The sequence below is a fragment of the Lepisma saccharinum genome, chromosome 4 (genome assembly GCF_977018435.1).
Source record: "Lepisma saccharinum chromosome 4, izLepSacc3.1, whole genome shotgun sequence".
In the NCBI taxonomy this organism is placed as follows: domain Eukaryota; kingdom Metazoa; phylum Arthropoda; class Insecta; order Zygentoma; family Lepismatidae; genus Lepisma; species Lepisma saccharinum.
In genome coordinates, this window is record NC_139232.1 from 71,911,157 (window position 1) to 72,199,514 (window position 288,358).

The window sequence follows — 288,358 nt, forward strand, 5'->3', positions numbered from 1 at the left end:
GTGAATATAATTTTCAGGTATGTTATTTTATATAGAATTTTCTCGGGGGCGAATACAAAACTCAAAATCCGAGACAGTCCAGTTTAACGTGTTCATATTTGAAAAAAAATTGCAAAATACCCCGACAACGTTTCAGCTACTAGGACCTCATTACCATGAGCCTAATCCTAGTAAGCCACATACACACCTGTTCTTCGTATCGCATATGCTAGTAAGTCAGATGACATATTGGGAGAATCACATTTCCCCCAATGATCCCACCACAACAAACGTCGCACATGCTAGAAGCGTCACATCAAGCTTCAGGTATGCATCGTGGTAATCACCGAAAGTTCGGCAACCCAACTCGACCCACATAGACTGAGCATGCTTGTACTCCTCGTCGGTAATACCTGAACCTCTCAACTGGCTGTAGAACTTATCCTGGGGAGGCAGCAACTCTTCTTCGAACTTGGAAGGGTCTGTGACGTATTCGTAGGGGTAGACCCCTTTACGTCTGATGAGTGCGACATCTAAGTTCGGGAAACTTGATGTAGTAATGGCTAGTTGGTCGTCTCTGAGCTTCCCAGCAAGAGCATCGATGCTTGCCTGGAGGAACCTCAGAGAGTCGAGGAACCGAAGCTCGATGCTGTTGCTTGAGTTGGAGATCGGCACCCACTTGCTGATGCTAATATAACGCTCCTCGTTCTGCGCCAGGACATTGATTCTCGCATTGTCGTACCCTAGATGTGTAACCAAGTGATGGAAATCATATCCCGAGCCATTGTGAAAAAAGACCGGTATTTCATCAGACGGTTTCTTATACTTGCAGCATAGCACGGCATAGAATTTAGTGAAGTATGTAGCCAATGCATCGTTGAGGATGGATATTATCTTAGCTCGCTCGCTCTCCAGAAAACTACGCACATCGCAGAAGCTGTCTGATGTTATGTTAAAGTCTTCTAATAAATGCTCAAACGCAATTCGGTCTGCTTTCTTCGTCAGCTTGACGCATTTGGTAGGTGGCGATGCATCGAGGGAGGTTACTTCTACCTTTCGCTTGGAAGGTTGCGGTAGAGATGTTCCAGTGCTCTTGCAAGTAAGCTGGTGTCGCTTGAAGTAGTCAATAGAAAAATTGTTTCCACACTTAGAGCACAGTTTGGTCGCACATATTCGCTTTCCCGGCACACAAGTACGACAGTGCCTTTGAAAATTTTTACTTGACACAGTAATTTGGCACGTAGGGCAATTTTTTTCAGAACGCATAATGCAGAGATTTTTTGGGGGTATGTTATTTAATACCAAATGCTGTGCAATGCAAAATATAATTGCTCACTTTTTTTAACTATTTTCTATGACCTTACTTTGGGTTTTTTTTTTCGCCAAATTATATGCTTCTAGTCTCCTATACAATACAATATACGTACAATATATTGTCAACAGTATTATATTTGAGCGGGCCGCTTGTCACCTAAACACTACAGCTCACAGGTCGGGAAAATCTGACATGAAAGCAGATAATACGCTTATACCTTATTTATATATAATTTTCACGGGGCGTTCAATATTGTCAACGGTATTATATTTGAGCGTGTCGCTTGTCACCTAAACACTACAGCTCACAGGTCGGGAAAATCTGACATGAAAGCAGATAATACGCTTATACCTTATTTATATATAATTTTCACGGGGCGTTCAATATTGTCAACGGTATTATATTTGAGCGCGTCGCTTGTCACCTAAACACTACAGCTCACAGGTCGGGAAAATCTGACATGAAAGCAGATAATACGTTTATGCCTTATTTATATATAATTTTCACGGGGCGTTCAATATTGTCAACGGTATTATATTTGAGCGCGTCGCTTGTCACCTAAACACTACAGCTCACAGGTCGGGAAAATCTGACATGAAAGCAGATAATACGTTTATGCCTTATTTATATATAATTTTCGCGGGGCGTTCAATATTGTCAACGGTATTATATTTGAGCGCGTCGCTTGTCACCTAAACACTACAGCTCACAGGTCGGGAAAATCTGACATGAAAGCAGATAATACGTTTATGCCTTATTTATATATAATTTTCACGGGGCGTTCAATATTGTCAACGGTATTATATTTGAGCGCGTCGCTTGTCACCTAAACACTACAACTCACAGGTCGGGAAAATCTGACATGAAAGCAGATAATACGCTTATGCCTTATTTATATATAATTTTCACGGGGCGTTCAATATTGTCAACGGTATTATATTTGAGCGCGTCGCTTGTCACCTAAACACTACAGCTCACAGGTCGGGAAAATCTGACATGAAAGCAGATAATACGTTTATGCCTTATTTATATATAATTTTCACGGGGCGTTCAATATTGTTAAGAGCGTTAGTTTTTGTAGAGCTCTCTTTTTCCATCTTTCCTCTATACAGTAAAGTTGTAGAAGACACAATTAGCTAACCTAGCATACAACATACCTTCCTAATTAATATGGATATTGTCACACATTCCTCTTATTTTATACTGTTGTAAATGGAAAAGATTATGTACGGTAAATGTTTTGTACATTATAGGGAAAAAATGCAAAATATCCCCCAATTTTAATTCGATCCACCTCTGAATCGAATTTTTACATATTCTCACGCCACCACATATTGTCCTATTTGCTTCTTTTACTTGCCTTGCTTAATTAACTCTCGCTAATTAGCATTTTTTTGGAAGAAGTCAACTAGAACAACATATGGCGGTATGAGAAATATGCAAATCAAAGAACATTTTAGCAATATATGGGCCCTAGCAATTAGCTTCGTCGACTAAGAGTACTCCTTCAAACATCTTCAGCTAGATCGTATTACTACGCGAGGACGTTTAAAATTTTTGGGTGTTGAAAAAGTTTGACGCTACTTTTTATTTCTATTGTTTGCTAATAGATGGCGCTAATAGTACCCCCTCCCCTGCCCTCTCCCCTCTTCTCCTCTGCTGTATGACAAATAGCACAAACATAAAAATCAAGATTTTGGAGAGCAAAACATAAAATTTGCATGCATCTGATATCGAACCGGGAACTTTTATCTTTCGGGGAGTCAACATTATTTCTTACTCAGTCGTCATATAACATGAACACACGCAAACATTCACATGTGCTTTTATTATTTTGTGTTCGTTAAGTACAAGTATATTCTTACATAAATTATTGTTTAATTTAATAAATTGTAAACTCGGAGCCTGCTATACTAACACTCCTTCTGTCTATTAAAAGCGAATGTTGCGTGCATACGGAAATAACACAGAAAAAAATTGCGGATGGAAGCAATTTAAAATCACTGGGGCAAGGTCAGTATTACGAGAGCGTAAAAACACGTGCTTTCATTCAACTTCGAAAAATAAGAATGAATGTGTGCATACAGAACACATATGCTTTCTTTTCACAGTTGTAAAATCATATAAATTGTACACGAAGTAAGTTACGGGAAGGCTCTCTCTTTTATGTCTGTGTATATGTTGTACAATTAGGTACAAGTATTGTACAATTAGGTACAAATTGTTGTACAATTATTTTCCCCAGTTGTCCAGTTGGAGTTGGGGGGGCATAACACTGGTATTATTTGTAATCACAGTGCTTACTCATGTATTTTGTTTAATATTTTATTTCAAATTCACTGTCAGAAACTAGTGTTGTTAGTTTCTGCATGTAGGTTTATTTACTCTGTTGGTTGTCACTGTCAAGTTTTTAGTATTCGTACAGCATAAAAAGCTATAACCCCCCTCTCAAAATATATACATTGTATACGCCAAGATGCCCAATAGCCTGGCAACACATCATGAAAAAACATGCCAAGAAGACCCAGTGGGTTTATAAGTCAGTGCTGCCAATTCCTATTTGTAGGTTAGCTTAGCCAGTGAAAGATCATATAGTAGAATTTTTGTAGAGTGGGTGTTTGCGAGTTCCACGACGCGCTGCCTGCCGATACTCTATGCAGCGTCATCCTGATTGCAGAGAAGTCCTTCGTCCACGACGTGAAGAACGAGAGGGTGACGGAACAGTTTTAAAATTCATAAAAAATTGCCACATACTAAAAATCAACATCCAACACATTTTAGGTTATATAAAATTTGTGAAAACCTTATAATACTGAAATATTAAAACAAACAGAGTCCCTTGTAGGTTAGTTCGGTGCGTAAATAAAAAAATGATAGGTTAAGTTATATCACTTAGGATCGTAAAAAAAATTAAAAAATCGTAAAAAAAAAGATAGGTTAAGTTGTATCACGTAAGATCGTGATATACCTACCAAGTATAAATGGAAAAAATGAGTGCAGTGAAAATTTGTACTAAAACATCGCTAAACGCTATAACATCGACAAAAAATTGTCAAAATATGTCAAAAACTTATATTCGATTGATAAAAAAAAATACCTACAAAATATGATCCTCAAATGATGACGTTCAAACAGTGCATAAATAAAAAAAATGATAGGTTAAGTTATATCACTTAGGATCGTAAAAAAATTAAATAATCGTAAAAAAAGGATAGGTTAAGTTGTATCACGTAAGATCATAATATACCTACCAAGTACGAGTGGAAAAAAAATGAGTATAGTGAAAATTTGTACTAAAACATCGCTAAACGCTAAAACATCGACAAAAAATTGTCAAAATATGTCAAAAACTGATATTCAATTGATAAAAAAAGAGGATACCTACAAAGTACTGCGTTGAAACAACTAATATACACTACTGATGGTCATGGTGGACGACCTTGTAATTTTCGGCGGTGAAAACCTGGTTACACTCCTCGCATCTTGTCGCCTCGTCATGTCTCTGTTGTTGTTCCGTCGTGAGAGCAGGTGGAGAAACGTAAGAGCCTTTCAGGCTGGGTGCAAGTTCTCTCGCGCATTCCGCTATCTTCTTAACAAAATGTTTTGCCGCATCAGGTCCGCAATACAAGATGACATCATTCAATTTTTCTCCGTAGATGGAGAAACTTCAAGGCTCGTGGTGAAAAATTTGGATCGTGCTTGAGGTAGAGGGGTCAGGGTTGCAAGACGTCATGGGAACTTGGAAGCTTTCAAAGTCGGCATAAAGAACGACGGGATGGTGGAGAAGAGCCTGGTGTTTCTGAAATTTCATCTTGGTTCCGGGTTCCGGCATGACATCTTTGGGTTCTGCATTCACGGAGCCAAAACACTTGTGCTGTTCTTTCATCTTCTTACCCCCGCGAAAAATTCTCAAGCATCGATCGCAAATTTCGATCTTATCGTGATCCTTGGTGATCTGTCTTCCTACTAATCGTGAGAAATTCCGAATTAAACTGTAACGGCCATCTACAAGCAAGAGTCGAATTACATTATTCTGGCTTCTGGCAGGTCTTAAGACACGAATATTGGCGGAATCGTCAACCCCAAAAACAGAAATATCGATATCTTCTCCTTTTTCCTCTCTATAGTTTTTTAAAATTTGATTGATCTTATTCAGGGGCACAGGATAGGAAATTCCTCTCATCATATTCTCGTATCTTCCCTCGTATTCTCTGTAATTGGACAGGCGTTCGGGGTTAACATTATTAGCTGGGTGTAATGCGGCGATGACAGACCATAGGAAACTCTTCTGATCATTACTTTGTATGTTCAACACTGCATTTTGCTTTTTTTTGTTTTTTGTTTTTTTTGAGCGCTGCGTAATGGTTTGAAATTGCAGACTCTAAGTTCTAACATGTGGCTGCGACCGCAAAGACTCCATCCACTTCCTCTACCTTCAAACTCTTCTTGTTTTTGTGTCAGGTGATCAAATAGCCGTGTCACTATCTCGTCAAGATCCTCGTTATTGTTATCGTGTAAGGCTTCACACCCTACGTAAAAGCTAAAAGTGCTTGACTCGGACGAGACAACTTTCTCATACAGCAGGGTCAAGACGAGATGAATTTTAATTGCAACATTGACGAGGCAATCACGTAATTTATCGACTACCAGAGATTTCACATTGTTGAGGAAGATGCTCGAGTCACACTTTTCATCGCTTCCAGATTTATACGTCATGATGCGTGCACTTTTATTCAAAGCACCCCCTTCATGCGCATCAATACGAGGTTTTTTTGCCGGCGGGACTACGACATCATGATCCGGTAGACGACATTTTTTCAAATGCCTAGCAATGTTAGCTTTAGAAATCAACTTCCCACAGTTGCGACATGCCACTTTCCCGCAAAAACCGGAGGGACCTGGTTGCGGTTCCATTTTTTTTCTCTCTCTGTTATTTATATATATACAGAGAAATTTTTTGGGGGGGGTTGTGGTGGTGGTAGTGGAAAGCGCACTGAAACAGAAGAAAAAAAAATTGAAAAAATGCTAGACATTTTTTCCTTCCACATATATATATATTGGACGCGAACAGTATGTATGTATGTATGTGTGTGTGTGTGTGTACTGTTGTAGGAGGTAAAAAATATGCGACATGTAAGTGTGTGTCAATTTTTTATGACTCCTCTGAATATGTGTGTGTCAGACGCAAAACAAAAAATATTAATATATCATGAAAAAATAAAAACTTACCTTTCAAGAGAGATAGAGAGAAACTTCAAAATAAAAACTTGTAGCTCACTAAAACTTCCACGATGATATATATGTATACTGCCAGACAAACAATTAAGAATACTGAACTGTCACGATTGACGTTCACCTTTCAAGAGAGATAGAAAAACTTCAAAATAAAAACTTGTAGCTCACTAAAACTTCCACGATGATATATATGTATACTGCCAGATAAACAAATTAAAAAATACTGAACTGCCACGATTGACGTTCACTATGATAATAATGTACAAAAGAAGAAACTGGTAGGTTATATAGGAACTCCTCTCTTTTTTCTTCTTCTCTCCTTCCTACTCCACGCGACTCTCTTTGGTGAAAACACAATAAGCGCTATAGTTAATGTTCTAGCAAATAAAACCCTTGTTGACTGATTCATTCATTCATGCTATATTTTTTTTTCAACAAAAAACTTTTGTGATGCGCACAATATCCTGTGGGGGACAAATAACAATAAACGGGACGTTGACAGTTCCACCCATGCATGTATTGTCGATCATTTCCCCTCGGCCTCTATTCCACGCCCCGTCAGGGTGTGGTGTGTGAAACGGACGATCCCCAGCACAAAACTCAAAAAGCGGAAGATGCTGCTGTGTTTGCTTCCGCCGCATCCGCTTCTGATTCTATTGTTATCGGGGATGTGATGGATTCAGGACCGTGGGAAAGCTAAAAAAAAAAAAAAAAAAAAAAAAATAGAATCTCTTCGGGCGAAAAAGGATGCAAGGTGAATGGGTTCGGGGAGGGGTTGCTGTGGATAGTTTGGTCCGTGATGAAAATGTTACATTGAGCGACAAAACACAATTTCTTCACAGGGACAGGAAAAATTCTACCGAGCGTCGCTATCCACGCGAACATTAGAAATTGCCTGAATGCCTTGGGGGCTTGGCATAGGATTATCGATTTTCGTTTTTAGAGAATAATCTATGTAAGATTCTAGCATCGAGAATAAACAACATTGATTAAATTTTTGACAACATTCGCAGTACAAATCTAAACTCGTGATGATTTCGCCGCCACCACCCACCCCTGGCGAGGTTATAGGGGCCAGGTATCCTAAAAAACAACAATTATTATTTTGTTTGTTTGTTTGCGTCACAATACATACGCGCGCGCGCGTGTGTGGTACATCGTTTCCTTTCCGAGAGAGAGGTTTACGAAGGTCACGATATATAAACATTTGGTCCCGGACTTGGAAAATTACGATAAGATGCACTCATCTTTCAAAAGATGAGAGGATGAGAGGAGAGGTTTACGTAGGTCACGATATATAAACATTTGGTCCCGGACTTGGAAAATTACGATAAGATGCACTCATCTTTCAAAAATGAGAGGATGAGAGGATGAGAGGAGAGGTTTACGTAGGTCACGATATATAAACATTTGGTCCCGGACTTGGAAAATTACGATAAGGTGCACTCATCTTTCAAAAAATAAGAGAATGAGAGAATAAGAGAGCGCGCGCGTGTGTATATGCCACATCGTTCCCCCAAGAGAGAGGTTTACGAAGGTCACGATATATAAACATTTGGTCCCGTTGATTCCAGCACTCCAACTTCATCTCTAATGTTGACGACAATATTCTAAAAGTAGAGAGGATGAGAAAATAAGAGGATGAGAGGATGAGAGGATGAGAGAATGAGAGAATAAAAAGATGAGAGGATAAAAAAAGAGGTTTACGAAGGTCACGATATATAAACATTTGGTCCCGGACTTGGAAAATTACGATAAGGTACACTCATCCTTCAAAAAATGAGAGGATGAGAGGATGAGAGGATGAGAGGATGAGAGGAGAGGTTTACGAAGATCACGATATATAAACATTTGGTCCCGGACTTGGAAAATTACGATAAGATGCACTCATCTTTCAAAAAATGAGAGGATGAGAAAATAAGAGGATGAGAGGATGAGAGGAGGATGAGAGGAGGATGAGAGGAGGATGAGAGGAGAATAAGAGGGATGAGAGGGATGAGAGGATGAGAGCTCATCTTTCACTCATCACTGCTTTTCTGCGCCCGTGAAACATCGTCAGCACACTAAATGAGGCGCGGAACGGGGAGAGAAAATAAGTTTTTCAACTTTTTGTGGTCGTTTGGTCAAGAAATCAGAATTGCAGTCAAAAGCATATTTTTGATCTACTCTCCGTATAACTGCAGTGCAATGCTCAAGGATATTAGATAGATGTATTTGTCAGTATTCAAGGTGGATGGAAAAGACGCAAATATTAATTTGTAAGACTGGAGAATAAGTTTGAAAATTAGTAATAATAAAATGTATAAAAATTAACATATTATTAATTTATAGGTGTGAAGATCTTCAACCGGTATTGGGGTGACGTGTGGTCAGCACGTCGAACCTCCAGCCTCCATTCAAGGGCTGTCGAGTCACGGGTTTATTATTGTTCAACCGCATTTTGAATAATTATTTATTAATCTGTTGACGCCAATAACATTCTCGTTTAAAAAAAATCTCATATGTTTCAATGTAAGATACTGCAGTGATTTTTTTTTAAAAATATAAATTGCATTACGGTAACATTTACTTTTCAGCCACTGTTTTAATAAAGGTTTGTAACGTACTATTGCAATGTAATTATTCTACATCTGTTTAATTATTCAGTGTTTATATCATATTGGCCCTGCGTGGTAAACTACTATTGTATACATGTATTACGAGTATATCTGTGCTTAGAGTATGATTTCAACTGTGTGCTATTTTTTAAAACTGTTCCATATCATCTACTTTAGGGTAAGGATTTCTTCATTCCATTGTTAAGTTATGTAACTGCACTGTTAATATATTTACTACTAGATGATTACCCGGCGTTGCCCGGGTATTTATTTATCCCAATCTATATTAGACAGGAAAATAATGAATTCTAGCTAGACCGTCATAATAGTACTAATAGTATTAAATAGTATTAATAGTACAAAAATGGGTATGCACACACTAAATATGCCGAAAATGGCGGAAACTTAGTCCTTACCACAATTAGTGTAACACAATACCTACTCTGTTGTCACCTTGTAATTAAGGGGTCCCGGGTTCAATACCAGGTGGAGGCACATTGCGCAGTGATTCGGAACCCACTTTAATCTTTATGTTCAGTCTCGATTAGCCTATGTGTGTATAAAGTGGACTTAAAACAATAATTCAAACAACACCTGCTCAAGGGCTAAAGACGTGGAGACTTGGTGCAGTTCAACAGTCAATGGTGCAAAAGACACAGAAGATGGTGCTGAATAATGTAAATTCAACATTAACACTAAAAATAGTGTTCTGTTACATCAAAACTGAGTGTCTGTTAGACTACATTTGATGTTACTTTGCACCACACTTTCTACAGACTTCCGTGGCGGAGTGGTTAGTACGGCAGGGGTCCCAGGTTCGAATTACGGCCTGGAAATGTATGTTTTTGTGAGTGTCTCATCCTCATCTTCACGATTAGCCAAAAGTAGCAGAAAAGTGAAGAAAAATAAACCAAATCAAGTAAGCACCATACTTTCTACAATGCAGGGATATACCCAAGGGGAGGAACAACTCCTAAGATACCTTAAGAAACCAACAACTGTATCATTTTACAAATGCCGCGCATTATGCTTTAGAGTCCACACTGAGAAATTGTAATCAAAGGTAAAGAAGTCGATTTAATGGTAACACCACATGTTCAACATGTATGTTTCTTGGCCTCAACAACACTCGTATGGAAACAGCCGATAAAATATTTTCTAAAATTCCGATCGCTCTTTTATTGACACTGCCATTTTAACCCCTCAAGAAAATTCGTCACAAAAAGGTTTCTCCTTTTAACGCATGTTTTCCCTTCTTTCCCAGCCACCCTCTGGTAATTCACTTCACGGTGACGGAGTAAAAAAGCGGGTCAGGATAATAGAATGGCTTTTCTACGTGACAACAAGCCGAAGGTAGAAGTGGAAATCTTCTTTTACATTAAAATTGCATGGAATTCTCCTTTGTTCGTCTTTAGAAGACACTACATCTCTTCATTTCGGCGTGGATTTCTGTATATCTGACATTGAAAATTAGTGAAACATGTTCAATTTAAAGCTGAGAAGAAGAAGCTTGTAAACGTTTTACGGCAATACCTTCTACATAATCGAGGGTGTATGAAGAAAAAGGTACAGTTTTTATTCGGTTTATATATGCGCGCGCATCCTCCAGTCTTCTCCAAGACACGTGAGCTTGAATGACGTTGTGAGATAAGCGCCCCTGTTCTGGAACTATTCAGTTCGTGAAAGGCGGTCATTCGTGTAGGGCGTGTTTCTTGTATCCAACATAGATTTCAAACTACAACAGCGTGTGGCTATCAGGTTTTGTTTGACAAAATTGGAATTGTGTCCGATCAAGTTGTTCATAAACATTGTAAGGTCACTGTACTACGTTGATATACAACTAAAGAGGTACGTGAAAATTAAGAAATTTCCTGTACTACCGTGTAAATAAGAACTTCCTGGATGCCGTTTTCAACCAGATAGTGAGCTGAACAATGCTGTTTCTGATGTACTGAACAGACTGTCAAAGAAGAGCTTCAGAAAAAAAATGGGACTGAACGTTGGAATAAGTGTATCATTTCAGAAGGAGACTATTTTGAAAGTTTTTCATTAGAATTCAATAAAGAGAGCTTATAGTTTGGAAATAATTCTGTTAGTCACGTTATTTTTTTATATACCCTCGAATGTGTTCGTCATTGAAGAAATTAATCAAGTTCAGGAAAACTAGTGAATATTATCAAATTTCCTTACATTTATATTCCAATAACCAAACTCCTTGTTTTGAAAGGGAAGCCAGATTAAGCTTCACACTGAATCTGAACGTACTCCAAACCCACCGGGCTTAGAAAAAAAAACTTTTCTTTTTTCCCCCCTCCAGATCCTGGGTCCCCGTTGATCCCTGTAGTCATAAAGGCACTAGATTGGCTATAATGTTCAGCTTAAGAGCCAATGAAGCTGCAAATAAATGGCAGTTTTTCGGTTTATCCACTGCCACTTCCTTTTTTCATAACGATATTAACTCCAAAGCTGACCGTGCTATTTCGTCGACACAGAAGTAGCGATTTTATGAGTCACAATCCACATCCGCTGTTCCCACATTTGGCATTTAAGGTTGAAATCGCAAGGCTTTACGGATACCACACAATTTCCAACTTTCCCTTCCTCCACTCCCATAACAAGTATTCCATGGACAACTATTGTGTTAACAGATATAATTAAAACTTTGGGTATGCATACTTATGGATACAAATCAGGCCACAGTAGTATAATATCTGTGCGTGTATGAACAATATTCTCTTCAAATGTAAGTCATAGAAACATAAAATTTACTAGGCATGGAAGAACTTGCAAATTTATTTTCGCTATAGTCAATATAATGATCATATGGTAGACCTGAAAATAGTCAATACGTTTTCTGCAGAATCAGACCCGTATCCAGGATTTTTTTTGAAAGGGAAAATGTGGTATAAAGAGAAGATCCAAAATGCTGTTTGATTTGGTTAGGTAATATTTTACGTAGCTTTTCTGCCACTCTTGGTTAATCGCGATGTTGAGGATGAGTGATGACATGTTGAAATTGATGAAGAAACCACAAAGAACACCCATGCCCAAGCCGAGATTTCAACCCGGAACCCCTGGCGTCGTAGCGTGCTGTGCTAACCACTCCCACAAGTTGGTCGCTGAAATGCCTTTGGAGTATTAGATGTGACCAGTAATGATATGATAATATTACAGCTAGACCTAATTGTACGTACAACTAAATCGAGAAGTCTGGCAGCGTTGCATCAATGGTTATAAAAGTAAAATTACTCAATATTTCGGACTGCAGGCTTCTGGAGCTTGCCTTTCTCCAAAACAAGCCTATTCATATATGCAAGAACGAAATCGAAATTCTTGCAAAATCTGAAAAATATTATTTTCGTAGGATTTTATAGGTCCACATAATATTTCCAAGTCCATGGTCCAAATGGTTTCTCCCTTGGGTACGGATCTGTGTAGAATAGCTGAAAATACATAATTATAATTAATTACATTTAAATAAAATTCACAGTTATTCCCAAAACTTTTGTTGATCAGAGAAACAATATTTTGTAAGTAAATAATAAAGTTCCAATCACTTTTGTACAGGAGGCAAATGCACAATTACAAGCGCAAGTAACACACTTGGAGAAGAAATGAAAATAAGAAAGTTTACGAAACGTGAAACTCAACTTTCGACTTCGCGGGAAACACTTAATCCCGCCAGACAACGAAACATCACATTTAGCAAAGTGTGAGAAATCTCACGGAAGTGCTTCTAACGAACTGCAAATCGAAAACCCAATGGAATTCAGAAGACATGACAATTGCTTTGTCGCTCTGGAGTTGAAGCAAAGAAAAATAAAAGCTTAACTTTTCCTTCGAGAAAAACCACACCACACCACGCCCCTCTCGTTCCTTCTAGTGTCGTTCAAATATTCATAAGACTTAGAACTGTAATCCGAATGAGGAAAGTTAATGAAGAAATAAATATTAATAGTCGCAGCAAAGTTGCCAAAGTGAAGAAGTTGAAGTGAAAACGGTTCCTAATACGTAAAAGAGAGGACTTCAAAAAATATAGCAGTAGGCAAGCAGTTATTGTAAGCATATTCAATATATGCTTTCTGCCGTTATATACGCAAGACAAAGCATTTTAAGTTAAATTTTAAATGAAACTTTCGGTTTCGCAAAGAAACGTGAGGATTTTTAAACAATAGCTGCATTATACGTACGTATTCATTGCTGCATAATACAACTATTGTGTTGGAATATATTCTGTCGGATCCTAGGTAAACCTGTATATCCATTTTTAACTAGATTCTGGGCATAATGAAAGCTCTTTTTTATATCGGCTGTAAAGCATGTAAGTAACATTTTGGTCATTTCTGAGTTCATTAAGGGAAAGTGTTATTAGAAGCTATAATGTAGATAAATTGTTTTGTTGTTGTGTTTACCAATTTCAGAAGGCTTCACTGAGTCCAATGCAAATTATATGACATGGCAATTTCACTCGAAAATTGAAGGAAGGATGGTACATTTTACTTTGGAACTCAAAAATGAGCAAAATGTCACTTACCGTGTTTTTCACCCGAGCCCTTCATATAATTATTCTAAGGAACAAAACAGATAAGTTGGAAAAGAGTAAACGTGATGACCCTTATGAAAGTATTACCACCTTTTTAAATTGATATTATAGTCGGGATTGGAAACTACACAAGTGTCCAAAATTAAAGCAACAAATAGAAACCCTTTCCTCGTGGGATTTTTTTTGTTGATAAATTTGCCAAGTTTAACCTGCTCCTATCGTGATTTTTTTGTTGATAAATCCTGGCAAGGGTGACTCACAGGGGGGAGGGGGGGGGGTTTATGGCGCAGGTTGCGCCATCGAGATTTTTTGTTTTTTTTCCCCTTCAAATAATATAAAATTCAATATTTATATCTTTTTCCAAAATATATGTAAAAATTTTACACCTTAAATATTTAATTCATTAGATGAAGAAATGAAAGTGTTTAGGGCATTTATAACGTTTTTTCTTTGTTTTGCTTTTATTAGAGCAATTTATATTCTGCCGTCGAACAACGTCAACCACACAAAAGGAGACCAGCAGTGAATTTTTATATTTAACTATCTAAGTATTCATACACCACAAAATACAGTATTAATATTTATTAAAGGCCCAGGTACCTGACTTGATTTGATTTGGTGTTTTAAGTCCACTTTGTGCACAGTAAGGCTAATCGGGACTAGACCTACAGTTTAAAGTGAGATCCGAACCACTTGTGCCTCCATCGGGTATCGAACCCGGGACCCCTTGATTACAAGGCGACGACGCTACCACTGCGCCATCGGGGAGGCCCTCCCAGGCACCTGACGTCTGTGGTTTACAAACGATTCCGGAATACACAGATTAGTCAGCTTCCGGTGTGAATTTGTTGAGATATTAGACCAAACTTAGTTCTTAGAGGTTATTTCACAGAGTACTTACGTCTTCGATGTAACTACTTAGGTATTTACTTCACTTGGCGATAAACACACTGAAAAACACTAACGTTGAACACTAAGGGGGAGTTGGGGGGGGGGAAAGCACAAATCTTGCTGATACCGAGTTCGATGTCTTCAATCTTCTAATCCTCCTGTTGTTGGTTCATAATAAACATGTAGCCTCTCTTCTTTAGTAACCTTTTCTCAGGTTCTGGTAGAGATACTGCACAGGCCGATAGTTCACTCACAGTTTATTCTTTAGACACTATCTCTATTTCCGGCGGAGATCATGGCCGTTAGTTTAATTACAGTTTTTCACAGCCCGCTAAACCAATAACCAACGTAACACGGATCCTAACCGTATCAATGCTTGACTCGGACTGTCTTCTCTGCAACGCACATCAACCGTTCCCCAGAAAAGACGTTAACGTCTCTTTTCGCCATTTTTTTCCCAGCGAGGGCGGGTCAACTTTTATAAGGGGTGCCTCAAGATCGGTTACACATTATCGAAAGGGGGGGGGGGTATCGAACTCCTATATATTAGGCCTTAATTGACACGTGGGTTCTGAGAGGGATTCTGAATTAAACTTTGCGGGGGACAGTATCCAACTCTAGGTCTTTGATTATGGCGCGTACTTTAGTTAGAGGGGGATTGAGCATTAAATTGAAGGGGATATCCAATTCTTGTTTATTACTATTGTCTTAGACTGTTGCGGAAATTCGGGTGTGGAGACTGAGAATTATTTTTTTGGGGGAGGCAATATCTACTCTTCAATATTAACAGTAAGTCTAAAATTGGCATGGAAATTTTGGTTGTAGGATTGAGTATGAAATTTAAAGGGGGAGATAGAAAGCTCTTTATAAAGTGTTAAATCTTAGATTGTCAAGGTATTTCTGTAGTGGAGAAAGAGTTCGAGCATTACATTTTGGAGACTGTATTTAGCGATAAGGCATCCACACGTTTTCGACCCCGAATGTGCCAAAGGAAAAGCTGGAAAAGGAAAAGACTAAATTTCTCGGGATCTTAAGAAAGTATTGACACTCCATTAAATTAATATACTTCAAAGCCTGCAAAGAACTGAATGTAAAAATTTTCTTGCTCGCTTCGCTTGCAATGATTTCTTGCTACAGTGTGTGTTTGGCGCTTTAATGAAATGAATATGAAGTTTTTATACTAAAGCTTCATTACAAGACAAGCGATATTCTCGATTGATAGATTTGTTTTTTAAGTCCACTTTATGCACTCTAAGGCTAGTCGGAACTGAACCTACAGTTTAAAGTGGGATCCACGCGATATTCTCGATTATGATGAACGATTTTAGGGGTGGTCTTGAGTGATGGCACCCCTGATTAGGGAGGAGGGGCAGATCAATTATAATGTTCAGTAAGCTAAGAAAAAAGTTACTTTCGGTAGACACGCTCTCGTAACTAAATATTTTATGGGGATTACGATATGGGTTAAGGGCGCGAATGATATGATTTGGTGGAAACGCATGACATGATTTTTGGGGGGATCCGCCATTGGCCTTGGGGGGATGGGCACCCCTGAATCCTGGCACATTAAGGTTAGTTTATTTTCTATCTGAAACCAGTTGTCTATGACATCATAAATATGACTATCACCTGATCGTATTATGTGGTCAATTGGACACACGGGAAATAATTTCCGTTTGTTGCTTTAATCTGGACATTAGTATGAATAAAGTTCCTACTCAAATATATACGTACTTACTCCTTAACAAATTGAGTATAAACGATAACAATAGTCTATTACCACTAAATATATTTATTTAAGTATTGTGAATAGTTAATCCTTTACACAACACTGTAGATTTAATTTAAGACTATAAAATACAATATACAATATATATATATATATATATATATATATATATATATATATATATATATATATATATATATATAAAGATTGATTGATTGATTTGCTTTATTTTACTTCGCTCTTTGTGCCACTTTTGGCTAATTTGCGAAGATTGGGATGAGTGATGACATGTTGAAATTAATGAATAGACACTCACAACCATCCATGCCCATGCCGGAATTCGAACCTAGGACCCCTGGCGTCGTAGCGCGATGTGCTAACCACTCCGCCAAGAGGGCCGGCATCTATCTATCTATCTTCTATATATATAAAAATGGATGTATATGTGTGTGTATGTTTGTTCCGGCATAACTCTCGAACACCTTGAGCAATTTCAAACAAACTTGGTACACGTATCACTTGCAATCTCGAAAGAAATACTGTGGGGGTAAGACACCTCTGGCACCCCTAAAGGTATGGGAGGAAGGGGTGACATGTAAAACGACCGATATTAGTGTGGAATCCATAGTTTTCGGGGTCGCTAAGATGAAAAGTGACACTCTACAGTCCACATGTGTATACGAGAGCGTTCTTTCACAAATATGGAAGGTATACCAGTCTTTCCGGTGCTATTTTGTCATATATATATATAATATATATATATTAAGGTTTCCTATTGTTCTGAATTCTGCAATGCAAAATATTGTTTTTGTTCCTTCTTGCGTTTCGTCTATATCAAGAAGTTACGCAATGTAAAAGTTGTCTGAAATTTTGCGAAATGGATTAGCGTGTTAATCCGTTTAGAGCTTAATCCTTTCGCTCTTGTTCCTTTCGCGATTCGTCCGTTTGCGGTTGTTCCTTTTGCGCTTTCTCCGGTGTTCAATTTTCATTTCTTGGTTGTTGCTTTCGCCCTTATTCTGGTGTTCAAGTTTGATTTCGCGATTAATCAGTTTCGTTGTAATTCCTTTCGCGCTTATTCCCGTGATCAATTTTGGTTTCGCGATTATTCCATTTCGCTGTTATTCCTCTTGCGCTTATTCCGGCGATCAATTTGGGTTTAGCGATTAATCCGTTTCGCTGTTAATCCTTTCGCGCTTATTCAGGTGATGAATTTTGGTTTCGCGATTAATCCGTTTCGCTGTTAATCCTTTCGCGTTTATTCCGGTGATCAATTTTGGTTTCGCGATTAATCCATTTCCCTGTTATTTCTCTTGCGCTTATTCCGGCGATCAATTTGGGTTTAGCGATTAATCCGTTTTGCTGTTGTGCCTTTCGCGTTTATCCGGTGATCAATTTTGGTTTCGCGATTAATCCGTTTCGCTGTTATGCCTTTCGCGCTTATCCGGTGATCAATTTTGGTGTTACAATTAATCAGTTTCGCTGTTATTTCTTTCGGTCTTATTTCTTTCGCTCTTATTCAGATGCTAAAGTTTGGTTTTGCGATTAATCAGTTTTGCTGTTAATCCTTTCGCGCTTATTCAGGGGATGAATTTTGGTTTCGCGATTAATCCATTTCGCTGTTATTCCTTTCGCGTTTATTCCGGTGATCAATTTTGGTATCGCGATTAATCCGTTTCGCTGTAAATCCTTTCGCACTTATTCCATTTATCGCTTAAACCTTTAGCGCTTAAATCTTTCGCGCTATTCCTTTGAGTTTATTCACTTAATCCATTTCGCGTTTAATCTTTTCGCGGTTGTTCAGTTTCGCTCTGGTTCCTTTTGCGTTTAAACCTGTGTTACGTTTCGTATTTATTCCACCATCCCCAGAGTAATAGCAAAATGCAAATGCTGTGCTCAACCAACAACCATCTGCCTGGTGACAAAACTGCTTTGCTGAATGGCAACACTGATCCTATGTTTGAGTAGTGAGGAGGAGCGAACTCCTATTCACATGCACGGAAATCGATTATAACGGTTAATCAAATCGCAATTAGCTGCAAGAGGTTGTTATTGTGGCCCGACGGGTCTCCTACAATGGAATTGAACGTGCAACGTCTGTTGAAGGAGAAAGCTCTATGAGGCCACAAAGCGGCGATGGGAAGAAATACTCCTCTGAGCGTCGTTTCGTTTGTATTGGTGCGACCTGTACAAGTGCTTTGACGCCACTTCTGCGAATATATCATGGCAATGGAGCAGTATATGCCATCATAACATCTGCATATTCGAGACAATACGGAACGAAACGAAAACGAAATAACAGGTTCTGCTGTTCAAGTATTTGTCTGAATTCAACAACGATGGTTCGTTCACCTGTACCATTTTTAATAACAATTCTGAATTCATCGGATGCGTTTTGTTCAGAATTCTCATAATTTAAGTCATCAAATCTAATAAAGGCTTGGTCGCATTTTTTTTACAATTACTAAAAGAATTGAAATTTTCCAAACTTGCGTTTGTCTTGAATTACCATAATTTAGTCAAAATTACACATCTTGTGGTGTTCTTCACACATTCTCGAACGACCCATTCATTCCTTTTCTAGAACAATCGGATTCAACGATACTTATCGAAACTGCTCGATATGGCTATATAAAATTTAGTGAACTGTGCAAAGCACACTAGATAGATCTTATGTGAAAGAATTTGCGTCAGTCTTTCTGTGGTAAAAAAGAATAATAAGTTCAGCAATATTTATGGAATTTAGTTAATCAACTGAAACTACACACTGCGTATGAGATTCAGATTATACAATTTTTTAGTTATAAATATTCTTGGTTGACCCGTTTCATTGTTTCGTATGAATAGTGGTGGGAGAGAATGAGATAGAAAATGAAGAGAGAAAGAGAGAGGCCGATAGTGGCGAAAAAGAGAAAGAGGGGAGAGAGAAATAGAGGGAAAAATTAGGAATAGAGAAGAAAGAGGAAGAAAGCATGGAAAGGAGAAAGAGAGAGAGAAAACAGAAAGGAAACGAAAGGAGAGAGGAGAAAGGAATAGATGGAGAGAGAAGGGAGAGAGGAAGAAATAGAGGGAAAGAGAGAGAAAGATAGGAAGAAAGAGAAAGAGAGACAAAGAGATACTCTCTGGCTGCCTTAGCCGAGACCATGGACGGAAGTGCGCATGCGCCAACTGGACGTGTTCATTGGCAAAATAGGGGTGACGTCACTTTGGTCAGGAAGCGGGTTCCGTGAAAATGGTCTTCTGTCGAAACAGAAGATTCAAACGTAGTAACATTGCCGCCAAAATAAGTAGAGATGTTTATGAATTATGTAAGGATACAGAATGAAAAAAAATAGCCATCCATATATATACTATATACGTAAACAGAATATATCAGGAAAGTATTCTTTACATCACATTGGTAGATAAACTTGTTTGTAAACCAGTAACTTTATTTTGAATCATTCTATTAAATTGATATCCTTAGTAAATCTTATAATTAGCACAAATGTACACAGCAGTAATCAGGATAGTGTTCACTAATAATAGTATTATAAATATAAAAAGAAAATGTAGTAACTGAACGGTTTGTGGCATTGTGTATTATATCAAGGGCGTTTTGTAGAATGTGCAACAGGGACAATGACGTCACACTTTTCTTTGTTCCACTTATAAACTGTTTGTTACGAATTGTAAGATACATCACAAACACAACACAGCAAACAGTAATAAACACAAAAAGCGAACCCATACAAGCAAAATGTCACAGGGTGGTTTGATGAGTCTTCTGCCTGCTGCCCCTCTCGCGTTTGGAATCGTACTTTCCAGCTTAGTTTCGTTTCCCTTGGCCGGACTGTATATCTGATAATAACAGTTTATTACCATATAAATAGTGTGCGAATTTAGCTTCTTGCTTTGGGGGGGGGGAGGGGTTGCCCAGTGAGTGACGTACTTGTGATTTCATTTCCGGGAGGGGAAGGGCTAGGTATGCAAATATGTATACGAGGGGCGATCAGGTTGCTCCGACCCTAACATAGAAGGAATGACGTTACAATTGATTTTTTATTTTGTTATTGTTTAGTGATCCTTTATATGCCTTCAATCTGAATTGCAAGTCTAAGTAACGTACAGTTTTCTTTTTACAGAGGTTTAACTGAGTGAAGTTGTGTCAATGTGCCAGAATGGAGAAAACTGAGGTGAGAGCGGTGATCAAATATTTTGTGAAGAAGAAGTGGACGGTATCCAAAATTCATGAGGACTTGGTAGATACATTAGGGGACAGTGCTCCTTCATACAGTATGGTGAAGAGATGGTGTCGTGAGTTTCATTGTGGGATAAAGTCGTGTGAGGATGAACATGCAGGTGGAGCACCAAAAACTGTCATGACGACCGAAAACATTAACAAAGTTGCTACGCCCTTTGGGGGTACGTACTTAAATGTTCTTTACCACGGCTACAGATATCTTAATCTCAGGGGGATAGGTTCTTTATTCGAGAATTCCAAATAAGAAAGCGTTTTATAGCCAAGAGGATATAGTTAAATGCGGATCTATATTCTGAAAACTATACACAATACAGAGAAAATATATAGCGAAGCTTGTATATACATATATATGTATAATCGAAAGGAAATTTTCTTCTTCTTTTCTTCTCACAATTTTGGGGAAAAGGCTTCTTCTTCTATTCTTCCTTCTAATTTGGGAAAAGGCTTCTTCTTGTTTTCTTCCTTCTATTTTTGGTAAAGGCTTCTTCTTCTTTTATCAATCTCCTCTATGGTAATAGGAAGGCTTCTTCTTCTTTCATCAATTTCTTCTATGATAAAATATGGAAAGGCTCGTTCTTCTTTCATCAATTTCTTCTATAGGAAATCAAGGCTTCTTCTTCTTCTTTCGTCAATTTCTTCTATGATAAAATATATGAATGGCTTCTTCTTTCTTCAATTTCCGCTTCTTTTCTTTGGTAAAAGGATAATCTTCTTTTTCTTTCTTCTACCTTTTATGACAATCTCTTTCTTCTATTTACAAAAAAAATAGTCATCCCCTTTTATTCATCGCTGTTTCTTATTTCCTCTATTCATATCAATTCTTATTTCTTCTTTCATCAGCAATTCTCATTATCTTCTATATTCGGATGAGATATTCTTATATTCTTGATAAATTCTTCTATTTATTCTTTCCACAGCAAATTCTTATTTCTTCTATTCTTCTTTACCACTGGAAAAAGTCTTATTTCTCTCATTATCGCAAATATTTATCTTTACCATATCTCTTCTCAATAATATAGACAAATGATTATGCTGCATTCCTTGTAGAGAATTGAACCAAAGCTATAGAGGATTTTTAGGGGCGTCTAATCTGACAATAGCGCCTCCTCCTAAAACAACAACCAAGGGAAATAACCAGGATCGCTAATAACAAGCGCTGCCGATGGCCCAGTGCGACTAATAAAGAGCGCAACCGTAAAGTGCTTCGGGGCGTCTAATTTGACAAAGCGCCACCGGGGACAAGCAACCAAAACATGGCGACGTTCTCCTCGCCAAAGAATCAAAAAGAGATACATTTCTGAATTCATTTGCTCACTTAATAACTTTCCTAATTGTTTCATATATGAGCATGTTCTTAATTATCTTAATTTGCTTTATACAACATTTTATTAACTCCTTCTATAATTTTTATACTCTTCCTTTATATATTTTTCATTTACTATAATATATATAATCGCTCTTCTCCGCTCCTAGTTTGTACAATGAGCTCTGCTCTTCTTTATATGGCGTGCTGCCATCTATCGTCGCTTTCGGGAACATTTCTTCCTTGTGATTTTCATTGTGGCGTCGGAAGTGGCACGTGACAAAGTCCACAATATCGTGCTGAAGGATCGTCGAGTCACTATCCGTTATGTTGCTGAGATGTGTGGCCTGTCATATGACACTGTGCAAAACATAATTACCCAGGAATTGCAAATGAAAAAAATTGCTGCAAGATGGGTCCCTCGAAACCTCACCCCAGATCAGAAGCGCACCCGAGTGCTCATCAGTCAAGAACTTCTTGACAAATTTCGTGTTGATATAGACGATTTCCTTGCCCGATTTGTAACTATGGATGAAACATGGGTCCATCACTTCAACCCAGAAACAAAATCAAAAAGCATGGAGTGAAAACACCCACATTCTCCACCAACGAAGAAGTTCAAGGTGCAAACGTCAGCCAAGAAGGTGATGGCCTCAATTTTCTGGGACTGCAAGGGTGTCCTTCTTGTGGACTATCTACACAGAGGCCAAACCATCACTGGCACATACTACTGTGACCTAATCAAGAAATTACGTGATTCCATCAAGAAAAAGAGGCGTGGGATGTTGACCCGTGGTGTGCTCCTTCACCAGGACAATGCACCTGTCCACACCTCACGCATTGCGAGGGCCGCTATCGCAGATGCATCGTTCGAATTGCTACCCCACCCACACTATTCCCCAGATTTGGTCCCCAGTGATTTCCATTTGTTCAAACATTTGAAGAATGACATTCGTGGGCAAAAAAATTCTGATGATTCTGAGGTGATAACGGCTGTGGACTCATGGTTGGAGGACCAGGGTATCCACGCGTTGGAGCACCGATCGGAGACGTGCATTGGAGTTGCAGGGGAGTATGTTGGAAAAAAAAAAAAAAAAATGAAACCCTATTGCCGCTCTTTCTATGTTAGGGTCAGATCAACCTGATCGCCCCTCGTATGTTACCAGTTAGAAAAAACTATTATTGCCTTCCGGTTGTAAGTACCTAGGACATTAAATCCTATTATAACATTTAGGCGTAATTTAGAAACCAGCAGATTTACATTCTAAGAAAATCCAAACCCATACACAAAATAGATATTAAACTAGTAACACCGAGAAAACGTGGCCAAATATCTATTGAAGGTTCAACTCAATGACGCCATGTGTCGAGAAATATGATCTACCTCCAACGAATAAAGCTGACGAAATCAACTCTTACTTGCAAGGGCGGGAGGCTTTTGGAGTTTATTTGACAATATACATATACAGAGCAAGGGCGTTACTCTGGGAGCCTTTTGCAAACCTCTGCAGACGACGACAATAAACAAATAAACAATGAGCTCTTTAAAAGTAGAACTTTAGACGCCAAGTAGAATGCAATTGTTTTTAAGGTTAATTACATTTTTTCCCCAATGATTTTTCAGTGGTATTTGTTCCATGGTAAAGAAATAGTATACTATATCATTTCAATTCCATATTCTTTGGCGGGGATAAAACATCCGTGGAAGGGATTACAATTGTTTGTTCTTCCGGATTAAAAAAAATGCAAGGGGGAAATCCCCGTCATCCCCCCCTCCAGTTAATTCACACACTGCATATTAACCAAGAAGATTGGTCAGTTTGTTCAAGAACTTCTAACAAAAGAAGTACAAGTTTCACTGTTTGACAGTAAAAGCAGCTCCTACTCGTTTCAGAAAAGAAGTTTGAAAATTCATTCAAGATCTAAATTGCCAACGGCGTAAATGACCAAAACAATTTAATCTCGTAATCGGATTACATCACATTCTATTCCCCAGTAGATGGTTTATATTCTCTTTCAATTATTTGCTCTGAAATTCCATAATCAAATGAACAGTGCAAGAGTTAATGTGGTGTAAACTCGAAACAATTTGTTTAACTTTTTGGTAGTGTGTATCTCGCCAATAACTTTCACAAAGGGCTGTGATTATCCTATAACTCTCAGTGGAGCTGCGCTGAATGAGCTGCTTGATGAGGTCGTCTGCACGCAAGAATAGTCTAGCCGTAAGTAACTTGTTTCTTTGTTATCGATCGGGAGAGATCTGCCATATTTATGCCATCAATTAATCACTGCAATGAGAACCATAGGGCCACTGTCCAATGGAAGTTAACAGAGTGGGATAGGACATTTTAGGAGTGCAAAATCATACGTGGCGTCATAAAATGTACTAACAATCACACCTACACACACTATCGGCATGGCGTCTGACTGCTACGTGGGAGGACGTGGTTCGATTTGTTGTGATTTCAGCAAGTGTTCCTGCACGGGGTGGCTCTGGGGTTCACCCAGCCTCTAATAGATGGGTACCAGGGAGGTCTTTGGGCTGTAAAGGCAGCCGGAGCATGATGCTGATCACATCATCTTGATAAATGGCCGAGACGTTTAATAAACAGTATAGAGTTGACGTACAATATCGTAATGACCTATAATAAGGAACATCACCAACCATTTATTTCTGATTCGTCATAGTGATTTTGTTTGACGAACTCTGGTTTCAGTCCTGACAAGACCATTGGGAAACTGTAAGAAGGTGCCCAAGAAAAGGATCAACATGGAGAACTTTATTTGTTGTTGTATTTAGGTGAAGGTGTATACAGTGTACTCGTTAAATGAACATTTTAATTTTCTGCGGCACATTATCTTTCTAATGTACCCTTCCAAATATACATTATTTACGCCAAAATATAATGTTGATGGAGAAGTGGAGTGTATTATGTATGTGTATATATATAAAACACAGTTTTTCCGAAAAATATAAAAAATCAAACTTTTGACAAATATTTTCGTACATGTAAAGATATATATACATACAGGGTGTTTCTAAAGGTCGTTTACAACGCTTGGGAGGTGATTCCTCACACGAAAACAAGCAAAAAGTGTGAGTTCCATTTTTACGACTGAGGCTTCGTTTCCGAGATAGGAGTCTCGCAAAAGGTGACAAATTGAACGTCACACCTAACTGGGATGAATATTATCAAAGATAGAGAGGCGGTTCCAAGGGAATCATCAAGGAATCGTATGTGCTCAGTTCGGAAGTCACTATGAAAAGTTCATTGCACGCATGCGCAATGGAGTCCTCAAAGGAATTGGGGATTTCCAGCAAGAAAAATGCATGGAAAGGGTATGTAACGCAGCAAGAAGGACCGTGACAATGAAAAATGCGTTAAACACAACACATCCAGACCTCAAACATCAAAACATGAGCACGGAACACAAAATCCGAAAAGCTGAGCACGGTTGCATACCCCAGTTACACGCGAGGAATGAACGAATCATGTCATGTGACATACGAGAGACACATTACTCCACCAGGAGGAGGGAAAGAAAATCACAATATCAGATGATTGCAACAACGTGTATTTTTACACGCGACAACTACGTAATATCCCCCCACACACACACAACAAACAACAAATGCTACAATGTCTTACGCACAGACAGTGCGTATCACTCTACACCAACTGAAGATGTCACTTTCACCACACAAAGGGAGTGGGGAGCAATACCAAGAGTGTTCTCACTAGGATTTGCCGAGGGCGATAATCACAGACGGTTTTCAAAATGTCTGCCGTTCACTTCTACGCAGAGATGAAAGCGACGAATCAAGGATTGTCGAGTACGAGCAAACAAGCCAGGTGTATCTGCTACCGTCGCGGCGGCGACGTTGATGCGAGCAACGAAGTCCTCAGCTGATGTGCCAGGTGTGTCATATAGGAGGGTTTTCATTTCTCCCCAGAAGAAAGATCGAGAGGGTTGAGATCTGGCGACCTCGGTGGCCAAGGCACAGGCTCATCCCTACCAATGAACCTATTACGAAACACGTCATGCAGGAAATGTCGTACATTACGATCGAAATGAGCTGGTGCCATCGTGTTGGTACCACATTTCTTGCCGCAGTGCCAAAGGTACGGTCTCCAACAGTTCAGGCAGAACCTCACTAAGAAATACATGATACGTGCGACCATTCAGGCGAACAGGGAGAATGTATGGTCCAATTAAATGATCATGTACTATCCCGCACCACACATTCACTGAAAACCTGTGCTGGTGATGGGCCACAAAAAGTGCATGTGGGTTGTCAAAGTCCCAGACATGACTGTTTCTACTATTGAAGACATCCATCTTGGTGAAAATGGCTTCATCTGTTCACAATACCTTTGCCCCGAAGTGAGGGTTTGTGTCCAGCTGATGCAACAAACCTTTGGCAAAACTCCATACGAGGGCGAAAGTCACGAGGTAACAGTTCTTGTACTTTCTGCAGTTTAAAAGGGTGCAGTCCTTCCTCTGACAACACTCCCCAAACATTCACATTGAGACGTGTTTCGTGCCCGAGCGAGCACGCGCGTACTGGTGTCAGGACCGCTGTTAACACATCTTCTGCAAACTGATGTGTTCGTACACTTCGGGGTCTTCCAACTTCTTGCCGCGGTGGTAACACTGACCCTATTTCACGCAGTCGACTGTCCACTACCTGAAAGAAGGCGTGAGACGGTAAACGTTTATGTGGAGAGCGTTCTCCATAACGACGCCTTACCTCACGGCTATTACCACGTGCCTCCCCATACATGAGATGCATGTCTGCTATCTGCTGGGTCGTATACGCAGCCATCTGTGTAATAGGGAGCTGGAATTGCAAAGTATCGTTTTTGTTTAACACTGGCACACTGCACAAATTGGCCGTATCACCCTACGAACACCACAGACCAATTGTTGCGATACTTGACTTGCCCACTCCACCACGTCAACTTCTTTCAATACAACATACTAGTACTCTTCAATGCATATGACAACCTAGAGCGAACTGCTGATCACATCCGAGCACCTGCAACACGACAGGGACGACTGCCGGAGAGAACCAACCCTTCGAACTCCTCTCGCGGGTACAGCAGTCATGAAGGTGAAGCGTAGACTACGAGAGCAAGACTTGCCTGCGCAGCGCTTCCAAAACTGGTGTCATTTACGTCACAGTGATCGCGTGCGAACACGATTGGTATTGCTCCCCACCCCCTTTGTGTGGTGAAAGTGACATCTTCAGTTGGTGTACAGTGACACGCACTATCTGTGTGTAAGACATTGTAGCATTTGTTGTTTGTTGTGTGTGTGTGGGGGGGGGGGATATTACGTAGTTGTCGCGTGTAAAAATACACGTTGTTGCAATCATCTGATATTGTGATTTTCTTTCCCTCCTCCTGGTGGAGTAATGTGTCTCTCGTATGCCACATGACATGATTCGTTCATTCCTCGCGTATAACTGGGGTATGCAACCGTGCTCAGCTTTTCGGATTTTGTGTTCCGTGCTCATGTTTTGATGTTTGAGGTCTGGATGTGTTGTGTTTAACGCATTTCTCATTGTCACGGTCCTTCTTGCTGCGTTACATACCCTTTCCATGTATTGTTCTTGCTGGAAATCCCCAATTCCTTTGAGGACTCCATTCCGCATGCGTGCAGTGAACTTTTCATAGTGACTTCCGGACTGAGCACATACGATTCCTTGATGATTCCCTTGGAACCGCCTCTCTATCTGTGATAGTATTCGTCCCAGTTAGGTGTGACGTTCACTTTGTCACCTTTTGCGAGACTCCTATCTCGGAAACGAAGCCTCAGTCGTAAAAATGGAACTCACACTTCTTGCTTGTTTTCGTGTGAGGAATCACCTCCCAAGCGTTGTAAACGACCTTTAGAAACACCCTGTATATATATATATTTATATTTTTCGGGAAAACTGTGTTTACTACTTACCATGAAAGTTTTTAACTTGGGCAACAGGGGGAATAGCCCCTTTATTAATTTGGAAAAATGTATTATGTACGTATGTGTAAGATAATGGTGTATTTTATGGCAGACCCCCCCCCCAGTAACTCAAAGGTAACGAAACTTATGACACGCACACACATACTTGTACTATGAACTACTTGTAGGTTAACTGAAGTGCCAATACCATTCCTACTTGAAAAAAAAGTATTTGCACACTATTGAGTATGGACATTTCTAGAGGTTAACTGAGATGTTATCAGTTCAGCTTTTAATACCTTTAAGAATATAATGAATTTGGGACACCTGTGTTTACATTTGAACAAATGAAGCAAAAGTAGAAGAATTGGCAGAAATAATCATGATAGCCGTGTGATTATTAAGAAAATAAAGGAGTTCTAAGAAAAAAAAGTTTCGGATCTGTTATATTACGTGCGAGTTTAGAATAAATATACGTACTTTTGACATCAATATATTTGATAGAAAAATTCCTTCAAAGGATATCGAATTGTGCAGAGACAAATAATATTCATGTTGTTACAAATCGTGATGTATTGCAAGCATAATACTTGAACATATATTATTCACTGTCTTGAGGCAATGTATGTTACGGTGGGACAAATGCCAAGCACCAGAGAGGGTTTATGAAAAAAAATCAAGGCGGAGGGATGAAAATCTAAAATTTGTGCCCTGAAGTGGGATACAGTGACGTCATGTTGATGTATCATTAGAGGAGGCCGATTGAGTGAAAGAAAGAGAGAGGAATAAATGAAGCGAGATACAAAAACACGCACACACGTACAGAGAGAGAGAGAGAGAGAGAGAGAGAGACAGAGAGAGAAAGAAAGAAAAGAAGAGATAATAAGAATGAAAGAGAAAGAAAGGAAATAAGAAGCCAAAAGGGGGAGACAGAGAATGAAAGAGAAGAGTAAATAAATGAGACAATAAGGAGACAGAGAATGAAAAAGAAGAGTAAATAATGAAAAAATGGGGAGAAGAGAAATAAGAAAGCAAGAGAGAGAGAAGGAAAGGGAAGATAAAAACACGAGGAAATGAAAAAAGAGGAGAAGTAAGGAAGAGAGAGAGGAAGAGTATGTGTGTTTGTGTGTAATGAAGAGAAATAAAGAAGCACGAGAGAGAGCGAGAGAGAGATAGAGAAATTGTGTGTGTGTGAGAGAGAGAGAGGCAGAAAATGAAAGGAAGAGAGCAAATAATAAGGTAAATATTAAAGCCACAAATACACTGAGAGAGTGATGGAGAATGTGAGAGGGTGGGCGAGCTGCAGAGATTGTTGATTTGTTGTTTTAAGTCCATTTTATGCACAGTAAGACTAATCGAGACTGGACCTACAGTTTAAAGTGGGATCGGAACCACTATGAGCCTCCACCGGATATCGAAGCCAGGACCCCTTGATTACAAGGCGAAGACGTGAAGAGATAGTGAAAGGGAGAGAGAGAGAGAGAGAGAGACAAAGTGTAAATAGTTCATAAAACATGATTAAAAATGTAGGAAACGAAGTGATGAAGGAAAGAGTAAGTAAGCCCGAGTAAGGTGACATTAAGACAGAGAAAAGAAGGATGATAGTAAGAGAATGAAGGTAAGAAAAAACAAGATACAAACAGAAGAGAAAAGGGAAGAGTAAGTAAGTAATTATTTTCTAATTTTAGAAAAGGGGATCACTCCAGCGGGCGCACATGATCACCTGGAAAGAATCGAGCTTCTTTCCTCTGTATTGGAGATTTCGTAGGAACTGATAAAACTGGAATACAGCAGGGTGTTGTTGCGTGTGAGTTTTGTACGCGTTCTATGTGTTTTGCGTGTGCTGTCCTTAATTAATATGCAGACATTGTTTCCTCTTGATTTTGCTATCCTCTGTCCTCTTCCCAGCAATGCACATTTTCACTACAGAAGTTAGTGAAACATTTTCATATTGCAACTGACAAATGACCTTGCGAGTATGTTGCTGCGGAGAAAGGCTTTGCCTTGGAAACTAGCAAGAAAATAAAAATAACTTTTATGAAAAGCTCTAATATTCTATATTTCCGTTAATTAAGGAGATAGCTTGCACAGAGTCAACGGGAATCTAACAATATTCAATCCTTCATTGACCAGAAGGAAAGAAGAGTCATGATGATAATGGTAGAAAATATGAAGTTTCAGGTAATATTTCATTTGCAAAGTAAATTTATTGCATTGTCATCATTATGCATCTATAACACTGAGGTCAACTTGAAGTACAGAAAATATTAAAAACATAAAAATGTATAATGTAGTAGAATCCGCCGTAAATTTAATGAATGAGAAAAGCTGTACCACATATGCTTAAGAGCTTTGGTTTGGGTTGGTGTTTTAAGTCCACTTTGTGCACAGTAAGGCTAATCGGGACTGAACCTACAGTTTAAAGTGGAATCCGAACCACTATGTGCCTCCACCGGGTACTGAATCCGGGACCCCTTGATTACAAGGAGACAACGCTACCACTGTTCCATCGGGGAGACCCTCATATGCTTAAGAATCTAAGTCTTATTGAAGTTATTGTCTTATCCAAGTTACAGCAAAAGACAGAGACCTCATCGGGTACTGCAAGACTAAGTTCCATCACTTAGTATATTGGATGAAATTAATTGCAATAAAATTGAATCAAATCATGATATGCTTTGTGGGACAAAAAATATACAGTAAAACCTCGTTAATCCGGGCCCCGATAAGCCGGACTTTGCTTAATCCGGACAGGTAAATGGCCAAAAAAAGCAGAATGCAAGGTTTTGGATGTGGCTACAAGTCAACAAGAGAACTTCCCAAAGAAAAGGCAGTAAACCACTGATGAAATTCTGTTTCCCACAGGCTTTGTACTGTATAGTGTATTTAGGCCTATGCCCTTTAAATACACCATTATAAACGTGTTTTGATGCTATACACGGAGTTTTAATGCACTTTCTACTGTTCTTTTAGATTATTTAAGTTAATCCGTACTTTCGTTAACCGGTCAACTTATCCCCCGATTAGTCCGGATTAACGAGGTTTTACTGTATGTTCCTTATAATTTACGTTATATTTGTGCAATTTTTGCAATGCTCGTCTATTTTATTTCAGAAAATTGAAGATATTAAATTAATTCCTTCACTCACTGACTCCACAATACATAATGAATTATACACTCTGCTGGTACATACACTACAAATGAAATAAACAAATAGACCTCCACCATATTTGTACAGGATTAACACTGCCAAACGCTTGTAGACACAGATCACATACCTTTTAATTCAAATAGAGCACTACCACGATGATGTAGTGTCACCGGTGGTTCGGCTTCAGCCCGCCGAGCTCTTCCCCTGGCTACGTGTCTGGCAATAGTATAAACTATCACGCTAAATTGAAAGACCCATTTGAGAATGTGAGTGCAAATATCTTTCCTTTTCGCAAAACTGAGAACTACTGTGCACACAAGGTCCCGGGTTCGAATCCCGACCTGGGCATGGGTGTTCTTTGTGAGTGCCACTTTTATCATATCATAACTCATCCCTATCTTCGCGATTAACCAAAAGTAGCAGAAAGGCGTAAAATAAAAGAAATAATCAAATACTGTTCACCTAAGCATGGGAATCTTAGCAGAATTATGTATTTACGCCAACTTAAAGTCGAAGTTGCTGCTCAGACGAAGTACCAATATTTCATTGCTTAGATTAATCCTTTAGGAGAGAGGGGCTGCTTTTGCAAATCCTTCAGACTCGTCAGTGGAAATCGCATTGTCAAGTGGGAGATATTTCCAGTGCCTGTCACTTTCCATGAATTGGGAGTTGTATCAGAGACTAAGCAACAGACAGACTTCGAGGCGAGGAGCGTCAGGGAGCGACGGATTAGTGAAAGACAAGATATCAAATTACAGCCATCTGCACTCGAGGATGGTTGCTTTGGTGAGGATTGTTACCATCAACACTAAATGATCCCGTATTGTATTAGATCGTTTCTACTTAATGACGGAGGAACATATTTACAAGTCCTGATATGGAAATGATATGTCAATAACACTGAGTGCACCCACTTGGCATGTGCCTGTTAATATTCAAAGGTTACTGGTAAGTAAATATATTTACTCGGAAATGAAAGCTGATGCTGTCGCGTTGCCTGGAGCGTTTATAGCCCTTAGAAGATTCGAGGTAGCTGCAACATCATCCGAGGTCCATGCTTCTGTAAGTCGGAAGGTGAGGCCGTTTCCTCGCTTTGTTCACGTTCACCTCCTATATGTTTAGGCAAGAAGAACAACGTCTCTCAGGCAGACGGTCAACGCAGCCTACTTCTGCACCTTCTTGCAACACCACCTTCGTCTCGCATTAAGAAGGAAGCGACGGCACGGTGTCCCATCATCCTGCTTGACAATGCAACGTGTCACAGTACGAACACTGTGACGGCGCTCCTGCATAACTGGTAGTTAGAGGTACTGGAACATCCGCCGTATTCACCGGTATGAGACCGTGTGATTACGACCTTTTTGCCAAAATGAAGGAACCACGGGGCGGGAAGCACTACGACACGCGCGAAGCCATCATACGTGCTATAGGGCGGTCACTGCGGGACATCGACAGAGATGGACGCGCTGACGGTGTACGACGCCTTCCATACGTGTGACAGAAGGTCGTAGAGATGAGGGGCGATTACTTTGAAGGAATGTAACACGTGCTCCTCTGCCAATACAGTCAAGTACCAATTATACCAGTGTTGCCATTACTTTTTATCCAACCCTTGTATTTTTGCCAGGGCAAGGTTCTTTGATAAAGAATACAAAAACCGTATATAAAAGCTGGAAGAATACGCAGCAGGATCTTGGAGCGCTGTGGGTGTAGGAAACCAGCAAATTCTTCGTATCCTCCCAGAGACACACATGCTATGCCGTTCGCAGGGAGGAAGTAAAAGAGAAAAAGGTGTTGGTCTTAAAAAACCGCAAACTGGATTCCTTTTCCACCTCGTCGATCTCAATACAGTTTCGTCTTCAGCACCTCCGACTTCGTTCTCTCCCATTCTTCCTTTCGATCCTCCTTTTCTCCCCTCAACCACTTCCCTTTCCAGTCCCCCCTCTTTCGCTTCACCTTCGAACGACATCCGTAGTCGCCCGCGGGAGGAGAGAGCCGATTTCCTGCTGTACGTCTCCGGGGACAGATTACTAGTTCGCATCACGTGATGTAGTAGAGGAGCACGTGACCAAAAGAGACACTAAAAGTGAGTCGGCGGCATAGGCGGAGAAGTGCTCTCGGTGGCCACCGGGGTGGGGGGTGTGGAGGGGGGATTCAATCAAGTGACTTCCTGGTGGAATTGAATGTAACTCCAAAGCCAGGATCACCCTTTGCTGCTAACGTTAAGACCCCGGGACGAAGCGTTGGACAAGACACATTCTTAACGAACTGCCATTGGAGGCGAAATATTGCGGGTCAGAGAAAGAGAGAGAGGGAGGCCAGAGGGAGATAATATTGCATCTGAAGTTAAACGAAGATGCGAACTCTGCCCATTTCGTAAGGACACAAACACATACCGGGATGATCCAAGCGGTCCCTTCGATTATTTGGGTTTCATCTTTCTCGGTACTAAACCTTAGGAAATGTTCCACCCTTACTATTCGCTGAAAAGAAATCTACATCCCTTCTCAAAAACGTACCACGCAAACGAATCCTGTGGGAATTACTCTAAATCCACTTGACGGCTTCTATTTTAACTATCGCCATAGCCTGATGTCTCGAAGTAATTGCATGCGAACATATTACGTATTTCCCAAACTACAATCTTGGTACCCAAGCAGAATTATGCTCCAGCAGACGCCATATCGATGATTTGCTCATTCTTTTAGTTTATTTTTCAACTATAAATTTTAACATAAAAGTTTGTAGGATCATATTAATGGCTTCTTCAAATAAGGCTCATTAATTGTAATTTTTTGCGATTATAGATGTCACTAAATATTAAAGAACAAGATACATGGGACGCATAATTAAGAGTTACAAGAAATGAAAATTTACAACTTAAATAAATTGAGGCCTATTGTGAGTGAATTTAAAATTGGAGTGAACCTTTTCTTGTAGAGATAGGAATGCGAACTATTGCATCCAGAAGCTTTACCAGTAGACACTTTTACATCCTTTTCAGATTTCTACATTTTCTAATTTATAGTCTGAGTGTGTATTCACATCATCCCTATATAACATCATCCCTATATACAGTAGGCAACTTTTTTCTGTTTATGTACAGTTTATTTAATTGGTGCGGTTCCGTGCTTCTTCATGGAAGAAAAGCAACAAAAGTGTTTACGAACAGAGTAACCAATGGCGCAACAATCTGTCGCAAGAGCTTTCGTTTTCGATACCCGTACACAGCGATTCGGGTACCACATTGAACTTTAGATCCAGTCCCGATTTACCAATCTGATCATAAGGCGGACAAACAAAAAAAAACAAATCAAACAGATATAATTTTGTAATAATAAAATTTACGAATTCGATGCACATTACCTAGTTTTTATCAGAGTAAAACAACTTCCCGATACTCTTTCGCGGAAAACAATGGGACGTTTCAAGTCTACCCCGAGGCCTCCCCACGCCTGGGACAAAGTTTAAGACTTTTGATGAATTATATCTTATGCATCTGCACTACCTGTCAGTCAGCGATCAATACGACATCCATTTTCACTACATTCACAAGGAAAACATGAATTCGAGAAAAGAACAGTATTAATCTTGAAATCTTTTCTTGAATTATACTATCGAAATCATTTTATTAATTTACATTTTTATCAACTTACATCTTCTTCTTTTCTTGGCTCACACCGCCTTTAAGCGATTTCTAGCCAAAGGTGCCGAATACTGATTTTATTACCTTTCTTCTTGTTCCAAACATAGTAATCTGTATGTTTATTCACTTTTATATTCCTCATTGTCACGTATTCAAATTTGTTGACCTTTCTGTTTATAAGGCACAGTGAGGTTTTGTGATTTGTTTTGGAATAGTTTGTTCTGTGAGTTATGAGTATGTTTACATTCCGATGTTGTGTTTCCGGGCGTATCTACACAGAATACACACAACCGCAGTATGAGGCTTGCAGATAGGTGCTGATAATCATATCAGAAATGGGATTTTTGCGCGTTGTAAAAAATATCATCCTGCTAATAAACAACTAACTTTTCTCAGCAACCGAAAAAACTTTGGGGTTAGTAAATAACCAATCCATTGCGTCAAAACAAATATGACGTCATAATATATCAAAAGTATTTATTTTATATTTAACACTAGCTGATTGCCAGGCGTTGCCTGTGTATTTATTTATCCCAATCTTCTATTAGACAGGAATATAATGAATTCTAACTATAGTGTAAAATGAACTTGGAGTTGAAAGGCATTGGGAGAGTAACTATTCATCTCAGCGGCCCCGAAAACTATGGATTCCACACTAATATCGGTCGTTTTATATGTCACTCCATTCCCACCCCCACCTCTAGGGGTGCCAGGGGTGTCTTCGAGTTGAATGGCATTGGGAGTGTCACTATTCATCTTAGCGACCTCCGAAACTCTGGATTCCACACTAATATCGGTCGTTTTAGATTATTTTTACATGTCACCCCCTTCCCACCCACTACCCCTAGGGGTGCCAGGGTTGTCTTACCCCCACAGTATTTATTTCCAGATTGCAAGTGATACGTGTACCAAGTTTGGTTGTAAATCGTTCCAGGCATTCGAGAGTTATGCCGGAACAAACACACGCATAACATATATCAATTTTTATATATATAGATACACGCATACATCCATTTTTTATATATACATAGCTTTTAAACGTCGCTTTATTGCATCACATAGGGCGTAACAGGATTATGTAGAAATAACAACACAGAATATCAAGATGTGTTAGGAAATTAGCTGGCTTCCGTGGCGGTGTGGTTAGCACAGTGCGATAGGATGTCTCGGGTTTTCTTTGTATCATCAATTTCATAATATCATCACTCATGCGATTAGCCAAAAGTGACAGAATCGCAGCGCCAAATCACAAATTTTGAAGAATTAAAATAATTAGGTTAAAATTTGTACGTATCAGTACATCTGTAAGAGTAACTTTTATCGTATCCTATTCATCATTCCTGTCAAATTAATCCCGGAAATTTACAAAACAGACGGAAAAGTCACATTTATTGCACAGACGCTAGCAACATGCCGAACGCTTGTCATGGAGGATGGAAAGTAACGGTGTTGCTGGAGGCTCCAGCACGGGGTTCCCTCGCCCGCCTCTTCTGTTGCTATTAAAGTCTCGGTTCTTGTGCTGGAAGTGCGGCCTCCATTTGTTTTCCGGCGGAGGATCTTCATTTCGCGAGATGAAGGACCGGGGGCTGGACATTCTTACTTGATTGCGTTGTCCAGCAGCGGTTGCTAACGGCGACGGCTAATTGAGACAACCCGGATGGAAATTAGTCAACTGAGGGCAATTTCTCTTCTTCCTCCCTCCCCCTCTCGCCGCATAAATGCTCGCTTTCCCTCGACTGCGAGCCATCATAAAATTCGAAACTCGTTTCAGCGGAGGACAAAAGTCTTAATAAGTTCCTCCAAGCGAGATCACCATGAGCGCGTAAAACTTAAATACGCTGGCTCGAAATTCTCTTTTCTTCTGCACCTTTCCAACCTGGGCAATTCTTCTCGGTCGGTCTTTTTCATTGCTCGCAAAGAGGATTGGATTGAATTATGCACATGCAAGCTAATCCCGACTGAAGTTTTAGTTCAAAATGCGATCAGAAGCACTCAAGTATTCACTCACCTGGAATCGAATACAGATTGCCTTGATTACAAGGCTCGATTCGCCGAGTGCATAAGGTCGTGCTGGGCATTTGATCTGCAACAACTTATTCCACCATTCACCCATTGCCTTCAAATCATCTTTCTCCTTTACGGCTCCCAAAGCATGGAATACATGGAACTTCGCATGCATATAAAAATCCTATATGTTTCAGAGGTAAAGTAAAACATCTGCTGTTAATGGAACTATACTGAAGGTATCAAGTCACTCACTCTATGGAATTGTATGCTATTCTTCTTCTTATTATTAGTTATCATCATTTTGTCTTTTGTATTAGCAGTTTCACATTTGTGTATACATTTAATTTTATTGGTTGGTTGATTTGGTGCATTAAGTCCACATTATGCACACTAAAGCTAATCGGGACTGGATGTACCCGTATTTCTATACGTGCACACTATTATCAATATATATACTTTTTCTTCTACATTTATTATTATTATCGAACATTCAGCACGTATCGAAATCCCCGTCAGTTTCAGAGAAGCCAAGCAAAGGTCATTTGCCTTGCCCACAAAAGGCGACGGCTATATTTACGCTTTCTCTCCCAGAAGCCCCTTTGTCTCCCCAACGTGAAATATTTCCATTCCTCCCTGCAACCAACCCCCTCCTCCACGTCAGCCAATAGAAATTGGACATGGACAAAAAACCCTAACCCAACGGTGAATTTTGGCGGTTCAGTGTGCGTCTATAAGCTAGACAGTAGAGCCGGTGTTGAGAATTCAAGTGAAGAATCGGTGTTGAGATTTCAGGTGACAAGTGTGTGTCTAGGAATAGTACAGAAAAGTCGGTGTCACGAAGAGTCTGCGTTAAGAAGCCAGTGTCCGTCAGTGCCCAGAGTATTGCACGTAACATTTGAGTTACGATGAACGGGTTAGTTTTCGTCACAAGATAAACTATATCTTTTTACATATAAAACTATAGCTATATGTAACTGGTCAGTGTACAGAAGACAGATGCGAACTGTGACGTGGGCTTCCGCGGCCTGATATATATGTAGGAATCGTCACCGGAGGGCACCGTGATTGACACCACGGACAGTTGGGACAACCAGGTTCCCTAACGACAGACAATGGAGACATCAATACACAGCGCCTGGACATCGGTGTAAGTGTGACCGGAATTGAAATTAAGATATGGACTTGCAATTCTCATATCATGTAGAGATTCTTAACATAATACATATTCACATATCACAGTTCATCAATCAAATCACTATAATTTCATATGCAACCTCATCCTTTTCCCCACCTCAATAATATTTTCTATTTGTTTATGCGCACCGTGCAGGTTGTAATGATCCTGAGAGATCATTCTCATTAGTAACGCTAATGTTTATTTACTCAGTGTATATGTAACCATGTTATTATGTTCAAAGTCATTTTAATTACTTGTTCAATGTTACATGTGTTAATACCTCCTTTGATAATTGTGTTTATCAGTAGTGATTTTTTTTATTGTTCTTTTAATAAGACCCTGCGTGGTCGCAAAGAATATGTATTATTTCTTATAATTGTATATTAACGTTTAGCACACGTTTAATATTATAATATGTATTTATCGTCGTTTGTGCCTTGAGCACGTAGTTCAATCGTCTGCCGTAGAGATGGCCTTGCCTGCTCTAGCACGGTTCCACGTAGTTCGCGTGAACGGCGCTAGAGGCGCTACCTGAACCGAGGCTATATAACCAGCCGCGGAGCAGATTTTCTTCAGTTGGCTTTCAGGTCGGCTCACGATAAGATCTCTCTTACCAACTGACCCGGAAGAAAGGAGCACTCCGCTCTGGCGAGAGGCCAAGCAACCGAGAAAAGCCGCACTCCGCCTTCCAGCGAGAGAGGTTGAACTCTGCCTTTGGCAAGAGAACCCACTCCACTTTCGAGTGAGAGATACCCACTCCGCTTATTGGCGAGAGAGAAAAACTCCACTTTAGAGTGAGAGGACCCGCTCCGCTTGTTGCGAGAGGTTTCCTCCCCCCATCAACCTGCGGCACCCCGCCAGGGTAGTGTGGCGTGGGGTTTCTAGGCAACCGCCCAGAAGGAAAAATTACAGGTCAGTGAGATACTACGGTTATCGTGAGGGTGACCCTAATAGATGCCCCTTTGTTCCCCGAAAGCCAACAGTTCCCTGTAAAAGCCTGCAGCTATAAAAGTCGGCGCTAGCAAAGAACTGCACTTCCTGACGTTTGTTGGAGCTAAGGATACGACCCCAGAGGACAGCAGCAGCAGTGTATCTGTTCCCAGTTTACGGCAGTTTGCAGAAGCCGTTCTCCTCCCATTGTGTGGCAATATATTGGCCAAGTGAGTGTAATATCCTACACGGGCGTGTGCTAAACTTACAACGTTTATAGTTGCATAAGTGTATCCAGCTACGTTCATCAAACTTTCTCTAACGTTGGACTGTGTACTTATTCCCGAACCCTGAGTGAAATAGAGTCTCATGCCACCGCTGGAGAAAAGGTTAGCATAATGGGTAAACTTTGCAGAGCGTATGGTGCTACTGATTGGTCGTGGCCAAGTTAGTAGACTTGCATCCAGCTGACGTGCTCGTGTAGGTGTAGTAGGCACTTTTCCCGAGCAGGACGTTGCAAAGTTAATTGGCGCTTACACCGTGGGGCCCGAGGTGTATATTACGAACTGTTAAAGTTGAGTGTTGAACCTAAGTGAGGTCATGGAAGGTGATAAATTAGGGAAGAATCTCCGAAGTAGATCTAAGAAAACAATAGATCTAGAGACTCAATTTGCTTGCTGTAGAAACCAGGGAGAGCTAAAGGACTCATTCCAGTGTAGCCAGTGTTATAAAAATTTCCATTGTCACTGTGAAGGGAAAGAGATGACTAATATAACCGAAGGTGAACTTTTGTGTCGGACGTGTTTGTCAATGCCTGCCGTAGCCTCCGATCCTGAACCTAGTTTCTCTGCTCAAACTCCAGCAGCTCCAGGTTTACTAGAGTGGCTGATGAAGGATAAAGAGGAAAGGAAAAGTGAAAAGATTGAGGAAGAAAAACAGCGGAAGAAAGAAATTCTTGATGTTACTCACTTGATTGAATCACTTGTAGAGAAAAGAGAACTTGAGAAGCGAGAATTGGAGGAGAAAAGACTGCTAGAAGCTGCTGAAAATGAATCTAAACGTGAAAGTGAAAAAGCTGAAAGAAAGCAAGAGCTGCAAGAGCTTAAAACTCTAATGCAGTTTCATGAAGAGAAAAGAGAAATTGAGAAAAAGGCGTCTGAAGCTAGAAGACAAGAAGACCTGGAGATGTTTCAGAAATTAGTTGAAAGTCTAGAAGAAAGGAGAAAACAAGAGAAGGAGGAGGAAGATGAAAAGCGTAGAGTAGAATTACAGGTTCTTACAGGGCAATTACAGGAGGAAATGGGCAAAACAACTGTAAAGTTAAAGGAGTATGTTAGTGAAGTTGTAGAACCTGTAAGAACTTGGCAAAGTGAAATCAATAGAAACATCGATTCTTACTTGGAGCTGGCCCAGGCTTTAGCCGAGAAGGAAAAAAATAGTGAATGTCATGAAGAGAAGGTGAGAAATATTGAAAACACAGTAGAGTCCATTCAAGCTTCTGTTCAAGTGTTAAATGACAGAACAGCATGAAGTTATTGAGGTTGCCACTTCCACTCTTCGGGATGAAGTTGAGAGGACAACTGTAGATAAGATTAAAAATCTTCAAGTACAAAATCAGAAACTGGAAGTAAGCTTAAGGCGGGAATTACAAGAACAAACTGGGCTATTTGTTAGAAGAGTGGACGACTTGCAGGTGCAGTTCCAAAATTTAAAAATTCAACCTGAGCTTAGTCATGGGATAAGTTCTCCCATAGTAACTCCAGATAGAAGCTTAAATCCCGAAGCAGAATCATTTGAATTACCAGCTACAGTGCGAAACCCATTCTGTATTACAGATAAAGACCGACTAGAACGGAGAAAGAGACCTCGTGATGGTGATAGTTCAGATGAATTCTTTCCAAGGCGAAAGTCGCACTTTAAGATGCCCAGAATGGCAGATATCGCTCATATACCTAAATTTAAAGGCGACATAGAAGCACAATCTGCTGAGAAATATCTCCGAGAGCTCAATGTTAGCTTCGAGCTCATGCAGGTACCTGAACACTATCGGCTTGAATTACTTCCCCGAGTTTTTACTGGAAAGGCAGAACATTGGTTAGCCGGCAACATGGATAACTTTGTTGATTATACAGATTTCTGTGATAGGTTCAGAAAAGAGTTTGCCTCTAAGAAAGCTAAGCAAAGGCAATTGGCGGCTGTCAGAAATCGCAAGTATTCTCGATTGGTGTATGAAAACATGGAAAGCTTTGCTTGGAGTGTTTACGCTGCATACAGGAATCTGGCGGAGAATTTCAGTGAAAGTGAAGTTCTTAACTTAATTATTGGACAATTGTCTTATCGGATGAGAAGCCTTTGTCTAGCCCATGCTCCTAGGACAGTGTATGAACTAACTCAGTTTTTGAAGGACTTTGACATCTATGATGAACCAGAGCCTTGGAAAAACAAAGAGGATTCACGAGTAAAGGAAGTTAATGGAGCTAAAAATATAAGGTAAGAAACATCGAAACTAGACCTACTGGAAGAGAAGGCACTAATGGTAGGCCTTGGAGATATAATAGAGGGGGTGCACGATATGGTAATACTCGAAATGATGGTCAGAGAAATGCTTTCCTAAGAAACCGTAACCAAGGTAGGAGGTCACCAGGACCTAGAGAAAATAACCAAAACGCTGATGTTCCTAATTCTACTAGACCAAATCCTCCTCGAAACTTGGAAAGGCCTCCTGAGATAAGAGATGACCTGACATCTGAACAGGAGGAAGCTATTGATACGGCTCGTGAGTTCCATCAGAATCAAAGGTCCCAATATTGTCAAACAAACTAGGACCTTGTCTTCTTGCTTCGTTCCCATTTAGGCAAGGGGCTTCGAAGGAGCGACTAATTTCAACTACAAGAGATGTTCAAGAGTTACAAGTTAATTTCCAGTTAACAGAGACAGAAGAAAGTTGGTTACAACAAGAGTTGAAATCTGCACGTGAGTCCAGAACTAAATACAGATTTCCTATTATTCAGGCCAAACTAATGGACCTTTTGGTGAATTGTGTTATTGACACAGGTAGTGAGTGCTCAATCCTTAGTCATTCAGTGTGGACTAAGTTAGTGGAAAAAGTTCCAGGCATACGGATTCAAAAAGTACCAGAGATAAGGTTGGTTGATTGATTTCTCTGGAAGTCACAGGAAACGAGTGTATGGAAGTCGTAGTGTTGAATTGGAAATTGGTGGAATGAATTTCAGCACAGAAGTGTTTATCCTCAGAGGTTTCGGAACGGACCTTCTATTAGGAATGCCTTTTCTTAAGCAGCATGAAGCCGAGATTAGCTTCAAAGATAATAAAGTAGTTTTATACTTCGGAAGGACTCCTGAACATGAAGAGGGAAATCCCTTAAATATAGATATAGTACGCTACGTCCAAAGGATCCAAGAAGAGGATGATGAATGGATGAATAGCCCTGAGGACCTCAAAGAGAAGGTCGAAACTATAAATATATTGAATGATTCCCAAAAGCAGGGGTTGTTTGAAGCGTTGCTACGCTATTTAGAGGTGTTTTCTGAAAGACCAGGAACGATGGAAACTGCTGAATGTGAAATTATGTTGAAAACTTCTGAACCTGTCCACCGGGCTCCATTTCCGGTACCACTTTCGAAGAGAAAGCCATTGGAAAAAGAGTTGAATCTATGGAAGACGTGGAATATCATACAACCTTCCGTCTCTCCCTACCTGAATCCTTTACTGGTTGTCGACAAGCCTGACGGAAACGTAAGACCGTGTTTAGATTTTCGGCAGCTCTATGCTATCATGATTATACCAAAAAGTTCAGTTCCACCCATTGACGAGAGTCTTCAAAGATTCAAAGGTTCTCGATATTTTACCAGTTTGGACCTGTCCTCTGGATATCTACAAATTCCTTTAAAACCTGAGTGCAGAAAGTATACTGCCTTTTCTTATAAAGGTCGGCAGTACGAATTTTTGAAGATGCCTTATGGCCTGTCTAATGCTGTTTCAACTTTTGTTTCGGTAATGCATAAAGATTTTGGCCCCGAAACTGAAGAATATCTAACTGTATACATTGATGATCTTCTAATTTTTGATGCAGATTTTCAATCTCATTTGAGACATATTGAAAAGGTCCTCCATAGATTGGAAGAAGTGGGTCTCAAAGTTAAATGAAGAAAATGTGATTTCGTAAAGGGAGAACTAGTATATCTCGGACATCTCATTTCTGGAGACACAATTAAGGTAGATCCCAAGAAAAACGAAGCCATCCTTAAGTTCCCTCAACCTAAATGTAGGAAAGACGTTAGAAAATTTTTGGAATTGGCCAACTGGCGAAGGAAGTTTATTAAAAACTTTTCGGCAAAGACAGAACCACTAGTGAAGCTATTATCCAAGGCTTGTACATGGACTTGGAATCAAGATCAAGAAATAGCTTTTAACCAGCTCAAAGAAGAATTAGTTGGTGCCTCAGCCTTAGCTCAACCTAATCTGAACCAAGAATTTTGCATTCAGAGTGATGCCTCTACTAAAGGTCTTGGTTGCATACTGTTTCAAGAAGAAGGAAGTGAAAAAGCCATCATCCAATATGCTAGCCGAAAGCTAAAGGATAATGAGATGCACTATTCTATTCACGAGTTAGAATGCTTGGCAATATTATTTGGTGTAAATAAATTTGAAATTTATTTAAAAGGAAGACACTTTAAAATCTACACAGATCATAGAGGTCTAATTTGGCTACAAAATTCCAAGAACTGGAACTGTCGCCTTACTAGGTGGTCATTAAAATTACAATCTTACTCTTTCGAAATAATTTACATTAAAGGAAAGGATAATGTAATTCCCGATGTACTCAGTAGGTATCCAGCAGAGGATAACCATACAGAAGAGAATCCCAAGTTTTTTCATGTAAATTACATATGGCAAGAACGAGAAGAGCTAGAGAATGCTGAGAATTGGACCAAAGCACAAGAAACTGATAATTTTTGTCAGCCTATCATTAAGCTTCTAAACCAAAACTCCCAAGAAGACTCTCCTTTAGAGGCCAAGTTGCGAAAATTATACCAAGTTCATGGAAACTTATTGTTCAGAAAGACTTCTGGTGACGAAATTTCGTGGAAATTATGTGTTCCTGAGCAATTTAAAACCAAAGTCATAAAAGACAACCATGATGAGCAAGGACATTTTGGGTTGGGAAAGACTCTTAAAAGGGTTAAACTCCGATACTTTTGGCCAAAGTTAAAGCAAGATATAGCTAGGCATATCAGAGACTGTCTTACTTGTGCTAAAACTAAAATGGATAAGTTGGGCATTCTTAAGGAAAAACTCCACATTAGTCAAAAGGAGCCTCATGAACTATTGTCAATTGATTTAATAGGTCAATTACCTATCTCACAAGGTTACCAGTATATACTATCCCTTGTGGATGTAGGTACCAAGTTCGTATCAGTTTATCCATTACGTCGTGGAACTGTCAGAGAAGTGGTAAATGTAATGGAAAGAGGTTTCTTTACTCATTTCCCTAAAGTAAAGGCCATCTTATCCGACAGAGGGACTCAATTTACCTCACACATATGGAAGGAATACCTTGACGGCAAGCAAATCAAATATTTCTTCACTACAGCTTACCACCCCAGTAGTAACTCCATAGAGAGAATGAACCAAGAAATAGTCAGACTGCTTAGACTGTTTTGCCATAGTGAACATCAGCGTTGGTCAAAACATTTAACAGACATTTCATGGTTGCTGAACAATTCCGTGTCAGAAGTTACTGGATATGCTCCTTCGGAATTATTCTTTAACCGACCCGTGCCCAATGAGGTGCTGGACCATTTCACCTGGCCCAATGACGAATCTGACGCTCAAATTACCAATTGGAACCAAAAGTTATTCCTCGCTAAGACCCGTGAGAGAAGAAAGTGTGATAAACGCAAGTTTAAAACTAAAGGACATGCCCGGGAATTACGCGAAAATGACTTAGTGTTAGTGAGAAATCACAAGCTTAGCTCTAGAAAGACTAGAACTATAGCTAAGCTTTTCGAGGTGTTCATCGGCCCTTTCATTGCCACTGACCTTCGAAACAACACTGCCTTGCTGGTTCATCCCAAGACGAAGCAAAGTGTGGATCGAGTTAACTTCGATAATCTGCGCCTATTTCAGTGTTCCCCAGGTCGGAGAAGTGAAATACTAGGGGAGATCAATGTGTGTTAAGTGCTCAAAAATTTTTCAGAAATTTGGAATTTGAATTAAGAACTTGAACTTAAAATTTCTTCAAAATTTTTCCCCAGGAGAGGAACATTTGTAATGATCCTGAGAGATCATTCTCATTAGTAACGCTAATGTTTATTTACTCAGTGTATATGTAACCATGTTATTATGTTCAAAGTCATTTTAATTACTTGTTCAATGTTACATGTGTTAATACCTCCTTTGATAATTGTGTTTATCAGTAGTGATTTTTTTATTGTTCTTTTAATAAGACCCTGCGTGGTCGCAAAGAATATGTAATATTTCTTATAATTGTATATTAACGTTTAGCACACGTTTAATATTATAATATGTATTTATCGTCGTTTGTGCCTTGAGCACGTAGTTCAATCGTCTGCCGTAGAGATGGCCTTGCCTGCTCTAGCACGGTTCCACGTAGTTCGCGTGAACGGCGCTAGAGGCGCTACCTGAACCGAGGCTATATAACCAGCCGCGGAGCAGATTTTCTTCAGTTGGCTTTCAGGTCGGCTCACGATAAGATCTCTCTTACCAACTGACCCGGAAGAAAGGAGCACTCCGCTCTGGCGAGAGGCCAAGCTTCTTAAAGAAGGAAGGAAGGTGCACTCCGCTCTTGCGAGAGGCCAAGCAACCGAGAAAAGCCGCACTCCGCCTTCCAGCGAGAGAGGTTGAACTCTGCCTTTGGCAAGAGAACCCACTCCACTTTCGAGTGAGAGATACCCACTCCGCTTATTGGCGAGAGAGAAAAACTCCACTTTAGAGTGAGAGGACACGCTCCGCTTGTTGCGAGAGGTTTCCTCCCCCCATCAACCTGCGGCACCCCGCCAGGGTAGTGTGGCGTGGGGTTTCTAGGCAACCGCCCAGAAGGAAAAATTACAGGTCAGTGAGATACTACGGTTATCGTGAGGGTGATCCTAATAGATGCCCCTTTGTTCCCCGAAAGCCAACAGTTCGCTGTAAAAGCCTGCAGCTATAAAAGTCGGCGCTAGCAAAGAACTGCACTTCCTGACGTTTGTTGGAGCTAAGGATACGACCCCAGAGGACAGCAGCAGCAGTGTATCTGTTCCCAGTTTACGGCAGTTTGCAGAAGCCGTTCTCCTCCCATTGTGTGGCAATATATTGGCCAAGTGAGTGTAATATCCTACACGGGCGTGTGCTAAACTTACAACGTTTATAGTTGCATAAGTGTATCCAGCTACGTTCATTAAACTTTCTCTAACGTTGGACTGTGTACTTATTCCCGAACCCTGAGTGAAATAGAGTCTCATGCCACCGCTGGAGAAAAGGTTAGCATAATGGGTAAACTTTGCAGAGCGTATGGTGCTACTGATTGGTCGTGGCCAAGTTAGTAGACTTGCATGCAGCTGACGTGCTCGTGTAGGTGTAGTAGGCACTTTTCCCGAGCAGGACGTTGCAAGGTACAGCCGGGCATCGAACCCTGGACGGCTTGGTCCCCAACCGCCTATTGTTTGGCTTCAACCAAGCGGCCCAGAGGGGAAAGAGATGCGGCCACATGGACCTACAGTTGAAATTGGGTTCCGAACCACTACATGTATCTACTGGTTATTGAACCCGTGACCTCTTGATTACATTTATTTTTGTGTAATACTTTCAGGTTATATGTATCATTTTACATGTAGCTTACTGCTCCATATGTAGTTTATCATATATCAACCTCTAATAATCGGGTCCCTTCGGGGGAAGGGGTAAAGGAGACCGGAGCTTGGTGCTGATCACATCACCACTACAACTGATCGATATTGTGAATGTGTGAGGTCCTTCCTCCACACATTACCATATGACTTCAATGCATGAATTTGGAATATTATAGCGGATGTTCGAGAAGAGAGGAATTTTCGAAAACCACTATGATTACGCAGAGCAATGGCCCAGGTATGTAACATTAGATTGACGAGAGTTAGGTGGCAGAGCAGCCTTTGACCGAACCTCGCCCGCTTAATAAAAAATATTATTATTATTATTATTATTATTATTATTATTATTAACAACAAAGTCTATTTCCAAATTCTTCTCCATTTGGAAAACCGCTATTATTCACATTCTGAAAAATTACATCTGCTTAGAATTTCTTCTGGAGCATTCAAGGGTATCTCCACGTGGTCTGCATCCGCTGTTGTCTAGACATTTATGGTAGGAAATAGATTTCCGGTGCTAGAAGAATATCACCAGTAGGTAGACAAGCGCCGCCGTGAACTGGTCTGCAGCCTACAATAAATATGAATTTTGAAAAATTAACAAACAATATACAAGGTTTGATTAGAACATGCTCGTTACGAAATCTATCGCATCTATCTATCTATTGATTTGTGACATCACTTTTTAAACTGCCAAGAACAATTGCAATACGTTTGCGATTAGCATTTCTTGTGGCAAGGTCAGGCATTCAGAGTTACTTATCAACAATATAGAAATTCCACTACTAACCTAGGCTTGACCACATGGAAAGCAGAGGCCTTGTTCAACACGCGTCATCTCCACACACTAGTGCAGCAGCCAGAAAATGCTTCGATCTACACTGGACACAATTCCTTTGACCTTGCTCCTGAGCACGGAAGCCACACCAAAGAACTATGCTTATCTTTTAAGACCAATTGTAGAATGTGTTTATCAGCTGGGAGCAGGAAGTACGATGCAAAACCTGCAAGTCAACAACTTGCACCAGCGCGAACTTGACCTAAATACACAACTGACGGAAGTAGTAACAAATTTCCAACAGGATGTGAAACAGGCAAAGTATTTGGGCAAAGCATTTAACAAATAAGGTTCAATCCTTGTGGTATAGTTTAATACATGATAAATACAAAACAAAAAAGTAAAAGATATAAATTACAATTTATACAGTACTATAGGTCAGCGGTTCTTGAACTTTCCTAGACCACGGACATTCTTCAGAGATCACTCGCCCTCGCGGACTCCCAAGAATTAACTCAAAGTTTAAAGCCCGGAATTTGCATCATACATATTTATTTCTAGTATTTCATCACTGATTTTCACCATTTAAGGAAGGGTAAATTAAATGAACACACACATTTTATTTTTGTTTGCATTTTATTGTAATGTTAATTGAAGCAATTACATTCAATTAATCAAAAGTATATAAAATACAATTTTTGTATCACTGGTCTACGTCCATTTTACTGACCGGAGGCTGACGGTTGTTCTTTAGTAATTCGAGGGTGGTAAATCGAAAACCGAAATCCGTTTTTTTCTATCACGTCAGGTTTCGGAGGAAAATAGAAAATTATCTAATATTAGGGATGTATATTTAGAGCAATGAAACAACGAGTCCGTAAAGAGGTCACAAGATGGCAGCACATGGAATATTATAATGAATATTATTTCAATCGGTTATTCGAACATTGTTAACCCCAAAACAAAGGACAAATATTACTGACTTTGTTAGGAAAGCATATAGTGCATATTTCGGAATTAAATTGGGTGACCAAGATAAATCCTGGGCACGTCATAAAGTATGCAGGACCTGTGTAGAAAATCTCAGACAATGGAGTAAAGACAAGCAGGATTCACGAAATATCCATGCTTTCTGTGTTTATGGGACAGACGAGCAAGGAACGAACATTGGGTACGAAGACTGTGGCCTGCCAGGAAAAGCTTTGAAGTCGGGGCGAAAAACATCCAGAACAAGCCGCTTGTTTGATCCTAAGAAAGTGTTACTTCCTCCACTGCACATTACGTTGGAATTAATGAAGCTGTATGTAAAACCTCTCGATAAGAATGGGGCTTGATTTAAATACATTTGCTCAAACTTTCCTGCATTGACGCATGAGAAAGTAAAAGCAGGTATTTTTGATGGTCCTCAGATAAGGATGCTTATGAAAGATGAAGAATTCTTACAAACAATGAACCGCACAGAGAAAGATGCATGGTGTGCATCTTCTGATGTCATTACAAACTTTCTTGGAAACTTCAGGGCGCACAACTACGAGGTTCTAGTTGAAAATTTGTTGGTGACGTTTCAAAAGTTAGGAGTAAATATGAGTGTCAAGCTTCACTTCCTGTACAGCCACTTAGATGTATTTACGTCCAATCTTGGTGCCGTAAGTGAAGAACAAGGCGAACGCTTCCACCAAGACATAAAAACCATGATGCACCGATATCAGGGGAGATGGAATGAAAATATGATGGCCGACTATTGCTGTTACTCGCAGAGTGACGTTCCTGAGTAGGTATGCATGTTGTGCTATTCTGTGGTGTACGTTAAGTTTAGCATAATTACAGGCATCAGGTGTTGACTATATGTGCTCGTGAAACAAATTGACCAATTTGCTGGAATTGCCTAAACTTTTTGTCCCTTAAGAACTCCCTATTGAGAAAATAGAAACGTATGTTTGTTAAACAACGTGACGTGATACTCTGCATGGATATCTGACTACGTCGCATTCTCTTTGCAAGTGCTGTTGGAATGTAGCCGGATATAATTTTCTGAAAATTTTGAAATGTGACTTGTGAAACAATGCAACTTAATACCTGCTATCAGCTACGCCACCTATGTATAGTCCTATAATTTCATTATGTGCAGATATCTATATGGAAAATCGTTGGAATTAAGACCAGTATTATAATATTGTGAAAATTTTCAAATGTGATTTGTAAAAAATTGTGACGTGATACACTTTTTCTGACTACATATTTGGAATCAGTGACCTCAAATTATATAGAATCAGTTAAAATATCTAAATCAGCAGAAAAAAATCATATGTAGATCAGTGTAATGAATACTAATAAGAGATGACACAACACTACTTGTTAATCTTGTTTCATGTGAGAGAGATGATGCTGTATTTCACTGACAAGTCGTGATATATCGGGCTTAATGGTAGAAACCTGAATCCTAAGTTCTGATTCTACATTTTCCAAACGGTTTCTGTACTAGTTTCTAAGATAGATGAGAGCAGAGAATGATTTTTCACATAAGTAGGTTGTTACGAAAGGCATTAATACTTTCATGGCCTTCTTTGACAGTCCAGGAAAATCATCCTGTAAGTAAGCCCAAAAGTTTGCAAGTGTCTTTTCTTTGAACTGCATTTTCATAGCACCGTCCGTTGTTACCTCCATGAGTTGGTCTTCTGCTTCTGTAAGCCCTTCTACTTCATGCACGCTAACTGAAAATGGATCCCTGATCCAATTTTTGCTTGCATCAGGCACAGGAAAATATTCTCTGCACGACTGCTGCAAGTGTTTCAAATGTTGTGAGAAGAGTGACTTGTCGTTCTCTGACAACTCTTCTTCCGTGGAACGAAGAAGGAGAAGTTTCGAAAGGTCTCCTCATATTTTCCATTCAGTATATGCTGACGCCACAACTCCAACTTGTTGATCATCTCTTCGACCTTGTCTTCAACTAAAAAGACGGGTACTTTTTCTCCTTGAAGACTTAAGTTCAGATTATTTAAATGAATGAAGATACCTGATGCTAACTTGCTAACTTGACTAACCAGGGAAAACCATTCAAACGATCGCTGAGATGAAATTGCTTATCCAAGAGAAATATTCTTATTTCATCTCTCAATTACCAGAATTGTGACAAAACTTTACCTCGTAACAGCCAGCGAACTTCACAGTGAAGCAAAGGTTGATGATATTCACTGTCCATTTCTTTGCAGAGCTGCTCAAAAAGTCTTGATTTCAGTTACTTGCTTTTGATGAAATTGACAATTTTCACATTCATTTAACGTCTGTTAAGCTCTTCTGGTATCTTCTTGGCCACTAGTGCATCCCTGTGATAGCTGCAATGGAACCATGTTGCCGACGGGGCGATTTCTTTTATTCGTGCTGCAAGTCCAGTAAGCCTTCCCGACATTGCTCGTGCTCCATCTGTGCTCACTCCAACGCGTTTCAACCAGTCCATATTACGAGATATTATAAACGCGTTTAAGCTGGCAAATACTTCTTCAGCTGTAGTGTGCGTCAAATAGGAGATGAAGAGAAAGTCCTCGTAAACACTTTTAAGATGTTCATACCAAACGGGAAACAATCTGAGCCAAACAATCAAGCGTCCCCCTCACAAGCACCATCCCAGGCAGTTCTCAGCCAAAACATGCGTGCTGTTGCTGTGGGCACTGGCGATTCTTAGTCATGTCTACGTTTTCGGCTTATCTACTTAAATTTATTTTACCTCAGTAAATAGACACCGTAAATTTGTATAATTTTCGTTCTCTCATAATCAATTCTTAGCATTAAAGAGTAAATGCTCTTGTCTTAGTATTTTTCCGAACCTTTGTGGAGCACTGGGTGGTCCGGGGACCACAGTTGAAAAACCGCTGATATAGACCACAGAATAACTACATGTCAACAAGCAAGTATCATGTGACAACAATTAAGAACAATGTTAAGTAGAATATGTCGTACTACATCAGATTATTACTAACAAACTAACTAACTCTCTTCTTCTTAAACCCGAAGATTCATGGCTGCAGCAACACAGGCCTTCCATCTGTCCCTAGCTTGAGCAACATCTATATACTCTTTTCCATCCCTACCGATTTCCTTTAGGTCCATCTCAACGTTGTCCCTCCATCTTCGTCTTGGTCTTCCTACAGGTCTATTATCATCAGGTTTCCCAACAAGTATCCTGTAAACTCCTCTTTCCTCTCCCATTCGTGCCACATGGCCTGCCCACCTAAGTCTTCTTGATTTAATCATTCTAATAATATCTGGACATGAATACAAATTATGTAGTTCTAAATTATGTAACCTTCTCCACTCACCTGTCTCCTCATCCATTTTAGGTACAAATATTTTCCTAAGGATCTTATTTTCATATACTCTAAATTTATGTTCCTCTTTCAATGTAAGGGACCAAGTTTCACACCTATATAATACTACAGGTAAAATTACTATTTTGTATATTTTAACTTTTACTTTCTTAGATATTAAACGAGAAAACAATAGTTTATTAAGAGAGAAGTAACATGCATTTCCTGAATTAAGCCTACTTTTTATTTCCTCTTTAATATAATTTTCATTTGTTAACATTACTCCTAAGTATTTGAATTTGGAAACTGGTTCAAAGGAGTTGTTATCAATAATTAGATTTTGATTATTACCTAACACTTGGTTTCGGCCTGTAAGCATATATTTAGTTTTCTCTTTGTTAACTTCCAAACCTATCTCTTTAGCAGTTTTGGAAAATATTTTAGCATTATTCTTAATTGTATTTATATCATTCCCTAATAAGTCTACATCATCTGCATATGCTAACAACTGAGTCATACCATTTAATTTTAGTCCTTCGTTAGTTTCTTTTACCTTCCTAACAGTATATTCTAAGGCAAAATTAAAGAGCAATGGAGATAATGCATCTCCTTGTTTTAACCCATCATGAATTGTAAATTTGTCAGACACATTAATACCCACACTAATTTTACTTTCTGTTTCACTGGTGCATACTTTTATCATACTAACAAGATTCTTAGGTATTCCAAACTCTACTAATATATTATATAATTTTGACCGAATCAATCATATGCTTTTTTGAAATCAATGAATAGCTGATGGACATTTTGATTATATTCACACTTTTTTTCAAGTGTCTGTCTAATGTGAAAAATTTGATGTGTAATTGATCTGTTACGTTTAAATCCACATTGATAATCACCTATAATTTCATTAGCATATGGAGTTAGTCTTGTTAAAGAAATGTTAGATAATATTTTATATGTTATTGAGAGTAGAGAAATTCCACGGTAATTATTGCAGTTCATTTTATCACCTTTTTTAAACACAGGAACAATTATGGATTCTTTCCACTGTTGAGGGATTTCTTCTTTATTCCATATTAAACAAATTAATTTATGAATTTGACATATTTACGAATTTCCACCATATTTAATTAACTCAGCTGGTATTAAATCAATGCCAGGTGCTTTGTTATTCTTTAGCCTTTTAATAGCATCTTTAACTTCAGTCAAGTTAGGTTCTGGGACTAAAGGTTCTGCTGTGTGCACTTCATTTACTTCTGATTTAGCTCCTACATGAACATTTAAGAGGTCATTAAAGTAGTTCTTCCATCTATTTAGAATATCGCTTGGGTCAGCTAGAAAATCACCGTCTTTATCTTTTATCAAGTTTACTTCAGGTTGCCACCCCTTTCTAAATTCATTTACACCTTTATATAACTCTCTGATATTTTTGGTTTTGCTGTTTGTTTCAATTTCGTTAATTTTGCTTTGCAAGTAATCTCTTATTTACTTCTAAACGTGCGGTTAACTTCTCGCTTTATTCTATTATAATTGCTTAGAGATGTATCATCAGAGTTATTTAACCACCTAAGTATAGCCTGATTTCTTATTTCTATTAGATTATGACATTCATTATCAAACCATGGCTTACTTTTTCTTGGTTTATGGTATCCTATACTTTCTTTAGCTGCTGATTCTATTGCATTACGTATGTGCTCCCAATTCTTATTTACGTCTGTTTCATTTATATTTTCATCATCATTTAAATCGTTCAAAACATCAAATCTATTTGACAGTTTAATTTAGAAATCTTTTTTAATTCTTTCATCGGCAAATTTTCCTGTATTAAATTTTATAACTTTTAGATTTTGTTGCTTATGATTTATCACTGCGAGTCTTTCTCTTAAGTCAGCACCTCTATGTGTACGAACGTCAAATATACTAGTATGGCTTCTCTTATCAATGAGAAAATGATCTATCTGATTATGAGTTTTACCATCTGGAGAAGACCAGGTATATTTATGGATATCTTTATGTTTAAAAGTGGTACTTTTCACAATTAAATTCTTTGAGGTTGCAAAAGTAATCAATCTTATACCATTATCATTACTTAATTCATGAAGACTTTCTTTACCAATCGTGGGTTTAAATGTCTCTTCTTTGCCAATCTGTGCATTATAGTCACCTAACAGAATTTTCATATCATACTGAGAAAATTTATCAAAGACCTGTTCTAACTCTGCATAAATATCATCTTTTTTTTTACAGATTATTACACTACACAGATTGTAATAATCCCAGAATTTACACTGGTCAAAAAAATTAGGGGAGCAAGCAAGAAATTCCAAAACCAAAGTTGGTAAGTCAAAAGTAGCAATGTATTTTGATTAGGTGAGTGTGTCCTCAACCAGTACAATACATGTATATTGAGTCATTAGCACAACAGAGTTCTAGGGGTGATTTCTGCAAGGTACTGCACAAAATCAGGTGAACAGCACGGTGATAAGACAACAGAAATGGACAGATACGCAACAGATCCATACCTCTAATAAGGCACGTGGTCGCCATGAACTGCTATGACAGCTGCACATCTGTTTTGCGTGGAACCAATAAGGTTATCAACGACAGCCTGCGGGATATTCACCCATTCCTCCAGAAGGGCCATTTCCAACTGTTGGAGAGTTGTAGGCGGCGCTGGCCGAGCAGCAATGCGTCTTCCGAGTGTGCCCCACACATGTTCAATGGGATTCAAGTCTGGGGAGGACGCTGGCCATACCATACGTTCGATACCCTCATCCCGTAGCATGGCGTCAACCAGACGTGCTCGGTGAGGTCGGGCATTATCGTCCACAAAAATGAAACGATCACTGATATCTGCAGCCATTGGGACAACATGAGGCCTGAGGATCTCATCCCGGTACCGTAAGGCTGTCAAAGTACCGTTCCGGATAATGTGCAGGGTGGTACGTCGACCAACACTGATCCCTGCCCATACCATTAAGCCACCGCCACCATACTGAGACACTTCGCGCACATGTGCTGGATAATTGCGAGTCCCACGTTCCCTCCAGATGAGAATGCGTCGATTATCTGACTGGAGACTGAAACGCGACTCATCCGAGAAGAGAACTGAACTCCACTCTCCATGTCCCCACTCACGATGTTCCACAGCCCACTGTCTGTGGGCCCTACGGTGTTGGGCATTCAGAGGGACACACACCATTGGTCTTCTTGCATAAACACCCCTTTCCCGCAGGCGATTTCGTACAGTTTGGCCCGAGACTCTTCGTCCTGTTGCCAAAACAAGGCCGCGTTGCAAGTCAGTTGCAGTTTGCTGCCTATTCCTGCGAGCCGACAATGCTAAGTACCGGTCTTCCCTAACTGTTGTTGACCGTGGGCGACCTTGCCCAGGCCTCCTTCGTACTGTACCTGTCTGTTGAAATCGTGTCCACAACCTGGAAATGACACTGCGTTACACACCAAGGGCTGCAGCCACCTCACGTTGTGTTTGCCCTGCTTCCATCCTCCCAATGGCTCTCCTTGCGCTAGATTCCCCTAAATCGTTTTGTTCTGCCATCGTTCATATTCAACACTACTCAACTGAATCCCACCTGCACTTACGGTCTGCCAGCACCAAACAACCGGTGTTCCCAAGTGACCTCGTGATTGCTCCTCATATCACAAATTCTGCCACGTGCCTTATGGTGGGTGTCACTAGAGGGCTCTTCATGCAGACGATTCATCACAGATGAAAATAGTAGAGAAATGGAGAGTACTTCCTTCCTTCTTTTCTTTTCTCTCTCTTTCTCTCTTCCTTTTACTCCTCTTTCTGGGAATGAAAAGGCAGCAAGAGAGAGAGAGAGAGAGAAGGAGAGAAAGCAGGAAGGAAAGAGGAAGTGTGGGGAAGGAACCCGTTCTCCTTCTCCCCCTTTCTCCCCCGTCTTTCCTTTTTTATGAAAGAACTTCTTCTTCATTCTCTTCCTCTTTTCGAAGAAGAGGAAGTAAGAACTACCTCCTCTTCCCCCCTAAAAGAAGACGGAGAGAAATGGAAAGAAAGAGGAGAGAGAGAGAGAGAGAGAGGATTCTTTCTCTGTCTCCCAAATACTAAATGGCAAGCAGTGCAATTGCTCATTAGCATGTATGTATTAAATTACAAGGAACGTTAAATATACATGTAATCTTTAGGATCTTTTACCTCATGAATTAACGCAAAAATCTATTGTAGAAACCAGAAAGAAATATGCAAAATTCCTGAAGGTATATCACAACAAAATCATATTAACTTAAATTTTGCAACTTGTATATTATTAGATAAATGCTAAAAAGTCTGTCTGGAGTCCGACTGCGGTTCTGAAGACACGGGTTAAGTTCTCGGATTAGGTCATTTCAAGTTGAATTTTTCTAGTAATATCTTTGCAAGAAGCGACTCTGTGGTTCACCCAACCTCTAATCGGGTTCCTTCGGGGGAAGGGGTAAAGGAGACCGGAGCTTGGTGCTGATCACATCACCACTACAACTGACCAAGATTGTGAATGGGTGAGGTCCTTGCTCCACTCTCACATATGTCTTCAATGCATGAATTTGGAATATCATAGCGGAGAAGAGAGGAATTTTCGAAAACCACTATGATTGCGCAGAACAATGGCCCAGCACGGCATTAATCTGACATAGTACAAATGTGACATTTTACAAGCACTGTTCAGCATACCTTTCTCACATTTAGACGAACACCTACACTCTAGATCCTAGAGACAGGTTAGGCAATTTGGAGATACACTGTCAGCAGTGACTATTCTGACGTCATATATTTATCGTCTGCTGTGCACGATACGGTAAAAGCACTAAACCTAAGTTGTCTAATCTACCCGACATGTTTTTATTCCTGCTTTTATATGCCTACACGAGTAGGTTACTCAGGTCAGGTTTAATGCTCCTACAACCCCCTATCTTAAAGTTACTTAACCTGTTGCTAGCAGTTCGTCACGTTTAGTATTTTAACACCATATGCTATTCCTAGATGGCGCTGCTTCTATCGTGACGTCATCCACTAGTTATCATGGCGCTTTACAAAATTGAGTTCATTAGAATAATGTGACAATTACCTATTTTGTACATTAAATTCTTAATTCCATTTATTATATTAGTATATTTATTCAACTATTCTGCTCATACAAGCATTTGCTGCCTTCCGATGGCACGTACTCCAATTTTCTAATAAGTAAAATAGCACATGCAATCTGATACGTCGGTATCGCACCAATTATAATTAGGTTGACTGATGCTTGTTAATAACCATTGTTTTAATTGGCTGTTCTGTCATTAGTGAGAGATTGGCTTGTTGAAGAGTTGAACGGTGTACACGTCGCTATTTCAAATATAATTGTAGGGCACAAGGCAAGTTGCTAATTGAGAGGTTCCATAACGAATTTCAGATAAGATAGATTTTCTGCAAATAGTTATTACTGTTAGCTAATTCCACCTTCTTTCCAAATCTTTTTGGGGGAGGCTGTGGAAGGACAATGTAAGATGGAGACTATTTTTTTGTTCTGGCATTTTTGGTAAACTGGCTCTCAATAACTTTAAAATTATTTTTTTTTCCATTTAATGTTTATTTAGAGGGTAAAATGCCAGTTCCTGTCTGCTCCCAATACTAATTCAGTGTTTGAATAATAATAATAAAATACATTCAGCTTGATATTAAAATTAGTGTTTAACAAGATAGAAAGATTCCAACTGCAGATTCAGTTCCAATTAACCTATCTGTGCATAAAGTTAATTTTAAACAAAACTCGAAGAAAATTGATATATAATTCTTGAGAACGAAAACAGCATGCATCATGTTAATGCATTGTTTTTTTAAATTGTGATATGTTTGCTCTGCCTAACGATATATTTTACCTGTCTCTTAAGAGATACCGAAATGTCGGCGCATATGTGACAAATATACTCTATGTGATCAGAAGTATCCGGACACCCACCTGAAAATAAAGTACAAGTTTGGGCAACCCTCCATCGGGAACACTGGCAGTCAATACAGTGTTGGCCCACCCTTAGCCTTGATGATAGCGTTCACTCTCACAGGCATACTTTCAATCAGGTGCAGGAAGGTTTCCTGAGGAATGGCAGCCCATTCCTAGCAGAGCGCCAAAATGAGAAGAGGTATTGATGTGCATCGGTGTGGTCTAGCACGAAGTCGGCATTCCAAAACATCCCACAGATGTTCTATGGGTTACAAATCAGGACTCTACGCAGACCAGTCCATTAGTAGGACGTTGTTGTCGTCAAACCACTCTCCCACAAGCCCTGCAGTATGGACGGGTGCTCGGTCATGTTGAAAGACACAATGGTCATCCCCGAACTGGTCTTCGACGGTAGGCAGGAAGAAAACTGTTAAAATGTCAACGTAAGCTTGTGCCCTGACATTGCCATGTAAAGCAACAAGGGGGCCAAGCCCCTCGAGGAGAAACATGACCACACTGTAACCCCGCCACCTCCGAATTTCACTGTCGGCACTATACAGGCTGGTAGATGTCGTTCACCAGGCATTCGCCACACCCACACCCTACCATCGGATCGCCACATTGTGTACTGTAATTCATCACTCCACAAAACGGTTTTCCACTGTTCTATGGTCCAGTTTCGACGCTCCTTGCACCACACGAGGCGGCGTTTGGCATTTGTCTGTGTGATGTTTGACTTATAGGCAGCTCCTCGGTCATGGAAATAAAGTTGCCGCACCTTGCGCCAAACAGTAATGGTACTTGGAGTAGATCTTGATGCAGTTCGGAATTCCTGTGTGATGGTGGCGATGGATGATTGACGATAATGCTGTACAACCCTCTTCAACACTCGATGGTCTCTGGAGGTCAACATGGGAGGTTGGCCTGCACACTTTTGGGTTGTACACATCCCTTTACTATAACATTGGAAACAGTGGACAGAGGGATGTTTAGGAGGGTGAAAATCTCACACACAGACTTCCTACACAAGTGGCACCCAACCAACTGACCACGTTGAAAGTCAGCGAGTTCCTCAGACCATTCCATACTGCTGTCTTACACTGTCTGCAGACTACTGAGTTCGCTGACTATGTGTTCCACGCGGTAGATGGCAGTACTGTGTCGCCCTCTATGATAAACACACGTTGCGCGGTGTGTCCGGATACTTTTGATCACATAGAGTATATATCTTCTTCCTCTTGCAGGTCTGGGTAACCAAAGCTCGCTCTGCGACTACAAAAATTGATAATTCCATCGGCGATATGGTCTTCCGAAATGTATTTTCCCTTTTGACCTGCCATTTAATAATTTTCAGGGCAAACGGCTATCTGGTATCCTCAGAACATGTTGATTTCACATTAACTGATAATTTAAAATTTCTTCCACCATTGTTCCGACCTTTCATTTATTTCGGATTTCTTTACTTCTAATTATATCTCGTAAGATTACCCCACTTAATGGCAGCAAAAATATAATTTGTGAACAATTATTCTAGTTCCATCATGTTGACGAAGAATCCAACTTTCGCTGCCATATACAGTAGGAGAGCCTGTTTCGAAATTATGTTATGGTATCTAATTTGAATTTATTTTCTCATTTGTTTTCCAAAATTTCTTTTCGAAATTCCATTTAATCTTTCATATTTTATTAAATTTCTCTCAACGTCTTTTTGGTGTTCGAACTGTGAAATATGGTTTCCCAAATATACGAAGTCTGTTACTGTTCAATTATTTCATCGTTTATCACTATTTACACCCCAGGAAATTTTTACCATTTATTTCCATTTACTTTGCCTTTATCCTCTGAAATGTTTTATCCTCTAGACCTATATTTCTTAACCACTAGAACCTGGCTCATTTGTACTGGATTCTCCTTGAACAATTTTTCACCAATGTGCATAATTAAAATCATATTAATAATAACTTAGTTATCAGATTTTCGAATACAATATTTCAGTAATGAATTTTCTAATTAGTGTTACAATACACCAGTTTCTCTGAGCATATCAGTAGCTCAAATATCATAAAGAATAACGTCAGGGCACTGGCAAGTAAACAAGGAGTGTGTTCTTATTTTTCAGGGGGCTTGCTTCCCTTTACTGATACAAACGTCCCTCTCGCTTAGCGAGTGCTGGAGGCAGCATTATCATATCTATGATCCCCTAAATCTTAGACTTCAGACGGTAAGAATTTCCTAGGTTAAATGAGGGATTATAGCACAAGCACTTTCCTTAATCTATAAAATTGAGTCATACCCACATTTCAAACACGTTCTTATTTTAATACGAATGGTGTAAACTAGTCAGAGTCAACATTTCTGACTTATCAGACCAATATAGCAAAAACATTGGCCAGATACTGACTAATTTAATTAAAGCTTATCGATAGATTATCATTTTGAGAGAAAAACTGGTGTTTCATTAACAATATTTATTATGTGACATCCACAACTTTCATAGCAAGATTTCGCATATATTTTTTGTTGAACTCGAAGTTAATGTTCTTGTAAAGATGAAACGTTTATATTATTGTACTAAAATATTTAGGGTAGAAAAGATTTTATAATCATTATGAGAATAAAATATAATCACAGTAAGGCAAAACTTATAATTTTTTGTGAAGAAAGTTATTAGCACTGTTTCTGCACGCATATATTTCATTCTCTTCTTCCAGTTCTTTCTCTACTCTTTGTAAGAAGATTTTTGGACTTCCATAACGTAATTATCCTCACTAGTTTTTATATCATATTTGGTTTCCTCCAAAATGCATTAACAAAAAATTCACAAAAGTGCGGCCATTTTAGAAAGTTACAAACTACAGATAAAGATAAACAACTAACTTTTCTGATCATTTTCCGCTCCTATGAAAATAACACTTTATTTACTTCCCTTTTAACTTACTTTTCTGTTTGATTTTAGTTTTCTCTATGCTGACTCATCTCTATCAACAGTAATTTTTTTCGATATTGCAAGATCTTACATGATCCTGTAGGCATACCAAGTCCTAAACTACCATATCAACTGCATCTTTGTCAACATTTTCCCACGAGCACTACGATGTCACATTACATAAAGAAAAAGTATAGCTTTTTTGCAGTCCGAAAGTCAATGTTTTTCTGCGAATAAACAAGTAAACAAACAGATGACGGGCAGAGAGAGAAAGAGAGAGAGAGAGAGCTGTTATCGGAGGCAAAATGTGGGCGCGGTCGAACAGGGATGCTGGAAAGAGATGCGCGCGCATCTCGAAAATCCAGAACGCGGTGAGAACCTGCAGCGTGATTTGTCTCCACAAGCTTTGAGACGCGCGCGGAGTACGGATATCTCCTGTGAGCCACGCAACCCGTCACAACACGACGGAGCTCGACCATCGCAAAAAACGGAATCCCCCGGATAAGTTCCAGTAGCGACAAATAAACGCGCGTCGCTGTGTTCGGTTAAAACTAGAACTTATCATTGACTTACATTCGCAAAGTGACATATAAAGACGCAAACAACAGCAGTTTTGAAGTGTGTTTTGTTTATTCCGTTTCCTTTTTTATGGTATATATAAACAATACACGATAACGTATTTTCACTATCGGTTTCATAACTGTGAATTAACTCCCCTATGTCGCGCGTGGAAAGTAATGAATTTTAAGTGAAACTGTAGTGTGAGCGCAAAATGTGAATTGTCTTTGAAAATTTCTGAGCCAAATATACATTTTTTTAGCCATACATCCGCAGGCTCTTTCTTACATGGGGGAATGTGGTTAGGAATTCTACGCAGACATGTTTCTTTGGAAGATTTTCAGCTTATTTCTCTGTCACATCCCAGGTAAGAGATAGTTTGATTTTTCGCCAACAGTACACATTAAAAAGTTTGGAAAGAGTTCCCGGATTTAAAAAAGAAACACAGAAATTCTCTTTTCTAATTTATCTGTTGTTTGCCTCGATTTTAGTGTCTTTATCAAGAAAATTTTCCAAATATTAAGATTATGACTAATGTAGAAGACGATATAGAAATGCAATAATTAATATTTTTAAGGCGTGATTAACGAGTTTTTCACAAAGTTAACGCTACGAAATTATCATGCAAATAGTTGAGTATGGTTTCTAAATATTTTTTTTTACAATAATCAAACTTCTGCAGTGTTATACAACAACTTTACAAATTCATGATATGAAAAAGGAAGTTCTTAAGTGGCAAATTACGTAAAACACGTCACAATTTTAATTTAACGTAAATAAATGTTTTAAAAGCCAACAAAAATGTAATGCGATGTACAGTAGTATTTCAATCATAATTTATTCAATCTTGACATTCACCTTTTTTATTTTTACTTTCTCAGTTTCTCGTACACGTAATACAAACATACATACATACATATACACACGCACACACAAACACACACAAACACGCACACTTTGTCGTTCCAGATAATGATTAATGGGCAATAATGTTTTTAAAATGTACTGTTCATACGAACGAAAATTATAGTTTGTTTTGGAAGAGAGAACATTGGGGAGCAAATGTTCGTTACTAATGTTGAAGTTCTCGTTTAGATATTCACATACGAAACGTGCATTCATCATCTGCGACGCGCAAATAGAATGAAATATAAGCTAGGATAAATCTGATTGCTATGTTCTCCGTTTTGTTCCTCCCAAGAATTATCGACGGTCCCCGTAAGGGAGTGGTTAGCGCATCGTGCTATGACGCGAGGGGCCACTGGTTCGAATCATAGATGTTTGTGAGTGTCCATTCATCAATTTCATCATATCATCACTCATCTTCATCTTTGCAATTAGCCAGAAGAGGCACAAAAACGATGCAAATAATTTTAAAAATCCAAGAATTACCTGCAGTCCATTACTCCATTGGGTTGTTATTCCACTCTAGATGTGATGATAACATGTTGGTATTTATTTAATGCAGTCAATACAGACAATGTCTTATACATTGATAAAGGTGTCTTCTTTTTCTTGTGTGTTACGTTAGTCACTGGAATTTAATATTTAACTTAGAAATTCTCAATAAGAAAGCAGGTTCTCTGATTCACGTTAACAACACATGTATTCTACATTACACTGAAGGTTAAAAATAACGCGGTATGTACAAATTTTATTTTGTACGTGCAGTTAGGAAAAAGTAGCCTTTGTTATTGTCTTTATTAAAAAAAAACAATTTCAACAACTATATCCCATTCTGAAAAACAAACTTGTCTCATGTATTACCTCTAGATTTTAATCATTAGCTAGCTTGTGTATCAAAAAGAAAAGTAAATTACAAGAATTGAATGTGTGTTTTAATGATTTATAACTGTACATACACAATATAATTATATACTTTCAAATTTAGGTCTTGAACTTTTAAGCCCGTTACTCTACCACCCACTTATGCTTCTGACTGTACATACAAATATTTACCAAATTTGGAAGTTAGCCACTTTTAAATGGTTTAGGTGTGACTAGCTATTATAATGTAAAGAAACAGTGGAACTAGAAGCATTTCTCCTAAATGTATCTATCCCTTTATACGCTCTAGTCTCTGCATAGCATGCTGCGAGTCTAGGAATCCTGGGTTCAAGTTCCATTTATATCTTTGCAGAGTTTCTTTGATAATTCACTTCTTCCATTCTCGTCAACGTGGTTATGATTATAAATACACAGAAAAATATGATGTCAGGTAACACAATGAACAGACAAGCTCAAGATAAATAGATTCTCTGATGTGATGAAACAATCTTATCTTCGATGTTTTGTTTCCGATACGAATGTTAAACAAAATAAATTCGTAGTAATTCGTAATTTCCTTTGCGAACACATACTACAGCATGATGAACATGGGGAAGGATTGAAAATGTAAAGAAATATGCACTGAAAAAACACTAGTGACATAGCAACACAGACAGTGGTCTCAGGAGGTCCACACCATATTTTGGTTAACGATTAACCCCAGTGATGTTAAAGTTGTTGATTACAGCCAGTTATCTGTAGTATTTTAACACCACTGAGGTTAAACCTTGTTGAAAATGTGTCCTGGGTCTCTTTGCATTAATATTAAAAATAGAATGCACGCGTCTATTCACACATACATTTGACGTCAATTGAGGGGTCTAGTGACCCCATCACCATTTTGAGTGAGAGAAGGAGCTATGCCACTTACTGGTGGTGTCTGCAATAGGAGTGGCAGAGATTGCGTTGCAGTAACCGGTGCTAGATTTAATATCAGCCCTGAAGTTAAAAGTTCTCATGGCAATAATGCCTTATATTCCTCCAGTTTTTCATGATGTTTACCAAAAACTAAAATCCACAGAAACAATGGACAGTGAAGATCCTCCAGAAGACATATGAAGTTGTCTTTATGTAGATCATATGTAACCCTGTGAACATGATTTACACTCAGGCAAAAGTATTTAAGCCTTGTTCAAAGTATTTGATGTGCTAGATTGATTTTTCCACATGGATATACTACAACAATATACCACACATGTTCATAATAAATGGTATTTATATTGAAATTCATATTTTTCCTTTTGAATAATTTACCTAACAATATGTTCAGAAAAAAAAATTACCCTTTGTTATACAAATTATGACTCAACGCAATGCTTTAGAAAACTAAATTTATTTCCATTTCTTGTCAAAGTGGCATAGCTCCCTCTATCACTAGACCCCTCAATTGTGAACTACATTATTATTATTATTATTATTATTATTATTATTATTTATTTATTTATTTATTTATTATTGAACTCAACAGGTTTACACCAATTTACAGAGTTCACATTATAATAGTACAGTTTCTTATACAATACAAAGAATAACAATACTGTATATTTTCATAACATATTTCTATCTGTTTTTCTAGCCAATGTATTCATAACTGTTTTCTTGAATTGTGAATATGACATTGCGAACAAATCGATGCTTTTTTCCTCCTCTATAGCATTGTAGAACGCACTCATTCTCCAAATAGGTTACCGTTTCATGATATTTGTACGCGCTATGCTCACATAGAAGGTTCCATGCTTGGATCGTGTTTTAATGTTTGGAATTCGTATTTTGAATTGTGAAAGCCATAGAGGAGATCGGAGTTTACCGTTAAGAAATTTCCAAAGTAGCATAAGCTCTGGGGGTTTCCTTCTGTGGTCAAGTCTGTCAATATGAAATTGCTATATTAGGTGATTCAAACCTGGGGTATTCATTTGCCTTTCAGTTTGAATTTCATGGATCGCAATAATTTTGACTGTACACGTTTTAAATTTTCGGTATGTTTTTGAACTTCTGTGTTCCGTATGACAGAGCCAAATTCGAGTTTTGTGCGCACTAGAGAATAATATAATATTTTTAGTGTTTTTATATTTCTGAAGCCCCTGCCCATAAATCCAACAAGCTTGTAGGCTTCGCTTATTACTTTGTCCAAATGACAGGCGAACGTTAATTTACAATCAAATAGTATTCCTAGATCTCTTGCCCTTTCCGATTTTTTAAGGATAAGATTATTTATTTTATACTGATAATCTATAGGTGTCTTTTGCTTGGTGTATGTAACAGAGAAACATATTTTTTAACATCTAGTGATTAATTATAGAGTGCCAATTTGAATTATTTTTAGGATATGTATAGATGCTAATTTAGACTTAATTCAAACTTTAAACAAAGAATTTCATTTAATTAAATTATTTTTCGACTTTCAATATTTTATTCGAATTCTGATTGGTGTCAGTAATTTTTTCATGTATGAGGGCAAGAATTTTATTGATTTGAAACATTTTTTAACATCTAGTGATTAATTATAGAGTGCCAATTTGAATTATTTTTAGGATATGTATAGATGCTAATTTAGACTTAATTCGAACTTTAATCAAATAATTTCATTTAATTAAATTATTTTTTCGACTTTCAATATTTTATTCGAATTCTGATTGGTGTCAGTTATTTCTTCATGTATGAGGGTAAGAATTTTATTGATTCGACGAGCTTATCAAATGTCTTTCCTCATTAACAATGTCAAAAGGTAATACATTTTTTAAATGACACTGCAAGTCAATGGACGAAATGATAATTCAAACTATTTGGAACTGCATTTACCGTGTATTCATGATATAACCCATGAGTAGGGACGTAAAGTTTTCGCGTTAACGATAACACCGAAAAGTTGAGGAAAGAAAAATAAAGTGTTTAAAATGTGTTTGGGTAGGTTAAATAGGCAATTTTCGGTCTTTCGGAATCGCGAAATATCGCGAATTATGTCATTTTTAGTATATTACCGAATTTTGCACTTTAACGCGAAAAACGCCGCGAAATATACAAACTGTAGATAACACTTCTCCTATTAAAAAATAACTACCTGAAGCTCTATGAGATAATTCATTTATTGCAGTTTCGCGCAGACATGACTGAGAGTGTTTAACTTCGTCCTGAAAAGGAATTCGCTGGGAGATCTTCCCAGAAGGGAAGTTTCGTAGGAATGGGAAAATATTCATGGAGAAGCACTTGCGTTGCTGGGGAGGGAATTAGAGGCGTGTATGTGTGTGTGTACACGAAATGGTTATTTTGAGCTCGCAGAGCGATTTTTTTCATTGTTACGAAAATGTGATGTGTATAATTGTGTTCAAAGATTTGGGTGATATCATTCAATAAACATTTCATATTTAGTGGATGATGAGACGAAATAGTTTTCCAAATGGAAGAAATGTCGTCATTTCTCACAGAGGTAAGCCTTAATTTTTTTTATTTTTGTTATTAAAACTGAAATTTGTCTCAATTTTCTAGAACTGAAGCAATGTGAAAAACTTTAGAAATGAAGGAACAGTGAAAACACATGTGAAAATAACACCGATTTAAAACATCGAAATTTATGGGAATATAAAAATAAAACTTTACGTCCCTACCCATGAGTACTGATCAGTATATTGGCATATTCCAGGTTTATTGGTTACATATTCTTGAACGAACTACTAAAACGCATATCTTATAATTGATTGATCGATTTAGTTTTTAAGTCTACTTTATACACAATAAGGCTAATCGGGACTGGACCTACAGTTTAAAGTGAGATGTGAACCACTATGTCCCTCCATCGAGGAGGCCCTACAACTTATAATTAATTTAAACAATTTCGTTACAGAAAACTTAATCCTGTATCTTTTGCAGTTTCTTAAATGTTTTTTTTCTTAAAATAATGTTTTTGAATCATCTTAATGGCATTTTTCATACAAAATATACTTCTATTTGTTTTGGGATAGGTCGCTAAAATGTGGATTGCTGTCAATTTCTTTAACTCTCATTGACAGATGAACAGATCTATCTTGATGCAGATATTATACATCACATTGTACGGGAACCTATTTTTTCTCCAGTTCAATACATATTATCTTTGTATTCGTAGTAATGAACACACATGATTAGATTGTTGACATGAACATGGGATATCGAACATGAGACATATGTCGATTTGTTATGAAATATCGAATGTAATACATATACAGATTTTTTTTATAAAATATCGAATGCGAGACATATATCAATTTAATATTAAATATGGAACGTGAAACATATATCGATTTGTTATGAAATATCGAATTTAATACATATACAGATTTTTTTTATGAAATATCGAATGCGAGACATATATCAATTTGTTATGAAATATAGAACGTGAAACGTGAAACACATATCGATTTGCTATGAAATATCAAACGTGAGACATATATCGATTGTTGACTTTCGAGTGTTGGACTTCCCACTTACTGGGTCATTGTGGAACATATTAGATCTTCACACCTGCTTGTTGGATGGTCACTTTTGATCTATTTTTGCCTCGCACGGACAGACAGAACCATAGGTCGAGTTGGTTTACGTTGCATTGAGATACTATTGCGTAGGTGTATCAATCTACAAAAGTTTTGATATTATAGGTCTTGTAGTATCTACGTTATCGACAACTCAAATTATCTATACTTGATTAGTTATTTTGTGCAACCTTGTTGAGTTATTGACCGGATAGAATATTGCGGATAAAGTTATGTACAGCGCAAAATAATGATTTTCAATCATCTATATAATATTCCTTTCCTATATATTCCTTCCGATATAATTTTGTCCATGAACTGTAGCTGAAACTCATAATGGTTGTAGCTGTACGGCTCATGATGTAAGGTTTCTAGCTGCTAGGTTGAGTGACATGGCTTTTAGCACATACACTATGCACGCAAGATTCTTGCACAGATGAAAATAGAATAACCAGTAGAATTTCTAACATATTGATCTTACAGCGGATCGAAAATAAGAACATTTGAAGATAGTCAAATGCAGTGGGCGAGACACATCTTGAAGTGCGACATCACATACTTTCTTCATTATATCTTGTTTGTATATTTGTCAGTATGTCCTTTATATATCTACTATTTAAGAACATTTTTATACAGTGTTTATCACAATACACTTATGAACATTTGTTATGTAGAAGTTTATGTATAGCTGTGCATTTTAAAAGCAATTCCAAGTTCCTGGTTTGATAAATAAAAAATATATAGCCTTTTGAAATCGGATGATTCTCTTTGAGACACCCTGTATAATGAATCGAAGATCCATGCAATCTGAAGTAGAAACAATGGCCAATTTTCCTGAAAAAACTCAAAACATTATTTTTATACGGCTCAATTACCACTTTTGTAGAATCTAATATTAATAATGAAGAGATGAAAAGTTTCATAACACTTTTGATTTAGGTATTATTTGCAAATTATTTTACTATTGAATATTTATGCAGTGTACTGGAGAGATAGAAGTGAAATTTGTTCTTCAAAGATACGAACATTGCTCGATGTACTATTCGCAACGTTAACAGGAAACTGTTATAAATAGTTGCCGAACTCTGTGACAGAGTGGTTAGCGCAGCACGCTAAGACGCCAGGAGTCCTGGGAATCCCAGCCTGAACATGGATGTTCTGTGTGAGTGTTCCTTCAGCAATTTCATCATATCATTACTCATCCTTATCTTCACGATTAGCCAAAGGCGGGCGGCAGAAAAGCGAAGTAAAATATACCAGATCAACACCCAGACATACACATATATCCATATGATGATGGTTACATGCAGTGGCAGCGATTACTTATACAGTTGCGTATTTAGTATTTCCTTTTAGGAGGGCACGTGCCTCCGTAGAAGATATACGTTAATGAGTGGGGCTAGGAAGTTGATGAAATATCATCTTCTTTTCTGAGCTTTGAAGACAATGCTAACCTCGATATTAATCCGTTTCCTTAAGTTAGAACGAGAAAATATCGTTTTCATTTTGCATGTTGCTCTACGACTCCAGGAGTCCCGGGTTCGAATCCTAGCCTGGGCATGGAGTGTCCATTCATAAATGTCATCATATCATCACTCATCCTCATCTTCGCAAATTTGCCAAAAGTGGATCCAAAGGTGTAGTAAAATAAAGCAAATCAATCAATCAAACAATCTTTTTGTATTTTTTACATTTTTCGACCTTTTTTTGGCTTTCAGATCATTTTTCAGTTTTCTGTCGTTTCTATTACATTTTTCTTCATTTTTAGGTTTATTTTGATTCTCCTCTGTTGCGTCGTAAATTTTAAATGCATTTGCTAGCATAATTTATGTATTCCTGACATGAACCTTTTAGCAGGCTCTTCTCTAATCGAAAATACGGTCAATGGAAATGCAGAATATAATATTTTTTTTTAACTGAAATGTTTGGCAAGGGATGAAATTATTAATTGTGGTGCATTTTTTATCCTCCAGCGCTTAAAATACTTTATGTGAAGCCTATTTTGAGATTCCCTTGTTGACCACTAAATCGCTTTAATCTGTGGCTTTAGTCACAATATTATAACAATTATAATCTGATGTACGCGAAACACAACTGTATTTTCAGATGCTGACCGACTACTGACTACGTATACCGTGCAAGGCCCACTCTGAAAGCGGGTGAATGACTTACACAGAAAAAAACTTGAAGTGAAAATAAAGAGAACTATATTAGCACTTAATCAGTTTCCTCTTTCCTTCAGTAGTTTAAAACACCAAACAACAGGTGTTGACTGATTCATATACTCTGTTGAAATTTATGAAGGAAAAAAACAGCTTTTATTTTAAAAGCGAATACTATTTTTAGGTCATTTTTATAATTTTAAGGTCATTCTGTAGGTCATTGTTTGAGATTAGTTAGGCATCAACTTCCGAGCCGTACTAATTAGTATTTATTTATTTATAAAACTTCACACTGCAGGCTAATACCAATTTATAGTATTGTGCATATAATATATGTATAATAATAATTGACACAAACAAATAAATTCGGCGTATCACCTCGACTACAGTCCTGGCCCTTGGTCCTAAATCTCCAACTGATGAGATTTTATTTTTGTATTGGTACAGGTAGATGCTAGTTCAAGGCCTCACAACGAACGGCAACGTCTTGCCAAATTATTGGGGGCTCTGATCACTGAAATAAATGAATGAATGTCTCACTCCCTCCCTTTTTAAAAATAAAAATTACGTCTTCGTATAGCAGTTTTTAAGCAGCTATTATATTCCTCATGCAAATGAAATGTAACATGAAAAACGTGTGTCTGTTCATTTGTTTTTTTAGATAACAATTAACATTTTTATTTAAAAGTAGGCTATGCATTTACATTAAGAGGTAAACATAACAGTCTTATGCCGGCCTCGGTAGCCGAGCGTGTTGGTTGGTCGACTCAACTCGTTTTGATTCGGAGGTCTCGGGTTCGAGTCCCGGCGAGGGCATGGGTGTGTTTTAATGTCCGCAACAGACTTGTAAAGAAAGGACATGTGACGGGTGCAAAGAACCTTAGTGTTGACGTACCCATAAAAATAGCGAATATTTACAATATTTAACAGTTTTATTTAATTATTTACATAAATGCTAATACAAATCGTAGGCAAATAGTTTTACTTTTTTGTTCTTGCTACAATATTTTACATTTTAAATTTAATTTTGCAATAATAAATAAACACATAGCACGCCGTCCCTTAGCAATAATGCCTTTGATCACAGCCGTTCCCGCTTTCGCAATACAGACTTTTCATAAGCTTTCCTTGCGTACTTTATTGAAAGCCAGTGTTAAATAAACTCAAAGACCTTAGAATTATTTTCCCTTTATTCTTTGGACTAGAGGAAGAGATTTCGAGGATAACTAAATGTCGTACATATCAATATTGCCTGAGAGTCGTGTTTACGACCTCAAATTGTTCAGAATTCACTAAACAACTGGTATAATTGTCATATCACCTCGTTATTTTGAAACTCTTTTTAGTAAAGTTGTTTACAATACTCATAATTATATACTTAGTATATAGTAATAAGTCATGTGTTTGGCTGTCTCCGTTCATAGCCGCACCCCCCCCCCAAAGTTGATGGTTTAGCGGTCTCAGCCCCCAAATATGATGGTCTACAACATTTCAAATGTGTATTTAAAGTTAAGTTCATGTGGCACAATTGAGAGTAAACTTTACAAGAGAAGCAAAATAATACATTAGATCCTCTTAAGCAAAATTATTTTATGGGCTCTTCCCCCACATCATTAACATTGGGGGGGGGGGGGGGTCGAGCCCTCCAAGCCCCATGGAGTCGGCGCCTATGCGTTTCTACCATCTGTGAGGGCCTCTTTAGTTCAGTTGGAAGAGGGACGCAAGCCCATTTGTACCTTACAGCCTTTCGTCGGAGAACCAACTGCCAGGAACGCCGCAATGGCTAATTGGCGCCACTGTTCGCCAGACCTGGCAACTATGTAGATTGAACCCGTTAACAAAATGTACAACTTAACGATCATGGTATATTCTGAATTTTGAACCTGCGATTACAAAACACTACAAATCCAAGCACCACATCATGCAACCTAACCTAACAAATTACTTTGCAGGTTCAAAATGAAGAATCATTATGTTTAATAATAATAATGCTGCTATTTTATCAGTTTTTATGCACAGTCACCGACATAAAAATGGATCATTTAAATCCTGCAAAGTGTTGTGTGTTGCATTCTACGGCGATAAGTGGATGTTAGCAAATTTTCGGCAACTTTTACTACCGCCGTGGAGTTAGGCAACGCACATAACACTTTGCAGGGAAACGTGTATTTCAGGATCTAAATGTATCACTTTTATCTTTTATTGCCGGTAAGTGTACTTGACACCTTTTAGTAATAACTGCCACATCAGTGTATATTTTTGCAAAAGCTCATTTTTGTAATATGGAGAAATTTTCTTGTAAACAGAAGCCACGCGGCCTTCAGTCAATGGGTTCCTTGTCCGATCCCCCAGTAGAGAGCTCCCTTTAGCCTGTGGGTCCAGTACCGATTAGCCCATGTGAGCATGAAGTGAACTTAGAACAAACTTTGCCTTAGAACCATAAGATCTGTAAGGTGCATTTTGTTTTACGTCAGTTTTATATCTTTCAAGTGATTTATATATTTTCTTCTGAAGTTAGAACTAAGTTTGAAACTGTATAAGAATATCGTGAGGTTATTCTATACAATTTCCGAAAGATTAACTGTGTGACTACGTGAGCCAAACTTCAGATAGCAACGTTTCTTATCAGCCAGTAAATATTTAATATCTTTGATTGGTTCACCTTTATCTACCCTCTTGTTTTGATGTATATTTCTTTACGTGCCTTACCTATAAATGAAAGAAGTAATACTTTATTTCTAGGATAGATTGGGGACCAGCTATATTGTATAATTTGAAATCAATTACATGTGCATATAAAAGGGAGGAAATATAAATTTCGAGAAAACAATTAGTAAGATATACGGCAGATAAAACGAAATCCGAAATATTTCTCGTTATGTCAGTTAAATGGAAAATGTTATTATAAACTCCTAACGTTTCGGTAGTAGTTATTGTACTTTAGCATTTAAGGATGTGCTGTAATGTTTTAATAATATATTCAGAGTGAAATTCAACTTATGTATTTTTGTCGAGGTTGTGTTTATAGCGCACGTTATAACCTCACGTTAAAATAATAAGGAAGAAAATGTATACCTATTTAACAAGTTGTCTTCGCCTTCAGTAATAGTTGAAATCCTCTGCTCCTAACTTGCAATGCAGTGAACCACGAAATAACAGTACACATATTTGTTTTTAATTCCACATTAGGCACAGAAAGGCTAATAGGGACTGGACCTACAGTTGAAAGTGGCATCACCACTATGTGCCTCCACCTGTATCGAACCTGGACCTCTTGATTACAAGCCGACATTTACACTACTCCACCGGGGAGGAAAACGCGTACTGATATTTTTCGAATACATCAGAAAAAGCAGAAACAAAGAAAAGACAAAACAATATGTACAGGTGATAAAAGCCCAAAAATATAAACACATGCAGGTCATGAAAGTGTACAATACTTGTAATATGCCCTCATGATAGCTTAACATTCATATTGCTTAACCAAGTTATCGTTAAAGTATTATGGTACTATCATAAATACTTTAAGCCTAATACTTATCTTGCCCTATCATGTACATCACATTAAAAAAATTATGATTGTTTTTGTAGTTGCACAGTTACAGCTGTAGTTTCTCAACAATACCTAATTATTGTTGAATATTGCGGTATTCTTATGGTCCAAGGATAAAAGCATTCCCTGCATCAATCATTATAATTAATCCATTTTGTTGCAAAATAATTATGAATCTTTTTGGCAAAATTATTATGAGACTTTTTGTATTAAAATTATTCAATAACAAAGCCGTGTTACTTATGTTTGAAGAGTGTGTGTAGTTTACCTCCAAGTTGGAGTATGAAAGGTGTTGAGTTGGTGTTTTAAGTCCACTTTATGCACATTAAGGCTAATCGGGACTGGACCTACAGTTTAAAGTGGGATCCGAACCACTTGTGCCTCCACTGGGTATCGAACCCGGGACCCCTTGATCACAAGGCAGCGACGCTACCACTGTGCCACCGGGGAGGCTCTCTGGAGTATGAAAGGGAAAGAATTGTTACCTAAATCCATGCCCTCTTTGAAAATTTGATTGTCTGCATTAAAAAATTGAATTTGTTTATGATTTTTTTTATTTATTAAGGTCTTGTTTTAAATGGCGGAGTTAAGGCCGTACAAAGAGTTTTCTTCCGCTCAACCATTATGCTTGTGATCAACGAAGAGATTACTTAAACGGTTTTGAAAGGGTGAAGGAATTTTATATTTGTTTTCTTCTTAGAGATGATAAAATTAAAATGGTTAAAGAAGAGAGCCTGGAATTTATGTTCGGTATCTATGTTCGTAGACATATTTCACAGCCAGTGGCGGTGATTGGGTTCCAAAACTGGGGGACTAGGTGTCAAAACTGGGGGGGGGGGGGGCGGGGCAAGAACAGTTTACTTTACCTTGATACATATGGTTTTGCATAGTAAGGGAGCAAAAAGTGGGAGGGCAGCTGTCCTCCTCGCCCTCCCGTAATCGCCGCCACTGGTCACTCAAGATTAGAACCATTACAGTCTTCCGAGTTTGAATCCTGATTTGATTATAGGTGTTACTTTGTGTTTTCTCATACATTTTATCTAATAATCATTTTTCCTAGAGCTGAGCCGATACCACCATTTACCGATACCATGACCGATACCCACCAATACCGATACCGATACTTGTATAATTCCAGTACAAAATAACAAATGCTAGTTACCGAGTCATACCAACTCGTCACATCACTAGGCACGTATCTAAAAATATAATTTGGGGAGCCAGTCCGAGCCAAGTGTCTCAGAAATATAATAATAAAAGCGTTTCTGTTTAATACGTTAATACAATTATTTGTAATAATATGAAAAATAATTAATTAGTACTTAATTTCTCTGATGCGTGTGGAGTATTGTTGTATGTAACCAGAGACTAAGAAACGGAGGAAAGGCAACGTTAATACCTATTTTGTTCTTTATTTCTTGACTAAAAAATATTGTTATTATATGAATAGTAAAAAGACGCTATAACATCAGACAAACAAACAACAAATATTCATCATCTGGCTTACGTGTAGTTAAGACCGCTGAAATTTATGTAAAAACAACAGTCATGGCAAGGACATTTATGTCAAAGAAGTAAAAGAAATTGAATATTTATTGAATAACAAAAGGAATGATGGTACGTCCATTTGATGAAAAGTAAAGTTCCTGACTAATATTTTATGTACACCAGTGTACATAAATCTTTAGAAGAGCCTTTCCGATGGTGTCGCCGTCGCCTTGTAATCAATAGATCGCGGGTTCGATACTCAGTAAAGGCACATAGTGGTTCGGGTCCCACTTTAAAATGTAGGTCCTGTCCCGATTAGCTTATCTTTCTTAGTACTGTGATTCAAAACCGTACATTCCCAATCTAATCTCAGCGGAAATTATTGATTGATTGATATGCTTTATTTTACTTCGCTTTTTTTTGCCACTTTTGGCTAATTTTGGAAGATGGGGATGAGTGATGATGTGACACTCCCAAACATCCATGCTCAGGCCGGGATTCGCACCCTGGCGTCGTAGCGCGATTTGCTAACCACTCCGCCATGGGGGCCGGCTTCCGGCGGAAATAAATAGACATCATTGGCCGATACCGGCAGTCATACGAAAGACAGAAGTGAAGAGGATAAGTATAAATTGCTGATTCCCTATCGCGCTTGAGCCGGAGCCTGTGGCCGAGTGGTTAGCACATCGCGCTGTGACGCCAAGGGTCCCGGGTTCGAATCCCGCTCGGGCTGGGTTGTTTGTGAATCAATTTCATAATTTCATCCCCATCTTTGCAAATTAGCCAAGAGGCACAAAACGCGAAGTAAAATAAACTAAATCAATCAATCAATCAATCAAAAACCTGATACAAAGCAAAGTTCACAGTGATCTTCAATCCCCTTTTCCAAGAACTCCGCAACTACCTGACCCGGTATTAGTGCGGCGGGTGGGTTAGAAACATCCACCTATCTTCCGACCACGAGCTTCAAGCAAGAATTGGCAATGAATGGTTTATTTCCCACAGCGATAACTAAGCAGTCCCATGCCCTCATGGTCACGTTTAGGTTCAGCATTCACTTACCCATGCCTTTGATCTTACCATCTGCTTTCCAGGAGAGTGGGATTTTATCAAGTGTTTCGAGGAAAGTCTATGGAACTTCCTGTGCTGGTCTCCCAATCTGTCACAAGGAAGGGTGGACGAACTTTTAAAAAGGACAAATGTTGAGACGAGCTGTTGCCTTTGCCCGCTCTTGTAGACACTGAAAATCTTTGGTATCGGATGGTATCGGTAAAAGAAAATCAACCGATACTCACCGATGCCGATGGCGGCTCAGCCCTAATTTTTCCTAATTGTCACGATTAACCAATAATGGCAGAAAAAGATCATAAAAGATGAAACATACAAATAATATTTATCTCTCTCCCCCCGCGTGTGTGTGTCGAACTGCTGGTGATTAAATTACATCTGCTTTCTCCTATGTTCCTCGACTTCTTTGTGTCGTGGAGAATCTGCCAGACTCGACAAAATCTGCGAGAGGGTCGTTTAGACGACCGACTAGCGACAGCCTTAGCAACTTGTGAATGTGCTAAGGCTGTCACTGGCCGCTTGTATCTTTTAGTTGCATAGTACTTAATTTTGTTAGTAGATGGCAGTGGTGTGTCGTGCCGTTTTGCCTAGGAAACGCAACACGTATGGCGCATGATAACACTCGATTGGGTCTATTCATCTTTTAAAAACAATCGCAGATATTGGCAAATACAATACTACAGTTCGCTTAGGATAGTTTCTTATGAAGAGAACCAAAATCTCAATGCACTTATCTAGAGGGAAGAACAGTTTATTTTAAGCTAGTTATATGGATACAAAATCTAATCGGGAATGGACAAACTTAACAATCATAACATTTTAGGTTCATATAAAATATACAAAATATGGTTGCATGGAAAGATTATTATTTTATGTATACGGATGGATCAAAAAGTAGTCAAACTACTTTTAGAGGTATGCGCTTATGCCCTGGTACCTGAAAATTAACCCAGGGCGTCAGTTCCGCGAATTTTTACGGATGCCCCCGCTTTTCTTTGATTCATCCTTTATTTTCCATTTAAAGATTACAATAATTCACTGTGACATTGGAATGAATGCCCCAGTGTGAAGAACAAGATATGTTCGGTTTTCCTGAACAGAGTTGGTTTTACATCATTCTACGAGGTAAGAGAATTAAGATAAAGGTTACTAATAGTAGAAAGTAAATATGTGTTAGTGTTTAACATTAATATTATTTATGAATACAAGAATACATGAATATGAGGTGCAGGGTCTATGTTCTAGTATGTTATGTTTGATACAGTGAGGTATTATTATTGGCTTTGAGATGTAGGTATTAATACTAGGAAGGGATATGAAAGAACGAGTGGTGCTTCATGCAAGGAGACTTGCGGGACACCAGCAAGAGTTGGTCGGACTGGGATGAACATCGGTACGACGGTTGGTACCCGGGACATCATCAGGAAGGAAAGAAGTAGGGAGGGATTTCCTGGGAAGTATCGGCTACTTTAGTATGTTCGGTAGTGGAAATATGGAGAATTGTCAAGAATTAGTGAGAGGAGTTTGCAGAGTGTTTAGTAACGAGAATAAAGAAGGGGGTGTAAGACAACAGTTTAAGAAAGAAACGAAAAAGAAAAATCTGGGTTCCAATCCGGTTGGTTCCTGGGTCGAGTCCTTGCAGTGTTACCAATCATAACACTTCATGATTAACCGTGGTTTGTAATATATGATTCTCCAACAGTATATCATACTACTTATTCCAGTTCTACAGGTATTGGACAAAATAAGGGAAACACGAGTCAGAAGTGGGCCATATTTTCAATGTACCTGGTAACACTGAGCACGGCGGAAATCAACCTTCTCTTGTTTGTTGCAGGTAGTATGGACTGTGCACTGACAGTAGAGTGAGGCAGTGTGGTAGTGCACGTTGTTCAGGTGTAGTGAGTGACCAGTATAGCCGACCTGACGGAGTTTGAAAGAGGTCGAATTGTTGGTGCCCTTTTCACTAGAGCATCTGTGAGCAAAACAGCGAAGTTATGCGGTGTAACACGTGGCACGGTCTCGAAAGTCATGACCGCATGCACAGTGCACGGTGAAACAGGGTCTGCTAAGCACAATAGTGGTTGAAAGACGAAGCTGCAGGAAATGGACCACCGGGCCTTGAAGCGTATTGTGACGTTGCAGAAGAAAACAATGGCCTCCAAAGTGACTACAGAACTTAATCAGCACCTAAACACCCCATGTCATGCAAAACAGTGAGGCGGGAACTGCATCAAATGGGTATCCATGGGCGTGTTGCTATTGCCAAGCCCCTAATAACTGAGACGAGTGCTCGAAGGCAATGTGCATGGTGCAATGACCACAAAACTTGGATGTTGGAGGACTGGAAACATGTCATTTGGTCAGACTAGTCAACCTTTACCCTCTTCCCCAGTGCTGGACGCGCGTTTGTATGGCGAACAGCCTCGGCAGCATACGATGTGGACTGTCACCGCCCGACTGTCAAACATTGAGGCGGCTCTATTATGGTCTGTGGCATTATATCATGGTATTCGGCAGCCCCCTTGTCAAATTACACAGTCGGGTCTCATAAGCAGTGTATAGAACTCTTGGGTAACCAGATCCACCTAATGGTGCAAACCTTATTTCCAAACCGGAATGCCATCTTCCAGAATGATAATGCCCCCATTCATACTGCTGGCACTGTTCAACAGTGGTTTCCAGAGCATGCTGATGAGGTTCAACATCTTCCCTGGCCCACCCAGTCCCCAGATCTGAATATCATCGAGCCTCTGTGAGCTGTTTTGGAAACCAGGGTGCGGAGTCGATTTCCACCTCCTTCGCCTCTACCTGAGCTGGAGGCTGTGTTGCATGAAGAATGGCTTCAAATTCCATGCACCACCATTCAGGACTTGTATCGGTCTATTCCGTCCCGAATCCAAGTTGCATTGCATGCTAAAGGTGGCCCAACACCGTATTAATACATGATGTTCCGACTTCCACAGGTGTTTCCATTATTTTGTCCAATACCTGTATATTTCCATTACTGAGCCAACACAGATAGAGTGATGAATTCAGGGGGTGGCCCGAGGGTAAATCCCGCCGGAAATTAATAAAAGTCCCCCCCCACCCGAAAATTTAAGTAACCTGTCAGAGCGTTCGGATAATAGCTAAGAAATTTGACAACCATGTTCACTTTGGCAGTGGTAACGTCGTCGCCTTGTAATCAAGGGGCCCCGAGTTTGATACCCGGTGGAGGCACATGGTGGTTCGGATCCCACTTTAAACTGTAGGTCCAGTCCCAATTAGCCTTACTGTGCATAAAGTGGACTTAAAACACGAACTCAACTAATCAATCAATCATTCACTTTAATTTAACGTAGAACGTATTTTTTCTGAGTTTTTCGTAATAATAAGCACTGATTCAGTCTTCTACATAATTAAACGTAAAAATAATGAACCAATATAAATTATGTCCGTTTTGCTAACTCAGGATGAGCTTCAACCTTGTGTGAAGGGGGACACACACAAAGTTTCATTGATGATGTCATGCCCAGATCTGCTGTAAAAACACTAGAAGCCCAAGTTAGTTTCCTGTAAATGTAATTTATTGCATGCTATAATATTATTTTATTGATTCTCACAATATCATTCTTAAAATGATAGTTAATTATACCTAATTACACTAAATTTAATTTAATTACATGTTAGAAGTAAGGTGAAATTTTAAAATAGTACTATTGTTTTATTGGTATTATAACCTGATGCCTATGACATTTCTCCGTGAACTTTGATGTCCCGCACCTGCCCTGCGGAGGATAGTGGCTGGATTCAACACTGTTGCTAAAAAGGATGTGCTTCTTAAAATATGGAGGCGAGTGATATCTTCTTGGCTCAAAATTTCTTTCTGTGATACGTTCCCATCGTGTATATGAGACGGGGCAGTCCTTGAAGAGGCCTCGGCTAAATATTAAAATCGATATTGAACCCACGAAGCAAACAGGGTGAAAAATGATACCTCCACTCAACGCGAGTGAGTTTACTGATGGAATAAATATGGTTCTGAGGCAATGCGTAACCCGACCTCCGTTTAGGAGTGGTTAGCACAGCGCGTTACGACGCCACGGGTCCAGCGTTCGTATCCTGGCCCGGGTATGGATGGTCTTTGTGAGTGTTCCTTCATCAATTTCATCATATCATCACTCATCCTCATCTTCGCGAGTAGCCAAAAACTGGGAGGGCAAGGACAGTTTACTTTCCCTTGGTAGATAAGGTTTAGTATAGTGCGGGAGCAAACCTAAAAGTGGGAGGGATATTGCCCATCCCCGCCCCCCCAATCGCCGCCACTGATAATGGTGTATAGAAAATATTTATATAGCTATATCTTTTTTTGGAAGTGGAAAGTAATGTTAATGGTAGATACCTTTATTAATAAAAATACTAATCGAAATATCTGACTGAGGAATCCCCGGTGCAATGAATTGTATTAATAACATAGTAGAAATATCAAGCAACTCATCAAATTTGAAATTATCCATGAACATCTGACGCTAACACTAAGGCGACGTCTAGAGCTACAGGAGAGACACGATGCGAGTTGGAATACATCCTCCTTTCTTTTATTCTTGTTTGCTTTATCTTATGCTTTCGCTTTTACTTACTTTTATGTTATTGCTTTTCCCTTCATTCATTTCTTTTCGATTTCATTTCGTTTATTTCTGGGAAATTTCTTTTCTTTCAATTGTCTTTATTTTTAAGCTGTTTCCTTTTCTTTCATCTCATTAAATTTATATATTTGTCCTTTCATTGCGTTTCCTTATCTATCCTTTCTTTTCTTGCTCATTCCTTTAATTTATTTTATGTTTTTCCATTTTGTAATATTTCATTCACTTTATTTCCCATTGTTTCGTTTCGTTTCCCTTCACTTATTCTCTTTCCTTTAATTTTCTGTTCTTTTTTCTTTAAGTCATTTCATATCTATTTCTGCCACTTCATTTTTTTCCATTTACTTCCTCTTTTCTTGAAATGTCCTTCCTTCCCATTTCCTTTTTCTGCTTTCAGATCATTTTAACTCAAATTTTCTTCAACCTTCCTTACATTTTGTTTCAAATCTGTATTATACGTTATTGTGTGTTGAAAATCAGCGCAATTTTATTTATGCAAGACATGCCTTCCGTTGCTGGAAATGCCAGATTACCAGCGCGGTTTGGGTAACGCGCCTTATTTGTGAAAGAACGCTCTCGTATGCACGTTAACGTCGTCACCTTATAATCAAGGGGTCCCGGGTTCGATACCCGGTGGAGGCATAAGTGGTTTGTATCTCACTTTAAACTGTAGGTCCACTCCCGATTAGCCTTCCTGTGCATAAAGTAGTCTTAAAACCAAAACTCAATGCTCGTATGCACAGGTGGTCAGCAGAGCGAGCAACGGTGCTGTAGCGTTGCAGGAGGGGCGGAAAGGAGGAATGGATTGAGACAGGATGCTTCGTCGGTCGCGCTTGCGCAGTGAGAGACCTCTTGTCGAATGATTAATAACAGTGCATTGTTGCGTTTTAATCATGGGAGAGGAAACAGATGGTGGTTCCCTAGAAAGGATGGAGACAAGAGGCTTTGCCGGTTACGATCGTTTATCTGATTTGCGAATAACATTACAGTGTGGCATTGCAATCTTGGCAGAATAAAAAAAGAGGTTACGTGTAAATGCGGGCGCTCTTCAGCGCATTGTGGTTTACCTCTCAAGGCAAGAGTCTCCCCATTGCACTGCTGCTGACTGGCCTTGAGGGGCAGTGTGCAGGCGTGAGGCTCGCACCGCACGGTGCGTTTCCTGCCGCCACGAACGGAAGCGAGTTATTCCAGCTTGCCTTAAATAAAGGACTTTCTAAAATGGCAAACCTTGTTCCAAATTATAAAGGAAACGACTTTCTCTTTCGAAATACTGAATCGTAAGTTCAGAAAGTGCGGTTCTGCTGTTTGAAATTCTCCGCCTCTTCATTTTAAATATCCCCTGGTCTCTTCCAAGAGCATTTGGAAGCTAAGGAACGAAGCTTCTTTGCAATGAAAATAAGCCCAGTTTCAGTCATTTAGAGATACAAAGAAACAGAGGATCTTCCCATTGTTCATTTCGGCTTTTCCATTTTCCCCCATTCTTGCAAGTGAAAATGGAGCTTTGTCCGGCGTCATTTCGAGAAAGAAAATTAGGGCTTTCGGCCTCTGGCAAGGGACCAAGAAGCGGGCGGCCTCACAAAGGAGACGTCGGCCACTCCATGAGCCGCAGAACGCTTCGGACTCTTTAAGTGGCGATGGAATGGGGGAGGGGGAGGGAAGCTAATGCAATTACCAGCAGAGGGAGAGGGCTTATTAATTATGAACGGGGACATGAAATATCTCTCTGTGGTCCCCCTATGCGAGGGTCCCGTTTCGCCTGTTGTGTCGCAAAGGGGACGGGCAAGCAAATGCGATACAGTAACATAATCTGCGAGCGCATCTCCTTTCACGGTTATGATTTTTGTTTCGTATTGCAACACATGAAAGCATTCGGTAGGTATTGAGTTTTCTGTGGATGCCAGGCGACTTGGCACGCCCACGCACGTTGAAACCTGCACATAGTCAGATTTCTCAGGTTCCCTAAATGAAAGATACTGAACCCATGTTCGTCCCTTGTTTTGCTATATTTAATTCAACACGTTTCAGTTTTACCACCGACTCAAGAAGACCGTGTCCGAATCGACAGCTACTGCCTCCTATAGTGGAACCACACGCAAAGAAACCTGCGCAGACCCGCGCCTCCTGTGCACCCTACTCCCGCTAGGAGGGCAGGGGGAAAGTGGACCATGCTTTCTTATGGCCCGAGCTGAACGGAAGAAGGGAAAGCTCCGCGGAGACTTTTCGTCCAAGGTTTATTCCTTGTGGTCGCTCCATAGAGCACAGTTCCACCCTTGGAATTCCCGTACCGTTCTGGTCCGAATCCGCAGCATAGGTAAAGTTGGAGGGGAATAGGTGAAGACGTGACAATTGGACTGACTATTCCACTCTCTGTAGCTTTACTCTCAGCAGCATTATTGTTTGTTTGTTTGTTTGAGTTGGTGTTTTAAGTCCACTTTATGCACAGCAAGGCTAATTGGGACTGGACCTACAATTTAAAGTGGGATCCGAGCCACTACGTGCCTCCACCGGGTATCGAACCAAGGGCACCTTGATTAGGCAGCATTATTGCAACTTTCACTTTGTAGAGGCAACGTTCACTGTGTAGACAACCTGAAACTCAGTGCTGCTTTGACGTTTTAGACAAAAAATGTAATGGAAGAAATCTCATGCAACTGTTTCAATTCAAGTAGTAAATAGGTGGAAAGCATTTTGTTTGCCAGGATTACAAATACAGTTTTATGTTTTTATTATTTATTTGAGAAATCCTGAATACACAGAGAATCCATTTTATATCAGGATATCAACAGAGAAAAAAATAGAAATTAACAAATGAGTCGCACGCACACATATATATGTAACAAGAATAAAACAATAACTAGAGTATAACAAATATCAATTACTCCTGCATCCTTGGTATTATCGATTTTGTCTCTTTCTGTTAGAAAAAATCAATGTATCTGGCAACCATGAATTTGTGAGGCTCGGTTGCATATACGCAGGATAGAAAATACCGTTTTTCGTTAACTTGCACCTTCGAAATGGGGTGTCAACGAGCAAATTTTTATTAAGAGAAGTTGTTTGCTTTGATGTCCTCTGTACACTGTAAAAGTTGTACGGTGACACCCTTATGTGTGGGTATGTATTTTATGAAACTCGAACTTCCCCGTATTATCGCCCAATGATAAAAATCCATGGTTAAAAAACCGTAGGAAATCCGTTGCAGCACCATACATACCCCAGTCACCGATTGATTTTCTGTCCACCTCACCACCATCCTGACGCCATACTTCATGGTTTATTATGATGGCCCCTCAAGTGTCCTGCGGTGCTCTTTGTCCCACGGTTTAATAAACGACCTCTGGACGTTTTCATTAAGGGAAGGTTTCAGGACATAACCAATTATGCGTCGCCGCCTTCAGCGGGGGATCTCCACGCGCATTCATTACCACCTCATGAGGGGGAACGCAATTTTCCTCTAAAACAGATTTACCTGCCTCCACTGAGAACGGAGATCAGAGTTGCCAACTATGGATGCACTTGTGTTTTTGTCTTCTTATTTGAGTGGTCAACCCTAAGGATGGTTTGCTCAAATATTTTCCCCCTCGCCAATTATTTCCCTGCGAACTTCATACAGGGCGAGGCAATGAATCTGGCGATATGAAACACTGCATATTTGTTGCGTCAGAGGCAACACGTGACTACCGCCATCTTGCAGCCCCTGCTTCACCATTCAGTTAAAAGCATAATACAAGAACAATGGTGGTTACGTGTCCACACAGCGTACATTTCGAAAACATTTTAATAGCCTATTGGAAATATTTGAAAGCCAAAGTGTTCCAATCATCACACACACGCACTCTCAATGAACTTAAAGAGCGGATTCGGGAAGATGTGGCTTAAATTCCTGTGAACATGTTGCGCAATGATATGTGTAACATACCCAATACTGACAGGGTGTGAAACGAAATGGAGGTCATCTTAGTAACGCTATTTTCAAAAAAATCAAAATGTAGGATTGTATCTTCCTTTGTTAGTTCATTTTGACGTAATTATGCTTGTTTTCTTGTCGTTTATGTAAAGCGTGGAGTGCTTAAAATGCCCGATTCATTGCCGCACCCTATATTTCTTTCCTACCTTCTTTTTCCTTTGTTCCTGTACATATTTACTGAGGAAAACTGTGCATATTATATTTTTCTTACTCTGTTGCACTTCTCTATTTGTTTGTGTTCCACTAATGCATTCATTTCCATGTAACTTTCGCTATTCACATCTTTATCGATTTTTTTGATACATGTTCTCGGATGAGTTTCTCGCTCTCGAATGAATCCTGAATTTACTTCTTTTGGGGAAGGCTTCTCGTCCCCACGTTAGGGTGAGTTAAGATCTGGCGTTGAAGCCTTCACTTACGGGACATTCTCGGTTACGTACCTCATCCTGGACAGCCAATGTAGTTTTTCCTTCAATATTTCCTTCAAACTACGGTTTTCTTTATACCTTCATGTCTCAGGACATGACTTACCAGCCTGCATCTTTACGCAATTGATTTCCATAGGCTTCTCTAGCTATGCCTCAGAGCATCTTCCTTTTTTTCTCTGGATATCCACTTGATTTTTGACATTCTTCTGTAGCACCACATTATACAGGGAACGCCTTTTCCTATCTGTTTCAGCCACTACACGTGTTTCGCATCCATACAGTTCTGTGCTCCTAACAAATGACTGTTATTTTAAGAGGTATAGACATTAGCCTTCTCCATGCTTCAGTCTGAATGAAGTACCACATATATTGTTGTTCAGCGATCTACTGGACCCAGCCAAGGGAACTGTCAATCAGATTAATCAACATTCCACACATTAAGTACCCCATACAAGCCAGTGTTATTTTATTTAAACTTGTTATTATCGCTTTTTCTTCATCTGAGATGATGCCAACCTCTGCTCTATCGAAATTATACGAACTGCATGAAATAATCCTGGGATAACTGTACCGGAAGCACCCAAATGTCTACATAGTAGTAACATTCTTGCAAACTAACGAGGCTCTGGTATCTGGACTCGTATCTAGTATAATCTTGTGTACGACCTGCCTTGTGTGTCGTCTATGGATATTTGTGATTACAGAATATTGCATTTCACAATCAGTAATTGTAACACAAACTATAGCATCTACCTCATACTAACTCAATAAATTTCAAGAAATACATGAACGTCCACTTTATCTGCAACAGGTTGGAGTTCTACGTAGTGCCGGATCTACAAATCTTGCCCCCCCCCCCACCCCCGTAAAATATTACCAAAGGCCCCTTCTGCGTACTTACCTTTACACACACACACACACACACACAAAATGTCCTCCTCTTGCTTCCACACACGCATGCACACGTCGGATCATTGCCCGGCGCACCCTTTCACATACTCCCACACGGTTTCGAACGGTTTCGCAGGCTTCCATGACACGTTGATGAAATGTCTCTTCATTAGGAATTTCAACTGCATAAACCAATTGTTTTAGGTGGCCCCACAGATAGAAATCCAAGGGATTGAGGTCGGGGGAACGTGCAGGCCATGGAACTGGTTCTCTCCTACCTATCCATTTGTCATGGTAGATATCAGCCAGTGCATCTCGAACAATGCGACTGGTGCTGGAGCCCCATCATGCATAAACCACATGCTTCTTCTTATTTGCAAGGGAAAATGGTAGATTGTACCTTGAAATGCGTTGAACGTAAACTTTCATTAATAACTGAGAAACTAAGGATTTTCGGACATATGTTTATATGAACTTTTTTTTTCTTGTTTTAGTTTGAGGAACCAGTCCTCAAAGTTTGTAAAAGTATTTTTGAAACACCCTGTATATATTAGGGTGGGCCTTAGTTACATGTGATTTTCTGAACTTAAATATTTTTAATCTCCCAACCCTTAACTTTGTTCCAATCCATGTAAAAGTATTGTGTATAAAATTTTAGTTAAATCAGAAAATATTAAAGTGACCCCAAACTGTCTATAGTTTCAGACTTTAACAAAATCAATATTTCTTTTTATTAAACTGCTTTTATCTTCTTGATCATGTTTTTTTTTCCCGAAAGAAAGAAGTACATAATATCATTGAAAGGGAATTTAATTTGCAATAAAAATAGTTCTGGAAGGTTATAGGACCTTTCACAAGGTTATAGAACTATATAGAAAGTTCCATGGGGATGAGGCCAACAACTCTGTTATTTCAGTTGAAGTCGCTTAGAGCCAATAAGGCAGTTCAGACACAGATAAGTTACAACAGGTATATTTGTTAAAATTTTAATTAGTTCTCGTACAGCCCTCAGAAAATACAATGTCGACGGAAAGAATTCAGGTAACAGGGACAAGCAGAAATTCGAAACAATTCAACCAGCAGATTCCAAGACTTTGGTGTTACATGGGATAGCAAGCTGCTTCCAGCTTGATCTTCCTAAAAAAGGTTGATATTAGCCATAATTGTTACTTTTCATGGCAAAGAACAATTATTTGGAATACTTGAAATTACACCTGAAAAGACGATCCATTTGTTACAACCATGCAGTCGTAACTTTTTCCTGGTTAAAGATAAGTTGAAGACACCTTCACCACTGCATTTCTATTTAAATTCTAGCCTGATTTAATTCTAGTCTGACTTCCACGCGGGAAACCCGGTTATCAATCCCGGAACACCTTGACTTCAAGACGACATCTTACTACGTACTCCCCCATCTTTTCCTGCATTTTACACTCTTTTATTGGAAAGTGGGGCCAGAATGGCGGTTAGGACTCCAAGTTCCCCCTCGGCACTACACATAGCAGTGATTTATGCACACACATTCCAAAATTTCCACAAAATTCCTGATTTTCTTCTTAGAAATTGTCAATTTTTGAATAAATTTACCTGGACTGGACACCCTCCTAAAACAACCTTACATTCCCCAAATTCTGGATAAATCCTTGAGCCAACGTCAAAAACGTCAACAAGTCTTCCTTGCTCCCTCGCTTCTCTCTCTCTCTCTCTCTCTCTCTCTCTCTCTCCCTGTTGTTTCACACGAAGCACGGCAGATGGCACTGCCAGCAACGAGATTGTAAGATGTGCAGTTACTCCGTCGTAAACAAAAAGGGGAATGATCCTCTTTGCAGGCGGAGACATTAGAGGTAGCGCAGAGACACTTCAATTGAGTTAGGAATAAGAGCTTTGTGCGAGGATTAATGGATTTTCCCGGAGAAACATATTTTGATGCGTTGGCCACTTGAGTGCCTACGGGAAAATGAGCCCTGCGATGTTGACAGCGTTGCCATCCCCCGCGTTTATTATTATTGTGCGTATGCAGTGCAAGGCTCTGACAATCCTATTGCGTACTACAAAGCGGAAGTTGGTAACTGAATCCGTCTTTACCACTAACAGGAACTCTTGAAGTTTCGAACACTTGACATTAGGAAATGTAGATGCACGAAACACTGAGTGTATGTCCGCAAAACTTGAGGGAGCTTCATCTCCGAAGCCAAGAGAGAACTATATTCTCAAGTTCCTGAGCACTTTGTATATCCGCGAACCTCTGCCCGAACAATACGTATATGCATGGTTCTGAGCGAAGTGAATTTCCTGGAACTCTATCTGCGAGGCTCTGATAGAACTGTATCCTCAATGTCATGAGAGAACTATGTCCACAATGTGCTGAAGGCTGTATCCCCGAAGTCCAGAGAGAAGTAAGGTTAACCACGAGAGTCTGGCGAGATCCTGAGAGAACTACGTACATCCGCAATGAACTGAGCGAGTTAAATCTGCTAGAACTCTATCCGCGAAGCTCTATAGAACTCTATCTAAAAGTTCCTGAGAGAACTATATCTGCAATGCGCTTAACGACCTGTATCCCCGAGTTACGGAGAGTACTTTATCTGACCGAACTATATCCACAATACTCTGAGTGAGAAATAACTCCTAGAACTCTATCCAAGATGGCATGACGGAACTATATCTAAAATACCGTGAGAGAACGTTATCCAAAAGATCCTCAGAGAACTATATTCGCAGGATCAGTATCACCGAAATTCAGAGAGAAGTAACTCTATCCACGAGGCTATAATCGAACTCTACCGTCAGGATCCTGGGAGAATTATATCCGTGAGACTGTAAGCAAACTATATCTCCGAGGCGCAGAGATAATTATACCCGTAAGTCCCTGAGCGAACTACATCCGCAGTGTTTGCACAACCTGTATGCCTCAGACCTCGAGTGAATTATTTCATCGAGATCCTGAGTGAATCATATCCATAAGGACCGAAATGGACATTATCCATAAAGCCCTATTACATGAGAGAGACACCGGGAACTACAACTATATTTTTCTGAGCACTGAGGAAACTATATCCGTGAATTTCTAAACGAACTATTCTATTCGCTATCTTATCCAACTAATGAATTATCGATTTACCAAGATCTGATTAATAGACGTGGAGCATATTGAAGTTGCGTAGAACCAGTGCCGGATCTCGTCGTCGCCTTGTAATCAAGCAGTTCCGGGTTCGATACCCGGTGGAGGCACATAGTTGTTCGGATCCCACTTTAAACTGTAGATCCAGTCCCAATTAGGCTTACTGTGCATAAAGTGGACTTACAGTAAAACACCAACTCAATCAATCAATCAGTGCCGGATCTACAAGCTGCAAAACCCCGCAGTGCTAGGGGGCCCGGAGACAATGTGCCGGTGGAGGCACATTTCCCAGTGGTTCGGATTCCACTTTAAACTGTAGACTCAGTTCCGATTAACCTATTTGTGCATAAAGTGGACTTGAAATAACAATTCAACAACTTTCTATGGATATCATTACACACGTATGTATATTTGTAGATACCATGGTTAATAGTAAGCCCAATAAAATATTTTATGTTCCATTACAATGAAATCATTCGCATTTCAGTCAACAAAATATCATACACTTTATTGTATGTAATGTCTGAGATAGGATCCTATTCGCTAAGAGACAGGCAGATCGTTCAATAAAATTAATGAAAGTTTGTTTTCCACTCACGTGCTTAGATAGGTCAGTAGAAACTGGTACTAAAAGTAAAGCGTGATTCGAACTACCCTGTAGTGTGCCTTCCATCGGGGATCGAACCCAGTCCCCCTTGATTGAAAGTCGGCAGACTTCCCACGCCATCAGGGAGGCTTAAGAAGACAAACTTTGGTAGGTTTATTTAAAGACAAACATACAGGGTGTTTCGTAAGTTCGTTTACAACGCTTGGGAGGTGATTGTACGAGTGAAAATAAGGTGGAAAGTTCATGTACCGAAATTCCGGAAACGGCTTTGTTGCCGAGTCATTGACGTTTGAAAACGTGGGAAAATGATTTTCCGAAGTGAATAATGGCAAAACGGGTGGAGGGAAGTCGTCGGTGTTGGGAGGTCCTCTAAGAAATTGGGTACGCTCTTGTCAAAAAATCACGCCGCAATGTTGTGCAATGTCTGCGCAAGGGGTTCCCCAAAGGGCGCGAACGAAGATGTTGACGGGAGTGGGGTGGGTGTGCGTTCTGCGTGAGCTGGTATCGACGAAAATTGACATGTGTTGAATGGCACCAAAAAACAAAGAAAATTTCCTGAGCGAAGGGCACCATGACTTAAAAACGAAAAAAACGAACTGCCATAGGTTGCATACCCTGAAGGGCAGATGGGTGTCCGTGTGTTCTGACGTTAGAGTATAGGTTTCCTCATGAAGGAGCGCACGTGTCTGTGCCATTCGTGCTTCAGGTTCTGTGCCAGCAGCACGTTGTTAAACATTCACGGTTGAATGGAAAGAGGTGAGGTTCTTGGACAGCAGTGTTGGACAAACATTTGACCTAGCAGTGTTACGTGTTAATTCTTAGCCACAGCCCATCGTGTTCTGTGAAGTGTACTAGTGTTAACGGCCATAAACACTTGTAGCCCGGTGTAAGGTATGGCTGCATACACGTCCCAAGAGCTGGCGGACATGCATCTGATTTATGGGGAGGCTGGAGGTAATAGCCGTGCTGCAAGGCGTCTGTATGGGGCACGTTTTCCAAATAGGGTGTTACCATCGCACACCTTATTTCAAACTGTAGACACTCGACTTCGGGAAACAGGATCAGTGTTGCCACCTCGTCGAGAAGTTGGACGACCGCGAAGTGTGCGAACACGACGGTTTGTGGAAGATGTGCTAACTGCAGTGATGGATCATCCAGGCACCAGTACGCGCGCACTAGCCCACGAACGAAACACCTCCCATGTGAATGTGTGGCGAGTCCTGGCAGAACAGGGGATGCACCCGTACAAATTGAAGAAAGTGCAAGAACTTTTACCTCGGGACTTTAGCCCACATGAGGACTTTTGCCAATGGTTTGTTCATCAAATTGAAACTATCCCCAATTTTCAGAATACGGTACTATGGACTGATGAGACGATTTTCACGAAAACTGGTGTGTTCAATAGTAAAAACAGTCATGTGGTGTGGGAACTTGAAAATCCACATGCACTGCTAGTGGCACATCATCAGCACAGATTTGCAGTGAATATGTGGTGCGGGATACTGCATGACCATTTGATTGGACCGTACATTCTCCCTGTTCGCCTATGTGGACCCACTTATCAAGCATTTCTCAGTGAGGTTTTGCCTGAACTACTAGAGGACGTGCCCTTGACACTGAGACAAAGACTGGTTTCAACATGCCGGTGCACCCCCACATTTCGATCGGAATGTGCGCCATTTCCTCAATACCGTATTCTACAATCAGTGCATTGGCTGGGGAGGGCCAGTGCCATGGCCACCTCGATCGCCTGATATTACGCCCCTGGATTTCATCCTCTGGGAAGAGATGAAACGCCTCGTTTACGAAACACCTGTCGTGTCAGCCGAGGACCTCGTTGCTCGTATCAATGTAGCTGCAGCATCGATAGCAGAAACGCCGGGGTTGTTAGGTCGCACTAGACAATCCTTGATTCGCCGTTGTCGCCTCTGCTTGGAAGTACATGGTGAACACTTTGAAAACCGTCTATGATGAGGTTTCCTTCACATCTCCATTAAGCATACCTATGACAGTTCATTTTTTTTTCGTTTTTACGTCATGATGCCCTTCGCTCAGGAAATTTTCTTTGTTTTTTGGTGCCATTCAACACATGCCAATTTTCGTCGATACCAGCTCACGCAGAACGCACATCCACCCCACTCCCGTCAACATCTTCGTTTGCGTCCTTTGGGGAATCCCTTGCGCCGACATTGCACAACATTGCCGTGTGATTTTTGACAAGAGCGTGCCCAATTTCTTAGTGGACCGCCCAACACCGACGACTTCTCTCCACCCGTTTTGCCATTATTCACTTCGGAAATTCATTTTCCCACGTTTTCAAACGTCAATAACTCGGTAACAAAGCCGTTTCCGGAATTTCGTTACATGAACTTTCCACCTTATTTTCACTCGTACAATCACCTCCCAAGCGTTGTAAACTAACTTACAAAACACCCTGTATTTGACATACATTTATAATAGATTTAATACACCACAAGTTACTCCTCTATTATTTCACCGCCATTAGAAGCACTAATGAATATAAATAGCAATAAAAATGGAAACAATAATGATCAAGTAAGTTTTTAAACAATAGAAAATGAAATCGAAATTTTTTGACATGATTATCGAAAATGTGGTCACATTTTGTACTGGTTAAATTGGATTTCATAATATATTAATATTTTGTATTAAAAATTCGAAATTCAAAATATTCAAATATTTAGAATCACTTTTTGAAAATTAATGTATAAATATTGAACAATGCCAGTAATTGTCCGAAATTGCTAGAGGTTTTGTTGCAACGATGCTCACTGATCCTTCCTCACATTTACATTGCAACAGCGTTTACACAACTCTGTAATAATGTACTTAAAATGCGCATGTGCATACAGCAACATTTGCCTTCATCGTTACACCCAGGAGTCGTCCACCAATCACCGCCCGCAATTTCTGTTTGAATTCCCTTCCAGACCTCGCTCCTCTGGCGAAGAGGGAGAAGCGCATCGGTGGAAGATATTGGCTGCGAGACGGGCAACCGTCGAATCTTCCCGTGGCGAAATTGCGCACACATAATCAGAGAATTAGATTTACGGCATCAACCCTCCTCCCAATTTCCCAACGAGGAAAGCTTATTTGGATTAAGGTAACCTCGCTGCGAGCCATCAATGTGAATCATTGCCGTAGACGCCATAGGAAAGGTAAAGCAGTGTGCTAAACGGTTTGCCTCAAGTTGGTAATATTTTCAGTCTCTCTCACCTGATATTTATTAGCAATTGATACTGTGATAAATTAAGTATGACTGGAGAAGAATGAAGAATTTTTAAAATATCGAACAGGTGAGTTCTGGCGACGATTCGATTACTAGTGCCGCTACGATCTTCAGCTACTGATCTGAGTGTCTCTCGGACTTACCGCCACTTGAGTTCTGGAAAAATCGAGATTTTGGGGTTAACCAACAGTTGAGTTCTGGAGAATATATATACACCGAGCTTCTGAGAGCTAATTCCATCCTCATCTTCGGCTAGTGAACAGAATTCTCTCGGATTAACCAACAGTTGAGTTCTGGAGAATATACATATACCGAGCTTCTGAGAGCTAATTCCACCCTCATCTTCAGCTAGTGAACATAATTCTCTCGGATGAACCAACAGTTGAGTTCTGGAGAATATATATATATCGAGCTTCTGAGAGCAAATTCCACCCTCATCTTCAGCTACTGAACTGAATTCTCTCTTATTAACCAACAGTTGAGTTCTGGAGAATATATATACACCGAGCTTCTGAGAGCTAATTTCACCCTCAACTTCAGCTAGTGAACAGATTTCTCTCGGATTAACCAACAGTTGAGTTCTGGAGAATATATATACACACCGAGCTTCTGAGAGGTAATTCCACCCTCATCTTCAGCTGTTGAACAGATTTCTCTCGGATTAACCAACAGTTGAGTTCTGGAGAATATATATACACCGAGCTTCTGAGAGCTAATTTCACCCTCATCTTCAGCTGCTGAACAGATTTCTCTCAGATTAACCGCCAGTAGAGTTTTGGAAAAAAATCAAGATTTTGGGAGCTAATACCACCTAATGAAATGAATTTCTCTCCGCTTAGTCGTCAGTAGAGTCCTAGAAAATATATCTGATATTCATGAATTTTGTACTTGTTTTTTATTATTTCACATTTTTTCTGCCACTTTTGAGGATGGGTGATGAAAGTGAACGATACACACAAAGAACACGTATTTACAAACTTGAACTTTTAACCTGGAAACTTTGGTGGCGAGATCGATAGTTGACCGCTTAACGCGCTTGGCCACCGAGTCAGCATCTTCAGCTAATGAAGAAAATTCCTCTCGGGTCAACTACCACTTCTGTTCTGAAACAAGGGCAATTCTTATCAGCAGTTAAAGAAATGAGTTCTCCTATTAACCGCCATTTAAATTCTAAAGATGGTATCGAATTATCGAGAGCTAATGCAACACTCATTGTCAGCTAATGAAGTGAATTTCTTTCGCGTTAACAGCCAGTTGAATTCTCGAGAAAAATATTAAACTTTTTAATGGAATGTTAATGAAATGGATTTGTCTCAGGTTAACCTCCAATTGAGTTTTGGAGGAAATATCGATATTTCGAGAAAAAAAGTGTAACGGCCCGGGAATTTCAACCACCGTATGGCGCATTTTTGAGAGCTTGTGGTTGACGACCAACCTGTATGTGGAACTCTTAGAAGAAAGGCGGAAATCTGATAATCTAGAATGTTCGTCGTTGTAGACATGAACACGGATGCAACAAATTGTAAGATTCATGTTAATTTCTTTTGCTGTTTTGAGTCAGTGTAATTAATGTTGATTATACTTAGTACTGCGTATAATGTATTGGCATTTCATAAATAACAGAATATTAAAATATGATCGGGTTTAAGTGTGTCATTTGGAACTTACATTGCTGTGTTTTGGCATATGTATGTCTATATATATATATATATATATATATATATATATATATATATATATATATATATATATGAACCGAACATGACCTGATAATAGTTTTTCTACACGCATTAATGGTAATGTAAAGTAAAATATGTTACTCCTCGTTTCCACAATCTGAGAAGTCCGATTGAGGGAAAGTAACATTATTATAAAAAACTTATAGAAACTCTACACAGGCCGGTTGGTGCGTGTTAAAAGTAATTTCTGTCTTTAGTTAATGAAATTAATCTCTCTCAATGTTAGTGATCATTTGATTTTTTATAATATTTCGATAAGATATCTTTAGATAATGAAGTGAATTTCTCTTGACTTAACCGGCAGTTGAGTTCTGGAGAAGAAGACCTAACATCACTCTAATATCTCTCTATCTCCCTCTGTCCGATTTCTCTTACCACTTCTTGCTCTCTATTTCCATCTCTCTGTTATCCATACTTTATATTTCCTGATATTTTTATATTTTTCTCTTAATGTGTACTTATTACTTTCTATCTTTTTGTTTCTCTTTGTTTTCTCTCTCTTTCTTTCTACAGCCCCTCTATCTATCTTGTTCTCCACTTGTGTCTGTATAGTTTTGTCTCCCTTTCCGCTGGTCTTTCTCCATTTCGCAGTATTCTCCTCTCCCTCTTTCCCTTGCTCAGTTTCTCTCACCTTCAATCTCTCTCTCTCCCTGTATATGTGTGAAGCCTTCTTTCCCACTTTCTCGCTACACCCCATACCTTCCTCAATTTTTCTCTTGTTCTTTCTCTTCATCTTCCACCCTCGCATACACACACGGAACCTGAGGCAACAGTACAAGGATTTGCCAGGAACTACCTGACAGAGTAATGTATATTTCAGCTAGAAAATTAGTTGAATCCATCCATTTACTTCAACGTGAACATACGCGTACTAGTCTGACTAAAGTACGGTACGCGCAGGTACTTTTTTCCTCTCGGAGTTATATCTTGTCGCCTTCGTTTGCACTAACGCAAACAAACGACGCTATCCGTAGGGGCCTAGGAAACGTGGCAAAGGCCAAACGCACAACTTCCAGACCCGGCCGTGTCCGTGTCATGTGTGGTCGCTGCGGGCTGCGGTACGGCATGAAGGATCGTAAAGTTAGAGGGAAAAACGAAAAAGCCTGGAGTAAAAACGAGACAGAACTGCCCCTAACGAAGTTCGTCGAGTGAATTAATTTGTTGGTGAACTCGTACACATGATCTGAGCAGCTTGATGTAAATGAACATAGTGGTACCTTGTTGGTAAAATAGCGACTGTACGGATCCGCAAACTAGAATGGGAATGGCTAACATGAAATATTTGCCGATACCAATAAAGTACCCATATGAAATTTACCCTGCGGAATGCAAGCTAAGACTCATCCAAGCATTAATCTACCCATTGTTCGACTATTGTGATAATGTTTGCGGCCCTCAACTCCCTAAAAGCTCAGTAAAAAAATACAAATGGTGAAAAATGCGTGCTTCCGATAAATTTTTCAAGCAAAGAGATCTGATCATATTCTTCCATTTTTAAATGATAATCAGGTTCTTATCATGGCAAACAGAAGGAAGTTGCACTATCTCTGTTTCATCCGCCGCATACTGTGACACGCACCTTCTGCCTTTAGGGCTTTATGTTAGTCAGTTACAACCCTTTTATCGGACTTCTCAAAGGCTTCTAAGGGTTAGTAGGACCAAGCCCTTGCGAGGTCTGTGGTGCAGGATTTATTTTTAATTATCACCTAGGTAGGTTTGAAATGAAAGATCCTTAAGATCTTTTACTCGAAGATTTATTTAAACTTCCGATGTTATACAAACACTTTATAAACAGACAATTCACCCGATACAACTTGTAGGCCTAAACCTATTAGTTGTACCGAAGTTTATAACCCTGGTCCTTTTGATGATGCAGGAGAACGCCTTATTCAGAGTTGGGTTTGTGGAATATCTGCCAAATGGAGTACAAGTACACCAGCCAATCCGAAGATTGAAGCAAGATATTACCAAACGTTGCGCCGGGGCCGCTAACGATGGAAGCGGCCCCGGCGCCCACCCAGCGTCGAATAACATGGGTACCTGGGGGAAACCCTGGGGGGTAAAGGCGGTCAGGGGCGTGATGCTGATCACATCACCCCCATTCACGACCGGATCAAGAAAGTGTGGGGCGTTACCCCCACACCCCCTATACGCCTTCATGGCGTGGTGCTATGCACAGGGGAACACTTTACCTTTTTTTCTTTTTTTTACCCCTGAACAATCAGCCTTTCGGCAACCAGGAGAATGTCCCGTAGGCTTACAAAAGTCTAGCTCTTTTATATCATAATTTTGTTTACAATTTACCATGGTTACTACATAGTTGTTTTATATTTCCATAGTTTCAACATCTTTTTCCTGATTTAACTTAAACAATTCATTACCTATTGTAACATTAACAATAACACATTTTTAAAGAAAAGATTGCAACATAGGATAAAATAATATAAATTGAACAGTTTTGTGCTTGAAAAAGCATGTGTTGACAGGGGCGACACAACTGACAGAAGGTAAACCGCAGTACCTGTTCGAGAAAATGCATTTTCGTAGGGAAATCCAACAGCATGTTACCCGTAAGCGGAACAACTTCGATTTATCCCATCATTCTACCACGGCCTAAAAATCATTTTTCTCCTTTTCGGCTCCCACAGCATGGAATGCATTGCCTGCGAACATCGCTAGTGTAAACAACCCATTAAATTTCAAAGGTAAAGTAAAAGATCTGCTGTTAATGGAACAATGCCAGAGTCGGGGACATACTGAAGGTATCAAATCACTCACTATATAGAATTGTATTATTTTTACTATTGTCTTTTGTATTTGTAGTTACACTTTTTTTGTATGAAACTAAGTTCTGTTCTTTTTTTGTATCTGTGTATTATTTTACATTTAGCTTACTGCTCCACAGGCAGTTTATCTCATCTTATAGGTATTATCATATTGACAAGGGTTAGGTGGCAGAGCAGCCATTGACTTAACCTCGCCCACTTAATAAAGAAAATGTATTATTATTATTATTATTATTATAAGTCATCGGCTTGATGATCTTAAATTGTTAATTTGATTAATGTATGTAAAGAAGTTACTACAATATGTTTTTCCGTCGAAAAAAGAAACTCTTTATTGAGACATTTATTTACAAAACCAGGACACACGAATCTAGAGAGCCGGGATTTGTTGGTCGATTCTTCGGTTTTATTAATGATATGAGCAACAACATATTAATGGTGCACCTCGAGATTATGATGGACTGTTGTTATTCGTCTGTCTGTGGCTGGACATGCTGTGTCGATTGTACAATCTCTGCTAGCCCTCAACATTTCGGACTGAGAACAGTGTTTCTCTAGTTGTGACTGGTGCATTGAACATAACAAGGAAGTTACTCCAATGATAGAATATATTTTAAAATCTTGTTTAAGTTTCACCCAAGTCTCTAATCAATGTATAGTTTTTCGGTGGTGTTATGAAGTAAACTTTATTTCAGTAAAGGAAGGGAAATAAGAATAAATAATGCATAATGAATAGAGCCCGGATTTATAAGCGAAATGCATATTCTTTTCCAGACTTCTAATGGTAAGGAGAAAGGTTATACTTCGTATTACATACCTTGATGAGCTATTTAACTAAGGTTGAAAGTGCTTATAAATGCTTTTTTCTGCAGGAAACGGTTATGCTTGCTTATTTTATGATTTTGGTTTAAAATAGCATATTTTACCCAAATCTGCCATATTTCAATCCTATTTTAATCACACGATTGCATCGGGACGACGAGATCAATGCTTCTAAATAGCCGCACGGGAGAAACGGCATCCAAGAAAAGATACAGTACATCCATAATCATTTTTCCAAATTACCTGATGATATAACATAGTTGCAAGCTCGAAATAATGCATTGCAACATACATTTTCTCTGATTTATGAAATTTCAGTAACGTTGTCTTCAGAAACTCAGTGTTGATAAAATTGTGTCCGACAAGATCAGTCAGTTATTACTGAAACATCCCGGTTACAAAGCACTGTGTCACATTTATAAAAATATTTCTGAAGAAGAAACAGACATTGAAGAGGAATTCACCGAAGACGAGCTGTGGTGTTTTTCACGTGCGCCTGTGATGTCATGCGATGTGGAAAGAACAATTTCACTGTACAAATCATTCTTTACTGACAGACGCAGGAGCTTCACACAATAAAATCTCAGGATGACCTCCCTTACATTCTGTAACAGCTTTGAATAAGTTAAGAGATCTAATAAACAAATATTTTTTTTTCAGATTTTCCTGTATTTGTTTATGCTTATTTTGGTGCTTATTTTTTCATTTTTTATGCTTATTAACTTGCTTATTTTACTGTTTGATTGTGCTTATAAATCCGGGCTCTAATAATGAATTTGGCCTTCTTGTGTCGGTTTCCTTTGAGGATTTTGTAGGAAGAAAATTAATGTGTGGCGTTTTGGTGGCTAATGAAATTTCCGGGTTCGAGTCCCCGCCTAGACAAAGTGTTCATTGCCAGTTTTCATTCATCCATTGAAATTGATCATTCATTCTCATCGTCGCGATTATACAGAAAATCCAGATAAGTGACAGAAAGAACACAAATACAAATTTGTGTGGCACACAAATGAGCACATTCTTGAAGAAGGAAGAAGGGTGCGTTATATACTTAATTATCCAATAAGTTTGTGTTTGGTTTTACTGCATTTTCCGTAAGTTTGTTTTTTCGGGCATTTCATTGTGTCCTATCTTCTCTAAAGTGGCAACAGATGTTTCTTACGACCTTCTCAACATGAAGTATTCACGATTTGAAATCTGTATTTTCTCTGACAGAGCTAATTAGAAACAATAGTATGTGGTGACATGCATAAATACTTAAATAAGTTTAACAAAATAACCCATGCATGCACATGAATTAACTAAGTTTTATATTCTCCTCGTCATATCCGAACAATTTACATATGGTAGCAATTGTTCAGTTTCTAAGATGAAATAGTTCCTGTAATTGGTATAACCACGGAAGTACATTAATTTCAATGTAAATTAGCCACACTGATATGAAAACACCGAATGCATCTTTGGGCAAAACTGCCACACAGAGACCAGCCAATTTATATTGTCCAGATCGTACATACTGTATGGGGGTTATGCCGCATCGGTCTGTATTAGCGAGAGGTGTATTCACAGGTGTTTTCCAGTTTCGAATTCACCCTTTCAGTACCGTTTATTCCCTTCAAATGAAGGTTAATGAACTGCATGATACTCCTTCATTACCTCCAACCATTGAATGAATATGCAAAAGGCTAGTATTTGCAAGTCAAATTTTACTCACTTTTTTTTGCATGTGCGAACATAAGCGATACGTACTCTCTGGGCTTAAACCGCCAGTAATCCTCCAGATATATGATTAGAGAAGTAATAAAGGGAAGAAAGAAATTCACGGAAGCGTTTGAATTGATATGCACACGCACTCACACACACGGGTGATATGCAAATGTCGCGTGTTGCGTTGCTAACGAGGTAGTCTGCATAACTGGGACAGGAGGAACCTTGGCACCTATAACCACGTGAAATCACCCAATCAGGTATTCAGTGTACTGTTCCAACAATTTACTATGAAATTCTACTTTGAATGTGTACCGAAAATACCAATAGTTCTGTTTAATCCCATCGCGAGTTATGTAATATGCGAATAGCATACAGGGTGATTCACGAGGCATTGCATATACAGGGCGCTTCATAATGTTCTTCGGGGTTAGGATAACAAGAAGAGTATTGCACATGCCGCAATAAAATCAGCACCAGTCCAAACTTGAACTCAATTTTCATCCCCACGCTGTCACGCAGTAGTTCACATGCCCGCCGCTACGCGTTCTGCTGCATCTGTCGAGAAATCGTAGTAGTTGAAATCGGTATGATTTGAAGCACAAACCCTCCACACAGTTGTTCCTGACACATCCAATGGACATTTCCACTTTGACATGAAAACCTTTTAAATTCATTCATTTTACAGATAATGACACAAACATGAGATGTGCGAAATATCTCGGCGATATTTGTTTTGGTTCTCGAAAAACACGCCTTCGAACACAGCTGAAATTCACCTCCTACGTCACGGATTTGAAAACGCCCTCTCCACAGACACGAGGTCCTCTGACGTCATCACTTAGAAATGCGTGCAGGCAGGGCTTCTGCTCGTCCCGTCAACTTAGCATGAGCCGCGGAAGCGACAGCAAAGTCACTTGTTACTGTGTAAAACAAGTATCTTGTAACTTCCAGTGCAAAAATCTGTGCTCCATTTCTTGGAGATGAATTATGCCCTAGCAGTATAGCAGTATTTACTATAATTCAGCCACTCGGTAGAGGGTTATCCCATTAGGGTGACAAAGCAAAACTTGTAACAGTCAATGGTTGAACACGTGAACAGCCTTGTTCATTGCGAATACATAGGTTGGTTCTGACTGGCAAGAACTTAACGTTATAGGAATGCCTTTTCTGGAATTACAATTATTTTCGTCATAATATTTTCTTCGCAAATCTTAAGATAATACGTTTAGACCACTCTGGTTTACACGCCAATTTCTGCAATATAAGAGGTGATACGTTATAAAAATGACAGTTTTCTTCAGTTAATATATATTTTCCAAATTTTTGTATTTAGCCTACTTTTGCGTCGCTTTTCCGTCACTTTGTTTAACCGCAACGATGAGAACGCGTAGTAATTTTAGTATGCCTCTTCTTTAACGTCACATTTCTTCCAGCTTTTGGCTAATCGCTACAATGAAGATGAATGAGTACTAGAAGCAGTATTCGAAGTCGGGCTGCAGGAGAATACCCCCCACAAACAACAAGCACAATCTAAGTATCACCCAACCTGCCACGATACGAGACGAACTTTTTCTACTGTCCCATCTCATTTCGAAAACATCCACTTGTCCTATCTCCTATTATGAGACGAGACGGAAAATATCTCGTCTCGTGAGCAACACTAACATTAACAATACAAGCATCCCTCTACTTGTCCCCAAAGTCTCGAGCAAACATCCTCCCATGTGACAATTTCCAGTTCAATGAAATGTCACTCACAAGGAAACAGTCATGCCCTGGTCGAGAGTCAAAACTGGAACATGAGACTTCCTCAGAAAAATCATGAATTTTGTGTAAAATAATTACAACGCCAGTTCATTCCTGGTAATTCTGAATCTGCAGTTTGGTTTGCATATATAAGCAGGATAATATTTTTTCTGTTTTCGAGGGCTCGTACAGTCGAAACGAGGAGTCAAAAAAAAAAGTTTTTTTATTTATAACGATAAGCCATTGCATAGGTTGTTCATGCTATATTTTTCGAGAAAGGCTGCCATGTCTCGTCTCAATAGGATCCTTAGTGGTGAAGTTGTGAACCAACCAATTAATGCGTTCGGGGTAACGAGATGAGGCGGCTATTCTCGCAGTACAAAATTCAAAATATATCGTACCATTTCAGTATGGGATATTGTTATACACATGGGCGTATATATAGTTCACGTGGGGGTTGGGGGATGGATAAACTATTGGTATGATTAGGGTTGCTTTATTTCGTAAGTGAAAATCCAGGACACTCCTGGCCGGAAGCTTGTTGGGGAGCAGGGGGTGCTGGAACCGACAAAGGTGTGTGTATGTAGTCACGAAGTCTCTCTAGTATTGATACTTTTCTGTTCATCTTGTGTCACTGCGTTTTTAAAAACCAAATATCTTTAAGATGACTCGAGGGGGAAAAATAAATAAAAATAAAAAATAAAAATAAAAAAAATAAAAATAACTGATTTGACAGTCTCAATGCAGTTTCTTATTGCAGAAATTCCGAAACTATCAGAAATTTACTTCCCATCCGTATCCCATCCTACGTCTCTAATTTAAGAGAATAAAACAAGTCTGAAGACATTTTTATGTTATTCTTGTCACTTCTTTCTTTCTTTCCCTTTTTCTCTTCGGAAGGTGAAGGAATATGGAGAGAGAGAGAGACAGAGAAGAGGTGAAATTAAACGAGAGAGAGAGAGAAAGCGAGGGGGAGAGAGAGAAAGCGAAGGGAGAGAAAGAGAGAGAGCGAGAGAGATAGAGAGAGAGAGCGAGAGAGATAGAGAAAGCAAGGGGAGAGAAAGAGAGTGAGAGACATAGAGAAAGCAAGGGAGAGAAAAAGAGAGATAGAGATAGAGAAAGCGAGGAGATAGAAAGAGAGAGAGAGAGCGAGAGAGATATAGAAAGCGAGGGGGAGAGAAAGAGACCGAGAGAGATACGTAGATAAAGCGAGGGGAGAGAAAGAGATAGAGAGGGAGAGATAGAGATAGAGAGGGGAGAGAAAGAGAGAGAGAGAGAGCGAGAGAGATAGAGATAGAGAAAGGGAGGGGAGAGAAAGAGAGAGAGAACGAGAGAGATAGAGAGACCGAGAGAGATGAAAGGGAGGGGGAGAAAGAGATAGAGAGATAGAGAAAGTGAGCGGAGAGGAAAAGGGAGAGAGCGAGGGTAGAGAACGGGAGCGAGAGAAAGAGAGAAAGCGAAGGGAAAGAAAGAGAAAGAGAGAGAGCGAGAGAGATAGAGAGAGCGAGGGGAGAGTGAGATAGAGAGATTGAGCGAGAGAGATAGAGAGAGCGAGGGGAGAGAAAGAGAGCGAGAGAAAGGGAGAGATAGAGAAAGAATCATAGTAAATGTGTTGATCTTTAGAATAAATAAAATATTTGCATAATTTTCTTGTAGACATAAATTTCGCGGTAACACCGAATGTTTAGAGCTCCTGACGCCTGCGTTCCTAATCGTGATATCTGGGACGCAGGTGACGTCAGCCTCCATCCATTACCTGCACGTCAACCACTCCTATCCATCAAACGATACTAAAGCAAACGCAGGCAAAACACATCCAAGATGCTAATTATGAATAATTGAGGACTAAGACAGAAAGATCCTCTTCCAGCGCCTTCTCAGAAAGCAGCTACGCAATGCGTACTTTCCTCTCTCCATCCACTTTCAGGTGCGATCATTAATCCAATTCGTACTTTCCTCCCCTGCGAGATTTTTCCGCTTGAAGGCTTGATTGGGAAATGTATTGTTGAGTGAAACAACGCGCAACCTGCGTCGGGCTCGCTCATGCAATGTATTCGATTTGTAGGGCAACATTGGTAATACATGCGTGAGCCTCCTGCATATTGTTCGCTCTCCATTATTCAAACGAGCTGCTGGATATTGGTTTTTGTCTCACTTCTCGAGCTTACACAATTGGAACATTGTGTTTTCACAGCATGGGCACAGTCGCTTGGTGTTTGTTCAACATGACTGATGATCGTTACTTTTGATATCCACCTTTCGGCTGCAAATAGTGCAAGGTGGATTAGAATATATTGCTCGGATGACAATTCAAGATATTTGGTAATTTATTAATATAAAAGCCTGGCATTTCCTGGCATGAATTAAGAAACTTCTTTACAATGTTGAGTCCAACAGTGAAAGGTTTCGGAATAAATGGTTTCATTGCTCAAATAGGCTAAGATTCTAACCAATGGAATTTGTCCTATAGGAAGTAGAACCAAGGATTCTTTGATTACAAGGCGACAGCATGAACCATCACCGAACAAGATAGGTGAGGAGTTCAACATACTGTTGCTCCCATTCCATTATATACCTCACCATCTTATTATGATTACTAACGAGTATACATAAATCGTTATTTCAGCTTAAGTCTACTTAAGATGACGTAGTTCTAACGCTGTCACCTTGTAATGAAGGATTCACGGATTCGATCTCCGGTGCACACAGGAAACCAAATTCATCACTTGAAACAAAACAATGCATAAAGTCTGCAGCTCAGACTAAATGCTTAAGTGCATCATCAAGAAAGATGCAGGAAGGTGCACAAAAACCCCTCATCAATTGCTACATTCAAGTACAGCTCGATATAGAAAGTAATACTCATTTGCATCATTTGATGCACTTTGGCGTTACCATTACAAATTATATACAAAAATGCATCAAACTGGAAACCTGATTCTTGGCGAAGGCCAAAAACACATTCTAGTGCATTAATTGATGCGTTTCTAGTTTCATGTATTTAGTTTTCTGTGTGTAGAGGCACATTTCAAAGTGGTTGGTTTCCTAATTTAAATGCACGTCTAGTACCGATTACCCTGAGCATATAGTGCGTTAATCAAATGTTCACTTGATTCTCAGATAGGCTAAGAACGACTGGACGGACAGTCTAAAGTAGGATTCGGAATTTAGAGTTAGACAGCATTAGTGCTGTAACGCTAGGTGAACCCTACTTGTATTACTATACAAGCTTTGTACATGTGCAGTCTTGAATATTATGAAACTATTAGTGGTATTTGGGCAAAGTAACCAAACAGAGTTTACCCAAAATGATAGAAATAGAGGAAAGTCCACATTGAAGAAATACAAGGAACAAAATACAGTATACTGTAGATGTTTTTCTTCCCTTTTCTGATTCCATCACTCTAGTAGCTCCAGGGACATGAAGAGACTTAAGAGAAAACGAAAGTTACGCTGTCGCCCTCGGCCAGGAGATCTCTCTCAACCACGAAGTTACAAGAAGATAATTTGACCCTCCTGACTTCTTGGTCTTCCTCCCCGCTCCTCGATACGGGGGAGCCCTTTGCGTGTCCCGGTCCTTCCTCCCCTCTCTCCCTTGGCTTCGGGCGGAGGAGGCATGAAAAATTCATGTTTAATAATGATTACCTTAAATATTACCTCTCGTTCCCACGGAGAGGGATTCTTCCAAAAAGTGGTTGCTAAGGACACGATAACCTTTGAGATTCTGTCAATTTGAAGTGAGCATCAGAGCTTCCAAGATGAAGTGGAAATAAAATTACGGATGCAGCCATTAGGCAGGGAGTTTTAATCAAGTCGGCGATTGTAATACGTCGGTGCATGCCTTGCAAATGGTGCTTCTTAAGTGCTTCTCTCAAAGCGATGACTGGTGTTCCCGTCGGTCTTAGCACATTGCTCTAGCAGAGGGGATATAACACTACGCTCGTGCATATAAAGCAAACTGTATAATTTTTCTATTCTATGCAGACCACACAGCCAATGCAACATAGAAAATATAATTCAAAGCAGCATTTATTATCACTTCCTTCTCTAAGAATTTGTATCCTTACAGGGTATATAATCAGGTACACTTCTGAGTAAATTTGTGATGTTTATCTTCGAGGGTGGAGATTGGGGAGTTCCTTTGTCTTTTTAAAAATTACTTCAACTTTTTGTGCATACTGTGCAACATAGATCTCAGCCTAATGTTAGCATTGAATATTAAAGTAATTTCGTATCGCAACAAGTAGGTTATAGTTAAATATGTGTTTCTAGGGGCGCCATAGATAGCAGTTGTGTGTGCGTGTGTATGTATGTTTGTGTGTGTATGCAGCTTCTGTACCTTAGACGATTCCACGAAAATCATTTCACCTTAGCCACCTGAGAAGATACATAGCCCTAGGTGGAAACAGAGTTGCCAAATTTAGATCTTCCCTACGTTGCAAATAGTGAACTTAACAACTTATAGAGCGACCACAAGGGGAAAAACATTGGACGAAAAGTCCCCGCGCAGCTTTCCCTTCTTCCCTCCAGCTCGGGCCATAAGGAAGCATGGTCCACTCTCCCCCGCCCCTCCTCGCTGGAGTACGGTGCACAGGAGTCTCGGGTCTGCGCAGGTTGTTTTGCTCGTGGTTCCACTATAACAATAAAGGCCGGCCTCCATGACGGGGTGGTTATCACACGACGCCACGGGTCCCAGGTTCGAATCCCAACCTGGGCATGGGTGTCCCTTCATCAATTTCACCATATCATCACTCATCCTCATCTTCGCGATTAGTGAAAAATTGGCAGTAAAGCGAAGTAAAAAAAAAACAAATCAATGAATCAAACAGTTTTAGTGTCTTACAGTAACGGTAGAAGTTACTGTTTATAACGTTACTTCTATTTCTAAAAGGTAACTCTGTTATAGTTGCAGCAACTTACTACTTATATTTACAATTCCTATGGAAAAGTAACTACTACTTCCAAACATTGTTCTTATATATGTAAAACTAGAGGGAAAAATTTTAAATAAATAGTTACATGAAAAATCACGAAAGACCTTGATGCTGTTTTTTGTGCACTTTCTGTTTAGTATATCTTTTTATAAAGTTGCATGGATGCGTTCTATCAATATTTTATTAATCAGGTGACTGGAAGTTCCGTCTATTGTAATTTCTGTCATCTCGATATCTTGCATGCATCTTATCTTCTTTTAGAAAAAAAAATATCTCTCTACACTATGCGACTTTCGGTTCCCATACCTCAAAATATCCCAAACCTTCCCTCTGCGACCATCATGCTTTTGAAGAATGTAACATCCGCTTATATTCATTTCATATGTTTTCATCGCACTGTCTTCATTCCCATCTGAAGACTCCTCTGTGCCCGTGCCCTCAACAGATAATTTAAATATTACCCCCTGCAAAGAAAAAACAAACAAATGAAGCCAGATGGTATGTAGTCAGAAGAAACAGCTCATCTGAATAATTCATAATTTTCCGGGGAATGAGAAGCACGGGGTGCTGAAAAACATTAATTTGAGAGAAGTAGAAGGTTCTCTAAGAAGTTGTAAAATGGCTACCTTCTTTTCAGACGTCTTAATGTTGTTGTTTTATTCGGAAGAAGAAGTAATGCGAGGTACGATGGTAAAGAGTGCCGCGATGTGTAAAAGTAGTGACTATAATTAATATGAGTGGTAACAGAGACAAGAAACTCAATCGATAGTAGATAAAACTCTCAAATAATTTAAGGATAGCAACACTTCAGCTCACACAATAACAGCTAAAGTTCCTCATGTGTATAGGTGTATAGCACCGTGCCATGAAGGCACAATTAGGGGATACAGTCTTCTAGATATTTCAATATTGCTTTATGCTAAAAATTCCCTATATTAGTACGAGGCTCAAAGTGAACAAGGAAATGCATTTATAATGACAACGTATAAAACTTTTTAATGGCTTTATTTTCAATATGTTTCTCTCTCTTATCTCAATAATTAACGTAGCCGACCCGTGTGATGGAATGGCTAGCGTCATCTATTTCATCAATCCATCATTTAGCCTCATAGTTACGATATTAATATAGCATGGCGGAAAGTGCGAAGAGAAAAAAACGCAATCGACGAATAATGTATTGTTCAAATTAACAGCTGCCAACCAAGTCAACACATATTCTTGCCCACAGGCGGTGTCGTTTTTTTTTCCGGAAGGGCCTGGCATTATAAGGGTGGCATATCTGCGTTCATAATTGCAATTTTAAACTGCTTATTAAAGGCTGTTGAAAGAAAAAATGCAATGAGGTCATTTTATAGCGGGGTTTCATTTATCACTTTTGATTTTATCTAAATTCTTTATTGATTTCATTTGAAATATTTTGATTTTCTAAACATTTCAGGAGGGGTTGTAGCCCCATCAGCCCCGTCTGCGTACGTCAGTACCAACAGGAGGTCGTCCATGACTGTAAATTATTTAGAAGGCACATGCAACGTTCTAATTTGAAATGAATGATACCCCACAGTAGCGGTGATTGTGTGCCAAAACAGGGGGGGGGGGTGGGATGGGTGCGTGGGGTTACTTTCTGTGGTAGACAATTAATAAGCCATTGCGCAGCGGCAAAAAAGTTGGGGGTGGGGAAACAGCCCCCCCTTCTTTGCGTCTCCTAATCGCAGCCACTGAATCTCATCTTGCGACATCCGTGATTTTATGTGACTTTTCATATTCTCGAAAGGTCATTTACTAATTTTTTTGACAAAATTTGTCCTATTTTCCAGCAAGGTAAGAGTTTCGTGAAAGGAGATATAACCTTAATGGGAGTTATACCTTCTTGTTTATAAGCATTTTTTCATCTTTTCCAGCATTCTGCAGGCCTCCTAGATGGCACAGTGGAAGCGTCGTCACCTTGTAATCAAGGGGTTCCGGGTTCCAAGTAGCATAACCGAACCTAACCTAACAGAAACGTAACGCACTAACAAACCTTTTGGTGCCGAACTCGCAGTCAGGATAATCATCATTTCTTTATGCTCAGATAGGATAGTTAGGACTGGATCTGTACGTTGAAATGAGATTTGAACCACGGTGCCTCAGGAATTGTGACAACGATAATTGCAGTCAATTTAGAGGTTTCAAGTTTAAATTCACGCAACAGCTATACACGTTGGATATTTAATTTGGTATTGCATTTTAAGTGAAATTGGGCAAGAAGTTTCAACCGGATATTAAACCTACAAAACTTTCAAAAATACACTGAACTCTACTGATGAGTTTTTAGAAATCTTTTGCTGTGGAAATCCTTTAGCACAGAGAAAGATGGAAACAGATGTTAGCATAACACTTAAGAGAATATCCTCTTCTATGCATTGCGCGAGGCATCAAATGCATTCGAGGGCTTCGTGTAGGGCTACCAACATTATCGAGTGTCCTGCATCGCACAGGTTCAATAGCACTGCAACCAGGTGTCATTTGAGGTGGGCGTCAAAGGAAAACAATCCCTGTAACCCACAAATAAGCTTGTGGGTTGGGATGTAAATCTCCCCCGACAAGTGTTAATTGGATTCGGCTCTTGTTACAAATTCCTCGTGTTTGCGGACAACGATCGAGGCGCAATAATGCATCTGAGTACGTCGACGCTCGCTGTAACAATCCGTGGTCATTTGTTACGATCTTTTACCCCATGTTCAATTAACGTGAAGAGATTGGATGCTTCGTTTCTGCAACAGCTTTCGCTTGACACACCGTCATCGATTCTGTGTTGAATATTGCTTAGCGTTCAAGAGCGAAGTAATGTTTTGAAAACATACGCCACTTCCTATCCCTACCCCGAATTAAGAGAAACGAGAGAAGCCCTCTACCAAAACAGATGCATTATTTCGTTTCAAGGAAGAATCTGGCAGAAATATCGTTCTTTCATTACAATGTGCTAGGTGACAACAAGATAGAAATCCTTCGTTGCATCAATATTTAGTTGACTAACTGAAACAAGTCCATCCCGATCCCGTGCAACAAACGAGCAATTTCAGAGATAACAAACTGACACTTTAGAATAAGTTTTATTCAAATTTCAAATGATCTCATGAAACATATAATGAATAAACATAACCCATGAAATTTACAAGTGGTAGTCTTTCTTCTACAGTGCGTTCGAAAAGTCTCCGCATTCAGACTTTGAAAATATGCTACGAGGGCAGTAGGCAACATATGTTGGCAACGTTGGTAGGAGGGAAGGGTATAACCTTGAAGAACGAGATGACGTCATGGGAGAACTGTGCTGCTATAGTGGAACCACAAGGAAAGAAACCTGCGCAGACCCCATCGCGCTGGTGGGTGGGGGAAAAAGACAGGAGAAAGGAGCCTTCAGAGCGGCCAACGTCAGTGTTGCCAGACCTATTGATTTCTCGGTAGGATTCCATAATAAACTATTGCTATGGCACCTCCGACGGCCTGCTCAAAAACAAGTTTCCTGGTCACCTTACTTGAACATGGAGGGGAGAGTGGAACTCCACTCAGCCATGAAAAGTGCTGTTTGAACTGTGAAATTATGCCAAACGATGTGCTAGGACATTATTATTATTTTATTACTACATTACCATGGGCGTCCGGAAGGGACGCCCCCCTGGAAAATGAAAGTCAACCAAAAATTATATATTTTTCACATATAATTTCATTTCAGCTGCAATAATGTGTGTTAATTATTGCATGAATATGATACATTGAAATTTAAGCAATGTTTTTTGAGGGAACAACACTATTATTGGAGAAAATGTGCCTTCTTTGACCCCCCTGGAAAAAAATACCTTCCTTGCCCCTGCCTGGAAAAAATCCTGCGGACGTCCATGTACATTACTATTTTTAGATGGTTGTATTTTATCCCACCCGAAAATCTATTTCTATGTTAGTTATTTTACGTCGCTTTTGTGCCTCTACGGGTAAGTACGACAACAAGGATGAATGAAAAACTGATGAAATGAATGAAGTGACACAAACACAGTGAAACGTCCTTGCCTTACTAAGTAGAAATACTGACTTCGTAGCGTGGGCAAATTATTTTATATATGTATGTGTGTGTGTGTGTGTGTGTGTGTGTGTCTATTATATATTAAATGCAGCAACATACAGGCAGCATAACTGACGAATAAAGCATGTGAGTGTTAATAACAAGAAATTTGCTACAGAACGAAGCGGCATAGTTCAATTACGAAGGAACTTTCATCGGCTTGAAAATACTTAATTTTCTATCCTTAGTATACTATTCTATACTTCAATACTTAATTTTCTACAAAATTATATAGCGGCATTTACGTCCAGAAGGAAGTGCAAGGATGGTCGCCACCCCCTCCCCTTCTGGAAAATGAATGTTGACATAAAAGTACCTATTATTTCACACGTATAAGTCAGTGGCGTCTCCTGACCCTGAACATCAGGCGTTGGCAAATAAGAAATGTTACCCCCCCCCCGATTTCTGTGAACCAATATTACAAATTTTCTCCGTACCTTTTTCGTGTAATTTTATAAATATTTATAATAATAATAATAATCCTTTGCGCAACAGCCCTGAAGGGCCTTGGCTTACCTACCGACTGCCGGTCTCCCTCCCACGCTTTCCTTCGTCACCTCTAAGCGTGGAGATCTTCAACCAGTACTGGAATAGTCGGGGGGTCAGCCCGACGTATCCCCAGCCGTTATAGTAGGTCTCCGTGACCGGATTACGCTTACTCATTCGAAGCTTCCCAATTTCCTCACGATGGTGGGTTGCCACCGGCCCTATACGTAGGCCGAATCAATTCCGACCAGAGCCGGATTCGAACCTACGCCGTCCCGCAGAGAACGATTATAAATATTTAGAAAAACATTAAATTACATAAATTAGTTTAAATGAAGTAAATACTTGATTTAAAGTATTAATATATTTGAAGGGTAAGGAGAAAATTAATATGTTCAATACTTCGCCATACAATTAATTTTTAAAGCACGAGTTTGCAACAAGAGGGGTTGGTGGAACTCCCATCACCCCTAAAAAAACACCGTGGACATAAGAATGATCCGTTCATTGAAAAATAGCTAAAATGCACATGCACATTCCCGGTTTTTCCCCTTACCCTTCATTTATCCTTCCAAAAAGTAAATTTTGAAAAATCAACTGCTCATTACTTACAGTTACTTGAAGTCCAGCTCTATTCTTCTTTCTTTAGAGAGAAATACGCTGATCACCGCCTCATAAAATTTGGATTTATTCCCTTCTCCCAGCATAGAAAGTAATTCTTTCTCGATGGAGATAAGACTTAAATTCATCATCCGGTTCTGAGTTTGAGTAGAGCGGCAGAATGTGTGGATCCTCTTCAGTGACGAGAACGATCTCTCGACAGATGACGTCGTGGAAGGAATTGTTGCGATCAACACTGCTAATTTATATATTTTCGTAAACCCACCCACCCAGATTCGTGTCCAGTAGATAATTTACAATCTCAACTGGTGTTTTCTCTGATCCTTCAGTGGAAGCATACCAAACATAAAGTTCATTCTGCAGTTTGGATAAATTAAACAGACTGCCATAAATTTCCTGCAATTTATGTACGAGATGGTAAGGAAAGTTCTCTCTTTTATTCAAGTAGCGCCGTTTTGTGGGATTTAGTAAATCAAAATATTGCAATTTTTCAAATGATGTGAATCTAATTGTTATCTGGTTGCTGATATTATCAATGATTTCAAAGTAAAGCCTCCGGCAGTGGACTTTCTGTGATTCGTTGTTCAGTCGCCTCCTTTTCATTTCAACAATCTCTTCCTCTTCTACTGCACCAGTTATAAAATTCCATAGTGTTTCGAAATTCTCACTTTCCTTTTTCAGCTGTTGTTGAAATTCAGTAATTTTATTACTGCAATACAAACTATCAACATTTTTAGACTGCAATATACTGAATAATACGTCTGAAAAGGCAAGCAAGTTGGATAAAGCCTCTATTAAAAATATATTTTCGAAATCCTTCAGGAAGCTAGAAAATCCTCTTGAAGTCATTGCAGTCAAATGATCGAAGTCTCCACTTTCACTAACATGTTCAAAAAACATAAGCAGTGCTTCCCTGTTGTCATTGACTGTCCACACTAGCATAGAGGTAAAATTCCATCTCGTAGGAGCTAATGACGGGAGCTTTCTGGACATGAAAGCAGAAAGTTCGTGAAACCTCTTTGGAGAATGAGAGAAAAACGTAGGCAGTGATTTAAGACCACAAAAGAACACCTTAAGCTCTTTGTTACGTTCTAACGATTGTTGCAGCACCAAGTTCATGACATGAACATAACAATGCGTAAAAAAAGCTTTCGGATAATTTTCCAAAACTTTACTTTGAAGGCCATTCAAATGACCACTCATTACAGAATATCCATCGTATGTCTGGGCAATTAATTTATCCCCACACTTATATTTATCCATTATTTCAGTCACGTGACTAAAAAGAGCTCCTGCAGTTTTATCAGCGCTCATGTCATGAAATCCAAGAAATCTTTCAATTACTTTTTTTTCTGCGAGGCCGAAAAAAACGTTGACACCTGGGATTTTTTGCTAACGTCTGATGTTTCATCGACCGTTGTGACAGTCAGATTTACCGTCATTATTATTATCATTATTATTCATGTATGTAGCGGTAAAAAGACGTGTTGATTCAAAGTGTTAAGTGTTTTAATTTGTAAGATTACATATTTGATTTTTGCCAAGCCGACGGGAGGAACGAGACATTCGCTTGTGTTAAGGGTGAGCACCTGAAGGGTCACGCTATGCGTCTAAAGCTTAGGAAATTCGACCGTAATGACAAACATTTAAATATCTCGGTTTCCAACGGTCAGATTCATGTGAAACTTATACCAGCGCAGCGGCATGTGTGCAAGGACAGATGTGTGGAGTTTCGTCACGATCAAGCGACAATTACGGACGCCAGATCAAATCGGTTCTAATTGATCAGTTTGTGGACAGCGATTGCAATTGAGCTATGGGCGACAGCCAGGCGGAAGCTTAATCCGCGCAAGTCAACTTCGGACACGGTACGTCCTAGTTTGGAGACAATAGAGCAAAGTGGACTGACCCCTTCGGAAGCGTCGCTTCAACGATCGCATAGCGTCGTTTTTCAAAATCTAAATAAAACGAAGGACATGGTTTTTCGATACACAGTCTTACCGCGATCCTTGTAGGGAGAGCAGCTCCGTGCTACCTCTCCATATACAGTTTTGCCGCGATTCTTGGAACGAGAGCACCTTCGTGCTACCTTTCGTGTACAGTGGACTTTGTTGTGTTGTGCGAACACCGGTGTGTGTGATAGCCAGTAAGTCTACACGAGTGCGCCTACCTCAACCGCTGGGGGAAGTTGAAGCGAAACTGTTTCCGTGATTACCTTACGCCATTTATAATTTTTGAGAAACTAGGAACACCGGAAACTATGGCGGGCTAGAGGGAGAAGAGAGATGAGGGCGTTACGTCGATTCGCCTGATGTCAGAAGAAGCTACGCCGACGATGCCTATCCGCCGCCATGGAGAGAGAGAGAACGTCGAACGCCGCCCTATTGATACGCCGACGACGCCTACCAGCCGCGACAGAGAGACGTAGAGAGAGATGTTGACGCCCCGACGACGCCTACCATCCGCCACGTTGACGCCCCGACGACGCCTACCAGCCGCGACAGAGAGACGTAGAGAGAGATGTTGACGCCCCGACGACGCCTACAACGACCGCTCAGATGCGACGTCCGAACCGCGCCATTCCACGGAGATCCACCGATCCCGAGAGGAAGAGGAGCCGGGGAACTAGGTGTTTGAATCCTTTTCGCATCTTCATCGTCGCGACCAAAGGAACCTTTCGCGTGGATACTATGTGTTTTCAATCGCCCATAAAGACGCCAGGATGCACCCCGGAAGCTGAGAGATGGTAAAGTATTCATCTGTGTGAACCTTAACACGTGACGGCCCGATTGATTTAGAGAACGCCCTTGAAATTCGTCGACATTTTGAAAACGCCCACTCAACTCGAAATTTTATATCGAACTCCCGTCGCGCTTGTCATTTGTAATCTATTCGTCCCAGGTCAATTTTTCTTATTCCTTGTGATATTTTTTTTATGATCTTAAATTCATTGTTGTTTGTGCTCCTTTGTATTTGTTTAAAGTGCGTACTATTAGAGTAAAGCGCCGCCCGCTTAGTTGCATATTCTACTTGAGGTTTGTTCATTTTTATGTGTCAGCGCTGTGTCGCTGCTAGCTATGTCCGGTCGCGTATGTGATTATTTGTTAAAGTATTTGCCTGGTAATGTGAATTGCTCGTCGCGGCGAAGTGTTTAAGTCCCGCCTGCTAGAGAGTATATTGTTTGCGCCACTCAACGGAGGTTATTTGTTATGTTTGGAACCACGTGAGGTCTTGTAAAAGGAAAACGTCCGCCCACGTGAATGTAATTGCCGTTGAGACGCCTTTGTTTATACTGGTCAAGTAATGTATTGTCACCGCGCCGACTAGTTTCTTTTTAAAAAACAAAAGGTGAACTTAAGTAAGGGCTGGCTAGGATTTAAGTAGCACTGGAGCAAAATCACAAATGACCTGATTAGACAAAAAGTAAGATATAATTAATAGAGAATGCAATAATTAGGGCTTGTCGTCATAAAACCTGTACATGTCATGTATAATTTCTTGTGTCGATGACCCCATGAGGATTGAATCTGAGAGAGAATGTGAGAGTGCAAGTGAGGGGACCTGTAATGATTCCATTTTTGTTGGTTATGAATAGAATATACTTTTTATTTTCATGTTAATTTTGGGCTATATCATTTTCGTATGCATGTCGCTACCCGTGATTTTCAGGTATGCAGCTAGCCGCTTCCCGGCTACAGGTAAAGAGGTGGTAATTTGAAAGTACATATGTCTTTGTTTTTATTCGATATGGCGTATCACTATGCACTGTTGGTCACCGGTTCCTACACACGAACTTAACCTGGACCGTAACGCTATTTCGCTTGTCCGAGGGAGATTTTGCCGCCTCTATTTAGGTAGTGGTAGCATTTGTTTTCCCGGGCAAGGGAGGGTGTTTCATTCATTCATACATTTTTGGCGCCGCGAACAGGGGACCGGTTTTTTTTAAATCGAAAGCATCATCAGTGCAGGTGTTCATACATTTTTGGCGCCGCGAACACAGGGACCGGTATATTTTAAATCGAAAGCACCCTCAGTGCAGGTGCATATGTCGTTTTTGTAAGGGCTACGTCAGGCGTATTTTGGTGTCATGTAACTGTGTTTCATTGTGAGATTTTATTGTTTTATTTTGACGTGAGGTGGTAATTTAGACATTAGGCGTTTATTTTTGTCAAGGTAGTAGGGCAGCTACTTAAGGCGTTAGGCATTTTAAAATTTTTTTTTGGCATATGGCATTAGGCGTTAAGTTGAGTTCTGGCAAAAGGGGAATCGACCGCCCTTATCTTTTTTCGTTTGTGAATTGTTTAAATATAAATATTGGTATATATTGTGAGCGCTCACGTTTACGCTTGTCAGCGAACATTGAGAATCGACCGAGGGTTGAATATTTGATTTCATGAAATTGCGCAACCGCCGCATCGAGAACTTAAACATGAGTGACGTAAGGGTGATTTGCGATGTCTGCAGCGAGGAGTTCCCAGAAAGTGAAAATGTCGGCACAGCTAGCCTCGTTTGTTCCCGGTGCGATCTCCCGTTAGGTCCACGTGAAGAAACCAGTCTACCGAACAGCGGGGGGGAAGCCAATGTGACCAGCGTGCAACAGGTATCTCTGGGAGAAGCAGAACGGGTCAACGAAGCAGCTAGCCTCAGTGGTACCAACTCCCAACAGATCATCGAGATGCTACTGCGGATGGGAGCCTCGCTCGAAGCCAAGATGGAGGCTACGCGAAGCGGAATCGAAGCCTCGCTAGAATCAAAGATGGAAGCTACGCGAAGCGGAATCGAAGCCTCGCTCGAAGCCAAGATAGAGGTCATCAGCACCCAGATGCGAGTGACGGAAGACCGCCTCCAGGAGACCATCCGTACTTCCGGTGAGGTGATAACGCAAGAACTCGTCACTCGGGTACAGGAATGCGAATCCCGTGTCGAAGCCAAAATCACCGGAATCAACGTGCGGATCGAGCGGCAAGAGAACCAGATGGCAACACTGTCTCAGAGCGTGCGCGACCAGGAGGAAGGTATGCAGCAGATGGCCCGACAATGCGTGCAGCTGGAAGCGACATGTGACCGTGGCATAGACTCCCTGGGGCGACATGTGCGGGAAATTTCAGTTAAAGCCGAAGGGAATTCCGAACGGATTGAGGACCTCGAGATGAAAGTGCGTCAACTGAGCATGACTAGCAGCGGCACTTCACAATCGTCGCGGGAGCCCAGATTGACGTCACCACCGGCAGCCGACGTCGCCACTTGTTCGAACGGGGAAAGCGACCAGCGAGCTCCAGGAACGCCCCGCCCCCTTCGAAGAGAAGACACTGCGTCACCACGGGTGAGTCCGCGCCGCGAGCAGAGGGACGAGGATTTACACTTTGACGCACCGTCCACCAGGAGAGCTCTGTTTCCGCCCGAATACCGGAAGCACTTCAAAAAATTTTCGGGTGCTGACAGAATTCTTCCTTCCACGTACCTCGAGGAATTTAATTCTACCGCCCGTGAGTTAGGTCTGACAGACGAGGATAGGCTTCTGATTCTGAAAGGTTTAATGCAGGACCGGGCCAAGAACTGGATGGACAGGAACGAGGGGAACTTCAATTCATATGAGGAGTTCAAAGAAGCGTTTCTCACTTATTTTCAACGTCCCCTGCAGGTCGAGAGGATGCTGATGCAGGTGCGAAACGAACGATACGACAGGGGCGGAGGACTCACGTATGCCCAGTACTTTTGGAAACTGTACAATGAGTTCAAGTCTCTGCAACCCCAAATGACTACGGCGGAGATAATAGCCGCTCTGGTGTACCATTTTCCACACGAAATTCGTCGTCATCTCAATGGAGCATGCGTGTTTGACGCCGACGCGATGTCCCTCACACTGGAAAACCTGTTTCAGTGCGAGGAGGAGAGGCAGAAAACCAGGGGTGAGAAGTTTAGCAAGCGGCGCCGACCGGAAGATGATTCGTCGCACCGGAATAAACACCCGCGCGTTCATCTAGTCCAGCAGGGATGGAGAGGACAGCACCACGCTCCAGGGGCTGAAAGGAACCGCCAGCTGCAAGATCCACCTTCACCGCAACGAAGACGCCCGTTCCGAGGCAGGAGACGGCGTGGAGGACCGACTCGTGCGTCGCCAAGGAGGAACGACAGCTACTTTCAGAACGGCCAAGTTCGGGATGGTTTTTATCGGCGCAACGCACATAGCAGATCGGTCAGCCCGGAGTCAGATCGGGGAGATGCAGGACGCTGTGGAGCAAGAATCCCATGGAGCCCAGCGAGAGACCCGAACAGGCCAAATTCGAGACACGGTTCGCCCAGGTACGAAAGAGAGAGCGACGTAAGAATGCAAGCTGACACGTAAATGCTCACATCTTGTTCTGGTTTTGTATATATACTCTCCATATTGTGTTTATATTCAGGGCATTATTATATATGTTATGTATCTGGAAGGTCACAGTGTCCGTGCCGTTCAGAGAGTAAATTTTTATATACAGGGTGTTCATGTATTTGCTTGTCAATTTTTATATACAGGGTGTTCATGTAATTGCTTGTCAATTTTTATATACAGGGTGTTCATATATTTGTTTGCCAATTTTTATATACAGAGTGTTCAAGGATTTGTAACAAAAAAAATTCTGTCCCTGTGTAGAGCGAATTTTTCACGCTTACGAAATCCTTGGAAGAAGGAGAGGGGCGAGGTTGTGACAGTCAGATTTACCGTCATTATTATTATCATTATTATTCATGTATGTAGCGGTAAAAAGACGTGTTGATTCAAAGTGTTAAGTGTTTTAATTTGTAAGATTACATATTTGATTTTTGCCAAGCCGACGGGAGGAACGAGACATTCGCTTGTGTTAAGGGTGAGCACCTGAAGGGTCACGCTATGCGTCTAAAGCTTAGGAAATTCGACCGTAATGACAAACATTTAAATATCTCGGTTTCCAACGGTCAGATTCATGTGAAACTTATACCAGCGCAGCGGCATGTGTGCAAGGACAGATGTGTGGAGTTTCGTCACGATCAAGCGACAATTACGGACGCCAGATCAAATCGGTTCTAATTGATCAGTTTGTGGACAGCGATTGCAATTGAGCTATGGGCGACAGCCAGGCGGAAGCTTAATCCGCGCAAGTCAACTTCGGACACGGTACGTCCTAGTTTGGAGACAATAGAGCAAAGTGGACTGACCCCTTCGGAAGCGTCGCTTCAACGATCGCATAGCGTCGTTTTTCAAAATCTAAATAAAACGAAGGACATGGTTTTTCGATACACAGTCTTACCGCGATCCTTGTAGGGAGAGCAGCTCCGTGCTACCTCTCCATATACAGTTTTGCCGCGATTCTTGGAACGAGAGCACCTTCGTGCTACCTTTCGTGTACAGTGGACTTTGTTGTGTTGTGCGAACACCGGTGTGTGTGATAGCCAGTAAGTCTACACGAGTGCGCCTACCTCAACCGCTGGGGGAAGTTGAAGCGAAACTGTTTCCGTGATTACCTTACGCCATTTATAATTTTTGAGAAACTAGGAACACCGGAAACTATGGCGGGCTAGAGGGAGAAGAGAGATGAGGGCGTTACGTCGATTCGCCTGATGTCAGAAGAAGCTACGCCGACGATGCCTATCCGCCGCCATGGAGAGAGAGAGAACGTCGAACGCCGCCCTATTGATACGCCGACGACGCCTACCAGCCGCGACAGAGAGACGTAGAGAGAGATGTTGACGCCCCGACGACGCCTACCATCCGCCACGTTGACGCCCCGACGACGCCTACCAGCCGCGACAGAGAGACGTAGAGAGAGATGTTGACGCCCCGACGACGCCTACAACGACCGCTCAGATGCGACGTCCGAACCGCGCCATTCCACGGAGATCCACCGATCCCGAGAGGAAGAGGAGCCGGGGAACTAGGTGTTTGAATCCTTTTCGCATCTTCATCGTCGCGACCAAAGGAACCTTTCGCGTGGATACTATGTGTTTTCAATCGCCCATAAAGACGCCAGGATGCACCCCGGAAGCTGAGAGATGGTAAAGTATTCATCTGTGTGAACCTTAACACGTGACGGCCCGATTGATTTAGAGAACGCCCTTGAAATTCGTCGACATTTTGAAAACGCCCACTCAACTCGAAATTTTATATCGAACTCCCGTCGCGCTTGTCATTTGTAATCTATTCGTCCCAGGTCAATTTTTCTTATTCCTTGTGATATTTTTTTTATGATCTTAAATTCATTGTTGTTTGTGCTCCTTTGTATTTGTTTAAAGTGCGTACTATTAGAGTAAAGCGCCGCCCGCTTAGTTGCATATTCTACTTGAGGTTTGTTCATTTTTATGTGTCAGCGCTGTGTCGCTGCTAGCTATGTCCGGTCGCGTATGTGATTATTTGTTAAAGTATTTGCCTGGTAATGTGAATTGCTCGTCGCGGCGAAGTGTTTAAGTCCCGCCTGCTAGAGAGTATATTGTTTGCGCCACTCAACGGAGGTTATTTGTTATGTTTGGAACCACGTGAGGTCTTGTAAAAGGAAAACGTCCGCCCACGTGAATGTAATTGCCGTTGAGACGCCTTTGTTTATACTGGTCAAGTAATGTATTGTCACCGCGCCGACTAGTTTCTTTTTAAAAAACAAAAGGTGAACTTAAGTAAGGGCTGGCTAGGATTTAAGTAGCACTGGAGCAAAATCACAAATGACCTGATTAGACAAAAAGTAAGATATAATTAATAGAGAATGCAATAATTAGGGCTTGTCGTCATAAAACCTGTACATGTCATGTATAATTTCTTGTGTCGATGACCCCATGAGGATTGAATCTGAGAGAGAATGTGAGAGTGCAAGTGAGGGGACCTGTAATGATTCCATTTTTGTTGGTTATGAATAGAATATACTTTTTATTTTCATGTTAATTTTGGGCTATATCATTTTCGTATGCATGTCGCTACCCGTGATTTTCAGGTATGCAGCTAGCCGCTTCCCGGCTACAGGTAAAGAGGTGGTAATTTGAAAGTACATATGTCTTTGTTTTTATTCGATATGGCGTATCACTATGCACTGTTGGTCACCGGTTCCTACACACGAACTTAACCTGGACCGTAACGCTATTTCGCTTGTCCGAGGGAGATTTTGCCGCCTCTATTTAGGTAGTGGTAGCATTTGTTTTCCCGGGCAAGGGAGGGTGTTTCATTCATTCATACCATGATAGCCCCAAAGTCTGTGTTTTGAATTTCATTGTAGATTTCATCTATCAGAATATCCGAAACTGAATTTATTAAATCATTTTGAATGCCTGCCGAAGTACCGCGAAAAATTGTAGAATTTAATAAATGATCTTTTAATGAGGGATCAAACTCGGTTCTTGCAATAAGGAATTCCATGTAATTGCCCTTATTTACAGATGCTGCATTTTCCTCATGGCCTCGGAATGGCAATTCTTGCTTTGCTAAATAGCAGACGGCGTTAATCAACCTCTTTAATATTTCCCTGTTCTTTTTTACTTTTTCATTGTGTAGCTCTATTTGAGCTTTTCGTTGAGTATCCAAAAGAACGTCAATTCTAGTAGGGGTGGCAACAAAACTACTAAATTTAAAGAAACTATAAAAATGCAATTCAGACTCGCTGTGTTTTCTCACTGCAGTATTGAGATGATTCAAATCCGCATACCCTTGATAATTCCCAACACCTTTTTTAGTCTAGAATAATAAGCATGTCCAACAGTAAAATTTATTCACCACATCACACCCGCAAAGTCAGTCTGAAATTTCATAGAGTTCTTTTCGAAAATGTCTCTCAAAACCTTTTCCAGCACCACTTTTTCCTTTAACACATCTTGACATCGTGAGATTCGGACGTGGTCGACCATTGTCAATCACTTGTTTCTTCTCTGAATACGAAAGCGAAGAAAATGAATTATTTAAATACTTTTGCACAACACTTTCACTATTCTCCATCTTAAAATAATCACATCACTTCACACCACACGTTTAAAAAATAATGCACAACAATCACGAGCAAAACAACGCGGAACGCGGGGTGAATGAAAGCCAAATCGTTGAGAACAAATACAACGCCTTGAGAAGGTAACCATGGTGGTGGGTGGCAGGGTGCGCATGCGCGGTCATCCTATGTTTTTGCAGTGGTACAGCGCTGTAGCAGTGGTAAGACGTTGTATTTCCTCTCCAACGTCCTGGCCTATATTCCTTGGTCCTGGCAGTGCGGGACCGATTTGCCTGCCTGACAACCACTGCGCGCTGCGCCGCGTTCGAAAACTACCGGGCGCTCGAGACTGACAATTGAAGAAAAAAGCTCAAAATCGTAATTTATAAAACTACAGATACTTTCTTCTTTATTTCATTTTCCTTTGGCCGTTGACACACGACTTACACACCCAGAGAAATCGCCACTGGTATAAGTTGATTTCAGTCACTGTAATTAACATCCATTATTATAATAGGGATGTAGGAACGTGATAATTTCAAACTCAAGTGGTGTTTTCTGAGAGGGCAACATTATACGGCAACATTATATGCCTCGTTTACCCGCCTGATAAAAATACATTGTTTCCCCTCGCTGGAAAAAATCCGCAGACATCCTCTTGCCCCCCCCCCCATTGCGCACGCCTATGCCGCCCCCGAGAAGGTCGATCATCGGATTTTGTAGCAGATCTTCTGGTTTCCCAAGGAAGAATCTCCCGATTTTTTCAAGTCTGACCTGGCAACACTGCCCCGAACACCGATAACGGCAGGGAAGATGCGCGAACGCTTTGGACGGAAGGTTTTTTTCCTTGTGGTCGAGCTATATCACAGCGTCTGGTGTGAGTCAGACAAATGCACTCCGTCGACAATGCATTTTACGCGAGCACAGCGTATCGCTTTGTTAGAAGCATATTTTGAGTGTAGGTCATATTCAGGGTGTGTGGAGAAATGGAGACATCTATTCCCTGATGATCCGACGCCTGGAAAAAGCACAGTGTATGATCTTGTGCGTCGATTTCGTGAAACAGGCTCCCCGTTTCGAAACTTGTGTAACCCCGTTCCCCCGATCTCAAATCCATATTTCTTTCTGTGGGGGTTCTTAAAAGAAAGAGTGTATAAAAATAACCATCGCACATTGGATGAACTCCGACACGCAATTTCTGACAGTATTGCAGCAATTCCAGCGGCAACATTGAGAAAGGTGGCGCGGAACATGTGTAAGCGTGTGGACATGTGTTTACAGGAACATGATGGCCATTTTCAGCACTTACTATAGACTTGCAACCGTCCATAGAGAGTGCAGCAATACCCTCATAGTGTTTCCATTTGATTTTGTTGCGTTTGGACATTTTTTACTGTGCAATTAAATTAATGTGCCATCCTGTTCGTGTCTTCGTGTCCTTTGCCATTACATATTATGCACCTTTGGTTCACACATTATTTTCTGTGTCGTACAAGAACTAGTGCACCTATGTACGTATTCATTACGTTGCCATGTGTATCACATTCTCCACAGTAAATTCTTCAAAAGTGAGCGCGGGAACTTTTCGAACACCCTGTAGCATAGTAAAATATCTTCAAATATATTCTGCTAGCACTATATAAAAATAAAGCTGAAGGTAGCAGACTAACTAATTGACAATCTGCGAATCTGTATTTTATGAATCAACGTTAGTGGAATAGTCCTTGAGGTGATTTTTAAAGTTAAATTTTAGAGTTTAGAATTACATCTATTGTATATTCATAGTCTAAAGATGTTCTCCTGTGAAGCAATGTACAGCACATTGCTCTTCACTAATAATTTTCACCATCAACGTTGATATTTTTTTGGAATTACATCACGATTACGTATATGTCACGTAATTTATTTATTAATCTTCTTGAGAGATAAATTTCCCATAACAGAAGGTAAAGTTTATTATTTATCTAGCGTCTTCGCCTTGTAATCAAGGGGTTCGATTCCCGGTGGAGGCACATAGTGGTCCGGATCCCACTTTAAACTGTAGGTCCAGTCCCGATTAGCCTTATTGTGCATAAAGTGGACTTAAAACACCAAATCCATCAATTATTATTTATCAACAATTTTATTTGTGTTATGCTGAAGTCTAGCTCTACAAAATAACTTGATATATTGTTACATTAAAGAGTCACTTTTTTAATGGTAAAGGGTCGGCATATAGTTATACCACAGAATATTCTAATTTCAGGCAGCAAGGAAGGATGAAAAATATGAAAGCATGTTGCTCGTTGCTTCCTCATCGAATGGAAATTACCGTTAGTACTTTATCCTGTTAGGATAAACTAGAGCCTTTGTAATTGGTAGTTGAGCCTTAAATGCAGGAATCCACTACGTAACGCAAAGAGCCTCTCCATACGTGACCTGTTTTCCAATGTTCTCTGCGATCCATCTCCTCTTTCCTTTAACTTCTTTTTTTTCAACATTTTACAAAAAAAACAGAGTCCCATTTTTACAGAATTTTACAAAATCCTGCATGCCCACAAGGTATCTTGCTTCTGGGGTTTGTTCCCCGAATTCGCATCGAACTTCTGACACGGTCAGTGGCGTAGGATGGCCTGGGGCTGATGGGCCTTTTTTTCCCCTTCAGGTTCTGGATTAGGGTGGCGCCTGCAGGAAAGTATGCCAAGGGCGGGCTGGTTAGCGAGGGAAGGCTTTGGGGATTCTAAAAATAAATTTTATGTATAAAATCATCTAGAGCAATCGGACAAATATTCATATATATTTTACGATTTTCCACATTGGTTTTCGCGAATAGAAAATTGGTGTTCTGAATGTTAATAAACTATTACAACAATACAAAAAGATACTGCGGAAATATTAAAATAAAGTTATCGCAATTTAATCATTATTGATTCATTAATTTTTGTTATTTAGCCACTTTCGGCCACTCGCGACGATGAGGATGAGTGATTCTATGATGAATACCCGTGACCAGACCTGGATTCGAAGCCGGGACTCCTGGCTAGTAGCGGAGGTCGACGACACTGAAAATAGCAATTGTAAAATCTTTTACTATTTAGTTGTCGGTATATTGATTGAGTTGTTGTTTTAAGTCAACCTTATGCACAGTATGGCTAATCGGGAATGGGCCTACAGTTTAAAGTGGGATCCGAACAACTATGTGCCTCCACCGTGTATTGAACCCGGGACCCGTTGATTACAAGGCGACGATAACGGCACCATCGGGAGGCCCTAGTTGTCGGTATACTTTTAGCTTGATCATCCTGTACTTTTGTACTTTTAATCTTCCTGGATCTGGTAATTTCCTACATATTATTAACGTAGTACACACTTGATTGCACTTTGGAGACTGTCTGGGCCCACGACCAGTATAATTTTCTGCAGGGATCGTGTTGTGTGCTGTCCTTGCGTGTTTGTGTCCTCTTAGGCTCATATTCACAAGTCAAAAGCGGCAGAAAAGCCAAGTAAAATAAAACAAATCAAGAAATCAAACCTACATGTAAAAAGTTAGTATTGTAGACATCAGTGCCTTTTGAAAAATATATCAATGAAGGAAGCACGTCAGCTTTGCACACACTCTATAACACAGTTGCAGGTTTCAAGCTCCTCATCTACTGAAACTTAATTTGAACCCAATTACTACCGCACCACTGGCCTCTGCAGAGGATAAACATCAACACATGGCGTTCTCTTCACGTAATGACGCTTTGAATAGGTTACGCGATTTCGGTTTGCAACAGCGCCGTTCAGTAACGGCGAATTTAGGTACTATCCTGCCAGCGATATGATAGAACAGGACAGTTACGTAGAGACTAAAACGACCCAGAAGTCTACACGTATTGGGCCTATTTGTGGATGCATTGATGCCCTCAACAATAGTACCCTTGCATTTATGGTAATGAGTAGGGATTGCAGTACGTACATTTATAGACGTTTTTATTTGAACCTGAGTGAACGTCGATTCTTTGTCACGTGTCCCTTTGTTTCTCATCCCCTGTGTGTGTACGTGTGTAAATATGTGAGTATGTGTTAGCGTACATTTTGCAACATCACAGAGTACATTCTGATACTGCAACATGTACGAGGTATGTCCAAAAAGAAACCGAACCTTTTCAACATTATTTTATTTACGTGTAACACCATCACATTAACCCCCTTCATGCTAGTTCTAGTGCGCGTTTCGTTCAATAGCCTTTAGGTCTCGTAGCTAATTTTCTTTCTATCGTCTGGAAACGGCGTCATTTGAGGTTAGATTTCGTCCTCAAAAGTAACGAGTCCGCAGGTGCCATATCAGGAGAATGGGAGGGCTGATGTACAACAGTTGGGCTATGCTTTGCCAGAAACTCTTGGGTCATTGTCGTGCTGCAGCAGCAGCGTTTTGTTGTCATCAAAAATCACCGCAAGCTCGGAAAATGACATTACTCTAACGTTCAAAATTACCCGTGACGCAACAGCCCTTGAGGGCCAGGGCCTACCTACCTAACGACTGCAAGTCCTACCTCCGCATGCCTCTGCGGAGGCGTGCGATCGTACAATTAGTTAGGGATTGGCGTGTGGTCAGCACGACGAACCCCCAGTCGTTGTAGGTTTTCATCACCGAGTTACGCTACTCATTCGCAGCTGCCCGATTTCCTCATGATGGTTGGTGGCCACGAGTCCTATACCCTGGCCGAAATCTCGGGAGAAAAGTTGTTACGCTTCCTCCAGGATAATAGAAGCAGAGATCGTCTCGTAGCCCGAGCCCAAAGCCTTTGATCTCACGGCTGCGATGCGGGACCCAGGCTGCACTTGCACGCTTGCAAATTGGAAACGGAGCAACGTAGAGTAACACGAAATACTATGTATGTAATTTATTGCATATGTTCGAGAATAACCAACTTTCTCCTTTGTCGTTAAAAGTGCCTTAGTGTGATAGCCTGAGGTGAAGCACGTCTGTTAGTGACACGTGACAGCAACAGTGTTGCCAGTATCCCTCGTAATATTGTGAACACATCGATTTTTGGAACAGCCCATTTATTCCCTTGTGCAATGTTTTTGAAACTTCGTCGAAGTTCTTTTTCTGTCAAATTCAATAGATGGCCATCCAAATTGTTCGTTGGTATTGTGAAATGTTGCAATAATTTACCTCGGGGAGTTCTGCGCATCAATACACACGATTTGCAAAAAAAAGAAATCGGCCTTCGGAAACACTTTGCTTATATGTTATTAAAACATGCATGTTCTTACGTATGTTTGTCTCTCTAAATATTCCCAATATACAGGGCATTCTCTTGGCAGAAAGCGTTTCTTGTCATTCCGTTTAGCGGTTCCGTTATACGGTCCTAAACATCGGGTTGCGTGACTTTTTGCACACTCTGTAATACCTCTAAGAGAAAACCTCAATATGCTGACCAAGGCAGAAATTTATTTTATTATAAAACATAAACTAAACGTAACGTTTCAACCTTCTAGCAAGGTCTTCTTCAGACTCTGCACCAAGTACAAATGTAACAAGGTACAAAACAGGACGATATATATATACACAAACATTACTCCCCTCCAGACTATTAGAAAGTTGTTCTGGAATATTGTAGCAGGTGGCTTTCGCTTGTCAACTGTACTTTCACCTAAAAGACTAAACATATTTTCTTCCATCTAGAATGTCATTGGAATCTTTATCTCACGCTCTTTTCCTTCATTCTTCTTCCTTCATCTCTCCTCTTTCTCTCTTGTCTCCACTCTTTCTAACACCTTCTTCCATTCTTTGTTTATCATCAGTCCCCCATTCCAGTTCATTGTGTCTTCTTCACCTTTCTTCTCTATTTCCTTGGCCTCCTTCCATTTTCTCACCAGTATTCTCTTTTCCCTTCCTATCTGCTTAGACCCATCTCACTCTATGTCATGTCCTGTTTCTCTCGTATGTTTAAGTATCTCATTTATCTCTCTCTCTTAAGTCGTACATCATCCCTATGTTGTTTCAACCTGTCTTTCAGCCTCTTTTTCGTTTCTCCTATCTACACACTCTTGACATTCTTTACATTTCACTTCGTAGATAATCCCTTCCTCTTCCTCTTCTCTGTTTTCCTTTTTCTTGTTTGCATTCTTCGTTATTCTTAAGATGCTTCTCCCTCCCTTCCTGTAAGTTTTAATGATTCTAAGAGAGAATTCGCACCAAAGCGAACCCTCAGTAATCAATGCAACCTTTCGAACCGAAGAGACACGGCAAGCTGCACGTGTCGCGTGTCCTGAATGATTCACTCTAACGAGCTATATTTAGACGCTAGAAGAGAGCCAAACGGAGGCCTTACAACGTGTTTGAAGCTCAAATTTGTTGATATAATAAAGTTATGATGTGTACAATGTTTTAACAATGTTTTAAGATTGAAACACAGCGTTCTTTTTGCTTTATCAAGATTTTTGATGCAGTTATCGGCTGTAATCGTGTTCTCACCAATTACGACGTGACTGCTTTTATTTTTAAAAAAAGCCAGCATATGGAGGCTCTTTAGTCCAAAATAGATCAGTCATCATGGTAAAGTAATCTAGTACATTGTTTCTCAACTGCCGCGCCACGACCCGATACCGTGCCTTCGTATCATATTTGAGTTGTGAGTTTTCGTTTTTTAAGTCTATTTTATGCACAAATATATTTATGAGGTCTCGACCTACAGTTTAAAGTAGGACCTGCGGGACAACGTGCCTCCTACAATTATCAAACCCGGAGAGGTTATCACTTCGTCATCCATATTTTTATATTTGTCAACAATCCTACACACGTAATCAAACTATTATTACTCTTTATGATAATGCTAGAATGTATTTATCAACATTTAATCTCATAGGTACATGTTAATTTATGCATAAAATCTAAAATACTGTAAAGAGTTACGAGGAAAATTCTTGGGCTAAGTCCATTGACTTTAAATAAATACCGGGACATGGTTTCACGAGGGTTGACAACCATTTCTATAGTGTTTAGGTATTCGCTTTATTCAGGCTGGAAAGTCTAGCATATACAGTTTGAGTGCATATTATTTCTGAGTTTTCTCATGCACAACATCCCTCTCCCGAGTTTCAATAACTTACACAAATTTTAAAATGTGATTTACATGTAACAATGTCTATTGTTACGCTTTTTTCAGGTGACTAATAAACTATATTATATCGGTACCATAATGCAAACTGAGCAAGGTAACAAGTGTCGCGTGCATATTGTCTCTTCAGTGTGAAACTCTCGTGTCGCATGTCGCGTGTCTCTTCGGTGTCAATTCCCCCTAAGGAATCCCACTACGCAGCGCCAGTAGCGATATAGCGAAAATCGATACAACGGCTTCTTTTCGGACAGACCTCGTACATAGGGACATTCAAAACTATCATTATAAAACTGTACACTAATATGCTAATCTAATTGAAAAACACAAAAAAACTTAATATTTAGGCTCGTTAAAATTTAATCATTTCTTTTTATTTCGATATTTTACGTCGCTTTTATACCCTTACGGTAATCGCGACGATGCGTATGAAGGATGAACTGATGAGACGGACAATTCACCCTTACCCATCGTTCATAACCGTTATGCTGTCCATTGTCCCGCGGGAGCTAGCCTTATTGTGATTTTATCTATCCATTTTCAAACCAAATTTGTAAATTTTCTATGTTGTCTACCTCGGACTATTAAAATTACCGAAAATTAGATAACTGGAAAACATTGAGACGTTCAAAAACGTTCCATGATAGTATATTTTTCAACGCAGACCACTATTTACAGAGAAAGTGACCCTCATTAACCACACAAATGGAATTCGTCTCTATTTATCCCCATAACGTAAACGAATTATGTTCTGACAAACTTGTTAAACTTGACGCCGTTAAAATTAAATCAGATGGAATGTTCTGTGTGCAGTATTTATTACGTAGATTAGAAATCGTACACGGCACATACTAATGCAGTGTCACATGTTGTTACTCACTCTCGACGATACACTGATGAAATTAAAGCGAGGGGGTGAATAAATATACTTTAACTAATGGAACTCTCGTTCACTTTTCTGATAGAACGAACAATTATCGAGAATACTAAAACACCGTAGTAAACTCGAGCTTTTATCCTATTACCTCTCAAATGCGAACTTGTTTAAACTGGGGACCCTATTAGCGCAGGACACTAAAAGGCTAGTACTATAGCACCAAGATATCTGCGTTCTGAGTTCCGTGGTTAAATCATTCGACACTAGCGCCAATGCGTCCAGATGGAGTCACAAACATGGCGGCGGATTGGTAATTTGAGCCTGAGGCCGTGTCCGAAAGTTGCAAGACCGTACTTCAAGCGAACTTCCACCGAGAAAGGTCTCGCAGTTCAGTCTTGATGCCTCGGACTGAAAGTGAAAGTCCTTCGAATTGCACTTCGACTGCAGCGCCAAATACAATCAGTAGAAAAACCAAGAAAACATTGTTTTCCCCGCTTTATAAACACTTGTTTTTCATCTTAATAATAACATAGCATTTTAAAATGTTCTCATACTTACATTTCCACACATTAGAAGAACTTTAACCAACATATTGCTGACTTTCTACCTCCGTGATTTCAAACAAATGAACAACGAGTGTACGAGTCAAGTATTCAAGCCTGCAACGATCTGTGCTATGGGCTCGATTGCTCGTTTAATTGGCTCTTTCGAACTGCACTAGCTGAAGTCACTTCAGACAAGACCGTACATCAAGACTTGGCCAAAATCTAAAATTAGTCCAAATACCATTTAAGCATCATTAAACTTAAACTTTAGCTTTAACTTAGTGCGGGACACTAAATAGTTACTAATTTGATATTTACATGTCCTTGAATTACTTTAAGAATTGAGATTAACAAAGAGAAGTGGAAAATGTGATAAAGATTGTCTTTTTACATTAAGACTTGAGTGTATAAGCAATGCTCAATAAATTTGAAATTTTCACAAATAAATTTGGTTATTATTAAAATTTATGAGTTGAGGTTCTTTTCGCCTTTGATATTGTTCAGTTAAAGTATTAGGTGAGTAATGTGGTATTACGTAAATGGAGTTACAGTAATTAATCAGGTATTCAATAGGTCACACCCGGAACTTTTTTAAAAAAATAATAATGGTAAAAATAAAAATGTTTTCACTGGAATAAAATACATGAGATGAATGGTGGCAATCTACATCCCCGCCAAAAAAAATATGATTGATAATAATGTTGTAAAAATACATAGAGTTTTCAAGTTTTGTGATGGTAGGTGAAGCTTTTACCGCCGTGTGACTCACACCCGGAAATACAGTTATTCTTGAATCGCCAACGTTGTTCACAGACATCACTCTTCAGGACAGTAACAATGTCATCATTCTGAAACTATAATGTGATATGGATGAGCTCAATGTCTTTGTTCACAAAATATTTAGATTTGAAGCGTGTGATTGTCACACCCGGAACTCATGGATTGGCCCGACTGCTTTTGGACATTTCGGACAGAGCCATTCTGTCTATCAATATCAATGTCTGCGAAATAACTTATCATACATTCAATAGATTTCTTAATTGAATCTGCTAGGAAGATGCCATTCTTTTATATAAAGGTAAAGGTAAAGCTCTCCCCTGTGCTTAGCACCACGCCATGAAGGTGTATATTCTTGGACGAAATGCATGTGATTTCTTTGCCTCAGGACAAGAAATCGCAGTAACCTGATACGTCATATACATGGTGGCTACTCACCGGGAATTCCTTGAATTCCGGGAATTATGTGTAAAATATTGGCTTTTTGAATTATGCGTGAATTCTTCTGGAATTTTATTTTCCGTAGACGTGAAAACTTGTAACTTTTGTAACTTTTATTAATCAAAATTCCATTGAATTTATACATGTTTATTGATGCCTGAGGCACGTCATTCACAGTTTATCCAAGAAGGAAAAGAGAAGAAAGCTGCGTGGAAAATAAAACAGAATGTTCTCAGTCCGTTTGCTTTGTTAGTGTCCTTTGCAGAACATTCTTACCTGACAGACGGAAGATTATTGCAAGATAAGATATCCTGAGGTTGATTAGGGAAATTTGAAGTACTCATACAATTAACAATTTTTCGTAGATTACTATATTCTCGAACATTTGTAACTTTTGCTTGTAGATGTATATCCTAGTCTGAGTATGTGAAATGGCAAATATAAACTCAGTACCTTCATTAAATGTATATATGTATATATACCATTAAATTGAAATTAATTAGAATTTTTGGGTACACTGGAATCGCACAGACCCTTTAAATTGCCTTGTGCGCGCGCGTGTGTTTGTGTTGGGGGTGGGGGTGAGAGGTGGTTATGCCCAAGGATGAAATAGAGAAAGCATCTGCTTGTACCCTTGAATTTTTGGAAAGCTCGCCTTGAAAACCGGGAATTATACTTGAATTTTATCATTGCCCTAGAGTGGTCACCTTGGATAAGCTACAGAATAGAGAAAACCAAAAGAAATGAATATACCTTTAGTTACTGGGACTACCTAAAATAACGGGATAAATAAAATACCAGTTTTGTGCATACCGAGACCCACTTAACGTCACCCCAATCTTAACCCTCACCCCCCTCAAGCCTAAAATTGTTCTCGATACCAGAATGGTTGTCCCTCCTATACATAGCATTCCTTACTAACTACAAGATAACTAAAGCTAAGCTATAAACTAACTCAAATTAATCTATACTACTAATAAGTTTAATTAATTACCAATCGTACTAATGCTCAGTAAATAAACAAAAAGATACAAAACTTCTTCCGGTCACCAGAACGGGTTAATACAAACTTAAAATTACTAATGTATAGAATCTCCATCTATTTTATTTTCTTATTGTATTTGTATTTCATGTATGAAAATTGAAAATAAAGACGAAACGAAGGAGAATAAAGAAAGACGGGGAAACCGTTTAAATTCAGGAAACTGACGTCTTGGTTTATTTAAAGGTACCAGGATACTAAGCGCATACCCTCGAATGTATGCAGGTGGAGGCGGATCTACTTTGGGGTCACTCCTTTTCTTTATTTCTTCATATTGATATTTGTCATTGCTAATACAGAGCTCCTGGTACTGTCAAATATTGGTATGTTGTTAGTCATATCGATATTTTCAGCAGCCCTAGGCTGCTTTACGAAGACATAGTTTTTGCAACATAGATGTTTACTTGTCCAAGTTATGTTCCTTCTTAGAATGTTCGTTAATTGAGCCTCAAACTCAATTCATGTTACATAACATCTTCTGTATAACAATAGGCACGGTTTCCTCGATAGCAACCACAAAAGACGTAATACTCTAACTCTCTAGCCTTCTTAAACCTGAAGGTTTATTGCTGCAGCAACACAAGCCTTCCATTTGTGCCTATCCTGAGCAAGATCAATCCAACCTTTTCAATACTTACCGATTTCATTTTGGTCCATCTCAACGTTATCCCTCCATCTTCGTCTTTGCCTTCCTACAGGTCTCTTACCATCAGATTTCCCAACAAGAATCCTGGAAACTCCTCTTTCCTCTCCCATCCGTGCCACATGGCCTGCCCACCTAAGTCTTAATTATTTAATCATTCTAATAATATCTGGAGAGGAATACAAATCATGAAGTTCTAAATTATTCACTCTCCTCATCCCTTTTAGGGCTAAATATTTTTCTAAGGATTTTTTTTTTCAAATACTCTTAATTTACGTTCATCTTTTAATGTAAGGAACCAAGTTTCACATCCATATAATACTACAGACAAAATTACTGCTTTGTAAATTTTAACTTTTAGTTTCTTAGATATTATACCAGAAGAAAAAATACGTAATACTCACTGCATTTATTCATACTTTCGAGTTACTACACAGGATGTAAATCCTTTACACTGAGTAATGATAGTTATGCAGGTAAAATTAGAGATAGCTGCGAGGACATTCACCTCGAACCCTGCACTCAACGAAACTGAGGGGTGTAAGGGGTGACCTTCCACGTAGTACACCCAAATGTCAACCTCACTTCCACGTTAGTACACCCTGGACTGAAGACTAACGAGGCTCTGGCGACTGGCCCCATGGCCAGTATAATTTTGTTTGTATTGTCCTGTTCTTTTGTCCTTATGTGTGATGAGTGCCCCTTTACAGCCTCAGCTTTTAACAGAAGTCAGAACATTTTAAATTTTTTAGTTATGCAACGTTAGAGTTGTTATTTGTAATGTTGAGAGGCTGGCTCCCGTATAATGTGACGGGAGCAAAATAGCCTAAGTGCTGACGCTCCCAAAATTTTAAATTCAATTCAATTCAACGAAACTGAGTTCTTGAAGGGAGAGCGGTCCCAACGACAACAAATGAAGAATGAGTTGCACGGACTGCAAAGTAACAAGCCAAGAGAAACAAAAATATCGTACCAAGAATTCTTAGCAATACTTTTGTCGCTATTTACATTCAAATTTTAAATTCAGCTAACGCCAATTTTATCCAGAACTGAATTTGACGCCAAGGTGAAACTCTCTAAAGCTCGTAATCTTGTCCAGAATTCACCATGTAATAAATAACTAAACTAACTAACTAACTCTCTAGCCTTCTTAAACCCGAAGGTTCATGGCTGCAGCAATACAGGCCTTCCATCTGTCTCCTCATCACTTTTAGGTCCAAATATTTTCCTAAGGATCTTATTTTCAAATACTCTCAATTTGTGTTCCTCTTTCAATGTAAGGGACTAAGTTTCACACCCATATAATACTACAGGCAAAATTACTGTTTTGCATATTTTAACTTTTAGTTTCTTAGATATTAAACGAGAAGACAAAAGTTTATGAAGAGAGAAGTAACATGCATTTCCTGAATTAAGCCTACTTTTTATTTCCTCTTTAATATAATTTTCATTTGTTAATATTACTCCTAAGTATTTGAATTTGGAAACTGGTTCAAACGAGTTGTTATCAATAATTAGATTTTGATTATTACCTAACACTTGGTTTCGGCCTGTAAGCATATATTTAGTTTTCTCTTTGTTAACTTCCAAAAATATCTCTTTAGCAGTTTTGAAAAATATTTTAGCATTATTCTTAATTGTATTTATATCATTCCCTAATAAGTCTACATCATCTGCATATGCTAACAACTGAGTCATACCATTTAATTGTAGTCCTTTTTTAATTTCTTTTACCTTCCTAACAGCATATTGTAAGGCAAATTTAAAGAGCAATGGAGATAATGCATCTCCTTGTTTTAACCCATCATGAATTGTAAATTTGTCAGACACATTAATACCCACACGAATTTTACTTTCTGTTCCACTGGTGCATACTTTTATCATACTAACAAGCTTCTTAGGTATTCCAAACTCTACTAATATATTATATAATTTATCTCTTTGGACCGAATCATATGCTTTTTTGAAATCAATGAATAGGTGATGGACATTTTGATTATATTCATGTAATAAATCCAAATATTAATTAATTGATTTTTATAGTATTGGCACATGAGTAAGTAGGGTATTTTTGCTCGTCGCCCAATACGGGGATAAGCCCCTTAACGTAAACAAAATAGGAGACAGGCATATGAGAAGAAAATAACATATGTCTGTTAAAAACGTTGTTACTCGATTTTTAAAACTTATTCGTACATTCATCAGGATCAATCACAGTTAAACTGTTTTGAGAAAAAAATCCTACGTCAAATCTACGGACCCTTATATCAGGAAGGTGAGTGGAGAAGAAGAACAAATCAAGAACTGTATCAGTTATACCAAGATGATGACACTGTTAAATTTATAAAATTAAGTCGGCTAAGGTGGGCAGGTCATGTTATGCATCTCAATGAAAACGATGCAGCAAGGAAAGTGCTTGTGCCTGAACCTGGAGGTAGACGACCTAAAGGAAGACCGAAGTTGAGATGGGAGGGGTAAGTTGAAGAGATGCAGCAAGAGCTGGGTGTAGGAAATGCTGTTGCCGCCAGACGAGATGAATGGCATACTCTCTTGAGGAAGGCCAAGTCCTATCCTCGGCTGTAGCGGCACGGAAGTAAGTAAGTAAATTCGTTCATTCATAACTTAACAAAAGCCAAAGGTCCCTGGTTCGAATCCCGGCCTGGGTATGGCTATTTGTGAGTGTCCATTCATCAATTTTCATCATATCATCACTCATCCCAATCTTCGCAAATTAGCCAAAAGCGGCGCAAGGAGTGAAGTAAAATAAAGCAAATCAATAACCAATAACTAAACAACAATACTATCTCTTGAGAATTAAAATCTCTTTACCTAATTTAAAAGCCGACGTTATAAAGAATAATTCGGCACTCAGAGGGACAAACTCAGAACAACACAACCTCACAAAGGATTATCCTGGCTGTGCGTCGGACGCCAGAGCCTCGTTTGCCTGAAAGAAGCAGTTACAGGGGTGTAGTACCCAGAAGGTCACCCCTTACATCCCATTAATCCACAGAATCTATTCACCATTTTCATTCAGGAAAGTTTCAAGACATTGTAATACAGAGTGTTCCAAAATAGTGTTTGCACTCTCTGAACATCGTATAAAACCCATAGGGTTTTTGGGATCGAATTTAGGCTGTGCCAGCTTAGATCAACTCGCCTATACGAGAGGGACTCGCCCCTGAGAAATAAGGAGAACACTTTAACATTCACTTTTTAACGCTTCGATTGACTGGACAGGACGGGGTCGAGATGTAATAGAAAAGGATGTTCGTTTACCTCTGGTTCTAGATGTGAAGATCGTGTCCGCCGGTTCTGATGTGCAGGCACGGTCCTTGAAATTAAACTTTGATACCGCACCACACCTCGCTGTAACTCTTTGCGTATCAATCGATAACCCGACTATATTCTGGAGGCAACAACTGTTCACGCGAAAACTTTCTAACTACAACTGGAGCTGAGAAATGGTATCTCGATCTATTTAAGGGAGATTCACATTTCCGATGGTTAAAGCCGTTGGGCGAGTTCCGTCCTGTCGTTAACCGTGCTTTTTGCATAAGGCTGAGTTCACTTATTGCCGTACGATTTCCGGTCGATTCCCGTGTCAGCGGAGTTTACAGACCCGCTGAAGGTCGTCGGTGTAATATGCTTGTAAGAAGCTGCTTCCAGCGCTTCAGCAGGACCCCTTGGCGAAGAGATTAGTCTATCGAGGTATGACGCCGGGGGTCCCGGGTTGGAATCACGCCTTCGGCGTGATACTATATTAAAAATGGAAACACTAATAACAGCAAGTATGAACTTTCTTGCGTGTCACCTTAAAATTATAGAAGTTCGTTGGCAACAATACTTTGTCTGCAATGCTATAGAACAGATCAACAAATCAGCAAACAGCAGATATAGTCTCCACATGAAGGGAAGCACAGGTCGTGTCAATCGCATGTTTCATGTCATCCAGTAACCATGGTTTTTTGGGGGTTCACATCGTTCTTCAGACGTAGAAATCTAACGGAGATCTGGGTGGTTATTTGACACTTCTTACATTGCTCAAAAGAAAAATTGCTCACCTCTGCCACTTGGTACATAAATGCATACCGCCTGGTGGGCTGTGATGGAACTAAAACAACAGAATGCCTACACACGCTCAGACACCAATTCAATGTAGATATTGTTGCTTCAAATACAAAATGTCCAGTCAAGTTATCTTTAATAGTTTCTCTGTTATTACCAATCAAAGTGTGTAAACACTATTTTAGGACACTCTGTAGTCAACACTTTCATAGAAATACGTGTCTACGATTCCCACACGGCCTTACGAGCGGACGCATCAACAATCTTAACACGAGTTCAAAGACGGTGGGAGCGAAACTCTGCCATGTTGAAAAAGAGAGAGCATTCGTTTTGTTGACTCAGCACTTCGTCGTCGGAACAGTTGGAAACTTTACCAAAAATTTCAGGTCTGAATCTGCTGGCACGCGTGGAGCTATTCGCCCCTCAGCTGCGAACTGGCTCGGTACAGAGGCTCAGGATCTCTGCCAGAGAAGCAGAGGAGAAGTTTCAACCGGAACCAAGGGACCCAACGGAGCGGATGGAGACCAGAGTTCATCCATGCTCAATTAATCTTTGTGCATTTTGCGGATTAAGATAAGCATAGAGTTTCCGTGACCTTTTTCCAAGTTGTGATATGCTCTCCTCAGATTAACCTTTGCATCCTGGTTTCCAGCGCATCTGGACTCTCTCACGCTCTTTTCGTCCTCGTAACTTCATCGCTACTTGTTATGCGCTTGCCAAATCCTAGTGGCCAATTAATTGTGCAAACTTTTACAAATACAAATAATATTGCCATATTTATTTTCTAGCCTCCATCACACATTTACACCGTTTCACTAGGCAAATTAAAGTTTTTTCCTTGATGTAGTAATCACGGAATATATTTACCAGGAAATTAATTATTATTTTCGAGAGGAGAAAAATACGCATTAGCGTTGTTGTTATTATTAACAGTAAGTAAAACATAGCATAAAACTATTGACAAAATGCATAGAACTCATTCATTTTTAACAAACTTCCGCTGTTCAACTTTTGGCCTATACTATTTTTTATTTTTATTGTCATTGCATTGTGCATCACTTGCATCAGCCGTATTCTTGTTCCCCTACATTTTTAGAGCCCATATTTAAATTAAATTAACATTTGTTTGTTTTCCTATTCACATGGAGAACAGGTTATGAAATTCATTCTCTTGTACAATGATTTATTGCGAGACTGGCAAAATGAGTCTCTCAATATGTATGTGTATATATATATATATATATATATATATATATATATACAAGGTGGTTATAATTAAAGTGACGGTGTTCAGAGTAATACAGCACGGGCTGTAATGAGAGTAGCAGTCTGAAACTTCGTAGATATGATAATGAAGCAATGCGCTCGCGAATTATGCAAAAAAAAAACATAGTTCCAATTCTCGCCACCAGGGTAAAAAATGGCGCTGTAAGCATTCAAAACGTGGTATAGTTACAGGAAATAGGCAGGAAAGATCAAACACACGAGAACAATGATTCTGGCATGTTTATTAGGAACTATGGTTACAAGAACTGTTCAATATGGCCTCCCAATTCAGCAACATGCTGCATTCGTAACACGGCATGATCGACAGTTGCTCGCAGCATGTCTGGTGAAATCTGAGCGACATGTCGTTGTATGCTAGCTTTCAGATCAGGCAGAGACCGGACATGTCCCTGATAGACACGATCTTTTAATTATCCCCACAGCCAGAAGTCACATGGATTAAGGTCGGGGGATCTGGAAGGCCAATCATCTGGAAACTGCTTAGAGATGATGCGGTCATTAGTGAAGGTTTCTCGCAGCAAATCTTTCACGTGGCGAGCGACATGTGGTGTTGCCCCATCTTGCATGAAAATGGTGGTGTGTTCACAGTTCCGTTCTTGCAAAGCTGGAAACACGTGTTGCACAAGGAGGTCCCTATAACGTGCAGATGTCACTGTACACCTAACAGGCCCTCGAGGTGTCATCTCCTCAAAGAAAAACGGACCAAGAATGAAGGAGCTAGTGAACCCACACCAAGCAGTCACGTAAACTGAGTGCAATGGTTGTTCCTGCACAACATGTGGACGAGTGGAACTCCATATGCGACAGTTCTGAGTATTCACTGTACCGACCAGAGTAAAATGCGCCTCGTCAGTCCACAGAATATTCCCCGGCCACATGTCGTCCACTTCCATGCGTGCCAAAAACCGATGTGTAGTGTTAGTCGTGCAAGCCGGAGCAAGAGATAAGCGAGGTATTCCGCTGTGGGTCGGAGGACGTACTGCCCCAGGCACTGGCATAGTGCAGCTTTGTTTACCATGGTGGCAGCACCTTACACAACATCCCCCTTCTTTATTTAAGCTATGTTTGTTTACATATTCTACATAAATCTTACCTCCTATTACAAAACAGTTTAAACAAAGTTTTTGTTTCTTAACTCAAATTGACGAACAGTAATGTTTTAACCAAAACATAAAAATGACACATTTAACAACTTTATCCATAACCACCATACCTATTAACAAAACACAAATAATATCTTAACCTACGTAATCCTTCATCCATCCTGGAGGGTTTCTTTCCCTTCGAGGATGCATATACACCAAACTTTCAGCTTCTTCTAACTTATTATCTTTATTATTATCTCGTCCTGGTGTAGTTGGAGTTACTCTGGGCGGAGCCCTTTCAGGAAATGTAATATCATCCCTGTTCATTACCTGAGGAGCAGGGATGAGGAGCCATCTGTTTCGACGATAAGTACCTGTATTCGTTTGTATTAAGTATGATCTAGGATATTTCAATTTAGTTTTAACTGTACCATATTGTTTTAAATCCTTGACCCAGATCCTCTCAGCTACCTTTAGGTCTCTTAAATGTCTAACCCTGTGCCTTTTGTTGTAATTGTTAGCTTGTTTGTTCTTTAAATTCTTATTCCTGTACAAAATTTGGCTACGATTCAACACTTTAGGTAGTAATTTTACAGGTAACATCGGTAAATCTGATCTTAATTTCTTGTTCAGAAATAATTCTGCAGGAGAATAACCATTCGCTAATGGAGTATTTCTATAGGCTAGCAAACCTTTATATATGTCATCATTCTTCATTAACAAATGTTTAGCAATTTTAACAGTAGCTTCTACCTGTCCTTGAGACTGACTATGATATGGCGAACCTGTCTGATGAATAAAGTTATACTCCTTAGCAAAACAGCGAAATTTGTACTGAAACTGCGGTCCATTATCAGATCTAATTACATTACAAACACCATATCTAGTAAACATTTGCTTCATTTTTGTGATTATAACATCTTCAGTCATTTGTTTCAACGGAAATATCTCAAAAAACTTTGAGTAGTAATCTGTTGCAATAAGGTACCATACACCTTTACATTTAAACAAATCTACTCCCACCTGTTGCCACGGTCCATCAGGTAAACTTTCCCTTAAAAATGGTTCTTTACAGTTACCTCTCATTTCAATACATTGAGAGCAGTTTTTCACTAAATCATCAAGTTGTGAACTAAGTCCTATCCACCATACTGACATCTGTGCTCGACGTCTACATTTCGTTATACCCTGATGACCTTGGTGTATGAATTTTAAAACCTCCTTTTGTAGCAAACCTGGTATTACAATACGAGAACCTTTTAACAATATATCATGTATTATTGAGAAATCTAATCTATATTGATAGTAAGGTAACAGTTCAACTGCAATTTTACTTTTCTCAGGCCAACCATTCAAAGTATAGTACTTAAGTTTCTTGCATATGTTATCATTTACTTGACACTGTTTAATTTTGTCCAAGTAATAATCTTTCACAGGACAGTGTTGAATAACAAAATTTACAAAAGCATGAACTTCTTCACCTAATTCCTCTCTCTCCCAGCCATCAATAGGATTTCTGGACAGAAAATCTGCTAATATAAGTTCACGGCCTGGTACATAATTAACTGTATAGTCATACCTCATTAACCTTATTCTAAATCTTTGCAATCTTGGAGTTAACTCATCAATGTTCTTAGAACCCAAAATCTGAATTAATGGTTTATGATCAGTTTCCAAATTCACTTTTAGACCTGAAACATATTCTGAAAATTTTTCCATAGCCCACGTTAAAGCTAAAGCTTCCTTTTCAATCTGTGCATACCTTTGTTCTGTAGGTGTTAATTTTCTAGAAACATAAGCAACAATTTCTCTTTTTGCACCTTTCATTTGAAATAACACAGCACCTATGCCATATGAAGATGAATCTGCACTAACAATGCACTGTTTACTAGGATCAAAATATGCTAAGGTTGGGGTTGTAGTTAGAGCTTGTTGTAGCATTTTGTAACTACATTCTTGTTCTGCACCCCACTTAAATTCTACACCATCTTTAAGCAAACCAGTTAAAGGTGCCAAAATCTCTGATTTATTTGGAATAAATTTTCCTGCATAGTTAACCATACCCAAGTATGTTTGAAGCTCTGATTTACAAGTAGGTCTTTCCATGTTTACAATAGATTTTACCCTCTCCGGGTCTATCGAAATACCTTTCTCAGACAGGATATGACCCAAATACTTAACTTTAGTTACACCAAAGATACTTTTGCTTTTGTTAATAGTAATACCTTCTGCTTTCAGTTTATTTAAGACTCTTTTAAGAGCTTCATCATGTTCTTCTATAGTACTCCCAAAGCACAATATGTCATCTACATGAAAAATTACATTTTTTTCACCTTGCAATAACATGGAAATTTGTGTTGTGAAACACTCTGGAGCACAAGAAATCCCAAATGGCATACGCAAAAATTTAAATCTTCCAAATGGACAAATGAAGGTAGTTAACAGTTGACTGTTTTCATCTAATTTTACTTGATAAAACGAGGTATTTAGATCAATTTTACTGAAATACCTTGCTCCCTTTAATTGTGCAAGAGTCGATTCTACTTTTGGCATAGGGAAATGTGGCCTTAACACCCACTCATTTAACTTTGTATAATCACAACATAGCCTAACCTCATTACCTTTAGGCACACACACAATAGGACTAACCCAGTCTGTTACTTCTTCTACAGGTTCAATTATTTTCAGATTTTTCAAACGGTTAATCTCTACTTCTAGTTTTTTCAACATTGGTATGGGTACTACTCTTGGTACAACCTGTACATATGGTTTTGCATTAGATTTCATAGTAATAGAAACTGTTTTCTTAAATTCTCCAATGTTTTGAAACAATTTACAATATTCTGGTGAATTAATATCAACTTTTGTGAAAGATCGTAGGTCTTTTTGCAGATTATTTACATTTAGCATTTCCAGAGCAGTGACTGCATTTCGACCAAGCAATGGTTTTTGCAACCCTTCTACTACATATACCCTTGTACAAAATTCCTTGCCTTTAAAGCATAATGTAAAATTCATAGTACCTAACACCTTTAATTGTGTACCATCGGGTCCTTTAAGACCAGATTGCTTTGCATTTAAATTACACAACATGTTTGGAAATAACACTTTATCAGGTACACATACACAATCAGCACCTGTATCGATCAAAAAATTAACATTATCGCCAAGTTCCTTAATGAAAATTGAACGATACCAACTGAATTCTGAATTAGAAGTAGATCCTTTAATATTTCCAACAAAATTATCTTCCACCCTCGATTTTTCGTTACAGTACCTGCACGCCACTGTTCTAGCTGGGCAATCCTTTAATTTCGGGTGAAATGGTCCTCCACAGAAGGGACAATACTTCGGTTTCTCTAAGTTTGTGTTGTACTTACTCCGAGCTGGTGGTCGAGAATTACCTCCCCTGTACGTTGCACTTCCGGTCCCGGTTCTACTAGCGTAGTCCTTCCCGGTCGTCTGTTCGCGTCGTCTGGTCACTTGTTGTACCTGTCCTTGGTCGGCAATTTCATGTGAATTCTTCTGTTGTTGTTCGTACTGCTTAACCCAATTAACTGCCTCGGCAAGCGTCAATTCTCGCTGCATCTGTAGTTTGTCGGACACACGTTTATCCGCTACACCGACGACGATCCTGTCTCGAATCATGTCGTCCTTGAGATTACCAAACTCGCAATGTTCAGCCAGTCTATGCAGATCCGTGATAAACACGTCAGCTGGTTCCCCCACATTTTGCACTCTGGTATTAAACTTATATCGTTCAAAACTTATGTTACGATGTGGCAGAAACACAGAATCGAACTTGTTCATCAAGTCGCTCATTGAACGTGGTTCCGGGAAACGCAACAAATATTCCTCACTTTGTGAACCCATCACGTATAGAAGTAGGTTGATTTTTTCGTCCTCAGTTTTGTTAACCAAGCCCGAAACACTTAGATAACGTTCGAACCTTTTTCTCCATAATGGCCACAGTTCTGGTCGAACAAAGTCAAATCGTTCAGGAGGATTCACATTCACTAGCGAATGCAAAACGTTGCCGGTTACAGACGAATCACTATCGTTAGGCATGTTTAAGACTCACGTACCTTGATTCCTGTTCTCAAAAAAGTCTAGTAGAGCCACGATATCTAGATCCCATGTTAGCTATTCCACTCTTCCGTTCGACCGAATGCGGATCCCACCGCTGCCACCATGTAGTGTTAGTCGTGCTAGCCGGAGCAAGAGATAAGCGAGGTATTCCGCTGTGGGTCGGAGGACGTACTGCCCCAGGCACTGGCATAGTGCAGCTTTGTTTACCATGGTGGCAGCACCTTACACAACACGATGGACAAACTCACGGCGTTGTGGAATATCTTGGGGTTTCAATTGGTGCACAATTTGAATCTTGTAGGGATACCAGTGTAAAATGCACCGCAATACCTTGCGAACTGTTGACCAGGGGAGTGACAATTCACGTGCCACAGCTCTAGCACTGGTTGCAGAAGTTGAGGCATGTGCTGCACGGTCAGCTACAGCTACAGCAAATTCGTCCACAACTTCCACGGGGATGGGCCGCCTTCCTCTCCCTGGTGCAACATCCAATTCACCTGTTTCCTCGAATTTCTTCATCATCTTCTTCAGCCCATTAATTGACATGGGCCCTCTTCTCAGCCCTTTCTGTTGGCGATATTTCCGCAGTGCAGCGTTACTATTGATCCCATTCTGGTAAAACAACTTCACTAGCAGTGCACGGTCTTTCTTCGCAATAGCCATTGCTTTTTATACGGGAAAAATCAAACTTTTAATGTTCGGCGAACATTCACATCACTAAAGGAAAAAAAAAAGCAACAAGCGTCACCAACAACAACCAGGGAGCTCACACAATGGTTAGGCAATGTCAACGACTTTGACGTCAGAGTTACGGAAAATTCCACGTTTTGACTGCTTACAGCGCCATTTTTTACCCTGGTGGCGAGAATTGGAACTATTTTTTTTTTCATAATTCGCGAGCGCATTGCTTCATTATCATATCTACGAAGTTTCAGACTGCTACTCTCATTACAGCCCGTGCTGTACCACTCTGAACACCGTCACTTTAATTATAACCACCTGGTATATATATATATATGAAATTATAAAATTCACGTATATATTCAGTTGCAACACTATTTTCTTTGCCAACTGCGAACTTTATATTCTTGAGAGAACACAAAGTCTCAACTTACATCTAGTATTCACAAGTGACTTCTTAAAAGTATACACTTACGGACCTCTGGGGCTGAGTGGTTAGCACCGGGCACTACGACACTACGTCCCGGGTTAGAATCCCGGTCTGGGCATGGGTGTTATTTGTGAGTGTCTTTTAATCAATTTCATCATTTCATCACTCATTATTCCTCATCGTCGTCGCGATTAGCCAAACGTGACGGCAGAACGACGTTAAATAACAAAAATCCAAATCCACTTCAAGTTGATACCTTGAATTTGCAATAGATGGTAAGAATTTAGAATATTTGAAATACTGCTTGATGTTTTCCTAAGAACGATTGAGATGAAGAGATCATGTGAGTTCTGGAATAGTCTCCAAGCACGTACATGGTGTTCTGTCATTTTCAGTCCTTGAATATGAGAGTGACGTCATCACTGGAGAGTTCTGAAACCTCTCCAATATATACCTGGTACATAGATCGAAAAAATATGTTCATCGATAAATATTTGTTTCCATGGAAACATGTATTATGTGTGGAATTATTATTTTAATTCTGCTTTATTTACATTACGTCCCAGGTATATTTGGATGTGATATATGATGGCTTTTGAATGAAACGCTAAATATTTACGCAAGGACACTTGTGTACCAAAATGTTTTCAGAGTGTATATACGAAAGTTGTCCCAAGGCTATCACGGTAATGTGACCATTACCAAATTAAGTTCAGCTTCGGGAACAATGCAAACGAACAAAATCGTATCAGTCGTTCCAATGCTGCCCCCTGGTGGCGAAAAAGCGAAGTAGTCCACAGGATATTTACCGAAGAATGTGTTTGTTCAGTGAGTTTGAGCTAAACCCAACAGTGACTGCCGTGTTCAACAAATATATGATGGAAACTAAAGCTCCGACTAGAGAGAAATGGTGGTGCACGGGGAGGGGGGGGGGGACGAACACTGCAAACTGCATTTCCACTCAAACTGCGTCAATTTGTTTCGAATGCGAACCAACTCCACGGAAAGCGAATGGACTCAAAGAGAGAAACGAATTGCTGTTTTGTGGGACTCATCTAACATTCAGTCTCGGGATCAAACGTTCTGTTTGAACAGGAGGTAGCGACCCGGGGGGTTGAAAATATACACATAGTTGGGTAACGTGAACACTATTTGAACGGAATATGGCAGAACAACAGACAAACACTGGATGAAACGTAAACGTGTCTGATGAATGACGTGGATAAAAGAGGGTTGGTATGGCAAGCCACATCTGTACCTGATTAGTGACGAATTGTTCACGCAACATACACGCAGTTGAACATTCCAGCTATTGTCTTCCGCAGGGAGGATAGTTCCTTTGAAGTCTAACCAATTTTGTATAAACTTTGAGTTAGCGTAACGCACTACAAATCAACCTGTATAAGATATGAAGGCCTACCCCATTTTCTAATAAATTGGATTGTCCATTTTATCATTTTTATACGAGTAAATATCCGAGAAACTTGCATGCATATTCTCCATGTTTGTAATTGCATTTTGGTAATACAAAGTTAAAATGACAAGATAATGCTATCTCCAACAGCATATTTGTCTATTTTTTCATCTTTCTATTTTCATTGTTGTCGCTTTTATAATTTTTGTGTCACTCGCAACGATGAGACGAGGAGGAATGATGAACTGATGGGACGAAAACAATGATACGTCCGTCCATTATCCAAGAGTCTAACCTGGGACATCTGTCTTTGTAGCACTTTACGCTGCCTACACCCCCAAGGAGGCAAAGCACTTGCGATTATTCTCGGCTTGGTATCAAGATGTCTCGAGTACGATTCATGGACTGAGACTTTCATTTCAGAATGCAGAACAATCTCTATTAGCCTATATTGGTACGAAGAAAACTTTAAAAAACTTTAACTGAAATTTATCCGTCAAGTACACAAGCTTTTAATGGACAATCAAACACAATGTCAAGCCAAATAATTCGAATAATATTAAATTTGAAATTAAGACGTTTGGTTGCATAAAATGATTATTTGTTTCTTATCAGTATGAACCCAGCAAGAACATACTTCTACTAAATTATAATTTCCATCACTTTCAAGCTTCGGAGCATAGTATTTAATGGCTTACGAAGTGAGTTTTCTAAATATTTGTATCCCACAAATATTAATGAATCATTTCGTTATAATTAATATAAAATACCGCATTTTTCCTCTTTGTATGGTTTGCTATTGTTTTGTTACACCACAAACGTTAACCATGATAATGGGAAGAATGTGAGGCATGTACTTAAAGTCCGAGCGAACCACTACATCGCAAATGCTAGAGGACCTTGAATAGTCTATTGTGTTTATACCTTTTGATAAGCAAGCAGAGGTGACATCAGCAAAGATAGGTAAAATTAGTGAAGTTTGTTGAAAATAAAATTAACCATACATTCATTCATGTGTTTCAAATGATCCAGTTCCTGTTTTATAGGCCCATACAAAAATTATCTGATTTCTGAATTCAGTTTCGTCAGTATTTGACTATACTAAATTGGGAAATTTCTCTTCACAGAAGCAATTTCAATGTGATGTTCGGTTAATTTATTACAAGCAAATATAATTCCAATACTAAAAAACCCCACTAAATTTAAATTTCTACTAGCTCAAGATTGTGACCCCTTTTAGACACAATCTTTCTCTAGAAAATACCGTAAGCATAATTAAATGTTCCCGCTGATAAAACGTGAATGGGTACCTGGAAGCAACCCTTGGGGGTAAATGAGGATGGAGCGTGATGCTGACCACTGCATCTCCCAAAATTGCCGATATCAAGAATGTGTGTGGTCCTATCTACACATCGCCCTATGTGTGCCTTCATGGGACGGTGCAATGTGCATGGGAACTTTGCCTTACTTTACCTTATTAATAAAGCTTGGAATGATTCGCGAAATATTAAAACTACTAAAGGATAATCTGGAAGTTACGGGTAACTTTCTTCTTGGGAGATGCTCATTTTAGGTGCACTGAAATATTAAACCGTAGTCAGTAAAACGCCGCCGTGAGGCATTACGGTACTTGAAAATTCCGGATCCTGTAAAGAAAATCAATTTCCTTCTGTCGCCATATAAACGTATCTGGGATGATATAAATAATAAGATATCCAGCTCGCGTCTGCTTTCTTTCACGATAGGAAGCAGTGATGAAAACTTGATTATTACAGCACTGAAATATTCAGAGTCCGTTTATTTTTTCTATGACTTACATTTCTAACAGCATGCGTAAAATCATATCATGTAATTGGAGGATGATCTCACGATATCAGCTCAAATAGTTCCTTTAGTATGCTGAGATAGCAAGTCGGTAGAGCTTATGACTGCCGCGCGGAAAGCTTGTAGTAATTGTTGCAGCCAACAAATATTATGAAACAAATTTCATTTCCAGTTTATTTGAGTGTACAGGACGACTGTGCGAACAAGCATGCCCCCCTCATTAGAAACTATCAGATTGAAATTAATTAGGAATCAACTTACCTTCCATGCTTTATGTGTTAGTCTTTGTGCATACTTTCGACAGAAATGTAACTTATTGAGAAGTTAATAGGATTCCTTTGGATAGCGCTGTACATATATTTCCAATATTTCTCTTGCACAACTAATTTAAATTATCCACTTTTTAGTGCTTATGGCTTTACTGTGCTGATACACACACATACACATGTACATACAGGGTGTCACCGTAGTCAACACCGACAAATGTTCACAATGTAACGTCAACACGAAAAAAATCCTCGGTAACCTTTTACTCGTTAAAGCTTTGTCTCGAAACTTCAAGTCCTCATAAAAAGGCATTTTCTATCCTGCATGTATACAGCCACGCGTCACAGCTTTACGATTTGCCACCATCATTCCTCCCCCTAGTAGGAAAATGTGGCGGAAGGGTGAAGAGGAAGGGGTAAACTTCTTCCCTCCAAAATCATTCGTATATAAGTATATATACATGTCTACTATATCTTACTTGCTCTTTTCGCATTAAAGAAGGGCGTCATAGATCTTGTCCAGAGGGAATCACAGTACAAAGGCGGCCTCATATTTACTAGTTGGACATCCTTAGCGTACTAAAAGTTTAATCGTCCTTTAACAGAAAATTTAACTGTCTCCGGCAACAGTGAATATGTATAGCAATACATATACAACCTCTGACAATAAAGTTCGGTGAATGATCCTGAATATCGAAAGTAGACGAATTCTTAATGAAACCTACCTTACTGTCCTTTGAAGTAGTCCCCACCCATGGCTATGCACCGTTGAGAACGGCTGTACATGTCCTGAAAACTTTTAGAAAAGTCTTCTTTCGGGATGGTGTTCAAGACCCTCGTCACGTTCCGTTGGATGTCCGGAATATCCTCAAATCTCTGACCTTTCAAAGCGATTTTGAGACGTGGGAAGAGAAAGAAATCTGGAGGATTTAGATTCAAATTTCTTGCAATGCATTGCTACAGAAGATGAGAGCTGGTGTGTGAGGTACGACCCTGAAACGAAACGCCAAAGCATGGAATGGCGTTCTCCTGCATCACCCCGTCGGAAGAAGGCCAAGTCGGAAAAATTGTTGTTCCCTCCGGCAGGAATTCCTTGTGGATCATGCCATCACTGTCAAAGAAAGTGATTAGCATCGTCATGATGCGTGATTTTTACGCCTTGACCTTCATTAAGAATTCGTCTACTTTCGATATTCAGGATCATTCACCGAACTTTATTGTCAGAGGTTGTAGGATGGAAATGGCCATTTTCAAGGGCTGGTAGAAACAAAACGTTCGTCTTGATATGCATCCTGGATGTATACAAACACAGTCACTAATTCAATAATTGCATATAAAAAGCAAGCCAAAATAATAATATATCCCTTTACGTGAAATGAGAGGTAGAGATGACAAACAAAGGATGCGAGTCGCAGCATCACGAGCGGGTGATTGATGGAAGGAAACCGCGAGTCGAGTGGGGGCTTGACACGGTCGCTTCCCCGGATTGCACCGAGCACATAATCTGAGTAGCAAGTGCGGCGAACTTTTGTGCGTTACGAAATTAGTAGAAGCGTAGTAATTATTGTTATTGACTTTTATTAGAGTAATGGGTACGAGCGCTTGGTCCAAAAGCCGATCCGTTCTAATTACAGGATTCTGTTTCATTCATGTCGACTATCAATATGTAAAAAGCTTCTGCAGATATGGAGAAAACACGTTGGAGTTGTGTTTACTGCGTTTCTAAGGATGTAAATAGTCATCACGTTTGCTTTTTTAACATAAGAGGTCACACCTGCCGTGCATTATATGAATTGGGTTCTCTGTATCGTTGGTACATACCAGATCAATACAAAGAGCTGACTGAACTATAAAAAGGCACGTCTTCATGTGGAATGCAGATAATTGCCAATGTAATTAAGGAATGTCTGGGTCGTTTTACGGCTGAGACACTTGTTACCGTTTTAGATCCAAATTACGCTGTTGGTTCAGTCTCTGCTGACTATTTTACGTTAATCTATAAACAGGCCCTTTTAATTTTCTTTCTTACAACGAAAACATAAATATGAAAACTAAACGTTAAGCATTATAGGGATAGTAGATTTCCAAAATTGATTCTACATAACATTACATATTCAATACGTATAATTAAGGAAACAATAAATGTACTTTAATGTACGAGGCCTGTTCAAGAAATACAGTGTTCGTGAAAAGTGAAGCTTCAATATCGTAACCAAAACGTTATCAGTGAATACACTCGCCCGCCTCCGAGGTGGAGTCGTTACCGTCAATACAACAGAATACATTCAACTTTCCCCCATGTGACTGCGCACCATTGTGTCTCTTGTGACAACTACTGTCGGATTAAAAATTATAGATACTCGAGTCAGGACTCCAAAATCAACTAGTAGACCTACATAAAAACGAGTTACATAAAAATTTGGCTTATTCAATTCTGCGTTAATCTATGCTAGCCAATTGTTTTTCGAGTATGCCTTCTACTTTTTATCGTCGTGAGATCAAAAAACCGTTTTTAGTTTTGCAAACTATAGCTCTGTCTGTAAAATTCTGTAAATCAAAAACGGTTTGTCCGATCGTTATGACATTTTAGTAGGTTGCAGGCAGAAAGGTTCTAAACACAATTATTAATTTTCGGGTTTTCCAAATTTGTAAAAAAGAACAATTTTAACAATTTTGCGAAACAAAGTTTTCAGAGTTTGGTCTTGTTTTGAAGCTCTTTGCATATGTTTTTAAAATGCATTATCATTGTCAATTCAAATTTCGAAACCGATTTTACACAGATTTTTATTCAGTGGAGTAGAGCGTTTTGCGGAACGTGGCAACACGACACACAGCGATGTCCGTTGAAGCGCGGAAACTGCCGGCGGGCGCTGATAGTCAATGCTTGCGGTTTTGCCACGTTGCACGTACAGCTTTACTACGCTGAATAAAAATCTGTATAAAATACGTGTCGCAATGTGAATTGACAATGACAATGCATTTTAAAGACATATGCAAAGAGCTTCAAAACAAGACCAATTGTATTTGTAGGACTACCCAATACTAAGAAAACTTTGTTTCGCAAAATTTCTAAAAACAGTTTTCTGACAAATTTGGAAAACCTAAGAATTAATAATTGTGTTAACAACCTTTCTGCCTGCAACTTACTAAAATTTCATAACGATCGGACATCCCGTTTTTGATTTACAGAATTTCACAGAGAGCGATCCTTTGGAAAATCTAAAAATCCAGCCCCTTTTTTGTTCTCATGAGGATAAAAAAATAGAAGGCACACTAGAGAATAAAATTGGCTAGCATAAATTAACGCAGAATTGAATAAGCTAAATTTTGATGTAATTCGTTTTTATGTAGGTCAACTGGTTAACTTTTAATTGAAGTCGAAATTCGAGTATCTATTATTTTTAATCCGATAGTAAACTCACACATCCATAAGAAGCGATCACATTTTAATCAAAATGGTTGGAAACTCTACCACTCCTCTCACTCATCATCACTTCAGAAAGTCTCTACTTTCTTGACTGAAATAAACATTCCAATGGTTCCTCGCCCTCCATGCAGTTGTTATTTAGTTTTCTGAGACTTACTAGTCACAGTCGTCACTAGTCGTATTTCTTTTCTCAACTATCAAAGGGAATGTTCCAAAGTAATACATCATCACAAGAGACAGTCAAAGATATAGAGGCGGTTCTGAATGGATTGCAAAGGACGGTTTCCATCACATGGCAGAAATGTTTGAACAGTTGCTTTTCCTCCAAAAGAGACTACTTTGTAAAGGTGCCCAGTTCTATTTATTTCAAATTAGTACACACATTTTTAATTCTTTTTTTGCAAGTCTGTTTGAATAGGACTCGTAATTACTTTTTACTATCAAGAACTTCAGTAAATTCTAAGACCCAGCAAATTAATTCCTTCTGAGCTAATGTATATATAATGATAGCTAGTAAGTCAATCTTTATGATACTATTTATTGAAGGTTTCAAGAACCCCGTTGCACTACTGGAGCTGTGCGAGGTTCCCGACTGCACTGCACATCAAGGTCAGTAAATAGCAGACCAGGAATAGAGTAGCCGCTTGCGTTGAAAAGTAAAAATAGTGCGAGGGAAGGCACTCCATTTTCACGGAACCACCTCCTGTTCTTGCTGCTCATGTTTCCACTGCGCGAACGCAATCGACGAAGCCTCCTGTCTCGCTCCATCCCTCCTTTACACGCCTCTTACAACGCAACAGTATCGCTGTTCGCTCTGCAGGCCAGAGCGAGTTGACCAGGCCTGATTTATTGCATTTATTACAAGAGTCAAATGAAGACCTTAAAAGTCCAATAAAAATTGTAGGGCGGACTGTATACAACTCAAATTTACACGAGGTATCAACTGTTATTTACAAGACTACCTCAAGGCTGCAATACTGATCAAATAAGCTTCAAAACACCATTTTTGTTATTTTAAACATGGTACATCCTGTACACACTTGCACCAATGAAGAGGAGTGGTTTGTTGCCCTCTGTCAGCCTAAAACTTATATAAATTCCTCGGTAAATGAAAATTCAATACCTCTGTGCATGCTTACCACACAAGCAAGTTTACTAATGGAGGAGTAAGTCCGACAATGGCCTCATTTCTCAGGCAGATGGGTGGAAAGGCCTTCGCAGTGGCTCATAAGTGACTGCACGTGGACCCCAAAGACCTATTCTTCCTATGAGGCATACAGGTACTAACTCAAAGTTCAAACAGGCCTCCCCGGTGGTGTAGTGTTATCGTCGTCGCATTATAATCAAGGGGTCCCGGGTTCGATACCCTGTGGAGGCATATAGTGGTTCGGAACCCACTTTAAACTGTAGGTCCAGTCCCAATTAGGCTTACTCTGCATAAAGTAGACTTAGACACCAAGTAAATCAATCAAAGTTGAAACTATATGTAAATCGGTGATAGATCTGTGGTAAAATTCAGCAAACTTGTGCAACCATACATACAGAAATCTACAAATCTATCAGATAGAAACAAAAGCCAATTAGGATATTCATTTGATTCCACCTTGTATTTTAAATGACAAATACAAAGTGTGTTTTTATCTCACTGACAAAATATAGCTTTTTCTATTGTGCATTATTCGACAACTGAAAATGATCCACTTAGAAACATGGTCTCGTACGTTGAATTATACATTTTCAACCCTTTTTAGTTTCCTGTTCTAATTGATCCACTCGGGTCATGAGAGAAAGAGGGAAAAAGGGAGAGGAAGGGAGGGAGGGACGTCGGAGTCCACGAGTGAGTAGGAATCCAAGCATTGTCCCAATCGAGTATTCATGAGTTTCCTACTCGCCTACGCGACTACATTTCTCAGTCGAATCGCCGATCCGTTCTCATCAATGAGTCAAATATTAACCTACTTCGGTCAAATAACTATGTTAATGGGGAATCGTTAAGTGGGTTAATTGATCCCTTTGAATGAATCAAATTGGTCATTAGGTGGATAATTCTAATTATCTTTTCCCATACTTGCAGCCTGTAACTGGCTGTTGACTAACCTCAGCGCGTTTGTTCCACTTACATCATCTGTAGGTATTTTGTATTTATATATTTCCACTACTGTAGTACAATGAGAGTTACAGAAGGGGATTTTTGAGAAGTAATCGCATTCATGTGCATATGTATACAAGTTCAGAATATCTTTCAAATCAACACAAATCAAACAACGAAGTTTAATGCTGAATCATTTCAATAAAATTTAATAATTATAATATTGTAAAATTAATAAACAAATGAGAATGAATGAATACCGAAGTTTGGCATATCAAGATTATATAAATCATTTTCAAAATTCCGTGTCATCACTGTTGATAGAACTTGTAACAGATGGCAATCGAGCCGTTACTTAAAAGGCTGATGATGTGGGGGACTAATCTGATCACAAACTCAAGATTTTCACGTGGGCCGAAATCTAATTTAACGTAACTGAAGTAATTTTTTTTCCTATTCTATAATAGATATCCTGACAAAACCTAGTCTTATTTTAACAAACTCTATCGAATTTGGTCAAGATGATAATAAGTTCCATGCTCCAGTCATTATTCGTTCGTCAGTGATCAAAGTTACCATGCCTGTAAATGTCAATTTTCAGTTTGATGCAGCTTTGATAACACGATGTGGCTTGATTTCCCTATTTTCTATTTTTTTGTGGGGAGTCCAAGGAAACAAATTCTTGAAATAGTTATCGTGTGAAATTTGAATCTCAACAGAAGTTAAGGCGAGGAGGGACAATTTCCCCTAGGTCTTTCTCGCTGGGGCAGCTGCTGATCAATGTTGCCAACTTCGCTCTTTTGGAGCCAGATCTGGCTCTTTCGTGCACTCGTTTGACTGTGAACTGTGGCACCCGCCCTCTGCCCCACTATGATGCCACCACTGGCTCCGGTCCATAAATACCAACTTTTGCCATGAGTGTACATTTTGCACGTGACGTGATATTCATATAAAGGCTGCGTCACGCACCTCTTCTTTCCTCCCCATGTATTTTTATATATAGCGCTGTGGCTAAGATGAAGATGACAATTTTGTTATCCGGGAACCCTTTATTTTCGATTTTATATTAACATCATTGGATTATTGAGATGGGTGATGCCGCCAAATCTAAGCGGTGAAAACTAAGAATAAATTGCCATCACTTTAAAGCTAACGGTAATAGCAGCACCCCCTTCCTCTGACAACTAAAATTACCCTAGTAGGCACTTTCTGCAGCCTTCGTTCATCTAGCTCCTTGAAAGTCCTCTTTAGCTATATTAATGATGAAATTTAGCTCTATTATGCACATCAGGTTTGGCAACACTGCCAGGATGGCCGTAGGAGGCAAGAAGAAATGCACTAGGCTTATGGGACCATTATTTTATTCTCTCTCTCGGGAATATCAAACATCCGATGACGTAGAAAAGTACATGGACGGAAAAAGGATTCGTTGAACTATGTCATAGTAGTAGGAAAAGTCGAAAGTCCCATTTGATGAGCCGTAACTTGAAGTTGAAGTTGATGTCCCATAAGGAATACATGGGATTCGGTAAATACTAATTCATCATATTTTTCAAAAATCGTATAAGGCTTAATAATCAACTTAGGAAACCGCTTCCACTTGCCACATGGGGAGAAATTCATACTCATCATTTCTGGCGGAGATCTTTTTAGTAGCATTGCTCATTCCAACGATATTGGAATAAATGCATGCCTGGTGCGTAATTGTCCCTCTTCGCCTTAAGAAATTGAACGAGAGAATCTGTTGAACAGATTTTCTCGAGCTATCGACAAGGTGAGTTACTTCAAGTACCTCTACGGGGAGGAAATGCTACACACATCCGTAGATTCGAGGAATTACGGATCAAGAAACCGAAACTACTCTCAAGCTTAGCTTTCTTACTTCGATGCAGAGACAAGAACGTCATTCCGATCTTCGCTACACCGAAACAACTTAACTGGACGAAAGCCTGAGAGAATCTTTTCATCTTTCTTCACCAGGAAAGCTTCAAGACTTACTTCAGTATAATCTGTGTTTTTGTCTTTGTTATTTAGTTTCCAAAAACAATTGATGAAAGTAATGATGAATTGATATGGAAGGCAGTTATCATGTTAGATTGCCAAAGCAAAAAATACTGATCTCATTTGAAAGTTTTATTCTGCATCTATCCTAGATTGTATGCAACCCAAACAACACGAAACGCTTGTGGGTTGCGTAGATTCCAGGCGCTATAATGTGGCCTCGTTATTGTGTTCAAACACACTGTAATATCCACAGGCTATGAACCAGAAGACATAACCATGAATCATAGATTAGCCCGAATAGCTGCGTAAGCAAGCGAGAGTGCCACGGTGGAGCAGGTGCTATTCGAAGTCTGAACCTTCAAGAGAGGAAATTTTGTAAGCTTTATCCTCTGTGGTGCTCAAATATACGATTAGAGACAGGATTCGCAGTTGTGTATGAACCAGAGCAAGATTTTCATGCAATTTGTTATAGAATTTACAGTCTGTATGACACCACGTTGGAGAACCTGGTTCGATTACGAGATCGAGGGGTCTCAGTTTGAAAATTTCCCGTTAATGTCTCCACATCAGGTGTCTATCGACATGTATCTGGAGACAATCATGATGGGTTTAAAGTGGCTTATTGAATGCAATCCCGAGTAGATTGAATAATCCCCGGGATTTCGGGACTAGGGTCTCTTGATTCGGGGATCCCGATCTTTGATGCTGACAAATCATTTAACCCCTTCTCTCCCTCCTTCCCTTTCCATAATTCCACGCGGCTGCAAATAGAGCTGTTGCGTGTCGAAAGCGGCAATGCATAACGGATGTGTAGGCAGCCATAGAGCATAATGCAAAGAAAGACATGAAAACAAAAACAAGTTCTGCAGAGGGTTGACAGCCTATACTCAATATGCAATGATGTTCTTATTACAAATATATCAATGTTCCTGCTTGCCCTTTTTATTGGGATTACAAAACAAATTGTAGCATAAAACAACTGTCAAATGAAAGTAATCGTATTTTCGAATCATATAATCCAGTGTGCCATCTGGTGAAATGTGTGGGAACTACTGTATGTAGGACACTACTCTGTGTTAGAGTAGTTTAAAACATATGGAACGTTCAAAAGATTATCGTCTACTGTTTAATATTTGCTGTAAATAGTTTTGTGGGACAGAACAGAAAACGTTTTCATGCATCTCAACCCCTAGGAATCAACAAAATCAAATTTGTAAATAAATAAATGAGGGAAAACAGAATTGATTGACAGAAGACTATGGGATATGATAGGGAAATGTGACAAGAAGAAAACAGGAGTCTCCTCAGTTCACTTTCAAAAGAACATTACTTATTACCAGGCTAGTAAAGTTTTAAATTGCACTTTATAAATAAGACCTATATTCTTTTCAAAAGGTCATGAAGCGTCTTGCCCAATGAATCCAGAATAATAATGTATTATACATGAAATGTGGAACAATGCAAGTCGAGATGAAGTGCAAAGATAAAAATAGTTTGAGAATGAATAAATGTCTTAAATGTAGCTACAAAAAGAAGAGACATGTTAATATTGCTGCTTCATTTAGCATGATGTCCTTTTTTTATTGTAGATAGCCTGGCCTTAAAATTGTGATGATGATTATTATTAAATGGGAACGATATGTTTGCATTTTTCTCCTGTCCCATCTTTTCAAGTACAAGTGAAATGTGTTATTTTCATATGAGCTCCGAAAGCCCTAGTCACAATATGCAAGGTGCAGATGATAAACACTGTTTTAAAGGATCAGTGCGGAAATATGTTTGTTTCGTCTCCGTTTTCTGTGTTCTTTTTGCCAATTACAATGAAAGATATCCATTTGTTCATTCAGTGTTCTTAACTGCAATCTCCAGGTTTTATTTCGCCTTGCATCAGCTTAGGATCCACTGAATTTAATACCATCTATCAGCTGATACAGTTTTCTCTGGACTCTTTTTCTGTTAATCTTTTCGTTCAGCGCTTTTTGCAGCAGTCAGTTCTTTCTTAGCCAGTATCCCAGCACATTTCTTTCTCTTTTCTTGATCACTCCCATATCCCACAGTTTCATTTCTTACTTTATCCATTTCACATTCTTCGTCATAATCACATTTCTAAACCTTCTAGACCCTTTTCGTCACTTAGTAACGTCCAGGTTTCTGCATCTTGCTGCACTCCACACAAAGCACTGCATTAGTTTTGTCCTTATATCTTTGTTGAAAGGTCCAAAAAACCACTTCATTTTCCATTAAAGACTTCTTTTGGCATCGCTGTCCGCACTTTCGCTGCCTGAGTGCAGTTAAAACGTAAGTGGAATAAAACGATTATTTCATTTCAGCAAGGTGTAAGTATTTAAGAATCTGTGAATTATCTCCATTAACTCGATCGCTGCACAGCTTATCTTATTTAAGTGAAATAGGAGTAAAACAAAACCTAGTCTGTCAAGTAATTATATCAAAATTATTGGCTAATTACAAAAGTATATAAACTTTTGTTCATGTACAGAGAAGATACTTGCTCACTTGTGAGGGTGTGAAGGTTGAAAGTACGAGCGTTGAAGTGGACGTTGTGGCGTCATTTCAGTTGATGACGTAATTTTGCAATTTCCTGAAAATGTTTGTGGGCTGACCTGTGGGTACGAGTTGTTACAAAGAACATCGTTTGTGTTGATGTTGATGTGAGACTAATGGTGTATGCGTGTCTGTTGAAATTGACTGTTTTAAATTACGTAAAGTTGGTTAATACTAATTGTAGAGTTTCACTAACATTACTTTTATTATGTGGTGTACATTGAACTAGGTGTTGTGCTAGGGGAGCATATTGGATTCCACTAGAATTGGAACATTTACTATACAATTGTCGCTCTTAAAGCTCAAATTCTTTTCCACCTTTTTTTGTTGTTACGTGACTAAGAAGTTCTCAGAGTAGGCCCTGCAAGTTTATACGCACTAGTGAGAAAGGATTGAACGGCATTTAACCTTGACACTAGTCGTGAGGAACGTCACATGTAGCACCTAACTGAATATGCAGCATGTGGGAGAGGCATCGCTGATAACCATGGAATTTTGCAGGTGGCTTACCAGGACAAGGACGTTTAAGAGGCATTCGAAGCGTTGCGTGACTAGGCAATCTCAGAAAACTCGTTCAAGCAAAAACGCACTTCCCCCTGCCGTGAATTGCAAGTTAAGCAGTTCATACTGTTTTAGCTAAAGACAAACGAGGAAATTATGTGCTTGCAAAGTTGTGAAGGATTTCGTCATAGCTGATGCACATGACTGTCAAATGTTTCCTGAAAAGGAATTTCCCTGCTTGGGCTGCTTTCAGTGGCGTACTGACTCATAGACCAAGTGGGCATTTGTACCTATGATAATATACAGTATTTGGCCACCGTTTTATTTAATACTTCGCAAATGAATAGAGCATTTTTATATTGAACTGTTACCTTGGAAATCAATGTAAAATACAACATAAATTGTTAACTATCGGTAACGATGTTAAAAAGCCAAATGAATTAAGCACTTGTTTAGCAGAACAAATGTTGAATAACATTCATAAAATAAGAGAAATTTTTCAATTTCAAAGTAAATTCAAACCAGGAGCATACAATACAGTTTCCGGACAAGATCATATAATTTTAAATAACTTCGTATAACTGCAAATTTGCGAAATAGAAACTAAGATAAATCTTCAGTACAAAAACTGTTCGTTGGAGACGCATGAGCATCCGAACGTAAAACAGAGTTTCCTTTTAAATAGTAGAATAGAATAGGATCGCCTTTATTGAGCGGGCGTGATTCGGCCTCTCGGTCCGCTTTTACGACAAACTCTTGTCAAATACATATTACAATTGACACTACACACTTCCCGAAAAACACTGTTACAGAACAAGAGATATAAATAAAACATTTATACTTACAATGTAAACAATTAGGGGAGCGTGGGGCAAGTGAGACCCCTTAAGAAAAGAAAGGTCATGTTGTACACATTATTTATTTGAGAGGAGACAAATTTTTACTCCGCTGTTAAAAATATGAAATAAGTCAAGTCTGCATGTGGACGTACTTGCCCCAGCGGGTGGGGCAAATGAGACCAGCCAGATACAGAAATTGAACATTGAAACTTGGCAAATAACTTTAACCAGACAAACATTCTAGATCACTTAAATCATATGTCTCTTACTCCACGACGCCCTTACTCCACCTCACATGTTTTATTTACTCGATTCCTGTATGCGAGTCTACATTCAATTTATGTCAGTATGAGGTTCGTAAAGAGATATATTATTCAATACACACTCGTATATTACAAGTGTTGAAATGTATTGACGATATGTAATGCAGACCTCTGTATTCACCATTATTCTTATAAAGACAACACCGAAAAACACTGTCATCATCTCCAAACATGATGACAAGTGATCAGGAAGATGAAAAGTTTGTTTGAGGACATCGAAATATGCACATTCGATAAGAATGTGCCGAAATACGTCCAGCTGAGGTAGAGGTCCCGGATTGGAATCCTCGCCTGGACATGGATGTGCTTTATGAGTGTCCCTTCATGAATTTAAATCATATCATCCCTCATCTTCATCTTCGCGATTAGGCAAAAGTGGCAAAAAGTGAAATAAAATAAACCAAACCAATCAATTAATGAATGGGGTAAATGTTGTGTTGATCACGCAACATCCACAATTGTCGAGTTAGTGAATATATGGGATCTTTCCTTCAATCCTCTTTATGATTTCATTGCACGGTGAAATTCAAAGGGGATTAGCTAATATATATAAGTAACATTTTGATCATATTTGAGTTACAAAGTAAAATGTCACATCCTTTAATTTTCGAGTGAAATTGCCATGTCATACAAGTTGCATTGGACTCAGTGAAGCCTTCTGAAATTAGTAACCACAACACGAAAACAATTTATTTAGAGTATAGCTTCTCATAATCATTTTTCTTAATGAACTCAGAAATGAATAAAATGTCACTTACCATGCATGTTTTACACCCGAACCCTTCAATTGTTCAAAATGGATGCAGCAAAATAGAGACACAATCTATACTTGAGCCGATAGTTAAGTCTAGAATCAACCATCAGGTTACTTTTTATACCGTGCTTTTACAGTGTAAATTCCAATTAAGTATGCATTTTAGTTTTTGGCTATTCGGAAATTCATGTCAGGTAACATGACATAAAAAACATACTGATAGAAAATCTTTCAAATAATATCATTAAAGATTGTGTACGTACGAATGAAAATATTCGTACTTATATTCTTCCCAGTTTTAGTTCTCGCTGGAAGCAGAAGGTGAAAAAAATATGATTCGTTGAAGATGAAAAGTTTTCCCTCTGAAGGCCATCCTCAGGATGAAGAAAGTAATAATTAATTCCTTCCTTTATCCTTTCCTAAGGAAGGACGGGAGTAATTGTCTACAGAGCCAAGCTGGCGCTGGGAGCTAAGATCTCTAAATTGGATTATAATGAAGGAGACTGGAGACGTTGCTTAGTTATGAGGGGACCGAGAAGGCTTTCGAAAGCAGAAAAAATATCCTGTGTTACATGTACGAGAAAGAATCCTGATAAACGCTATACTCCGTCCCGGGAATCTCTGGAGCAAGCGAACGAGCGAAAGCAAGTTGACACGCACCTATTGACTTGTTTGTGAATGTCCTAAGGCTGCTAGTGGCTTCCCCGATGGCACAGTGGTAGCGTCGTCACCTTGCAATCAAAGGCTCCCGGGTTCGATACCCGGTGGAGGCACATAGTTGTTCAGATCCCAATTTAAACTGTAGGTCCAGTCCCGATTAGCCCTTACTGTGCATAAAGTGGACTTAAATCAACCAACCAATCAATCCTCAGGCTGCTAACTTCCCTTAATCAGACTGCTCAGTTTTTCTAATAAGGCAAGGAGTCACAAACACAAACTCATATCCGTGTAAGAAAACAGATGGGTTGTATCTTCTGTGAAAACGCACTCCGAACATATATTACGATGACTACTTCATCAGGCTTAACCTCATTAAACGTCGTATCTGGTTTAACTTCTGATAAGGCAGAGGAAAATAATTTTACCACCATCCAAATGTAGACTACATCTTAAATTGGCTACACGAAATAATATCTGGGTAAAGTAAAATTGCAGCGCTATATCTACTTATAATGGATGCTATTATGTGTAACTAATTTATAGATAGAGCTGTGCTCACTTTTCAAAATTCAATTGTGACAATATATAACATAAATTTATGTATCACTTTTAACAGTATGATGTTCTTCGAGGAAAACTAAATTGCTATTTTTGAAATAATATTCCACATGCAACAAACTCAATTCAGATTTTGTAACGCCGTTCCTCGATGTCCCTAAAAATGGAAGCAAGAAACAAACATAAACCAATACGCGCAGAGGGATAGTTAACGTGGACAAAGATAAAATCGAGGAACCACAATTACAATTCCAACTTGTTACGGGGTTCGCCGATATACGGAATAATTCCCACAATAACAACAGTTTGAACATACATGCATATATCCGCACCCCTTTTTGCCCTTCCAAAAATCGAAAAGTTATACAACAAACTATTTTATTTTTAACACTTGCCAATCGTGTCTCACACCAATGAAAAAGTATCACGTTCAATTATAATACGTTTATTTTCTTAATTTAGTGTTTCAACATTCATTCAATGATTTCTTAGTTTCAATAACTCCTTTCACAATAAAATTCTAGTTCATGTTCGTACAGACAAATTTTCTCATTTTTGGTATTTTAGCCAGAATACGTTATAATCAAAATTACTGTACAATTCAATTAAAATACACGCCTTTTTACCTTCGGCAATATTGCACGATAAAATTTACTTCATTTCAATGTTTTTCGCGTTTAGTATTTTAACACATGAATTTCAATAAATTATCAAATGCGTAAAAAATTGGAATTACTTAAAAATTAAATTTCTGCCTGTTTTTAAGAGAATTAGTAGATGCTCGGGAATCACTATGTAAGCTATTGGGAATTCATACGTCTGGTTTTGTTGTCGTTACAATATATATCTTTCCTTACGATTTTTCGAGTTGAATGATTTTGCTATCAAGGTTAAACGTGGGTTGGTTACAATTGGCTTGCTCTGGTAACGCACTTCTACACTATTACAAAATACACGCAACAAGTACATTTTTATGTTTCACTCACGATATTTAGTTACTCGCATGGAACGTTCAGAAATGCACCAACGTTATCACATCTCTTATTAATATTAAGTCACTTCTGCAAATCGCCGGTATATTAAAGTTAACAATTTTAACAGTGATAAAGGAGCACGAGTAACAAAAGGATTCACATGAATAGTAAAAATATGTACCGTTCAAAAACCTCTTTTTTGTGATGAATAGGCACGTATGAAATTTTTGAGTTTGTTGCTTAAGTTCAATTTCACCATAGACACGTACATACCTTTGAAAAGTTCTTGTAGCGTATTAGCTTGACTGCTTGTAATATTCTATTATATAGTATTACGTGCATTTAAACATTAAAATAATTTAACAAACGTGTTTATACCTTAACATGTGAAGAGATGTCATCGCACTTTGTACAATATTTTAAAAGTTTACAAAATATTATCATTAATTCTGCTTTACAATTTTTCCGAGAAGGTTTAATGTATTCATAAAATTCACATTGTTATGATGGTAAATCTTTCTTTCCTCGAACATAAACACAATAAATAATATTCAATGCGTCACGATGAGTATGATACGCACTTGCTTTCAAAGTTCATTGGTTATGCAAAATATTGATAACACAGGGGAACAAAAAAAAATATTTTATTTTGTGGCATAAAGTTTAATAACAGTTTCAGCGCACAAAACAGCTGTGATTGCCAATTATATGATTGGTTCAGTTGAATTGACTCCAGTTATAAAAATAAACACACCATTGAAAATGTAGGAGGTAAAATTACTCCACGCTTTTCTCGGTAATATCAAAATTTGATAATGAGCTGAAATTCCCATTAAGAAACTTATTTATTTATTTGTAAATTGTTGCTAGGCAACTTATGAAGCATTGCTAGGTAATATATTTCTTAATGTTGAATTTTGTAGTATAACTAAGCGAAATGCATTTAATGTGAATACATTGGAAATATGAGTTCCTCACATAGTAAGTGTTTCAATAACCCAAATGTTTTTTGCTATATATGTGGAATATATTGTCTACCATCACAGAGAAGAAATATCACGGATGTAGTGAGAGATTTGTATCAGGCTTATTTTGCCAAAAATCTGGGACAACATACAGTTTGCAAAACTTGTTTGGAATCACTTCGTTATTGGGGCCAAGGCGGACTAAAGGGACTCAAATTTGGAGTGCCCATGACATGGAGTGAACCAAAAATTCATGTTAATGATTGTAATCACAAAAAGAAATATTAAATTGTTGTTGGAAGTTCATTTATATGTATGTCTTATGTTTCCGCCATTTTGGTTTAGTTGCATTTATTTCATAAATTAGAGCCAATTGAGTAAGTATATTATTATATCATTATTCAGCAGCATGAAATCGCCCTATATTAGCTCTCAAACACTGTGCCTCAATTTCACTGTTCCCCAGTGTAATTGAGCTAGACTGCACAATCGACCCTTGTGTTTTACCGTTTGAAAGTAAAATAAAATATTGTGCGTTAATAGTATGTATTTAACACTTCGAATTTCCACTATGCATTTCTCAATTTGAAGTTAGATTTCTATGAAATAATAACAAAAATACTATTACATTACTTGCCATAGCTGGTTTCCTTGAACCTAATCCATGTTGTAAACACACAGTATTGCCAGGTCGAACTTTGGTTTTCAACGGGAATATATATGCGAATTTCCACTAGGATTAAACTTTTTTTAAATCATGTTTTCATTCGTATTTTTTCATGTTTTCATTCAAAGGAACTCTATAGAAAAAGGCGGGGCCGCGGTAGCGGTAGGGGGCGGTATGTCAATTACCCAAGGGGCGGAGCCCGGAATCGGGGGCAATTAATACTACTTTTTTCCACTTCCAATTGTTTCCTCACCTTAAATTTTACATTTCTGGAATCCTTGATTCACACGCTTTCCAATGATGTATCATACATATTTTTATTAAGGAGGGTCGATTCGACATCCTTACCGATAATTGAAACTTTCAATTGGTTAGAGAATCCTATTTACTAAGTTAGTCCATCACATTATACTTATCTGGAAGTCCAATTTTCAACATAAGATGGATCCCACGTTCATGTCCTCTTCATGTCATGAATTTCACATTTTTCAATTTCCCGACTTACAAATGCGGTTTTTTTTGTCGGTACAAATTAATCATGGACATTACAATATTAGCATGACAACATATTTTGTCAAATTATATCTTGTTTTAAACAAGAAGCAGACTGATTTTTCAGCCTAAAAAATTAACTACTTCCCATTACAAGTCCTTCCGTCTTAAAGATGACAGTGTTGCCTACTACGCACTCTTTACACCATACACACAGAATATAAACTTGTAAACATGAAGTAAAATTTTGTACATTCTTTTTATATGTATATTATTGTAATATACTGTTTGCACATAAATCACATTATTAGTTACTCAATTGTTTCTTTTTATTTATTTTAAGTTATTAAATGTTGGACAAAGCTTTCTTAACTTTAGCGGGGAAAAGGTTTTTCCCGTGGGACATGGATTTTTCCCTCACTAAGAGTTGGCAATAATTATCAACTCTACATACGAAGGATTACTGCGTACGGCGCTTCTTACATCAAATCGTAATTTTTAATACAATTTTGAGTTTAAAACAACTTAATTTTGCTATAATGCCATCTCAAATCATATGGAATACTTGTGCGTAACAACATAAGCACACAAAACCAAGCAAAAGAAAACTTATTGATGTTTTTACGCTTGTAGCAATCCTACGGTAAAAAACATTGGTGATTAATTGCAACCAAAATTACATCGCCAATCTAGACTATTTTAAAACACTTGAAGTTCAGAAGTGTACTCCTATTTATACAATTTTTGAAAGTTTAAAAATTTAGATTTGATTTCTTCCGAAACATTAATATTTGTTCAAATAAGAGTGTTTAAGCTATTTAGATATTATTTATAAGGGTACGTGGTGTAGTACCGTTATACATATTTCCAATATTTACGTTCCTCTATTTTGCAAAACCAACACACTTGTACACAGTATTAATTTTTATCAACGTTAATAACTTTAAACATCGAAAAAATATTCAACATGGAACTTACAAATTGTTACATCCATATCCATGTATTTTACAACCCACAATCTCGATCATAGTTTTTTAAGAGTTCAACATAAAGGTTGGTACTTACACACGAGCTCTCACAATTGCGTCATATTGTTGACTCCCTAGTAGTTTATTGGCGAGGTCGTTACAAAGCCTCTGCGCAAACAGTGACTTGAAAGGGCTCGACCAATGAATAAGTGCGAGGGAACGGAATTGCGTGGAGGGGGAAGAGCGACTGCAGCTACCAGGCTTTGCAGCAGCGTGTGCAGTTTCGCTCTGCTTTCTCCCGTTCTCTGGCACTATGCGCGGACTTGCTAAAGAGATTCCCGAGATGCGGTATGCGTAATAGGCGAGGGAGATAAATAAAGTTTCGAGTATAATGTTCAATTGTCCATTGATTGGTCTGAATGATATTACTAGTAAACAGGCAGTCAGTCAAAGGTTGCTTTGGTAGTTTGCATTACAAGTTTTGCGTCGTCTCTCAGTATCATTTAGGTTGATAAGTTTGATGGATATTGTTTGATGTGATTGATTGATTTGGTTTATTTTACTTCTCTATTCTGCCAATTTAGCTAATCGCGAAGATGAAGATAAGTTGATATGATGAAACTGATGAAGCGACACTTGCCGAGTTCGGTGGATAGATTTTGTTATAAATGACGATGTATAGTTAAAAGCTATCACAGGTTTCCGCAGTAAACAACCAAACCAATTCCATAGCCTCCCGGATGGCGTATAGTGGTAACGTTATGGTTCGAATCCGGTGGAGGCACATAGTGGTTTGATTTCCGCTCTAATTCGTAGGAGCGAATAACATATCTGTGGATAAAATTGGCTAGCCACACACAAAAAAACAAAAACAAAAAAAACGAAGCAGCCTCGCTCGCAACCACGATTTGTAAATTTATTTTCTTACTGTGCCTCTATTTTGGTTAGTCACGACGTTACAATGAGTGGTGATTACAATTTGAAATTGCTCAAGCAGGGACTCAAACCCGGAATCTTCGGACGTGAGATCGCTAGACATTACCTTATTTGCAAAATCATTCATCTTAGATTCTCTTCTTTCTTGTAACTGTGTTAATAATAATAATAAATAATATAAATATTAAGAATGAAATGTTTTGATGCGAAAATACCTTCACAAACCAATACTAACCAGAAACTATGAAACATAAGAAAAGTGTTTCTCTCTTATGTACTACATATATTTATAATAGAATAGAGCATCAATATTGAAATATAGCAGAAGACACTATATACTGACAAAATTGATTTTAATGTGATACAATAACCTCCACGTGCACCAGAAAATGTTTCCTCTTGTTCAACAAACAAAAATAAAACATGTTTTGTTACCAAACACGCAGTTTTGTTCACCATCCACATATAAAATATGTTTTGGAAATCTTGTAATTAGATAAACAAGGAAAACGCATCTGCAATTTTTTTTATTCCAAGTGAAAATACCAATTTATAATTATTATTCAGGAAACATTGAATGTACACGTGCCTGAAGTTTTTACGTCTTTATGTCCAATATTGCGAAACATTCAATGGTTGATGAAATTCTAGAATAAAGAAAAAAAGAGATGGTTTCATTTCCGGTTAGTACGAATGAGCCATCATCTCCGGGTATTTAATTTTGTTTTTTCCCTCGCATCTTCTTTTCCGATGAAATTTGAATTTCAATTCCTGATGATCCTAATTAAACTCATTATACAACTACCATATGCTTCTCAACTTCTATTGGACATCTGCACATTTCTGATAGATTTTTTTGTGTTTTGGGTAGTGGCAGAGAGAGAGAGAGAGAGAGAGAGAGAGAGAGAGAGAGAGAGAGAGAGAGAGAGAGAGATGGAAAGAGAGAGAGACAGAGATGGAAAGAGATAGAGATGAGGCAGGAAACTAATTAAATGAAGGGAAAAATGCACACAGAAAATTGTGGAGGGAAGTATATTGCCGTTCACATCTTTTAATGGATTTTACATTTCTTTTTGCTCACCATACGTCGAACAAGTTCATTTACCTGACTTTTGCGATTATGTTAGATGTCTGTTGTGGCCGGAGTGAAGTTTATGACGTTGTGGTTCTGTTGGATGATCTGCTGTTTTCACTGCCTGTATTTATCTTTAAGAAATGGAAATGGTGAGTTTTGCATTAAGCATATCTTCTCTAAAGACCCCAACCTTTTATTCTCATTGGAAAGGTGAGAATGTTGTTGAGAATCGTGGAATTCGGTTTAAGATAATTTGTAAGTAAACATTTAAGAGCAATTTATCACCAAACTTGAGGAGATTATTACTTTAATACCAATTACATTTTTATATTCACCATTTACTGTCAATTTGATTGATTGATTTGGTTCCTTTACGTCGCTTTTCTGATTCTCTTGGCTAATCGCGACACTGAGGATGAGTGATGATGTGATGAACGGCTGAAGGGACACTCAAAAATAACACCAATGGCCAGGTCGGAATGGAAATTGAATGGGCAAACTTGAGGATTTACTTAAAAAAAACAACAAAGAATTCCAAATGCGGAATTAGCCATTTTACATTGGAATGTGCTAACAAAAGAAAATAACAATATAAAGTAAAGTTACTCGCGGTTAAGTGACATGCATTTTTATACAAGTCTTGTAAAACGTGCCGGATTTTCACCAATGTGTATTTGATTTGGTGCATTATTGTATTGAATGGATAGTCTAGTCATGCTGAATGAGGCATAATGTAGGCTTCTGACAAACAAAAGTTGAGTGCATGTTATCTTGGTGTGTGAGACGGCAATCGAAACCATATTTCCTGTAGAAGGCGACCACTTGTAACGTTACCATTTCCTACTTTATGAGATATGACAGCTTCTGCCTCTCGTAGTGATCGTGGATATTTAACATTTTCAGGGTGGGCTTTCGCAGATGCTTTAAGATGGAATTTGAATAAACAATGACCAACAAGATATTTAAAATGCAATTTAGGATGGAACTGGATTTAAGTTTCAGGAGCATGTCCTGGACCAGATCGGATAGCATTAATCAAGTACGAGTTAAACGAAAAGTCAAGTCGACCTCTCTTGCACGTAGTACACCCTGAACCGCATTTTGCAGACTAACGAGGCTTTGGCGCCTGGACATGAAGCCAGGATAATCCTCTGTAGGAATTGTTCCGTGTCGTCCATATGTGTTTGTGATTGCCCTTCCATCCATCTCATCATGTCACAATTTTTCCTCATTGTCTCGATTAGTCCAAAATGGAAGAAAAGCACCTGTTTTTCTGAAAAGCGTTCCTGTCACTTTTATCTGCAATGTTTAGACATACATTCATTCACTGCATCGTTATACTCCCAAGGTCTCCACATTGTACAAGAAAAATAGCACAACACACTAACACAACCTAGCAAAGATAACGCAACCGCAACCTCGCATTCAGAAATCTCTCTAAAGAATCTGAATTGGCAACATCTCATTTACTCCACGTGGCCTTCACAAGAGCTGTCAGTTCCTAAAACGGACGCTATTGGTGGGAAGGGTTTGAAGGGAGGATATACTGGGCTCCACGCGGACGTGATGGGTGGTTGTTTACTCCTGAAACAGAGGGAACTGATCTGTCTGAACTTTATTTGAAGTAAAGTGCCGTTTGAATCGGGACTTCAACTATACTATGAAGCACCTTTACTGTTAGGAACTGTTGGCCTCCATTTTGTACTTAGTATATGCTCCTGCCCATTAAATATAAACTCCTCAGCTGTACTACTGCTTGATATATCGATATGCATATGTCACTGTTGTCACATAAGAAAGTTTGTTATAAGTTCTACTTACGCTCAGGTAGGCTAATCTGGACTTAGACTACAGTTCAAGAGAAGATCCGAATAACGCTATCCAATGCTCCGTCTGAAAAATGTCATCCTCATAATACAATTGTATTCTTTTTAAGTTTCCCATGTCTCTTGGAAAGAAATTGGAACTAACTAGTAGAGTTTATGGAGAATAAATAGTTAGCATAAATTTTGAATTGCAAAATTCGATAGTAAACAGATTCCCTATTGCAAAATTGCCCGGAAAGAGCATGCATGCCGTTGGGGTTGCAACTTCGCATTTTCCTCGTTCAGAAATTAAAAGCAATTTCGCTTGGTTTAATTGCGCTTTCGATTGACGCTCTAATTAGCGCAATTAACGTGCGATTACTCGAAAGAGCAGTTGAGGGCGCTTCACGAAGCAAAACACTTTTCGCGCTCTCGAAACGCTTTCGTGTGTTGTGAGAACTCCGATTCGAACAAATGGAAAGATAAAAAAATATTTCGAAACAAGACAATGTCGCTGAGAGAAACCGAAAATATATAGGCATTACTTGATAAGCTGATATGGTTCATATTTTATGACTGCTTTACTACGCACGTATTCAAATTTCTTTACCTGCTACGCTGTTATAATTTTTTTCATGTTTCATGTTAATCGGAATTTTTCCACCTGTTCAAGCTGCTCCGGCGCCCACCCAGCGTCGTATAAAGTGGGCACCTGGAGGAAACTCTGGAGGGTAAAGGCGGCCAGAGGTGTAGTGATGATTACATCACCCCCACCTTCGGCCTTGATCAAGAAAGTGTGGGGCCCTAACTCCACACTCCCTTCATCGCGTAGTGCAAAGCACAGAGGAGCACTTTACTTTTACTTTATTGTACATTTTGTTGTAATTCCTTTTAATCTGGAATGAATATGCTGCGCTGATTGGTTTGCTCTATTTTACTTCACTCTCTGCCAGTTTTGGCTTATCGCGAAGATGAGGATGAATGGTGATAAAATGACATCGATCAAGTGTCAGTCACAGACATACATGAACGACACAACATGAGCCCAACAAGTGATGATGCCAGAGCCCCGATCTTCACATATTTCAACTCGAAATACGTTATGTAATTAATTGTGTGTAATTTTGTATCTTTTAAATGTACTATACGAGTTAATTATTTATGTAATCTCTAGTACTAAAACGTTTGTAGATGTCAGTCTTGTTTTGACATATTTCACATTCAAAATCACTACATCTAATTTAATCTTGAAGTATAGACGGATTTTGCCGGACTAAATTATATCGCTACAGATAGTCAACGAGAGTTCAGCATCGAGAAAAAGCGCCGAGGAACTTCGCCACAAGGTTTGGCTCCGTTATTTTACGTTTCTCGGTGTGGAATTTGGGGCGGAACCAGGTATATGGTATCATCATATCAGAAAAGGGCCTATCTTTCGCTTCGAATTACACATCGAGCAACATGTAAAATAACCGAACCAAACCTTGTGGCGAAGTTCCTCGGCGCTTCTTCTCGATGCTGAATTCTCCTTGACTATCTGCGGCGATATAATTTAGTCCGGCAAAATCAGTCTATACTTCAAGATAAAATTAGATGTAGTGATTTTGAATGTGAAACATGACAAATACACCTTTTGCAAAATAATAATTTGTGAGAAAAATAAGCAGTTGAGACCAAACGTAGTACAGTGAACCCTTTGGTATTGTGTGATTTTCGATATTCATTGTTTGTTAATTTAGTGTTAATATTAAGAATAGTGTTTATTTATCTCGTAAATAAAATTAGGCGAATATCCTTGTAAATATAAAGTAGTTCTTGATTTCATTCGAATCCAGCAAGAATAAAAAATCGCTTACTGGCAAAAAGTTTGTAAAATATTTACATATTTTGAGTATACAGCATGGAGAAAAATTGTGCCAATCGCAACAGTAAATATTTATTCACGTTCTCTGGAGAAATAACTGTCATATATGTAAATATTTAAATTATTTATTTATATATATCTTTATTTGTAGAACAACTACATCATAGTGTTATACGATATGTAAACGTTGGCATATAGTAGATACATTTTCAGCAGAATCTACTTTGTATGAGCGAGACCTAGAGGGGCCCAAAACCTTAAAAATTCACAAATTTTAGTTTTTTAATCTGAAGCATCTGTGTCGTATACTGTTAATAAAACAGTATTAGTAAAATATAATTAATTTACATTTAGAGCAGGACCCTATGTCCCCCCTTACGCTTCTCCTGAAGCCAGTTTCTCTTTTCTACGACGCCACTGTGAGTTCACTGTGAGTTTCCCTTTCTCAATTTCATCATATCACCCTTTATTCTCACTGATTTCATTAGCCAAAAGAAAAGAAAGCTATGCTCAAGAACAAAATCAAATCAATTGAAAAAGCTAGGTAATGTTGCCCGGAAAAACGCATTCCATATCGCTAAATGGAACTGCAACGTGAAACGTGAGCACGTGAATGGTATTATGCATGAGTTTTCCACTGCTGCTAATGATGAAATCCCGCTTTAACGTGCACGGAAGACATACAAGCGTAGCAAAAATATCCGTGGGTACCACAGAATATGACTGCATAGCAAACAACACAAACAGTCAACAGAGCTGATATATAACGTCCTAAATCCCATTCCAAATATACATTGTTCTCTCGGCATTATATATGGCTGTATTCTTGCTTTTCTCCCCCAGAAAAAAAACAAACAAACTCAGTTGTCGCTGTACCACAGCCCGAAACGTACGTACATGAATAATTATGACATCTACCAATTAGGTCCGTCTGCGACCGGGCTTTGCTGTAAGTGGTAATTTTTCATGATTAGCATTTCCACTTGACTGATTGTGAAATACGCGTTTACACAGCGCAATGCTGTAACAAAGGGACGCTTTGACGTCACACTGCCGTTTCGTATATCGCTGTTGTGTAAGATATAGCACATGAAGAAATATGTGTGGGGAGTTGAAATTTGTTCATTTCGGCAAATCTTGTAATTTACTGTGCAGGGATTGCGTTGTGATGAAAGGTTAGGTTAGGTTACTCACTTAAAACCGAACAAGAGCCGACCTTCGTGGCGGAGTGGCTAAGACGCCAGAGGGTCCGGGTTCGAATCCCGGTCCGGGCATGGTTGTTCCTTACGAGTGTCCCTTCATCAGTTTTATCATACCATCACTCATCCCAACCTTAGCGATTAGCCAGAAGTGAAAAAAAAAACGAAGTAAAATAAACCAAATCAATCAATCACCCCTCCAGGTGGCCATCATTAGTCACTGTGTGAACTCTATAACTGCTGGGAAAAATTTCCAACTGAAAATACCCACACGGTAATGAAACCTGGGTCACCCGCGTACCAGTCAGGTGCTCTACTATTTTCGTGCCTTCTTTTTCATGTTCATCTACTTCAATCATTCTCTAGTACTCTTTCTTTGATTTCCAACACGACAGACGAACACAAACATACATGTCTTGCCTAGGATTCGAATCCGGGACCCCTAGCATCGTAGCACGCTGTGCTAAACACTCCAGCACGGAGCAAACAAACAGGATTTGGGATAATCTTGATTAACAAATACTTGACGAAATGCGAAAATTTAACTCCAGCTCGCGCTTGAATCGCAAGGCTACGTGGAACAGAAAACACAAGAGAGAGCCTTGACATAATATTTTTTAAAAGTTTCCCCAGGAATTAATTTTCTTCCCTTTGTCCCTGGCAGACAAGGTCGAAGCTCTTGTCTATCGGTACGATTACGTTGCCCCAGGCTAAGGTTTTTTGTTCAAGTCCTCCGCGATGGAACGAAAATAAAAGGATCGTGAAGGAGCCTTCTACAAATGTCTCCTCCGCCCCATCTTTTCGCTTCTCAATTAAAGTTTCCGCATTAAGAGACATTTACTGGAAGAAAAATAGGTTAACTTGGCTCTCTCGTCCCTCCCTCCACTGGCTGGGGGGAACTTCCGCTTTCGAACGAAATCGGCAATAAAACGGGAGAAATCAGTGTTTTGGAAACTTTTAAAGCGGTATATCTTTCCGGCCAGACGGGAGGAAGAACCTGCTCCTGTCAATTCTCGAGACTGAGAAATATCATTTCGAGGGAATCGAGATAGACTGGCGAAATCAATTTCAGTCCACGAGATGGATGTGTTTACTTCGTCTGGAGCTAATTTTGCAAACGACCTATTTAAAAATAGATAAGAGTTTTTGCTATTCTCCGTGTCTCACCTGTAGACCTCCAAGTTCCAAGTAATTACAGTAATTGCAGAATGGAAGAATCTGAAGAAAAAAAACATATTTCCTCCATCGTATAACTGATCTTCAATATTTTTACACACAGAAATATAAACGAAGTAATTACACTCAGAAGATAGTCTATATTTATAGTAAAAAACAAAAAGAAAACATAAATACTTAAACCAAACAAAAATTTTGTTGTTCAAGTCTGAGGAAGACTACATAGATGATTGAAACCCCAATCTGTTAAGTGTTGTTTTTTCTTACTGAAATTCAGACATCCTTGTTCAGCATATGTAGTTCTTTTTCTGTCATGGAAACAAGGTTTAATAGTTTTGCCAACGGGTTAATTAACGCTATATTCTCAAGCATAAGATATTGAATATGCACTATAATGCAACTAACATATCAAATTATTCGGCTCGCTAAAATGTATCAATACTTCCAACAAAGCAGAGTTATTTTCAATTCTTAAAGTAATAAATAGAATAATGTTTCCTTTTTGAACTACAGAAAATAATATTGTATGTTGCCTGACGTGTAAACTTACAGTTTAAGATAAGTTTTCATATTACAGTAAGAAATTAACAAGGACAGTATGTGAACTAATGATGCAATGAAACCGACAAATGGGAGAAGATATATTAAATTTTGAAATTCATTCATCTTAGCAATTCATTTTTGTCAATACCTTACAAATGCATTAGATCAAACTTTCAATGAACGAAGAAGCATGAAACCAAAAATTGCACGTCCATTTATGTCAATTGATTAATTTGAAATTCATAAATTAAATATGATGCATTTTATTTTTTGTGGAACTTATTTATACTTTCAATATTTCCTTCTCTTCTTTCTAATTTGTTCCTTGTTTCCCGCACCTTATGTTTTCTGGCCGAAGGGGGCTTTGGTTTGAATTACAGAAAATACATACTTGTACGCTTATTCCACATTGGTAAGTAATTTTCTCCTTATAGAAATGATGAATGAAAACAATTAGAAAACAAGCGAAAGAAGCATCCGTATTGCATTACCATGGACTATTTAATGCCCAAAATTCTAAGGCCAGGTCCAAGCCTCATTCTGGGTATGGGCCTTTTCATGCTGTGAATGATTGTACTTTTTTCACTTTAAAGGGAAAAATTGAAAGTAAAAGCAATGCGTTGTATGTAGAGACCCCACCCATCTGGAAATCGATATCCTACATTTGGGTGCAAAAAAATGTAAAAGGCTTCCATGTGTGACAGTTGATAGATTAGAATCCAGCGGAATAAAAGGTGTAAGATTAAGGAACTATATCACATCTTCCACTTAATCCAAATAATGAATATTTCCACATTTCCACAAGAGAGTTTTGTCACATTTCATATATTTCGTAAATAAAATTCCTTCCTAAGATTTTCCTTTGTTAAGGTGGGGTAAAAATGGTTGTAAGTAAAACATGAGAATGAATGTATATTACAATCGTAATTTGAAATTTGGAAGAACCAAAGAAAAATAGTTGTGTTAAATAGTCTTTCGTCTTCTCAAGTGACATACTTGTACGCTCATTCCACATCGGTAAGTATTTATTTTCTTTAAACACATCAACGAGTAAAAGGAAAACGAAAAGCAGTTTACATATGTACCTAAAACCAAGATATTGCGTTTTAAAATCAAAATAAATTATAATTTCCTACCAAGAAATAAAATATAATACAATAATTAGCCTGATCTGTGGTTGTGCTAACCACTCGGCCACTGATTGATTGATTTAGTTTATTTTACTTCGCTTTTTCTTCCACTTTTGGCTAATATTCGAAGATGAGGATGAGTGATGATATCATGAAATTGATGAATGGACACTCACAAACACTCATGCCCAGGCCGGAATTCGAACCCGAGACCACTCGGCCACGGAGGTCGGCTATTAAAATATAATATTGTTTGGTATGACTTGAGAGACCGGACCCTCTCCGATTTTCTACATATTTGACATACTCACTAATTGAGGCCTCCTAATCACGAATTTGAAGTTAAAATTTGTCGGTAACATCTAGAAATTGCGAACCATTGACGCTAGCCTCACGAACCATTGGCGTTAGCCCCACGAACCATTGGCGCGTGGTTAGGTTAGTTTTGGTTAGGTTAGGCAAACGTAGTTAAAATTTGGTGTCGTGGTAGTATCAGGATCTAGAAATTGGAAATAATTGCAAACCATTGACGCTAGCCCCACTAACCATTGACGCTAGCCCCACGAACCATTGACGCTAGCCCCACGAACCATTGGCGCTAGCCCCACGAACCATTGGCGCGTGGTTAGGTTAGTTCGGTTACGTTAGGCAAACATAGTTAAAATTTGGTGTTGTGGTAGTATCAGGAATATATATATTTGGTTATGAAACAAAAAAATTCGCGAAAATCGACAGTTTCCATTCCGAAAACTAGCGCCTTATTTTAGCTTATTTTGCAATTTCTAGACGTTTCCGACAACTTTTAACTTTAGATTCGTGATTAAGAGGCCTCAATTAGTGAGTATGAAAAATATGAAGAAAATCGGAGAGGGTTCCGGTCATCTCAAGTCGTTCCTATTTTTTATCGATATACATGTACTTTCGGTTTCAAATCGGCAAACGTTTATTTGCAGCTACAATGTGCAAAACTGTAAATGTCAACAGTGCAGTGATGCCAACCGTAGGGACATGTCCTTACGCATAGGGACTTTTCACTATATTTTGCCCGCGAAGGGTCGTAGGGTAGCTCAGTCGTTATGGCGTCTTACTACCATGCGAGAGACCCGGGTTCGATCCCCGGCGGGAGAGAACCGGAACTTTTTCAACTTGTTCAAGTGGTTCAAAGGAACAGACTTTGCCAAATGAGGGAAATGCTGGATTTTATTGTGCAAAGCTTACTCCTCGCCGGTCAGTTGCACTTTCTTCGGGCTTAGTTTCCCTTTACGTATGATTATTGCGCAATGTTGACACATCTTGCATTGCAGTTGCAGAGTGCAGTTTGGTCAGTACGATAACTCCGTAACGTGTGTGTGCGAATACAGTACAATCGTTATTTGGTGACTGATGTTTCTGGGCGTGTTACTAGCTTCTAAAGTTCCTAACTGTAAGTTGCAGCTTGGCTTCTACACCTAAAAAGAAAAAAAAAACATTCAAGTCTTCGAGTCAAAGTAAAACACTCAAGTCGTGATATTCACAAGAAACGTTGTATCTCAACTTCAGAGGCAGACATTGCCCACGTTATGGACGAAGGAACCTTCGAGCAGCACAAGTACACAACTTCAGAAGGATCCAGAAACAGCGGATATAAGGTGTATAAATGTGTATATTTTTCTTCTGTTTTGCATGCTCATGTGTTGTTTTTTTTATTTTAGTCGCTCTACTTGGCGTAGGGACATTTGGTCAGTTGTAGGGACAATGCCGAAAAGTGGTTGGGAACGCTGCAACAGTGGTAAACATTATTTTGTCGGTCTAGGTTTGGCATGAACATTTTCGGCTTGCTTGTTTCATATTGACATTGTTGTTCATTTCTTTTATCAGAAAGATAAAAGATAAACATCAGGTTCTAAGCCTAGTTTCAATCGTGTGAAAATTCGTCTTCCTCGACTAAAAAAAAGTAATAATTTTGTTTAGTATTCCGTAAACGAAGAACAAGTTCGTCTAGATATCAAGAATGATATTTTTCTTTGGAAGAGGGTTGACCAACACCTCCTTTCCCTTTGCACACACACACACAAACACACAAATGACAATTTTGTTGTCCGGAAAAATATGACCATCAACAAGTTAGCTTTTGGATTTAAGGATTTTAATTTATGCAAAAGAGGTCATTACATCTAGTGCTCATGGATCATGTTTGTGTTTAGTCCCCTATTGAATTTATTCATTGGTTTTACTAATTGTAATTTGGTTGTTTCGGTCAGTTCTTTTTTCTTAAATTTCTTCTACTCGTGTTTATGAAATCGCATATTTTACAAACAGAATTGAGAGGAAAATATTTTTGAATTTTTTTCCGCAATGGCTCCATCAATCAATTTTATCTATACTCATCTTTTTCTGTGTTTCAATAGGTCTTTGACTTCAGCCCACTCATCTTCGACGCACAAAACTGGGTTCCTCTGCAACGGGGCTGAAGACTGCTACTGAACCGTGAGTTGAGCGTTACGCACGTTCACATGAACGATCAACCTTCGGCAATGTCAAGCTCCGCCACCTCACGCTCCAGTCAAATATTCTTTCCACCTGATCGTGACCGAAGTGAGAGCTGAGCTTGATCGAAGCGAACCTTGACCGTACCGCTAGGTGTGAATGCTTCTATTTAAAAATCATTCAACAATATTTGACCGCACCGTGAGGGGAGGGTGATTTGAGCGTTCCTTGAGCGTAGATGTGAATCACGCTTTAATGCTACGCCTTGTCTACAAAGAAAATCAACTGCCCTTGCCCCTCTCCCTAGAGTTTTGGCATCCAATCGCCGCTAATGCTTCCACTAATTGCTCCAGTATTGACAAGGTAATAGTGCCTAACTTTATACTTAGAAATCCTGAAGAATATCAGCAAGAATTTTACCATTACAATATTTATAATAATAAATTCGAGATATTTAAAATACCTTTGTAACTTTTGACATCTGTTTCAGTACTCTTCACATATTTTTCAACTCGTAAAATAACTTAATTCTCAATACAAGAACCTGTAAGATAATAACTGCCAATACTTCATATATAAAAATTCCTGGTGTCGCCCATATTTGTGATTTTCCTTTCTAAAATAATGTCCTATCCACCTTTTCGCCCATCCTTGTGAGTCGAGATACAGAATGCATCAACTGTCTTCCATTTACTGTCTTCCTCGCTCCATAAGCCACGAAACCAAAAACCGTTAATCAACAATTCTCCTATTGATTTACGAAACATGTGTAACTGACAGTTACATAAGACCACATATTCACATGTGCTTTGGTGAAATACGCTCGTGTATTACACGTATTACAAGTAGAGAATCGTCCACAAACACACAACTCTTGACTCCAACATCACTTGCACACATTCAAGGATTTGAATTGGCATCCGATGTGTGAGCCACGTGATACTATGGACACCGTTCCGAACTTGGACACTTTGGAAACAAATGTAAATGAACAATTGACAATTCATTTATACGAGGGCTGTTCAATACAGAATTATCAACTAGTGTTTTTTGACAACATATCTTTATTCATCTTCATAATTTTTATGCTCTTTAACCCCATTGGACGCGATTCACTTGTCCCAACATTTTTTCCAGTATTCAAAGACATGCTGGAAGCTGTTTCTTTATAGGTAATTCAGAATCACCTCCGCAGCCTTCACTACTGTTTCTGATGATGGAAAATGCATCCGCGAAGGCTCGTCTTCAAAATTGGGGAAAGAAAAAGTGACTTGAGGCTAGGTCAGGACTATAGGGAGGATGAGGAGCACACGTCACATCGTTTCTCGCGAGATATTCAGAAACAATATTTACGATGTGCGGCCGTCCTGGTCTTTGTGTATGAGCAGTCTTGGAAACCACCGGGTTCATATCATAACATACAAATAAATGAATGTATATATTAAACTCATAAATTGTGGTTCAGCTTTTATCTGTTACAATTTATTGTTTGAAATGTTGTTGCACTTGCACTAACCCGATTGATTTTTGGATATCTGCCACTTGTGGCTAATTGCAAAGATGAGGATATGATAAAATTTATGAAGGAGCACTTTAAAATAACATTCATGCTGCTACGCCCTTTGGGGGTACGTACTTAAATGTTATTTATACCACGTCTACAGATATTTTAATCTCAGGGGATAGGTTCTTTATTCGAGAATTCCAAACAAGAAAGCGTTTTATAGCCAAGAGGATATAGTTAAATGCGGATCTATATTCTGGTAACTATACACAATACAGAGAAAAAATATATATAGCGAAGCTTGTATATATATATATATATATATATATATATATATATATATATATATATATGCTGATTCCAAATTTACGTCGGTTATATTCTTCTTATACATATATGAATAATTGAAAGGAAATCTTCTTCTTCTTTCTTCTCGTAATTTCTAGGAAAAAGGCTTCTTCTTCTTTTCTTCCTTCTATTCTGGGAAAAGGCTTCTTCTTCTTCTATATCTTTGATTATGGAAAAGGCTTCTTCTTCTTATATATCGTTGATTTGGGAAAAGGCTTCTTCTTCTTTTCCTTCTTCTAATTTATTTCTTCCCTTTTAAATCGTAATCTTATTTATTACATATATGCGCTCGCTTTCCCCGTTTCTTTGGCAAACGATACAAGCTATACTTATAGAAAGAGTAGGGGCGTCTAAATTGACAATAGGGCCACCTCCTATGTAACGACCAAAAGGGAAATAGCCCAGGATCGCAAACAGCAAGCGCTGCCTATGGCCCAGTGCGTCTAATAAGAAGCGCAACCGTAAGTGCTTCGAGGCGTCTAATTTGACGCAGCACCACCGAGGGACGGACAAATACAAAAGCTGACGATGTTCTCCTCGCCAGAAGATAAAAAAGGAGAGAGATACAATTTCTGAATTGATTTGCTCACTTATTAAATTTCCTAATTGTTTCATATACGAGAATATTCTTATTTATCTTAATTGGCTATATACAACATTTCATTCACTCCTTCTATAATTTTTATACTCTTCCTTTATATATTTTGCATTTACTATAATATATATCATTGCTCTTCTCCGCTCCTAGTTTCTACAATGAACTCTGTTCTTCTTTATACGGCGTGCTGCCATCTGTCGTCGCTCTCGGGAAACATTTCTTCCTTGCATTTCTCATTGTGTCTTCCGAACTGGCACGTGACAATGCCCAGACTGTGATTTGAACCTGGAACCCCTTGCGTCGCTGTGCTAATCACTCCCCCACGGAAACCGGTTCACCTAATATAGGAATATCTATAAGGAAATTATAATCTAACGGAACCAAAGTAAATAAATCACAATATAAGTAATTTCCTAACTAATGTACATAGACCACTAACTATATAACTTAGAAACAAAACGTTAGCTTCTGCTTTAAAATTGATTGTTTTAAAAAATAGTTTAAACGATTGTTATGTTACACAGATGCTATTCGAGATTGGTTTTACATTTTGTGCCACTGAAAATAGAGGAACATATCACTTTTGGCCTGCTGACAAATATAACATACTATGGACTCGCCTTTTAAGTTTCTCCTTCCGTATGCACCAATAGTACCTGGATACTATTAAATGTGAGTAAAAGCTATATGTTTCAAATCATGAGAATAACTTTGAATTACCCTGTACATACATGCATTGTTATTACTATTAAGAACTTAAGAGTTGCCTCTGCCGCCATATATGCAGGAAAGCTAGGAAAAATGACCAAAACAGAAACAGACAGTTGATGCACATACGACCGGCTAAAGATAATATGTTTCCTTTCCTGATTAATGCGTTCCGTTTGAACCACAAGTGAGTGCTTTTGCAATTAACTCTAGTGTCAACACGACAGGTTTCAAATATCCTAGCTGTAGCTGCAAAATTGAATTGACTATACAATTTGCATGCAAACAATCTGTGTGTAACAGCATCAAACAGGTTGTTGATTTCAAATGTTGTATACTGCAATTTCAAACACCAGTCGCTGGTGAATTACTAATTCGTCTACACCTGATCGATTTTACCTCTAAGTTGAGTTGCAACTCTGGTTAGAGAAAGATATACATGTTGGCAACTTCTGAAGCCTTCATCCCAGCAAGCTACTGAATGCATAACTCTACATAACGGGGGCATTTTGAAGAATCCCCTTCCCCCAAGCATCCATGACAACAGAGATAAATTGTCGTCCCTATCAAATGTAATGCCACCCCCCCCCCCCCCCCCAAATCAACACAATAGTCATATTTAATGTAGATGTAGAAGTATCATCTGATGCTTCCACGACGGCGTAGTGGTTACAGTGTCGCCTTGTAAAAAAGGGGTTCGATTCTTGGAGACACATAGTGGTTGGATCCCACTTTAAACTGTAGACCCAATCCCGATTAGCTTATCTGAGTACAGGGTGGACCTTGAAATCTCAAATGCCATAAATGCAATCACGATGACAACTCTGAAACTGATAATTATCATGGAAAACTTAAATATATTTTAAGAGTTACTTATCGTATTAGTATTAATGTCCTCATATTAATACTCGTACATTAAATTGTCCTAATCAACAAATACGTTGATTTGTTAGCAACCTGTGAGCAATTATAAGATTATGAACATTTCCTGAACAGCTCTTATTGTCAGAACCTCTACAAATAATGTTAAAACAAAATCTTAGTTTGTTTATTAACAAAGTATTTTATTCTATTTTCTATTTACCGTCGTATTTTTGCCAATTTTGGCTAATCGCGACGATGAGAATGAGTGATGATATGATGAAATGAATGAAGGGACACTCACAAAGAACACCCATGCCCAAGCTAAGATTCGCAACCGGGACCTCTGGTGTCATTGCGCGGTATGATAACCATCCCGCTACAGATGTCGGTTTATTCTCTTATTCTTTCTTAATTTTGTTATAGTAGTACTTCTTTTACACTGGAGGACATCCCTCACCCCCTTCTTCCCGTCAATTATCTGGTTCGTCTATCGTTTATCCCCCACACTTTTTCATTGATTTGGCTTATTTTACTTTGCATTTCTGCTACTTTCGGCTAATCGCGAAGTTGTGATATGATAAGATTGATGAAGAGACACAAAGAACATTCATGCCAAGGCCGGAACTCGAACCCGGGACCCCTGCCGTCGTAGCGCGCTGTGCTAACCACTCCGCCACGGAGGCCAACTCCTCTTCACTTGTCTCCGATAGATAGTAGACTGTCTTCATTCTTCCGTAGTACTTTTATTACGTGTAAATACATATTAGTATCCAGTAAATTACCGGTTCAACCTTTGTTATCTCCTAGTTTCTCCTGTCTATTTTACTATGTTTTCCTATTCTTCTGTTTGTTTTTACGTCGATTTTCTACCTTTTGGGTTCATCGAAACGATGTTGAAGTGATGCAATGCATGATTGTCCAACACAATGATGCATCCATGTCTGGCCAGGATTCGAACCTGGAGTCTCTGACTTCGTAGCACATTACTGAAGCCGGAATTTTCCAAGTGTTAACTTCTCATAAAGCCTATTATTTCTATTTCCTATCGTTCCATGCTCTATATATTGATGTTTAATGCTCTTGACAATGGTCTCTCGGCAGGAACTGAATGTATTCTTCCGACATGAATCAATACAAAAACCTATTGTGCATACATAATTTTGATCACATTAGTTTTGATTGTGAAGCAAATAAAAATATGAAGATTTCATGTATTTCCATCATTAAAGCATGTGAAATTTTTTTCTCTTTGCAGTGGCCTGGTCATTTGAGATTCAGGTGGAGGTCCCAGCGCAGGCGCAGTTTCTAGGTTCTGTGACGCTCAGCTGTTACTACAACCTTGGAGGTAGAAACCTTTACTCACTGAAATGGTACAAGGACGAATATGAGTTCTTCAGATACATGCCGAACTACGCCCCTCAGATGCAAATATTTCCCGTTGATGGGGTGATTCTGGATGTAAGTAAAGTTATATTTTTATGTGGGTTTGAACTTTTCCTTTCCGTTCATCACTTGAAATTTGTTTAACTTTTTTTCCCTTTAGTTTAGAGAGTAAAGTCAAAGGTGTGCATTTTATATGGATTATTATGAAACCTGACAAGGTTGTAACAAATTTCCGAAGCCAATCGTAGATTGCTTTCCTGTTTGACGCTTATTTCCTGTATATGCTCCTAAATTTCGGTGGACATCTGTGGCACTCTTTGTTTTATCAAAATGTAGCCTTCCCAGCTCCAGAAACCGCCATCTTGAATTTGCCATCATCTAGCGGCGAGAAATGGAACTACAGGGAAAATCTACAATACAAGAAAAACTACTAATTTACTCATTCAACTAATGTACTCTTTCTCTTAGTAATATTCATAGTATCTACATAATACACTTTAGAATGTGTTACCGGACTTTATGTATAGTGGGATCCATGAGTATTACCGTGTAAATTGTCCATCACCGTGTTCGTGCACTTCATTTGACCCAATAAGAGCTTCAAGAATTAAAAGAAAACTCAAAACAAGCCGTTGACAACTTCTGCACCAGCATACATAAAAATCCATCGCTTAAGAACACACAGGATGTAAGAGAAAAATTAATTAAAATGGTCATGGACAATTTGCACGGTAACATTCATGGATCCCACTGTACACTCTGTAGATAAATTAGTGAATTTATACTGTGACATGCGAACGGATGGTCTGATTTTCTATTTTATTTTAAAGATCGTTTTAAGACAAACCTTTTTTGTGATTACAAAACGTACTCTCTAAACTCAATATCAAGTTTCAGCGCAATTTGTTGCTTCTAATGGGCTCCAGAGGGCTCTGATTAGGGCAACATTATTTGTAGATACCCGGTACAAGGTAAAAGTAAGCATGCTGGAAGCATCACATATTTTTGCCACACCTATATTTTCGCTTGATTTGAACGTTATGTTCTGGCTTGTTTTTCTCTCGGAAACTAAAACATGGACTATTTGACAAGCGTTTCCATGACGACCGGGAATTATAAATACAGTACAATGAAGGGATCCGCAAGTGTCGACATCGGTGGGAGAAGTAAATAGAGAGATGGACTAAAATGTGCACTACCCATGTCATCAGGGGTAACAAACTTTTTGTGCACTCTCTTTGTGTATGTTGAAGGTTAATAACATTTTAAAAAAACTCACATTTTTAAAAAAAATTGAGTTGAAAATTTTGTCTCTAATATGACGTCAATGCGTGAAACTACTCACGCAGGTATGTATACATCCAAAACCTTGAAAGAAGTTACGTGCGAACAACATGCCTCATTGTGCACTCAATTAACTCTCTATTAATATTCAATTTGTATTAATCATTACATGAGATGAAGCGCGTATATATTAATTCGAATAAAACCGTTGGTCTCCCCGATAGCGTAGTGGTAACTCTATCGGATTGCAATCAAGGGATTCTGCGCTCGAACCCCGGTGAATGTGCATTGTACAGTGTATCGAACTTTATCCAGTTCGAATTCGTTTATAATATCATCAAATGCATTATAATCGAACTTTAGCAACTTTTGTATGAAACCTTATATTATGATTGATTGATTTGGTATTTTTTTTATCACGCATTTCTGCCACATTCGCTAATCGCAAAGATGAGGATGAATGATGATGTGATTAAATTGATGAAGGGATGCCTATGCCTGAACTCGAACTTGGGACATTTGGCCTTGCATTATAGCACACTGTAGTGTACATACAAATATTGGTACAGTAAAACCTCGTTAATCCGAACTAATGGGGGGGATAAGTTGACCGGTTTAACGAAAGTCCGGATTAACTGAAATAACCTAAAAGAACAGTAGAAAGTGCATTAAAACTCCGAGTATAGCAACAAAACACGTTTATTATGGTGTATTTAAAGGGCATAGGCCTAAATACACTACACAGTACAGTACAAAGTCTGCGGGAAACAGAATTTCATCAGTGGTCGACTGCATTTTCTTTTGGAAGTTCTCGTGTTGACTTCTAGTCTCATTTGAAACCTTGCATTCTGCTTTTTATGCCTTTTGCCTGTCCGGATTAAGCGAAGTCCGGCTTATCGGCGTCCGGATTAACGAGGTTTTACTGTATCTAACACCAAAAATCTTTCACAGAATATAGAGGACCTCAGGGCAAATAAATTTTGTAAGGACGTTTTCTTACTTAAGGTTTTGCTACCCTCTAGAAATAGCAACCACACTCCATGGTTGCCACTGATACTCACTTTATCTGGTGAGGGTGAGCACTAAACCTGGCCCTCCTAACAATCCCTAACTTACAATTCCGCTTAGGTCTGATAATGTATATGTGGTTAGGTTAGGAGGGTCATATTTAGAGCTCTTAGAATTTAGTTTTGGCGTTTGGTGGAAGCTGGGTGTGCCTTGCACCACACCCATCTGGTGAGAGTGGTTAACATGGCGCCATCTACGCACCTAATACCTTCAACCTAACTCACACTTCCCCACATAAGCTCATCATCTCCCTCGGTTCAGTTAATAGCATTGGAGTACCACGTGTCCCAAAGCATCAATGAATCATGATAGACGTTGCCATACAATGGAAATGCGGAGACCCAGGACTTACTTTGTTTATTAACCATTACTTCAGTACAGTGACATCCCTCGTCTCATTAGATGTGAACGACAAAACAGCCATTCTGTAGTTACTGAATCAACAAATTTTCATTGAACTACTAAAATAAGACTCCATGACCTGAATTACAACATTAGAACATCAATAGATAGCGTTTTATCTGTATTTTAATAAACAATCCCAAAGTTAGATCAAAACAAGTCTTCATTTGGCCAGCTTTCAGGAAAGAAGTGTGTAGTAAAACAGTTTAGGAGCCTTCCCGATGATGGTAAGTAGTGGTAAGTCAAGGTTCAGAGTTCGATACTCAGTGGAGGCACATAATGGTTCTGATCCCACTTGAAACTATAGTTCAAGTATGAATTAACCTATCTGTGCATAAAGCATAAATCCAATCAGTTTATACAGCTGTTTGTAACGTGCCGTCGTACCGTCGTGATCAACCTTCCACTCTCTTTCTCCCTTACGTTTTCTTCCTTTCCTCCAATTCCAGGGGGAGTCCTCTCTCAGGGCTGCCACTATTCTTATCAGCACATATCAACAGGTGAATGACTATGAAGAGCGACGCATAGCGTTACGCAAAATTGGGAAGGAAAGCATAACAACTGATGAGGGAAAACGCTCAAAATCAAAATAAAACAAATACCATCCTTTTGAAATCATCATTGCTTAGTTGCATGGCTGGGGAGAGACCTGCGCTCGATCGCCAGCTCTAAACTTCGAAGGAGACGAAGAAAGTGAGCGGAAACATCCATCGCGACACTTTAGGCTGCTCTTATGCTGAACTAGGCTTCGTGGCGGTTCCTCTCTCGAACCTTTAGGTCACCCTCTGTCCTCGAGCATAAATTGCCTTCGAAAAACTATACAATCGCAGCTATTACATTAAAAAGAAAAATCACGAAGACAAAGCGCCCATCCTTATCTTTACTTTCCTATTTCCTTCAATCACCTTTCAATATCCTATTTCATCTATTTCTTCACCTCGGCTAAAACTCAGTGGGCTAATGGGATACTCTGACCCCTCTCGGGTACGGGTATAGTAGTAGAAATACGTGGGATATGAAGCTTCGACTGTTATGTACTAAATCATTTGATAGGCTATGGAAAAGGGAGATTTTATAAATGAATAACATCTGTTTCCGAAGAAAGGTCTGCGTCTTCAGTAGGCTTCTTTATGGGCAATCTTTTTCCTGAAGATGGTTTATTTTCAAGATACTTTTATAAATTTACATCTTAGTTACAGATCTCCATAAATAAAGGACAGAACAAATTTCTTTCTTATAATTAAATGTACGCGACTTTTGCAGTTTATTTACATAATATGGATCAAGCTGTCATATCAGTTATATAAAGACGACCAGGCGCTTGCTTGGAACTTTATGAACGCTCCTTGACATAATGAAGCATAACTTCGACGTGACTGGCGAAGGTGTTAAGTATTGACTCCGATTTTAATATAAATTGGACATTATGGTCTGGCTTCAAGATATATGCAGAAATACAAACTGCTATAATTCGTAAAATATTAGAGACATCGACTTGATATCGGGTATGGCAACATGTTAGCATGTTCACAGGGTGAAACCTAACCATGCCAGATATCAATAATGAATAACTTGATTAATATATAATAATCATAGATAAATCTGAACTTATTCTTCCGTATGATGGCTTGTTAGCATGCCCACAGGGCGAACCTACTCATACGGCAGAATAACATTAAGTCCTGTTGCTTTATGCAAAAATTGAAAATATATTACGTATATGTTTCGAAGAAATCAAACTGAATTATCACAAAGTTGAAAGAAATCGTAAATTAACTTATTCTCACGCATGGTGACATGTTAACATGTCCACAGGGCGAACCTACCCATGCGTCAGAATAACAGTAAGTTCTGAGTCGAAATTTAACATTATTTTGTGAAGATTTTATTTAAAATTTCAGAAAACTTCAAAATAAAGTTGAAATTAACTTATTCTTTCGCATGGTGACATGTTAGCATGTCCACAGGGCGAACCTACCCTTACGACAGAATAACTATGTCTCTAAGCTAATTTGGGAACGAAGACTGAGTTCTTGAACCCTCTCATAAAGGGAGCTGTGTATTTAAGATGTTAATCCATCGGAGTCGGTGATGAAAATGCCCCTGAATTAGGTTCCGAAGCTGTATTTATACCCCCACATGTCAAGCAGAGCGCCTCCCGTGACACAAAAGATAAACATAGCTACAGCTGTGATATGCAGAACTAATTTGTGTATAATAGCAATATTCTAAAGATTAAACAGTATGTTCCATAAGGTTCATTTTTCTATGTCTAAAACAACAGTTATGATCCTTAAAGTTTCTATAATATTCTCTACCATAAAGTTGTCACATTCTTAAAAACTTCTTTCCAATGTACATAAGGTTTATATTACTAATAACTCCAACTGAAATTTAGCTCTTATGGCTTTCATAATAGTTTGATTCTAAAACTGAGAACACATATTTTTGACTAATTGTCAACAATGAAAGATTTTGCTTTCAAGAAGCTTGCAAATAACAAATTCTAAACTTCTCGAATGACAGAATTAGGTCATTAGTTCAACTATTAAATATCTCATCTTTCATAACGTTTTCATAGTGAATATAAAAAGCAAAATAATTAACAATAATATTAAATATGACCGAATCTTTGATATGGTTCGGGAGGATCATATCATGTTATAGTACTAGAGGGTACAGAACATTTCCATTCTGGTCCATATATTCCCAGTGGTTCAGCCGATAGGGTGTTTTTTGACTACCGATTCCCGATGTGGGTAATCTCAGGTCCAAATTTTTCCGACAAACTGCCTGCATGAAGCAGTTCTGGGTCCCACACAGCCTCTCATTAATGGACACATGAGGCAAAATCGGCCGGAGCCTAGTGCTGATCACATCACCTCCAGTATGGTCGAGATGGAGATTGTGCGGGGCCCTACATCCACATCCCCTGTGTATCATCACGGCAAGGTGCATTGCACAGCTTTACATTTTACCTTCTTTACCAAGTAGAAACCTTCCCACTGCAGTGTATTGGTTAACATTGTAATCAAGGTGTTTCTACGTTAAATTTTAGGTCCATTCCCGTTTAGCCTATCTGTGCATAAAGTGGACTTATAACAAACTTCATCAGACTGTATTTGTGATGTAAATACGAAATTGAAGTACTACATTTTGGAACTGTGCGTGACGAAATTTCCAAACCTAAGTGTGCGATATCGTAATCATATATTTCGATAATTTGTTGTTTGGGCTGTGTCTGGGAAAATTCCCACGATCAACTATTGTAATCCTCTTCCATTGTATCTTTATCAGGAAGTAGGTGCAACAATGGTTCCAAATTAGTTCTCTCCTCGTTGAGCACGTAGGCCTTGTGTGTTTCGCGATGAACATTATCTGACGAGCAGTTACAGATTGCTGCATCAGATCGGAGCCACGATGTCAACAACTGTTGTTTTCTCTGTGCTGTGATGAAGAAATGCAAATTTCACAGTGGACAGGTCTGCATAAAACCAAGTTGAACTCGAACCCTGAGTTTCGTTGAACCATGTGATAAAAACAGTATGCTAAGAGCACCAATCCTGACCTGCCTAACCTACTCATTTAACAGCAGAAAAATGCATGTCAATAGGTTAGGAAGGCTAGTTTTGATGCTCTTACCCCAGCGTGCACATGACGTTAGAAGAGTCACTGCTGACAGTATATCTTCCACTGACATTCCATAGACATCTTATGTCTAATTTATCAGTTTTTCTGGAAGTGGACTTTAAAGTTTAGCACAGAACTTTACACCTGCAAAATAAACCAAAGATACCTTCAAAATATCAATGCTGGTTGTACGTAGGTGTCAGGCGTAGATGAAAAAATTGCATTTCAATAACCAACAGCCAAAATGATTAAATTTTTACAATTTTGAGATAGAACGTATGCATTCCAAGTTGATGATATCTTCAAGTTATAAAACTGTCTAGCTTCTTATCATTTCTTGAGCGTTAGTTTCTCCCACTTCTGAATAGGTACCGCCACCGGAAGTTCGTATTACGTAGTATACCTAAAGTCAGAGTAGAGGCGCACGTTTGCTTCCTAAAAGGTATAAAAGCGGTGGAAGACCAGCCCCGAGGTTATATTTTCCCGGAAATGAGGCCTGCTCGAAAAAAAGGTTTAGTGTCCAAGGGTTGATAAAATAATTGGATCATTACCAGTGCATAGTTAGAGATCGGTTAGTTTATCGAACTCTCCAGCCTAATTACTGACTATTCTTGGAGGAGCAGGAAAAGGTTTTTATAAGTCCTTGCCTTGACTCATCTCACCCAACAGGCGGTAGGTGCAGGGGCTTGCCCCGAGTTGATACCTTCCTAGCCATGAGGCTTGCTCGAAATAGGTTCTTAAAGAGTTGACAGAAAGTCATCGGTAGGTGTGCGATTGATCCGGGTTGATACCTTTCTGGAGATGAGGCTTGCTCGAAAAGGTTTGTAAAGGGTTTGCGGAAAATCTGTCACAATCTACGAGTGCATAGATTTCATCTGATCCATAACCAGATAGAGCTTCTTCACTTCCGCATCTGAAGATAAGAAAGACTTTAGCTCCAGAAAACTCATAATTTCCACCAGAACTCACCTGTTCGATTACCCTATAGAGCTTCTTCACGTAGTATCTGAAGAAAAATATACTTTAGCTCTCAATAACTCATAATTTCCACCAGAAATCACCTGTTCGATTACTCTATAGAGATTCTTCACTTAATATCTCAAGAAAAAGAGACTTTATCTCTCAAAAGCTCATAATTTCCACCAGAACTCACCTGGTCGATTACCCTATAGAGCTTCTTCACTTCAGTATCTGTAGATAAGGGAGACGTTAGCTCTTTAAAACTCTCAATTTCCACCAGAACTCACCCAGGAGATAACCGGATAGTGTTTCTTAAGATTAGACTCTCTGCAACTCAGAAACATTTCTAGAACTCGTATGGTCGATAACCCTATCGAACACCGTCGACTGTCCATAAACCTTTTTCCTTCATTGAGACTAGAAACATTATCAACGTCTGTTTAGTTTAATGTTTATTATTAATATAAACTTAGTGTGCATTTATTTACTATATACTATTTTACTATGCTTGCAGGCATCCCAGTCCAGCTTGAACCAAGTGACTCTCATAGACCTCACCTTCAATAGCAGTGGTTCCTATCGATGCGAGGTGTCGTCGGAAGGACCTGAGTTCCAAACCGTGGTGAAGAATTACGAAATGAAAGTTGTAGGTAAGTGGACAAGACATCAGTTACATAAATCTGTAAAAAACGTACCATACGAATGTACACATTCGTTATAAAAGTATATGGCTAGCGGTGTAAGTGAACATAAAGATGTGTTCTCTTCTATACAGCCACAACGGGAATACTTCTGTTCAAGAGAAATGATTTAACAACACCAGTTTCATTATTTCTTTATCAGTACCTCTATGGCGTATTCGTAATGTCACGCATTTTTGGCATATGTACAGTCACGGACACTTCTGAGTTGCAACAATACCATCGATAGAGGGATCATTACAACTCAGAAGTGTCCTTGACTGTATAAAATAGGTTATTAGCATTTTTCTTGTTATGTCCTTTTTCTGCCGTTTAGGTAGGTTAATCTCGACGATGAGCATAAATGATGATTATATAAAGTTGATGAAGGGATTCTATACTCGCAAAGACTCACAGATGCATGCCTACGGCAGAACTCGAACCTGGACTCCTTAGTAGCGAGATCGTGAGTACAAAACTAAACGAGCTAGACCATTGTCAATAAGTAAGGATATTCATAATAGTTTTGGGTTCGGGGTCTTTCAATGTAGGCCTTGGTGTAGTTACTTCATCCCTGCACAGAATTAAATCTCACCAGTCTTGTGAATCTTGAACTGTGACAGTTGATCTTGAGTGAAGAAGGTTTAAGGACAAAATTTACAGTCATGGTGAGAAATATTCCTCTTTGCAAAGAACTTTAAAAGATAAGGTTAAAAGATCACTAGAAGCAAAACGCAGGACACGGTAAATTATATACATTGCTAGAAAATTTAGCAATCAAGGCAAAATTGTCATATTTCTAGTTGGAAAATGCAACTTTTACACACTTACGATTATTTCACATTCCTCTCGGGCTAAATGTAGGACACGCCCAAAAAATGTTCCTCTGGTAGCCGTCAAAATTGGTGCTTTTTATGCAAGACCAAGGTGGTGATGGACCTTACAGCTATGTATATTTACTGATTTTATACCACATATTATCAAGCGCGCCACAGATTACAATAAAAAACACTGACCAATCAGCACAATGTGCATTTTCTAACGCTTTTAGGGGTTTTTATGTACTGTTGGACAACTAGAGCTGTTTGCAACTTTGTACCTGAAACTTTAATCCTTTTTACTTGTAGACCATAGCATTGCTATAACTCAATATTGTGATGTACAGTCACGGACACTTCTGGGTTGTAGCAATCCCATTGAAAGCATATCGATTTGTTCCAACCAAGAAGTGTCCGTGACTGTACATTTTACACGGAAAGTACATGCTAATTATTACGGCAACCATAGTGGAATTTTTATAAAAAAAAAATACCAATCATTCAATTTCTTTTCAGCTTTTCCGGATCATGATCCAATTCTTGAAGGATTCCAAACAATTTATTCCGTAGGTGACATTGTAGCGGGAAATTGCACAACTGCCAAGTCCAAACCTCCAGCTGTTGTTACGTGGCACATCAATAAAGGAAAGGTAAGATTTCATTTATGTATTATGACCTTTTCACTTTATTGAAACGTCAACTTAAAATGTTATTATTGTTAATGAAATTTGAATGATGATATTTATTTATTTGCTATATTGGAGCTCTGGCTACAATTACAATAGGCGTACCTAGATTAATGAAAATTCATAAACACTAATTTTTTGGTTGTACTGTCCTATGATTTCATTCTTCTTGTATTTCACTTTATATCATTCATGACATTTCCCTCACCTGCAGCTCGGTGAGGATGCATTTTCATATATCCGTTTCTTATGATCTTTTGTGTGGCATTTTCACGTGCAGAACCATTTGTGTTGAAGCCAGTACATTTACACACACACACACGCACGCACACACACATGCACGTACAATGTTCTAAGTGCATTTTGAACGCAACATTGACAATTTCCTAATGTAGATTGCACATTTTTTTTCTAGTTCCTCGTGCAGTTTCCTGTAATAAAACTAATAGTTTTCAGACGTCGGAAAGCATAAATACAAGCCAAACGTATTCAGTCGACTTCCACTTGTCACCTTTACAACTTTGTGGCGGTGAAAGAAATTCATTCGCTTAAAGTAGAGTTGGATTCTATTAAGCTGATTTTGTCTTTATACGATTGGAACTGCTTCTTGCTGTTAAGTTTTCTTTTCATTAGTTCAGTAAAAGAAAGCAGAGTGTTGCAAAGTTTAATTACCGATTGAAAAGTTAGTTTTGAGCATTAAGCCGTCACTGCTAGCGAAATTTGCAAATACGAATTACTGATGGTGTGAGTTAGAGCTGACGTTAGGAACTACTAACATGAATCCGCAATGTTTTGTGGTATAGTTTGGAAAGTAAAAATAGGGACTATTTATATCTCAATATTATCATTACACTTCTTATTATTACAAAAGTTATCCATACGTTTATTTTTGGTTACAAGAAATTCAACAATCATTTCGCCGCCCCTGCATAAGTGGCTGTGAATCACCTACCCGTAATGATTAATTGTCAATGTCCCTAGATTAGAGGGGGATACATGTAACTGAAGCATGGTGCTGATCACACAGCCTAGACTATAGTGAGATCAAGAATACCTGGAACCCTAGCTTCCCAGCACGGCCCAGTGCACAAATATAGTAAAAATCATATATATGGTAGGCCCTATTGCTAGTTCTCTGGAGTTAGGGAATGCTTATGTGATACATGTTAGATGTTTTAACAAAATTACAGTTCTGAAATGTATTTTTTCAGTTAAGGCTTTACAAGTTAAAGTTAACGTAAGTTCATGTATATATGAGATATTAATGAACAATTAAAATAATAATTGCAATAATCTTCAGAATATAGACATGACAAGTTCTTGTTAGTAGCCATGGACAACATCGCGGTTACACACTAAACGTAGAAGCTCAATTCGAAGGTCAGATTTTAAAGATATGAAAGATTAGCAGCAGACAATGTGGTATTACTCTCTAGACGTACTTTTATGGTGTACTACGTTCAAGAGAAGTAAATAGTAGTAAAACACATTTTTGATTCTGCAAACTTTGGATAATGCATTTGCTGCGGTTGATGATCGGGAGAGAGATTTCAATTTTAAAGTAATTACTGTCAGTTTAGCTTTCTCTTTACTGTAAGTTTCTTCAATTAGATTTGCTCTGAAGCTTGCTAATCTCTCGCCTATACAACACTCATTCTACTTGTTTAACATGGTTTACCTCGCAGCCCTGTTTCTGGGATTATCGGATTGCTAACAATTTGTCCACATGGTTAGTAAAAGCAGCAATTAATACAAGGAAGAGCATAAAAGCTTTAGCCCCAAACAAATATCGAACTGTTTAAAATATTATTCTATTTAAAGATGCGAAATGTATTAAATACTTGAAAGAAAGCTTTGCTTTCAGATATTATGAAGTTGATTAAAACTGAAACAAATCGTATATCATTCTCAATGTATATGGTGCTTAACGTTGTAGGAAAGGCAGGAACGTGTTAAATATTTGTATCCCAAAAATACTCTAAAATGACCTTACAAACGAACATGAAAGAATAACGGAATATGACAAGAGATAAACGTACTGAATTGTTCGACTATGATGAATTACTGTCTTAAACATACATTAGACAAGAAGATACATCATATTGAAATTGAAATGCTGGTATATGAATGATTTCACCTAGTTTGATAGGGCTTAAAATTCGATCAAAGTAGTATAGATCAGAAATACTCAAAGGAATTTATAACTCCGCACATGGTTACATCAGTTAATATGTACTCCCTCTGTCCCATAATTATAGTCCGGTATGCCAAAATGGTACAGGAATGACAGACGAAGAGGCAGATGGAAAGCACAATTTGTACTGATCCTTGAGTAATAAAGTTGTATGACTCATTCCCGTGTCTCATGTTCTTCTTCTGTATACACAAATGTCACAGTTTGAATATCAGACAATTATTATGACACAAGAAACAAAAATGTACCGGACAATAATTATGGGACAGAGGGAGTAATATATTTGTAAGATATGTAGCATGAATTTACTTTTTTGTGTTCCTTAACTCTCTCGTGAAACTGGAGCTGATGATAGAGAATGGGACAAGAAAGTTAGAAGCTGATCAATTTGGAATAAGTATTCTTGGTTGCCTCAGATCCACAAAGTGTGACATCTAGTTTCAAAGTAAATTACAAACAAACAACAAAAGAATATGAACATATATACAGAAGTGACATGTAGTGAACCAACCTGAAACCAAAACCACGATTATGAGCGAGCAAGAATGGTTATGTGCTCTCCTATACCTGCGCACCTCAATCGGCAGTCTTTTGTGAATGGTGACAAGTTTGGCAGTGTCACTGAAATCGATAGGCAGATAAGGTAATTTCTCAAAAAAAGACTCACGACAGTATTATATATGGGTAAGAAGAAAATAACTTGTTTGCTAGTTAGGTCGCCAACACATTTTTGTTTTGTAAACATTTTTTTTTTTTTTTTTTTTTTTTTTTTTATATACATATTTGAAAACTGGCTATAAAAAGTTACTTGGAGACATTGTTCGGAGGGTGTACCCAACTTGACATATGAAAGGTGAGTTGTTTTCGTCTTTTCTGAGCAGAAGCTCTTCGGCGTCGACAACAGGACTTGGAGAAGTGGAGTCCGAAATACTGTTACTTGTTTCTGAAGCACAGAAAAACACTATAAAAGTTTCCGAAGTTACTGAGCAACGGGATGGAAAATCGTGGATATGTCACTCGAGAAGCTTATACTTTTTTCACTTCCAGAAAACCAAGAAAAAACAACGCCGAGGCTTCGAGGTGCGGCTATATTTGTTCTCTCTAGAAGGGACATTTTTAAATCAGAGGGAAAAAAGGCGAGAAAAAGAAAGATAGTTAGAGAAGGGGGTGGTGAGAGAAAGAAAGAAATTGAGACCGAAAGACAGCGAGAGAGGATATAAACAGAGATAGGAAAGATAAAAAGAAAGAGATGGAGGCTGAAACTGAGAGCGAAAAAAAGATAAACAGAGATGGGGAGGAGAGAAGGAAAGACATTGAGGACGAAAGGGAGGGAAAGAGAGAGAGGGAGTAGAGAGGAGAGGGAGATAGAGAGGGAAAGAGGGAGAGAGAAGAGAGATATGAGGAAGAGAAAAGGAAAAACATTAAGGCCTAAACGGAGGGGGGAGAGGGAGATAGAGGGGGAGAGGGAGAGAGAAGAGAGATATATGAGGAAGAGAGAAGAAAATACATTGAGGACGAAAGGGAGGGAAGGAGAGAGAGGACGAGGGAACATAGAGAGTGGGAGAGGGAGAGGATTGATTGATTGATTTAGTTTATTTTACTTCGCGTTTTGTGCTAATTTGCGAAGATGGGAATGAGTGATGAAATGATGAAAGGGTCAATCCATATGAAGTCATACAACATGGTTGCTTGACCATTTTTAAAAAAGTTTATTTTTTGTGTGGTGTGAGCCTCATATGTTGACAGTTTAGAACCTCTGTTATTTTATTTTTACTATCACCAATTTGAAGATAGCGGGCATTTTTTATCATGGCGCGCGTCATTTTCTCCATTCGTAAGCATCAGCGGCAACTTTTTTATCTCAGCTGTGGTAAGTCCTACGACAATGAGACAAAATAGGCTACAATTATATTTTTGTGTAATTTTCTAAATATTATTCCTTCATAACAAATTTTAAGGTCAAAATTGTGTATTTTAATCGCTCAAAATTACATTTTCAGACATTTGGGGGGGGGGGGGCAGTTTGTTTGACATTTGCATTTTTTTGTGTACCAATAGACCATGTGAAAATTATTTGAAGCTTGAGACTTTAATATTTTTTTCTACAGGGTCATAAACATGTACTTTTTGTTAAAAATGTCCAAGTTCAGGGTTAAATATCTCTGGTGGGCAGTTGTTTAAAAATCTGAAATTTTTACACAATACAGTACTCCATGATAAGTAACTTCAGTAAAAATTTTGAGTTTGAGATTCAATTGGTTTAAGAGATACAAAACTCGTGAAAAATTCAATATTTTGCATTAAATATGGTATGCCTAATTTTATTTCTTATTAATATTTTGTGTTAAAATTTTGCAAACTGTAATTTTGAATGTCAATGAACAACATTACAATCCTGAAATGGATCTACAATAATGTATATATACGAGGGCGTGCTGAAAAGTAAAGCTTCCTATGTTGTTTTTTTTGTTACCGTGTAAACGCATTTTGGATTTTGAGCAACCATACATTGCACTTATAAGACTTTCCCGCTTCTCCATTGAAGGTTTCAAGCTTCTATCACCAGGGGGTGCTGAACTTTAGCGAGGAAAATGGCAGCATGTAACCATGGAATATCGGTGGAGCGCCTGAAGTAGCGTGCTGTGATTGAGTTTCTAACCGCAGAAAATGTACTACAAATTGACATTCATCTGAGACAGAGGGCATTTTATGGGGATGAATCAGTATTGTGCGATCTTGAGTTTATCATGCTCTTAAGGAAAACCCCAGTAAAAGAAATCTCAGCTATGTGAGAATGGAGTGAAAGGCCGCAAACTGTAACTGATGGAGGTCATCGGAATCGTGTTCAGCTTGGGTTTTCTTTACGAGCATGAACAGCCCAAGATCGCAAAGTACTGATGTATACACATTCATCCTCATAAAAAGCCCTCAGTCTAAGAAGAATGTCAATATGGGGAAGAGAGAAGGAAAGACTTTGAGGCCGAAAGGGAAGGAAGGGGGAGAGGAAGAAAGAGTAGTGCACATATTCACTTTCACTTTCTCGCTATCGTCCGCGTCTCCAATGCTCGAGTGGTTACAGTGGAATGCCATTTTAATGTGACAGTAGACACATACTATATGTAGTAAATCCATCCTGGCTATTTCAGCCCACAATCACCTGTTTCATTTTCATATATCACTGCCTGTGCGAGCGTTATTCGCTCGAGCGATTCCGAACGCTATCTAGCGTCGTTCGTGCGAACTATTTGGCACTCGAACGAAATCCTCTTCCTGCAGCACTTAAATGACCACATTTTCTCCTTTTCTTGCAGGCGATAGGAAGTTACGTGAAAAATTATCCACCCACAACGGACGATGATGGCCTCATGGCAGTAACCCTAGGTCTCTTGTTCATTGCTGAGACCCACGACTTCTTGGGCGTGGACAGAATGATGGAACTCATGTGCATAGCCTCTGTGGAGGGCCACACGAGGAACGCAACATTCCGAGCGTACAGACCCATGCTGAGTAATCAAAAGCTGTCAGCCGACATGCTAGGAAACACAGGTAGGCAATTACAATTTCTGATGTAGACGTGTGATTGTCCAGTAGTTAGAAATTTTGAAAGCCAACAATATTACCCTCTTCTTCGATGTCTACGAATGGTTAAATGCTGGGATTGACTCTACACAATCGTGATAGAATCAGTTTTCACTCTATTTTCGTAAACGTTATTTCAGCAAGGGCTTTCGACAACTTTACAGAATATGCTGCTAAATCACTTTTCTATTGCACACTTCAAGAATATTTTGCTACATCATTATATTATTTATTCGGGTTCGATACCCGGTGGAGGCACAAGTGGTTCGGATCTCACTTTAAACTATAAGTCCAGTCTTGATTCGCCTTACTGTGCATAAAGTGGACTTAGAACAACAAATCAAATCAAATATCGTATACTATTATTTATTGTGCTTTGAACGTTTGTCACAGCACATTGATTTGAGTGTACTTTATGCACACTAAACGTAATCAACAATTTCATGAACGACAATATTATTTTGGATTTTAGGGATGTACTATTATTGTAAATATCGGAAATTAAAAAAATAAATTTCAGTGCTAATTACTTTCATTAAGGAGAAATCACACCAAAGCGACAAGCGACAGACGAAACGTGCCGCTTGGAAATTTCACAAATCGAACAAAGGCTTGTGCGGCCTGTCAAGCCTCTACGTTGCTGCTGATTTGCTCGTTCCCAAGCGACACATGTCGTCTGACGCTTCGGTATGAATTCTGACTTAAATTATTTTCCCTGCAATATTTTAATTTCTAATTTGGTTATTTTACATCATTCTTCTAAATCTTGGATTAATCAAGAACTAATCAAATTTGGCATTAAATAACGTTTAAACGATATATGAAAAATACCCTTAAAATCACTGGACTTAATTTAGCAATATTGTGGAATGTTTATTAGACGTATAAGGCGTGCATATACTTTTACGTTCATCCTTGATTCTTGAGGAAGATTTATTGTAAAAATACACATGTACATACTAGAATCCATTGAATAACATTGTAAGTTTACCGATACAATTAATGAAACAATGACAATTTCATAACCTTGTTCGAACATAATGCAGGTTCTGACTATGCGGATGGAATATATAACAGTAACATAATAAATGCAGCTCCCTCATGTTGCAATATTTTCGAAACTATTCAGATTACAATTTTTTTTTTTTTTTTTGTAAACCTGATCCAATATCAACTCCATTTGTCTAGTCAACACTCAAATTTTCTAAATACACTCTTACTAAGAAATGTAGAGATGCAGAGATAAAATTTAATTGACCGACGGACGTTCTGCGAGAAAAAAATAATGTAAATTTGTAGGCCCGTCTGTCAAATATCTGCATATATTTAACCTTCGTTATATCATAATCAATGAAAGGTATATACAGTAAGATTGTTCGCTTTATATCCGACCATTTTCGATTCGGTGCTGCCACCTGGCGTATCATGCTGGAACTATGGGTCTGCTGGCGGGAGCAGTGTTGTGTCTGACCTTGTAGGTGCGTGAGTGTTGGTAGTGAATGTTATCAAATGGCGCCGAAAATCAACCGGTTTTGGAAGGGTTACGTAATGGCCCTTTTCCATGCTAAGTTTTCATACGTAGGCATTGTGAAACAGTGTCGGGAGAATGGGTTAACACTCGGGGTGACTACTGCGAAAGCTATTGTGGCTCGTTACACACAACAGGCTCTCCTTGCGAAACATTCATCCACGAAAACCAGGAGAAGGGCTGCAAGCAAAGTGTCACCCGTAGTGCTAAGGGGCGCAGCAACTTTGTTGGTCAGTGCAGTTTAAGTTTCCCTTGTGGCGTTATGGTTGTGACGGGATTCGGATATGAGGGTAAGTTGATGATACGCAAGGTGGAAAAAAACGTGAAGGTGAATGCCAGATACTTCCGAGACTTCATTCTGACACCTATCTATCGGAGAGACATCCCACAATTGTATGGAATGGACGCGAACCAGGTGATGATCCATATGGACAAGGCTTCGAGTCATACCGCCAGAACATCACTACGTTTTTATCAGGAAATGGCAGAGGAATTAGGAATTCGTGTCATTCCGTTTGAAGACATTCCTGTGAAAAGCCCAGATGCCAGTCCATTGGATTTTTGCGCATTTGCACTGTTAAAACGACGTCTTCAACATCGCCGCCCGCGCACCCTGGATGGTCTATGAAAAGCTTGCAGGGAGGAGTGTGACAGAATTCCCATGCCTGTCCTGCGCCGGAGCTTGCTGCAATAGAAACTGCGATGCCGGGCGATAGTCCACAATACTGGGGGTCCAATAGAACATGATCGGTGGTGGCGGCGCGGTATCTCTTAAGGTCAAAAATGGTCGGATATAAAGCGAACAACCTCTTTATTAGGGCTGAGCCGATACCGATGTATAGGTATCGGTTGATATTTTTCCACCGATGCTAGCCAATCGAACTGTCTCTGAGTCCTAGAAGCGCAGCCAAAACCAGCATTTGTTCCTTTTCAAAAGTTCGTTAACATTTTCCAACTTACCTTTGGCTTTGAAAAAACTGAGAAATACCTATTTGTGCATTTGTTAGTTGAACGTGGACTCAAGTTTCGTGAACGCAAGTACGTGACAAAGAATCCATACGCAGGGTGCGTTCCGAAAGTCATCACTAAACGAACGAATCGAACAAAAGTAACTGGGATCGTGAACCTGGTGAAACCAGTTATTTTATACTTATGGGGGACCCAAGTTCCTTTTGTTTTATTGCAATTTCATCATGCTACGAATGAAATGTTTACATAGTTCGTTTTCGATGTACGTCTGTTAACACATACTGCGGAGTTTTAGAGATCACTTAATATTTTGTTCAATATATGCTATCGTGGTTAGGTTAGGCAGGTTAGGTTTGGTTCCCTTAGCATTAAAATAAAGTCCCTAAATCCATCCTACTAATGTTCCGATTTACTTCTACATTCATTCCCACGCTTCTGCGATATTTACTGTCGGTTGTTGACGGAGAATATCTTGTCCATGAGAAGTGCGTAAGGTAATTTTCAAGTTGTTTTTTTCAACATAAATAACTTTTTTCGAGTCCAAACAGCGCTCATTACTTTAAGGAAGGTTCAAATTTCGTATGACAATGATTTTCAAAATTCTACGATAATTAGTCTTTGTGCTAGGAGAAATCATAAAACAATCGGAACCGTTACCCTTATGGGACACACTAGGCAAAACCGTAGGCGCAGCGATTTGTTTGTAGAAATTTTCCGCATGGCGTCCAATGGAAGGCATTTCCTTCTTGTAGAAATAAACTCTACTTCGGACACTGTTACTCATTTCAATCACATTGTAAGAACAGTTGAGGCACGCTCATCTTGTGCATGTTGCTTCATATCGCTCTCTGTTAAAATTATAATACTCCCGAACTAGTGAAGTTTGAAGCCGTCATGCACGCAGGCACCAGACGATTCTCACCGAACAAACCAGCCTCCTGGCCCTTGCGTTTGGTGAATCTCGTTCTTGAACGAGACGCACGGAAAGCGACTTTTGGGACAGCATAATAAACCTCACGAAACGCACGTAAGCACTTATGGGACGGCCAGTTATCATAACTCGTTTAACGCGTTAAACTCGTGCGACTTTCAGAACGGACCCGCAGATAAGACTCGCGGTCAAGTATCTTGCATATCAAGGGTAACGTGAAATTATCTCCATATGTATTTTTTCGAAGTCTACCAGGCTTTGTTCCCACGGATGCGGTCTCGTGTAACAATAATCCCAATAAGGCCCCGGTGCCAACAAGGCACCTGGTGTTTGTGGACATCTCTCTCCTTAGAGACCTTCCGCAGTCAAAACAGTCATCGCCCACGTGGTGGACGTGTCTCAGGCATAGTACGTAGCACATTCTTGGAAATTCAAAAACTGGGCCAATCCCCTTTCCCTTTCCAACTTTAGACTTTTGTTTGTTCCGACCTGGATAACTGGGTTTCAGCAGGCGTGTTTCGACACAGGGACGCAGCTGAGGAATAATGTTCTTTGAACTGCAGATGATGGCAGATACTTTCTGGAACGTGTAGTAATGGGTTTGGATTTTCCTCCACGCCAATGGATAGAACTATGCAATTACTCCTTTTTTAGAAATCATTTGCCGCAAGTATGTATGTCGAAAACAAAGTCACGTCGGAATATCACTGTACTGAAGTCAATCGCCTGATATATAAGCAAGAGACTGGTTAGTTATAATTTTCTCCTTACATTTCGTTTAAAAGTTTTTATTCTCTTTGTTAAAGGACAAAAAAAGGACGATATTGGTTTTACATTACAGCTTTGCTGTTATATAGTTTTGGACGTCGTGTCCGGTCGGGGCTGGTAAATCGCCAATTATTCTTGTGTTCACGGATGATTTTACGTTAGTTTGGGAAGATTGATCCCTTAGTTTTAGAGGAGGTTCAAGAGGTATGATCTCATTTTTCAACATTGGGGGTGGGTGGACGACGACATGATTATCTCGCTCTTAGCTTCTTGTAATATTTCTCTCATATTTCAAACATCTGATCGATTGTCACTGATCTAAGGAAGACTGTAAACTTGAGATGCATCTTTACACACACACACACACACATACACACACACACACACACACACACACACACACACACATATATATATATATATATATATATATATATATATATATATATAATAGCCTTTTATATTTTAAATTATAATTATACAAGTATTGATATCGGTGGGTATCGGTGAGAGTATCGGTATCGGTTCAAAGTGGTATCGGCTCACCCCTATGTACATATATATATATATATATATATATATATATATATACGTATGAATGTGTGTGTGTGTGTGTGTATGTGATATATAATTCGAGGATCAAAAATCTTATAAATTACCAACATTGTACCTTATCATGATGGCTACGTCCATTTGAGTGTTCGAATCAAATATCAAACGAATAGTGTATTGATTATTCAAATACTACCGAAGATACAAAATTTGATATATCAGCAGATCTATTATAGTGTATCATAATCTTGCTACGGAAAACTAATCTTATTGGCCAATTTGTTTGAGAACATTCACCAATGAAGTATCTATTTTCCATTTTGTGATTGGTACCCATGGAACAGACTACTGTATGATCCATATAAATGTAGTGGGCGCTACAGCTTGTTACTGGTTCTTCGTATTTTGAACATTGAACGTAAATAAAGTTACTCCTGAATATGGAACAAAATAAGCTCAATCAAATTTACAAATTATTATTAGCATATGAGTCATTCCATGCCAAATCAACACAGATATGTGCAATTTTCAACCTGACCATCTCCGATTTTCATGAAATTTGGGGAGTTGAAACTATGCACGGAACTTAGTAACTACGAAAATTTTTAGTCTCGTGCGTCTTGTAATTCTTAAATTATTCAAGGTCAAAATTAGCAGAAATTGCCCTTTTTGAGTCCGCTTAGCTATACTAAATGTGCTGTAACTCCGCCACTATTTCGTCTAGAAAGCTCAAATAAAGCTTATTGTACAGGGAATTGAACAAGCTTTCCAGTGATATATAACAAGCCCACTTTCGATAAAAATATAATTTTGACACGTGACCTTGACATTTGACCTTGAATATCTCAAAACATGTCATCACCAAAAATCGTGAAAAAAATATTGGTCCCTCATGCCATACTCTAAAACATATCAAAAAATCATTCTGGGACTGCAATGGGATCAGAAGATACAAAATAATATGTTTAACTATGTGACTGATAAAAGCCTCATTACATGAACCATGACGAGTCAAAAGTCCTTTAACACCCCCTACAAAATGTAAAGGAGTTATCCTGGGTATAATTGGTCATAAAAGAAATAGGTTAGGCACAGGGAGATCTCTAGCTGTGTGTGTCAAGCGCAGGTCCGGCATATTGTTGACCGCCATTTTGAATTCAACGAAAACATTTCAAAGGAAAGTGGGCGATGTGAAATATCCAATCAGGCTAGAATTTCACGAGAAATGAAGCACCGAAGGTTTTTCCAAAGTATATTTAACCAGCAAAAAATTATTACTGCATGCTTGTAATCATTTTCTCCTTTACGAGGTGTTAAAAACAAAGAATTAAGAATGCTCCTAACGTGTTAGGAACTCGTCGAGATCACGCTGACATCTTGGGACAGAAAGATGTATATTCACCATTGCATATGATTTTAATCAGCAACATTCACCAAATACTTGAATAGTGGAGAATATTGGGCAAAGTATCTCAAACAATTACGTGACACTTCCTTTGGAATGAAACATTCTTCAGTGACGATGATAATTTTTATGTTCCCGGTAAAGTTAATAAAAATTATACGCAATAACTGTGATTTGATAATCTACAGTAGACAGATCCCAGCCGAATGGTTGTTGCTGGTAAGCTAATGATGTGGTATAGTGTATGGAGAACGGGAATGGTTGGTCCACATTCAACAATGGAACCTTAAATGGTGAGGGCTTCTTGGATGTGTTATGTTAAATGAACACGTTTTTCATCCTTGCTTACGGGGTATGGCACTTTTCCAGAGTTTTGAAACAGGGCAGTGTGTGACCACACTATGTGAACATTCTTCATGGTAAATTTCTAGGTAGATTGATGGGCAGATGGGGATCTATTAAAAGGCCTGCACATTCCCCAGATCTAACACCTAAGGAGGACTTTTACCTTCAGAAACATTTGAAGAGAATGCTGCATGCACTAAAAGTCCCTGATATTGACCATCCGAGAGAAGGCATAGTTGCTGCTTGCGATGATGGTGCACCTGCTACATTGCCAAATGTTCTATGTGAGTGTGTGAGACGTCAACGAGTGTGCTCACAGGAATATTGACAACACTACAATGTACATATATCGTAAGTGAAAGATATGCGTATAACGTTTTGCTGGCTAAAGATACGTTGGAGAAACTTTCGTCACATCATTTCTCGTGAAATTCTAGCCTGATTGGATATTTCACATCGCCCACTTTCCTTTGAAATGTTTTCGTTGAATTCAAAATGGCGGTCAACAATATGCCGGACCTGCGCTTGACACACACAGCTAGAGATCTCCCTGTGCCTAACCTATTTCTTTCATGACCAATTATACCCAGGATAACTCCTTTACATTTTGTAGGGGGTGTTAAAGGACTTTTGACTCGTCATGGTTCATGTAATGAGGCTTTTATCAGTCACATAGTTAAACATATTATTTTGTATCTTCTGATCCCATTGCAGTCCCAGAATGATTTTTTGATATGTTTTAGAGTATGGCATGAGGGACAAAATATATTTTTTTCACGATTTTTGGTGATGACATGTTTTGAGATATTCAAGGTCAAATGTCAAGGTCACGTGTCAAAATTATATTTTTATCGAAAGTTGGGCTTGTTATATATCACTGGAAAGCTTGTTCAATTCCCTGTACAATAAGCTTTATTTGAGCTTTCTAGGCGAAATAGTGGCGGAGTTACAGCACATTTAGTATAGCTAAGCGGACTCAAAAAGGGCAATTTCTGAAAACTTTGACCTTGAATAATTTAACAATTACAAGACGCACGAGACTAAACATTTTCATAGTAACTAAGTTCCATGCATAGTTTCAACTCCCCAAATTTCATGAAAATCGGAGATGGTCAGGTCAAAGGCTGTGTTGATTTCGCATGGAATGACTCATATGCATTCTTCGTTGTAGATTTTCATATTTTCTTCTTACTTTATAATTTATGTTTACACGCATGTTTTGTTTTGAAATTCATTGTTTTCATTTTAAAAACCGGACACAGGGCACAATGGGGCATATTGATTGAAATATACTCCGCAAGTCTCTGATCAACGATCACAAGCAAGACAAATCCAGACCAGATGTGAATAAAAATCCCCCGCGAGTTGTCAGAAATTGTTTTCATTTCAGTTTTTACTTTATTCAGATTTTATAGCTTTTATTTTGTAATATTTCTGCTCTTATTGTTTGTACTGTCTTATCATTTTACTGTATTGCATTATTGTATTTTAATTTAATTTCCTTGTAATCTCTAATTTTATCATTATTAGTTTGTTCTTTTTTGGCGTTAATGTGGTAGACGGGTAAGGACTGAACTTCTCAAAGCAATAAAATCAGTTCAATTCGATCAATTCAACTCAAATACAGTGTTGAAATTTGTAGGGTAAATTAATGTATAAACATCTGGAATTTAGACTACGAGTAGTTTAACAGAGACGAACAGATGACTTCACCCATACAGATGTGAGATTTTTTCTTGACTTCCATTTCGCTTATCTTTATGGACAATGTGCGGGAAGATTTTATGTATGCTCCACACACGTTTACCGGGGGAAATGTGAAGGGGGTTACAGTTTTTTTTTTCAGAGGGGAGTAAAATTTAGGAATTCCGAGCTGGGTTCACCAAGGGAATAATGTACCGTAGCATATGCTGCGCACATACACGCACAGCAGGGCTTTATTTTCGCTGGAGATCCATTTTAGTTGTTCGATTCTGTCTTAAATTAGACCTTGAGTCTATCTGTCAAGTGCTTGTAATGGCGAGCCTTCTGCAAAAAAAAGTTTGTTTTTTAAACTGAAATGTTGACATTTTCAGCAATTTCACGGAAGACTCCACTATAAATAAGTTAGCGATTTTCTTTAACCGTGCTTGTACAATTGTCACGAAGCACAGAATCAGTCAGAACATGCTTACGTTATGTTAGGATTAGATTCGACAGTGCCCGCAAAAATGACTGATGAGGCAGTTACCAATAAACGCAATACAGTACTGCATGGAACCACTTTCGCTCGCTCGAGTGTTTACAATGGAATAATATATGTAAAGTATTCGCCTTCGTACTTTCAGCCCACAATCATCTATTTCATTTTCATATAACACGGTATTAGTAATATAGACTAAACCACATTGTAACATACAGATAATGACTATGTGCACTTGAGTTTCAATTTCTCTGAGTCGTTCACGTCATATTCCATACTTAAGGGCCAACTACCACAAACAAATTACGGTTATACCTGTACTACTGGGCTTGGAGTGTATACCTTTCCTTTTGCCTGTTCGAGCGTTATTCGCTGGAGCGAAGAAACTCTAAATTCCGTACGCTACGTCCGTGCGAACTACTTTTCGCTCCAGCGAATAACTGCAGTACTCAAAAATGCATACTTGGGATTGAAGATGATTTACGCGTACTTATCAAGATTATCTTCTTTACGGGGAGCTGTATGGGTTGAAAGGAGGACACCCCCCTCCCCCCACTGTGGTCTTCACTATTACATAGAAATAGTACATATCCTGTTTTTGTTTAAACTGTGTTATCACCTGAACCAAACTTCCAAAAATTTTTGGAAAAATTAATTTGATTACGGCGCACCCACGCTCATCCAGTGGCAACACGTGAAAGACAAGATATCAGAGCGCGTACCAATCCTTGTGAACTTAATCTCAAGGCAAACCAGCACCAGAATAGACCGGGTCAATAGTCTGCTTTTGTAGCAAGCGAGTTTTTAATATCAGGTTTCAAACAAGATGAGCTCTGTGTGTACTCCACTGTTGCACAACGCAGCTATGATATCTTACGATTTGAGAAAACCGAAGGTTAAAGCGGATACAGGAAGATTTCGCTCGCTACTGCAGTGTTTCCAGATCTATATAATATTGGTCAGTCCAAATATGATTCATTCGCCCTTGTAATGGTCCATTATAAGTATTGTAAGGAATAACGTATTACTTGTATGATTACTACAGTCTGTCTCAGTAGTCTGTGAAGCATCGCCGCGCATAACGGTAGAGAAAGGGAGAAAGCGAGTGGGCGGAGCGAAGCAGTGCGAGCTGCTGCAAACGGCTGCTAACTGCCGTTTGATTCTACTCTCAACCTAATCCGTCTCCACATTACCAAATTGGTCCATGCTATCCTCCAATTTGCTAATCGGCCATAGCAGGAGTTTTAATTACGAAAGTGGCGTATATGTAAATGTGTACGACGTTCATATGAATTAATTTGTCGCCCGTGATATGTTATCCAGCAGCCTGCGTATGCTTACAAAGAGCATTTGGCGCATCGTTCGAGGCTATCCGCTCAGAAATATCCTGGAAGAGAAAACATCCGCTCAGACACATCATCTTCTGAAAAAACTTCAGACCAATTTAAGGAAAGAGGAAACTTTCAACTCACTTATGTTACCATGGCAACGAACTCGAAGGAAACCGGACGGAACTCTCGTCCATGCTCTAGGAATCATTGAACTTTTAACTTAAGCGCTAACGCTCGCGTCGGTGTCGATGCAGTTTGGCAACTTTTTATGAATTTTATGAGAAGTGATACATGATAACTAGATCACAACAGACGAAAGGAAGAGGATATGAAAAGAGATTAGGGTTTATTAGAAGGCAAGACACGAAAAGCAAATTCCCAAGTGTTGGGTGTTGTGAGAACAGTTCCAGTCATTGATTTAGAAATGGTGACTATGTTCCCCATTATAAAAGAACAAAAGGTGCTACCAAAAGTAATGAATGAGTGGATACTGTGACGAAATCATATTCGGGAGGTCACTGGGTCAAACTCCCAAGACCAACATGTCTAACTTATGTCTTTCTTTGCTTTACCTCTGTCACTGAACATGGAATCTTTGAGCTCAAGAACATTGCACAAGTATGAACGTTTTTAAAGTTGTTGATTTCGATTCGTTGAGAAAAATGGATATAATGCAAGGAGTGGTGTTGATATAAAAATTACACTGGTTGCATAATTGGTGTGGACAGCATTTGCGTTTGTATTCTGTGGGTTGAGTAAGGCTCCCAATATCGATCATTCGCTCAGGGATGTCGAAATTCAGGCTATTATAAGATCCGTATATGTAGCTAGTAACGTTAAGAGTATTTTAATATGAAAAGTACATTTGCACGCATCACGGTATGTACTTTTTCCAGGAATCGATTGATTCATGATGTGTTGGTATTACAAACCCACTACAGAAATCTTCACTGCCAATAATTATAATTATGACTGTCGTCCTATAATTTGAGCAAGCGGCGAGGGGGGGGGGGTAGATTTAATCACGGTAATTAATTGAGCATAACTTGACCTTGAAAATTACTAAATACACCGGTAAATTACTGTTATTTTAATAAAAATACGTTACCGGCATAATTCAGGACTCAAAAGAAAGTTTATCGTTACCGTAACACACTACGTTGCAAGGAACCTACATTTGAATCCTTACATTGTGCCTAATCGTTCCACATATGCCGTAAGTTCATTGGTCATACTCCCTGATATGTTAGAAAAGACAAAACATTCGGAAACTTGTTCAGCACTTTCCGTAATTTGCCTGTACTGGCGGCCATAGTTCCAGATAGTTCATTGATTTGTTTTATTTTTCTTCGCTTTTCTGCCACTTTTGGCTAATCCCGAAGGTGAGGATGAATTGTGATAAGATGAAGCGAATGGAAATACAATAAAACAATCACAAACACACAAGGACAGCACATGACACGAGCCCCACGGCGGATTGTACTGGCCGTGAGTTCAGACGGCAAAGCGTGGCTAGTCTACAAAATACAGTGAAACGAGGTTGACATTTGGGCGTCTACGAAAATGGTTACCCCTTACATCTTATAGTTCGAGATGGATTTATAGTGAAGTTTACATGTTAACTGGAGAGTTTTAGGAAATTTTCAAACTTTATCTCGTTCGGAACATTTTTCAACACTTTGTTGAATTTTCAGGTACTACCGGCCATTTTTTCAATATGGCAGCTGTAGGATACGGATTGGAGGATACGTTTAGTGATATTAATGATAAGGTTCCAGGAAGCTTTGTTCTTCGGGAGGAGTTCATTCCTCTACCACTTTTTCAACTAATTTGCCTGCACTAATAACCAGAGGGGAATGAGATGCAATACTGGAAGAACAAACACCGAGTGTGCCGGCATTAACTCTTCTAACAATCTCAGCAGACACATGATCAAATTTCCAGAAGTTAAATTTGCTAGCGGGCTAAAACAACCCGTACGGTAACTCCTCTCAAAAACAAGGATACGGAGAATCACTTCCGCTCCACAACACAACACATCTGGAGAATTTCCGAAGCTGTTGCTGTAAGCCGATGCGAGGGCAGCACCCATGCAGCCGGGTGTTTGATTTCTGACCGCCCTTATCTTAATCATCTGCCGAAGACGTTTGTCACGGAATCCTCTCCGTTGCAGGGCTGGTGAGGGGGGTAGGGAGGCGGGAATCAGGGGCCGATTCCTACAAATGTTCCTCAATGAGGCGGGATTCACTAAGCGCTACTTCGCGTGCAAAGGGAACATCCATTGCCTCGTCTTTCTCCCCCCCCCCCACCCTTTCTCCCCCTCTGCCCTGATCTTCTTCCTCTTATCTTGGGATCCTCGCAGAAACTGGGGAGGAAAGGGAAATACCAAATTGCCGCTTTCTGGAACCGCCGGTGGTGATCAAGGGTGCAATCTCGATGGGGCAAGATGTCTCCATGCTTGTTAACGTGGCGTGAGTCCAGGTCGAAACTGATACTGGTTAGGCTTTGCTGTTTGATATTCAGAATTGTCATCAGTATATCTCCCTACATAGGAATTCTCAAGATACACTTCTAGGTACCAAAATGTCTACCTTGTCATTTTATCTGCAACATTTTGCCGACCTCCGTTGCGTAGTGGTTAGTTAGTACAGCGCGGTACGACTCCAGGGGTCCCGGATTCGAATCCCAATCTGGGCATGGGTGTTTTTGTGAGTGTCCTTCATCATTTTTATCATCTCATTACTCATTATCATGTTCGCTATTAGCCAAAAGTGCAGAAAAGCGACGCTAAATAATAATAATAATAAATATAATGTTTTGTGCTGTTGCAAACTATACAGTTCGAATGCATAAACTTTTCGGTAATTCTCTGTGTTCCAACTGCAACAGCATATGAAACGAGTCCTATATTTTCTGTGGTATTACTGACACAAAAAATACTTTCATGTAATTTTCATTACTACAAGTGAACATGGTATGTTTAGAACAAAACACTGATCGAATAAGAATATTTACCGTTAGTCTTTATAAAAGATACTCTTGGCAATGCGCATTTTATATTTTAATTTCTACTTCCAATATTTTAGTCACCTTTCTACATCTATGGGTTAATTTCGACGATGGGGATGAATGATGAAATTGATGATGTAACAAACACATTAATGCCTGGCTTAGCCCGTGTTTGAACTGTGGTCTCCGAATTCGGAGCACCTTCGCCAAGGTGACCGGTAGAAACCTCACTTTGAACCCAAAGCAACGTTAAAATAGTAACTTTTCTCGATTTCTTGTGACATTTATTGGAGGTTGGAATCCCTGCTTTTCAGTGGTAGATTCTACTCTGATAGGGAATTCAGAAGCTGGAATTCCTCCAACTTTGGCGATGTACTTCTTGATGGACGGCCCCGAATGTCACCCACATGGAAAGTTCCACTTCCGTGAGCTTCCGTTTGTTTTCTTCCAGTTCTCCAGCGGCTTCTCCAAAACGTCTGTCGTCAACTCATCTCTACAATATTTACTTCAACTTTTCTCTTGAACTTGGCCTATCATTCGGCTCTTTTCGCCTTCAACTTCAAGTTGAATGTGGTCGTTGCAATGTAATCTTGAAGAAGATCTTCACAATTTCACATTGGTCAAAGATTTGTTTTCCAGGAATATCTACTATGATGTCCTCTGAGGGGAGCACTATAAGTTTACTTCTAATTAAGTATTCAAAATTACAAGTTATTAATAGTAAGCAACTTAACGAACAATACGTTGAGTAGAGTTTTTTGAAGTTATGTAACGTTAAGACTTTTATGACTTTTAACATGCAGTATTATATTCTACTGTTAATATTATTCTAAATTACATAATTACAAGCTCAAGAGATAGGAAAATATAGAACCCTTGTAAGCAAATATATTTTTAGAAAATACAGGAGTAACTTTCCTTTACAACAATTTCTTATAAATGGGACTTTAAGAATTGAAAATACTGCCATCTAGCATCACCTTTAGCGTCAATTAATTAAGAAATATACAAAATGCATTATTCAACTGAATAGTTTTTTCTCTATTACCGGAACCACACACAAGTCCTCGACTTCGTGGATGACTTACCCTAACATGAAGAATATATTGGACTTGGATGGAAATGGCCTCCCGTTTCACCGGAACTAAACCTCCACGATTTTTGTTCTGGAGGATTTTCGAATAATGACATATCGGTATAGCCTTAACATGAGAGGGATTTTCTAACCAATCCCTACAAGAAGGTAGAGTGGCTTTCGTGGACATCTGAACACACCTGAAAAATGTATATTTACATAGCGTCAACTCTTTACTTATGAGGAATTTCTCAACAGAAAAGGACAGTTTATTTTCTCTTGGCAAACAAGGCTTAGCATTAAGAGGCCATAGTACGTGAGTGGCAAAAAGTAAGGGGGAGGGGGGATAGTTTGCATCCAATCGCCGCCACTTTCAAGCACCATTGTATTGTTTTGTTGTAGGATTGCAATGTCTAGTAACGTTAAGCATTCTTGAAAGCTCGTAACAAAAAGCCAGGGCATGAATTCAGAAAGTATACATTTGTCACTTTAAGCAAATAATAAAATCAGTCAAAAAAAAAATCTTAAAAATAAGAAAGTGGCAGTTATATTACAGCTACTTTAAAATTAAGTTACCTTTACAGTTATTGTATTTTAGATAAGATATATAACTTGCGCAACATGTTTCATGTATTAACTCTAGCAAGGTGTTCTTTCTTCCAGTGATGACCATATGAAATTAAAATTAATTTTCATTAAATTATTATGATTCTCCTTTAAAATTTAAATAAGAAAATACGGAGGTAGGAAAATCAATAATAATGCAAAATGTTTTTCTTTTCGAAAACATAATAAAAGTGACTCTTAATTTTGTTTCTTGACTTGAGTAATGTAGTTACGGTTATGCATATGAAAAAGGAAACTAATTTAGTCACGTTACTGAAACAAATAACTTGTTATATTCAGAAAATGTTGAATGACATAATTATGTTACTCTTAGTCCAAATATCTAACGAATATCAACAATACAGTTCTCAAATTACATATAAATCTCAGATAATGATTTGTTTAATTGTCGTTAAATTTTGCATCAACAATTTGCTCCTGTAATTTTTCTTACTTTCATTTTCATGTATTCAAAAGTCAGTGGTTCTTTGCGTATAAAATATGAATGATGCTTTCGATTATGAAATGATTTACAATAATATTAATTCAAGGTGAGCTTATGTTCTTTCCGATTTCTATCTTCTTGAGGAAAATACATTTGTATTTCTGTCCATTTTGCAGGAACTTCGCAGTTTCTTCTCAGCCAATCGACTTTAGTTGTCCTTCTCGCCGCTATGTGGCTCTGCCGCTGCTGCTCAAGAACATCGACGTGATTTTGAGACGGAATCTCGTATTCGATATGCGAAATAGAAATTTAAAATTAAACAATGAAGACAGATTTTTATTGATTCTCAGATACTTCGTCCAGCCACTGTGATTAGTACCGCACGTCCACACTGATGTTTCAGATGTGTTGACCAGCGCAACATACGGACCTGAATCCGACGTTGATGACCTGCACTGCTTGGAACGACCGACCATTGTTATACGATGTTATACATTCAGTTATTATATGCGACGTTTCATGCTATGGATGTGACTCTTTGTGTTCATTTTAATGTGTTACAAAGAGATTTTGATAATCTAAAGACAATCAAGAATAGAGGTGAGCATTATAAGACAGGTTTCTTATGTGTGTATGGAGAGGGAAAAGACAACATATATACTTATTATCACATATTGTCTTTTTCTGATAACGAAATAAAATGAGTGTTATCTCAACGCATGAGGGTTGGGTATTCGGTAAGTAAATAAATGATAATAATGTATTTCTTTCAATATATTTCAAAAGTATAATCTCTTGAGTTAATTCCGATAACTAGTTTCTCTCTATTTCTTCCCGTACTATTCACAAAGCCTTAAATTTTTGTTTTAAAAAATGGGCTGTTTATTTTTGGTTTTAACACAAGATCAATGATATTGTTTTAAACACGCTTAAGAAAATCTATCTGTGCTATAACCGTGAGATTTTTACAAGCACATGTCCTATCTACATTGACAACAATTGAACTTTTTACAGGACATTTAGCAGCTGTTGAATTTTGCAGCATAACATCTCTCCCAAGACTTGGTCGTATTGGTGACGAGATTAGGAAAAATAAGTTAGTTTTTATTTGATTGTTTTTTTAATATCCAAAAAGTAAATTTTTGTTTTGTTTTGAATGTTCAAGAAAACAGAAATAATTACTTTTTTACATAGTACCAATAACATTTATTTGATTTTCTAAATAACAATTCTGCTGTTGAGATGTGCAATATGCATGTTATTCCACATAAACCATAAAATTAAAGGAGAAGTTGATTTTGCAATACAGAGGAAGCAATAAGTTGTAATGTATACCACTAAGAGAAACCGTAATCAAAACACATGTGAGTTATACGATCGTTTAAAAGAACTTGGAAACAACCCTCATGCATTAATACACGATTCCTACATGTTTTAATGAAATTAAAGCTCAGAAAACATATATATTATTGTCTAAAGTACAAGGGATATTTACAAACCTATGGAAGTGACATACTGGTTAAGTGTAAGTTGAGAATCCTTTCATTGACAGAAAGGACAAGGGAAGACGATTAACACGTCTTCGCACGTATGTTTTGTAAATGTTGCATGGAAACTTACTGTAATTATATTACGAGAAAAAATTGTTATGAAACTTATATGTGAATATAAGATTTTGTTACGCATTTCATCTCCGTTATGTGTACGTGCACCATCAAGAAATAAAGAAATCAGTCACATGACCCAAAACTTTACAGTTTTAAGTGCATGTCTTGGTAAATTGTCAAGTCCACATCTTTGAATCTGTCGTTTACAAATTTATTCCTACTCCCCAGTGGTGTTGGTGTTTACTGTAAGTCCATTCAAATCTCATCAGCTGCAAATTCTTTCTGCTTTGTGTTGGTAAGTGTATCTGGGTGTCATCAGCGTTAAAATTTTCACACACACGTACACATAGTGTACAAGAAGTTGTCCCAATATTGATCGCCGAGGTACATTAGCAGCAGGGGTGCCCATCCCCCCAAAATCATGTCATGCGTCCCCCCAATTATGTCATGCTTCCCCCCAAAACATATCATTCGTGCCCTCAAGCCATATCGTTATCCCTACAAAGTATTTAATTGCGACAGCGTGTCTAGCGAAAGTAACTTTTTCTTAGCATTTTGTTCCAAACGATGAACCTGCTTAAAACTAAGCAGTATATGAACACTAAGCATTATATTTTAAGAAGTGATGTTACTAATGAATATCGAGAATATCGCTTATGTCTTGTAACGCAGGTATAGTATAAAACTTCATATTCGCCTCAGCAAAGCGCCAAACACGCATGCTTGGAACACATTATTGCGAGCGAAGCGAGCAAGAAATTTTTTTACATCCATTTCTTTGCAGGCTTCCAAGAATATTAATTTAATGGGGTGTCAATACTTTCTTAGCATCTCGAGATATTTAGACTTCGCCAGCTTCTCTTTTGGCACGTTCGGGCTCGAGAATGTGTGGATACCATTGCTAAATACAGTCTCCAAAATTAGTGTTCGAACTCTCTCTTCACTACAGACATCCTTTAACAATCTAAGATTTAACACTTTATCAAGAGCTTCATATCTCTTCCATTAAATTTAATACTCAATACTACCACAAAAATTCCCATGCCGATTTTAGACTTACTGTTGATATTGAAGAGTGTGATATTGTCTCCTCCAAAAAAATAATTCTCAATCTCCACACCAGAATTTCCGCAACAGTATAAGACAATAGTAATAGAGAAGAATTCGATACCCCCCCTCAATTTTATGCTCAATCCCTTCTCTAACTAAAATACTTTTGCATTGGGAATAGGTTTGCAATATATGAATTGATTCATTTTGTTGCAGATTAGTTAAATTATATTGATTGATTGAATTAGGGTATATTATGGCGCATGCGCGGGGCCCTTAACGAAAATTGTTCAAATTAATTTTAAATATCCGGGATCTCAATGATTTATATACCCCCTTAACTTTTTCACAGGGAATAGTTTATTAACATTTATAATTTTACCCCCCTAAAATCGTGCAAACACCCATCAAAATTGAAAAATCTGGATAATCTCTTGCTCAGTCTGAAAGTCTATTCCGTTCATAATAAACAGTTATTTATTACATATTTTGTGTAATGTGAAACCAGTATCATTTATGAATTCTATTTTCAGTTTATTGGCGTTTTCTATTAGTTTGTTCACCAAAATTCATATTTTCTTGTCTTCTTCGATGCAAATTATTCAATGAACTATTCGTAATCTAGTGGCGAGAATATTTTACAGAATTCTCAAATCGACTTAGTTGATCTCGAGTAATTTTTGATAAGTTTAAACTTCGAAAAACTTCTCTCAGCACTAGCTGCTGTAACAGGGATTGTCAATGTAATGTACGTGTTTCGAAAGGAGCGTGAAAGATGCCGAATGTATGAGTTGTTCTGCTGTTTAAATTACTGGGGTAAGAGATCACGGAACACTTTCAGTTCTGAACATAAATGACTGCCATCAATATTGCGATATTCGCCATGGCTCAATGTTATATCCAAATCCATAAAATGCTTGGCTAATTCTTCTTGAGTCATACACCCTAGTCAAGCACATGTAGGTATTGTAAATGTACAGGTAAGGTAAAGGTAAAGTGCCCCTGTGCTTAGCACCACGCCATGAAGGCGTATAGGGGGTGTGGGGTTAACGCCCCACATAATTCAACACAAGACATGTTTCCGGTGCAATATAATGGTATGCAACACGGCAAATGGAATAGCTCTGTAGGGTATTTTATACATATACTTTCTTCATTATGTGAGACGCTCTCCACTTGATGGTTTGTACGATGCATCTCTATATTCACAATCACTTATATCTTCCACTTGTTCCTATCAATGAACATGCTACCCCGGCATGACGACTATATTGCTTTGTGAGTTACCACAATGTTGCTTCGAAAAGGTAACGACGATATATTTTAGTACGTGTTAGAAAACATAGATGGAATTGTTACTTAGAAACTCTGACAACAAAGATTGAAAGGTTGGCCCATGTAAGTTTGTCAAATAATTGTAACTCAGTTTTTGTAGGAATGTGGGTTACCATTATCTTGCACCAAGCAGCAGAGTTATTTCTTACAAAGTAAGTTACATAGTCCGAATAGAGAATCGAGTTCATATCTAAAATTTTAATTACTTTTGATACATAAAGAAATTGTACTAATATATACAATTCACGCTAAATCGTAAATTACACTGTCCAACAAAATTGAAGTTTTTGTCTGTTAAAAGAGAAGCTGTGGGTGATTCTAATTGAATTTGATGTGCTAATTACAGAATTTATCCATCACCCATGAAATTTGAGTAACAGGGTACATACAAAATATCAGGTACATACAAATCTTATATTGCTTTATAGTGATACGATGCAATATTATTTACAACGGCATATCTAGAATGTCTTCAAACTTGATTTTCAGCTGTACTTTGCCTGAGGAACATCCCTTTTTAGTGTCCAGCAATAATCTGCCAACATATTTGGAGTCCATTTTCCCTGGTAGCGCCTTTCCATTTCACCAATTTCCTGGTGGAAATGTTCTCCATGTTCGTCGCTCATTGTCCCAAGGTTTTGCGGGAAAAAACGAGGTGGGAGTCTAAAACGTGTATCTTCAGAGACATATTACAGCCCAGACCATGATAGTTCTTAATCAAATTCTTAAGTTCTCTGTAATTTTCTGACTTGTAGTTTCTGAGGAAATTTATGCAAACTTCCTTGAAAGATTGCCAAGCAGCCAATTCCAGCTCATTTAGGTTCTCTTCAAAATCATTATCTTTCATTAGTTTCCTGATTTGAGGGCCAACAAATAATCCCTCTTTTAGTTTAGCCTCAGTAATTCTTGGAAACTTCTCTTTGAGGAACTTAAATCCACTACCCTCACGGTCCATCCCTTTTACAAAATTCTTCATCAGACCAAGCTTTATATGGAGAGGATGCAGTAAGATTTTGTCTGAACTTACAAGTGGTGGATGAACAAAATTCTCCTGTCCTGCGATGAGTGACTCTCTCTTCGGCCAGTTCTTTTTAACATAATGATTTTTTCTATCTCTGCTGTCCCATTTACACAGGAAACAGCAAAATTTGGTGTTACCTAGTTGCAATCCTAAGAGGATAGCATTAACTTTTAAATCTCCACATATCTGCCAAGAGTATTTACAGTATTGGATATTTGTTAATAACATGTTTTCATAACTTTCCTTCATGGCCCAGGAATATGCTACGGGAATGCTTGGATATTTATTTCAATTGTGCAGTAGCACTCCTTTCAAACTTGTTTTCGAAGAGTCTAAAAACAAACGCCGTTCTTCACTTTTATGGACAACACGTAGTGACTCTAATAGACCATCGATGTTACAACAGAAAACAAGGTCCTTATCTTCAGCATACATATCTACTGTACAAAGTATTTTTGGCGTTGCCGGAAAAAAGTAACTCTAGTGTCACTCTCCAACAAATGCCATCCTTTTAATCGCGATGCAAGCAGTTCTGCTTTACCATTACTTAACTCTAGATCTCGAACTAAATCGTTAAGATCCTCTTCAGTTATTAAGCGAGGTTCAGCTGTTGAAACAATTCCCACAAAATCAGGATCATTATGCAATTCACTACATTTGTTAGGAACACTTTCTCTTTCTTCCGTTACACTTACGTCATCTGGTGGAGCAGGTATGGGAACTCCAGGTCCATGAGACACCGGTCGAGTTGCTGATTCTAGTGATGGATATTTCACTGTATGCCTTGATTTCGAATTTATCCAAGATATATTTGTCAAGCAAAAATAGCAGTCTGTTATATGATCCTTAGGTTCCCGCCATATCATAGGAACTCCAAAAGGCATATAACGAGATCCTTTCAGCCAACCACTCAAAAGCGTTACACAGTTCGCACAACAGATATCAGGGGCCCATTTCTTGTTTGCGTCTATCTTATTGTCAAAGTATCAATCAAAGCTCTTCTTGCACGAGGAGCAAATGTTCTCCTATTTGCTTTTAAGGTCAACTCACCACAGATATAATAAAAAATGTTCCTGTCGTTTACGCAACTTCTTGACATGATTCTGTCTTTGCTTCGAAACACACACTGGAACTGAAGAACACTCAAAAAAAGCTTCTTTCCTCCAGACAACTTGCTATTGAAATGAGAAATAGACATAACAGTTAAATCACAGCATTGTGTTGAAAAGTTAATCGTTGTCAAATTTTTCAGTTGGATTGTTTAACAAGTTTAATTGTTGTCATTCATGCAGACATCAAAGGCATAAAGTTACTAGTGTATTGTTGGAGCAAAGACATAAAAGTATTGCCTCCCCGATGGCGCAGTGGTAGCGTCGTCGCCTTGTAATCAAGGGGTCCCGGGTTCGATACCCGGTGCAGGCACGTAGTGGTTCGGATTCCACTTTAAACTGTAGGTCCAGTCCCGATTAGCCTTACTGTGCATAAAGTGGACTTAAAACACCAAATCAACCAACCAACATAAAAGTATTTTAAATATTGCCTACCAATCAGCTAATTATGGACTGCATGCTGCAATAATAATGCAGAATTATATTTTTATTGTTACAAAAAAATGGTGGGTGATAGACAATTTCTGACTTCATTTTCGGAATCAGCAGGTGGCAAAACCGTTGAAATTTTACTTTTAACAAAACCATTGTTGGACAGTGTTATTAGTGACCTCTGATTCCCAGAAACAAATTACTATAAGGATAGGAACACTTTCTAATATATCCTCATTAAGAGTTCTGCAAAAACATTTTTACGTTTGATATCGCAGCAACGCTCAACATTTAATATCTAATGGCTTTCCAATTGGGAAATTGGCATCATTCACTAAAAGGTATCGACTATAGTGTTAGGTATTAGACCAAAAATGTCATTAGAGTTCATGCAAAGGTTTTGATATTATTAACATACGAATATAACTATAAATGATGCATTTTACAACTATTCTCAAGTGATTATCATCATTGATAGACGTTAGCTTCTCATACAATTTGAAGGGGGCGGGGATGAGATAGTGCCAAGCAACGGCACCGCCTTTGGAGGGGTGGGGGCAAGGCACTATCTGGCACTCCAAAAATTCCTCAAGAAGTTCATAGGTACACTATACATAGCGACAATATTCTTGTCAATCTTGCCCCTCCCCCCAATATTTATGTAAAGTTGGCGGCTCTGGTGTGAATACATATTTTCGTACTTGTGAGAGACACAGTCTTTAAACGTAAACGATTCTATAAATTTGCATTTATACTAAAAACTTCTTCTGTCACTTGTGTTTTGTAGTTTTACCCATCTGAAAAAGAAATATGTCGTGATAAAGTCTGTAACTGACTTTTATGTCATTTTTATTTGTTGTTTTCAAATTACTGTGGCATTATAACTCCCTCGCCCCACACCTTCATATCAATATTTATCCATTTTACATAAAGTCCCCATTTATAATAAAAGCAAGTGTATGCTTTTCCTCTTTTTTCGTACATTCGAATGTACGAAACGTTGTCGACAAAATGTAAAATTCAAATGAAGCACATTGAGTAAAAAAAATAATGGTCACGCTCGAAACAAATAAAAAAGGGGATTTATTCTGTCTTCCATAGAGTCAATTTGATATTTTATACTTGTTATATGAATATTGGCGCTTTCCCATTGTAGAGATAGCTTGTGTGATGCGAACTTTGTGTGTTAGGTTCCATTGAAAAGCCAGTCCCATTGTCCCCTTTCGAAATATGTTTTCGACGTACCATTTGCGAGAATCAATACTCAACGCCACACAAAACAGTTTTCGAGAGAGCGGAAAGGTTTTTGCGGCTAGGACCGCTTGGTCGGACGATCTGCAGCGCGTACATTAATTGCGGTCGTGTCAATCGAAAGAGCAATTAAACCAATGGCATTGCTTTACATTTCTGAACCAGGGATATGCGAACCTCAACTTCTCCAAGTTTATAATTGTTTGCGACTTTTTCCAGAATTTGCTGTACAGCTCAAAATGTTACTGATATGTACTATTATTCGTTAAGTCATCTTCAATTGACCTGCAAAGAGCAACAAATTGCATTAATATATATACAAACATATATACAGTGCTTTTGCTTACTTATATTTTTTCGCTGTATCATTTGTGTTATTTAGTTACTAGTTTTTTTTAGGTCCATTTTATTTATGTTTGAAACTGATATCTACAGTCTGTCGCGGGAGTCTGTGGAGCAACACCGCGCATAACGGTAGAAATGGAAGAAAGCGACTATGTGGAGGAAATCAGTGAGCGCTGCTGCAAAAGGGCTGGTAGCTTTAGTGGCGTTGCCTCCTTCAACGCACTTCCCCTCTCACACATTGATTAGCCCAGCCCTCTCGAGTCACCACTTTAGGGAGGACTTGTTTTCGATCGCTTGCTCCACCGAATCCTAGGACGGAGTATAGTTAACATATGTATTTTATTGTTTGTAACACTCAATTGTGTATCAATCGTTTTTTCCAAAACCTTGACCTTATCCAGAGGTCATCGGGAGATGCGGCGATGACAAAGCAAATTAATAAAAAAAATGCATTTTAAATATTTTAGAGAAGAAGTAAAAAAAAAGTCAGAATATTCTAATCTTATGCGAAATCAGTCAAGTAGCACCATGAATCAGCTAGGAATACGCAAGAGATGCACTAAGTTTAGCGAATTGAAATGAAAACCCAATTCTATACCCCTCCCCCTGCCCGCTACGTTCCCTGTTGAGTGCAATGGTGTCAGGCAGCGCAGGTCATCGCAGGAATTGTGGAAACCCTAGTTTCCGCCGCTCTTGAAGGTCTGGTCATAAGATACTTTTTTTTCAGCCCCCTTGTTTATCACCACCGCAAGGTTTCTGTGACGCCATGAAGATGAAACTTTTCAGAGTGTCTGCTATTTTCAGCACAGTAAAGCATACAACGCTCTTTGTTTTTTAAGAGAAAAGCACATATCGAAGAGCATCGTAACAGAACTTACACAGAATACACGAAAGAAATGATACAGCGAAAAAATATAAGTAAGAAAAAGCAGTTAGTGCTGGAAAGAACTGAAAAAGAGCAGTTCCGGATCCATTGTATTTCCTTCATAATATTTCTCGACGGTTCAAATATCGGTTTCGGAAAAAACGTTCTTGCTTTACAAAACACGAAGTACTTCCTGTTGTTTTGTGTTTACAAACATAAATGATCAAGATTTTTATTCTCGAGGTGACAGACATACTTATTCAGACGGAACCGTTTTCCTAACACATCTTATCTTCACACTAGGGTTGGCCAAAAATATGAGGATTTCAGAAAATATAAAATCTCGTTTCGGAATTTTTACTACCCTGATTTCGGAGGCAATACGAATTTCGGGGAGAGAGGTTTAACAATTTTTCCATATTTTAGTTACCTGAAATTTTGTATTTTCGATAGGATTTGTTCTCCCAATTTTTCGGAACTTCTCATCGGACGGAAATGTATGGTAAACAGTCTCAGAATTGTTTGTTTTCTTTAGTGTAGACATGTGCTTACAGCCAGGGCCGGATTAAGACGAAATTGGGCATGATGCTGTCACGTCAAAACTTAACAATGAAATACCATCGATTTTTTCTGTACAACTAACTTTCAAGGTGAAAAATTTACTACGTCGCACTTACCGAACAATAATAAAAAAGCGGTAAATTACTAAGTAAACTGTTTAACTTAAAATTGATAGCATTAACTAGAAATCTTCTGTGAACAATAAATACAACGACGTCATAGTTGCGTCACAGCGCAAAGAATAATAGTTACTATATAATAAGTAACGATGTGTCTAGGCGTCCGAAATTCTAAGATTTATTTTCAGGTTAATATAGCAAAAGAAAACTGTTAAGCTTTCGGAAAATTCTCGTCTGTTTTCATCTGGGCCTATTTCAGGAATGGGCCTAATGCTCCAGCATCAATAGCACCCACCTTAATCCGGCACTGCTTACAGCACCGTGAGATATTATTGTCACGCATAAACTTGAATGTGAATCGCACAACACAACACATGACCTTGGCGTTTACCGTGGAGAAATATTCCCCTTCCGCCGGTGAAAGATTGACCTGACGTTTGACAACTCTTGCGATGACTACGTAAAAATGCCACACTTCGCCACTGCCCTTATCTGACATAATGTAATTGGTACCTCGTATCAAAATTTATTACATGACCACAGTTCTATATTTATTTTGTCTTAGGCTTTTTACAGTGAATACACACACATATGTATATATATATATATATATATATATATATATATAAGGTAGGTAGGTAGATACATCAACAACGGGTAGTGAGATTTCGAAAACTAACATCGGATACTCACCTTATTCCATCAAGAATGTCCTTAAATAATGATATTTAACAATTAATTCCAGGAGACATAACGTTTTGTAAAATAATATAATATATTAAGAATATTTAAATAGATCATCGTTTAACTTTTTTTTGCCCAGTGTATTATTTGCACTGAGGGTGATGGGATCCCAGTTATATCTTTCGAAGCATTCGTTAATTATGTATAAGGAACATTCTCCAAGATACAACATTTCACCAGTGCATAGTTATACAATCAATTATTTTATTCAACTATCCAACGTAGCTATTACCTATACTGGGGAGCAGGTAAATATTCAAGGAGTCTTCCATTTATCATTCTCACCCAAGGGTTGCCAGCGGCTCAGCTTACTAATATTAAGGTGGATTCCAGGAGAATTTGTTCCGCTCGAAATGCTCATGTAGCAAGTGGAATTTTGCAGCCAGGGATGAAGGGTATGGCCTATATAATGGTCGTCCCTTACATATACCATCCTGGTTTTCGACTATATTATCAATCGATACCGCATCCAGAAAGTGTGGGGTGTTACCCCCACACCCCCTATACGCCTTCAAGGCGTGGTGCTATGCACAGGGGAACACTTTACCTTTTTTTTTTACCGCATCCTTACACATTTGTTACTGAATTGAGAGCTACGTTTTACTGCCTTTCTCGTAAACTTCCTCAATTACATTCATAGGTTTCTCCGAGAGCGTAGTGGTTAAAGGTGTCGCTTTGAAATTAAGAGGAACCTTAACTGTCTTATAGAGACTGGAATTCGAGTTTAAAGTGAGACTCAAGCCACTGTGCAATATAACTTCACCTGGATCCACATCCAACCTGCTATCCTTTGATTACAACGCTACAGCGCAACCATGAGCCTTACTTGTAACTTGTGTAAAATTACATGTATGCAATATGAAACTCTGTCTTTGCATATCCATAACCATATGCAGGGTTTATCTTTGCTGCATCATCTGGTGACTTGTGAATTCTTCTCCCCTGCCGGGGTATCATGGTGTGTACCCTGTGGCTCCGGACCTCCTCATATAATACCATCCCCATTCATATCATATACTGGGTACGTCGATGAGATAAATGAGACAATTGAGAGCCAAATGAGATCGAGCTCGGGGAGCGAGCTTCCTTTTATAATCTTAGGCTTCGAAAGGTTATTACACTTTTGTTTAGATCCACGCATTTGCCTTTCAGTCATTGCTTCACGGAAGTTACAAAGTTTGCGCATTCTTGGGATTGCCCGCTGGTCGGACAATTCCAGGAAATAAACAAGCGTAAATATTCTCTTGACAAGGTTTTCTCGTATTCGTAATCTCCATATCTCTACAAGATAGTAGTTGTGTCAGAGGTAACACGTGACGATCGTCATCTTTCAGCCACTTCTTTATCATTCAGTTATGATGGAGTCTTATAGCGGGGCAAAGGGCGCATTCGCTGTAAAAAAATATTACAAAACAACAGCGAGGGTATTCCTTGGCCCGCCAGATCACCGGATCTGTCCACGTATGATTATTTTCTTTGGGGACTAATTGAAAGCAAAAGTCTTCCAACCAACCTCAATGAGCTTATAGATCGTATCCTGAAAGAAGTGGTTCAAATTCCTACCCAATGAGTGTGTGGAACGACAGCGTAGTGTTGTTATTTGCAAATAAATCAAAATGTAAATCAAAATGTAAGGATTGCATTTGCATTTTGTTTTGGTATTTCTTCTTCAATTAATAAAGTAGTTCATTTTATGGTAATTGTGTATGTTTTGTTATGTATAATTTTTTCTTAAGTGTTGAGTTTTAAAATCGTCCGATTCATTGCCGCACCCTGTATTTCTCTTATAGTTTGTGATAGTTCATGTAATTTAAATAAGTTCTTTACATAACATACCATAAACACGAGTCAATGCTTTTAAGAACGAGCAGTTAGGACAGGGTGGTGGCTTCAACGTGATAGCAAATATACTGCTTGCAAGTTGCATTATTGACTTTTTGTGTGTTTCAGCAGAAATCCAACTTTTTAATTAGCGGTAACTTTTGTGGTCGCATTTGTAGTCGCATAGAATTGCAGTGATGCGCTGCTTCAAATATTGTAGTTTGGAACAGATAGGGACAGATTACACTAGTGTCGCTCATATTCCGGATGTTACCGCGATTGCTCGCCAGTTCTCGCAACAGGCAGCAAGTCGTCTTACACAGTGGCCAGCGAGTTATTTCTACTATTCCTCCTTGATGGCGTATTGGTAACGTAATTGCCTTGTATTGAAGGGGTCCCAAGTTCGATTACCGGTGAAGACACATTGCACAGTGGTTCGGATCCTATTATAATATGTAGGTCTAGTCCTGAGTAGCCAATGTAAGCCTAAAGCGGACTTTACAAAACTTTGACAGCAAGCGTTTTTGTATTATGCCATCTGGAAAGCGAGTATGAAACCAAGCTACCGTGATAAACCATAACGCCGTCAATATCCACTCTTTCCATGATATTCAGGAACCACTCGAAATAAATACACTATTTTTTTTGCCGATTTTCATCAGCTGTTGCACATCTATCACTCTGCATTCCCTGATTGTGCATATATAGATGTTCTTTTGTCGGGGTAGCGGTCACCTCTAGAAGAAAAAGGACTTTGAGAGGGAACCAACATCTTCGTCTTCTTCGTGTTCTTTATGGAGGCAGCTATCACTACAGCCACAAAAGTTACAGCTAATTATAAAAAGTGGGACGCCCATTGAAACACCCTGTACTATTGTTTTCAAAGAGAAAAATAAATGACAGTGATATCAACGAAACTGTGCGGCGAGTTGCATGCATACGGACAAAATTACTTTTTCGACGGCCTGTAGAGTCAAAACAACAGCTCGAAAATAAGAACATCAAGAAAGGTTATTAAAGTTGCTCTCACGTGATGTGAAACAATGTCGATGTTACACGACGACAACCTGAACGTGCTGTTGGTGCGTGCATGTGTAAGTATAGGGTGTTCCAAAGCTACTAGATGCATTTGTTTCATTTATTAAGAAACCAACCATATGCATTGCATCAGAAAGTGTAATAATGATGGGAAGACAACAGACTGGAGATATTAAGAGAATACCATGCGGTAAATGTCCACCATTCATATCATGACAATGAGGAACTCGAAGTACCACATATTCCAAAACCTTCTCCAAAGTTTCTTGTCAGAGAATGTTGTCCTTCTGAGAACTATTGTTTTATTTATTACTGCAGGTATTATCCTTGAGAAACCTGAGAGGAAGTAATTCGAAGCAGTGAGATCTGGTGGTCTTGGAGGCTAGCCGCGACATCACATGATATGGAAACATCTCGTGAGGTATGCTATGCTTTGTCTTGCAATATGCGAGATTGCTCCATCTTGCTGAAGCAGTTATCTCATTCTTTGCCACATGCTGCCCCCATGGGCGGAGTGGTTAGCACATCGAGCTACGACGCTAGGTGTTATGGGTTCGAATTCCGACCTGGGCGTGGATGTTTGCGAGTGACCATTCATCAATTTCATCATATCATCAGTCATCCCCATCTTCGCAAATTAGCCAAAAGTGGCACAAAAACTAAGTAAAATAATGCAAATCAATCAATCATTCTTTGCCTCATGCAACGATGGACGTGTCCAACATGTGGTGATAGCGTTCGCCAGTCACATTGGCAGTCATTTCTCCTTTATTCTCGAAAAGAAAAGCGTCAAACACACGATTTGCCATAATCCCACTCTATGCAACAACTTGTTGATCATGGCGAGACTTTCCAAGGACTTGTTCCCACTGTCATTGACCACGGATCCGATCAACACATCGCCTCGTGACATGTTTTTAAGGAGCAGTGTGAACATCACATTGTCATATGTATGATCGTTGCTTTGTCCATGGGTGAAGTACAGTTGAACAACGGTAACACGTTCATGTCGAGTCCATCTATTCATGTCCGAAGCTCTATACAGTCATAGCAACAAACTGCAACAAAAAAGGATGTAGGTGAAAACTTCCCGTCTGAATGCGCGCGTCGCGTTCCGACTACTAGCGCCGCGTGCGGACTCCATTGGAACTTACTTTCTGGACACGCCTCGTACACATACACACACACACACAGACACAGAGAGAGAGAGAGAGAGAGAGAGAGAGAGAGAGAGAGAGAGAGAATTGCATTGTATATTATTTAACCTGACACTGAAGGAGTACTTTGCTTGAAAAGGTGCAACACTGTACGTTGAAAGGTTGGATATACGTTTGTTTTCGTGTTCAAGATTGTAAGGTCGTTAAGTAGAGTAAAATGAAATTGAACCTGAACTTTGCAAGGAGAAGGAGCCACGTTCTGAACAGACACAAAACTGCAATCTCATAATTCTCAAATAGATTGCTCTTCAAACGCTCATTTCTTGCGAGAACTTACAAAGGAGGGGGGAGAAGGCAGCACGTGCAAAACTTCTTTGATTGTTGTTGTAGAAGTTGCTTCGACCATTTGCGGAAGTTTCAAACTCACGCGGATGGTGATCAGCTTGCTTTTATTTCTTGCCCTGCCACGTGACACTGCAATCTGGGAGGAGCCTCACTATAGCGCAGTTTCCTGTATAGTATCAATGTTAAAGAGAACTGGAAGTGGTCAGGCAAGAACTTGTATATATATGGAGGCGAACAGCATCGTGAAGCTTTCTTATGAAATTTTAGTTATAACTATTATGCCAGATGATTAGTTATATTATACCACATTTCAATTTTCTTATTTTCTATTTCATAGTCCTATGCTAATCAAGTTTTTCCTCGTTGTAGGCCCTTTGTAGATGGAGGCTCGTGCAGTTAGCGTCTCGCACCTAAATTTATGTCTGGAAAAAACAAATAATATTGCAAATTCTTAACAAAATTAATCTGGAGGATAATCTTTGTATCAGCGCTTATAAATGCACTAAATAACTAGGTTTTCCATCTATTTTCTCTAAATATTTACATAATCTCGACGAAAGCAAATTGTTAAATTAGAATATGCAGGAGAAGATTATCAAATTTGTAGGATTCATGATTCAACGCAAATTTTCTATCGGCTATTGTGAGAATCTGTTTATTTTCCTCGTACGGGTTCTAGAAGAGAATCATACATCCCAGGCAAAAAGGCATATATGTGTAATTGATTGATTGATTGATTTGGTGTTTTAAGTCCACTTTATGCACAGTATATACTGTATGTAATTGATTGAGGTAAATTTGTTGGGTTCTTTGGCACATGTGGGCCATTTTGCACCCATCAATGTACAGAGTGATCACAAAGTCCCATTACCCCCTATGTATTACATAGATGTTAATGAATTGTTGTTTCCTATTGTTGCATTTACTGCCATCACGCCAGCAATGTTGAGGAGAATTTCCCATCGTACATGGCGGAGAATCATACTCTGTTATGAAAACGATGGTGTACACACAGACACTCTGGACTAAATTATAACGTATAGTCACACTACCTCCGAGTTGTCCTCTGCCATGATCTCACATTAATACAATGCGACCATCTATGACGATGTGGACACGCGATAGGGGGTAATGGGACTTTGTGATCACTCTGTATGTGGGGAAATATCCCATTATCTAACATCCTTACTTAAAAGTTAAAAGAGAGGTGTAAAAAAAACCGGTAAAGGTAAAAGTGCAAGGTTGTAAAGCGACCTGCACAAGAGAAACTAAATACATCTAAAAGTAATAATAAACTAAAAATTCCACACAGACCAACTCTTCTTAAATAACTAAAAATATTTGTTTTAAAAAGCTATTGCCATCACTCAACAGGGATGATAAATAGCTGGGAAGGTTAATTCTCTGCTTGAGGAAGGCACAATCAGTACAGTCAAGAAGAATATGCCCAACACTTAAAAGGACATTTTTTTTCCAAGTTTCAGATACAGCACTTGCAAGGCCATTTTACACTGAAATCTCTAATAAATTAACAAGAACAACTCAAGATGGTTTTAGGTAAAAACATAAAAGGTTAAATATAAACATGATAAGACATAAACAAGGAAACAGAGAGCGCTGTATAAGGGAAAGCCTAGTGGCAGAGTTCTGGAACAGTTGAGCGTTTCGCGTCGATCAAGAATTCTTGATCTGAATTGAATTCTGCAAGTAGAAATTCAGATCTTAATTTTCCATTGATGATTTTATAGAGAAATTCCTAATCGGCCAGATCGGGTTTGCAGTAACTGAATGTTCAAAGTAGTCGGGATGTCAGGTTTTGGAAGATGGCGTAGAGAAGGAATTCTATGACGAACAATGGCGGTAAAGAAGCTGAGAACGGAATGAGTGTTGGAAAGATTAGTATTCGAAGCCATGGGCAAGACTGGAGAGCAGTATTAAAGAATCGAATAAACGAATGACTTGAAAAATAGGCTAAGAGAAGTTGGAGGATCAATTTCAGTGAATCTGTAGAGGAAGCCTAAGAGGTTCATAGTTGTAGCTGTGATGTGTTCTTTAAAGGTCAGTTTTTCTTCTATGATAACATCTAGATCTTTTTGGGTCGCAACTGTAGCAATGTAATTGTTTTCAAGAACATAGTGAGAATGTATTTTGTTCTTTTTTAAAGAGACTGTGAGGGAGGAACATTTTTGTGGGTTAAGTTGTAGATTCCACTGCTTACACCATGTGACTAGTTCAGAAAGAGCATTCTGGAGAATCACAGCATCTTGTGGGGTTGAGATTTCTTTGGAAAGTTTACAGTCATCAGCAAATATTACAAACACAACACATTGGAGGGTTCAGTCCTAACAGCAAGTGACCATGGGTGATACTGCTATATATATAATCAATTTGAATGGTTTATAATAAAAAATAATGTGGTATTTTGCATAGTAACCCTTTATATTAAGTTGCATCACCATGATGCAACCTTATACTTCAATTTATATTTTTCTATATTATGTCGCTGTTCTGTCACTTTTGGAAAATTGTGACAATGACTAATGATGATTAGATAAAATTGATGTACAGAGACACACAGAAGAACACTAATGTAAAGACTAGATTCGAACCCGAAATCTTCTAATTAATCGACGACGAAAGTAACTAACTTCATGCTTACAAAATGGTAAAAGATAGGCTAAACGGGTCCAGAACTACAGTTTAAAGTTGCATCCGAACCACAACGTGACTCCACCTGGAAATCTAAACCGGGAACCATTGATTAGAAGGCGAGAATGGTAATGCATAACATGATAGCTATAGAGCGTGTTCAGCTTAGAGGGATCTAGAAATATTTGATAATTTGAAGTGCAAATAATAGTTTATTAACACATATTTTTAAATGCCTTGATGTAGCAACTCTCCGAGTTTAGGAAAATGGTAAATGCAACTCGGTGTGTGCGCCTCGAGTTCCCCTGCAGGCTTCTAAATGGTCCACATTCTTACCGTCGCCTCGCGTGTCTGTTGCTCTACTGAATAGTTCCAGGCTTGTTCCCGCATTACACATTGGCGGGGGGCATGTGTAAGCACGTATATTTACTATTGGTGTATAAGCTCGGAGAGTTTCTCTATATTGTAAAATCAAAATCATAACAATATCTTCCTCGTTTTTGAAACGGTGATTATTTATTTCTCGATTCCTCTAAGCGGAACGCGCTGTATGAGTCATAGAGAAGAAAATTATTCAAATTGCAATAAAAGACGTAAGTGTTGTAACAAATTTACCCATTTTTTTGCCCCTTTTGCTTCCATATTAGATAGACGCTGGAAACTCGCCTAGATTTTGTATACTCAATTACAGTATATTGGTCGAGAGAGAGAGAAAGAGAGAGAGAGTGAGAGAGCTGTGGATAGCATCACGATAGCGCTTGAGTCTTCTCCCCAGTATAACAACGTATTCCAGCCTAGAGAACGAAACCACCTATTATTTGTCCCCTGTAAGAATGAAGTCAGTGTACACAGATACACGTGACTTCTCATAAATCCTATGACTTATATTAGTGTGACGTCATTGAGCAAGATTGAGCCCAAAAAAATTGTCACATGGTTTTTGCCTATTCGATAGCATTGGATTTTGCATCGGAAGGGGTACCTCTAAGGATTGTGACAGCAGTTATGAAAGAAAATCGTGGTGTGTATCGTGCACCAATGTAAAAATGAGATTTCAGAGCACACGTCCACACATTACACATATTTTGCAGAGGATAGGGTAAATAACAACTGAAGTGAAGAATCGAATAAAGCCAATGCTCCTAGCTGGCGTCCGATCCGGAAACGCAAAGTAATAGCTGTAGCCAATAGGCGGCGCCACTGCAGTTACGTGAGCCTCCTGAACTCTTGGCATTTAAATCGGCAGAGTCACTCTCATTGGCTATGAGTTGAGCTCGGTTGACCTTCGGCTGTATTCGAAAGCGGAATAGTTGAATATTCTTTCAAAATGTGTGTAAGGTATTTGTAGAATATTTCAACGTATTCTTCGAAATCTCATTTTTACATTGGTGCACGATACGCACCACGATTTTGTTTCATAACTGCTGTCCCAATCCTTAAAGCTACCCCTTCCGATGCAAAATCCAATTCTATCGAATAGGCAAGAACCACATGACAATTTTGTTTGGACTCAATCTTGCTCAGTGACGTCATACTAAGATGGTCCATTGATTGTTCGCTATTGATGAATATAGTGCATGGCAACGTAGCTGCTGTATTGAAGATACGGGACCTTGCATTATCACCTGTACAGCTACGACCAATGGACAAGTCGGAACCGGAAGTAACTTTGAAAAGGAACTATTTCTCAGAAATCACTTGGTTTTGTTTACCTTAACTTCGTTCTTATACTTGATGGACAATAGTCTCTCTCTCCGACTTTCAAATACTCGAATGAAGCAACATGCAAGGCGTACTTAGCCATACGAAAGATCCCACATACAAACGCCTCTGGAATGACATGACCAGCAGACTTCATTCAGTCATACAGCACCGCCAGACTCCGCAATGGGACCAGAAATTAATGCAATTTGACAAAATGGACTCCAACTTTTGGTCTCTCGCGAGGGCTTCAGGGGTCAAACAGCAAGACCAGCATCCCGACTACAAACGCAACAACTAGTTTCCTTCAATTCACAACTGCATAGAATCCTAACTGACTTCACTGACAGTGTCTAACTCAGTCTCCCTCTAATCAAGCAGTTCATGGTTCGATTCCCAGAGGAGGCACAATGCAATAAGCTTCCGATCCTAGTTGAAACTTTAGGTCCCGTCTCGTGCAGGGAGTATGAATATACTTTTGATAGCGTAACAATATCCAAATAGGATTTCCGATATAAGCACAACTTATCAACTCGCGACAAATGCAATGCAAGGACGACATCGTTAACGAAGGACACGGATATTTCCGCCTTCTCTTGTCCCTGCTTACCATGTCTCTTCTTTTCATCCACTATGTTAGAATTCAAATACACTCTAAAAATAATATGCAACTGAGTAGACAATAAAAGTGGTGACATACTCCCACCAAAATTGGTGCAGCTCACCAACCGAGTGTTAAAGTCCTCTAAACTTGGTGTTATTTGATAGCCAATGGTGGACCAATACATCAAAGATCTTGACGTCATTTAACAGCCAATGGTTCAACAGGATACCAAAGATGGCATGAAAGATCTTGGTGTAATTTCACAAAAATGATGCAAGAGGACACCAAAAAAGACACCAAAGGTCTCGGTGTCGTTTCACAACAAATGATGCAACAGGACAGCAAGGATGACACCAAAGATCCTGGTATCGTTTAAAAGCAATGGTGTAACAAGGCAGCAAAGATGGCATCAAATATATTGGTGTCGTTTTACAAGAGCAGAGGTGTTGTCGGTTTGTAAGCCCATAGTGTACGATAGCTCATTGGTGACGTATACAGGATTATAGGTTCCAAGGCTGAGTGTTCTGTCTTGCTACATTTTGTGTAGTCCAGAAAGTTTGAGGTCTGAGCTTAGTGGACCCATGATAACTCTCTTCCCACCACACTATGATTGAAGCAGCCATTTTTTCTACCTTGGGTTTTTATGGGCCTTTCCCTGTCTATCTCTTCTTATTTTTCCCTTCTCTGCCTTGTTTCTTTATTTCTATTCTTCGTCTGCCTTTGCCCTTTATTTTCCTTTCTCTATCTTGCTTATTTCTTTCGTTTCTTGTACCGTCTGATACCTTGCTTTCTTTGTTTTGTAGATTAGCTTCTTTATTGTTGTACCTTTCTTTATCTTTCTCGGGTCTTCTTTTCTCCTTCAATGCCTCACTTTTTATATCTGTACTTTCCTTTCTCTATCTCGGGGCTTCTATTCTCTTTCTCTCTCTCTCTCGTTTCGTTATTTCTATACTTTTCTTTCACTTTTCGGGTCTCCTTTCTCTTTCTATGTCTCACTTAATTTCTGCACTCTTCTTTCCTTATGGGGTCTTTTTTCCTTTGTATGTCTCGCTTCTTTATTTCTGTACTTTCCTTTCTCTATCTCAGGTTTTCCTTTATATTCTATTTCTCTTTGTTCTCGCTTCTTTCTCTCTCTTTTTTATTTTCCTTACCTAGCCCATTCTCTACCACTGTCCTTTTCTCTCTCACTCTCTCTCTCTCTCTCTCTCTCTCTCTCTCTCTCTCTCTCTCTCTCTCTCTCTTAAAACGCTTACTATTCTCTCATGATATCACGCCGATGCCTTGCTCAAAATATTTGACACTTTAATTTAATTTTTGTTATTTAGCTTAGCTTTTCTTTCACTTTTGGCTAATCGCGACTATGAGGATGAGAGATGATATCATGAAATTGATGAAGGGAGACTCACAAAGAACACCCATGCCCAGGCCGGAATTCCAACCCGGGACCCCTGTCGTCGAAGCCTGCTCTGATAACAGCTACGCCGCGTATGTTGGCTTTGCTCAAATTAGTTCGAACATTAACTGTTGTAATAAAAGAAAAAAACTATAGACACTTCATGCGCAGTGATTCATATGAATTGTGTAGCAGAGAACCTAGCAAGTATTCTGTAAAATCAATAGAATAGTAGGATTCGTAAGAAAGAATGGAGGTTCATTTGTGCATCTTGCCTGGCACCGTTTCAAGCGGAATAACGTTCATTTCTAACCAAGCATTGTGCCAGAGTGAGTAAAACGTACTGCATATGTATGACGTGACCTCGTATGCAGGTGTGCAAATGGAATTGAAAAAAAAAAAAAACATTGTAGCCGGAAATGTAAAAATAGGGCTCCCCTGTTGGTACACGAGTGCAGAATGTTTTTTTTTCCAGGAAAAATAAAAGAGGAGTTCTGGAAAATAGCAGCGAAAGAGTAATATTCATCTCCGGGAGCAGCTAGGACAGTGAGAGAGAGAGGGAAAGAGAATTTAGATTTTTTAATTATTTATTTAATTTCCATGCAGGGGGAAAAAAGGCGTATACCCCGACTGACCTGTGCCTCAATGTCCGTTGTGATAATTCAGAGTAATTTATTTAGCAAGTGGGACCAGTGGAACATAAAATGACGTTTTTTTTGGGCGGGGGAGGTAGAAGGCGAGGAGAAAATGTGTGGTTCATCATGGCAAGAGCTTACGCAACGCTACAAAAAAGAGCGTTCAGGGATTTTCTGCCAAAATGAATAATCTCCAGCGTATATAAGGGCTTCATGTTACCTGTCAAGAAAGTGGAACAAACTCCACGAAATGGATCGAAAGCTCTGCATTTATTAGTCACGATTGACCAGAAGCCTTAACTATGAGAATAGTTTTTCATATGCATATAATTTCTCACCTTACATCCACATACAAGGACCTATTTATGTGAAGAGTCCAGGAGATCCGGACCCTGCTTCAAAAAGTTACCAAGTACTAAAATTAAATAATGAAAATATACTTGTCTAACATTTCTTATATAATTGAGTGTATTTTTTCTAGCTGAATTTACTTACGCAAGGGTTAGACTACTACTATACGGTTTTAAATGTCAGTTCCAAATAAGATTTATGCACACTACTAGTTATAGTAATACGTATACGTATAATATTAATAAGAAACTTCACTTTTTGTTAGCTGGATTTAACATGTTTTTTTGTTATTCAAAAATATTCAATTCTTTATCGTTCTCACATTAATTTCCTTGCTAGGGCAGTTGTTTTTATACAATTCTTGGCGATCTTAACTACACGTAAGCTAGATAATGAATACGTGTTGTTATATCTTTATCCTTATACCACCTTTTTACAAATTCATAATAAAAATAAATTTTAATTGAAGGACTCGGATGTAAAACATGGTAAGTGACATTTTGGTCATTTCTGAGTTCATTAAGAAAAAAGGTTATTAGAAGCTATACTGTAGATAAATTGTTTTCGTGTTGTGTTTACCAATTTTGAAAGCCTTCCCCGAGTCCAATGGAAATTGCATGACATGGCAATTTCACTAGAAAATTGAAGGATGGCACATTTTATCTTTGTAACTCAAAAATGAGCAAAATGTCACTTACCGTGTTTTACACCTGAGCCTTTCAATTCAATTGATTTACATATTTTGAATAGACCTATAAATTATTTTGACGTATTAATTTAGACATTTATATTACTATTATATTTCTGAGACATTGGTTCGAACTCCCTCAAATATATTTCAATATACGTGCCTGTCTACAAACTATCTACTTTTTCCTCACCTACATCCATTGAATATATACAGGTTGTTCATAAAGTCCCAGCACCATTATAAAAACATAGATCGGACTACATGCAATAGCACAATTCTGTTGATTGCAAAATGAGCTACAACTCTCCACCTTTATATGCCTTACACTTCATTGTGCGCCCCTTTACTTGCTCTCAGAACATCAAGGCGGTAATCCGCTTCTGCCCATACCCCAGCATATCACCAGTAACAGTTAGGATACTCTCAGTTATTCTTCTTGGAAGAGTAGCAACATCTGGAACAGGAGTGTGGTAAACACAATCTTTGATATACCCCCATAAGAAGAAATCCAAGGGTGTGATATCAGGAGAGTGCGGTGGCCAGGGAATTGGTCCATCACGGCCTATCCACCTGCCAGGGAAATGCTTATTCAGAAACCATCAAATATCCTTGGACCAATGAGGAGGTGCCCCATCTTGATGAAGAATTATGGTTGACTGGAATTCCTCCAACTGAGGAAGAAGGTACTGTTCAAGCATGTTCTTCTGTAATTGTACCGGGGCTTTATGAACACGCTGTATATGCAAAGTTGTGGAATATATTAGCATGATGTACATGGTAATTCGTAAAGAATGTAAGACTTTTAAAATGTCAGCGTGTGTTAATAATTGCAGAAACAGCAGTACAACAAGTGACAATTGGTACTGAAATTCTGCAAGTGTTTTGTCAGATGTTTACTTGTGATTTCCTTATAAGTGTTCCACGAGGGTGTCGTTTGTGTAACGGAATACGTTCACAAGATATTGCAGTTCCTGCCAGACGCGGACGAGTATGTCAGATGTAACCAGCAAAACGTATTGGTTTTTAGTTCATATACGTCTTGCGAAAATGTGCTCCGGGTCTTTTCAAAGATCCAAAGAAAAAAAAATCACACGGTGTAAAGTCCAGGAGGAAGGAGGGGGAACACGTATGAAGTGCGTCGTTTTTCACCCCAGTTCGAAAACCCAAAAAACAAAATACGTTTCTTGAAAAAAATGTTCTTCATTAATCCATCATATGAAAGTACTAGATAAAGTATTCATGTATTGTCTAGAATGTAATCTTCACATGGTGTACGATGCACATTACTACTTGGATTTCTAAGTGCTGTCACTGAAATAAAACTTAGCCTTTAATTGTCAGTTTCCAATTTTCCATGTGTTTCTTGAAAAACATGGGAGAGTTTCTCACATTATTTCAAAATTAACCCCCTATTCTCCAGAATCTAACACTGATGTATGACACAGAAATACTATGTTCTTTGCTAATGTCCTGCCACTGTAACAAAAGCTAACCCTTCACGATCAGCTTTCTGTCACCGGTGTGTTTCTTTAAAAAAATCCCAATTTTCTTACTCCATTATTTTCATTAACATCTCATCTATGAGAAATGAATAAAGCATCCACGTATTATTCAGGATGTAAACTTTACACTGAAGTACGATCCACAGGACAAATTTGTTTCGTAACTCCTGTCATTGTAATAAGATTTGCCTAATTTTGATCCATTTTGCGTGGTCAAGGATGAGGAATTTGCGGGTTAAAGTGTGTTTGGAAATTATCATCCGAAACATCACACGGAACACTGTTTGCGACTAGAATTTGAATGCATAAACGTTACTTCATCGATTTTATCATATCATCACTCATTCTATTATTATTATTAAAAATTGGCAGAAACGTGACGCTAAATGACAGTACATACGAGGCATTCCATTGTAACTATTCTACTGATAGTTAAGTAACATTTGTCTTACACTTTATGGCCTCCGCGATGGCACAGTGGTAGCGTCGTCGTCTTTTAATCAAGGCGTCCCGGGTTCCATACCCGGTGGAGGAACATAGTGGTTCGGATCCAACTTTAAACTGTAGGTCCAGTCCCGGTTAGCCTTACTGTGCATAAAGTGTTCTTAAAACACAAAATCAATTAATCAGTCTTATAGTTTCTGTGCAATGAATTATGAAACATAACACTGTTGATTATACATAACTACAGTAAAACCTCGTTAATCCGGACTAATGGGGTGGATAAGTTGACCGGTTTAACGAAATTCCGGATTAACTGAAATATCCTAAAGAATAGTAGAATGTGCATTACAACTTCTTTTATAGCAACAAAACACGTTCATTATGGAGTATTTAAAGAGCTAAGGAATAAATACACTGTACAGTAGAATACAAAGTCTGCGGGTTGACTGTGGTTGACTGCCTTTTCTTTGGGAAATTCTCTTGTTGACTTCTAGTCACATTTAAAACCTTACATACTTCTTTTCTTTTCTTGCCTTGTTCCTGTCCGGATTAAGTGAAGTCTGGCTTATCGGGGTCCGAATTAACAAGATTTTACTGTATCGTCAAAATACTTTCCCAGATTAATAGCTATAAGTGAACAATATTGTGTCACTGTGGGACAGACAAAACACTGCCTCTTTACTCAATAATAATTTTTTTAAAATTTCTGTAAATTCTCAAATGATGAGAAATAAATTACTTAAGTCAAAGAGAGAAGGTAATTAACCTTTGAATATTCTAGTGGAGTTGTGGAAGAAATGTAACAGTTAAAGGAGTAATTAATTGTTTTTTGGTGTCACCGGCGGGACACAATAGAAAACAACAGTAAATCAAAAAGTTAAAATAAATTAGCAATGTGTAAAATACCTTCTAACTTAATTATGTATAATACTTGGATTTGTATCCAAATGACAAGTCTAGATTGTTCACTCTCAAGATAGGACAAAGTTAAATATTTGCATTTAATTCTAAAAATTGAGAATCAGGGCCACTTTGACTTTTATAACCCTCGATCACAGCTGTAATCATGGACGTCCGCAGGATTTCTTCCAGGGAGGGGCAAGGATGGTATTTTTTCCAGGGGGGCCAAAAAGCCACATTTTCCCCAATAATAATGTTTTCCCCTCAAAAAACATTGCTTAAATTTGAATTTATCGTGTTCGTTCATTAATTAACACATATTATTGTGGCTGAAATGAAATTATATGTGTCAAATATATAATTTTTAGTTGACTTTCATTTTCCAGGGGGCCACGGTCCCCCTTGTCCCCCTTCCGAACGCCCATGGCTGTAATCTTTGTATTTCTTGGGGTGTGCGGGTTTACAAAATAAATTTTGCAACAGTGAGTGACGGCACAAGTGACGTCAAAAAAGGGCGCTGATTGGTGGATGAGTTGAGGTGCACGTGCAGGAAGAAAACTCTCCTTGTCTATCAGCAGCCATGTGTGTGTGAGAGAGAGAGGGTCAGTCGCCTTGTCTTCAATCCTCAGTTTTCAGTTAAGTATTGAAATTATATTGGTTTGATCTTTATTTTGTGAGCATAACTATTGATGGGTTGGGAATTGATTAGTTGATCATTCCAATGAATGTTAATTTAGTTGAATTTTTAAATTACCACATTCATCAAAAATGTAAAGTAACTAAGCTCTCTCCCTCTCTCAAGTGAGCCCTCTCATTAACGTGTACTCATGTAAATTAGGATCTGAAGTAAATGCTGAAGCCAGACAATGTATTTATGCAAATTATCTGTCTGAATAAATGTATTGTTTGAGGGAATTATGCGTTGTCCTATTTTGAATACTGAAAATTCAGTCACTGTTCGATCGAGTATTAAGGACCTCTTATGGTCCCAACTTCTGGTAATATATATATATATATATATATATATATATATATATATATACACACACTGGTTGACAATTGCTAGGGAACAAACACATTTTCAGCCATACATTTTTGAACACAGTCAGGGTACAGTAAGTGACCAATATATGAATACATATATTATGCCAGCTTTATTGACAAAATATGGCAGGAATTCGCCATCATGGAAAGAAACAGGACGTAAAAACAAAAGAAACACATGGAGAGCAAATGTAGAGATGACATGAAATGTCAGTGGTCATGAATACAGAGAGTTCTGAGCAAATCAGTAAGGTGTATAACCACGTCGGACACCAATGCATGCTGCAGATCTGTTCTTTACCATGTTACCATGCTGTCCACGAGAGAGTTCATGAGTTGCAGGGGTATGTTGTCCCATTCTTCCTTAAGGCAGTTTTCAGGGCCTGAGGAATCAGATGTGGTGGATTCCTCTGTGCAACTCGTCGTCCGGGAACATCCCAGACATGCTCGATTGGATTCAGATCCGGGAAATATGGTGGCCAGTCCATGCGGTAGATATTCTCACGTTCCAATGTCTCTTCAACTTGGGCGGTTCTGTGTGGACGTGCGTTGCCATCCATGTACACAAAGTCAGGGCCCACTGCACCACGGAAAAGACGAACATATCCTGTCAGGATCTCGTTACAATACCGTTCTCCGTTGACGGATCCGGCTGCAAATATGTGCAGTGGTGTTCGTCCATTTTTCATGATGCCCGCCCATACCATAACACGAGGACCACTATTCCCGTCACATTCACGGATGTTTGGTGAATGGTAACGTGTTCCTCGTTCTCGCCACAATTGATGACCAGAATCACTGGATACACAGAACCGTGACTCAGTTCTCTTAGCCCCAGTCACGATGTGCCATACACCACTGCATTCTGGCACGGCGGTGGATGGGAGATGGTGGAACGCACTTAACGGGTTTCCGAGCATACAACTCGATACTATTGAGTCGTCGTGAAATTGTTGGTGGGGGGGGGGGGAGCACACGAACACCTGACGCCCCGGCAAACATGTCCATGCCTTCTGGCCAACTGGCCAATGTAGCGATCCTGTCGAGCTGTTGTCCTCCTACCACAACCTCCACTATGCAAACGTGCAGCTGTTCTTCTGGTAGCAGCGCTTTCTTCAGTCGGGAAATAACGCTTTTTGCTACTCCCATAACACGTGCAACCTCTGTGACAGTTTAACCTGCCTCAACACGACCGACAGCTCTTCCACGATTATAATCACTGAGATGAACCCTTTGCGCCATTTTCCAACTGACTAATCAGTTTGCACTACAGTATTGCACCCACAGCAGCGGCTATCGTGCTTGACCGTGGCTCTTGGGTGCAACTTTCTGACTCAGTCTGGCGTTTGTCCTCGATCAGGAACCTCGCATAGCCTGGTTGCCTCTCCTTTTGGACGCAATTCCTCACTAGGGCCCTCTACTAATATAGTTATGCCACTACACAGCCACGGAGCCACGTTCTCAAAAGTTATGGCTGAAAATGTCTTTGTTCCCTAGCAATTGTCAACCAGTGTGTGTATATATATATATATAACATATATGAACATATGTCTGCGCATACTATTCCAAGCAGTTATCAACGTCATGATGTGCACTGCTCATTCTAACCACAGATTAGAGAGATGAAGTTATGAATGCACCTGCGATCACGAAAAGAAATTGCATCCAGCTCTTGTAAATTAACAGACAGATTGTTAAATTGCAACCGTAGAAGATTGTAAATTTTATCGTTAACTTCTAACAGTCTATGTTATTGGTAGGCAATACATTCGTGGCGAAATAGCATGAGTTCTCTCTGGAACAACGCCTTCACAGAAATGCATTTTTCCCTTTCCCCGGTCGGAATAAATGTTGCACTTTTTCGGACCCTAATACCCATGGCAAGATTCAACTTCTTTCGTCGCCCTCCAAGTTGAGACTTCGTCGCGAGTCGTGTGATGTGCAGGCAGATATATCCGTGACGTTAAGAAAACAGACGGGAATTGGCTGTCAACACGCTCCGTTATGAGGAGGGCCTTTGTCGTGACGAAAGAATATTGAATGTTGTTCTCACACTCGCAGCTTGAAACTTTTATGTTCCGAGTTTCGCCAACAACTCCGGGCTGATAGCATCTCGTTTGGTCTCGGCTATCTCATCTCCTACCCTTTTTTTCCATTATTCTTTGTATCTCTCCCCATTCGATCTCCAGACGGTTCCCTTTTTTCCTTTTATTCTCCTGGTGGACAAGTGTGAATGGCAGGTTTCCGAAGCAGCACTCTAGAGAATACATGCACCCCCAAGCAATTGTCTAACTCCGTGGAACCGCTTGCACAAAATCAGATCGAAAATGTATCGTTTGTTAGAGGTGGTACCGTCAAGAGACGAGATGAAATTTGGTAGATCCTCGTATCACGTTTGAAATAATTGTCTGGTTCTCGGTCTCGTCTCGAGACTGCCGATGTCGGTGGTTAGCCCAGCGTGCTACGTCGACACGGGTCTTCAGTTCGAATCCTAGCTTGGGCGTGGGTGTTCTTCCCGAGTGCACCTTCATCAGTTTCATGATATCACCAAGCCAGTAATTTATTTTATTATAAACATAAACTAAACGTAACGTTTCAACCTTCTAGCCAGGTCTTCTTCAGACTCTGTATCAAGTACAAATGTAACAAGATACAAAAACAGGGCATTATATATACACAAACATTACTCCCTCCAGACTATTAGAAAGTTGTTCTGGAACTTTCTAGCAGGTGGCTTTCCCTTGTCAACTGTACTTTCACCTAAGAGGCTAAACAGATTTACTTCCATATAGAATATGGTTGGACTTTTTATCTCATGCTCTTTTTCCTTCATTTCTTCTCCTCTTTCTCTCTTGTCCTTTCCACTCTTTCTAACACCTTCTTCCATTCTTTGTTTAACTTCAGCCCTCCGTTTCCAGTTCATTGTGTCTTCTTCACCTTTCTTCTCTATTTCCTTGGCCTCCTTCTATTTTCTCACTAGCATTCTCTTCTCCCTTCCTATCTGCTTAGCCTCATCCCACACTATGTCATATCCTGTTTCTCTCGTGTGTTTAGTAAATATCGCATTTTTCTCTCTCTTAAGTCGTACATCATCCCTATGTTGTTTCAACCTGGCTTTGAGCCTCTTCTTTGTTTCTCCTATGTATACACTCTGACATTATTTAAATATGTTTAACCTTTTAGGTGAAAGTACAGTTGACAAGGGAAAGCCACCTGCTAGAAAGTTCCAGAACAACTTCCTAGTAGTCTGGAGGGAGTAATGTTTGTGTATATATAATGCCCTGTTTTTGTATCTTGTTACATTTGTACTTGATACAGAGTCTGAAGAAGACCTTGCTAGAAGATTGAAACGTTACGTTTAGTTTATGTTTTTAATAAAATAAATTACTGCCTTGGTCAGCATATTTAGTTTTTCATAATCATGGAAACAAGGCTTAATGGTGTTATGATATCACCGCTCATCTTCATCTTCATCAGAAGTAAAATATACCAAAGAAATCAGTCAATCTAGTCTCGAGCCATGGAAGCCTATTATGCAAAAACTTTCGCAACGTCTAGTGGTCAATAAGGGCAAACAAAATCTCATAATAACTAGGGCTCGGAAGTTGAAGTGGTTAGCACGACGTGTTAACCACTCCGCTACGGATGTCGGCGGGTGATATCGATATGTATGTACCTAGGTATATGACTTGTGCTGACATGTATATAAAATAATTCCCACCTCTAACCTAATCAAATTTAACCCAAACTCGTTTTTTTCCATCAGTAAAATCAACTTTTTGAACTTTTAACATTATTCCCATCCATGACAGATATATCAGTGCCAGTGTGTGTGTGTAGCGTACGAGGATTGTTTCCTTTTTCGAAGGAAGCTGCAATTTTGAAGGTACATATAAAGGGTGTCGCTAAACAATTTCAACAACGCTTGAGTGCTGGTAGATATCATAAAAACTTTAACTTTTCCTAGTAACCTTTGCCTGGAGAATGCTTAGTTTCGGCGCTATAAGTGCTTAAAATCTATCCTGTATGTATTCAACCCAACACAGCAAACCACCGTTCTCACATAACTTCCAGGTGCGCGCGGCAGGGTTGCCACTAGCGTCACTTGCCAGTCTTACCTGAGCAAAATATACGAATGAATAATGATATTTGCAATTTTGTAAGAAGTATTTACAGTACTTACAAACTTACCAAGGCAAAGGTTTCCAAGAAGTTGGGACTGAAATTCAAAAATGCTCATTACGAAAAGTCTCCATCGTGTTTCGTCATGCAATATGAATAATCCCAACCCCAAGAGAGGCTTGCGACAGATGTTGATGAAATCGATGAATTAGCAAATTCTAACATAGGAACCGTTCCGAAAGACACACGAGTTTATCGCGTTAAACGAGTTATGGTAACTGGCCGCCCCATAAGTGCTTATGTGCGTTTCGTGAGGTTCATTATGCTGTCCCAAAAGTCGCTTTCCGTACGTCTCGTGCAAGAACGAGATTCACCAAACGCACGGGTCAGGAAGCTGGTTTGTTCGATGAGAATCGTCTGCTGCCTGTGTACATGATGGCTTCTAACACATGGGTTGCATACATACAGGATAGATTTTATAGCTCCAAAACCAAGCGCTTTCGTGGTAAATTTTACTAGGAAAAGTTACTTGTTTTTATGATATCTACCAGTACCCAAGCGTTTTTGAAGTTGTTTTTGCGACACTCTGTATTACATAGCTGTGTTCTAGAGGTGGATTCACATGAAAACATTTCGTAATTAAAATTTTTAACCTTTGTTTTAATATTTGTTCAAAGACAAAAATGGTAATCGGGACTCATTTTAATTTTTCCACCCACCGCTTTGATTTGAAAATTTTGATTTTTCCAAACTTTCGGGTGGCGCTGTAGCCCAATCAGCTTCCCCTTTTGTATGCTAGTGCTGTGTGTGCTTGTGTATGTGCGCCCATGGAGCTTATCGCTGTTACGTAGCAAATGCATCTCCAATGTCTTCATGGATTGACCCCGTTACGAAATAGCTACACTGGATGGCTTGTAGTCGCAGAGTGCAGTTCTTTAGAACGCTCTGCGCTCGTCCGCTTAATTGATTAAGCCTTGTTAATTGAAGCTTCTGGAAGGGAAAACAAGATTCTTTGTGTCTCCATTTGCCGACGAACAACCCCGATAATTTAAATAAGCCTTTCATCCCCCGGTGGCAGCACTCCCACACCCCCTCTCGCCTGCTCTGTTTCCCTTCCGGGCGGTCGAGGACGCCCTCTGGCCGCGTAATAAATCGTCACACACGAATGCAACCGAGTTCCCGTCGACGAATCCATGTGTTTTATGGCAAGATGAAAACGAAGCCGTCAACTCGCCTTCTCTTTTGCGTTTTTTTATTATTGCACCGCCAGAGTTTTCATTTTTCCCCGGTAGATGGCGATGCGTTCCCCCTCCCCCAACTTCTTGTTTTTTCTCGCTCATCTAAGCCTTTGTGTAATATAGAGCGAGATATAAAGCGGAAGGGGTGCAACACAAAAAAAGAAGAAAGACACAAACCGACGTAACAACGCAGTAACAAGACGAAACACGGGACGTAATTCTATCAAGTGAGGGATGGGGTGGGGGTGCACGGGAAGAAATATGAAGTGAGAAATTCCTGAATCTCGTCCCCTGTCACCGCTAAAATTTTGTGTGGAATGTGGACTGCAACGAAACGTGGACTTTTATGGTCTACCTGAATCAAAATTATAGCTATTTCGCGAACGTCACATAAACTGGTGCAGGCGCTGCAAATGTTTCGGAATTAAAACGGTTTAGTGTCTTTACGAGACGATTCAAAATGTGTTTTAAATAAAACACCCACTTTACCTAACTTTCCTGTTAGACTTTCACGATGCACTTGAAATAATTGAATGCATTTTTCTTCTTCTCTAAGATTTATTTAACCAATTACTGTATATCTAATATTTCTGTCCTAGTATGATCACTTTAGGCATTGTTGTCCCTTATTTCTATTGTAAGAATTCTTATTTTAAACGGTATTCTCGTCATCGTAAGTTTTGGGTGATTCTTCGTCCATGTAAGACACCCATTCTAGGATTACTGGATCGTACATAATCTCGTCGGTCTGAACAAACTGTAGGTGATTTCTGTGGGCTTCCAAGCAAAGTTCGGATACCAGTAGACTTCGAATATAAAATGTTTCATCTCTTTCAATTCTAAATTCCATTTTGACGTTAGGTGTCGGGTTGTTTCTTCCAAATATTGTACTCTGCTCTTCAATCGAAGGCAAGTTTTTGGAGTTTCGATCAGGTTTTACCCTTTTTTCTACAAATTCTTTTCAAGTACTCATCTCACTGAACACGTGGTCCATCTCTTGCCTTCATGCCTAGCCTTTAGGATATGTTGACTCGCAATGTTCCTTCATTCTAAGCTGGAGGCACATAGTGGTTCGGATCCCGTTTTAAACTTTAGGTCCAGTCCTGATTAGCCTTTCTGTGCATAAAGTGGATTCAAATCCAAAACTCAAACTCAAACTCCTTCATTCTGCAAGGTATTGCTACGCCATGTACAGTCACTAGAAATAAAAATGAGGCACCTACTACTCTCTTCCTTGTAAGGCGTTATGTGTGTTGTCTAACTTTACGGCGGTGGAAGAGGTTGTCATTGAAACTTTTGCTATTAAATCACACTTATCACCTTAGAGTTAGGCAACACACACAACGCCTTGCAGGGAAGCGGGCATTTCAGGATCTAGGTGTCCCATTTTTATTGCCTGTGATTGTACATACATTGCAACATGCAGTGAAGCCAATTGTGGGGATATTGAGGACATTTTTAAAGGTGAGATGGTCAGCACCATTCCCAGGTCGTCTATATCCACAGATACCATTTTATTAGCGGCTGGGTCAATATTAAAGCCATAGGAATCGAAAGTTTGTCTCCTGAGTGGCAGCCTACACACTAGATCACTGTGGCTTTCATCTTCATTTTAGTAACATGTCCAATTATTGCTATGCCTTCCTCCCAAATATATAAATTACTGAATTTTGATGTAACTCATCTCTAACAGTAATGTTTCCGAAACTGCCTCTTCATGTTTTTCCTATTGCTTGTTGCAGGAGCCTTATCTATGTAACCTTGAATCCGTTAGTTTTGGAAGCAATATCGAACTCTCTATTCCATAATGTAGTGCTGATAAGTAGATTCTCAACTAAGTCTGATCATTCTTAATGATTGGCTAGATTACTTGGTTTTCCATCTGTGTTCTAATTTGAATGTTACACGCACCTCAAAATTGTTCCGATAATAATTTAAAGCCTGAAACGGTAAATTATATAGGGTAACTTCGGTGAATAACGCCACCAATTGGTCATTTCGTTCTAGAACTCGTACATTTTTATTGTTAGGAACATGAAACTTACATGTATAGGAGAATGAACTTTCCTCTATTGTGTAATAATAAAACATTGATTGCACTGTTATAATGAAAGCAATAAAATACTAAATTCTGTATTAATGCAAAATGGCGTTATTTCCAGACCTGTCGGGTAATAACGCCATGTTCTTAATTACAAGTAAAACATTCACATTTTCTTTACTAAACTGTACTAGGAAAAATAATTACTGTAGTAAGTTATTAGAAAAAGCATGTCTTTTTTTGTCTTTTCGCGATACCCAGTCCCTCAAAGTTCTGCGAGGAATTTGGAACAAATGTGCAGCACATGCTATCTTCATCCCTTGTTTGATGGCCGCCATAGCTTGCCTCAAGTCATCTACTGGCCATTTGGCCCGTATATTTCTACATTTCCTCGCCATCTGAAAGAGGAAATTAACCGAGAATAAATATCTCTACGCCTCGAAAGTAACTGAGCAAGGATAAACCTATTTTCGAAATCAACATTTCCTTAAATTTGAGTTTAAATTGAGTGGCGTTATTCCCCGACACGATGATGGCGTTATTTCCCGAAACAACATATTGCAGTTTAACCAACTGTTCTAAACTTACGACACCGACCCTGAAAACCGTACACATATCATTCACTTACGTAATAAACGTATTGTGTACGTACAGCATTGTTAACATTTAAAATCTAATCCTACAATAGAAAAACACTCATCTTTGTCGGCGCGATTAAAATGTGGACCTTTTTTCCTCGAAACGCAACTCAAACGTCTACACTGTTCAAACTGTTTCTCTTAAATCAAGGCTCGAAAATGGCAACCGTTCTTATCAGCAATGTTACCAGGCACCATTGTTTATAGCACAACGGTGAGTCACCCCTTAACTTTACATGCGTCCATGCTTTCAGAGTTGAAACTTTGAAATGGCGTTGTTTCCCGCCTGGCGTTATTCACCGAAGTTACAAAATTTCACATTTAATAACATAGTCTCTGGCTTTAATAAATATACCTTAAGTAGTATATTGCAAGGACATTATTTGAATTGCCATCCATTAGGTACAAAGTTAGTGAAAGTTAATATAATGCAATATTACATTTTTGACAAGGAAAAAACATTTAACAGAAATACTATCGCATATTGTTAAGGAAAATTGTAAATTGTGTACTATTAAAACTCTGTCTCTTAAAAAGAAAAGTCCTTACTTATGTAGCAGAACATAAATTATTCCATTTCTTTTGTGCGACTATTCATATCGTATATTCATCTTATGAGTGATCCTCTGGTAGATGTCGTCACACCATTTACTACAAAATATCCCGTCAGTCAAGGATTTGATTGGTAGAATAAGTTTGAGATGTGGGATTTCTCACTTAAAAGTTTCTTTTTTGCAAAGTTTGAGTTCGAGTACTTATGTGTTTATTTCATGTTTAAGAATACAATTGCATTTTGTACAACCAAACAATTTACTGGTTTGAAATACTTGGTTTTGGAAACAATATATTTTCCCGAAATATTCGGTAAAGTAGTTTTCAATGTACTGAAGACATATTTCAAATATATTATTTGATCATTTTTTCAGAGTGCTTATTGCTGACATTAGTACATGAAAATTAAATGGACACGAACTATTGATACTGTAAAGTTATAAACTGTTTTTCAATTCGGTTCTTCTCATATATATTATTCTCTTTCCAGTTTTAAGGTGAAACGGGAAAAGGCAAAAGGGGACTTCCCGTTTCGCCTTGAATTGACCACTGGAGATCAACCGGTTGCTGCATGATGATAATTCATAAGGAGAAATGATACAAGGCGAAACGGGCACAGACCCATAAAAAACTGATTATTTTTTTTTTCATCAATTTCATCGAACGAAAAATTTCACCTGAGAAGTTATGTGTTTGATAGGCATGAAATGGAACTTCAGAAAAGATCTCTGCAAAACGCACATTTGATCGACACCGAGGTTTAGCAGGGGAAAAAGACTCGACATTCGTCAATCTCAGTCCTCTTCACCGACAAAGCATTTCCTGGCGGTTTCCACCTCCTCCAACAACAGCTGCTTTGAGCATGAAAAATATGTTTGTATGTATCACCCTCGACGCGTGAAAAGCCTCATGGGAAACTCACTTTCGGCGAAGAACGACAGGGGGAGATGTTGTCTCTCTCACGTTCTCTTCATTTAACACTGTCCTTCCTTTTGGTGTTCTCTGTACGATATTTTCCTTCAGAATTATTTCTCAAAATTTAGTTTTCCAAGAACTAACACAGCCTATTTATACAAAGAAGTTTGAATGTAAAATGTTCTTGTGTTGAAATATTTTTTGAATGAACAAAGTCGAGACTTTTATATATTTCTAGCGTTCTAGTATCTTCTTAAAATTTATAGATTCGGCAATAATTCTTCTGCATAATAATATATAGTTATAAAAAATGTATGGTTGTGACATGTGCATTGCGTCATGCCATGAAAGCACATGCTTTGGTGCTAATAGTGTACTCTTTGGTGGTAAAAAGGAGAGAAGAAAGTTGAGAAAACTTTGAATCTTGAAAAACTGATAACCCATGTTTGGTTTTCGCATTCCAGATGTGTGAACAAGACTCAATAATAAAGATTAAGAAAGGTTTTGTACACTATATTTTCATTTTAGAATGACCTTATTGTTGTTCGACAAAACTCTATTGTTATGAATGGAAGAAAAAAGATCAATTGTGTTCATTGTATACTGTCAACGTTATGTATGGATTCGATGCTCATTTATACAGTTATATGTAAACTAAGCAGATGTCTACAGATATATACCTTAACATCCGAATTTCTGAGGACACTCCAAAGCATCTAATTAAATTCAATTAGTTGATTAAAAGTTGAAGCCTATACTACACTATACGTCAACAACGAATGGTCGCCTATAAAGAACATTCATTATATAGTTTAATGAACTAGAGTTCATATACATTTATATTGTATTTTCACCATTCTTGTTATTTATTGATATTATTTTTTTACTGTTTGGAAGATCCGTTACTCAATGTTGTCTTAGTTGGTTAAGTTTGCATAATAATAATAAAATTAATAATAAATCGTTAATCAATAAGTGTTAGGTAATAATCAAACTCTAATTATTGATAACTCGTTTGAACCAGTTTCCAAATTCAAGTACTTAGGAGTAATACTAACATATGAAAATGACATTAAAGAGGAAATAAAAAGTAGACTTTTTTCATGAAATGTGGGTTACTTTTCTCTTCATAAACTTTTGTCTTCTCGTATAATATCTAAGAAACTAAAAGTTAAAATATACCAATCAGTAATTTTTCCTGTAGTATTATATGGATGGGAAACGTGGTCCCCTACATTGAAATAGAAACATAAATCAAGAGTACGTATTTGAAAATAAAATCCTTAGAAAAATATTTGGACCTAAAAGGGATGAGGAGACAGGTGAGTGGAGAAGGTTGCATAATTTAGAAAGATACACAAGTGTACTTTACATAACAACATCCTCATTACAATGTTATCAAAATTAAATCAAACCATGGTAATATTTTTACTTTATGTTGTTTCTCACCATTCATCTTCTTTCCTGGCAATCAACAGTGTTTGCTTGGATATGTGTAAGTGCGTTTGTATACCCTGATAAGCGCCATCATCTCATAACGCAGTTCCTGGTTCCAGGGTGTAGCGAACTGTGACGAGGAAATGCATGCTAACAAGTATATTTGCATAGGCATAACTTTAAAGTAGTGAATGTTAATTTGCTGAATTTCAAACTGACACGCTATGAAGGTTCATAGCTATGAAAGTTCCTTTGAATTTTCGCAATAAAGTAACTCGCATGCACAACTAATTTGTTATTCTTTCTTTACGTTTTATTTATGCAACTATCGTTGATTTTTAATCCACATGCAACGAAGTTTGGCAGCCTACATTCTAATACGTTTATCAATTTTTCTTATCGCACATGGAGGTTATAATATAATTAATGTGGATGTTATTCAAAGACAAAAACTTTTTCCTATACTATACTATTTTGATTATTTTGACATGTCATATCTACTTATTCGGGTTAATCTTGATAATGAGGATGAATGATGAACAAATGAGATGGACGATGGAACGTTACAATAAATTTGGAAGATCACTCCGCTACGAAGGAAGGCACAATTCATTAAGCGTATGTGTGGGTGTTTTGTTCGAGATGCGTAGTAAAGATAAGTTCGAATATTTAGAATAAACTAAATTACTTTATTATGCAACTTATTTGGACGAGGTGAACTGAATATGTATGCATGTACGCTACATGTAACATGAAATCCCGTACCACGCATCGTGGAAATGATGAAACTGTTGTTCATTGACTCTGGGCAGAAGACCGTAACGGTATGTTTCTTCGAATCTGGTTCGATGGATGCTTAGTGATACAGACACTCGCGTTATAGATAAAAACACTGTATAGCGCTGAAATAACTATGTACGAACAATAAAAATAATTCCTTTATTCAGTGGGCGAGGTTCAGTCATAGGCTGCTCTACCACCTAACCCTTGTCATATAAGTATATATAATATATTATGATAATATATGAATACAGATGGAAAGCTTGATTACACTAAAGAGAAATAAAGAATTACACATTACATACCATTGCGAATATTCTCATTACAGTAGTATTAGTCAAAGATAATATAAATGTGAAAGAACAAAAAAATATTTAAAAAATACAAATGTAAAAAGAAAAAATATAAATGTGAATGTTAACATAAGGTTGCCTTTACGTAAATAGTAATAATTTGAAGATAGTAATAAAATTCCAATAGTTACAGTTATAGAATATGAGTGTTTTGTTGTTTGTTGAGTCCCAGTTTACTTCTAGTATGTACTACTGTTTCAGTTACGTGTTTGCTTCAAAGGGTAAACGACGCAGTCTGCTTCAATCCACCATTGTCCGCAGTTCACCTTCCCGCGGTGAGCTAACTGTGTTCCAGGCTTCCTTTCAAGCTGGTGGAAACGTCCAAAACAGCAGGCTTCTGCTATAGGAGTAAATAATTCAACCCTCGTTCAGAGACAAAGTCATATATTTTGTTTATCGAAATTGCAAAGTCAATCCATTACTGGCAACTGTGAACTGGCAGAGCGTGATTGCATATATTCAGGGTACATGCAGTTCCAAGGATCCTAGCGTCAAAACGAGCAGACAAACAAAAAAGAAGTGTTATTGTTAGAGCTCGGAAGTTGATGACCAAAGACATCTTTAAAAATGACCTTAAAATTATTAATAAATGACCTAAATATAATTTCCGCTCTGAAAAAGGAAAACTTTTTTTCCCATACATTTCAAGAGAGTAGTGGAATAATTTGATAAAACCTGTAGTTTGGTAGTTTAGACAATTGAAGCAAAGGGAAAAGGCAATTAAGTGATAATGTAGTTTTGCTTATATCTACTTCAAGGTTATATAAAATACAACACAAGGTTTTCCTGTAAAGTCATTCACCTCCTTACAGAGTGGGACTTCCATGATACAGAAGTCAGTGAAAATACAGTTCTCTTTCGGGTACATCATGTGGAAGGTAGAACACTTATACATTAACATAAACCGAGAAGACAAGATGGAGTGAATTGACTTTATAGTATAAGTCGTCTAAGGACAATGTATTTAGTTGGTGTTTTAAGTCCAATTTAAGCACAGTAAGGCTAATCTGGACTGGACCTACAGTTTAAAGTGAGATCCGAACCACTATGTGCCTTCACCGAGTATCGAGCCCGGGAAACCTTGATTACAAAGCGACGACGCTTTGTATATGATGATATGAGGTACTTGTAAAGGACAGAAATGGCGCCTTGAATTCCGGAGACAAGACAGTCTAAACTTCAGTAAACTAATAACAGAACTAAAGTAAAGTGAACGAGTAAACGAAGTAAGTTGAAAAAAAAATGAAAGAAACATTTTGAGATCAATAATATCTCAACGTAGCCGACACCACCAAAGAACCAAACATTAAATAAAATTACAAGTTAATTTAAATATGATACTTGTGTTTATTTTCTTTACATTTTAGAGTATCTGCTTACATAAATATAAAAGAGCCACTACGGTGGCTGATTTTGCCACTGAAGGTTCCTGGTTGGAATTCTGCTATGGAGGTGGATGTTTATCTATGTATGTTCGTTCATTATCGTTTCATCTGATTCATCATTCATTCTTGTCGGAAATACAATACCAAATAAAAATACTAAATAGTGAAATTATAGGAAAATAGCTGAATTTCGAACATAATCCATCTGTAAAACAATCGTATGTTGTCGAAGTTATCTACTGTACACTTTAAAATCTTGATTTTATGCCTTATCAAGGACCCCACTCCTGCGTAACCAAGTCAAGTGTTTAAATTGCGTGCGAAGAAGTATTTCCCGCAGTTGTACACACACACACACCTAAATTATTACTCCGCCAGTTTGTTTCTTTATACAGTACATCTGCAGAAGATACAATTCAACATACAAGTGCTGTATAAAACACAACTTATTACTAACTTCCCTGACCCTATATGCATGACAGCCAGATAGACATCAATGCGAGATACAACAAACAAGCGACAAAGTAAAATTTTTATGTGTGTTCCTTTGTCGCCAAATCATCTAAATTGTTATATTTTTTCAAGACAGGGTTAAATGACTAAAAATGTGGAAGCACGTTATCGTGAAAATTTGCGTAAATACTGTACATGAAAAAATTCGAGAATAATTTGTACTCTTTTTAGGCCCCCTTAGGGTTCGGGCCTGCAAGCATTGCGGCCCCTGCAAGGCTGTGTGTTATGCCCCTATGTCTGGGTATCGTTAGAAGATGTGGACAGATTCTGAGCAAATCAGGTTGAGGAAAACATAAAAAACGCAGGCCTCAAATAGATTTCCAGCGTTGGCTTTTCCATTGAGATTCGAAACGAAAAGGAGATTAATGATCATTGCATAACATTTTCACAATGGGCAAAATCTCTAATTGCTGCCCTGAATAACACCTTGATGTGAATCAAGTCACCCGTGCATGTTTCACGAACACACGTCTCTAACAATGCATAAGAAAAATTACCGACTTGATAACGATAATGTCAGGACACCATAAATTTTAAGTACCATTTGGTATGTTTCTCTTTATACATCAGGATCTTTCATTTTCATGACGTAATAACAGGAATTAGTGAGAATGAGCGAGAGTTCGTGTCCCGGTGTGCATAAATTTGCTCCAAACATTATACCGAGAAAGGCTCGGTACTCTTTCTAATTCTAATGAGACACGATTTAAGAAGACAAATTTACGCTTTGCAATGTTGCGGAAAAATTTAATGTAAATTCAGCATCGCCATGGTAAATAGTGCATCCCACAATGGTCTTAGCTACTGTAGTTCTTACTTATCGGACACCGTACTGAGCAATGTCGTCTACTGACATCACGATAAATGATCTCGTTGTTAGGTTAGGCATGTGAGGTTCAGAGCTCTTAGCATAAATAATACCTTCTTGGTCAAGAATCTAACAGACCTAACCTAACAACAAAGGCACTCCGCGCTGACGTCAATAGATGACGGTGTTCAATACGGTGTTTGATAAGTAGAGCTCGGATTTGTATATAATTACATATTCTATTCCTTTCTAGATACATAACTTGAACAAGAAACTGTCAACGAATTATACGTATAACTGACATGATTGTGCATAAGTTTTATATTACATGTTTTTACATATTTGCCAGGATACTACATATTTTTCATATTTGCTAATTTACTTTACATAAAACGACAGACTTCGGTATTATTTTCCTATCTTGATCATTTTTCCTATATTTTCGATCTCTGAAACATGATGAAGAAAACTTGTAGCTCATGTGATGTCATATTTTCTAATCAATGAGATCCTTTAGTGCTGATGGTCAGCTAAAATTGACTGCCAAGTCGAAAGACAGGCTGAAGACAATATGTATACTGTTATTTTTCGAAAGATACTGGAGTTTATACCTCTCCATTTTCGTTTCGCTTTTACGTTTAGGCAAAGTACCTAGAAACTTGGCCTCGGTGGACAAGAAAGATAGCTACTTCCTGTACGTAGTGTGTTACACAATAACTACTTTTGTACAAAAAGTACAAAAGAAGCTATGTGTTTTCATTCGATTGTTTTTTTCTGTAGGTGCTTGTTTTTACAATTTGTTTCGAGAGTTACAAAGAGCTCTCTTACATATTTACATTTTATACAATAATTTGCGATGCGAAATGTAATTAATAGTTGACAAAATTTGTTTCTTAAATATTTACACGTTGCTGTGCTTTTTTCAGTTTATAAATTTGACACGAATTTTAATTTGAACAACTTATGTCCTTAATATTATGTTGAATATGTTCAAATAAAATAAATACGAGCAGATTTCGTGAAATTGTTCGGATACTCGATTGTTATTAACATTACATATTCTTTGATACTACATATCCTTTTGATAATACATATTTAGGTACATATTTTATCAATTGTTGTTACATATTTATGTACATATTTTGCACTTTGATATTACATAAAAATACGGGGTCTACTGATAAGTTAGACCCACTCTTACCTTGCAATTAGGTACGTACACCCACACGACTCCATATTGACCCTTGTCTGGAGTGACAGCTAGCTTGATGGTCGAGCGCGCTTCGTTGTCAATTTTCGAAAGTTCTCGGGTTGAGTCCCGACCTGGGCATGGATGTTCTTTGTGAATGCCCATTAATTTCATCTCATTATCACTCATCCTCGTCCAAATATCCCGGGTTCGAATCCCGACTTTGGCATGAGTGTTCCATTCGAATGTCCCTTCATCGATTTCATAATACCATCACTCATCACATCTTCGCGATTAGCCAAAAGTGGCAGAATATCGAAGTAAAATAAACCACATCAGCTGTTGCTGATTAATGAACTAAAATGATTCCTATGTATATCCTGTTCACAGGATGCATTTAGAGAAGGCATTCTACGAGGGCCATTTTTCTTGTAGTGGCAACATGCATGAGAAAGAGACATGAAAGAAGATATACCTGGAATAATTTACAATACTTCAATGTAATCTCCTGCTGCTGCGTGAACACGATTCCAAATATCTGGCAGTTCGTTGGATGCCATTCATACCTCCCGTCCGTGCCAGTATGCGCAGAGACCACCCTGTGCCCGAAATGATGCTGGGACGTCTGGAAAGCATTTCCCCCTCAGCGGTTCCTTCATTTTGGGAAACAAATCAAAGACGCAGGGACTCATGTCAGGAGAATAAGGTGGGTGCTTTAACACCTTCCAACCTCATTGTTGCAGTACGTTCTGCACCACTTGTGCTGTATGACATCTTGCGTTGTCGTGGAGAATGATGGGTCCTCATTGCAGGAGATGTGGTCTTTTGCGCCTAAGAACAGGGTCGCGGAGGTAATTGACGTAATAGTTTGCATTCACTTTAACACGTTGTCGAACACTATGTGCATGAATTTGCCGTGCATTCCTTCCACGTGCAACCTGAACTTTTATATTCCTTTTCCGGAATGTCTGGAGTAAGAGAACGCGAACTCGTCCTGGGCGCACGTTGCGGATGTGTGCATCGTCCAATGAACGCGCGGAGGGGAGGGGTCGCGCGGGAGGGGCGACTCGACTAGCCAATCGCACCCTTCTCCACCTAGTCTGGCCCCGCCCACAAGCTTTCGCTTCTGCGCGTCGCTACTCCAGACATTCCGGAAAAGTTGTATATGAATATTCGCTGTTCTTCACGCGTGAACATTTGTTCAGGGCGGTATTATACACACACTTCACGTTAACATCTTCTAACTACCACACAGTAGTACTATTCAGCACCAAACACCTACGCACGATCCGTAGTACAGGACTAAACAAGACCCAATAGTCTTATGACCTAGCGACAACTGACAAGCGTATACCAACAGTGCTGCCACTACAAGAAAAATGGCCATCGTAAATAGTTGAGTGTTTTCTTGAGTAATCCGGAGAGCCTAAGAAGAACTGGAGCTACAATTTAAAGCGGGATCCGAACCACTATGTGTCTCCAATGGGTATAGAACCCGGTACCATTTAATTCATTAATTTGATTTATTTTACTTTGTTTTCTTTACTTTTGGCTTATTCCGAAGATTAGGATGAGTAATGATATGATGAAACTAGTGAGGGGGACACTCACCCATGCAAAGGCCAGTATTCGAACCCGGGACCTTGGTGTTGGTTGTGATAATCACTCCGCCACTGAGGTCGACGATGTTGCCATTATCCCGTCACGGAGGCGCTATATTATGGATTAACCAAAACATTAATTTCAGTATTCCGGTTCTTTCTTGCGTTGGTTCCCGTGCTGCAAAACTGGGATTTACTTCCTCGATCAACAGTTGCTCAGTGCTGTTTCAGTTTCGTCCGCTTCTGAAAATATGCATCACCTTCACTTCATTGAAAATACATAACACTTCACGCTAAGACTTTGTAGGCATCGTGCACCAGATGACTTTTTCTAAAGCCTTCTAGGCACGGGAACAACAATGTTGCAAGTTTTAATTGTATGCGAGAAGCGAAGCAAACTAATCTCCCCCCGGAGCTTGGAGCCTTCTTATTTTCAGAAGCGGGGGACGTTTTCGTTGTTGGAAATTATTTGATGCGAGTGACAAAGCTGCTTTGGTTTTCGTGCCTTTATGAAACGCCTAATGAAATTGGTCGTGTAGGACGCGGGATTCGCCTTTCAAATTCGGAAGATGGCGTAACTGCGTGAAGCTTCCTGAACTGCGGGAGAAGTGAAGGAAGAGGGGGGTCTGCTTTATAGATATTACATAATGCATGAGATGGCATCTTGCGCGAAGCCACAACACCCTTGCTAAGCAGCCAGTGTAGCAATCTCATGGAACGTGTCACCAAATCTGAACTGCAGCATTAATAGAGTCGACGAGTTGAACAGGATTACTTTACATTAATAAAAACAAACTGGTTTTAACAGAATAATTTTCTCATGCTTATGCCTAGTAAACTCTTGAACAGACATTGCTTGAAACTAGGTTATTTTACGTATCTTTTCCGCCCCTTGTGGCTAATAGTTGCGATGGGAATCAGTGTTGATTAGATCAGACAGATGAACGAGGCACAGAATACACAACCAACAGTTTTGCCGACATAGATGCCAGAAACATTGAGTTGAAAAATGAAGTGTTTTTGTTTTTGCGAATATAGTAGTGACACGTTTTATGAACAGATGAAAGAGTTTTCTGTACCGTGGAACTTCCTGTTTGAGGAAAAAGGTATCAGAGAAAGCAATATGACTGACTGTTTTGCGGTTTCTATGGCATTTGCGTTTTGTTGGGTACAACGTTGTTCATGTGACCTGTTCAATTATACAGACTGTGAGTCCAGGCACCAGAGCATCAGTTATCTGCAAGGACGCAGTTTGTAGAGTACACTACGTGGAAGAGAGATTGACATTTGAGTGACTTACTGCGTAAGGTCACCCCCTTACACGCCCATACATGTCGATGTAATGTAAATGTTTATGTAAAACACAGTGGCATCGCGTGCCGTTCACATACGGGTGTTCGCAAAAAGATTTTGATATAGAATCCAGATTTAATCATCCTTCTTTGTGTAAGTACATCTTCAGTTCAAAAAGTGAGAGTAATTGTTCGTTATTTACAGTGTAAGACTACCCTACCTCGCAATCTACTTTTTATTTCAGGAACCACTCGTCGATATTCCGTGAATTTCAACGCAAGCTGAAATTTGAAATCTTCCAAGTTTAGCGACTTGTCACTAAAGTTGGCAACTACGTATCGTAAAAGGGAGACCTACGGAGGTATAAAGGGCAGAGGACCTTTGTATGTGCTGCACTCTGGTGTCGAATGTAAAAAATGTGTTGCTGTTCGCACCGCGAAGTGAACAACTTCGGGCTATAGTCGCCAATAGCCCCTTAGTTGTCAGTTTTATGCAAAACGCACGGCAATTTTGTTCAACGCGTCCGATGAACAACGAGCGAGCCAGTGTCACCAACTACTTAGAAAAGTTATCAAACGTGAAAGTAGTCGCGTCAAGTCAAGTAAATTGTGTGTATACTGTATATACTCGAACATCAAACAAAGTATTTTTGTGAATAAATACGTGTGTGTGCCTTTACTACATAATTTCAAATATATTCCATGGGTGTTTGCGTGCTCGTGAGAACTAAAAACTCTTTTGATAATACGTATATGTATTTGAAAGATTTGACGAAAACATTACGAAGTATGTACCACCCATGAAAAGCAGATGTCTTCTGTTTACAGTTCCTCCACCCCAGTTGCCACCAAGCCTACCTCCACGACGGAGTGGTTTGCACAGCGCGCTATAACTTCAGGGGTCTTGGGTTCGAATCTCGAAGTGTTCTTTGTGAATCTCCCTTTATCAATTCCACCATATCATCACTCATTGTCTCGATTAGCCCAAAGTGACATAAAAACGACGCTAAGTGACAAAAATAAAATAGAATCAGTACCCATCAAAATTCTCTGTTTACACTATTTCACTTCCACTGCTGTACTTGTATATCGGTTAAACGATACGAGAAACTTAGAGGGCAAAGAGCATTAAGAAGGAAGGAAGTAACGGAAGCAAACGCTAAAAGTTCAGTTGATTTATTGATTTAGTTTATTTTAATTAAGTTGAGTTGATGCAATGAGTTTTGAGAAATTCATGCCAAGACAGGTTGTCCATGGATCCATGTGTCATGTAAACAGTGTATAATCTGGCACAAAGTGTAATAGGTCCCTCCAACAAAATGACTTATCCAAAAGAGAGGTGTTGGGTTGGATATCCTGCAGTCTCGGAATCTGACGTCACCCAACTTGTCCGTTTACATTAACTTCTCGATTTGGTGCAATATAGTACTGTAGTTAGAATTGTCGTCCGTCTTCCTAAGATGCACGTTCTCTAGGATATCACGTAGTACCCTTGAGATTGCGACATTAAATTAAACACGTTTTGAAATGAATGACGTAAAATACTTTAGTGTTCTTCCAGGTCGGACGTCACTGAATAAACTCAATGTATGTACTCAATCCATGTACTGGCCTGAAATATACATAAGGAAATCCCGGGAAAAGTATATTATGTATGTTTTGCAAGTAAATACTTCCCAATTAGAACCTACAGTTTAAAATGAAACCGGGAACACTTCATTGCAAGGTAACAGCTTAACCACTACACTAGCAGTTCGAGAACATACGGTATTGTTTTTAAAATTTAAAATTCTTCTTCTTTAATTTGGATTATAAAAGTTAAATGTAATGTGTTAATAAGCATTGTCTTTGTATTTAATCGAAGTAGTATGTATCTTATTGGGAAACCCGGGAGTCGTTAACGTGAGGTCATTGCTTCCGAAATTGGACAAATTAAATTATGTAATGCGTAAGTTGGATTTAGATATATGTGTAATCACGGAAAGTTGGATAAGCGATTCCACACCAAAGTCTGCATTTAGCTTGCCGGGCTACGAAGTAATCACACAATGCAGAAGTAACAAGAGAGGAGGTGGAATTATTGTGTATTACAAATATAGGTTAAAGCTACAGAAAATAGAGACTGGAGCTAACACCGATGATGTCGAAACATTAAGTTTCATATTATATTACAAAATGTACGACTTGGCATGTGCGCTGTTTATCGGCCACCCAATGTAGGGTACTCTAAACTGTCGGTACTCGAGGAGGTGATATCTGAAATATACCCATTCGTCGATAGAGTCTTGTTGCTCGGTGGTTTAAATTGCGATTTTTTACAACCCAATAAATCAGAAAGGCGGTTTCTAAAATCGATAATATCTTCCTTCGGGCTGACACAAGTTGTAACAAAACCAAAGCGCATAACTGAAACTAGCGAAACGCTGTCAGATATTATAGTAATAGATGATGTTACCAGAATGCATGCAACCAACGTCACAGTACCTATCGGTAAATCGGATCATTGTGTCACGTACGTCGACTTACTTTATGAGAAACCCGCTAATGACAGAAAATATTTGAATTTCAGAAGCTTCTCCTCCTTCGATATAGACAACTTTGCCGAAGACATAACAAACGTTCAGTGGGAAACACTGCAATCACTCGGTACCATTGATGAAAAAATAGCCTTTTTTAGCTCCAATATCGTACGATTATTCACCTTAATATTTCAAATCCCTGACTATTGTCATGAATATCTGATTGTGTGTGTGTATGTGTGTGTGTGTGTATGTGTGTGTTTTGTTGTATGCTCGTGAGTTTAGGTTAGGTTTTTATTCCCGTATGTATTTTTTTTAATCATTTTTTTTCTGTATTTTTTTTCTTTGTAATTTTATATTTCTCTTTCTATATTTTAATATTTACCTTTCTATGTAATGGTTTAAATGTTGTTGTAAACATGGTTAAGTGGTAGAAAAGGCTACAAAGCCTTAACTTCGCCATGATAAACAAGACGCAATAAATAAATAAATAAATAAATTTGATTGCCATGCACCTATGAAAACCGCCCGAGTTAAAAGGAAGCGCGTTCCGTGGAAAACTCCTAATTTCAAGTTATTAATGCGCATCCGGGACAACACTCTGAGGAAATTTAAACGCACGAATAACGTTGCCGATTGGAACCACTACAAAGAACTCCGAAATTTTAGGAGTACCGTTATCCGACAGGAAAAGAAATCATATTTCTCTTTTAAATTTGGCGCTATTCAATTAAATAAGAAGGAAACGTGGCGTGAACTAAAACAGTGGGACGTGCTGGATAATAAAAATGTCAATACGAACTTATCCTCACTTGTGAAAACAGTAAACGAGCTCGATGCTCTTAATAATCATTTTGGGCAAATTAGCAATCTATCTAGTATTCCCACTCAACTAAAACACAACAAATAGAGTACTTTGAAAGCCGTAGCTTTACCGATGAAAATAAATTATTTTGTTTTAACACAGTAATCGAAATTGATGTGCACAAAGCAGTGCATAACATTAAATCAAACAGTGTTGGAGCAGACTGCATCAACACTAATATGTTAAAGATTGCACTACCATATGTACTGACTCCATTAAATCACATAATCAATTATTCTTTGTCTAAAGGCGTGTTTCCAGAAAAATGGAAAGAAGCGCGAGTCTTGCCTCTTCAAAAGAAAAAGAGATCAGTTCTTTCGATGACTTAAGGCCTATAAGCCTATTGCCAGTACTCTCTAAAGTACGAGAAAAAATGTATTTTCACAACTAATATACTATGTTGACGCGAACAACTTGTTACCTACAGTTCAGTCTGGGTTCCGTGTACGGCATAGCACAGCAATAGCTTTAACAAAAGTTATAGATTATATTCTTTGTGAAATTGACAACCGTTGTTCTACACTTCTCGTATTGCTGGATTTTAGTGAAGCTTTCAACACAGTCCAACACGATTTGTTAATATCCAAACTCAAATACTATAAATTTGACTCTGTAGCTCTAAGATGGTTTGAATCCTATTTACTTAATAGAAAACAGAGAACATTCCTTCAAAATTAACCCTCACAGATTTCCAAAGCTGTAGTTTTAAAAGCAGGTGTCCCACAGGGATCAATTTTAGGACCACTCCTTTTCACCCTCTACACCGCAGACTTGAATAAGGTTATACAATTTTTCACAAGAGCAACTACCTCCAGAATGTAAACTTACACTAGTTCAATCTTTAGTTTTCCACTATTTGATTATTGTGACACTGTGTATGGGCCCAAACGTGCGAAAAAAACTCGGTACGAAAATTCAAATCACACAAAATGCATGCATCAGATATACTTACTTTTGGCCTGGATAAACGCGATCACATTGTTCCCATATTAAACAAACATAATATTTTAACAATGGTCAACAGGAGGCTACTGCATTATCTATCTTTTATTCATGTGCTGCAAACTTAATGTAAACCTGCGTACTTATTTGAAAAATTATGTAATCGCAACACAATTCACAGACACGAGACACGTCGTCACAACGAACTTGACATTCCTCACCATTCGACTACGCTATATACTTCATCCTTTTCTGTATGTGCCCCGAAAGCATGGAATGCACTACCAACAAATGTTAAATCCATAAAACTCAATAAGAGTTTCAAAATTAAATTGAAAGAAATGCTTCTACAGGAACAGCAGCAGAACAGTAGCACATACTAGAAATGAACTGGCACTCAACAAACGACAAAACACTCATATTCTATAACTGTAACTATTGGAATTTTATTAATATCTTCAAATTATTATTATTGTTATTATTATTATCATTATTATTATTTACTTAAAGGCAACCTTATGTTAACATTCAAATTTATATTTTTCTTTTTACATTTGTATTCTTTTATTTTATTTTATTTTTTAAATAAAGGAATTATTATTATTATTATTATTATTATTATTATTACTGCATAAACTCTTACGCTACTTTCTTCCCAATACAAATAAACTACTTTTCGGGAAACATTTTGTAAGCGCATTTAAAAAGTTCATAGGGTAACAGTGATTGCCATTAATCTGAATAATGTCTCGTGTGTTGTTTCATGAATTATCATTATACTACATCATGCTAATTTATTTATACTAATTCACATTCTTTTTCTATCTTCTTATCGAAATCCACAGACTCTAAGCACAATTACAAAAACTATATGAACTACTCAAAAGTTAAGATTTTCTATGTAATAATCAGTACTCTATTACATGGAAATAACATTTAACAGTTTTAATCTTTTGATATTAATATCCACTAACCAAGAGAAACTAACTAACTAACTAACTATATGAACTACTCAAAAGTTAAGATTTTCTATGTAATAATCAGTACTCTATTACATGGAAATAACATTTAACAGTTTTAATCTTTTGATATTAATTTCCACTAACCAAGATAAACTAACTAGAGAATGGGAAACATTAATTTAAAGTACTTTAAAACAAATAAGACGTTACTGTGAGCTGTCATAACTTACTTCATTATCATTCAGTATGACACAAACGGCTGTTATAATGTTTTTTGTAAAGTATTGGGCTAAAACTCGAAAACTGTTTTATAGAAAGCAGAAATTTGATTGCAGAATCTAAGAGATCGTGTCAGTTTTATGAATTTTTTCGCAACATGTCTAGGTCTATCTTATATGGTATGAGAATGACAGCATGGTTAAGATGCATAATAGATTGACATTGCTACTTGTTTTTGTTCAATTTGTAACTAACAAGTCAAACTTAAACCTAGAATTTGGTGCACAGATTGAAAAAACTTTAATAGTTTTTTTGAATTTACATGTTTGTAAACACTACCAGTTATACGTCCTAAGTTAACGTTTTAAAATGTTAACTTTTACTACTTGTATGATCCTACAAATAGACGTTACTTAACGTCTAAATATATTCCATTCAGTGAATTATGGGAATACGGAAGTTGGGGTTAGGTTATATCGGCAGCAGTGGCGTAGCGTTATAGTACGCCCGTACGCCCGGCGTTCCCCGATTTAAAATTTCAAAAATGCGCAAATGCTGTAAATATAAAGTAAAACGTGACTAATTTCATATATGTTTGACCTTCGTGGCTTTAAAATAGCTATTTTTCGCTATTCGCTTGCAACACTCGTTCTAGCATCTTTTTTCAATGCCTTTCCTGGCCGGACGCCAAGCAGGTTCGGCGTAAAGAACTCTATATTCCTTGCTGCCTTTCTGGAGGGAAAGCTTCGATCTCTACAGCACGCGCTTAAATGCTCTGTCATACGCCAGCGTACGGAGCAGAGAGGTCTACCGTGATTGGTTCATGTGAACCTTCCTGCCTTCTGAAGCAGACGACAGCGGTAGAATTCCTACCTGGTTCTTCGCGCTCATGCAACTCGTGCTATGTGATGCTACAATATGCAATATTCACTGACGTAACTTTACCAATCTCAAATATACCGCTTCTTAATGGCCACTGCATTCTATAATTTATCGCACGAACAGCGATGTGCATTAGAAACTAAAAGATCAACACAGTTTTTGTCAAATAAGTTGGTGAAGTCCTCGTGGTAGAAATTCAGCCTGTGGCTGCTCTACCACATAACCCGCAAAACTATTATTATATTTTTATTGTTATTATTTTTTTCGTTATTATCTAACTGCTTAATATTGTGTCAATGGAAATGTTTACCATTCATTTGAAAACTCTTAACAACGAATTGTCTCTGGAAAAAAAATATATTTTAAAATATTTATCAGCATTCTCAAGATGTAATAAATAGTGGTCTGAATTCCTAATCGGCACTGTTACGTCAGTAGAGTGTACGATATTTGGATCATCCACCCACCTCCGTATCAGAGTGCTTTGCACAGTGCGCCGAGACGACAGAGGTCCCTGGTTCGAATCCCGGCGTGAGCACGGGTGTTCTTTGTGAGTGTCCCTTCATCAATATCATCACTCCTATTCATATTCGCAATTAACCAAAAGTGGTAGAAAAGCGAAGTTAAATCAATCAGTAGATGGATGATCATCCACAACAATGATGTCTACTGTTATTCAGAGGCGCTTGTGATTCAGGTAGGTTTTTAATGACTTGCGTCATGCAGAAAGGTATAACAAAAAGGTATACAACACCAGAGTTCAAAACATTTGTTGCATAGTGAGGCATCTCATTTTCTAGCTAAAACATGCATGGATGATGTTTTATTGAAAACCCAGCTGACTTCAGGCAAATAAACAATGTCTGTGGCGACTAATACCATAAGTAAATTATTAAGCAAGAAAGGGCCGACCCTTCCTTCGGACTTGGCGTTCCCACCCGAAATGTCCATGCTACGCCACTGATCGGCAGTGGACGAAACAAATATGGTGGTGAATGTATCCATGATGAATTCAAAGCCACAAACAGGCTTGAGCACAAAGTGTAATTAAGTAGATAAAGGAAGGGAAGGGGAGGACTATGAGTGAGTCTTCATATATACATGCACAAATGTACAGTGCATATCCATTCTTCCGTCAACGATGAGCGTAGAAAGATTAATGCGTAGTCTCGTCCAAAGGGGTGGTTGATTGTGTTCGCACCAGATATGCAGGTCCGTTCCAAACGTGTTCGGATGGAATTGTTTGCGCAATGTCCACCAGAAATTTTCGATAAAAGGTCTATAGCTCTCGCCGTGGCAACGGTGGTATGAAGTAGAAGCACAACTACTGTTATATCTGAAGTTCTATGCCAAATGTCTATTTTAAGTCCATTGGCTAATCAGGATTGTACTTGCAGTTTAAAGTAGATTCAGAACCATTGTGAAACGTGCCTTTACCAGAGAACGAACCCAGATCCCTTGATTACAATGCGACAGCATTACAACGACGCTATAGGGTGGGTCCTAGTAATTTAGGTGGCCAAAGTGATAAACAATGGACATTGGTTCAGTGTGTAGAGGCTGAGAAGTGCATGTGTGTGGGGGGGAATTACAATGTTTATAAGGTTACAAAGAGAGAGAGAGAGAGAGAGAGAGAGAGAGAGAGAGAGAGAGAGAGTCCAGTGACAAAATAGGGATGACAGCTGCAAGTTGATATGAGAAATGGGATTCCGTCACATTGAAGGTTTTTATACAGAGTACCACGATGTTTTTTCGTAATTGGCATTGGAAGAACAAATGATTAATATATCTCTGAACCTCGTACTGCGGTCATCTGGATATTACAGTATATAGCTACGCCAGAAAACACAACATTGCAATGTAAACATATTCAACCTCCTAGAACAAGACATCGTAATACCACAGAAACAGAATGGACAGCAGCATTCAAGAAGTGACAATAAAACACAAAATAACAAAAGATCTCTCACCGCTGACACTTGTGCTGGACCTAAACGTGCTTTGCAAGTGATATCGTCTCTCAGCATTTAAGGATCATGATTTAACCCTAGAGAGCTAAAGTGGAAAATCAGATACGCTAAAGCCAAGGCGACCTCACTTTTTTGCTTTATGGGATAAGTTTTATTTGCAATTTAAATTAGTTAATAACATAATTTGTTTATGATAGTATTAGTAACAGACAAAAAGATTTGTCATGATTTAAAGTTCATAGTTACATTTAAAACAGCAATTTGTTTGATATTCTCCACATATTGCTTTGTTGGAGCTATGGCTGAAAAACAAATTGCCATCCTCCTTTCCTTCCTTGGTTATCACAGGTTATTCTGAAGTTTGATAGATGGATGCTGCGCGATGAGTTGTCTAAAGCAACAAAACCACATTTTTAGTTTTGTCTTGCATAACACAATTGCTTTTTTTCCTTGTCTATACAAGAAATAGATCTTGCAAATTAGTTTATGTTAAAGCTAATGCTTCATCAGAACGACTACGCGAATAATAATAATAATAATAATACAATTAATCAAATAATTTGTCAACTGGACAGCAATTCAACCCGGACAATGTCACTCCCTCCACAGTTCAAGGCCAATTGAAGGTACTGAGGATGCCAAGCGCATCATGTGCTAAGAAAGGGTGGGGATACCTCTTTATATTTACGCGTCCTTAATTTGACGAAGCCTTAGCTTTCTAGGGCTAAAATGAAACAGAGGGAGTAGAAATAATCGTGGATGCTCACACACAGCTATGTAAAGGACGGGAGGAGGGTAAGAATCGAAAAGTTATGTCCTTTAGTGGGAAATAGTGACGTTAAGTTTGTGTCGTTTGAAGAAAACATTTTTTTTTTTAATTCAGAGAGGTGAAGTGAGTTACGAAAAAATAAATAGAAAACAAGTGTTCAAAGTGAGAGAGAGATTTTATGAGGAGAGGGTAAACTGTGTGTGTGTGTGTGTGAGAGAGAGAGAGAGAGAGAGAGAGAAATGGAATGAGAGACAAAATAGAAAAATAAACAAGAGAGAGAGAAAGGAATGTAAACAAATTAGAGAGAAAGTGAAATAAAGGAACAATAAAGATAAAGGGAAAGCGAAAGAAGAGAGAGAAATAAAGAAAGCAAAGAGAGGGAAGTGACAGAGAGAAAGAATGAAAGATATAAAGGAAAAAGAAATAGGGAAATAAATTGGAGATAGAGAAATATAGAAACGATAGACAGAGGGGGGTAAGGAAATACGACAGAGAGAAAGGAAACAAGAAACCAAAGAGAAAATGAGTGAAGAGCAATTGAGAGTAATCGGTACAGAAAGCATTGAATAAGAGATAAGACAAGATAAACATGAAGAAAGAGAAAAAAATGACGGATTGGTAGTAAGAAGACACATGAAGAGAATGAGAGAAATGAGGGGTAGACATTATCCCTCGTTCTGGAAGAGGTCAAGTGGCCCCTATGATAATAAGAAGTAATTAAACAAAGAACATTTCCGAAATAGTTACTGCGAAAGAAGTAATTATAAGCAATTACCCTATATGCTTCCTTCTTAGAAATAAGTACCTTATATGCTGCGTTCTACGAGTACAACATAGACAGTATATAGTTTCACTTAAAAGCCAACATGAATTAACAATTACCATCCATTAAAGTTGAAGTCTAAAGTACGTAGACCAGTAGTTTGCTTGCAGTTGGAGTCACTTTAAACAAACGAGGGAATATATTCTAATATGTAATAATGTTCAAAGTTGTAATATTTAAAGAGGGAGTTGAAAAAGAACGTAAAACAGAAAAAAAGACCAAACTTAATTTAGTTTATCTTAGCCATGTCACACAAGAAAGTTTCGACACAACCTGAGGTTCTGAAGACTTTCTTTGACGAAAAGTTTAATTTCCCTCCAAAATCCGTTCTTGATATTACCAAGGAGATGAAGCCGTTCTTATGATTTTTCAGCTTTGCAGTTTAGATACGTTTAAGCGTAAGAAAAATAGATATTATGAGTTAAATTGGGCCTGTGAGGGCAGTAATACGAAGTTCAAAGAAAATCGTTCATTCGTCAGATGAAATTAAATTTGAAAACGAAACCCTTACGACAAATGTTTCTAAAATTATATATTTATGGAGTAACTATGGTTCTTTCATGGTCTCGTCAATATCACGTGGCTTTCCGATAGAGTAGCGTCTAACGTTGTCACCTAACCAAAAGGTCTCGGATTCCATTCCACTTGCAGACAGAGTATTTATACTTATTTGATTTATTTACCATTGATTCATGTATCCTACGTTCTGCCCTTTTTAATAGTTCAATCTAGGAAAAATAAGATGTAACTTCTCTTCATCAGACCCTTCTGGGAACACTATTGAATACACAATTTGCATTGACGGACGGCCCGGTCTTGGTAATGTATATTGCGTTGAATTACCATTCTGTACGTCTATCACCCTATCACAATTTATCTTCACTGCCCTGGTAGTTTCTGATTTACTGGTAGCTGACAGAGACAGGCTGACACGGAATACTTTTATCTCCGTTTTCTAATTAATGCCCGAAAAAAACTATTTGAAGGTGAAGTGTGCTGAGAAGCAATGTGATGCTGTGATGCTGTATCCATATTCTCTATCAATTCGTACATTTATCGCTTCTGGTAAACAATCGAAATCAATCGATATATATGGATTGCTCCGAAACTATTTGATGCACAAAAATATCATTAAGTGTACTGAAAGATCTATCTAGTATAATGTTATTGCGATCTAAATAATCGGCTGACACATACATTGGCGTACTGGTCATTGGGGCAAGGGGATATTTGCCCTTGAACCCAACCTTAGGATTAATCCTTGGGCTCAGTAAATCGGAAATAAATAGAAAATATGCCTTATTGAATTGAATTGAATTGGTGTTTCATGTCCACTTTATGCACAGTAAGGCTAATCGGGACTGGACCTATAGTTTAAAGTGGGATCCGAACCACTATGTGCTTCCACCGGGTATCGAACCCGGGACCCCTTGATTATAAGGCGACAACGCTACCACTGCGCCATCGGGGAGACAAATGCCTTATTGAATAACTGAAGGTACGTACAGTCACGGACACTTCTGGGTTGTAACAATCGCATTGACTTTCAATGGAATCGTTACAACTCAGAAGTGTCCATGACTGTACATAACGACCAGAGCTGTTCACCATAAGGCCAAACCTTACCCTCACCTTTAGAAAGTCTTGTAAGGATGAGGGTGAGAGAAAACAAGGGCTTGGGAGAGTCGTGAGAATGAGGATGGGCCGAGAGGTTGAGGGTAAGGCAAGTCGTGAGGTTTAGGCTGAGGAAGGTTGATTTAGAATGAACACCTCTGGTAAAGACTTTCTACTAGTAAATTATAAATAATTGAAGTTAGATAATGACAAAAATAAATATAATTATCATACAATTATATAAAAGTGAGTAAATAATTATCCACAAGGCAGTTAAATTTGTGGCACATTGTCGTTTTCTCGCATGCAAGGCGTGGGATCTATCAGTTACTGCTGGTCACGTTAAAGCTGCCCTACGTAGAGTCAAGTTCCAACAGAGCACACAACGCTTAGGAACTTCTTGAAAACCGCGGTTTGATCTACTTGATCTTCCTACGCCGATCAAAGACAAAAATAGCCGGAAGTCTCCTTTTTTTGGTTCCTTGGAATATTGACAGAGCTTTCACGACGCGAGTGAGTGACTACAAGGTACGAAAAGGGTGATGCCCATGAGTTCACATCAATGTATCTGGAACCAAAGTCTTATCTAATGATTCGATTATTTGTAGATAGTTTTGTTGTACCATTATAACTTCTAATGTAACCGTTTCGTATTCGTAGGTTGTTCTGTGAACGTACCAGAGACTTGCAATGGCTGTAATGTACAATATATAAGCATACCTATGTCGTGTGTCAGTGACGCTGGGCTCTCCCCGATGACGTAGTGGTAACGTTCTCGTCTTGTACGTAATCAAGGCGTCCCAGCTTGGATATCAGGCGGAGGCAGCTTTCGGATACAGCTTTAAACTGTAAGCCCAGTCCAGATTAGCCTATCTCTGCATAAAATGAACTTACTCGTAAAACAAGAACCCAAACAAACCAGTGACGCTGACTTCATATGACGTTTGAAGGGATTTTGGGGGATCAACTATCCCAGAAATATCTTCAAAATAATAATACTAATAATAAAATATTAAAAATTATGTAGTTATCACTACTTTTAAGGAATATCTGTAGTGAAAATTAGAGTTAAATCTTGTGTCTTCTAATTAAAACTAGTGTCAAGTAAAATAACTTTAGTTGAAACTAGTTTACACCAGTTTAAAGCACTTTATTGTACATTCTCGTAGTTGACTTACGGACGGTGGAATTTTTGCCTACGAATTTAGTTAAAATTTAGGTTTAAACTGGAATACGACAATAAGAAATTAGTTTTAACTATATTTTGAACTTTCGTCGTTCTGTGCCTTACTAGGTAGCTTTTCTCGCTATAACCTCCAGGCTTTCTGATCTTGCGCCTTCATGCCAGCTTAGGATCCATTTAATTTAATATAAGCTGTTATCAGTTGATAAGTTATTCTTCCCCTGATCCTTTCCACGTTAACCATTTCTTCCAGTGCGTCTTTTAGCAGGCAGTTCCTTTTTTGTCAGTGTCTCAGCCAATTTATTGCTCTCTTCTTCTTTCACCAACTCTTTCCCGTACAGTTTTATTGCTTGCTTTGTCCATTTCATACGCTCCGTTCCTCGCAATATACACATTTCTAAAGCTTCTATACTCTATCCCAGGAATGTTTGGAGCAAGGCCGCGCATAACGGCAGAGAACGGAAGAAAGCGAGTGGGCGGAGGGAAACAGTACACACTGCTGCAAAGGCTGGTTATTGCAGTCTCCTTCCCCCTCCAAGCAATCACATTCCCTTGATGTTGTTCATTGGTCGAGCCCTCTCGAGCCATTACTTGCGTAGAGACTTGATTTCGCTCGCTCGATCCAGAGATTCCCGGGACAGAGTATAGTATATTTTGTAGCGTCCATGTTTCTGCACCATATAACGTTATACTGTACACAAGACACTTCATTAGCCTCTTAGTTGTTTGTCCACAGAACGCACTTCTTCTGTTAAAGGCTTCTTTTGCCATTGTTATTTTCACTTTGCCTTCCTGACTGCAGCGCATGTCACGGTTTGTGACACATCCCATTTATCCGAATTTGTAAATTTGTTCAATACTTTGGTCTCGTATTCTCACGTTAATTTTCCTTGGCTTCTTCTCAATAACCACTGTCTTTGTCTTATTCACATTTATTTTCAAACAGAAATATTCACAGTCCCCTCTCTGATCCTAGCATCTCAGGAAACCCATATATCTCCTCTCTAACCTAGTATTCAATCCATCCCAGTATGTTTTTTAAAAAGTAAATGAATATAAAAATACTAAAAAACAACATAAAAAAATCATAAAAATGTAATCCAAATGCTAACACCCACCAATGCACAGAGTCATTTCATTCCTGTACTACCTACACTATCTGTACCCAATACCTAATAACGTGGCATAAACTATTGTAAATCAACCTGTTTCTGAAACTCAAGAAATGGGTTGTTATCTTTGTTTTCTTTTTTTCCCTTTTATGTATATATGTGTAATAATTATAAACAAATAGGAAGAAGAAAACTGGGGAACCGTATAACCTTTCATGGAACTGACACCCTGGATTTAGATATTCAGGGACCAGCGCATAAGCGCATACCCCTGAATGTATGCGGGTGGAGGCTGAGCATATTCGGGGGTTCCCCCCTAAACTGTTCGTCTGCAGGTGTGTCGACTGATTGACCCTCAGAATTCATCCGTAATGGGATGTAAGCAATTATAATTTTAGTGTAGAATGCAGGATAATAATTATCAAACCTAGTCCATGACTGCAAACGAAGCATTCAGAACCTGTATTTGTATCTTATTAACAAATAAGATCAGGGTGCATCAGAATAAGGAATCGAGTCTTATCTCTGGTTTCAGTTCCAGATTTCCAACAGGTATGTGAATACACTTTATAGTTCAGCAGAGTTTCGTAAACATTAGAGCCGTGTAAATGCATGAACACAATCTTATCCTACGTTCGTCCATTCAATGCAGATACTACCAAGAAGAATTGAAATGGAGAAAGTATGGGATAGGCTTATTATCGCACAGGCTGAACAATGCACGAAAATATGAGGAAAAAAAGTTTCTCAGATATTATACGGGTTTAAATAATTCTCCTCTCCAAGGGTTCTGATTTCAGATGCTGTGGATTCCCAGAATTTTCCTAATTAAATCCTCACACTATTGTCAGAAGCATAAAGTTGGAGCGAAGCCAAAAGCCGTTTATTTCAGAAATCCCTGGTTTTCGCGCGGTTTCCAAGCAAAAAATCAATACTCAACCGCACTGATTATAACATTTACTGTAGTCAGAGTATCATTAAATCTGGTACAATGAGAATTTCCATGTTAGTGAACTTTTCCTTCCATATTTTATTTATCAGATGCGAAATTGCATAATGTTGTCCTTTGTTTAGTACGTTAATCGACTTTTATATAATTGATGTTGCTGGTAATATTTTAATCAAAATGTATTGCATAGTTCCTTAGTTAAGATCTTGCGACATGAGTTTTTAGTGTGTATGGAAATGAAACTTTGCAACAGAGATTACAAGAACAAACATAGGAGAACATGTATAACTAATGTCATATTGATCAATAGTATGAGGGGATTGTGAGCGAGGCCTCCCTGATGCTGGAGTGGTCCCCTTGTAGTCAAGAGGTTTGGGGTTCATTCCCAGATGGAGGAATAATGCATAATGCATAATTCTGTACTGTATGTTCATTTAGCCTGTCTGACAATAAAGTTGACTTAAAACAAACTTTCGCAAACCAAATGTTAAATAAACTGTTCATTAGAAGTACCGTAGCTAGATATTGTAGCGCCCTAGGCAAGGTTGTGGTTTTGCGCTCCCACTTATTCCCCACTGACATTTTATGTGCGTCCTTTGAAATTTTGTTCTTATGCCATGGTTTGTGATATTTACATCCCACAAATTTTGAAATGAGGAAAGAAAGAGAAACCCAATAAAAATAATATAGATTATATTTAAAGATTCGTGATTTGCATTTCAGATTAAAAATGTTTAGTCGACTTATGTATATTTCAGTTATGCCTTAGTATGTGAAGAAAATCCTTAAAAACTTACTATTCCTACCACTTTGCGAAACAGAAAATTCCAGTAGTGTGTTAGAATATACCTTTACCAAGTGCAAATTTCTCCGATTTTCTGACTTTGTTGTATTTTTTTTAACAAAATAAAGCTTTGAATGGCGTCCACGACTCATGCGCCCTAGGCTTCAGCCCTATTAGATTATTTTTTCGCTACGGGTCTGTCCTTGAGGACAATAATAACATTTAATAGTAATAACACAAAAAACGAATTTATTCACAAGAGAAGTGTGTGAGCGTAAGGTTCTCACAGATTTCTGCCAAGCAGCATCGACTTCAAACCACAAATTAAAGCCTTGGGTGTAAAGAATTTGCTCATGCGGACATATTTAACGAGGTGCCCTGAATTATCTTTAATACTTGACGTTCACATGTGGGCTTTTTTCTGTGGGCAGAAGCTGACGGAACAAGACACGATCACAAAGTTTATCGATTTCTGTAAGGCGTCAAAACAAATACGAAAGGTTTGAGAAATATGTTCCCCGTGAAGAGACATTTCATGTATTTTAAGTTTCATTACTCCAGACATTGCCGTCCTCTATAACGTAGTGGTAAGTGTAACGTGCTCTGACACCAGATATCTCAGGTTCGAACTCCAGACAGACATGGATGTATCATTCTGTTGTACTGTACTATAATTGTTACATTCATATAGGATAAAAATGCCATTTTCAAAGGCCTCAAGGAGTATAACGTTACCAAGAAGTTTCTTGCTTTGTTCGGTATATACGCACAGTGTAGTATTAGATTGAACAGACAGTGATGATTGTGACAGAATATGTTAAAGTTTTATGATCGTCGAATTGATAATTCCTTCGATTTTTTACTTCTTTAATATTGCATTTTATACCATTTTGTGCTTCAGACAGCCAACAGTTTTCTACAATATGTGGCTAATCTGGAAGATGAGTTATGATGAAATTAATGAAGCAACACTCATAAAGAACACCCATGCCCAGGCCAGGATTCGAACCCTGGAAACCTGGTGTCGTATCGCGCTGTGATAATATATAAAAAATATGATGGGGATATTTAGAAACTTGTTAGGCTAGCGTTCTAACAATTAAAACAGCAAGTGAAGTGAATTTAGCTTCTTTTAGGATATACGTGTAATCTATCTGGCGAATTCCAAAGGACAACGAAGAAATGGTTCTGTGGCAGGTACTTACGCTCTTATCGAATATTATCGATAAATCATCTTTTGTCAACAAAATTCAAGAAACGACTAATGTCATATGTTCCAAGAAATCATATGTAGTGCAAACCAGTAGCATATTATTGAGATCGGATCTTATAAGTAAGAACTATATGCTGGATTAGCATATATTTGTCACGTTTAATTGCCATAACCACTCTCCTCTCAGCCTGTTTCATCAGGTAATTAACTGTTACAAAAACGCTATCGCTCAGTAATCCTTCCTATTAATTAACCATTGCCAATCGGTTGCACGTAAAGCAACGGCAAATGTCGATTATGTAAGCCAAAATTTCACTTTGCAATTGATTCACAATTTACAGTGATACCTGGAAACAATTTATCATTTAATATTGCTAATAAATGGTTAGCTAAAGGTTCCTTCACATGTGACCGGAATTTCCTGTACGATGCTAATCATTCAATCAACAGCAATATGTCAATATGGCACAAACATGGCTGACGGAAATTCTTCTCTGGCCTAGTCATGCACCGCGGTAGTAGCCATTGTTGAACTGCCTGTGTCAAGAAAACAGCAAATCTAAAATTAGACCGTTCTACCTTATGGTGGTGTAGTTTCCGCTTTTTGAAACCTTTCATTCTTAACCAATGCTTAAAATTTGGTCTTATTACAGTCGGCCTCATTTCATCGATTTTCCAATCCTCCCTGTTGTGAATATGTCTGGCATGGATTGTTACATAAACATTAAGGTGAGCAATCAAAACCATAAATTGGGGTTTCCCTGCAATAAAAGAGAAGTTGACAAAGACGAATCGGCGTTAAATATGAAAAACATCCATCAACTTCTTCCGTCAGGATTCTCTGCGTAAAAAGGCAAGACAAGGTTAGAAACAAGTCAGGACCTCATGATAAATGACGCAATACAAATTTATAAAAATCCTTCCTCGATTTTTAGTCTGCTTGAAGAGCAACCTGTCGTTATTCCGAGAAACATCTTAGACTTAATCATTGCGTCAAAAGTAACATAAGAACTGGCCCCTTTGTCTTGAGGAAATTTATATGTGCCGCGAGGCTGTTAGCACATACTAGAGACATCTGCCGGAGCGGAATGGAGTTTCTCCATTAGTGATAAGTGCCTTAAATGGATCTTGGTCTCCTACAGCAAGACAATGTCCTGCCATTTATTTCCTGTATTTCCTGCGAGCGTGTGTCTTACACGACAGTATTTATCTTAGGAGTCCAGAAAAATCTCGAAATATTAGCAAGAAATCTTATTCTTTATGAGACATCGTCACTGGTTTCTTTCGTAGCAAAAATGTGTTTCGAACATTCTTTTCAGATCCTGTAACATTTTTTCTTGGCAAGAAAAATTAAGATGCTTCCAAAATACTAATGTATAGAAGGAAAACACTCCGTAAAAAAAAAAAATAATTACAATATGATTTTTAACGAAACTATTTTCTACTGTGGAATTTCGCATCATGTTTCTTTTTTAATTAATACCTCCGCAAAAATCATAAGGTCAATTTCGATATAATTGTAACTCAATAGTTGTATGGAAATAATTTCAAAAGTCTAGTATTTGACCGAAAGTGTAAAAGAAAGGAACAAGAATTTTTCATGTCCAAGTCAATGAATGAATTTGTCCAATAGCTTCCACAAATACTTTTACAATTCTATTTTCTGTTGCAAATTTGTTGACTGTATCTTTTCTAAATGCAATTAAAAAATCCACATTCAAGGACATGCAAGGATATGAATCAAACGTGTCACAACTATTAATTGAGGAAATGCTTACGCTGGAAAACTTCGGAAGTTGTCATCTACAAGGGGAAATTTTAGATGTTTTGCCATTGCTAAGGAAAAATGGTGAATTTTCAAATGGATTTAGCTTCTTATCGCATCTTTGAAACTTCCTTAAAGCCTCTGAAAGACGATGACGTATCTAGAGAGAAAGGAAGATGCAGATTCGCACTTTGTCTCTTGTACTGTTGGTACTGTTGGTACGGTATTAAAATCTATATTAAGTATAGAGCTAATCAGATATGTGTGGTAGCGTTGGTGACAGAACGCGTTTTCAAGGGTTGAAGTCTGCATGACAAATTTATAGGCGGTTCTTCACTGGTAGAATGGTTAGAGTAAAGTACTGCGAAGCCACAGGATACGGAAACTAATCCTGGGTTGACCATGTATTTGTCGCTGCGTTTGTATATTTTCATCAATCCAATATGCATCCTCTGCGACTGATTGTTAATTGCTTCAAAATCAAAGCACTAAGACAGAAACTAACAATGTTTCCTTTTTCTAAATTGTCTACTTTATTTAGTTTTGAATTACCCGTTATTCACTAGTGTGCAAAATAAAAGTTTCAAGGCATAGGTAAGTTAATTTTGGCTAAATTTGTTAATAAATATGGTGTTTCTAAGGAACTCCATAGACTGTTGAATTGAATTCTGGCTATATACAATGAAAAGAACAGAAACTGTTCTAAATACCTCTCTATCCTAGCCAGATCAGAATATCTATTTCAGTTTTAGTTATTTTACGTCGCTTTCGCAGCTCTTGGATTAATCGGGACGATGAGGATGAATGAATCGTGAACTGATCATGCAGACAAACAGAATGTTAAATTTTGCCTCACTGGGTTTCGAACCTGGAACCTGTCAAGTATCTGAGCAAGATTTTCGTTCGTTGAGCAGACAGATCATTTAATTGACGCAGTTTGCTCATTGATCAAAATACCAGTGCCTTTGAATAATTTGTGATGAATGTGGCTGCGTCGAGTGGACAAGATTTCGGTGTTTGAAAAGCTGTTAATTATGGAAATAGAATAGTTGATGTGAACAAAACTGTCGAAATTTTCATTTTCACACCCTTGCACAACTTTCCAAAACTACGGTGTATATTTAGTATTTATTATTTGGAATAAGCAACACTTACATTTTAATACAATTAGAAGAACTGGAATATTACATCACCTTTTGTTACTTGAACTTTCTCTCTAATTACGCTATATCGCAAGCCGTTCAGTTCATCTTAAATATTTCCTCATTGGTCGCCCGCCACTCGCGGCTCGCCACCCCGCCATCCTCATACAGGTTTCCTCTTCTTTCCTTTGCCTCACGAGATCGAAACATAAAAACGCTATATTCTATGGCTCAAATCTGTGGCGACCAAGGTTCAAGTTCGCTCAGCGATCAAGTGAGCATCGCTCGCGGAGCAACGCCTATTTGGCCGTCAAGTAGTTGAGCGATCACGTTGCTTGCTGAGCGCTCAGATACTTGACGCGCCCCTGGTACCTTTGGGAGTTCGAAACAAGTCAGGAGAGCGCTACGTTCCCCTCGAAATTGAATGCTTGCTGAATGGCAAATTTCTTGCATGTAATTTAATTTAAGTAACAATATACTACATTTATTGTTCAATATATTATTACATTTACATACTTATGGGGCAACATTGTGTGCCAGTTGCAAAGCTTAAGCCATCCCTGTCTTAAGATCCTTAAAATTTTTTGAGTTTTTAAAATTCGTCTGCGGATGTAAAGGTAAAGTGTTCCCCTGTGCATAGCACCACGCCATGAAGGCGTATAGGGGGTGTGGGGGTAATCTTCTCTATTAACCACATTCGTTTCCAACGCGAGTAAGGAAACCCATATCTTCAATTCTCCTCATTAGCCAAAATTAAGATCACGCAATCCTCTATAAGAATCTGGACTTCTAATTGCAGTTGCATTCTAAACAAGACGCGAACAGATGTTCTCCGATCACGCACTGCTCCTTGAAATTCTTCCGCATCCCCATCGTAATGTCCATAAAATGCGGCACCATGAGGCTGCGACCCCTTTTTTGGGAATCCCAAACTCCTGCTGCGGCATCAGTGACATGTGGCCTGATGCAGGTACGCGACAGCTGTTTTTATTGTCAGCCTGGCGTGACTTGGGTTCGAGCTTCAGCCACTGCGGTACCTTAGAGATATATGTCGGATTGATAACGCGCGCATGCAGGAGGGAACGAGGCAAGAAGCGGACCACCGAACTCAAGAAAGGACATTATTTTTTTCTGTCTTGTCCTCTGCAACTGGTGCAGGACGTCAGAAGTGTTTAGAAATCATTCAAGTTTCCAGTTTAAAAAACTACCAGTGATAAAGTAACTCCATGTTGCGCTACAGTGCTGGATTATTCTTCGAAGCCGGTGGTTATATCTTAACGCACATCTATGAAGAGAGTCTTGTTGCTGACAATGCAGAGTAATCTCCTTTCCCACAGAATGCTGTTCGTTTTTAAGGCGCATGCGCAGAAGATTACAGAATATCTAAGGGCGTGTCCTTATGCGCAGAAGGCTAAAAAACGTCTAAGGCGTGTCCTTATGCGCAGAAGGCTACACAACATGCGCAGCAGGATGATGTCTGCAACAGTTGAGGCTCGTTGACCAGCTTCAAGTTTAAATCTGCAGCTGTTATGAACTGAAGATGGTCTTGAGAAACTGTTTGGATTCGAAACTTTGCCCTTCTACTCCGATAAAAGCTTAGGCACGTGAATTGTATTTCGAATGTCGGATTAATGTAGGGTACAGAATTTTCTATAACAGAAAAAATTATATAAAACTTACGAACTTATGAATTTTACGAAGACAAGAAGGATCGCTGCTCAATGGGCAAAAGTTCTATCTGAATCTTTGGTGTTTAGACCGTGAATAGCTGACCAAATTGTTTGATATGAGAAGTAAAAGTAGCATTTTGTGTAAGCAAACCCCGGTTAAAATTCTCAGTTTCCCATTAGAACAATTTTGCATTGATGAAATATTCCGAGAACATCGTATCGTAAGGATGCTGCTTAAGGATACACGCCAGAACACTTCCTCCTAGTTACTTCTGATAGTATAAGAGGTTGCGATTGCATTCGGAATATTATTAAGTACAGGGTAGCAGTTAGTAGTCAGTAGTAGTTACGGTAGTAATGCGTGAACGGAAATGCCATTTGTGGAAGCCATAGGTGAGCATCTGATGACTTCCGTAATTGATTCAAGGCTTGGGCAATTATAAGATTGCGTAAATAGATCAATTCTGTAATTCCTTTATTGAAACCAAAGTAGCTAATTTTCAATATACTCTGCCTGGTTGGCAATATACTTTTGCCTGTGCTCCGGAAGCTTGTGGGTGCCGCCCAGGAAAAAAAGTTATTTGGTTGGAGGCGTACACATCTCCCGAACAGCACGTATGACATCCTCATCACTGCCAAACTTTTGGCCTCTCATATGGTCCTTGAGATAAAAAAAGACCTGATAGTCAGATGGTGAAAGATTCAGACTATATGGAGGATGTGGGACAAGGTCCCATTAAGTTTCTGGATTGTAGGCATTGTAGGCATTGTAGGCCACATGGAGGACGTTATCCTGCAGAAATGACAACGCAATTTTTGACGTGAGGAAATCCAGCTGCAGGTGTTCCTTCAGAATCCAAGAAGATGCTGGGCAGAATCTTCTCGGTTGTTAACGACACCTTTGGCTGAAATGCATGCAGTTCCTTTTCCACTATTTCCCGATCCTTCTTAAAGGCACTGCACAACATATACACGACAACATCTGACAGCATACTCTCACCATATTGTTGTTTCAATCATATGGCACAAATTTCAGACTGTTTGCAGCCTTCTTTGGTGAGAAATTTGATTACAATACGCTGTTCCATGCTCACGTACACCTTTCATTCACTCATCGTCCTAACGATGCATAGATATAACCGAGAGGTGGTGCCGCCAACCTTCTAATATCACACTTATTCCAACACCAGATGGCAGTGTTGCACTAGATACAACTTATAATTCATATTTGCCCAAGCCTTGTATATAAGTAAATAGAAAAAGTACACATAATAAATTCTTTGCAGATATAATGCTCTTGAATTAACGACGAACTTCCTACCCAAGGTTCTTTCCACTCGAATTTTCCACTTATATTCTGTTTTTTTCTGTTTTGTTATTTGAATCTAGGGACGAGAACATACGTATCTATGGCTCCTTTCAAAGTTTCCGGTGACATTAATCTGCTCTCAAAGTGCTATGGGAAGAGGTGTGGAAGAATATAGAGATTAAAGGTAAAGGAAGTTAAGAACGGTGAAAGAAAGAAGCCAGTACGAGTATGTTCGGCGAAGATAGCGACGTCGGAGGCTACCCATGTTGCCAGACTTAAACCACTTGTTCTTTCTCTTTAGAGCTGCCTAAAAAATATATGCACAAGACAAACATCCAACACTTTGAATAGGTAAAATAATATGCAAGTGTTGTGCGTATATCAGTTATGTCCAAGGTGCTACAAAACACTGGACAGAGGTTGAATATGGCCTGACGATTTGTTACAAACCAATGGATGGTACATTGGGGTTAACTGAAAAAAAGCTCATCTTTATGGCGAGACCAAGACAAGCATTTGCAACTTGAGAGCAGAACTAGAAGGTGAGCGGCATCGTTCACGTAAAAGGGCGAGATTGTGCCAATAAATTAACTTTATGACATAATGTTTCATTTCTGCATGGACGTCACCTTGTATTGTTCAAATGTCGATGCTTGAGACCCACCATTTTTGCTTCGTAGGTGATTCGAAGTTTCTATGCACACAGGCGGACGCGTTAAAATTATAAAAAAGTAGTGCAAGGAACATCTTGCTGAAAAATGTTGGAACGGAAATTTCGGAGCTTTTTTGCAGAGAGGTTTGCTCGTAATATTAAACCTTTGCTCTCCGCTACTTAGCGCCTCAGGTCGAGCCATCCATTTCCTGCTTTTTACGGAGCGAGGGGAGGAAGAACAGAACTCGAGGCAGTTTCCAGACGGAAATGTTCCGAGCGCCTGATGGAAGAATTAGTTTACTTCCGCATGTATGAGAGAAACACTCGCGAGCTTGAGAGCGTTATTCCTTTGTTTATTCTTGCCCCTCTCTTCAGCCTGCTTTCTTCCCCTTGTGCTAGGGTAAAAAAAAACTACTTCTGTCTCTTTTATGTGTTTTCCGGAGGAAAATGACGAAAGGAAACTCACAATAATTCACTTCACCTCTTTTGTTTTCCGTACCAAGAGAGGGAGAAAAAATGATCCTGCAGTTAATGCAGCGTGATACACTTTGTAGCTGTGCGAGTTCACGACGTTCCGAGCACTGGAACGTTTACTCAAGTTACGGTAAAGAACCCTGGTGTGCACGCCAGGATGCTTGAAATGTGAGATCCTTAAAAAATTGTATCTTACGTTCAGCTTGAAAAGTAGTTTTTTGGTTGTTTTTTTTTTAAGGCAATGGGCGTAATGATCGCATACAGAAAATTAATCGCATCAGTTACCTTCCTACATCTTTCTCGGTGATGCTACACACTGTATGTGTTTCAGATTATGCGTTTACATTACCGTATGCAGGAACAGTATTCGATATCAGCGATCGCAATTCGTACTGTCACGGATACTTCTGGGTTCTAACAATTGAATTGAAAGTCTATTGTATTGTCAGAACCCAGAAGTGTCCATGACTGTTACAATGCGACTATAGTTTTTATTCTGCTGCCTATTTTAATCTATCAGACTTTGGTAACTATAGAATTCTACTCCTTATATAAATGATTGAAAATTTCCAAGTTCAATGCTTTCAGATTACTGAACAAGGGCAATTTCATTCACATTTCTGTTGGCCAATTTTATGATTTTACATTTATAACTCCTTACTTTGCTACCTGTAAATTAATACATAGAAATTGCTGGTGGTGATAGAGAATGATAAGTAGGGCTGAGCCGATACCGATTCCGACGTCAATGTATCGGCCGATACCGGTGGTATCGGTATCGCAAAGTATCGGTTGGATGTTATTTACCGATATCGACCGATACTTTTCCGGTGTCTTGATAGTTCGCAGTGTATAATTATCCTGGACGTTATCTAAAATTCGAAATTCCCAATAATTATGTACCAATATTCTGTGGAAAAAACTATTTCGTGATTGCGTAACGGGTATATTTGTCATTCTGATGTAATATTTTAATATTTCGAAGCAAAGCTATGTAAATTGATGCTTATAATTGGAATGAAATACTCACCTAGTAATATTAATCAACATTTTGAACAAGGTTTACTAGATACAATTATCAAGCATCGGTATATTTGGGAATCAGTTAAAAGTGGTATCAGCTCAGCCCTAATAACAGTAAAAGAGAGAACAACAGTTCTTTGTGTGTGTGTAAAAACACGTATGAACAGGAACACCTGCGAGATTACTTTACCCGACATATGGACTGGTCATGACTTTGGACCCCCCACTCACCCGACCTAACTCCCTTGAATATTTTTCCCTTATGGTTTATCACGTCTAATGTGTTACGAGAAGATCCAACACATTGCACAATTGAAGTTGCTGAGATTCCACAGGCTGTGTTGGAGACGGTGTCAGGGGCCTTTGTGGATCGCCGGCATCTGTACCTAGAACTCAGGGGTGATCATGTTGAGTTACATAGATATGAGTTTCAGCACAGGCGTGGCAAGGAATGGGCAACCGCCCTGGGTCTTGCACTTGAAGGGGCCTCTCAGACCACGAGGATTATAACACAAAAAATGTTACAAGCGGGGGTGAGAAAAATTGATGGAAAGGCTAATTTTTGTGAGCGATAAAAACTACACCATTCTGCTTTTATCCCGTTAAAAATTCTAGTTAAACGTTACAATTTGAATGAATACTTGAGATATTTAATATTTTTTAATAAACTTGTTAGAGGATATATAAGCTATGAATCAAATAATTTTTCATTATATCGAATCTGTGATCATTGTTGGTGTTGTGCGTTTTAATGAAACTCGGAAGTGAGCGTTTAAGATTGCACCTGGCAACAAATCACATTGAACATTGCCACATCGTGCACAGTGATAAGCGATTCTTAGTACATGGTCGCTTGGTTTGACTCTGTTACAATGAAACTTTATTAAATTGCTTCCAAAAAATAGAAGAAATGGATCAACTAAGAAGAACACAGAAAACACGAAAACGTAACGCAGACACTACAGAGAAACACTATATTAATCCTAATATTAATACGTAAGCAGTAATTATTATTATTATTATGTTTAATTTTTACTATAAATTTTGCTGACATATGTCTGAAGATTTTGTATCGATTTACATTTCTATTATTTTGGCCAGAGCCTTGCCATATGCTGCTACACCAATGTGTTTCAGTGCATATTATACGTGTGTAATAAAGCATGCCTACGCAGAAATGGATGGCGAATTTATAATCAGCCTGTAGCTACTCTTTGATTTACGAGAACAGTCACACAGAATTTCTCAGCTTATATTTTAATCCAAGACATCTAACTTGAAAAGCATCAGTCACAAATTTATGTTCTCATACATTTTGTCGTCCTCGCCTTGTAATCAAGAGGTCCCGGGTTCGATGCCCGGTGGAGGCACATTGTACAATTGCTGAGATCCCAATTTCAACTGTAGATCCAGTCCCGATTAGCTTTACTGTGCATAAAGTGGACTTAAAACACCCAACTCAATAAATCATATACAGTAAGTGCAGAAAGTATTCGTACACTGTGCCATTTTTCATGAAAACCGGCAGAAAAGGTGATTTTCACATGTAAAGATCACCAAACTTCGAGACGACCATAGAATGCACATCGATTTATCTATTCCGTTGAAAAACGGATCTTAATATTAATACACACGCAAACAATAAGCATAATGTACACACAAACCGCAAGCGACTCGTACAAAAAGTATTTGTGCACCCAGGAACTCTGGAAGAAAAAGATTACTGTAGTGCAGATAGGAGCAAGATTCCTGTGCACACATCACACCAGAGCTGCTAACAGCCAATGGTTGTAGCCAAATGCAACAGGAGAGTGCCAGCGTGCGACACACAGTTAAAATGGGCCACAAAGCGAAAGAGACAAAAAGTGAGAAAAAGCTGATTATTAAATTGCATAATGAGTGTAAAAGCATACGGGAAAATCGCAGGACTTGTAAACAGACTCCGGTCAACCATTCAGACGATAAATCACCGCTTTGGAGGGAGTAAAACGGTGAAGAACAAACCCAGAAATGGGCGACCACGAAAAACGTTTCATAGTGCGTATAATCAAACAAAACCACAAAACGAGTGCTCAGACAATAGCTACAGAACTTGGAAATCGAGGCGTGAATGTCTCTGCAAGCGCAGTGAGGACTGTATGCAAGAACGAAGGATATCATGGTCGAGTATCTCGTAAGAAATGTTAAGCCAATCCAGCTAACAGGAAGAAACGCCTGCACTTGGCTGCTAACCATCAAAATGAATCACAATAGTTTTGGAAACTGGTTATACTTTTTTTCATCGGTAAATATAACACGCTTCCAATTCTTGCAATCCGCACAACGATAGTGTTTCTCGGGTTGTCTAACATTCAGGCTGTGTTGCGAATGGAATCCATAGTTTTCGCGACATTCCCAATGCGGTTCAACTCCAAGTTCATCACCCATCGGCACGGAGAGTGAAAAATAAAATTCCACAAATGACCTAGATTAGTGTCTAATCCATAGTTTTCGGAGTCGCTAAGTTAATTGGTGACATTCACGATCACATTTAACATTAGTTACATTTTACGCTAGCTATAGTTAGAATTCATTATTTTCCTGTCTAATACAAGATTGGACTAATTAAATACCCGAGCAACGCCGGGCAAAAAGCTAGTACAGTACTAAAATAGTGTTATTATATAAAAAGTTATCAAAACACTGGAAATTTCCGCCTTCTTTCGTGAAATGAGCAAGTAAACGAACTTGACATGTTCCTTCATTTTGTTATTATTGAGGAATTTTAATAATGGATGATTTTTGTCACTTCTGCCCTTTCAAAGTCTCATTTTTGTGCGGCCCTTAGGCTATAGCTTAGGATAGCCTAGTGGCAAACCCCTTGTTTGTAGCGTCGAAACGGGATCTCAGCAAGGAAAAACCGCCTATATTGTTTCTTCTACCATGATCACAATGCCACATTGGACTCACTGTATTCACGAATCAGGTGACGAGAAATTTCCTACTGGACTAACGTTACCGACGAAGCCTCCTACCGGCTCAGCCTGTCCCTTCCACTCCCCTTACAAGGATAAAGTGTGGCTCAAGTCCTGATAAGAACGCCAGTACGGCATCTTTGACATAGCTCGAGGAAAAGCCGACCAGACGCCTATCTGGTTTCGAGCCGGCACCTGTTTTTCTGGGAAGCGCTGTAGTCACTTTTTCCTGCAGTGTTTAGACTTCCAACACGAACTGCAACAACGTTACACTCTCAAGTTCTCTAGATTGTATACTTACAGAAAAAGCACAACACAATAACACAACCTAGCCAAGATAACTTCAATCTCACGTTTCTCTAAAGAAACTGAATTGGCAACATCTCATTTACTCCACGTGGACTTGACAAGTACTGTCAGTTCCTAAAACGGACGCTATTGGTGGGGAAGGGTTTGAGGGGAGGATTTACTGGACTGCACGTGGACTTGACATAAATGGTTGTCAGAGGAAAAATTATCTTTTGGAACTTTCTTTGAAGTGAAGTGGCGTTCGAATCAGGACTCGAACTTTACCGCCACTCGATCTACAGTGCACAGATGCCTCTTGTACGGCGATCCTATGTATACACTAGTAGATTAGGAAACTTGTTTTTATATTCAGCTCATCCTAAAAAATGATTTTTGCTTATATTGCGAAATGGGTTGTTTCTCTGCAAGGAACAACCCTGTTCAAAAATGTCTAAATTAGCCATCTTGCTCGTGCCACTGGAGGGGTGTTTGATGTCTGCAAGTTTCCGGATACAGGACCTGCGCTCACTTGACCCCTTTTCTTCCTCAGCCAGAAACTTCATACTCAAGGGTCTCTTCACATTCTATCATCCTCTTCCTCTTTGTCCTCTGTTTGTTTCCTGCTGCCAGATTCGTCTCTGAGTAGAAAATGCAAGGCAACGAACCGTAAGGGGTTTGTGGTCGAGAGTACAGAAAAGGGGGATTCCATGACAAGAGCCCCCCACTCCTCCCCCTCCGAAAAACCTTCAAAGACCGCGAGGCGAATTTCAGCTTTATCCTTCAGGGTGCATCTCAAGATACCTCCCTCCCGCCCTCTCCGCTTCCCTTCTCTCTCAACTACTCTTCTCGGTTCGGGGTGCCTTTTGGCAAAGTAGCGACGAAAGTTCCTGGTAATTTACAAC

The 288,358-nt window shown here is 38.8% G+C and overlaps 1 protein-coding gene across 1 annotated transcript; it reads left to right on the forward strand.

Moving 5' to 3' along the window:
* Window positions 1–61,003: 61,003 nt before the first annotated feature.
* Window positions 61,004–214,876, forward strand: LOC145987196 (uncharacterized). Its single transcript, XM_083121713.1, has 6 exons — window positions 61,004–61,439; window positions 183,221–183,423; window positions 191,207–191,342; window positions 192,707–192,840; window positions 198,382–198,616; window positions 213,972–214,876. Exons 1-6 carry the CDS (start codon window positions 61,394–61,396, stop codon window positions 214,061–214,063), a joined length of 846 nt encoding a protein of 281 aa, XP_082977839.1. The 5' UTR covers window positions 61,004–61,393; the 3' UTR covers window positions 214,064–214,876.
* Window positions 214,877–288,358: the final 73,482 nt, after the last annotated feature.

Bases quoted from the DNA above. Each gene is read 5' to 3' on its own strand.
- LOC145987196 (XM_083121713.1), top strand. From the start codon at position 61,394: ATGTTTCTTTGGAAGATTTTCAGCTTATTTCTCTGTCACATCCCAG. The intron at 183,424-191,206 runs GTAAGTAAAGTT...CTATGCTTGCAG, and splicing joins TTGATGGGGTGATTCTGGAT to GCATCCCAGTCCAGCTTGAA. The intron at 198,617-213,971 runs GTAGGCAATTAC...TCCATTTTGCAG, and splicing joins CGACATGCTAGGAAACACAG to GAACTTCGCAGTTTCTTCTC.